Source organism: Pipistrellus hanaki (genome assembly GCF_964339955.1).
Source record: "Pipistrellus hanaki genome assembly, chromosome: 13".
NCBI lineage: Eukaryota > Metazoa > Chordata > Mammalia > Chiroptera > Vespertilionidae > Pipistrellus > Pipistrellus hanaki.
In genome coordinates, this window is record NC_140515.1 from 59,138,185 (window position 1) to 59,356,586 (window position 218,402).

Consider the following 218,402-nt stretch of genomic DNA (forward strand, 5'->3'; position numbering starts at 1 on the left):
GGCGTGCTGGGTGGGCCCGCACAGAGGAGGGGCCCGGGGGCGCTGGGCCTGGAGACGGGGCAGAGCGGGCCGAGGAGGAGCGGCTGCAGGAGACCGCGCTGCCGGGCGCTGCTGCTCCGACGGTGACGGGAGGGCGCTGTGCCTGGGGCGCCCTGACCAGAAGCTCACCTCCACTCGGGTCCCGCCCGCCCAGAGGGCAGGCTGCGGGGACCCTGCCCCTGCCAGGACTCACCGTCACGCGGTCGTGGGGAGAGCGGCCACAGCCGCTGCAGCGGCAGCCCCGGAGCTGGGGGAGGGATGGGGGGGGCGGGAGCCGGGGGGGGGGGTGGTGCAGACCCGGCAGGAGGCCCGTCACACACTCGGGGCTCCGTGGTCACGTGCTGTGAGGGAAGCTCCCGCCGGGGCGGGGAGGGGGCGACAGACCGTGTACAACTTCCCCCACACCTACCTCTGCTCTGGCACTGCCTGCTTTAGTGCAGTTACCCCAGGTTTGTGAGACTGAGCACGTGTGCAGAGGATTGTCACGGGGGGACACGGAGGGGACACGGGAGGGTTCAGTTTCTTCTTCCCCGTGTTCCTGATCTATGTGCCTGGGCCTGTGCTGCTCCCGCAGAGGGAATTAGTTTGTGGAAGCCTCTCTGCAGCCGGCGTGGGCTCCCGCCAGGCCCCGCCCAGCAGTGCCCTTCGCCGTGCCTGGCGGCGGTCGAGGCAGCCGGAGTGCCTCCCTGGGCGGTCACAGGGCGGCTGCGGGACCAGGAGGGCTCTGCTGGCGGGCGGTTGCCCCGGGAACGGGAGTGCGGGGCAGGTCGGGGTGGGCACACGCGGGCTCCTCTGCTGGTTTGGTTTCGTTTGTTGGGAAAGCTGGCGTCATGGCCGCCTGGGAACTCACCGTTCCTCCCCCAGCCCTCCGGCCGACTGCAGCCGGGAGAGCTGGCCTCATGCGCCTGCGTGGGTGGTTTTGTTTTTTAAGGCGAGTCTGCTGAGGAGGGAGGGGGAGGGGGAGGGGAAAGAGGGAGGATCACGGATGGGCTGCCTCCTGCACGCCTCCCACTGGGGCTGGAGTCCGCAACCCGGGCCTGTGCCCTGGCCTGACTGGGCATTGAACCCCGACCTCCTGGTTCATAGGTCAACGCTGAGCCACTCCAGCCGCAGCACCTCTGCTTGTTGTGTGGGAATTCCCATCTCACAGACAGCTGTTCCGGGCGGGAGCCGCCCCTCATTCCCCTGCCCCTGGCCCCGGGCACCGGCTTCCTGCTGGGCACCGGCTCCCCTGCAGGGGGTGCTGGGGGCTCCCGGAGGGGACACGGGCTGGAGCACGGATCGTCATACAACTGCCTCCCCAGGCGCAGAGCTGGCTCTGGAACAGACTGAGGGACGCGCAGGGTTGGTCCCCCCCCCCCCCCCCCCGGCTCCTCCCTTCCTCCCCCGTTCCCTGGGCGAGCCGGACGATCACAGGCCGTTTCTGTGGAAACACCGGACTGTGGCTTGGATTAGCAGAACCAAAATAGAAACACGCAGCTCAGAGCATAAATAAGAGCTTTGGAGCCTGCAGGCCACACACTCGGACTCAGGCACAGTCCCCTGGCCGCCTCCCCACGGCAACGCCGAGGCCGCTGGGACCGCGGGCCATGCCGGGCAGAGCTGTACCGGCATTAGGGCAGGAGCTGGGGCTGAGGGGGCAGCTGAGGAAGAAGGGAGAGAGAAAGGAGAGAGCCTGGCCCTGGGCTCAGGGGCTGACCTCTGAACCAGGAGGTCACAGTTCGATTCCCAGTCAGGGCACAGGCCCGGGTTGTGGACTTGATCCCCAGTGTGAGGGGTGCAGGAGGCAGCCGATCAAGATTCTCATCATCCATATTTCTACCTCCCTCTCCCTCTTTGAAATCAATAAAAATACATTAATTTTTTAAAAAGGAGAGAGAGCCAAAACCGGTTTGGCTCAGTGGTAGAGCGTCGGTCTGCAGACTGAAGGGTCACAGGTTCGATTCCGGTCAAGGGCATGTACATTGGTTGTGGGCACATCCCCAGTAGGGGGTGTGCAAGAGGCAGCTGGTCGATGTTTCTCATCGACGTTTCTAGCTCTCTCTCCCCCTTCCTCTCTGTAAAATATCAATAAAATATATTTATTAAAAAAATAAAAAAAATGGGGAGAGAGGAGTGAGTGGCCAAGTGGAGGCCTGAGAGCGGAGCCTGGAGTCTTCCGAGGCCAGCTCCAGGCTGGCCGGGGGCTGGGCGCGGGGACCGGTCTCCTCACTCCTCATCCCTGGCTGCGAGTCCGGCCCCTGGGCCTGGGCCGAGGTCTGAGCTCTCGCCAGGCGGCCTCGGTGCCGCTTCTGCTCTGGGCTCTGCCTGTGTGGCCCCTTCTCATCTCAGCCCAGAGTTCCTCCTCCTCCTGCCCCCTCACCTCCTGGCCACCGGCTCTGCTCCCCGGCCTCCTGGGCCCTCCACCTCAGCCCCAGGGCCATGTCCACAGGGGTCAGGAGTCCGGGAGGAGGACAGGCTGCCTGAGCTGTGGACCCCCCCCCCCCCCCCCCCCGCCCCCAGGAGTCAGTGAGTGTAACTAGCCCAGGCTGGTTAGGGATCGCCCCCTGGGCGCCTGCAGACACACCCAGTGCCGGAGCGCTGAGTCACTGACCTCTGGCTGCTGGACACACGGACTCCGGAGGACAGATGTCACAGCGCCGCGGGGCCGGCTCTGGCATTAAGAGTTGGACAGACCCTTCCATGAGGCCACAGTCATAAACACTGAGGGAGCGCTCTCCACAGGCCTCGGCTTTGGATTAAAAGGATTGAACTTTCGCCCTGGCCAGTGTTGCTCAGTGGATAGAGCGTCAGCCTGCTGACTGAAGGTCCTGGGTTCGATTCCAGTCAGGGCACATGCTCCAGCTGTGGGCTTGGTCCCCGGTGTGGGGCATGCAGGAGGCAGCCAATCCATGATTCTCATCATCGATGTTTCTACCTCTCTCTCCCTCTCCCTTCTCTGAAATCAAAATATATATTTAAAAATAAAATGATTAAACTTTCTGAAGTATGGTAGCAACCATACTTGGGTAAAAACTGCTGTTTGAATTTTAACCCTGCTATCTGGCTTCGGCATTCGCTACTTGCTTAAACATAGGGTAGTTACCTCAGCTTCCAGGTGGAGGCCTGGAGGCTAAGGCGATTTTCCTGTGCCTGGGACCAGGCCCACAGGAGATTGATTCCCACTGACTCAGTAGCTTCAGGGGTAGAAACTAGATGACCTTTAGAGATTAACCGCTGAGCTCTGCTTCTGTGTTATCAAGTTAGGGCCACATCCCCATGTTCCCGGCCTTTAGAATTTAGAACAAAGGAAAATTCCTGTGGTTTGGACCTTTAAAAAGACTGCCTACACCGGGAACGTGTGGACTCACCTACGTGTGGTGCCCTCGTGGCCGTCCTGGCCAGTTTTTTTTTTTTTTTTTTTTAATAAATCCTTGCCTGCTTTTTTAAATCAATCATCAGCCTCCAGTGGTCTTTTTTTTTTTTTTTTTTTTTTTTTAATATATTTTATTGATGTTTTACAGAGAGAAAGGGAGAGGGATAGAGAGCCAGAAACATCGATGAGAGAGAAACATCGACCAGCTGCCTCCTTCACACCCCCCAATGGGGATGTACCCGCAGCCAATGTACATGCCCTTGACCAGAATCGAACCTGGGACCTTTCAGTCTGCAGACCAATGCTCTATCCACTGAGCCAAACCGGTTTCTGCATCCAGTGGTCTTATTTTGAACCCAGGGTTCGACCAACACTTTCAACGTAGAGTAATAAATGGCTTCCAGAGGTGTGCCCTGGCACTCCCCCAGGAGGCGGGATCAGAAAGGCTGCTCGCACACCCAGCAGTGAGGACCAAGGCCCCGCCCTGCCCGAGGGCAACCTGGGCCTTAACCTGTGGGGCTCTCTACTCAGGTTCTGGTCATAAAGCGATCAGAAAAGCAGCTGACACTGGTCTGTCTTCTCTGCTCCCCACCGCTCTGCCAGGTTTCCCTCCTCCGCATCCACTCCACCCACAAGCCTGTGGGAGAAAAACGCAGGTGCGAGCCTCCCACCGACCCTGGGCACCTGGAGCCGGAGTGGGGCGAGTGAGGCCCGTCCGGCTGAGCCTCCCTCCGGCCCCCAGCGCCCCGGCACCGGAGAGCCAGCGGGCAGCTGCCAGGGAGGCGGCCAGGTGGCCCCGGCTGCACTCCCCGCGGGGCCGCAGAGCAGGTGAGCACTGCCATGGCCCGGCCGCAGCCGGAGGCCTGGGCCGGCGAGGGAGCAGCTGGCTGGCCCTGGTCCCGCCACCGGCCACGCAGGCCCTTAAGCTCTCCCACCTGGCTGCTCACACACCCTGAAGGCAGGAGAAGGTGCAAACACGGCTCCCAGGGTGGCGCTCGGAGGCCCCTGTCACTATTGCCTTGGCTTGGGACGGGCAGGCTCTGGGACCGTCTGTATGGTCAGTGGGAACATGCCCCACCCCCACCCCGTGGGAATAGAGGGAAGGGCACGTGTCAGCGCCTGAGCAAGGCCCAGGGAAGCCGGATGGTAACAGCTGGCGGGTCCCGTGCCCCCCCCCCAGGTCCTATTGTCCCGTTGTGCCCGTTGTGCCTGTTTCTGGCCCCTGTGAGCTCGTGCTGGGAAAGCCTGGTGGTGGCCAGCCACCAGCAGCCGCTCTGCGCCCTCGGTTCCTTCCCGCCCCGGCTGGCCTGGTCGTGGTGTCCGAGCCCTCCCTCCAGACATTTTTCTCGCATCCCGTCCACTCGGAGGCCGCGGCTCTCTGGGGCTCAGCCCCGCAGGCGCCACGGGGACTGCCCGAAGGGGAGGCGGGAACCGGCCTGCGGGCAGCCTGGGGGGAGAGACCGCACCTCCCTCCAAGGGGCTTCCTAGGTCACTGGGGAGAGCAGTTCCGGAGCTCGGCGGGAGGAAAGCACAATTGGAAAAGTTTTATCTTGATTATTTTTATTTTTTACAACAGAAACACATTGCAAAACAATAAAACCTTCAGCAACAGATAAAGGGAAAGCACCGTCTCCCACAAACCCTGCTCTCCCCGGCCCCACCCGCCCTCGAGGGCGTCCACGGAAAGGCCGCCGGCCCTCAGCCGAGGAGAGGGGGTTGTGGCGAGGGCAGCGGTGCTCTGGCACCTGTTTGGTGCCACCTCTGCGGCCAGCAGCTCTAGCGCTCTGTTCGCCGGACTGACTAGCATGGCCAGTCCACAGACCGAACACAAATGCTCTCGCAGCGACGCTGGGAAACAATCCAGGGTCCGGGAGGGGGGGGTCCCGTGTGGAGAACAGGTTGAAGAAAAACAAGCGTCTGAGGGTCCTGCTCCTGCAGCCCCGCCGGAGAGGCCCTTCCTCTCAGGTCCCCGTGGAGCCAGAGCCCACCACACCGCACCCCCGGCGTCAGCGCAGAGCCCGGCGTGGGCAGCACCAGGTGCCAGAGCGCCGGCCTGCCCCTTCCCGGCAGCCCTGAGCCTGGGCAGCGGGAGCTGTAGTTTCTCTCCGGGGCCACCAGCCGTCCCGGCTCCTGTCCCGGCTCCTGTCCCGGCTCCTCAGCAGCTGTCGTCGCTGCTGTCGAAGCCCAGGCGGTAGAGCACAGACCTCCCCGGCGTGGCCTGAGGGGCCTGGCCGCGCTCCCGGGTGAGGTCGCTGAACCAGCGCATGCGGGGGTCCCCCTGCGCGCTGTCCTGGGAGGAGTGCCCACTGAGGGGCTGGAGGGCCCGGGGCGCTGCCTGCGCGGTCCTGGGCCTGAGAGCTCCTCCCGGGGCGGGCTGGGGGGCGTTCCGCCCCAGGCACCCCTGGCGTGGGGGCTGGGCACGGGCCTCCTGCTGCTCCGGGAGGGAGCTCTGTGCCCCGGGCCCGGGGGGCGGGGGGCATGGAGGACGGAACGCACAGGCTTTGCTCTGGGGCTGTGCCTGCCTCCGGCCGGGGGGCCTGCCTCTGCGGCGTCTCATGGGCGGAGGCTGGCCTCCCGGCCTGGGCTCCCCCGGCCCCGGGCCCCGCTCCCCAGGGTCACCGGAGCACACGGCTTTGGCCGGACGTTTGGGGCTGGTCCCAAAGTTGTTCACATCCAGGGACATAAGCCGCGAGGCCCCGGGGGCAGCCAGGTTCCTGACGCCTGAGGCCGGGCGGCCCGGGGTGCTGGCGCCACAGTTCTCCGAGCTGGTCTTGGGGACGGGCTGACTCTTGGAGTTAGTCTGCGTGGCCTTGTCCCGGACGCCCCTGCTTCTCTTCCCTTCTCCCCCTGCCTCTTCTGGGAGAGCTGCCCGCTTGGCCCCCTCACCCCACACCTCGCCCATCCCCAGGCCCCGCCCCGCGGGCTCCCCAGAGGCCCGCTGGGCCTGGGCCTGCGGGGCGGGGCTCCGGGCCCGCCGGGGTGAGGTCTGGGAGGTGCTGTCTCTCACGTGCGTGGGGCCCCGAGGCCCCGTGATGAAGCTCTTCAGCTCGGCCAGGGCGCCGGGCACGTCGAGCCGGCCCAGCTGCTCACACAGCTGCTGCACGTCCTGGCTCTGCTGGGCAGCGGCGGCTTCAAGGAGCTTCAGGCCGGACTTCATTTCCACGATCTCCGCTTGTCGCTGGGCAAGGCAGGGGAAGGAAGAGGTCACCAACAGTGCCCGCAGGGAGGGCAGGCCAGGGAAGGCCGCAGCGGGGCTGCTCTGGCGCACAGCCGGCCGCAGCTGCTGGAGGGGCCTGGGAAAGGAGCTGACCCTACCCTGGCCCGTTCCAGGGCCTGTGTTTGCTGGCCTCTGCTCCTGGCTGAGATGTGCAACATTGCAGATGCCTCTCTGGCCTCAGGGACAGTCACCACACTCAGGGAAGGAGCTGGCCTGTACTTACAGCCTCACGCTTCTGCTGCAGCTCCAGCATGGCCCGCTCCAGGCTGCCTCTGTCCTGCGCCGCCTCCAGCACCAGCTCCCTCTGCACCCGCGCGGTGTCTTGCACTAAACACAGAACAAGGACAAATCACCTGAGGAAGATGGCGTCCAGGCCACAGTGGGGAGCAGGAGGGAGGCTGGCATGCTAGCAGGTCAGCCTTGGAGAGGACGCCAGAGCAGGTGCTTCCTCTCTGTCTTCCTCTCCCTCGGCCTGGCACTCAGCCTCAGCGCCTCTGGGACCCCCAAGCCCGTGGCCCGGAGAACAGCTCCCTCTCGGCCCACCTTCTGGGCCGGTCAGCAGAGGGATCTTCCTGGAAAGCAGGTATGGTCATGGCCCCTCTGGAATCTTCACTGAAACGTTCAGTGGCTCCCCACCGGCCCCACTTTACATGCCCCCCCCCCCCATCTCTAGGCAATGTTTCCTAAGGGCCTCCCCTCCGGCCTGGGCCGCTCCTCTCACAGCCTGGAGCGCTTCTGCTCCATCTGTCACTACCCTCCGGCCAGCACACCCGTCCCACTGGGCTCCCTTCCAATTGCTGTCCTTCCTCTGCTCTCAGTCTCCTCTCCTGTCCGGCTGGGTGTCCCCCTCCCTGCTGGTGGCACTGTGTGTGCTCTACCATCGTCTCACCCTCCACTTCTCGTCCCCCATCACGTGGGCGCTACTGGGCGTGGTGACCTGAGTGAAATCCAGGAAGTGGAGCTGGCTGCTCAGGACTGAGGGCATGTGGATTTACATATATTTATTTATAACACCTTTGTTGCAATGAGTCATCGCCATCCTCTCGCTAGACTGCTGTCATGTGAAGATGCTCTTATGTTTAGTCAATACGAGAGAGAGAGAGAGAGAGAGAGAGAGAGAGAGAGAGAGAGAGAGAAAGAGAGAGAGAGAGAGGGAGGAGAGAGAGAGAGAGAGAGAGAGAGAAGGGTCATCAGGCTGAAGAGCAGGCGAGCCCTGAAACGAGGATCTAACGAAGGATCAGCCTGGTGTGGAGCCACAGCCTGAGATCCAAATGGTGGTGAACAAGTAAACAGGCCCAGAATGAGGTGGCACAGATGCTTCCGTAGGGGCTATGACAACAGTAGGAGGGGCACCCACTCTGGAAAACCACGGAGAGCAAAGTGGAGACGGAGAAACCAGAGGGAAAGGAGCTGGCCCTGTGAAGATTAGGGAAGGTGTTCGGGCACAGGAGGCAGTGAGTACCAAGGATCTGAGGCAAATGAAGCGCTTATGCCCTAACCGGTTGGTTCAGTGGATAGAGCGTCGGCCTGCGGACTCAAGAGTCCCAGGTTCGATTCTGGTCAAGGGCATGTACCTTGGTTGCAGGCACATCCCCAGTAAAGAGTGTGCAGGAGGCAGCTGATAAACATTTCTCTCTCATCCTCTCTCATGGATGTTTCTAGCTCTCTATACCTCTCCCTTCCTCTCTGTAAAAAATAAATAAAATATATTTAAAAAAAAAAAAAAAAAAAAGGAAGCGCTTATTAGGACTGGGAATAGACAGGCCAGTGTAGTGTTGAAAAAAAAAAAACCGTCTTCTGTGTATTTTACCACAATAAAAACGTAAGAGACTCTTAAAATCATTGTGTCAACCAGTTAGAAAAAGGATGTGTACTTCTATTTCCAGTCCTGGGTTCCTGATCCTGAACTCCATTGTTCAAATAGTTCCCAGGCCTCCGTGTGGGTATCTGAGGAGGAGACAAACGTGGTTCCCTGCCTGGCTGAGCTCCTAAAGAGCAATGCTCCCTGGCAACAGCGGACATGGCGGCCCAGAGCGGGGGAGGAGAAGGCGGGCGGAGCGCTGGGCTCAGAGCAGTGCCGGGAGCACCAGATTCTCTCCCGGCCCCGGAACTCGCCTTCCTTAAGGAGCTTTTGTACTAACCTCATTGTTTTCAAAGCCTTTTTTTTTTTCTTTTAAAAAGTTTCTGAAAATGACTCAAAACCATAACAGTAGAATACAATGAAAAATGACCAAACCTCTGCCATGCAGACCTTGGCTCCACTCCCTGGATTTCACATGATGAGTAGTTTCTAGAATTTTATATTCCTACATACGCATGTCCATAGAAACAGATTGTGTGTGTGTGTGTGTGTGTGTGTGTGTGTGTGTGTCCCTGTCTTCTAGAAGTGGACTCACTTCATTTCTGCTTTGGCTCTGAACAGCAGATATTTTAACTTTCCTGTGAGAATGCCACTTTAGCCCACTCCCACTTCTGGCCACTCCGTGGTCTCCCTGCGGAGGATCTGCGGCGTCCTTCCTCCTGAGCGGCCGGAGCCGGCTCCGCGGAGACGGGATCGGGTCCTGATGCTTTTCCGCTGCTGACGTGACTCTCCTGGTGGCTCTGCTCTCCCTGCCGTGCTGGGAGCCAGAGCAGATCTCAGGGCCTCATGTATAAAAGGAGACTCCTCAGTCCTCCCTTTTTTCCAAGCGACTCTTCCCACAGTTCACTGACTGGCCACACTCCACCCGAGAAGTGTCCTGGAGCAAACCCGGTGCCAATGAGCTTTTCACTTAACAAAGAGTCAGTGTTTCCCTCCAGCCTGGCTCCCACAGGCGGCCTCATTCTTCATGACATGTGCTTGCTTAGAGAGGCATTCCTCTAATATGACAAAACGGTGCCATGTTTTCTTAGAGTTCTCCTTATGATTATATTAATACATCAATTCATGTGAAATTAGCTTTGATGTAAGAGTTATCTATTTTCCAAAATGAGATATTTTCTAATTTTGTATGGTGGCTCCTTCTGTTTATTATCCTAATGATCATATACATATATTTAAAAGCTTTTAAATCCTCACCCGAGGATATTTTCCCATTGAGTTTTAGAGAGAGAGTGGAAGCGAGAGGGAAAGCCAGAGGGACATGTCAGTGTGAGAGAAACACATCAGTTGGTCGCCTCCTACCTGAGCCCAGACCAGCGTCCGGGCTGGGGAGGAGCCTGCAACCGAGGTGCATGCCCTTGACTGGAGTTGAACCAGGGACCCTTCGCTCTGCAGACTGACGCTCTGTCCACTAAGACAAATTGTCTAGGGTCAAATGATCATATTTTTCAGTAGAACTGATACCTATTGGGTAAAAGTACTGCTCTCTTCTAATTAGCTCACCTAAAGCCAAGATAAAGTAGGATGTGGATGGCCTTGGTAATCCATTTTATTTATTTTTTAATCCTCACCCAAGGGTATTTTCCCCATTGCTTTGGTACGTTTTTATTTTTCTTCCTTTATTTATCAGAACGTAACTCCTCTCCTGACACAAAACACACACACATATCCAAGGGGCAGCTCATGAAAAACAGCAGCAACGGAATCAGGGGGCAGCGGGACCGTGTCTCACACCAGTCTGTGTGCCTGGCTCAGGAGTGCCATTGCTTTTGAGAGAGTGGAAGGGAGGACAGGAAAAGGGGAGAGAGAAACATCAATTGGGTGCCTCCTGCAGGAGCCCCAATGGGGGGCCTGGGATCAAATCTGCAACCCAGGTACATGCCCTTGACTGGGAATCGAATGCGGGCCAATGCTCCACTGACTACACTAGCCAGGGCAGAAACTCATTTCATTACTCCGGCCCTGGTGTCCTTAGAGGAAGAACAGGAGGAGGTAGATTAAATGGCTCTGAGTAATCCTACTGGGTGAACAGGCCCACTGTGCCGGGAAAGACCTGTGAAGGCACCAATTACACGCGACAGAGAGCACGTTCCCGCAGGGGACTCACCTGCCCTGCGGGCACGGCGTGGGCACTGACGCTGCAGCATGTGCGGCTGCAAGGCCAGTGGCTGGGCCAGCAGGGCTGCCTGGCCGGGGACAGGGTTTGTCTGATGCTCCCAGGACTAACTTCCTGCTCCTGACACTGCCTGCCAGGAAAGGGGATGACTGAGCAAGGTGCTTGTGCCCATTTTCAAGAATGACTAGCTTTCTAATCAATACGATGCCAGTCTTCCTGCTCATCCTGCGCGGGCGCTCCGGAGGCCTGCCTTCTGACAGTTAAGGAGCCCTCAGGGGCGGAGGGGCAGGACCCCACGCCTCCTGTAAGCCAGACTGAGCGCCAGTGCCTCTGCCTTGATTTGGTTTGGGCCTTGGGCACTCCCCTTCCCTGTCTGGACCTCACATGGCACACGCTGCTTGGAATGCCCAGTTTCATGTGGGAAGCAGTGGTTTCCGTGGGCACTGAGCGGGTTCCTGCCATGTGCACAAAGGCAGCGCTCCTGGGCTGCTTCTGCTCTCTGTCTTGCTGCTGCTTGTGCGGGTAGCAGTGCGAGGCTTCCAGAACCCGTTTCCAAACAGATGCACAGTTGCCCTGTGTGTGGGATACCCAGGTTGGAAGCCAGCAGACAGCAGTCTTCTTTGCAGACATATGGAGATTGATTTCTAAGCCACACAAAGGCATTAATTTTTGTAAATCATGAGCAATCCATCCCATGGCATTTGAGTAAGTTGGCTTCAATTTGTTTCAAATAGAAAATAAACACCCAGACAAATGCAAACAAGTGCAGATGCAGCCACCATCTTGCTGTGTGGCTGCTGGTTCCGGGGGGTGTCAGCCGAGGGAGAGCTGTGTGATGGCTCTTGTGTTTATTAAGGGACAGGGTCGCAGTTTCAGTTAAACAAAACTCACCCATTGGCAGAGCAGGGGACCCTAACCACAAACTGACTGAGGTCCCGAAAGAGTCTGTGATTCCTGTAAAAAGCTCTCATTGGACCAGGGCAGCCGGAGGAGAGCAGGTGGCGGTGTTCTAACCCTGAGGGAAATCTCCATTTCTGAGCCCTGGGGAGCGATGCCTTTCTGACAGCACAGCCAGCCATTCCGCTGAGACCAGGATGCTGCGGCTGCCTCAGGCAGGGAGCTGAGAAATCAGAGCTCCGGCCAGTGACTGGGAGAACGATCAGTGCGGCCCAAAGGCACCTGGGGACAGGGCCTTCCCACACAGAGCGCCCCACCCCCCACCCCGTTGGCTGCACGTCACTCTTCAGGACTAACCTTCTGCCCCAGCCTGGCATCTGAAATGCAGAATGGAACCTCACTATCTGCAGAAACCTGGCCAGGGTCACAAAGTTCACAGCCATGCTCCATGCCCTCTGCTGACGCCCTCAAACAGGAGACACTCACAGGTCTTGGCCACGGTCTCCAAAGAATCCAAAATAGATTGGCTTCTTGAATTGAGATGTTCCTCAGACTTTTCCACGGATGTCTGCAACTAAGAAAACCAAAATTAAGAAAAAAATTCACAGATTGTTACTAACTTGGAGAATTGTCATTTAATGATAAAAAAGTGTTAACATACTGCTATTCTACATGAACTAAAGTCAAGACAATATAATTATTAAACTTCTTTAAGTGTAAGATGTTCTAACTGAAGCGTTGCTCTGCGTACCTTGTGGATGCTCTCTCGGACATGGGAGATGAAGCCGTGTAGAGCCTCGCTGGAACAGGAGAGAAAGAGAACGCATGTTTGAGACGTCTTGAAACAGACTGGATTCCATGAAATGGCAGGCATCCACCTGGTTAGCATCAAACCAGCCCTTGGTCAGAGTTGGAGACCCAACCCCGAGAAACCTCAGTGTCTAGCTGAGGAAGAAGAACACAGACTTTCCACTTTTCTCTTTAAAATTCATTCTATGTGCATCTTAAGTGAGGCTACATTTTAGCAGCTCACGTAGTTACCACAGTGGACAGACAGGCTTTCACAGTTCTATGCCACAAAACTACGTTTTAGCCAGTGATGAACGACATCCATATCTTAGCTCCCATAGGTAACGGAGCTGAAAAATCCCTGTCACCTGGCTGACTCCTAACTCCTGGACACATCTTAGTCTAATGTAACTATAATAGTTAAAATAATAGAATGAGGAAGTAGGGAGACAATTTGGGGAACAATATTCATTCCTTTTTTAATATATGTTTTTTAATGATTTCAGAGATGGGGGGGAGAGAAAGATAGAAAGGTCAATGATGAGAAAGAATTATTGATCAGCTGCCTCATGCATGTCCCACACTGGGGATCAAGATGGCAACCCGGGCCTGTGCCCTGACAGGGAATCAAACTGTGACCTCCTGGTTCATAGGTCGCGCAAAATCACTGAGCCATGCCTACTGGGCAATATTCATTTCTAATGGGAAAAAAATTATAATTATTCCTCAAATAAATATCCTGCTTTTGAAAAGATTCGGATATGGATTGTCATTTAAAGATTTTATAGCTTTTGTTTTTTTTAATCTACATAATACAAATATAAATACCAAATTTCAAACCCCAATAGGAAAACTCTTCATACCAAATCTTTTTGTGTTCCACCAGATCGACTTTGAAAGGAGAATTTAATAGAACCATTTGGAAATCTACAAACCATATGGTGGTTTTTCTTCGATGAAAGATATTGGTATATTACCAATATAAAATATTTAAAATATCTAAAAACATATATATAAAATAAAAAAGTAAATTGATCAAGGATGTTAAGAATAGAATGTTATTAAAATATAAAAGAGAACTAGGGTACCTAGAAATATAACAGAATTTGAAGAAATACAATAGTTAGAAACATAATAGAAATAGAAGTAGAGATAAAAATATGGTAGAAATAATTAAGGGAAGATGATAGAAAATAGAACAAAAGACAAAGAGATCGAAAATAGTTTTTAAACAGAGGATCAATGAAGGAGATCCAACACATACCCAACATTGAAGATAAAAAAAAAAAAAAAAAAAAAAGAGTGAGAATAGAGAGGTTTGTCAGAAATATAATAAAAATTCCCAGAAGAGAAAGTCCTAAGTTTATAGGTCAAAAGGAACTACCCCAAGCCCAGGGATTATGATATGCCACATTAAAGCACATTACCGCCGAAACCGGTTTGGCTCAGTGGTAGAGCGTTGGTCTGCGGACTGAAAGGTCCCAGGTTCAATTCTGGTCAAGGGCATGTACATTGGTTGCGGGCACATCCCTGGTGGGGGGTGTGCAAGAGGCAGCTGGTCGATGTTTCTCTCTCACTAACGTTTCTAGCTCTCTATCTCTTTCCCTTCCTCTCTGTAAAAACATCAATAAAATATTGATATATATATTTTTTTAAAAAGATTGCTTTAAAAAAAAAAGAAAAAAAAGAAAAAAAAAAGCACATTACTATAAAATTTCAAAAACTCTATGGATAATGAGAAGGTTCTAAGGACTTTCGGAAAGAAAAAAGCAAGTGACATACACAGGAGCAAGGATCAGAATGGCATCAGATTTTAAAAAGCAACATATAAAGCAACAGGGCAAGGAAGCAATGCTTTAAAATGCTGAGGAAAAAGAATTTCCAATCTAGAATTTTGTATCCAGCCTAATTTGTCATGAACTGTGAGGGGAAAATAAAAAACTTCAGATATACAAGTTCTCAAAACATTGTTTAGGTGCCATATACTGTTATCAGAAAGTTTCTGAAATATATGTTTCACCAAACCTAAGGAGTAAACTAAGAAAGAAGTGGACATAGAATCCAAGGCAGAGGATCCAACTCTGATAACAGCTGCACTACAGACTGAGAGTCCCAAGTTCAGATCAGAATTAGAAAGGATGCCTCTGAGAAGAAAATGACTCTGAAAGAATTTCTGATGTCTTTAAATATATAACAAGCAGCTTTTTCAGTCTGGCTGCTGCATTTGGGAATAGACTTATGATTCCTACATAGAAAACTAAGCAATGCCCTGACCAGTTTGGCTCAGTGGATAGAGTGTCGGCCTACGGACAGAAGATTCCCAGGTTCGATTCTGGTCAAGGGCCATGTACCTTGGTTGAGGGCACATCCCCAGTAGGGGGTGTGCAGGAGGCAGCTGATTGATGTTTCTCTCTCATTGATGTTCCTAACTCCCTATCGCTCTCCCTTCCTCCCTGTAAAGAATCAATAAAATATATTTTTTTAAAAAGAAAAGAAAACTAAGCAAAAAAGAATGGCAATTTTGAACATTAGGAAAATGTTATAGTTTATATAATTTTCCTGGGCCATCTAGAGTGGTTACAGAGTGATAAGGATGATAATTATGCAGTATAACAGATACCTAATCTAGGAATTCTTTTAAAAATCTGGCTCCTTCAACATCAGAGCACCAGTGGTGATGTAAGCAATACACCTTCACTGCCACAGAAATGATGGAAGTATATCTCTGCTTGGGTGTTATGATTTCTGTGATACCTAAAGATGTAGCCTTGGTAATAACTTACTAAGAAATGAACATGTTCATTTCCTCAATGGCTTTACTTTATTTTAAAAACTAGAGCCCCGCTGAAACCAGTTTGGCTCAGTGGATAGAGCATCGGCCTATGGACTGGAAGGTCCCGGGTTTGGTTCCGGTCAAGGGCATGTATCTTGGTTGTGGGCACATACACAATGGGGGGAGTGCAGGAGGCAGCTGATGGATGATTCTCTCTTATCGATGTTTCTACCTCTCTATCCCTCTCTGTGAAAAATTAATAATAAAAAATATATATATATATATATTTTTTTTTAAATATATATTTTATTGATTTTTTTTTTTTTTTTTTTTTTTTTTTTAACAGTGAGGAAGGGAGAGAGATAGAGAGCTAGAAACGTCGATGAGAGAGAAACATCGACCAGCTGCCTCTTGCACACCCACCACCGGGGATGTGCCCGCAACCAACATACATGCCCTTGACCGGAATCGAACCCGGGACCCTTCAGTCCGCAGACCGACGCTCTACCACTGAGCCAAACCGGTTTCAGCTAAAATATATATATATATATTTAAAAATAGAGCCCTGGTGCATGAAATTTGTGCACGGGTGGGGTCCCGAGGCCTTGCTGGTGATCAGGGTCGATCAGGTTCCCAGCCTCCTGCTTCCATCGCTGCCTGTGTCAGCCACCACCCACCCCTGGTTCCCTGTCCCAGCTGGAAGCCTGACCCTATTCAAGTGATTGGGGCCTGCTGGCCAGGGGGAGGGACCAGGAGGTTGGTGCCTGCAGGCTGGGGACAGCTCCTGCATTGAGCATCTTCCCCCTGGTGGTTACTTTGCATCATAGTGACAGGTCATTCCGGTCATTCCGTTGTAATGGTCACTTGGGATTTTATATATATAGAAGATATTGTAGCTCTAAATTATTTTGTTTTAAAAATCAATAACACTAAAAGAATATAAAATTTAGTGTATATCTAAAAAAAAATTAACATTTAAAAGTGAGATAATCAGCATGCACTGTGGACTTAAGAATTCACATGCTATGTTCTTTTATATATATATATTTTATTAATTTCCGAGAGGAAAGGAGAGGGAGAGATAGAAACATCAATAATGAAAGAGAATCATTGATTGACCACGTCCTGCACGCCCCACACTGGGATCAAGCCTGAAACCCAGGCATGTGCCCTTGACTGGAATTGAACCTGGGACTCTTCAGTCTGCAGGCCAACGCTTTATCCACTGAACCAAACCAGCTAACTAGGGCACATGCTATGTTCTTGCTCCTAAAACAAATAATGTTATCTTATTTCCTAATTCCAATGATCTGAAAACAAATTAAAGGCAGAATTTTAGGTAGAATAAATATAATGCTACTTGAATGTTGAATTTCTCTAAGAAGTTCTTTAGCTGACTTTTCAAAGTGGCCAAAACTGTGGCAGCCATATTCAAATCTGCCACAAGTTATACTGACAAGAAAGCAAATAAAGAGTAATTTTAAAAAAGTATATTTTTTTTATTGAATCAGAGAGGAAAGGAGAGAGAGAGATAGAAGCATCTATAATGAGAGAGAATCATTGATCACTGTCTCCTGCACACCCCCTACTGGAGTCTGAGCCTGAAACCTGGGCATGTATCCTGACCAGGAACCTAATTGTGACCCTATGGGTTCATAGGTCCACACTCAATCACTGAGCCACACTGGCCCGACAAGAGTAATAATTAGATGAATTATGAAGGCAAGAGTGCTATCATGCTGAAATTGAATTACTATTGGCATTCCATTTTCTGTTTTCCTCATAAAAGAGAGGATATCTTGTCTGCTTGAAAGGTTTGATTACCTGTCACATTTATCTTTTGCTATTTTCTTTTTCTCCTCAAACTGTTCCAAAAGGCCTTTTGATTTTCCAACTGGCAAAGGGAGAGGAAATAAACCTCCCTCATTTATATCTTCTTCAAACAGCTGGGGTTTTGTCTGGTACTTTGTGAAAATACTAGGTTCATTCTGTTAAAAAATCATTATGGCATTTCACATATAAAAATACCTATAACATTCATTATTTTCTATAAAATGCAGAGTCATAATCATAATACTAGTAAGCACAAATCGTAAAATTCCAGCTAAAATAGCTTGAAATCAATTACATAAATTTAAAGGCAACAACAGCTAATTATTTCTCCCATCAACTATTTTATTTATATCTTTAAAAGTTTATTTTTAAATATAGTTGATATAAAATATTAATTATATTAGTTTCAGGTGTATAACATAGCAATTCAACACTTATAGACCTTCCAAAGTGATAGATCATCACCTGTGTGATCTAGGTCTAGTAACCACCTGTCATGTTACATAGTTATTACAACACTAGAGGCCTGATGCACAAAATTTGTGCAAGAGTAGGCCTTCCTTCCCCGGCTGCTGGCACTGACTTCCCTGTGGCACTGGGGACCCAGGCTTCCCTCACAGCCCCAGCTTCATCCGGAAGGTTGTCCGGAAGGATGTCCGGTCTAATTAGCATATTATGCTTTTATTATTATAGATTATTGACTCTATCCTCTATGCTGTACATTACATCCCTGGGACTTATTTTATAACTGAAAGTTTGTATTTTTTAATCCCCTTCCCCTTTTTTGCCCAACATCCTACTCCTCTCTCCACCTCTGGCAACCCTCTGTTTACTACACAGAATTATTTATGCTATCTCTGAGATGATGAGTTAACATTTTCATATTAACAAGTTTAACTCAAATTGCTGTTGCTCAACTGCTGGTGGACTAGAGTAGCTGGTAAGATGGACATGAACTGGACAGTGGGCCTGCGGACACATGGTGAGCCAACCCCTGCACGCAATGCAAAGCGCACTCTGGAGCAGCTCCTGCATGCCACAGGGCACAGCTTTCGTACTGAAATACTCATCTCACAGCATGCCCTCCTACTTAAAGCACTGAGCTAAGCTTCTTTGTTATATTCTGTTTGATGCAGACAAATCTGTATATAAAATCAAATCTAGTTCTAGACCAAAATAAATATACATAAATCATTTCTGACTCATAAATAAAGACATGCTGGTCTGAAAAAGTAAAGGGCTCAGGAGACTTGGTTTCTCCCTCTGGCCCTTATTCATTAACTCAGAGGCCGCACGTCCTTCTTCAAGGAGATAAGTATGAAAGGCTTATAAATAACAGTATGACTAGTCATAGAAAATGTCATGCCATATTTGGATCTCTCTAGACCTGGCCCAGGTACTGGAACAATTCTACTTTGGAAGCGTCAGTTGAACATCTTAGCTCTGTGAGGGAAGAGGGACAGGCTCCCGCCACCACTGCTACGCTTGTCAACCCAGCTTGTGGCTGAGCAGTGCTCCTCAGGTGGGAGCGCACTGACCACCAGGGGGCAGCTCCTGCATTGATGTCTTCCCCCTGGTGGTCAGTGCTCATTATGGAGACCGGTCGTTCCACCATTGGGTCGATTTGCATATTACCATTTTATTATATAGGATTATATAGGATGCTTTAGAAATAGAAGAAACTGCAAATATATTTTTTGCATTTCAAACTACCAAATAAGCGAATCACCAATAAGCACAGATCCATTTAGAAGAGTCAATATAACCAAACAGAATAAGTCATCTTTATAGCTTATCTCCACAGTGGTGGTGAAATGAGTGCAGAGAAATTCTGGCAGTCAGACTCACATCCAGAGAACCCTTTTGTAACGGTTTTGGGTCTCTCAAATGGACACCAACGTCCAATGGTGCTGACAGGGTCTCTGAACTTTCTGGACAGAACTGGGATCCAAAGAGGAACTGAGAGTCACTGAGACCGGAATAATCACTCTGATTATTAGCCCAGCTCGATGACTTCGTGGTCCTGAAATTAAGCAAAAAAAAAAAAAAAAAAAAAAAAAAGAAAAAAGAAAAGTCTAGCAAGTGGAAAACATCTTGAACAAATAAAATCACTATTCATTTTAGAATATTCTGGGCAGAGTGCTAGCTTATTCTGACTTCTCAGTCCCCTGAACACTGCCACTATGGCCTATAAAGAAACAAGAAAAAGTTGAATGCCAGGTATTTTGATTACAACAACCTGGGAACAATCAGATGGGAATTAAAACAATAACACCATTATTGCTAGTACAGTAGCACTATAGAGTATTAGCACCATTTTGGAGATTAAAGTTCATAAAATTTTTAGGGATTAAGAGAACATTATCTTTTTAAAAGATCACTAAAGGGATATGGCATATGCATATAAGTGAAGCAATAAGCTAGATTTACATATAACCACATAACTAAGTCTCAAACTCTGATTTTGAGTTCAGAAAAAAGTAAAAACTAAATGAGCACTATTACATATCATTTATGTAAACTTTTAAACCTACAATGACACCACCATGAGGGTGGGGCGCTCTTGATGCCCCCCCACCCCTCCATGTGAGGACACAGCAAGCCAGGAAGGGACCTCCCCAGCTGGCATCAGGTTCTAGGACTTCCGACCTGAACGTTTCTGATGGTTAAGCCAGCATTTACGGCACTTTGCTTCGGGAGCCCAGCAGACTAACTCTCACAGTTCCTGGGCACCATAGCCCCCAGGCCCAGTGCTGGACAGTGTCATTGCTCAGTCCACACCCACAGCTGAATGCGCAGTGCTTTCATCATCATTAAATAGGCGGAAGGAAAAAGACAAGTACGGGAGGTGCAGCAGTACAGGCAAGGGGAAGAAACTATGGGGTAACTCAGTAACCAACAGGAAGGGGAGCCTTTTTCTATGAAATAAATGTAACTAAAAGATCTTTAAGTATCAGACTATATAGCCGAGAAACTTACCCAGAGGCTGAGGGAATACTGAGCATATCTTTGATATTCCAGACATTAAAATTCATTTCTTATGATTATTCCTATTAAAAAAAAAAGAAACATTTAAAAGGTTAATATAATCCCCCCAAGATTGCTTTACTGGTGATGATATGTAGATGAGGACATTTTAGTAGTTATATTTTCATTCAGTTAGTGAAAACTCCCATTACCGATGAGCCAGAAACAGGCATTCTCTGTAGTTAAACTTCATACAAATTTCTCTCCTTGATATCACCAGGGAGCCCCGTCACCTGTGAAATAGTAAATCCAACTTCTATCCTCAGCTTCCTAGGTCTTTTCTCTCGCCACCCTACTAATAATCTCCTTTTAGAAAATGCCCAGTAGCCGAAACCGGTTTGGCTCAGTGGATAGAGCGGCGGACTGCGGACTGAAGGGTCCCAGGTTCGATTCCAGTCAAGGGCATGTACCTTGGTTGCCGGCACATCCCCAGTAGGGGGTGTGCAAGAGGCAGCTGATCGATGTTTCTCTCTCATAGATGTTTCTAACTCTCTATCCCTCTCTCCTCCTCTCTGTAAAAAATTAATAAAATAGAAAAAGCCCAGTAAATCCCACTTCATTGCCTTGATACAGTGATTTAATGTAGAAGTAGTTCTTCCTGGACAATAGGCTCTTGGAATGCCAAGAGAGCTGAGGATCTGGGCAATAAAGAAGCTATACGAAGAGCGAGTGCTTTGTGCAAAAGCCTTCTCACAGCCCTAACCGGCTTGGCTCAGTGGATAGAGCGCCGGCCTCCAGACTGAAGGTTTCATTCTGATCAAGGGCATGTGCCTTGGTTTCGGGGACATACCCAGTAGGGGATGTGCAGGAGGCAGCTGGTCGATGTTTCTCTCTAATCGATGTTTCTAACTCTCTGTCCCTCTCCCTTCCTCTCTGTAGAAAATAAAAATATATTTTTTAAAAAGCCTTTCCACACTATCATAAGTTCATTATGATAGTCGTATAGCCTAGATTTCATGAAACAAGCCCGATTTCTAAATTTTGTCTCTCTGATCTCACAGAACATTTATATGTATCATTACATATTACCATAGATTCCTACACATACATCTGAGTAAAAGAAAACAAGTTCTGAATAAATAGACATTTAGTATACTTTTTATATAATTTAACCTTCTTTAGAGAAATGTTACATTGAAGTTTCCTAATCTTCTAGAAAAACACGAATTTGGGTGTTTATAACCAATTCTTTTGCAAGAATGTGAAATATACACCACAGGATCAAGTATGTGCCAGACACAGCACCAGATACATTGCAAGATAAAGGTTAATGATTTTGTGAGGCAGGCATTTTTATCCTCAAATAAATTTATAAATGAAAGAGGAGACATTACAAAATGAAAAGGCAATCTACAGAATGGGAGAAAATATTTGTATATCACATATCTAATAAAAGTTTAATATCCAAAATGTATAAAGAACTTGTATAGCCTTAGCTGGGTTGGCTCAGTGGATAGAGTGTTGGCCTGTGGACTAAAGGGTCCCAAGTTCATTTCCGGTCAAGTGCACATACCCGGGTTGCAGCTTGATCCCTAACAGGGAGTGTGCAAATCAATACCAAAAAAACAAACCCTAAACTGATTAAAAATGAGCAGAAGAGCCCTCGCTGGTTTGGCTGTTAGCACATCAGCCCTTGGACTGAAGAGTCTTGGGTTCGATTCCAGTCAAGGGTACATACCTGCTTAGAGGCAACCAATTGATGTATCTCTCACGTTTCTCTCTCTCCCACCCGCTTCCCCCTTTCTTCTACTCTCTGAAAAGCAATGGAAAAATATCCTCAGGATTAACAAAATTTTTTTTAATTTAAAAAGGATCTGTCCTTTTTAGGCTACTATGCCGTGTCCTTCCCTCCATCCAGGTAATGACCTCACATAGCAACACTCCGGATTTCTTTCCCTGGCAACTAGCCTCCTTGCAGTTTCTTCAGCCCAGGAACATGACTTGCTCTATAGCCAGGTGCAAACATTTCACCCTGTAACCAAATGTCTGTGAAGCATTTTCCGGTGCCTCATCTCATTTGATCCTCACAGAAGTCCTGGAGTGGGTACATAGGAGACTGGTGGAATCCTATTTTCTTTTCATTAGCCGGAAAACGGAGATTTAGAAAGCTTAGAAACTTGACCCGACTGAAAATAAATGATGACCTTGAAAATGACTTCAGGTTTTCTCACTGCACAGAATATAGTCAAACACTGCTGCAGTTAAATATCTTACCCTTTGTTCTCCCTGAGTGATCTACAATAGTAATGTGCTTTGTGTTGATATTTACTGCTGTGTTGCTGACAGTTACCTGAAAGAAAAGTTGGGGTGCTTCACTGGGCTGGAAAAAGTGTAGCTACATCAGAAAGTAGGCCTAATTAAGCAAGTTTGTTCTATATCTATAAAAGGCTAAGTTGACTCACTCATGTGCAATACATATAAAGCTCTCGCTGGCACCAATTGTACACGTTTCCATTTGTCATCATTGTTGATCATGAATTGTCGATCATGAATAGACACTTCTATTATAGAAAAAGGGTGACTAGCGATAAAAATATTCTAAATTTCCTTTCAATGTGCACAAATTCGTTCACTGGGCCACTAGTATAATATACATACTTGTTAACCTAAAATTCAAATTTAACTAAATTTCTATATTTTTAATTTTTTTCAATTACAATTTACATTCAATGTAATTTTGTATGTTTCAGGTGTACAGCACAGTGGTTAGACAATCATGTACTTTACCAAACTGGTGGTCTATATTTTTATTTACTAAACCTGACACCTCTACTCTACTGCCACCAGCTTGGATGACTGCAGTGGCCTCCAAACTGGTTTCCTTGATTTCCCCTTCATATTCTCTTCTCTATAAAGCACTCATTGGAACCTTAAGTCAGATTGCCTCTTTGCTCCACTGCTTCACCCTCCTCAAAATGCAAGCCAGCATTTCGATTGTCTTCAGTGTCCCCTGCGGGCTCCCTTAGCTTTGCCTCTCACCTGCACTCTATTCACACCTCTCATGGGCTTCTCACTGCTGCTCCCCTTGCTGGGCACATGCCAACTTCACTCCCTGTTCCCTCCTCTCCCCGCACAGACATCACAGGCCTCCCACCGTTAGGTGTTCTCTCCATTATTTATTCAAAATCGTACCCCACCCATCACTGTATCTTTGCCTTGCTTTTCCTCCACAGTACATCACTATCCTAATACACTATATATTTTACTAATTTATTTTGTTTTATAATGTTAACCACTTTGAGAACAGGATTTTTTGTTCACTTCTATATTCCCAGAATCTAGAAATTATGCCTGGCATCTAATAGGTACTCAGAAAATATCTACTGTGACATTAGAGGGAGAAAATACTTGTGATCTAAAGGCAATGGAGCAAAACTTTCCAAGTATCCACAGATTTAAAAATACATATGATTGTCTTCTAATTATAATATTTCAGGTCCTTAGGTTAGCACAGAGTTACTACATATTTTAAGAAAGAAGGTGAATTTAAGTAAACATTGGATTTCTGACTCAGGTTTACTTATTTCTTTGACAGCCCAATTTTTTTTTCCTTTATCCGCATTAGCAGAAATTCCTCCTCCTAGTGTCTAGATTTAGGATATAGACAACTTTATATACATCATCACAAGACCATTATTTAAGGCCATTATACTTAATCTACAAGACAAATCCTCTTGTCTTCCACTTCTATGCTGATGGGAGAGTAATTTCTATAGCATGTGGTTTTGGGTTTAGAATACTGCTCCCCTAATTCCAGATCTAACTTCCTTTTTTTTTTTTTTAAATATATTTTATTGATTTTTGACAGAGAGGAAGGGAGAGGGATAGAGAGCTAGAAACATCGATGAGAGAGAATCATCGATCAGCTGCCTCCTGCACACCCCCCACTGGGGATGTGCCCGCAACAAAGGTACATGCCCTTGACCGGAATCGAACCCGGGACCCTTCAGTCCGCAGGCTGACGCTCTATCCACTGAGCCAAACCGGTTTCGGCCTAACTTCCTTTTTATTTAAGGTTTTTAGCTTTCTTGTCTTTTTTAAAAAAATATATATTATATTGATTTTGTACAGAGAGGAAGGGAGAGAGATAGTTAGAAACATCGATGAGAGAGTCATCGATTAGCTGCCTCTTGCACACCCCCTACTGGGGACATGCCCGCAACCAAGGTACGTGCCCTTGACCGGAATCGAACCCGGGACCTTTCTGTCCCCAAGCCGACGCTCTATCCATTGAGCCACACCGGTTTCGGCGAGCTTTCTTGTCTTTAAAAAAAAGAAAAAGTTTTGATTTTAGGGGTGGTGGGGGTGGATAGAAACATCATTGATGGGTCCTCTACGAGGTATGGAGCCCCAAACCCAGGCATGTGCCCCGACCAGAATGGAACCAGCGACCTCTTGATACACAGGGAGCGCACAGTCCACTGAGCAACACCAGCCAGGCAACGTGGACTTATTCTTAGGGGGTTTCTTCAATGCGGGAGAAGGAACCCCGGGGTTATCCCGGGACTGAGCCCATGTGCTCAGCCTCCTGTCTGTCCTCTGCTGCCTGTCACGTGTCCTCACGCTGGTGACCTCCGGGCCCTGTGAGGAGGGCTTAGGGAGGGCAATGGCCGCCCTAGGTGAATGGGAACGGGAAGGCACCCCTCCGCAGGTTTCCAGGCCCCCCCCCCCCCAATCCTATGAAGGAAGCACCCAAGTGAAGGTGTGAGTGAAGGACGCCGCCATGTCGCCCGGCTCAGGCACCGAGGGTTTGGTCAGGGCACCGCCGGGGGGCGGGGCAGGAGGCAGCCCATCCATGACTCCCTCACGTCTCCGTCTCCTTCCTCTCTGAATCAATGGAACATTAAAGGAAAAAGGCGGCGGCCGTTTCCACAGGAAGGGCCTGGCACGGTGGAGGGCAGGGGAGAACACGGGGCTGAAGGGGGCCTCAGGGCGCAGAGCCCCAACCTGACCCCCAACCTGACCGCCCTCAAGTCTTCAACGCGGAGAACCCGAGGCCACGGCGGGGGGGGGGGGGGGGGGACCAGCCCTCCGCTCCGCTCCTGCCCTCAGCCGTGGCCCTCGGGCCTCGCCAGGCCGCCCGCCTCCCGCAGCCCGGGTCCCTCCTGTCCTGCCGCTTCGTGCTCCGGCCCGACCAACGCAGAGCCCCGTGCGGCTCACCCCGCCGGCCTGGGCGGGGGGCAGTGACGGGCTCCCGGAGGACCTGCGCCGTCGCGTTCGGTGGAAGGAGCGGGGCTAGAACGGCGAGGCGCGCTCCAGCGAAGAACCCTGAGTCCTGGAAACTCCCCCCACCCCAAGCCCCTGGGAACTCCCTCGGCTTCCACCTGTGCCCCCTCCTTTCTCCTCCCTCCTCCCTCCTCCCCGCGCCCCGAGGGCCGCCCGAACCCCTTCGGCCGCCGCTCCTGAGGCCGCGCCGCCTGGGCCCGAGGGCGCCCCGCTCTGGCTCCCAAAGCCCCGGCCGGGGAAGCCGACCGGGCATGCGCGGCCCCGCCCCCATGGCCGCCCTGACCAATGGGGAGCGCTCCCGCCCTCTCGGCCCGGCCCCGCTGCAGCACGTGACTAAGAGTCCCAACGGTTTTAACGGTTTTAACGGCCGGATCCTGGCCCGGTCCACGCACGCGCCCCAGCCCCCGGCACCTCGTGAGGCGGCCCCCCAGCTGCGCCCCGCGCCCGCCCGCCCGCCCCGGGCCCGTGCGGCTGCCGCGGGGCCAGAGCACCTGCCTGCGGGAGCGGAGGGGAGGGCGCCCGGGGCCAGGGGGGGGTCGCGCGGGGGCCGGGGGCGCCGGGCGGGGGAGTAGCGGGGAGAGCTGCGGGGCTGGTGCGGGTGTGGCTCTGGGCGGTCATCACACCAGGAGCGGCCGCCGCGTGGCTCCAGGAGCCCGCGTTCCCTCCCGCTCAGGACTGTGCCCGGCGTGTCTGTGTGTGTGTGGGGGGGGGGGGGGGGGGAGGGCGGGCGGTCCGGGACTCTCAGCGTCGCTGTCCTCCTCCCGCTGTGGCAGCAATAAAAATGCTCTCAAAAGGGAGCCGTGAGGCCGCGGCCGTGAGGGGACGGGTGGGTGCAGCTGATGCACCGAGGCCCGGAGGCGGGAGCGCGGCGGCGGGCGGGCGTCGCAGGGGGAGGTCCGGGCGCAGGGAGCTGCCCCTCCCGGGGCCTGGCTTTCCGCCCGTCACCGGACTTCCCTTCCCGCCAAAGCCCGTTAGAGCGCCGCCGCCCTCCTGGGGCTGGAGCCGGGGAGCCCGCGCGGGCCGCCTTCAGAAATGGCGCCCGCAGGCGGCACGTGGCCTGGCCGGACTCGAACCCGGTCCGGGAGCCTCCCCAGCGGGGCCTGGGCCACGGGCCCCTGTCAGGGCGGCTGCTCCGGGGAATGGGCCCAGGCGGCGCCCCCGCGCTTTGTGCGGTCACAGGCGTCACCAGGCGACGGCGGCCCGCCCCGGGGCAGCTCGGGGACCGCGGCAAGCCCCTGGCTCCCCCCGGAAGGATGCAGAGTGCGCTCGTGGGCTCCTGGGTAAGGGGTCCTCCCGCCGCCCCTCGGGGTCCCGGCTGAACCCCGTTTGCCCTGCGGCCTAACCGGATCCCCCCCACGGCCCTCCCCGGGCCAGCCGCCCGCGGTTCCTCTCTGCAGCCCCTGGGGCTCCCCACCTCCATGCTTCCTCCTCGGCCAGAAGCTCCTTGGAGCGGCCTGGAGCCTCTGGGGCCCTGGGTCCAGGCTCCGCAGAGGGTGGGCTGGGCTAGCCCTCACGCCTGCCTTTGCTGCAGCACAACAATGGCTTCTATGGGCACTACCGAGGCCAGTTCAAGAATGAGATCGCCCTCCAATACCGCCTGGCGGCCAAGCCCCAGCCCCCCATGGTGTTCCTGCAGCGATGCAAGGTACGCCCTGCTCCCCGGGGGACCCCTCAGCCCCCCACACCGGCGGCCTGGAGGAGCCTCCGCGGGTGACCTGCCTGCCCAGCGGGAGGAGGGTCAGGACCTCCGGAGCCCAGGGAGGAAAACGGAAAACAGGGGAGGGTGCAGGTCTCAGGCCTCCTGCTTCCAGGCTGGAGACAAGGAGGGGTCCCCACAGGGAGAAGCCCCCTCGGGACAGAGCTCGGAGAGTGCAGTATGGAGGGCGAGGTGAGGGCCTCGGGAAGATAGTCTGGTAGATGGGCCCGAAGGGAAGGCATGGCCTCTGGAAGTCAGGGCAGAGGTGGGGCTGGCCCCGGGGGAGCAGGGAAGCAGACCTCTTTCCTCCCCACCTCTCCTCCCCTCTCCCCTTCCCTCCCCTCCCCACCTCTCCTCTCCCCTCTTCCCCTCCCCTTCCCTCCTCTCCCCTCCCCTTTCCTCCCCTCCCCTCCTCTCCTCCAGGGCTTCCTGGCCAGAGGGAGGCACTGGGAGCAGGGGAGGGGCCCAGCCTGGTCCGAATGGACCTGCCCTCTGATTCAGCCCCAGCAGGTCCGGAGGCTGCCATGCTGCAGAGCTGGCACCTCCTTGGCGCTCCCGGGCACTGCCTGCTGAGCCAGGGCCACCTCCCCTGCCAGAGTCCAGGGCCTGCGTAGTGTGGGGACAGAGGCCCACGCTTCCTGCTGGGTGTGTGTGGGAGCCCCCAGACTGGAGCACCCGCTCAGCTGTCCGCCAGGGCCAGGGTAGGGCACGTCTTGGTGGAAGTGGAGACTTGGCTAGCCGACCCGGCAGCGGGCCTGCGTGCGGGCTCAGGTTGTGTGAATGCCAAGCCGCTAGCTGCTCCCAGGTGGGAAGCGGGTGCCATTAGTGGGGTGCGCAGGGAGGCCGTTAACACTCTCGCAGTGAGAAGAGTGGGGTCTGCAGGCTCCCTCAGCTGCCCTTACAGCCTCCACTGGCAGCACCCACTCCCTTTCCTCTCCGGTGGGGTGCAGGATCTTATCCAGGCCATTCAGATGCAAGACCATTCTGCTCTCCCAAACCAGACTGATTCCTAGCCTTCGCTTGCCAGACTCTTGGGAAATGTAATTGGAGTCCTGGGTCATGGCTGGGGCCGGCCGGCCGCTGGTGGTGCTGTAACTGTGGGTCCCTGTCCCACATCCTCAGGCAGCCTCAGAGGTCTGCCCTCAGCACCGGTGACTGCAGACTGGCAGCCTCCCACAGGCAAACACAGCCCCTCTCAGGAGACCTCAGCCTGAGCCCCTGAGCCCACCTGCTCAGAGACCATGGTTTTCACCACCTGGTGGGAAAGGAGCCCTAGATGGTTAGAACAAGATGTAGGTGAAATTCTCCTGGGGCAGACACTCTCAGCTACCCAGGGGGGCGGGGAGGGGGGAAGGGAGGGGACACACACCACACACACACACACACACACACACACACACACATTCTTACCAGGCTCCCAGGGTTTTAAGTTGCAATTTGTATTGAACGATTGTAGAGACACACATAGTGATGAGGAATAATAGAGATCCCGTCCTCACTCGGCTCAGTTTCCCCCAATGGCGATGTTGTGCAGAATGATGGTGCAGCATGGCAGCCAGGGCACCGGCACGAGTGCATTCTCCTCTCGCACACTTCCCCAGCTTCCCTTGGACTTGTGTGTGGAATGAAGATCTGGAACTTTTTATTGCCTGTGTAGGTTTATGTACCCAAATCACAGTCAAGATACATCACCAGGGTCCCCGGTGCTGCCCTTTCATGGCCACACTCACCTGTCTCCCACTCCTCCACCTTCCCTGTCTCTAGCCCTGGCATTCACCAATATGTCCCCCATTTCTAAAATGTTGTCCCTTCAAAGTGTTATCTAACTAGAATAATAGAGCGTGGAACTATCGGGGATTGGTTTTTCTTACTGGGCGGAATTTCCTGCAGATCCGCCGGTGTGTGTATGGATGAATCATTCCTTTCTTACTGGGGGTAGACTGTGGTATGTATGTGCCTGTTTAACTCTTCACCTGTTGCAGACCATCTGGGCTGGTTCCAGTTTTTGGTTCTTACAACTAAAGCTGCGGTGACTTTGTGTACAGGTTTTGGAGTGAACACAGGTTTTCACTTCTTTGGGATAAATGCCCAGGCGTGCAGTTGCTGGGTCATAGAGAAGTTGTATGTTGGTTTTAAGAACAAATGGCCACACTATTTCCCAGAGTAGCTGTAGCTTCCACATTCCCACCAGCAGTGTGTATGGGATCCAGGTTCTATCCTCACCAATGCTTGTCACCGCTCTACCTTCAATTTTAGTCAATATGATTGATGTCCTGTGACATCACACGGTGGTTAATTTTTATTTCTCGAATGTATATCGTCTTTGGTGAAATGCCTTTATGTCATTAGCCAGTTTTCTAGTTGGGTAGTTTGTTATTTTACTGTGGAGACGTGAGAGTCTTTATGTGTTTTAGGTATCACAGTCCTTCATTGAATATGTAGGCTGCAAATATCTTCTCCAAGTTTGTAGCTTGTCTACATGGACATTCACAAAGCAAAAGTTTTTCATTTTGATGAGGCCCAATTTATCAAATTTTTATGGGTCTTTTTTTATTTTTTATTTTATGCATCAAGTCTAAGAACTCTTCGTCTCGCTTTAGATTTTCTCCTGTTTTTTGTTTTTTTTTGTTTTTGTTTTTGTTTTTGTTTTTGTTTTTTCTAAAAGGGCCTGGGTTTTTAATCCCTGTGATGTCAGCTTGTGTTATGAGGAATGAAAGGTAGGGCTGGCTGGCTTCGCACCTTCCTGAAGCTTTTGTTCTGTCTAAGGAGGAGGGCCCAGCGGAGAAGTTTGCCAAAGGCACATACCACAGACTCCCCCTGAGCATTCTGGTTCAGAGATCGGGGGTGAAGCTACCCCTGCCTTTTACTTAGGAGCCTGCCATCAGCCATTGCTCACTCCCCAACCCAGCCAAGACTGAACGCCTCAGACCAGGCACTTCATTCGGCCAGGCACTGTTCTCGCGACAGAGTTACAGATGTGAGCAAGCAGTGAGCAACCAGAATATATAGTCCTGTAGATGCGAGAAGGGGAGAAATGCAGAGTTGGGGTGATGGACTGCTGGGGTCGTGCTTGAGGAGGACTCCCCTGGAGGAAGGCGAGGAGGAGCCATGGCCAGAAGAACCTCAGGCAGGAAGAGAGGTGCACAGGCTGGAGGCCGGTGTGCCGAGGGCAGGGAGGACGGGGCTGGCTGCAGGTGAAGAGCGATGAGGGCCCTGGGGGCTCCCGGACCACTGTGATGACCTGGCTTTTACAAACAGGAGGGCCTTTGGCAAACAAGGCTGTGAAAGGGCTCGTGCATTAAGAGTTGTTCTGCTGCGAGAGGACAGTGGATGGGGAGCAAGCCCAGAGGCAGGGACACCAGGAGTGAAGCTCTTGCAGTAATCAGAGAGAGGAAGGTGCTTGGGTCAGGGGAGGCCGTGGCCATGCTGAGCTGCTCCGGGCCTGGGCGCATGTGGAAACACCACCAGCATTCCTGGCACGTCCGTGTAAGGTGTGAAAGGAGGAATCAAGGGGTCTCTGTGTGGCTGGCTGGGTCTAGCTACCAAGTCCTGAGCTGGGAGAGTGTAGCGGGAGTGGCCTGGGGAATGAGTCAGAGCTCAGTCATGTGTGTGAGATGCCCATTAGGCCAGCGGCTGCCACCCTTTCGGACATCAGGGACTGCGGGTTGGCGACGCTGCATTAGATGTCTAGGGCTAGCTGCTGAGTCTGGAATTCAGGAAGGAGCTTGAGCTAGAGAGAAAAATGTCCATTTCCAGGTGGTGGGCAGGGTCAGGAGCTTGGAGGAGTAGGTGTGGGCAGAGGGGAGGAGAGAACCATGCCTAATCCTGGGTGATCAGGGCTCTGTGAATCCTGAGCCACCCCCTGGGGGCAGGAGGTCCTGGCTGAGGCCCCGGCCCTTCCTCCTGGCGGCCTGGAGGCGCCGTGCTGGGCTAGGGCCCAGGGCGAGGCGTCCCAGAGGAGGCGTTGCTTTCACCTGCGCCTGCCCTTGGGGTGGTAGCAGGTTAGCAGGTTGGGGCGGTGGGTCCTGGGGACCTGGTGGGGCAGTGAGCCCCGTCCCCCATTGCCTTCTCTCGCTCTCAAGGAGCCGGTGCGGCAGCACTTCTTCTCCAAGCACGACAACCGCACGTCCTTCGACAAAGTGAGTGCCTGGGAGGAGGCCCCAGCAGGAGCTGATAGGGAGGGGAGAGTGCGGGAGGGGCTCCCCTGCCAGCCTGCCTGACTGTGCAAGTGGCCAGGGCCGCTGCCTTTCTGAGCCTCACTGGGAATGGAGGCAGGGGTTCGGGCCAGGCATCACCGGGCGGGATGGGCTCTAGGGGGCACCCAAGGCAAAGCCTGACGCCAGGACTATGGGCCAAGGGCCCATACGGCTGAGGAGGGTCCCTACTGCTTACTGCAGGGCATCGGGAGGCGGAAAGACTTGGCCCACCTGTGTCAGAAGCACACCTTCCTGCAGTGGGCCTCCAGCGAGCTGGAGCTGTGCCAGCAGCGGCCCCTGGAATCCTCCTACCAGTCCACCTTCCGCTTAAGCCCAGGACCCAGTGACCCCCCTCAGCGCCTCGTCCACTTTGTGCAGATCCAGTCTCCCCGCACCCGTACCACCTACCAGCAGAACTTCTGCCAGCCGTCCCAGAGCGGCCTCTGTGGCGGCGACAGCGGGGACCCGCAGGTCCCCAGCCCCAGCCCGCCGACTAACCTCCCGAAGATCCCCACGCCCAAACCGCTGCAGCATTACCTCCACGCCGGGGTCTCCGAGTGTCTCAATTGGTCCAGAGCATTAAACAATGGCTGAGGCCCTGGCCGGCTGGCTCAGTGAGTAGAGTGTCAGCCTGAGGACCGAGGGTCGTGGGTTTGATTCCAGTCAATGGCACATACCTCAAGGGCATGTACCTCAGTTGCAGGCTTGATCCCTGGTCCCAGTTGGGGTGCATGTGGGAGGCAGCCAATTGATGTGTGTCTTTCACATTGATGTTTCTCTCTGTGTCTCTTTCTCTTCCACTCTCTCTAAAAATCAATGGAGAAATACCCTCCGGTGAGAATGAACAAAAAAGAATGGCTGACACCGAGGCCTCCCGGCCTGTGCTTGTAGCCCAGGAGGGCGCAGAGGCTGGAGCGCAGCAAGACACTGCCAGGCCTTATGCCCGGTGCCTACGGCACTGGTGCCTGGTGCCTCTGTGCTGGGCAGGTGCCGTGTTGCCTTGGGAGCGCTGCCATTGAGTGGGAAGGGGTACAGCCAGCAGGAGGCTAAGGGTCCGGAGGGTTACCATGGCCTCAGCAGATGGGTTCTGAGACCCCAAATCCATTCTTGTAGCAGACCCAGCTGTGAGCCCCTCACCAGTGACTATAGAAAACCAGAGCCCATGGCCCTAACCATTGGGCAGCACAGCCTGATGAGGCAAGGGCCAGCAGCTTGGCTTTCTCTGGGAGACTTCGCCTCTAGGGTCTGGCGGGTGGCCACAGCCCTGCCTGGGAGACCGCTTCCTGCAGCGTGACGGAGAGAGACCGGCCACGCACCCACGGGCCTCTGCAGGCAGCAGGGCTTTGGGAGATGCCGAGGCCCAGGCCGGAGGTGCCCTGGCCGCACGGTGTGTGGTCGTTTTCTGCGCTCTTGTCTGCTCGTCCTGTAGGACCCCCACCATCCAGGCTGTGGGGACAGCGGCCATCCTGGGTCCCCACGGAGAATGTGAGGCTTAGGAGGGCTGAGACACCAGGACACCAGGCAGCGGCCAGTCTAAAGGCTCTTCTGGACCCTTGTCCTTTGGAGAGCTGAGGCCCCAGGAGGACGGGCTGCGGGTGACAGAGGAGTCCACCGGGGCCACGCACAGGTTTTAGCAGCATTTTTACTTCCACATCTGAACGCCCCGCGTCCTCACAACAGCCCTGTGAGGTGGGCGGGCAGGAAGGTCCGGAGATCCCCGTTTAGTGAGGATGCTGAGGCACAGAGGTGACGTGACTGGCCCAGGTCTCACGGCCGACAGTGTAGAGGGCCCAGAGCTAACGTTTTGACCCTTTGGAGGTTCCTGCGCTCCCTCTTCCATTCTCTCCATGTCCCCCACCCTCTCCAGTTCTCCTGAGCCCCCAGGGGCCTCCAAGGCAGGAATAGTCACTGGGGAAGGCCTGTCAACTCCAGGCAGGCCCTGATCCTGCAGGGCATAGGCCAGCTCCCCCTCCCCGCTTCCCAGTCGGACAGAAGGCCCAGTAGGTGCCAGAGCCAGGGTGGAGCGAGGCCTGGCCCATGAGTGAATGAGGGTGAGGGGTGGAAGTGTATGGACACCCTACACTAAGGATGACGCCTCCCGCCCCATCCCGAGGCAGTGTCACAGCCCAGGCCCTGTCCCTGGGCCCACGCCCTGCCTCCCGCATCCCTCAGAGCCACAGAGCTCCCTCTGTAGCACTGGGAGCCACGGCAACTGCCTCTGGCCCTGAGCTGCTCCCGTGGGAAGGTCCTCCAGGCATTCAGACCCCATCACGCAGACACAGAGCCTCCACGGCCTGGCTGGGGCCCTGCGCCACGCCCCCGATGACAAACAGCCGGGGCCCAGCCTGCAGGCTGGAACAGGAGCAGCGGGCTGTGGGCATGGCAGGCAGCACCTCCCAGCGTCTCCGGGCAAGGCTGAAGCCCTCCGCAGAGCCCAGAGGGCACGGCTGGTTTCCTGCAGGAGGAGACACGGTTGGAAGGGCACAGGCTGCAGGGGCACCCCCTCTTTTCCCCCTGAACCCAGAGTGTGGCCGGAGGCGGCGCCCAGGATGGACTGTCGGCCTTGCTGCCGTGCCCATCCACCATCCTCCCGTGTGCGCGTTCCTATCTCTCTCTGCCATGCAGTGGCCCTGAGGCCCGCTGCCACACAACTGAGTCAGGAGCTGAGGAAACCCCAGATCCGGCCCACACAGACCGCCCTCCTGGCTCCCACGTTGGAAAGGGAAGCTCATAAGCCCCGAGCCCAGAGACGGCAGGTGGTGCTCACGCTGGAGGGCGCTCCTTCCTGCCCTGGGCGCCCTCCCCTCCCAGCCCTGCACTCACCAAGGCCCCCCACAGCCACAATGTGGCCCCCCAGGGCGCCGACCACAAAGTCAGCCCTCTTATCCCTCATGCGCAGGCCGCGGGGCAGCTTGGTCCAGGAGCCTGCAGGGGAAGGGAGGGGAGGGGAGGTCAGGGCTGCCCCACAGGCCCTTCACTCGGGAGGATGCCCAGGCCCTGCTCACCGTGCTCCAGGTCGAACGTTTCCACAGTGTTCACAAAGTGTGGGCGCGAGTAGAAGTTGTGGGGCCCAGGCTGCTGCAGGCCCCCCAGGCTGAAGACGCTACCTTCGGCCATGGCGCAGCCAGCAAAGGCCCGGCGGCTGGGCAGGCTTGGGTGCCGGGTCCAGGTCCGGGCCTCCAGGTCGAAGGCCTCAAAGGCAGTCACAGGGAGCTTGCCCTGGCGGCCCCCTGCGGTGGCAGCAGGCGCTGGGCGGGAGCCTGGGCGCGAGCAGGTGCCTCCCCCACCAGGTCGCTGAGCCTGGGTGCTGCCCACTCCTGCCACCACCCACTGTGCACCAGGGCCGGTCATTCACCCTCCGCTGCCGGGCACTGGAGTTTGGTTTTCCAGTTCCAGCAGGGCCAGGGGTTGGAGCCTCGGAGCAAGCCTGGCTCTCCCCAACAAAGCCTCCTTGTCCTGCCCCCCAAGCTCAGCCTGATTCTAGCCACTCACAGGGTAGGGGCTCTGGACTCCAGGCCCCTCTCCCACAGCCAGGTCCTTACCCAGCACATAGATCTTGTTCCCGTGCAGGAAAGTGGAAGCTCCGTAGCAGGGCGTGGGCATAGAAGGCAGCGAGAGCCAGCAGTCCTGGCGGGGTTCGTACACCCGAACCTGGGCCTGGGGGGCTGTGTCCGGGCCCATTCCGCCCAGAGCATACACCAGACCATCTGCACAGCAAAGAGCGATGCAGACAGCACCCCAGACTCCAGGGCACCCCACCCCGACAACTGCCCCGGGGAGGCTGGAGACCCATGTTATGGGGAAACCCTCCCGCCTGCCTGGAGGGGGCGCTGGGAGAACCAGGATTCCTGCCCTGGCCAGGGCCCCTCCAAGTGGAGAGCAGGAGGCAGCCGATCTAATTATAATCTGTCTCCGTCTCCCTGGAGATGCTATGGCAACCAAGTCCGGCATTCAGGCAGAAGCAGACCTGGTCAGACCTGGAGACCAAAAGATGGGGCCCCCTGGGGAAGGCGGTTGGAGGATGGTTTAAGCCCGGGTGGGGGGGACCAGTTGGGGGGTTGGGAGAGGGGCTGGGCCTACAGGAGAGGAGTGTTGGCCACAAGCCTTCTGCCCAGGAGCCCCACCAGCACCTCTGCACCCCACCTTTTCACTAGAGTAAGTTCTTGCCCTCTTATGTCTTCAAGGTCAGCTGGGGGCATGTCAGTGGGCCTGGAGGTGACAGGCCAGTCAGCTGGGAGCTTCCATAGCAACTGTCCCCTAGCAGGTTGGCCTTTGTCCACTCAGGCCCCCCGATGTGTGTGGAGGGGATAGTCTTGTCGGGCTCTGAGCCAAGCCTCTGCCCCCACCTGCTCCCCAGACTATTTATAGCCGGGAGGGTCACTGGCCGCCCCTTGTCCCTGAAGGAGAGGAGCGGACGGGGCAGGAAGTGCTGGTCCTCCCACCTCACAGCTGGGAAAGGCAGCTGAGGGCTCCGCAGCCCACTCAGAGTGAGGCAGGGGGGGGCGGGGGGCACAGGAGGCAGAGCCCTGCCCAGGCACCCGGGCTGAAGCAACAGCTCTTGCCCGGCTCTCAGGGAAGGAGCCAGGTGGGGAAATGAAGGGTGTGGGCACCAAGAGCCCTCCCCGGAGGGCAACTCACCTCTCTCCACCGTGGCGATGCCCATGGCGGCCTGCGGCAGGGCGGCCCGGCGCTCCCAGCCCCCCTGGTCGGCCAGGAAGGCCTCCACGGCAGCCACTGGGCTCTGGCCCTCATCCACACCTCCCACCACCAGCACCTGCTTGCCCAGCACCACAGCGGCCGCGCCCGCCCGAGCAGTGGGCAGGGGTGCCAGTGCCAGCCACGTGTGTGAGGCCATGTCCAGGGTCTCAGCAGAGTCCAGGGGCAGGCCAGCTCGGCCACAGCCCCCCAGCACTAGCAGGTGCCCGTCCTGGTGTGCGACCGTGCCGTACACCCGGCACGTGGGCATGGGTGGGAACGCCTGCCAGGCAAAGGCCCGGCTACCCCCTGCGGCCATGGCGATCACCTCATTGGCAGGCCACGCTACTGCTCCGGCTCAGGCCTCGCGATGCCGGCCTCATCCTGACCGCCAGGTTAAGGGGGTGTCCGCGGCCCAGGGCACGGCCGCCTCCTGGAGGAGAGGGGGACAGGGTCAGGCGCCCGCCTGCTCTCAGAGGCCAGTAGCAGCTGTAGCTCAGGGCCCAGAATCCCCAGTGGGAAAGGCAGGGGGGTCCTGGCTGGCTAGCAAGCCACCGTGGAAGCCCACCCACCTGGAGGGGCCGGGGCGCAGCTCCCAGACCCCAGGCAACGCCCCCCTCCCATGGACCTGTGGGATTCCCTCCCACCCCTGCCCCCTGCTCACCCTCATCCCCACTCCCCGCCCCAGACTGTATAACCAGGAGAGTCCTTGGCTGCCCTCCTGGCCTTAGAGGAGGAATGGGCGGCAGGGAAAGCTGGTCCTACTCAGACAGGCAGCCTGGGTGCTGCTCCACCTCCTCTGAGAGGCAGTGAGGGCTCCGAGCCCAGCTCAGGGCGAGGCGGGGAGGGCGGGGAGGGCGCGGGAGGCGGAGCCCTGCCAGCGCCTCAGCTCCGGTCACACCTGGGTCCGGATGGGAGGCAGGTGACAGGGCCCGGCTCTCCCTCTGGGGCGGACTCCTGCCCCTGCCCGGCTTCCTCTGTGCCCCGGGCAGCCCTCTGGTCTCCCCCTGCGGCCAGGGCCCAGCTCCAGAGCACCCGCCCCTCTGGGAGCACTGAGCGCGCATTCCCACCAGCAAAGGCCACCATCAGGGGGTGGGCCTGGAGGCCGCCCGCCTTTTCCTCTGAGGTCCGCCTGCCCTCAGCAGCTCGTCCACCCAGGCCCCAAGGCGGCCTCCCGGGTGCATACAGGGGAGGAGGCGGCTCCGCAGGACCGGGCACCTGCCCCTCGGCCCCTCACAGCAAACCCCGCGTTCCGGCCTGTCGCTTCTGGAGGGGCCACACCCCTGGACCCCAGCACCAGAGCCCAGCCCAGGAGGGCGGGGGGCGGGTCCCCGCGAGCCCGCTTGGGGTTCACCCTGCGCCCCAAACTTCCCCAGTTCCCGCGGGACTCACCGGCCGGGCTCTGGGACGCTCGGGCTTGGGGTCCGCTGTTGGGGCTCCGCGGCTCCGGCTCCGGCTCTGGCGGGGCTCTGGCTCGGCTCCGGCGCGAGGCGGGGCTGGACGGGGTCCGCCCTCTCCCCCTCCCGACTGGGGACACCTCCCCCACCCCCACCTTAACCCTGCACCTGCCACGGCTGCGGCGCGCGCCTGCCGCGGCCACACGCAAACGGGTGGACGGAGAGATGGACGAGAGGGCACCGGGCCTGCCCAGAAGTGGGGTCCGACCCTAGGCGGGGAGGATGGGCGGCGGGAGCAGCACGCACGTGTGTGGGGGCCTTCTGAGCGGGCCGCCCGGAGCAGCGGGCGGGCGGAGGGAAGGGCGAGGGGCCTGCAGAACCCGAGCTTGAGGGGCGGGGCGCCCACTGCCGTGAATTGGAGCAGCCCGACCACTGGCTCCCAGGCGGCGCCTCCCGGAGTTCCCTTGGGGCGTGGCCTGATCTCGGGTGCGGCGTCTGAGGGGCCCTCCCTAGGCACCTAGCGGCGAGCAGGTCCCAATAGGCCAGGCGCGGGGGCTGCGGAGTGGGAGCGCTGTCCTCAGTCCTGACGGCCTTTCTGTGGCCTGCGTGGGGAGGTGAGGGTGGGCGAGGTGAACTTGACGGGGGATGAACTTGAAGAGTCAGAGGCCAAGGGACCTTCCAGGCAGGGCATTCGTCCTCATTCTGCAGGGCCCGGGGCTGGCTGTTCTGAGTCATTTTGTGAAGGTCCATTTCCAGGGTCCTGGCCCCGCCTCCAACCCACACTGGGGTGGAGCGATGGCAAGTTGGCAGACAAAGGACTGCCCGCCTCAGACCAGAGCCTGCCCATCTCCGAGCACTCGGAGAACTGGCTGAGTCTGGGAGTGGCAGGCATTCCTATAGGTCAAGGGCTGCCTAGAAGGAGCCATCCTGCCCCGGCCCATTAGCTCAGTTGGTTAGTGTCACCCAATCTTGATTCACCAAGATTGCAGGTTCCATCCCAGCCAGGGCACATACAAGAATCAACTGATGAATGCATACATGAGCAGAACAACAAATCTCTCTCTCTAATCAATAAATAATGTTAAAGAACGAAGAAGGAGTCCTTGGGCGTGTGTGCTTGCTGCGTCCTGTCTCCGCCATGGACAGTGTCTGGAAACACACCTGGACACAAAGGTGCAAGTGCACGTAGTCCATGAAGGAGGCGAGGCAGGACACAGCGCCGGGAGTGGCCGGGAGAGGGGAAGCAGCTGGCAAAGGTGTGTCATCAGCAAGACAGCACTGCCAACAGCTGGGACCAAGGCCCGCCGGGCCAGTGTGGGCACTGGCCTCACATTAGGCCCCAGAGTGTGGGCAGAGCCTTGTCCACGAGCAGAGTCTGCAGCCACTGTCAGAGGCCAGTGGCTGGAGAACCTGCCCAGAAACGGTGGTGCCCTTTCCTGTTACAGATCCTGGCCAGGCTTCTGTCCTCCCACTCCACTTGGCCCCCGACTTGCTCACCACTTTGGGAGCTCTGTTCCCGTCCCCCTCAGGTTGTTCATACTGCTCTTCACACCCCCTCTAATCCCCCACTACCCCCTTTCTAGGCCCTTCCCCTCTCCTTTCCAGCAACTCAGCACTTAAAGCCTCCTGGCCTTAGACCTCCCAGCACCAAAGTCCCTCCAGCCTCTTCTTCCTCCCGCCAGTCAAACTCTTGAAGCCATCTGTCCTCACAGGTCCCACCTCATGTCTGCTGCCACTGCTCCCCCAGACTGCTCTTGCCACAGTCACCATGGGACACCATGAGCCAAAACCTCAGGGGTCTGTGTCTCAGTCAAATGTCGCCGGGATCCTTGTGACGGGCTTCCTCCTGCTTCTGTGCTGTCTCTGAGCCTTCGCCAGCCCTGCGTATGCTCCATCCCCAGGAAGCGGCCCCCAAGACCTGCCCTTGCTTCTCCCCTGGGGTTGACCTGCTCAGGCCCCTGGCCTCACTCATACCTACATCTCACCAGGCCCCTCTGCCCAGGTGGGTGTGGGTCTAGGGCCCAGCACTCAGGCTATAGAAGATGCCAAACCAGAGCAAGGCATGGGTTTGGGGATGACCCCATCAGCCGCTCTGATCTCTGGGGTAAGCACCCGCCAAAGTCCAGTCACTTTGCTCCGAGGAAAACTCCCAGAGCTCCGTCTGGAACTCCCGGGCACCTAGGGACAGAGGGCCAGCCTCCCAGCTCGCAGAGCCCTATCCAGCCCCTGGCCCCCTGGCTGGTGTTGGAGGGGACACAGCCCCTCCTCAGGCTCCAGCACAGGCGGCCCCGCGCCTACTTCCTCCGGGAGCCCCCCCCCCCGCCCCCATCTCCCCAGTGCCCACTGGCCCCGCCCTCCAACTTGGGGGAAACCAGGGTCTGGGGGTCAAGGGTCACCAGGGCGGGCCAGGTCCCGGAAGCGGAAGCGCAGCGCACTTCCGGCGCCCAGCGGGCGGCCATGTTGGAGCAGCGGAGGCGGCGCAGAGGTGCGTCCTGGGTCCCCGCGGCGGCGCCGGTAGGTTGGGGCCGTGGCCTGGCCGCACCGGAGGGGGAGCCCGCGAGACGAGAGGGCGGAGGCCCCGCCGCCCCAGCGCGACCCCCGCCCCCGCCGGCCCCCGCGGCTGCGCCGCCGTCGGGCTGGCCCCGCGTCCCCCGCCTCAGACCCCGCGCCTCGGACCCGGACCCGGGTTCCCAGCCGGCTCCCGGGGCCGTGGCGGGGCCTCCCTCCTCCCGCCGCCCGCTCCCGCCGGCCCGGGGCGGGGATGCGGGAGCGCGGGGCCGGGCGCCCCTTCCGGAGCCCGCAAAGCCCACAGGACCCCGCCGGGCAGCGGGTCTCCTGGTCCTGTGGCTGGGGTCCGAGCCCCGTCTTGGAGCTTCTCGGAAAGCCACAGACCCCTCGCCAGGGTCAGCCCGACCTGGGCGAAGGAGCAGCCGGGTCTCCCCCGTCCCTGTGGCTGGGGTCCGAGCCCCCGGGTCTGAGCTTCACACCCCGAGCTGCACCCCGGAAAGTAAAGCACCGCGGCCACGTGCGCCGGCCGTGCGGGAGCGGCCTCCGAGAGGGAGTGCCCGCCACACCTGAGGGTCCGGTGTTTGCCAACCCCCGGGCAGAGCCGACCTGAGTTACACCGACAGCCTGCGGCTTCTGCACGGAGCGGGCAGCCCCTCTGGCTGCGCCCAGGTCGGCCCTCCGCCCCCTCGCGTGGACAGCGTGGTCCCTGCGCCCACCTCCCTGCCGCCGTCTTGGCGCCTTGTTCCCGCTGTGACACCGGGGGCTCTTGGTCCGGCTGCTCGGCCCGGGCTGCCTGCCTGCCGGCCTGCCTGCCTAGGGCTGTGTCATTAGTATGTGCTGCTCACCGTCTCTGTTGAAGGGGTCTGGCTGGTCTCCATGACTCCATTCCAGGGCCTCCACGTGGCCTGTAGGGAGGGTTGCGGGCTCCTGACTAGCTGCAGCTTGAGGGACAGAAGTGGGCTTGGACGTGGGGAAGGTCTGGACCTTGGCCGCATTCAAGGCTGTGTTGTCCTGCTTCCCCTGTCCTTTCGTTCTCAACCTCCCAGCCCTGACCACAGACTCCAGCCACACAAGGGGTCACCCTTCCTCACGCTGGAGCCATCGCATAGGCTGCTCCCCTTGCATTGCCATCGGGTCCTTTCCTAGCCATCACTCGTGTCCCAGGAGCCCTCCTGAGCCCTGGGGAGCGAAGCTGGCTCCGCTGTGCCCTCCGCCACCTCGGTGGCGTCTGTCTTGCCTTCTGTGCAGGGCTTCTTGAGGACCGCTAGTCACTTATGTCCCAGGGCTGAGTCTAATGCCAGCTTTCTGGCTTCAGGAAATACAGACTTGAATTAAAACAGGCTGGCCTCGCCTGGCCTCGCCAGGGACACAACAGCAGGTAGGTGGCTCTGAGGAGCTGCCTCTGACCCACCCGGGTCCTCCCTCCCCCGGCCCCACCCTGCAGCCAGCAGGGTCAGGAGAACGTTTTGCTTCATGGAGGCGCTCACTCTGGCCAGGCCTGTCAGCGGGTACTCTGGAGAGTGCGAGCCCTGACTCCCTGTCGGGCTGCCCTGACCCTGCTCCGTGCTGTTCTCACTGACCGTGTCCTCTTGCCTTGGAGGTGCCGAGCGCTGGTGTGCAGAGAACCCGGTCAGCCCTGCAGTGCCAATGCCATGAGCGTGGCGCAGCATGTGGAAGAGAAAGCTGTGCACGCGTGGTCCCGGATCTCCACGGCAGGGAAGAAGGCCCTGGAGGAGGCGCTGCTGGTCTTTAACCCCATGAGCCAGGATCTGAGCGCCACAGAGGCCCAGCTGGTGGCCTTCCTGCAGGGCCTGCGAGATGATGGCTTCCAGCCTACCGTCCTGCGCAGCGGTGACGTCTACGGCTACAGTTCGTGCACAGCCAAACCCCCAAGCCAGACGAAGCTGCACGCTCGCGCCCCCATCCCAGCCACCACGTCACCTCCAGCCGGTGCTCCCCGAACTGCAATGCGGCTGCCTGCCGGCCAGGCCACACTGCTTCCCGTGCCGCTGTCTGGCAGGCTGGCCAAAGCGTCCACACCAGCCCTTACCAAGCATGCTACCACCAACCTGCTCCTGAGCTCCCTGAAGGAGTCCAGTGCCAGCCATGCCCGGGGCACAGCAATGGGCTTCCCCACCCACCTCTATCCAGGTGTCTACCCTGCCATGCGGCTCTCCGTTGTCCTCGAGGCCCTGGTTCCACTCAAGACTCCCATGCCCCACTTGGGTGCCAAGCACAAGACACAGCCCCTGCAGCTCTCCCTCGCGGACTCTCCCCTGAAGCTGCGGAATGGCCCGGGAAAGGGGCTGGGGCTTCCCAGGAAAGTCACAAGCAAGAGCCCTAAGTGTGTGATTCGCAGAGGCCCCAGGGCTGGACCCCAAGAAAGCGCTGGGCCTCAGAGCAAGACCTGCAAAGCCACCGGATCCCTCCTTGGCCCACAAACGAAAGGTGTCTCTGCCTCGAGCACCAAGACAGCCCAGGCCAAGGAAGCTCAGACACTGGCCAGAGTTGTCTGTGCCCAGGCCAAGGTGGCTCACACCCAGGCTAAAGCTGCCAAGGCCCGGGCAAAGACGAAGGCAGTGGAGGTCAAGGCCAAGGCCACACGTGCCAAGGCCAAAGCAGCATGGATCAAGGCCAAAGCCCAGGCGGCGCGGGCCAAGGCCAAGGCAGCACAGGCCAGAGCCAAGGCCAAAGCCAAGGCTGCGCGGGCCAAGGCCAAGGCTGCTCGGACCCAGCCCAGGGGCTGGGGCCGGGACTGCGTGAAAGGCTCTGTTCAGGCCAGGACCGCAAGGAAAGGCCAGAAAAGCAGCCCTGGGACTGGGGGGCAGAAGAGGAAAAGGACTGAGGAGGCAAAAGACCTTCCCCGGAAGAGGACGCGGCCGGGGGCCCGTGGCCCTAAGGCACGCCTACGTCCTGGGACATCAGAGTTCCTGAAGTTCCAGGCCATCAAGGTGGACAGGCGGTGCTCGGACGACGAAGTGCGGCGGCAGGCCCAGCGCGCCCTCCGTGTGAACCTGTCCCCTGTGGTCCGCCTCCAGCCCCTGCTGCCCTCCCCAGTGCCCTGACCTCTCCCCCGGCCCGGTGCGGGGACTGAGGCCGGCTGTCCCTGTGGTCGGGCACAGTGCAATGCCTGTGGACTCCACAACCTTGAGGACTCGGGGCGCCTCTCCAGGGCCCTGCAGGCCGCTAGCCTTCCAGACGGGAGGGTGGGGGCCGGGGGACAATGCACTGTGACTTGCTGCTCTTCAGGTTGTACGTCCATGTTCCATTCATCACGTTTTATACCTTTCCACCTCCCGGTCTCCGCCTGCCGTCCATGTCTGTGTGGCTGCGGGAGGCAGCTTGAGCTCCCAGGGCCAGAAGCCTGGGGGGTCCCGGTAGCCGAGGGCGGGTCACCCCTGTGAGTGATGGGCCACCAGGCCCTGCCCTCTGGATACCCTGCCCTCTGGTGCAGGGCAGCTCCTCAGGGCAAGGCAGAGCCACTCCGGTGGTTTGTTACCCAGCGTGGACCCCAGGCAGGAGGAAAATGGGGAGCTGGGGGAGCCAGGCACCTTGCCAGTTTCTAGGCCACGGAAGGGGCTTTGTGGTCCTGCTCCCTAGGGTGATGGGGCAGCCTGACTGGCTGAAACTCCGGGCTTTGCCTGGGTTCTTTGGGCCTAAAATGACTGGCGTACCTCTGCCCCTGCTCCCCTTGCTCCTTTCAGAAGAGCGGCTAGCCTTGATTTCCCCAGTTAGCGAGGACTTGGGGTTGAGTCAGAGGTCAGAGCTCCGGTTGTAGGGCCACAGTCCGCCCTCTTTGATCAAGCAGTTTTCTCCTTGGTCTGTGGCTGCTGCATCCCCGACTGCCCCGGGAGCAGTGCTTCCTGCGGTCCGGGCTCTGCGCTCTGTCCACCGGCCGTGCACTTCAGATACCATCAGCTCTCCCTGCTTTGGAGTGGGGGCTGGGCTTGGCCCTGAACAAAACTCTCCCTGCCCATCTGCCAGTCTTGTGGCTGCCCAGCCTGAAGCCAGTGGCTGGGGCTGGCTGGGGAGGCATTCCCATGAGGCTCCTGGAGACCGCCTTTCAGGGCTGGGGTGGCCTCATTTGAATGAGAATGGGGCCTTTTCTGTCTGGTTAGTCTGAGCCCCAGCTGCACTGCCTGCCCTGCTAGCGAGCTGGACCTGCAGAAGCTCGGGGTGCTCCTGTGCCCCTCCCCACCTTGCATCCTTCCCCTGGGCGCCCACTTCTTTGGTTTCCCTGGCTCTGGGGACCCCTTGCTCCCCGCTGCATGGTGGCCCTACAGCCCTGCTCGCCGCTCGCCTTTGGTGGCCCTGCTTTCACCCACCATGTGAGTATGGGGAATGGCCCAGGGGCCACAGCTCCTCAAGGGGGCCGGCGTGGGGCCCACTCTGCTCCTCTCTCTCAGGCGTGATTCCAGCACCCACCACCCAGGCCCCCCAGCTGGCCTAGGCCCCCTCCTTTCAGTGCTGCTGCTGCTGCTGCCACCCCTGGGTGAGAAGTCTTCAGGCCGCCCGGTGGGGTGGGGTGGGGTGGGGTGAGGTTGGAGGGGGAGCCCCTAGGATCCCCACTCAGACCTACCCCTCCCAGTCCAGGCTCCCAGAACAATTGCCCAGGAAGTGCCAGACACACTGACCCCGCCTGGCTGCCCGAGCGGCAGCTGCTACCCGCCCACTGGGGACCTGGTAGTGGGTCGCAGCCAGAGCCTTCGTAGCTCATCCACCTGTGGACGCCATGTCCCTGAGCGCTACTGCCTTGTCAGTCACCCCCAGGTGGGGGCGCGGGGGAGGCCTCTGCACCAGGTACCTCAGTCTTCCTGGGAGCTGGGTCTGGAGGGTCAGGTCACTGGGGGCTGGAGGGAGAGGTGGAGCTGAGGTGCTTTGGAGTGGGGGCACCGCCATGCACCTCCTCCCTCCCTCCCTCCAACACCCAGGACTCTGAGCATTGCTTCTTTTGTGACTCTCGGGACGGGGACCGGGGTGGCCATGGCATTGAGAATGTGATATCCTGGAGTGGTCGCCGTGGCAACCAGACCTGGTGGCAAGCTGAGAGTGGTGAGGGTGCTGGTGTGCCTGGGTGGGGGTCTGGGGCCACGGTCTGGTCACTGACCAGCCTGTGGTTGCAGGTGTTGAGAACGTCACCATCCAGCTAGACCTAGAGAGCGCATTCCACTTCACCCACCTCGTCATGACCTTCAAGGTGACCGCTGTCCCGGCCTGGAGGCAGGCTGTGTGCCCCCTGTCCTCACGGCCACCCGTGGTGCTTGCCCCTGGTAACCGAGGACCCCTCCTGTCCCCAGACATTCCGCCCAGCGGCGCTGACCCTGGAGCGTTCGGTGGACCACGGCCGCTCCTGGCGTGTGTACCGGTACTTTGCCCACAACTGCTCAGGCCTCTTCCCTGGCGTCGCTCGGGCCCCAGGCCGCAGTGCCAGCGATCTCGTGTGTGACCAGCGTTACTCGGACATTGAGCCTTCCACCGAGGGCAAGGTCAGGCCCAGAGGAGGCGGGGAGGGTGGTTGTGAAGCCAGAGGCTCAGGCTTGCTTCTTCCTCAGGTCATTTTCCAAGTTCTGGACCCAGCCCTCCTGGTGGAGAACCCACACGACCCCGAGATGCAGGGTAATTCTAGCCAGGCCTGTGCGGCGGGCGGGAACAGGGAGGGGAGTCCCGCCTGGGGCCAGCTCAGTCACGGTCCTCTTGTGGTCCCTGTTCTGGCCTCCATGCCTGCCCCCTCGCTGCCCGCTGGCACGGGTAGCAGTTTAATCTCTGCCCCGTCATTGGTCTCATGGGGCCCATGTGGTCCCCGTCACTGCTCCCCCCCCTACCCAGGCCCATGTCTCTGCTCCTGTCACTATCTCCCAACTCCCCCGGGAGCCCCCATCACTGCTCTGAGCATGGCCCCGCTCACGCCCACCCCTCTGAGCCGTCATTCTGGCCTTAGTTGGCGCCCTACATCCCGCAGCGGCCTCTGGGTGAGGGCAGGGCATCTCGGGGTGCCCTCGTAAAGCAGGGGCAAGAGAGCCTGTTAAAGAGCAGGAGAGCTCAGTGGTTGAGGGTCGAACCAGGAGGTCATGGTTCCATTCCCACACAGGCCCGGGTTGTGGACTCGATCCCCAGTGGGGGCTGCAAGAGGCAGCCGATTCATGATTCTCATCATTGATGTTTCTCTCCCTCTCCCTTCCTCTCTGAAATCAGTAAACATATATTTAAAAAAAACAAACAAGAGAGACACATACTTCAACAGGGTGGCCCAGAGCCAGACCAGGCAGTAACACAGAGGATGAACCCAAATTAGCTTTTTCTCCCACTCTCACCCACCTTGGCGGGGATTACCAGCTGCTCACCCCACCCCCCACGGTCCCGGCACAGCTGTCTCCCATCCCTTGGCCAGGAGGAAGGGAAGCCTGGCGAAGGAGAGGAGGTGGCCTTGGCAGGTCCCTGACAAGCTGTGGAGCAGGAGGAGCCTGGGCCATCAGCCTGTGCATCTAACAAGGCCCCTGCATGGCAGGCGTCTTCTGGGCAGAGACGGAAACCTGCTCATGCCAGTCCCTAAGCAGTGGGCACAGCGTGGGGAACAGTCATGGGGCAGGAATGGGGCCGTAGGCGGGGAGCAGACATAGCCAGCTGATAAGCACACCAGTGCCTTGCAGGGTCTGGACAATGGGTGGGGAAGCAGCTTCCAAGCAGAGATGTGGACGGGTGTCCAGGAAGCGGGGACGCAGAGGGCTCGCTCAGTGGTATCGGGGCTGGAGCAGTGCAGACGGGGCTGCCACGTCAGGTCGTCCTGACGTGTACCCAGAGGAGCAGGGCCTGGAGGAGGTGGCTGCGGTGACGGAGCAGGGAGACACCCCGGCCCCTCCCTCCGCCTGAGGCCTCCATCTGTGCCTGCAGAGCTCCTGCGTGTGACTAACCTCCGTGTGAACTTCTCCAAACTGCACACCCTGGGTGGCAGGCCCTCGGGGGGCCTCAGGGGACACCCCTTCTACTACTATGCCCTCTACGAGCTCGTGGCCGGAGGCAGCTGCCTGTGCCACGGCCATGCCTCCGAGTGCAGGCCTGCGCCCGGGGCTCCCGCCAGCACGGAAGGCATGGTGAGCGCCAGGGCGGGGCATCCTGTGGCTGGGGGTGGGCAGGCGGGGCACGGGGCCGCTCAGCCTCCCTCCTTTCTGCCAGGTGCATGGCCTTTGTGTCTGCCACCATCACACAGCTGGCACCCACTGTGAGCGCTGCCAGGACCTGTACCAGGACCACCCCTGGCATGCGGCAGAGCCTGGGCACCCCCACGCCTGCCGGGGTAGGTGCCATACCCGACTGCCTGGCCTTGCTGGCCATGGTAGCCCACTCCATACCCACCTTTCTCGTTCTTCACCAGAATGCCAGTGCCATGGGCATGCCCGCAGCTGCCACTTCGACATGGCCCTGTACCTGGCATCTGGCAACGTGAGTGGGGGCGTGTGTGACGCGTGTCAACACAACACAGCCGGTGCCCACTGCGAGCTCTGCCAGCCCTTCTTCCACCGAGACCCCCGGGCAGACCCCCGCTCCCTTCACTCCTGCAAACGTGAGCCCTCGGCCCCAGCCCGACCCCAGCGACCCTTCCCCTCCAGGGGGACTGCCCCTAACTGTCCTCACTGACCCTGCCCAGCCTGCAACTGTGACCCTGTGGGCGCCCTGGACGGCGGCTTGTGTGACACCCACACCGACGAGACCCGTGGCCTCCTCTCTGGGCAGTGTCGCTGCAAAGCCAACGTCTGGGGCCGGCGCTGTGACTCCTGCCGGCCCGGGCACTATGGCCTGAGCCTTTCCCTGTCCGAGGGCTGCCAGCGTGAGTGACCTAAGCGTGGCCCACCCCCACGTCCTCCTGGCTCTGCCCGTCACTGCCCTCATCACACACGCACCCCCCATCCCCCGCCTGTGCCTCAGCCTGCAGGTGCGACCCCCGGGGCCGGGGCCCTGGCGCTCAGGCCTGCGACCCCTCCAGCGGGGCCTGCCGCTGCAAGCGCTTTGTCTCAGGACGGGACTGCAGCCGCTGTCTGGTGAGTCTCGGCCCATCTGATTGGCTCTTGGGCACGGAGCTTCTGGAAGCTGGCAAGCACAAGGCTATCCTCAGGGTGACTGCCCTGAGCCGTGCCCATGGCGGGGCCCTGCCGACCTGGTCACCAGGGTCAGTGCCACCTTGGTGAGCTGAGGCTACGGAGCCCCGGGCGGGGGCGGGGAAACGGGAGGAAACACGATGGAGTGAGTTACAAGCCGTGACCCCGGGTGAAAGGGGAAGAGAGTTCGTCCCCTCCTGGCCTTCCCTCAGATTGGCAAATGCTTTAACTTTTACCCTGGCTGTCTCCTCATCCTTCTTATTGATTTCAGAGAGGAAGGAAGGGAGGGAGGGAGGGAGGGAGAGAGACATTAACTATGAAAGAATCATTGGCTGCCTCCTGCATGCCCCCCACTGGGAATGCAGTCCACAACCGGGGCATGTGCCCTGACCGGGAATTGAACCATGACCTCCTGGTTCATAGGTCGACGCTCAACCCGAGTCACGCTGGCCGGGCTCTCAGCTTTATTCTTACACCCCCTCCTCTATGAAGCCGTGCTGGAGTCCGCCAGCATCTCCATTTCCCCTCCCAGCCACAGGCAGGACTCAGCCTCCTTTATCCGACCACAGGCAGTTCTGTCCATGACCTCCATAACCCTAATGCTAACCCTAAGGCTAACCCTAAGGCTAACCCTGTCCAGCTCTTCCTGTCTTTCTTCCCCTCTCACAGCCCGAGTTCTGGGGTCTGAGCAGTGACTCTCTAGGCTGCAGGCCCTGTGACTGTGACTTTGGGGGTGCCTACAGCAACAGGTACAAGGCGAGCCTGGGAGGGGGGTGAAGGGACCGGAACCGGGTGTGGATTCTGGCCCCTTCCGCCCCGTGCACACTCAGGTGCTCTGCCTGGGAGGGCCTCTGCCTGTGCCGCCCCCATCTCCGCGGCCGCCACTGCCAGGAGCCCCAGGCTGGGTACTTCTGCGCTGCCCTCGACCAGGCCGTCGCCGAAGCTGAGCTCGGCCAGGGCCTCCAGCCCGCTGACCCTCGGCTGCCTGTGAGTGTCCAGGGGCCGAGGGCAGGAGGGACTCCAGGCTCAGACCTTGGGGCTCTGGGTGGGGAATATCCAGAGAGAGCTGGTTGGAGGGAGAGGCAGGCAAGGCTGGGAAGGTGAGGAAGTGGGGGTGTCAGCATGTCGGAGGTTTGGTGCCTTTGGAGCCCATATTCCCAGGACAGTGTGGAGAGGACAGGGCCAGAATGCTGGAGGACACTGGCCCCCACTTGTCCCCAGGGAGCCCCCAGGCCTGCTCTTCCCCCCTGTGCCCCAGCCACAGGGGCCTCCCCGGCTTGGCCCCGGTCCCGACTGCGGAGGCAGCGTGACCCTCGGTGCGCCCTGCAGCCTGCCGGGCGAGCCCGCTCCAGCCGCCAGCCGCCCGGAGGGAGGAGCCTACGGAGCAGGGTAAAGCCCCGGGCCAGGCTCTCCTGGGGAAGGGCCCGGCCTGGGTTGGGGTCTCTGGGGTCTTGGGGAAGGGAACCCAAGTCCTGAGGGCGGGCTCGAGGTCCTGGGGGCCTGGGCCTGGGAGTCTGTGTCCTCCCCAGGCCCCTGAGGCGCCCGGGGCCCTGCCCCTGGGAGCTGGCCCCCCACGGGGGCCTGGCTCAGGCTTCGCCCGCGTGGCGGATGGGGCCGGCCTCTCTCTGCTGGCGCCCGCCGTGCCTCGTGCCCTGGAGTATGACGTTGTCCTGCGCTATGAGGTCCAGGTCGGTGGCGAGGTGGTGGGTGGTGCTGGGTGGTGGGTCGGGGCAGTTCTGTGACTGCTGACCACTGACCCCTGACCCTAGGCACCTGAAGACTGGCAGGCGTTAGTCAGGGTCCGCGCCCAGTCTCTGCCCAGCAGCACTCGCTGTGCCCACCCGCTGCCCCCAGAGCAGCTGTTCCAGGCCGCCTTGACCCACGCGCACAGGTAGGCACCAGCCCCTATGGTGCTGCTAACACCCAGCGTCACTCCCACGCCATCATGTCCTGGAGCAATGGGAACAGGGCTGGTTTGAGTTCAAACAGAGCGGCAGGTGGGAAGCTGGTCCCATGATGAGATGTGGGCTCCAATCACTGGGCAGTGCCCACTTGGTTGTGCCCTCACCCTGCCCTTACTCTCCCCTCCCGCAGAGCTGTGGTGCTCCCCAGACCTTTCTGCTTTGAGCCGGGCACACACTACTCCGTGACCCTGCGGCTGTGGCAGACCAAAGGGGTGCGAAGGCCTGAGGGGGGCATCATCCTTCTGGACTCGGTGAGATCCTGGGCCCCCCCACATCTGGGAAACACGTCCTACAGACAATGAGGGACAGGGGGCATGGAGGCCTGGGGTTGTGCCTGATGGAGACAGGCGGGGGGTGGGAGAGGGGTCCGGGGAAAGCCACATTCTGAGGATCAAAGGTGAGAACAGGCCAAGGCTGACCTCGAGGGACTGTGTCGCCAGGAGAGGGAGGGGCAGAGGGGGGCCCAGTGGGAGCCCTGGAAGGGACTGGGCAGAGAAGAGCTGGGGAGAGGGGATGGTGAGGGAGCAGCTACCCTGATGCTGAGTGAGAGGCGGTGTTGCTCCGACTAGACAGGCCTTCGGGGAGGAAGGAGGCGCGGACCCAGAGAGAAGCGGGAGGGGCCGGAGGGCTGTGAGGGCCGGTGCAGGCGGGAGTGGCTCCTTGTCCCTTGCCTGCCACCTCCTCCCCCACTCTCCGCCCTCCTTCCAGATTGTGCTCCTGCCCCGGGTGAGGGAGCTGCCTGGGCTGCGGTTGGTGGACCCCGGGGCCGCAGGGCGCCTGCAGGAGCTCCATGCCGCCGGCTGCCTGGAGGCCGCCAGGACCGGCCGCTCCAGCTCCGCGCCCGCCGCCTGCGCCCGTCTGGCCTGCAGCATCTCGGCCCTGCTCCACGGCGGCGGCCTCGGTGCCTGACCCCTCGGGGGCTGCGGGAGGGGTGTCAGAGGCACCCTGAGGTCACCTGACCTCGCCCTCTCTCCTGCCAGCATGTGAGTGCCACCCCCAGGGCTCACTGAGTGCCGAGTGCGCCCTGCGGGGCGGGCAGTGCCGCTGCCGTCCTCACGTCACGGGCCGGACCTGTGACCGCTGTGAGCCTGGGACCTACGGCCTGGGCCCCGGCGGCTGCAGAGGTGAGCCTCCCCGGGCGCAGGCTGGGGCGCGCCTCCTCTGCCCGCTCCATGGCCCTGTCGTTCCCACAGAGTGCGGCTGCCACTCCGCGGGCGCCACCAGCGCCGCCTGTGACCCGATGAGCGGGCAGTGCCCCTGCCGAGCCGGCCTGGCTGGTCGCCGCTGTGACCGCTGCCTCCAGGGCCACTGGGGCTTCCCGCGCTGCCAGCCCTGTGCCTGCAATGGGCACGCCGAGGCGTGCCACCCGCTTACCGGCGCCTGCCAGGCCTGCCTCGGAGCCACGGCAGGCTGGCGCTGTGAGAGGTGGGTGCTGCCCGGAGAGTGTGGGAGGGCTGGGGGGAGTGGCCGGGCCACCCATGTGCTGCCGCCCAGGTGCCTGGACGGCTACTATGGAGACCCCGCGCTGGGCTCAGGCCAGCGGTGCCGGCCCTGCCTCTGTCCCGGGCGCCCTGGCTCCGGCTTCTATCATGGGACGTCCTGCCACGTGGCTGGCACAAGCGGGCGAGTCCAGTGCCTCTGCGGGCCTGGCTATACAGGTGAGGTGCGGGCGATTGGCAGACCGGGCTGCTCACTGGGCATCATCCCCTGCGCCCCGAGGCTGGCCTGTGCCAGTGCCACCGGCAGGCTCAACGGCAGCCAGCCCTCCCCGGGCTCCGCGGGGCGGGAGGGGCCACGGGTGGAGTCACCGGCACGGAGCGTGGGCGCCGGGAGGTGGGCCTCGGCGTGGCCATTGTGCCTGCCCTCCGGCCGCCCTGGCCTTCTGGGAGTGAGGGCCGCACGCACCGCCTCCCAGGACCTCGCTGTGACCGCTGCGCCGCCGGCTACTTCGGGCGCCCGTGGCCAGCGGAGGAGCCCGGGAGGAGCCCCTGCCGGCCCTGCCAGTGCAACAACAACATCGACCCCCGTGACCCCGCCGCCTGCGACCCGCGCACGGGGCGCTGCCAGCGCTGCCTGCACCACAGCCACGGCCCCGGCTGCGCCCACTGCCGGCCTGGCTTCCACGGCAGTGCCCTGCGCCCAGGCGGCTGCCGGCGTGAGTGTGCGGTGGGTGGGGAGGCGGCCAAGGGGGGGTGGGTTCCTTCCTCCGTCCCGTCCAGCCCGCCCTCTCCCCAGGCTGCAGCTGTGACCCCCGGGGCACCGTCCCCGCGCGGTGCCCATCGGGGGCCAAGGCCTGCTTCTGCGACCCGGTCAGCGGGCAGTGCCCCTGCCGCCCGCACACTGTGGGGCGGGCCTGTAGCCGCTGTGCCCCCCTCTTCTGGAACCTGGGAGGCCCTCGGGGCTGCGAGCCCTGCAGCTGCCATGCCCAGTACACTCTGCAGCCGGTGTGCCACCCAGTGAGTAAGCCTAGGGCACAGCCTGGGGCCGGCCCGTGTGAGTGTGTGTGCCTGTGGCGGGTGATCCCATGATCCCCACCCCGGGTTCGTGCTGCCAGCCGCTGTGTGGTCCCTGTGAGCAGGCAGCGGGCCTGGGGGAGCCACCATGGGCTGTGTGTGTCCGACCCCGTGGGCAGCCCGGCGTTGGCAACTCACCCTGAGGTCATGGCCTGAGGAGTGAGCACCGGAGGGAGGAGGGGGAAGGGCTGGAAGGAGGCCGAGGGCACAGGGCGAGGCTGCGGGAGCAGGTGGTGGGAGTGGTTTCCGGAGGAGGGTCGGCCGCTGAGGAGGCCTCGCGTGTCCTGAGTCCTGGGACAGCGTGGACAGTGGGGTGTCCGCTCAGGACACGGAGAGTAAGGGCCGCAGGCCTGGCGTCGAGAACTCGGAGGGTCTGGGGGGGCGAGGCTGGCCGTGTGGGAAGAGGGCTGGCCAAGGCTCAGGCTGAGGAAGCAGGAAGGGAGGGGCCCTGGTCAAGGCAGGAGCTGCCTGCGCAGGAGCAGGGCTGGCGGGGAGCTGGGCCAGGAGAATGGACACCGGACACCTCCTGCGAGCACTCTGTCCCTGCTCCCAGGAGGCCCACTTCCTGCTGACCGGCCACTCTGTCCCCTCAGGTCACGGGTCAGTGCCCCTGCCGGCCAGGATTTGGGGGCCGCACATGCTCCCGGTGTGAGGACGGGTCCTGGGGTGACCCCGAGCAGGAGTGCAGAGGTGAGGGACAGGCTGCCTGCAGGAGCCACTCGGTGTGGAGTGGCCGGGCACCAGGGTTTTTCTGGGGAGACCACGTGTGCTTAGTGCTGTTCCCCAAAACTTCAGCAAGTACTTGTGAAGGCAGCTAGGGAAAGTGTTGGCAGAACCTTGTGGGGTGCCAGCCAGCATGGCTGGGGGCTGAGGGTCGACCTAGGAACCAGGAGGTCACGGAGTGATTCCCGGTCAGGGCACAGGCCCGGGTTGCGGGCTCCATCCCCAGGGGGAGGCATGCAGGAGGCAGCCGGTCCATGCTTCTCTCTCATCATGGATGTTCCCCTCTCGCGCTCTCCCTTCTCTGAAGTCAATAAAAATGTATTTTAAAAACCTACACGGGCACTCCCGCAGGAAGGACACCTTGGGTGGCTCTTTCCTGACCTCCTGCCAGTCCTTGACCCTGGTGACCCCTGCCTGGCTGCAGAGTGCCCGCCTCCCTCAGCTGTTTTCCTGCCCAAGGGTGGCCATGCCAGCGGCTCTGGCGGGGCAGAGGGCAGGCCGTGGTGGTCTGCGCAGCGGCCAGCGAGCACCCTCACCCTCTCCCGGGCCACCCTCTCCCGGGCCGCTCCTGGAGGTGGGGCGAAGTTGAGTGCTGGCCACTCCCACCCTCACCCTGTCTCTCCCCCACAGCCTGTGCCTGCGACCCACAGGGCTCCCTCTCGCCCAGCTGCGACCCCCACACGGGTGCCTGCCTCTGCAGAGAGGGCATCGCCGGGCCGGGCTGCCAGGCATGTGCCCGTGGCTCCCGAGGTGCCTTCCCACACTGCTCGCCCTGCCCTCCCTGTTTCACCTCCTGGGACCAGCGCGTGGCTCTGCTCCGCCGGCGGCTGGAGGCTGTGGCCCAGGAGGCGGCTGCCCTACGCCAGGGTTCGCCTGGCTGGGGTGCTGGGGGCCCGGGTGGACCCCAGCAGGCCCTGGAGGGGGCACTCCATCAGGCACAGACGCTCCTGGACTCTCCTTCGCCCACGGCGGGGGCCCTGCGGCAGCTGACAGAGCGCATAGCTGGACTCAGGCAAGGGGTGGGGTCAGCGGGGAGCGGTCTCCAGCGTGGTTCCCAGGGTCAGGGGTTCTGAGGGCCACAGGCTGGCCTGTGGGGGTCGTGGGGAGGACCCCGTCCGCCATGCTGGTGCTCTGTCCCCACAGGACAGCAATGACTGTGCTGGCCCAGGCGCTGACGGCCCCGGGACAGGCTGTGGCCCAGAGTGAGCCGTGGCTGGAGAGGCAGTGTGAGCGGCTGGAAGAGTTGTCCCGGGACCTGGACTGTGTCAAGGGCTTGGCCTGGCCTAAGAGGGCCCCAGGGGTCCAAGGTGAGGCAGCGGGCGGCGTGTGGGCAGCAGGTGGGCAGGGGCTGGGCTGGGCCAGGGGGACCAGGTGCCCGCCTATGGAGCTGAGTCACCTCTCTCCCCTCCCACCTTCTGCAGAGGCTGAGGCCCAGGCCTCCTCCGCTGCCCTGCTTTCCCAGGAGGCCGTGCGCAGGGCCCAGGTCGTGGCCACAGTTGGAGGACCAGGCAGCCTCCTGGGACAGGCCCGAGAGGCTCGGCGGCGGACAGAGCGGCTTCTGCGGGGCCCGGGCCAGCCTGGGGGTGCCGCTGTGTGGGCACTGGAACTGAAGGGGCTGGTGGACAAGGTCCAGAGGCTGCACCCACAGCTCCTGCGGCTCCTGCTCACAGCTGGAGTGGTGGGTGGAGATGGTTACTGGGGTTTTGCCCAGGCCAGGCCCCTCCCCTAGGGCCCCCTGGTAGAGGGCAGGGGAGTCTGAGATGAACTTCTGGATCTCCTGTCTCATTGGCAGGCATGCGGGGGCCCGGGCCCTGGGCCGGCCTGTGCCCCTGTGCCCTGCGCCGCGCCCCCGTGCCCCGGGACTCTGCCCGCTGCCGGGTGGGCTCTAGGCGCCTCCGGCAACACCTCCTCCAGCCTGCTCCGAGCAGTCCCAGCCGTGGAGCGGCATCGGCAGCTGGTACAGAGCGCAGGGGCCCCGGGGGCGGGGGGGCGGGGGGGCACAGCTGGCCATCTAGTTACAGGAGACACATTCACTTCCGCCTGCCCTCCCAGCTGCAGCGCATCCGGGCCACGGCCAGCTCCGTGGGAGTCCAGGCCCGGGAGATGTGGCACCGTGCACGGGGTGCCTGGGCTGCGGCCCCCCTGGCCCTCCTGCAAGCAACTGTGCGTGCGGCCCAGCACTTCCTCCTGGGTGCGTGTCCGCCGGCCTCTTCCAGTGAGGGCGGGTATCAGGGCACTGTGACACTCGTCCAGGAGGAGGACTACCCAGGAGGGCAGAGGCTGATGGGTCGGGTCGGGTGGAGCAGGGGTGTAGGGGGGAGGGGGAGAGGGAAGGGGAAAAGGTGGGCAGGGTTGTGAGGGGGACAGGGATGAGGGATGCAGGGGTGTGAGGGAGGCAGGTGTGTGCCAGGGGCAGGGGTGAGAGGTCAGGGATGTGAGGTGGGCAAGGGTGAGGGGTCAGGAGTACGAGAGGCAGAGGTGAGGTGGGCAGGGGTGAGGGGTCAGGGATGTGAGGTGGGCAGGGGTGAGGGAGCAGGGGATGCCAATGGCTGGCTGTGGGTCTGGGGCGCTGATGGAGTGCTTGTCAGTGTCCATGGTGTGAGTCACCCCACCACCGTGAATGGCAGTCTACCTACCATTTATTTATCATTATTTAAATTTTTTATTTTGATTTTTTATTGATTTCAGAGAGAAAGGAGAGGGGGAGAGAGATGGCAACATCAATGATGAGAGAGAATGGTTGATTGGCTGCCCCCTGGACGCCCCGCCCCGCACTGGGGATGGAGCCCGGGCATGCGCCCTGACCTCCAGGTTCATAGGTCCACGCTCAACCACGGAGCCACCCGCTGGGCTGCCCGACATTTAACACTGATTCACAGAATTCCTGCAAAGGTCACACTGCCTGTTGTAAGCCTCCAGCACACTCTGCAGTCATGCCAGAGGCAGAGTCCGTGACCTTAGGGTCAGGGTCCGGGGGGTCAGGGGTCAGAGTTCACAACCAACATCCCCACACCGACCCCACAGAAGAAGGTGCGGATGCTGCGAGTGTGGAGCTGGCGGCACGGCGAGGGCTGGCGGTGCCCCGCCCCCAGGGAGGCGCAGCGGGCATCGCCCTCCTGCTGGCTCAGGTCCAGAGGGCCCTCCCCGCCCCGGGCGCTGGAGGCCAGGGGCTGCGCGAGGCTGACCGTGTCCTGCACCGGGCTCAGCAGAGCAGGTGAGGGTGGGAGCTGGAGGTGGAGGCCGGGGAGGGGGCAGGGCTGCCCTGACCGCCTGCACCTTTCAGGGCAGGAACAGCCCGGGCCCAGGGCCGAGCGCTGCACGCTCAGGGGGTGCTGGCGGAGGCGGGAGCTCAGACCTGGGCTGCAGAGCAAGGGCTGCAGGTGGCCAGACAGACGCTTGGAGGCCAGTGCACAGGAGGTGACACCCACCGCACCCCTCTGACCCCCCGAGGTCCTTGACCCGCATGATACCATGAAGCTACCAGACATCCTGACCCTAGGAACTCCACTGAGGGGTTGCCCTGCTGTGACCTCCCTGTGACCCCCTGACCCCCAGGTGGCAGGGCGCCTGGCCCAGGTGACACTGGCAGCAGTTGTGAGCCCGGACCTGGGGCTTCCATCCAGTGCAGCTGTGGCTCTCAGGACCCAGGTGGCCCTGTGCCAACGGCAGGCCCAGGAGGCAGAAGAGCGGGCAGCGCATGCCCTGGGCTTGGCGGGGGGCCTGGGCAAGGTGAGATGGGGGCAGTGGACATTGGGGTGTCAAGGACCCCCGGCTCAGTGTGAAGTGGGGTTTGGGCTGGGACTGGGCTGTGCTGGGCTGAGGTAGGGTCTCTGCTTTACAACTCCCTGCGCCTGGGGCCTGGGCGCCGTGTGTTTGGGAGGGGGGTGGGGGGTGGCGGGGTGGGAGGTGGGGGGTGGGGGGTGGGGGGTGGCGGGGTCTCAGGTCCGGTCCCGCTCCAGGAGCTGCAGGCCGCCCGGGCAGGTGTGGGGGAGCTGCAGGAGGGCACGCACCGCCTGGTGGCCGCGGTGCGGGACGCAGGGGAGAGGGTGCAGCGGACTCGAGCGGAGGCCCAGGAGCTGCTGAAGTGGGTGCAGGACCGCTGGAGCCGCCTGGAGGGTGCGTGTCTGGCCATGGTGGGTGGGGCCAGGGCCGAGTCGGGGTCAGATGGTGTCCAGGTCGGATTCATCTAGTGATGTGGACTGGGTCAAAGTTTAGAACTGGAGGTCAAACGCAGACTGGAGTTAGACTTCTTAGGGATGGGGCCATAGTCAGGGTCATGGCAGAGAGGGGCAGAGTCGGAGGTCAGGGCCAGGGGTCACCTGCCTCAGAGGTCTCGTCCCCAGGGCTGGAGCGCCGCCTGGTGCGGAGTGAGCAGACCCTGGGCAGGCAGCTGGCCACGCTGCGGGCCCTGGAGCAGCGGGCAGCCGCGCTGCTGGAGCACCTGCAGCTGCGGGCCACGGCCCACGCCACCTGCTGACTCGCGGGCGCCAAGGAGAGGGGCTCTGGGCCTGCCGGTGACTCAGGGCCCAGGCATCTCCTGACCTTAAGGGACTGCAGACTCCACTGGGTGACCCTCATGTGACCCTGTGTGCTCCAGGGCCTCTGCCTGGGAGAAAGCTGAGATCATGTGAAATCCCCAGGCCATCCAGGCCCCTGACCCTGACAGATCCCTGGTTCCCAGGTTGACTGGGGGGGGGGGGCGGGGGCTGCAGGGAGATGGGAGATCCCTGCCCCGGATTGACTGGCCTCCTTGGAAAGCCTGGGGGTCCCCCTGCAGAACCCAACTTTCTTTCTTGGGTCCCCAGCTCCGGTGTTCTCCCCGGCCCCCACGGCCCACCCCGCTCTGGCCCCTCAGAGCCACCCAGTGAGCTGAGGTCCCAGCCTGGTCCCTGGAGCCTGGGTGGGGCAGCTCCCAGCGCATTCCAGCCGGAATTCAGGGCGAGCTGGAAGGTCCGGAGTGGATACGGCATGAGATCTGGATCCGCTTGCTGCTCCTGTTGGTCTGTTGTGGCCACCCAGCACCCATTCCATGCCCGCACGGGACTGTGCTTCCGTGCCTCGGGCAGCGGGCAGCCTCTCCCATCTCCCTCCCTCTTGGAGCTGCCGCCTTCCTGAATAGGGGGCTGGGCGCCCTTGTGCGTGCCCTCCGCTCTCCGCGGATGCTGAGCCCTTGATCTGAAGGCCTAGTTGCTGTTGACCATGACCCTGAGGGCAAAGGCCAGGTTCCAGGGGCCGTTTGAAGTCTCACAGACCAGACTCCTAGCCTTGGCTCATGCCGTGGCCCTCATTCAGTGCACCCTCTGACCACGGTGGCCTGAAGCCCCCAGCCCCCCTCTTTCCCCTTGCTCTGCAGAGGTCTGGGCATCAGGACTCAATAAAAATTTGCAGCCGAGCTGACCCTGGTTTGGTTTCTAGAATGAGGGTCTTTTTCAGAGGGGGGTGGGCGGGAATCTCTACCCGAGATTGTGATCCTGCCCGAGATCCACTCCGTGCTTTCCTTCTGCACGGTTCCCAACTTTGCTCAAAGTGGCCAGACTCCCAGCCAAGTGGAGGGACCTCCGGACCTGACCGAGTGGAGACTCAGCCTCGGACCCTCACGGACCCTCACGGGCAGGGTCAGCACGGCACTCCGGGGGAGGGTGCGGGAGGGCATGGCCCCAGACCTCTCATATCTACTCCCCTGCCCTCCAGGATGGAGTGGGCCGCCGGGAGCCGAGGGAGGGACCCGCGGGGACAGCCGGGGCCCTGGGAGCTCGGCGTGGGCCTGCTGCTGAGCGGTGAGAAGGCCGGTGAAGGCTGGGGTTTGGGGACAGGATGGCGGGGCTGGGGGGAGCCAGCCTTGGGGCCACCGCCTGGGGAGCACCGTCCAACAGGCTGACCCCTGTTCCCAGTGCTGGCCACCTCCCTGGCCCAGGCCCCGGTGCCGGACGTGCCGGGCTGCTCGCGGGGAAGCTGCTACCCTGCCACCGGGGACCTGCTGGTGGGCCGAGCGGACAGGCTGACGGCCTCCTCCACCTGCGGCTTGCAGGGCCCCCAGCCCTACTGCATCGTCAGTCACCTGCAGGTGCCGCTGGGCGAGGGCTGGGGCCGAGTCCCATGGGGCTGGCTCTGGTGCGACCCTGACCCTGACCCTGACCCAACTCAGGATGAGAAGAAGTGCTTCCTGTGTGACTCCCGGCACCCCTACTCCGCTAGAGACAACCCAAGCAGCCACCGCATCCAGAACGTGGTTACCAGCTTTGCACCGCAGCGCCGGGCCGCCTGGTGGCAGTCAGAGAATGGTGAGGCCGTGGACGGGCACAGAGTGAGCGGGGCTGCCCACCGGTGGCCTTGGCCCTGACCTCCGCCTCCTGCCCCAGGTGTCCCTGCGGTCACCATCCAGCTGGACTTGGAGGCTGAGTTCCATTTCACGCACCTCATCATGACCTTCAAGGTGCCTGGGAACCTGCTAAACCCTGCTTAGCTCGCCTTCGAAGGCCCCCGAGCAGAGTGCCCGCCCTCAGCCCCCTGAGCTCAGCTGCTGCGTGGGCGGCCCCTTCCCTTCACGCCTCCCATTGCCTTCCGCCTCCACGCTGCCCTGAGCCCAGGCTGGCCTGGCGCTCCTCCCTGGGCCCCACGACCCTGAGCCGATCCCCTAACGGTGGTACCCTCCCTGGTCATGGCGTGGCCCCCTGGTCTTCCCCACCTGCCTGTGGGCTGCTGAGGGCAGGGCCCAGGCGGGCAGAGCTCTGGATGGGCCTGGGCCGGACCCGGGTGCTGGGGCCCTGACCAGCCATACCACCCCCGCCCCCAGACGTTCCGCCCGGCCGCCATGCTGGTGGAGCGCTCGGCAGACTTCGGGCGCACCTGGCACGTGTACCGCTACTTCTCCTACGACTGCGCCGCCGACTTCCCGGGAGTCCCGCTGGCCCCCCCGCGGCGCTGGGACGACGTGGTCTGTGAGTCACGCTACTCGGAGATCGAGCCGTCCACGGAAGGCGAGGTGCGGCGGGGCCGGCCGGGGCTGGGGGCGGGGGGCTGAGGCAGGTCAGCCTCCCTGATGTCCCCGCGCCCTGCAGGTCATCTACAGAGTGCTGGACCCTGCCATCCCCGTCCCGGACCCCTACAGCCCGCACATCCAGAGTGAGTGCTCCCCAGGCTGGCACGCCGCGCCCGCTGGGGCTGTGGGGCCTCGGTGGCTATTCTGGTGCTTCCAGGCCAGGTGCCAAGTCAGATTTAGCTCCGAGACAGCAGACGGGAGGTCTCCCCAGGTGACCCTGGCCGCCGCCCGGGGAGCCGGAGGGAAAGCCTGCCTGGCCAGCGGCCCGCCCTCTGCCCCCAGACCTGCTGAAGATCACCAACCTGCGGGTGAACCTGACGCGGCTGCACACGCTGGGCGACAACCTGCTGGACCCGCGGCGGGAGATCCGGGAGAAGTACTACTACGCGCTCTACGAGCTGGTGGTGCGCGGCAACTGCTTCTGCTACGGCCACGCCTCGCAGTGCGCGCCCGCCCCGGGGGCTCAGGCCCACACGGAGGGCATGGTGAGCGGCGGCGGGCGGCGGAGGGCGGCGGGCGGGCGGCGGGGCGGCGCGGCTGGACGGTGCCCACCGCGGCGGCCTCCCTCCAGGTCCACGGCGCCTGCACCTGCAAACACAACACGCGCGGCCTCAACTGCGAGCAGTGTCAGGACTTCCATCACGACCTGCCCTGGCGCCCGGCCGAGGACGGCCACAGCCACGCCTGCAAGAGTGAGTGGAAGCCCGGCCGCGGCCTGGCAGCTCTGCCCAGAGCCGGGGGGGATGGTGTCCGAGGTGCCCAGCCTGCTGCCCAGGACTCTCTCGCCTCCTGACCGTCTGCTCTGGGCAGGGACCCCGTGTGGTGCCAAGGCCTTTGTGCCCCTCGTCCCCGGCCTTGGGAGGGACCGAGGTGGCACCACAGGGCCTCTTATGCCCTTACACGTGGGACATGGTCCCTCCTGCCCTCCCCTCCCCTCCCCCAAGAGTGCGAGTGCCACAGGCACACCCACAGCTGCCACTTCGACATGGCCATGTACCTGGCCTCTGGCAACGTGAGTGGAGGCGTGTGCGACGGGTGCCAGCACAACACCGCGGGGCAGCACTGCGAGCTCTGCCGGCCCTTCTTCTACCGAGACCCCGCCAAGGACCTGCGGGACCCGGCTGCGTGCCGCCGTGAGGCGGGGCTGAGCGGGGGGGGGGGGGGGGGGGGGATCCGGGGGGCGGGCGAGGTATGGAGAGGGTGACCTTGCCCTCCTTTGCCCTCAGCCTGTGATTGTGACCCCATGGGCTCCCGAGACGGAGGGCGCTGTGATCCCCATGACGACCCCGCACTGGGGCTGGTCGCGGGCCAGTGTCGCTGCAAAGACCACGTGGTGGGCCCCCGCTGCCAGCAGTGCCGGGACGGCTACTTCGGGCTCAGCGCCAGCGACCCCGTGGGCTGCCAGCGTACGTGCTCCCTGCCCTGCGCAGGCTGTCCCTAACCCTGGACCTTACTCTAGACCCCCAAACACAGTGCTCCCAGCTCCCAGCGTGTGACGTCTCCTTCCCGCAGGGTGTCAGTGTGATGCCCGGGGCACAGTGCCTGGGAACACCCCGTGCGACCCCAAGAGTGGAACCTGCTTCTGCAAGCGCCTGGTGACCGGACAGGGCTGCAGCCGCTGCCTGGTGCGACTGAGGGGGCTGGGGTCTGGCGTCAGCACTTAGCCTCGGGCAGGGGGGAAGGGGTGGTGTCCGTGCCCACTGAGGGGCATAAGAGGGTCCTGGCTAAGGGGGGGGGCTGAGAGCCATCATTGGAATCTGGGGGTGGCGAGGGGGTTTGTTTCCGGCCCCCAGCAACCTCCTCTTCCCCAGCCTGGCCACTGGGGCCTGAGCCACGACATGCTGGGCTGCCGGCCCTGTGACTGCGACGTGGGCGGCGCCTTGGACCCTCAGTGAGTGCTGGTTTGGGGCGGGGGGGGGGGTGGGAGGGGCCCGGAGGGAGGGCTCTAATGGCCGTGCTCGGTAGGTGCAGCGAGGACACGGGCCAGTGCCACTGCCGCCCCCACATGGTGGGGCGCCGTTGTGACCAGGTGCAACCTGGCTACTTCCGGCCCTTCCTGGACCACCTGGCGTGGGAGGCTGAGGACACGCGGGGCCAGGTAGGGGCAGTGGGGGCAGGACCCGAGAGGCGGGGCGCTGGTGCCTGTGCGGCTGGGGTGGGCCTTGGGCAGGGCCTGCTGGGGGCGGGCGCCGGGCTGGGCAGAGGCGAGCCCACAGCGTCTCCCGCAGGTGGCCGTGGTGGAGCGCCTGGCTGTGCCCGGGGGAGCCGCCTCCTGGACGGGCCTGGGCTTCGCGAGGCTGCGGGCAGGCCAGACGCTGGACTTCCTCGTGAGCTCGGTGCCCAGAGCCATGGAGTACGACCTGCTGCTGCGCGTGGAGCCCCAGGTCAGAGCCGGGCACCGCCCGCAGCTGTGCCTCGGGGGGGGGGCCCGCCCTCACTGTCCTGTCCCCCAGGTGCCCGAGCAGTGGGCGGAGCTGGAGGTGGCCGTGCAGCGCCCTGGGCCCGTGTCTGCCCGCAGCCCGTGTGGGCACGTGCTGCCCAAGGACGACCGCATCTCGGGGACCCTGCAGCCAGACGCCAGGTGAGGCCGATGGCAGGCCCCGCCCCTGGGGGAGCTGAGGCCCCGCCCCCGCAGGGCACCGGGAGGCCTCACTGCCCCTCCCTCGCCCCTGGTCCGCGTGCTGCCTCCGAGCGAGCGAGCGCTGTGTGCCCGGCTGCGGGCATGGCCCCGTCAGAGGAAGGAAGTGGCAGAACAAAGCCACTCCGGGCGGGCTGAGCTCCAGGGGGATGGGAACGCAGGGAAGCCGTGCCCGCTGGATGCCCGGAAGGAGGGCACTGAGCGCCGGCCGCTGCGCCCCAGCTGTTTGCCTTCTTGTTCCATTTTGTTGGTCTTCTGTTTGTTTGTTTTATGTTTTCTATTGATTTCGGAGAGGAGGAGAGGGAGGGAGAGAAAGAGAGAAACATCTGTGATGAGAGAGAGTCATCAACCGGCTGCCTCCTGCTCGCCCCCCACTGGGGACCGAGCCCACAACCCAGGCACGTGTCCTGGACCGGAATCGAACCCGGGACCCTTTTGGTCTGCAGGCAGACACTAAGCTGTCTTATTACATTTTGGATGGTGTTTGTTTCATGTCTACTTTTTCATCACTTCTTTTTAGACATTTATCACATAAATATTCAAATAGCCCCGAAGCAGAGAGCGTGGCCTAGTGAACTGCTGAGCTCTTTGCAGACGTGTTGCCACAGGGACCTGTGCTGCCCACTCCCCCACCCCCACCCCCGGCTGAGGAGAAGAGACGCGGGGGCCGCGGTGACCTGCAGGCCCGGGGCTGAGGGTGGCTGAGGGGCAGGAAGAGCAAGGCAGAGGAGCCGAGGGCAGAGCAAAGGGTTACCGTGGGGGGGTGGGGTGGAGGTGACTCTGCGCTTGGGTCTGGGCGGCGGGATGGGGGTGGTTGTTCACTGAGGCAGACTGGGAGGAGCCGTTCTGAGCTCTTAGGCCCGGCAGCAGGCTGGGGGTTGGGATCCGGTTTCTCGCGTGGCAGAGCGGCTGAAGTAGGCGATGTACATTTGGGACCTGTCACCAAAGAGGTGGGTTTAGAGCCACCAGCGGGGACCTAGGAACCAACCAGGGGGTCACGGTTTGATTCCAGGTCAGGACACAGGCCTGGGTTGCGGGCTCAATTCCCAGCGGGGGGTGTGTAGGAGGCAGCCAGTTGATGATTCTCTCTCACCACTGATGTTTTTCTCTTTCTTCCTCTCCCTTCCTCTCTGAAATCCATAAGAATACATTTTTTTAAGAAAAAGAAAAAAAAAGAGATAGGTTTCGATGAACCCATCAGAGGAAGGCGGAGGGCCCTCGCGTTAGGCAGCCGAGGTGGAGCGGGAGGGGGGCAGGAGTGAGGCGGCCGGAGCAGAGGCGAGGAGGGCAGCGGGAGGGAGGGCTGGCCTCATTGCTGCTGAGCCAGAGCAGATAAGACCAGCCGTGCTTCGGGGCTTGGCTCCGCGGAGGTCATTGGTGGCCCGGCCGCAGCCTGGAGGCCTGTTGGGACAGAAACGCCACTGGGATGGGCGCCTGGAGCGTGGAGGCAGCACTGGAGTAAAATTTCAGGAATGTGTGGGCAGGAGAGCAGACAGGCTCGGCTGGGGGACACAGGGTGCGGGAGGGCTGTGGGGCGTGCGGGCCTGGAGCCGGATGGGATGGCTCAGGAGAGAGGGCCGGGGCAGCGATGCCGTCTTGGTGAGGAGCACAGGTTGGTGGCGGAGGTCGAGGTCAGAGCAAGTGTGAGGAGGCCATGGGGATGCGAGGTTGTGTGGAGGGCTTCTTTACGCAGGAGTGTAACACGGGTGACCCCCCGGGAGAGGAAGACACGCGGGACCCTCCGGCGGCCTGCCCGCTGTCTGCTGGCCTGGCAGTGGTTGGCTGCTCTGTGGGGGGGCGGGCCCAGGATGGAGGGTACGGGACTCTGGGTGACTCCCATGCCCGACCTCCGTGCCCAGGTCCACGGTGCTGCCCCGGCCTGTCTGCCTGGAGCCTGGCGTGTCCTACACGCTGCAGCTAAAGCTGCTGAGAACAGGGGGCCGTGCCCAGCCCGAGGCCCCCAGCCTGCTCATCGACTCGGTGAGCAGTCCCCCCAGGCCCTGGGTGGGACCCAGAGGTGGCCGGGTGGGAGGGTCCAGCGGCCACCGCAGTGACGGGCAGGTAGTACCCTGGTGGCCCTGGGTCCGAACCTCGCCGGCCTGCCCGCCCGCAGCTGGTGCTGCTGCCTCGGGTGCTGGTGCTGGAGATGTTCAGCGGCGGGGACGCGGCTGCCCTGGAGCGCCGGGCCACCTTCGAGCGCTACCGCTGCCATGAGGAGGGACTGCTGCCCAGCAAGCCGCCACCCTCCGAGGCCTGCGCCCCGCTCCTGCTCAGCCTGTCGGCCCTGCTCTACAACGGCGCCCTGCGTGAGTGTGTCTGTGTGTGTGTCGGGGGGGGGGGGGGGGGGCCGCCGGCACAGGTGGGCCCTCTGACTCGGCCCTGCACCCTCCCCACAGCCTGCCAGTGCGACCCCCAGGGCTCGCTGAGTTCTGAGTGCGACCCTCACGGGGGCCAGTGCCGGTGCAAGCCGGCCGTGGTGGGCCGCCGCTGCGACCGCTGCGCCCCCGGCTACTATGGCTTCGGCCCCGCCGGCTGCCAAGGTACCTCCTGCCCCGTCCCGACCCGCAGTCCAGCCGTCGCTGGCTCTCCCTCCCCCTCCTCCCCTCTGCACCGGCCCCAGCTCTCAGCCCTGCCCCCCCCCCGAAGCTCCCCCAGCTCTCAGCCCTGGCCCGCCCCAAGTTCTCCCCCAGCTCTCAGCCCTGCCCCCCCCCCGCCCCCGAAGCATCCCCAGCTCTCAGCCCTGCCCCCGCCCCAAGTTCTCCCCCAGCTCTCAGCCCTGGCCCCCCAAGTCCCCCGCACCCCCTGACCTCCCCCGCCCCGCCACACCCCGCCCGGCTCAGCCCTGCCTTCCCGCAGCATGCCAGTGCAGCCCCGAGGGCTCGCTCAGCGGCCTGTGCGAAGGCGCCAGCGGGCAGTGCCCCTGCCGAGCCGGAGCCTTCGGGCTGCGCTGCGACCGCTGCCAGCGCGGCCAGTGGGGCTTCCCCAGCTGCCGGCCGTGCGTGTGCAACGGGCACGCGGACGAGTGCGACACCCACACCGGCGCGTGCCTGGGCTGCCGGGACCACACGGGGGGCGAGCACTGCGACAAGTGAGCGAGGGGGCGGCTGGGGGGGGCGGGCGGCAGGCTGCGCAGGGACCACCAGCTCCTCCTGCCCTCCATGCAGGTGCCTGGCCGGCTTCCACGGGGACCCGCGGCTGCCACACGGCGGCCAGTGCCGGCCCTGCCCCTGCCCTGACGCCCCCGGGAGCCAGCGGCACTTCGCGACTTCGTGCCACCGGGATGGGCACTCCCAGCAGATCACGTGCCACTGCAGGGCGGGCTACACGGGTGAGTGTGCGGTGGGGCGCGGGCCGGGCCGCTGGGCAGGGCACTCACGCCTCCCCTCGCCGTGGCAGGGCTGCGGTGCGACACATGTGCCCCCGGGCACTTTGGGGACCCAGCCCGGCCAGGCGGCAGGTGCCAGCCTTGTGAGTGCAGCGGGAACATTGACCCCACGGACCCCGATGCCTGTGACCCCCACACGGGGCACTGCCTGCGCTGCCTACACCACACGGAGGGCCCACGCTGTGCCCACTGCAAGCCTGGCTTCCATGGGCAGGCTGCCCGGCAGAGCTGTCGCCGTGAGTGGGGATGGGAGGGGGTGGCCGGGTGGGGCCCACGACTCGGGCTCCCCTGACTGCTCTCCGTCTTGGCTGGCACAGGCTGCATCTGCAACCCGCTGGGCACAGACCCCCGGCAGTGCCCGTCCACGGACCAGTGCACCTGTGACCCAAGCAGTGGGCAGTGCCCTTGCCTCCCCAACGTCCAGGGCGCGAGCTGTGACCGCTGTGCCCCCAACTTCTGGAATCTCACCAGTGGCCGAGGCTGCCAGCCCTGTGCCTGCCACCCCAGTCGAGCCACCGGCCCCACCTGCAATGAGGTGCGGGCCTCCCTGACCTGGTGGATGGGACCAGCGTCGCCTCGGGTCCAGGGCTCAGCCCCGGGCCCTGACCTCTGCCCTGCCCCCGCTCCAGTTCACAGGGCAGTGCCACTGCCGCGCCGGCTTCGGTGGGCGCACCTGTTCTGAGTGCCAGGAGCTTCACTGGGGAGACCCTGGGCTGCAGTGCCGCGGTGAGGGGCCTCGGGTCCGGGGGGGTGTCTCCCGGGGTGCCCGCCGGCACCGGGTAACCCTGGCCCGCCCTCTCCTCAGCCTGCGACTGCGACCCCCGTGGCATAGACACGCCGCAGTGCCATCGCTCCACCGGCCACTGCAGCTGCCGCCCGGGGGTGTCCGGCGTGCGCTGTGACCAGTGTGCCCGGGGCTTCTCGGGGGTCTTCCCTGCCTGCCACCCCTGCCACGCGTGCTTCGGGGACTGGGACCGCGTGGTGCAGGACCTGGCCGCCCGCACCCGGCGCCTGGAGCAGAGGGCGAGGGAGCTGCAGCAGACAGGCGTGTTGGGCGCCTTTGAGGGCAGCTTCCGGCGCATCCAGGAGAAGCTGGGCGCCGTGCAGGCCATCGTGCTCGCCCGCAACGCCTCGGCCGCCGCCACCGCGCGGCTCCTGGAGGCCACGGAGGAGCTGCGGTGCGGCTGGGCCCGGGCACGCGGGGGGGGGGGGGGGGGGCAGCGGCCAGGGGACCGGCTGAAGCCTCTACCATCCCCTCCTTTGCTCTGGCACAGGCGTCAGATCGGGGAGGCCACCGAGCACCTGACCCAGCTGGAGGCGCAGCTGACGGACGTGCAGGACGAGAACTTCAATGCCAACCACGCACTGAGCAGCCTGGAGCGGGACAGCCTGGCTCTCAACCTCACGCTGCGGCAGCTCGCCCAGCACCTGGACCTGCTGAAGCACTCCAACTTCCTGGGTGTGTTGTCGGCCAGCGGTGCGGGGCCAGGGCCGGTCCTCAGCTGACTCCTGCCTCTGCCCCACGTAGGTGCCTACGACAGCATCCGCCGTGCCCACAGCCTGTCTGCAGAGGCAGGACGTCGTGCCAACGCGTCGGCCCTGGCAGTGCCCAGCCCTGTGAGCCACTCTGCAGGCACGCGGAGCCGGACGGAGGTGCTGATGGGGACCCAGAGGGAGGACTTCCACCGCAAGCACATGGCCAACCAGCAGGCCCTGGGGGCGCTCTCTGCCCGCGCCCACGGCCTGAGCCTGACAGGCATCAACGAGCTGGTGAGGCCCAGTGGGAGGGGGAGGCAGGGAGGGGGTGGGCTCCTCCCGCGGGCCTGACTGTCCTGTGCCGGCAGGTGTGCGGGGCTCCCGGCGATGCTCCCTGTGCCACGGGCCCCTGTGGCGGGGCCGGCTGTCGGGATGAGGACGGGCAGCCCCGCTGCGGGGGCCTCAGCTGCAGCGGCGCCGTGGCCATGGCGGACCTGGCGCTGGGCCGGGCCCGGCACACGCAGACGGAGCTGCAGCGGGCACTGGCGGAAGGTGGTGGCATCCTCGGCCAGGTGGCAGACACCCGTCGGCAGGCGGGCGAGGCCCAGCAGCGGGCCCAGGCGGCCCTGGACAAGGCCAACGCGTCCAGGGGGCAGGTGGAGCAGGCCAACCAGGAGCTGCGGGAGCTCATCCAGAGCGTGAAGGACTTCCTGAGCCGTGAGCCTCCTGCGCGGCCAGGCCCCGTGGTCGTTCCCGTGTCTGTGTTCGTACCTGTGTTCAGGATCCTCGCCCTTTGTGGCCCTCAAGTCCGTGACCCCGAGTCTATGCCCACATCTAGCCCCTGTCCTTGTGGTCACATCCTTATGCCCGTTAGCAAACCCTTAGCCCTCGTGCAGTCCCGTGTCCCTGTCCCGACTCTGTGTCCCATACCCATGCTGGGAGGGGCCCCTGAGTCCTGACTGTCCCGCAGAGGAGGGGGCCGACCCCGACAGCATCGAGATGGTGGCCACCCGCGTGCTGGAGCTCTCCATCCCGGCGTCCCCCGAGCAGATCCAGCAGCTGGCCGGCGAGATCGCGGAGCGGGTCCGGAGCCTGGCCGACGTGGACGCCATCCTGGAGCGCACTGTGGGAGACGTGCACCGGGCGGAGCGGCTGCTGCAGGATGCGCAGCGGGCACGGTCCGACCCCGGCCTTGCCCCCATCCTTGGCACCTGGTCCTGATCCTTGCAGGCCCTGATGCCCTCTCTTCCGCAGGAGCCGGGCTGAAGGGGAGAAGCAGAAGGCAGAGACAGTGCAGGCGGCACTGGAGGAGGCCCAGCGGGCTCAGGGCGCCGCTCAGGGGGCGATCCAGGGGGCAGTGGTCGATACGCAGGACACGGAGCAGACCCTGCACCAGGTGTGGTCTCTGGGACATCGAGGGCCAAGGTGGTGGACACGCTCTGAGACCTGGCTAACCCTAGCCCCCCACGGCAGGTGCAGGAGAGGATGGCGGGGGCAGAGCAGGCGCTGAGCTCTGCAGGGCAACGGGCTCAGCAGCTGAATGGCCTCCTGGAGGCTCTGAAACTGAAACGAGCAGGGAACAGCCTGGCAGCCTCCAGGGCCGAAGAAACAGCAAGCAGCGCCCAGGGTCGTGCCAGGGAGGCTGAGCAGGTGGGCGGAGGCAGAGCCCGTAGGGGGGAGGGTAGAGGCTGGGTCTCCACTGGGCCACCACCCTCCCCTCCCTCCCCCTCCCAGCTGCTGCAGGGCCCTCTGGGCGACCAGTACCAGACAGTGAAGGCCCTGGCGGAGCGCAAGGCCCAGGGGGTGCTGGCTGCGCAGACGCGCGCAGAGCAGCTGCGGGACGAGGCTCGCGGCTTGTTGCAAGCGGCTCAGGACAAGCTGCAGCGGCTGCAGGGTGAGGACCGGGGCGGCACCCAGCGGGGTGGGGGCGCTGGGCGTGGGCCGTGGCTGAGGCCTGCCTCTCTCAGAGCTGGAGGGCACCTACGAGGAGAACGAGCGCGCGCTGGAGGGCAAAGCGGCCCAGCTGGACGGGCTGGAGGCCCGGATGCGCAGCGTGCTTCAGGACATCAACCTGCAGGTGCAGATCTACAACACCTGCCAGTGACACCCCCACCCCCCCACCCCCGCCCGCCTGGGCGCCCCTGCAGGACAGGCCAATAAACCGTGTGCACCCGCTGCCTGGTCTGACTCATTGGGGGGCGGGGCCGGGGCGGGGCCTGGGGCTGCCACCAGCGGGCGGGGCGGGGCCAGGCGCCGGAGCCCCGCCCTCCGGGCCGCCGGGAGGCCCGCGTGCCGCGCCGCCGGAAGTGCGTCACGGCTCCGCGCTCGGCCACCGGGGCCGCCGCTCCAGTAGAAACAAAACCAGCCGCCGAGGCGGCGGCGGGGAGCCGGGGCGGGGGAGGAGCGCGCCGGAACCGGAACCGACTTGACGCCGGAACCGGAACCGAGAGCGGGTTGCCAGGGCCCGAAGGGCTGGCGGCGGCGCCTCGCTCGGTGAGTGGCTCGGCCGCTCCCCGCCGGTCCGGCCCGGCGGAGCGGGAGGGCGCGCCGGGGCCCGGCGGCCGGTCAAGGTCACGGGGCGCGCCAGCCCCGCCCTCGCGCCCGGCCGCGGCCCCGACGCCGGGCAGTTAGCTGCGCCCGCGGCCTCCGCCTCCGAGGGCCGGGCGAGCGAGCGGCTTCCTGGCGGCGGCGGCGCAGGTGCGGGCTGGCGCCGGGCGGCCCAGCAGGCCCTCCGCGGCCGGCGCGGGGGACCCGACCTTCGGCTGCGGCCGGCGCCGAGGCGGCGGGGCCCGCCCGGCCCGGCCCCGTGGTCCCGGGAGGCCCGGCGCCAGGCTCACGGCTGACCCCGAGTGAGGTCGCCCCACGTGCGCCGGGCCCGCCGCTCCCCTCCCCGGCCGGCTGCTGCTCAGCCCGGCCTGGATGCATGGCCCATCCGCACCCCCTCCCGGCCCCAGAACCTGATTGTGGACGGAGGGGCCGCCCGGAACTCCCCGGGGCCCGGGGGAACGGTGGATGGGGGAATGGACCCGAGACCCGGGGTGTCTGTTCCCGTCCCCCCTGTGCGCCCTGCGTGCCCACGGCGTGCCCCGGGCGGGCGTTTGCGCTGACATCTGATGCCCCTCACCCGGCGGCGGCCCCCTGCTGGGGAGAGGGTCCCCCTGGGATGTGGGGAGAAGCCCCAGAGCCGCAGAGGGGCAGCTGGCGCAGGTGGGGCGGCTTAGCCCGGCCGGGCAGTGGCAGCACCTGGGCTGGGTCTAGTTTCAGCCTCGGAGCCGGGCGATCCTGCTGCTCGGTTGCCGCTGGGTCCTGCCTCCTCCTCCGCCTCCCCCTTCCCGGCGGTGACTAAGCAGCCAGTGAGAACGGAGGAAAAGCCAGGCCTGTGGGCTGGGGCCTCGGCTCCTCTCCAGGCTGGTAGAGGCGCCTGGTCCCAGCCGGGGCTGCCCGGACCGGGCGGCTCCGGCCGCGGGTCTGGGTAGGGGCCTCTGGGGCTCAGCCAGAGCGGTGGCCGCCGCTCGCGTTTTTTATTCCCCCTCAAGCCGCCTGGTGGGGGTGGGATCGCTCGGAGGGTCAGGGACAGCCCAGGTTGCCAAGCCTGGCTGTCACCAGGGAGCAAGCTGCTGGGCCTTGGTAACGAGACCCGGCCCCTCCCCACCAGGCTGTCACTCCTTGCTGGTGAATTTGGCCGCAGAGAGTTGCCAAGATAGCTGGGCCGGGAAGAAAGCGCCGTAGCCCTGACCCAGACGCCGCCGCCGACCCCGGGGCACTCTGGCTGTCGACCAAGCGTCTCAAGATGTCTGGTGGGGCCAGTGCCATGGGCCCGAGGAGAGGGCCCCCCGGGCTGGAGGAGGCCGCCAGCAAGAAGAAGCAGAAGGACCGAGCCAACCAGGAGAGCAAGGACGGAGACCCTCGGAGGGGAGGTGAGGGCGCCCCGGGCTCCAGGCGCCGCCCGCCCTGTGGAGCATGCCCAGCGGGGCGGAGGCTGCTGGGAGGAGTGGCTGGCCTCTGCTCCGGTGGGGAGAGGAGGGCCAGGAGAAGCTGGGCTCTGGGGACTGGGCTGAGACCCTGGAAACGGTGCTTGGGGGGTGGCAGGGCCTTGGGGGCTGCTTTCTCCTCCCCGTTTTCTTTTTCTTTTTTAAAGATATTTTTATTGCTTATGTTTTCCTCCTCCCTCTCCTCTGTCGTCAGGCTCCGTGTCCACTCCTCAAGAGGAGCAGGCCAAAGAGGGTGAGTGACCAGCTGCCCCAGAGCGAGTGCTGGGGAAGGGGGCGGCGGGTGCAGCCCTCGCAGTCTTTGGTTCCGTCTACTTTTTAAACACGTCTCTACTCATTTTAGAGCAAGGGAAGGAGAGGGGGTGGAGAGAGAGAGAGGAAACAGCAGTGATGAGGGAGTCCCCATAGGCTGCCTCCTGCACGCCCCCTGCTGGGAATCGAGCCACAGTGCAGGCCTGTGCCTTGGCCAGAATGAAACCAGGACCTCCTGGCGGGTGGGTTGACGTACAGCCCCTGAGCCTGCCAGGCGGGCCCTCAGCCTGGCCTCTCCCTGCAGAGGTGCTGCTCGAGTGGAAGCAGAGCGCAGATGAGGTGGTGGTGAAGCTGCGCGTGGGAGGAGGGCCCCTGCGGCTGGAGGAGGTGGATGCCGCGTTCACAGACACGGACTGCGTGGTGCGGTTTCCAGGTGCGAGCCCGGCGCGTGCGTGTGTGCGTGTGTGCGTGTGTGCGCGTGTGTGTGTGCCAGTGCGTGTGTGTGTGTGTGTGTGTGTGCGTGTGTGTGTGTGTGTGTGTGCGCGAGTGCGTGTGTGTGTGTGAGACAGAGAGAGAGATCCCTGACGCCCTGCTCACTGCCTCTCTCCCGCTCTCTGCAGGTGGTCAGCAGTGGCGCGGTGTTTTCTATGCCGAGATCGAAAGTTCTCGCGCCAAAGTGCAGACTCGGAAAGGTGGCCTTCTCCAGCTGGCGCTGCCCAAGAAGGTGCCTCTGCTCACCTGGCCTTCTCTCCTGGTGAGTCCGGGGCGGGGCGGGGCGGGGCGGGGCACCCAGTGTGGGCAGGGCCTGACTGCTGGATCTTTGACAGAAGAAACCTCTAGGGATGCGGGAGTCGGTGCCAGGGCTGCAGTGCCAGGAGAACGGGCAGGAGTCCGCTCCCGTCGCCCTGGAGCCAGCCCCGGAGCCCCGCCGGGCCAAGCAGGAGGCCCGGAACCAGAAGCGGGCACAGGGCCGCGGTGAGGTGGGGGCGGGGGCTGGCCCCGGGGCCCAGGCAGGACCCAGTGCCAAGAGGGCTGTGCACCTCCGAAGAGGGCCCGAGGGGGAAGGCTGCAGAGAGGGCCCCGGGCCTCAGGGCGAGGCCCCCCCCTTCCTGGCAGAGGCCGCCCCCCAGGTGAGCGTGGAGGCTGTGGGGCTGGGAGGTGGGGAGGGGTGGCTGCGAGGGAGAGGAGAGGGCCCCGCCTGGCGGCCTGGGCTGACCTTGCCCACGAACCACGCCCAGGCCGAGGCCGAGGAGCCGCTGCGGGTCCCGCCGCTGGAGCCCCAGCCCTGCCTCCTGGGCTCGGAGGGGCAGCTGGCCGGAGAGAAGGCAGCGCCGCCCCGGAGCGACCCGGTCTCTCCGGCCCTGCCCCGGAGCAGAGCCCCCGAGAAAGGGGACCGTTCCCGAGAGAAGGCGGAGGCGGCAGGCGCTGCGTCCCTGGTGGCTGGTAAAGGGGGCTGGGCAGGGCCTGGGGCTGCAGGTAGGGAGTCCGTGCCGGCGCGCGGGCGCTGAGCCGGGCCTCACGCAGAGCCGGAGCCCATGGTGAGCCTGGACTTCGTCAAGAACGACTCGTACGAGAAGGGGCCGGACGCGGTGGTGGTGCACGTGTACGTGAAGGAGATCCACAGGGAGGCCGCGCGCGTGCTCTTCCGCGAGCAGGACTTCACGCTCGTCTTCCAGACCAGGTGCGTGGAGGCCGGGCGGCCCCGGGCCGCGGGCGGGACCCGGCCTCACTCTCTCCCCCGCCCGCAGGGACGCCAACTTCCTGCGGCTGCACCCGGGCTGCGGGCCCCACACCGTCTTCCGCTGGCAGGTGAAGCTCAGGTGGGTGGTGCCCGGCCGGCGTGTGCCTCCCTCCCCGGCTCCTGGCCCGGCTCCCGGCCCGGCCCCGGCCCCGGCCCGCCCAGCCGCCCGGCCTGAGCTCCGCCTCTCCCGCAGGAACCTCATTGAGCCCGAGCAGTGCACCTTCTGCTTCACGGCCTCTCGCATCGACATCTGCCTGCGGAAGCGGCAGAGCCAGCGCTGGGGGGGCCTGGAGGCCCCCGCCGCACGAGGTCTGCCCGCGAGCTCCCTTCATCGCCGCCCACACGACGGGGCCCCTGCCACGAGCTGCTAACCACCGGCTCTCTCGCTCCCCCTTTTTAAGGTGCAGTGGGTGGTGCAAAGGTTGCCGTGCCGACAGGCCCAACCCCTCTGGACTCAACGCCCCCGGGAGGCGCTCCGCACCCCCTGACCGGCCAGGAGGAGGCCCGGGCTGTGGAGAAGGAGAAGCCCAAGCCCCGAGCTGAGGACACGGGGCTGGACGGCGTGGCGGCCCGCGCGCCCCTGGAGCACGGGGCCCCCAAGCCGGAGCCTCACTTGGCCTCAGTGAGACCCGGGTGGGGAGGGCGGCGGGCGGGCGGGCGGGCGGGCGCTGGGAGCCTCCGGCCGCTCTCACTCCCCCTCTGTCCCTCAGCCCAAGCCCACGTGCATGGTGCCGCCCATGCCCCACAGCCCTGTGAGCGGGGACAGCGTGGAGGAGGAGGAGGAGGAGGAGAAGAAGGTGTGCCTGCCGGGCTTCACCGGGCTGGTCAACCTGGGCAACACCTGCTTCATGAACAGCGTCATCCAGTCGCTGTCCAACACGCGCGAGCTGCGCGACTTCTTCCACGGTGAGGCGCCCGCCGTGTGCCCCGGCCCCCGCACCCTGCCCTGCCCCCCGCACCCTGCACCCTGCCCCGCACCCCCCGCACCCCTAGCTCCCGCACCCCGCCCCGTACCCGGCACCCCCAGCCTCCGCCCCCCGCAGCCCGCCCCCTGCCCCACCCCCGCTCACACTGCCCTGCCTCCCTAGACCGCTCCTTCGAGGCTGAGATCAACTACAACAACCCGTTGGGGACCGGGGGCCGCCTGGCCATCGGCTTCGCCGTGCTGCTGCGGGCGCTGTGGAAGGGCACCCACCACGCCTTCCAGCCCTCCAGGCTGAAGGTGACGGGCCGGGCCGCCCTCTGCGGGGGAGGCCGGCGGGTGCACAGCCAGGGCCAGGCCCGTGCTCAGCCCTCCCCTCTTCCAGGCCATTGTCGCCAGCAAGGCCAGCCAGTTCACCGGCTACGCCCAGCACGACGCCCAGGAGTTCATGGCCTTCCTGCTGGACGGGCTGCACGAGGACCTGAACCGCATCCAGAACAAGCCCTACACGGAGACCGTGGACTCAGACGGGCGGCCCGACGAGGTCGGGGGCGCGGAGGGGGTCGGGGGCGCAGAGGGGGCTCGGCCCGCACCGCCGCGGCCCGGCTCGGCTCACCGCTGCGCCCTCAGGTGGTGGCCGAGGAGGCGTGGCAGAGGCACAAGATGAGGAACGACTCCTTCATCGTGGACCTGTTCCAGGGCCAGTACAAGTCCAAGCTGGTGTGCCCCGTGTGCGCCAAGGTGCGCGGCTCCGGCCCCGGCCGGCCGGCCTGGCAGGGCAGCCGGGAGGGTGGGCTCCGGCGTGGGCTCGAGGCTGCGGGCAGGCTTCCCGGCTGCGGTGACGGAGGGCCGGGGGTGGGCGGGGCCTCGGGTACCAGGAGGGTCTGGGTCTCCTGGGGGCCCCCGGCCTGTCCAGGGCTCAGGTTTGCTGGCTGCTCGGCCTTGAGGGCCCCGTGGCCGCCTCCCCGCCCTGTGGGCCGCCCAGAGCCACCGGTGTCTCCCCAGGTCTCCATCACCTTCGACCCCTTCCTCTACCTGCCGGTGCCCTTGCCCCAGAAGCAGAAGGTCCTCCCCGTCTTCTTCTTCGCCCGGGAGCCGCACAGCAAGCCCGTCAAGGTGAGCGCAGCTCCTCCCCCCGCGCCGCCCGGCCCGGCCCGGCCCGGCCAGCGGCCCACGGTCCCTCTGTCCCCGCAGTTCCTGGTGAGCGTCAGCAAGGAGAACTCGAGCGCCAGCGAGGTGCTGGACGCCCTGGCACAGAGGGTCCACGTGCAGCCCGAGAACCTGCGACTGACCGAGGTGTGTCCGAGCTTCCGGGCTCCGTGTGGACGGTGGGCTCACAGCGCGCAGTGGGCGGCCCTGACGCGGAAGGCGGAACCTCTGGCGTTCGGGCTGCACCACGGCGCCCAGTGCCCAGCCGTCACGGTGGCCCAGCAGCTCCTCCCGTGGACGGGGAGCTGAGCTGCCGGTTACCCCCTCCGTGCGGTGCTCCCGCGGCGCTGGCCTCCCGCTGGGGGCGCCCTTGTGGTCTCCGAACTTGGTCCGTGATAACCAGGCTGCAGCCCCCAGCCCCGCCAGGGAGAGCCGGGCGGACGCTGGGCCCAGGCCTGGTCTCGCAGGCCCTCGTAAGCATTGGCTCCCTTTTTACGTCACGCCTGGACAGGGACGGAACCCGAGATCCTTCCATCCCAGGGCTGATGCTCTATCCACTGAGCCACACCGGCCAGGGCACCAGGCCCCTTGCTCATGGCCATAAGGCTGAGCCAGCAGAGGCCTGTGCTGCTGCCACGTGCCCCCCCCCCCGTAGAGCGAGGGTCAGAGCGGGCTCCTCCCTGTGTGTGTGTGTGGGGGGGGAGGGGCTGGGGGGCCGTCCTCACCGGGGCTGTCCCTGGGTCAGGTGGTGAAGAGCCGTTTCCACCGCATGTTCCTGCCCTCCCACTCGCTGGACACCGTGTCCCCCTCGGACCTGCTCCTCTGCTTCGAGCTGTTGTCCCCCGAGTTGGCTAAGGAGCAGGTGGTGGTGCTGGAGGTGCAGCAGGTGAGGGAGGCCGGGCCGCTGGCACGGGGCCCTGGCCGGGGGGGGGGGGGGGGGGGGGGGCGTTCCTGCCCAGCCTGGCCTTGCTGAGCCGATGACCCACCCCAGCGCCCCCAGGTGCCCAGCATCCCCATCTCCAAGTGCGCAGCCTGCCAGCGGAAGCAGCAGCCCGAGGACGAGAAGCTGAAACGCTGTACCCGGTGCTACCGCGTGGGCTACTGCAACCAGTGAGGCCCCCCAGCCCCGCCCTGCTCCCGTCTGCCCCACCCCGCCAGGCGGGAGGCCGAGGCTAGCCCCTGGGCACGGTCATCAGAGGCCCTCTCCCCCCAGGCTCTGCCAGAAAACCCACTGGCCTGACCACAAGGGCCTCTGCCGGCCTGAGAACATCGGCTTCCCCTTCCTGGTCAGCGTGCCCGCCTCCCGCCTCACCTACGCCCGCCTCGCCCAGCTGCTGGAGGGCTACGCCCGGTGAGCGCCGTGGGCAGTGGGGGGTGCGGGTGGCCGGTCAGGGTTCCTATGCGCCTCGTCCCTGTTGCAGGTATTCCGTGAGCGTCTTCCAGCCGCCCTTCCAGCCCAGCCGCATGGCCTTGGAGCCCCCTGGCCACACGGCGCTGCACTCCGGCTCTCCGGAGGCCGGGGACGGCGAGAGGGAGTCCCTGCCGCCGCCGGAGCCCCAGACGGTGCCGCCCGCGGCGGAGGGGGACGTGGCGCCCCGGGCGTGGGCAGCCCCTGACCGGGGGCCGGTGCCCAGCACCAGTGGCGTTGCCTCTGAGATGCTGGCCAGCGGGCCCGCGGAAGGGGGCTCCTCGCCTGCGGGGGAGAAGCTGCCCCGGCCGGAAGGTACGCGGCGGGAGAGGCTCTGCGCGGCGGGGGTGTGTGTGTGTGTGTGTGTGTGTGGGCGGGCTCTGATGTCTGCTCTCTCAGCTGCCGTGCCCGGGTACCAGCACCCGAGTGAAGCCACCAACCCCCACACATCCCAGTTCCTGATCTACAAGATCGACGCATCCAACCGGGAGCAGCGGCTGGAGGATAAAGGTGCCTGGGGCGGGGTGCGGGAGGGGGCGCGGGGAGGGGCTGCCGGCGGCTCCACAGCTGACCCCCCCCCCCCCCCGCCCCGCCCAGGAGACGCCCCGCTGGAGCTGGACGAGGACTGCAGCCTGGCGCTCGTCTGGCGGAACAACGACCGGCAGCCGGAGTTCGTGCTGGTGGCCTCCAAGGAGCTGGAGTGCGCCGAGGACCCCGGCTCTGCCGGCGAGGCCGCCCGCGCAGGCCACTTCACCCTGGACCAGTGCCTCACCCTCTTCACGCGGCCCGAAGTGCTGGCCCCCGAGGAGGCTTGGTGTGGACGGGCACAGGCGGGGCGGTGGGCGGGGGGGGGGGGGGGCTGCCTCTGACTCACTGTCCGCCCGCCGCCAGGTACTGCCCGCAGTGCAAGCAGCACCGCGAGGCCTCCAAGCAGCTGCTGCTGTGGCGCCTGCCCAACGTGCTCATCGTGCAGCTCAAGCGCTTCTCCTTCCGCAGCTTCATCTGGCGCGACAAGATCAACGACCTGGTGGAGTTCCCCGTCCGGTGAGCGCGGGCCCGGGCCGGGCGGGGGCGCGGGGCGCGGGGCGCGGGCACGGCTCGGCTCACTCCGCTCGCCACAGGAGCCTGGACCTGAGCAAGTTCTGCATCGGCCAGAAGGAGGAGCAGCTGCCCCGCTACGACCTGTACGCCGTCATCAACCACTATGGCGGCATGATCGGCGGCCACTACACCGCCTGCGCCCGCCTGCCCAACGACCGCAGCAGCCAGCGCAGCGACGTGGGTGAGGGCCGCGCGGCGGGCGGACGGCGGTGGGGGTGGGGGGCGGACGGGGCGGTGTGCTCACACACACACACACACACACACACACACCCCGCAGGCTGGCGCCTGTTTGACGACAGCACGGTGACCACGGTGGACGAGAGCCAGGTGGTGACGCGCTACGCCTACGTCCTCTTCTACCGCCGGCGCAACTCGCCCGTGGAGAGGCCCCCCCGGGCCGGCCACACTGAGCGCCACGCGGACCTCGGCCCCGCAGCCGAGGCTGCCGCCAGCCAGGTGAGGCCTGGGAGGCTGGAAGCTCCTCTCCTCCAGCCATAGCCCTGCAGCCGCGGGGCCGGGCGGGCGGGGGGGTCCCTCACGTGAAGCCTCAGCTGGAGGGTCTCCGTGGTGCAGGGGCACAGAGGGACACACCGAGCGGCCACTGGCGTGGACATAGGCACCACGTGGCACAGGCGTGTCTGCTCAGCCTCCCTGGGCACGGTGCCGGGACTGACTGCACCTGCTGGCCTCCCAGCCTCCCCCGCACCCTCCCACGTGCGCCCTCCCCTCGCCGTGACTGCCCGTGCCCTCGGGACCGGCCTCACCTGGCCGGGGCTGTCCCCCACTCCAAGGGGAGCGTCTCGGCTGAGCCTCCGGGGTCTTCTTCTCCTACGTCCCTGGGTGCCCACCTCCCTCCTGTGCTGGCCGCCTCCTCACTGCCCTCTCCGGCCTGAGCCCTCTCCGCTCGCACTCGGAGGAGCCTCAGAGACAGACAGCCGTCAGGGTCTCGATGTGGGAGGAGCCAGGAGGCCCCTGGGCTGCAGGTCTGTCCTCCGAGAGCCAGTGCCCTCTGTGGGCAGCCCAGCCCGGGCCGCCACGCAGGCGGCACGTTGAGTGGGATCTTCTCGAGGCCAGAGTGCTGCCAGGAGTCGCCCTCGCGCCCTGTCTGAGCCTGCGTGGCCCTGGCTCCTCCCCTCCCTCCTGCAGCCTAACCTGGGACGGCGGGCTCGGCACGGCACCTCGGGGGAGAGTCGTGGCCGGGCCTCGGGCCTCTGGTCACCACCTCCCTTCTGCACACTGTAGGCTTCCCGGATTTGGCAGGAGCTGGAGGCCGCGGAGGAGCCCGTGCCCGAGGGGCCTGCGCCCCGGGGTTCCTGGGGGCCCCAGGACTGGGTGGGCCCCCCGCCATGCGGCCCCCCCACCCCAGATGAGGGCTGCCTCCGGTACTTTGTTCTGGGCACCGTGGCAGCCTTGGTGGCCCTCGTGCTCAACGTGTTCTATCCTCTGGTGTCCCAGAGTCACTGGAGATGACCGCCCGCCCCCAGGCATGCTGCCTCTGGGGCCAGCCCTGGGCTCGGGCTCTGTGTGTGGAGGGAGAGGGTCTGTGGCTCCTGCAGGGGCGGAGCAAACAGGGTGGTGTCCATCCAGCTGTCCGTCCGTCCGTCCTGCTGCTCTGAGCTTGGCCTGGGCCTGGCCCTGCCCACCAGCTTCCTGTATTTAAAGCGTCAATAAAGCGAGACTGTCCAGGCCGATCTTGTCTCTCTGTCTCAATGCGCTGCTGCCGCGCCTGCCGTGGGGCCCTCCCTCGGGTGCGGAGCTCCGAGCCAGCACCCAGGGATGCCAGCGGCACTGGGCAGCCCCCAACCCTGTCCTCATGTTCTGTTGCAGGGACTAGGCCCTGGCCAGGCCCCCGAGGCGGCCCCCGCGCGGACAGCCCCTGAACGCTTCGCCCCCCCTGCGGACCGCCCAGCCCCCACCTACAGCAACATGGAGGAGGTCGATTAGCAGGTCCCTGGCTGGGGGGGGGTGGGAACCTCCATAGAAGGCCAGCCCTGCGCTGCTGCTTCTCTAACCAGAGGACACTGGCTCCATCGGGGGAGTGGGGAGTGACAAGGGTGGGAACCTCACAGGTCGGAACCTCCTGTCAGCCCGAACCCCAGACCAGTGCCCTGGGCTCTCCGGACACCCTCAGTACCGCGGGATTGGAGTCTCAGTTGTACCTTCAGTTCTTTCTGATTCGCATTATAAACATAATTTTATTCTAAAATTGTAATTTTTTTTTTTTTTTTTTTTTGCATTTTGGAAGTGATTGCTGCTGTTTAAATATATTTTAAAAATAAATGCTAAATAAGCAGACTCGGTGACTGATGCCCGGGGCTGTGGCCCTCCTCCCTGCCATTGGGTGTGTGTGTCCTTGTGTTGAAGACCCTGGAAGTGCTCTGGTCCGGAGGGGGCGTGAGGGGGGCCCTGTGCCATCGCCTGCTGCCCTTCCATCCCGCTGGTCCTGGTTCCGCAGGGAGGCCGCTGTGGGTGGCACTGTGGGCGGCACTGTGGGCGCCTCACACCAGGCGAGGGCCCGTGAGGCTCCAGCAGCGGACTGGTCGGGGACCTGGAGAACCGGAGGTACGGGTCTCCCTCCTCCTTCCCGTTCTCGGGTCTTTGCTGGTTGGAGTTCCAGCAGATCGCTCTGGGAGGACACGGACAGCCGGGGAAGGAGACCTTGCTCCAAAAGGTCAGGAAAAGGGTCAGGGGCCGCTTCGGCAACTTCCCGGGAGAGGGGAGAGGGAGACCGGCTCTTCCCGGGACCTTGGCCCCAGCCTGTTCGCCCACAGCAGGTCTGCAGGCTGGTCCCAGCCGCAGCCTTGGTGACGTACACACACACGGCAAATCCTGGGAGCAGCCTCCTGGCCTCTGGGGGGCTAGGGCTGCCCCCTCCTCTCTCCATTCCTGGGGCATCTCCAGCCGAGGGAGATGGGGGCAGTCTTGTGAGGCCGGTGCTCATAAGCGCCAGGCAGAGGCAGGCAGAGGGCACAGGTCTCCAGTCCTGTTTGTCACCAGAGCTCCTCGGCTGCAGTGGGGCGATGGAGGAGCGCCTGTAAGAGGCTGTGGCCAGTGCTGGCTTTTCCCCGTGGGGACACGGCCAGAGCCACGTGGGGCTGATGGCCTTCGAGAGGGACCTGGGGAGCTGGGGGAGGCCGTGCGGAGGGGGGATGGCAGGCTGGGGGCTGGTGCTGGCATTGTGTGGAGGGCCCACCACGTAGGGGTGGAATGCCACATGACAGTGCTGGCCTACACGGTGCAGCCCGTGCCTGTCCACCGTGGGCTGCCTGTGCCGGAGGCACCGCTCCAGGGGTGCTGGGTGCCCCGGCCCGCCGCCTGCTGATGCTCAGCCTGCCACAAACCCTCCTGGGAGCCAGCCGGCTGCTGTGGCCTCTGCTGCCTGATGCTCATGGTTGGCCTGCTCCGCAGGGGCCTGTCCATGGCCTGGCTGTGGCCCTGCCTCTTTGCAGGCCGCAGTGGGCCTCCTGGCTGCCGCCTGGCTTGTCTCCTTCATCACTTTCGGTGGTTTTCCTGGAAGGAGTAACGGGCTCACACCAGCAGGCCAGCCTCCCACCCGGGCTGGGCCCATTCACCAAGTTCTGCTCCGTGCGAGTCACAGGGCTCTGGAGGGCGGCCGGCATGCTGCCACGTGGGCACTCTTGGTAGCACTGCTGCCTCATCCTGTGACAGGCAGCTACCCGAGGGCAGGGACGGTGCAGGCCCGCACCCACGGAGGGGGACGTCACCGGGCCTGCAGGGCTCTCGATGCTGTAGTGAACCCTCCGGGGGATGCAGCAGGGAGGGGATGGGAACTCACTCTGCTCAGCACAGGCACCTCGGTCGGGGCCTAAGCAGCTGCAGCCGTGAGCTCAGCACAGGGCTAGTGTGGCTGTGACTGCTTCTGGGTGCCCATCGGTGGCACCACTGCGCTGTGGCATCCCCTGCTCGCGGCGGGCACCTGGCCTCGGCTGGGCATCAGGCTGGGGCGAGGGGGCCATGGGGAGGTGGGGAGCCCCAACACACAGACTGGACCGGATCCTGATGCGGTGCGCGGCCCCAGGCAGAGCCTGGCATTTGGTTGTCCTGTGGGACCCAGATATTGACCCAGACACGGACCCGTCATTACTGGGATATGGCCACAAAGCAGAACACAGAATACGGACACAGACTGGCCAGCATCCTGCCCAGGCCTTTAGGAGTATTAGCATCACAAGGCCTCTGAACACCTGAATTCCAGTTTTCTGTTCTTTAAGGTTCCCCCCTCCCACCCCAGCAGCTCAAGTGCCTCCAAGAAACCTGAGCTGTGGGGAGACCCCTGCCCCGGCCCCACGGCCATCTTCTGTCCCACGGAACCCCAACTTCAGTGACATAACCGGTCAAACGCCTGCAGGTGATGCCAAGCTCTAATTTGCTTGGGATTCTCACGGCATTTGCATGTGTGGGCGTGGGACCGTCAGTGAGCCGAGAGATTTTAAACTAAACCACCCCAGGCCTTCTGCGAGGTCCCTCCTGCCAGGGGTGTCCAGTAAGCGCCCCCAAAGCGCCAGTCTCCCAGGGCTCTGCCCTAGAGTCTTGGCTGGATTTCCAGGGCTAAACAGTGACTTCCGGGACGACCCATGGCTGAGTTTCAGCTCACAGGGGCTCCTGAGACCAGACTGGGTTTCCAGGGCGGAAGGGGAAATCCGATGCACGGGGCCCTGCCCCCCTCCGCCTCTGGCCCTTCCGAGGAACCGTAGCGCCTGCCGAAACGCAGCGCCCGGAAGGGCCGCGTGAGGCGCACCCGGCCCTTTAAACGGCGCCGGCAATCTCGGGTAGCCCCGCCTCCTCTCGCCCAGGAAGGACGTCATTGGCTGGCCCCGGCGGCTGCGCTCTCCTATTGGCCAGTGGGCAAACGTCAACATGCAGCTTGGCCCCGGCGTTTCCTTTCCGCTTCCGGATTCCTGCCATGGCGACCGCGGACTCCGTTTCGCTCTTCACCGGCCTCGGCCTGAGCGAGCACAAGGCCCGCGAGACGCTCAAGAACGCGGCCCTGAGCGCGCAGCTGCGCGAGGCGGCGACCCAGGTGCGAGCCCCCGCCCTGGGCCGGGGCCGGGGGCCGGGGTCGGGGGCCCGGGCCAGGGGCTGGGTGCCCGGTGCCGGGGGCCGGGCACCTTCCGGGGCGCTGGGGCCCGATCCCCGTCCACCCACCCGCCTCGCCAGTGCGCGTCTCAGGGGCTTCCCTCCCTCCCGGCCGCAGGCACAGCAGACCCTGGGCTCCAACATCGACAAGGCCACCGGGACCCTGCTCTATGGCGTGGCCTCCCGCCTCAGGGATCCCCGGCGCCTCCCGTTCCTCGTGAGCTACGTGGCCAACAAGAAGATCCACACCGAGGCCCAGCTGAGCGGTGAGACCGCCTTCCTGCCACCGCCAGCCCCAGGCCGGGCCCCCTTCCTGCCGAGTCCCCCAATCTCTCTAGATGCCTAGTTCCGGCCCCCTGTGCGAGTCTGGGGACCTGGGAAGGTCTGGGGGAGACCCTCCCTCTCCCCGGGCTGCTTTCCCGGCCGGGGCCGCGGTGGGGGTGGTGCAGGGCTTAAGCTGGCACTGGGGTTTCTGGAATGCGGGCCTTCCTGACCTCCTGGCGCTGATGCCTCCGCTCACCGCCCTCCTTCGCCAGCTGCCCTGGAGTATGTGCGAAGTCACCCGCTGGACCCCATCGACCCCGTGGACTTTGAGCGGGAATGTGGCGTGGGCATCGAGGTGACGCCCGAGCAGATCGAGGCGGCGGTGAGCCCTCCCCCGGGCACCCTGCCCGCTCCCCGGGAAGGAGTGGCTCCGCTTCTCCACCGAGGAAGACCCGGGGCAAGGGGCGGTTCCGGGGGGCGCCTTCCTGAACCTCCCGCTTGGCTTCCTTCCCACAGGTGGAGGTCGCCATACAACGCCACCGGCCCCAGCTCCTGGAGGAGCGTTACCATTTCAACATGGGCCTGCTGATGGGTGCGCAGGGCAGGGGGCACTGATGTTCGGAGGCACAAAGAGGGAGGTGGCAGAGGGGTAGGAGCCCCTTAAAAAGGGATCTGACCCTGGCCGGTGTGGTTCAGTGGATAGAGCGTCAGCCTGCGGACTGAAGGGTCCCAGGTTCAATTCCGGCCAAGGGCACATGCTCAGGTTGCGGGCTTGATCCCCAGGAGGGGGTGTGCAGGAGGCAGCTGATCCATGATTCTCTCCCATCGTTGATGTTTTTCTCTCTCCTTCTTCTCCCTTCCTCTCTGAAATCAGTAAAGAAGTGTATTTAAAAAAAAAAAGGAAGGGGGTCTGGCTGGGCGGGGGCTCTGGTTCCTGAGGTCGGCCTGGCCCCCTTCCTGGCAAAGAGGGTGGGAAGGGCCTGCCGGCAGCTCCTTGTGCCCACGTTTCTAGGAGAGGCCCGGGCTGCGCTCAAGTGGGCGGATGGCAAGATGATCAAGCACGAAGTGGACATGCAGGTGGGCGCTCCTTGAGCTGAAGCAGGCACAGACCTGCCACGCACAGGGTATAGGCCCCTGAGGGGCAAACAGCAGCCAGGGCGGGGACTGGGCCTGCTCTGGGGTGAATAGGGAGCCTGGTGTGGAGGAGGCAGTGAGAGGCGTGGCCTCGGGCTGAGCCTCGTTTGGGAGTCACTGCCCTGAACCTCCATCTCCTCGCCTTGTCAGTAGGGTAGCTCTCGCTGCATTTGAAGTCGAGATCTCCCTTTAGGATGCTGGCATTCTGGGACAGGAGGGTGCTGGCTGAGATAGCTGCTTATCTTGATGCTGGGCCATAGTGTCTCCCTAAATGGCACCTGAAACCAGTATGGCTCTCCTTTAGGCCGGAGAGCCGTGAGGAGCAGGGTGGGTGGCCAGGCGGGCTTTGCAGTGGTGCTGGTGGGCAGCCAGGAAGGGCTGAGGTGTGGGTGGGCTCCTGTCCAGGCCTAACTGTGGTCTCTGCTCAGGTCCTCCACCTCCTGGGTCCCAAGAGGGAGACTGATCTGGAGAAGAAGCCGAAGGTAGCGGAGCAGGGTCCCGGGCCCTGGGGGTGCGGTGGTGGAGGGAGACTTCAGGCCGGAAAGGGAGTGGCTGATCCCAGTGACCCCAAGTCCCCACCTGAGAGCCCTGACCCCACTTTTCCCAGGTGGCCAAGGCTCGGCCGGAAGAGACAGAGCGGAGGACGGCCAAGGACGCGGTGGAGAACGGTGAGAGCGAGGGCCGCCACCCATTCAGCTCCCTGGCTGCGGGCTGTCCGCCTGATGGGCCTTGTCCCCTCGGGTGTCCCGCACACCTCGCTTTCTGCCGTCAGACTCGAAGTCCTGGGGTCTCCTTTGTCCCCTTCACCCAGAGACGGGCCTCAGGGGCCCGAGAAGCCTGGCTCTGGCTCTGGGTCCGGGGAAGCGGGGCCTGGAGGGTCTGTTCTGGCCGCAGGATGAGTAGTCCTGACAGCGCCACCTGAGCCGGACACGGCGGCGGTGCCCAAGGATGACTGTTCCTCGTCTCCGCAGGTGAGGCTGCGGGCCAGACCCTGTCTCTGATGGAGCAGCTCCGGGGGGAGGCGCTGAAGTTCCACAAGCCTGGTGAGCTGAGCGGCAGGCCGCGGCGGGGCGGGCTCGGAGCGGCGCTGCAGCTGGGCCCGGGGTGGGAGCCCCGTAAAAAGCGCCCTCTCGTCCTGGCAGGCGAGAACTACAAGACCCCGGGCTACGTGACCACGGCGCACACCATGGAGCTCCTGAGGCAGCACCTGGCCGTCACTGGCGGGCAGGTGTGTGTGCGGCCAGGCCGGCCGGCGGTCCGCATAGCCGTGGGCTCGTCCCCTTGGCCCATGCCATCTGCCCCCCGGCCCCCCTGAGCGGGCCCCGCTGCTCCTCCAGGGCCCGTGTTCACTGTGCAGTGACCTGAGCCCTGTGGCCGAGCGCCCGGGCCCAGCTCCCCTCGCCCTTCCTCACCTCAGGTGCGCACCCGCTTCCCGCCCGAACCCAACGGCATCCTGCACATCGGGCACGCCAAAGCCATCAACTTCAACTTCGGCTACGCCAAGGTGAGTGCCGGGACCCGGTGCGCCGGGCACCACCTGCCGCTCCCATGGTGATCACAGAGGGTCTGCCTTCCCCGCCTGCTGTGTGTGCCCCCTGCCCTGCTGTGTGTGCCCGCTCCCTGCTGGGATGTGCCCCGAGCGCTAGAGGCCATGGAGGGGCCACGTGTGCCAGACACTGAGGAACCCCAGGTTCCTGGGGAGAGCTCTGAGTGGGGCGGTGAGTCCAGACGTGGGGACCCAGGGCAGCCTCTCGTGCCGCGGGGTGTGAGGTGCCGCGGGGTGTGAGGTGCCGCGGGGTGTGAGGTGCCGCGGGTGTGAGGTGCCGCGGGGTGTGAGGTGCCGCGGGGTGTGAGGTGCCGGGGGTGTGAGGTGCCGTGGGGTGTGAGGTGCCGGGGGTGTGAGGTGCCGCGGGGTGTGAGGTGCCGGGGGTGTGAGGTGCCGCGGTGTGTGAGGTGCCGCGGTGTGTGAGGTGCCGGGGGTGTGAGGTGCCGCGGGGTGTGAGGTGCCGGGGGTGTGAGGTGCCGGGGGTGTGAGGTGCCGCGGGGTGTGAGGTGCCGGGGGGGGGGGGGGTGAGGTGCCGGGGGGGGGGGGGGGTGAGGTGCCGCGGGGTGTGAGGTGCCGGGGGTGTGAGGTGCCACGGTGTGTGAGGTGCGGGGCGGGGGGGTGTGTGTGTGTGAGGTGCCGCGGGGTGTGAGGTGCCGGGGGGGGGGGGGGGGGGTGAGGTGCCGAGGGGGGGGGTGAGGTGCCGGGGGGGGGGGGGGTGAGGTGCCGGGGGGGGGGTGAGGTGCCGGGGGGGGGGGTGAGGTGCCGGGGGGGGGGGGGGTGTGAGGTGCCGCGGTGTGTGAGGTGCCGGGGGGGTGAGGTGCCGCGGGGTGTGAGGTGCCGGGGGTGTGAGGTGCCGCGGGGTGTGAGGTGCCGGGGGGTGTGAGGTGCCGGGGGTGTGAGGTGCCGGGGGGGGGGGGGGGGGTGTGTGTGAGGTGCCGGGGGTGTGAGGTGCCGGGGGGGGGGGGTGTGTGTGTGTGTGTGAGGTGCCGCGGGGTGTGAGGTGCCGCGGGGTGTGAGGTGCCGGGGGTGTGAGGTGCCGCGGGGTGTGAGGTGCCGCGGGGTGTGAGGTGCCGCGGGGTGTGAGGTGCCGGGGTGTGAGGTGCCGCTGGGGTGCTGAGACGGGAAGGCGGGAGGAACACAGAGGTCCCAGTTCGGAGCTGGAGGGCGGGACGAGCTGCGCCGTGGGAGCGGGTGGTGGCGCTCACCACGCGGCCTCTCCTAGGCCAACAACGGCATCTGCTTTCTGCGCTTTGACGACACCAACCCTGAGAAGGAGGAAGCCAGGTTCTTCACCGCCATCTGCGACATGGTGGCCTGGCTGGGTACGGCTGCGGGGGCCTGGGCGGAGGGGTGGTCAGGGGCCTCTGCTTGGCCGTGGCCTGCCCCTGGCGTCCCTGGCTGGCTGCTCACACTGGGTGTCGCTGTGCCAGGTTACACTCCTTACAAGGTGACCTACGCCTCTGACTATTTTGACCAGCTGTACGTCTGGGCCGTGGAGCTCATCCGCAGGTAAGGCCCGCCCCGCGGAGCCCGGCAGGCTGACGGCCAGCCCGCCGGCACTCACACCCTCCCCCACAGGGGCCAGGCCTACGTGTGCCACCAGCGAGGAGAGGAGCTCAAAGGCCACAACCCTCCGCCCTCGCGCTGGAGAGACCGCCCCATCGAGGAGTCCCTGCTGCTCTTTGAGGTGGGGTCGGGGGCAGGTGGGTCTGGGTGGGCCGAGGACGAGACGGGTGTGCCGAGAGGGCCTGAGCCCTGCTCCCGCAGGCGATGCGCAAGGGCAAGTTTGCGGAGGGGGAGGCCACCCTGCGGATGAAGCTGGTGATGGAGGACGGCAAGATGGACCCTGTGGCCTACCGAGTCAAGTACACGCCGCACCACCGCACCGGGGACACCTGGTGGGTAGGCGCGCGGGCGGGCTGAGGGCCGCGGGAGGGCGGGGCCGGACGGTGGGGCCCACTGCCTGTGCCCGCAGGTGCATCTATCCCACCTATGACTACACGCACTGCCTCTGTGACTCCATCGAGCACATCACCCACTCACTCTGCACCAAGGAATTCCAGGCCCGGTGAGGGGGCTGGCCTGCGGGCTGGAAGGAGCCAGGGGACCCCAGCGGCCCTCCTGCGGGCGCCGGCCTGAGGCTGACCGTGCCCTCCCCCCAGACGCTCTTCCTACTTCTGGCTGTGCAACGCGCTGGACGTGTACTGCCCCGTGCAGTGGGAGTACGGCCGCCTCAACCTGCACTACGCGGTGGTCTCCAAGCGCAAGATCCTGCAGCTCGTGGCCAACGGCGCCGTGCGGTCGGTGTGCTCGCCCGTCTCCGGGGTCGGGGGAGCCGCGCCGGGCGCCGCCGTTCTCACAACCTCCTCGCCACAGGGACTGGGATGACCCGCGGCTCTTCACGCTCACGGCCCTGCGTCGGCGCGGCTTCCCTCCGGAGGCCATCAACAACTTCTGTGCTCGGGTACGGCTGAGCCCCCCACGGGGCGGGGCGGGGCGGAGGGCCAGCTCCGCGCTCCGGCTGTGGTGGGGCTGACGCTGCCTTCCCTCGCAGGTGGGGGTGACAGTGGCACAGACCACGATGGAGCCGCATCTGCTAGAAGCCTGCGTGCGTGACGTCCTCAATGACGCAGCCCCTCGGGCCATGGCGGTGCTGGAGCCACTGCAGGTCCTCATCACCAACTTCCCCGCTGCCAAGGTAGGGGTGTGTGTGTGTGTGTGTGTGTGAGTGTGTGTGTGTGAGTGTGTGTGTGTGAGTGTGTGTGTGTGTGTGTGTGTGTGTGTGTGTGTGTGTGACAGAGTGTGTGTGTGTGAGTGTGTGTGTGTGAGTGTGAGTGTGTGTGTGTGTGAGTGTGTGTGTGTGTGTGTGAGAGTGTGTGTGAGAGTGTGTGTGAGTGTGTGTGTGTGTGTGTGTGTGTGTGAGAGTGTGTGTGAGAGTGTGTGTGTGTGTGTGTGTGTGTGAGTGTGTGAGTGTCCGGGTGGGGGCCCAGCACCCAGTGACTCACACCCACTTCTTGCCATAGCCTTTGGACATCCAGGTGCCCAACTTCCCAGCTGATGAGACCAAGGGCTCCCATCAGGTTCCCTTTAGACCCATCGTCTTCATCGAGAGGACGGACTTCAAGGAGGTGAACCGGAGGGTGGGGCCCCGCTGCTGCTGAGCCGTCCTGAAGCCCCTCTGCTCCCTGCTTCAGAGCAGCCGACCCCTGCCCGGCGCTGGGCGGGAGAGAAGCCTCTTGTACGGTTTCAGTGTTACAGCCTCTGTGGCCGCCCTGCTTCCCCTCTAGGAACCGGAGCCCGGCTACAAGCGCCTGGCGCGGGGCCAGCCTGTGGGCCTGAGGCATACGGGCTTCGTCATCGAGCTGCAGCAGGTCACCAAGGTGAGAGCCAGCCGCAGCCTCCCCCCAGTGCCTGCCGGTGAGGGTGAGGGTGAGGGTGAGGGTGTGTGCGGCCTGCAGCCCCCTCCCCCCAGTGCCTGCCGGTGAGGGTGAGGGTGAGGGTGTGTGCGGCCTGCAGCCCCCTCCCCCCAGTGCCTGCCGGTGAGGGTGAGGGTGAGGGTGAGGGTGTGTGCGGCCTGCAGCCCCCTCCCCCCAGTGCCTGCCGGTGAGGGTGAGGGTGAGGGTGTGTGCGGCCTGCAGCCCCCTCCCCCCAGTGCCTGCCGGTGAGGGTGAGGGTGAGGGTGTGTGCGGCCTGCAGCCCCCTCCCCCCAGTGCCTGCCGGTGAGGGTGAGGGTGAGGGTGTGTGCGGCCTGCAGCCCCTTCCCCCCAGTGCCTGCCGGTGAGGGTGAGGGTGAGGGTGAGGGTGTGTGCGGCCTGCAGCCCCTTCCCCCCAGTGCCTGCCGGTGAGGGTGAGGGTGAGGGTGTGTGCGGCCTGCAGCCCCCTCCCCCCAGTGCCTGCCGGTGAGGGTGAGGGTGAGGGTGTGTGCGGCCTGCAGCCCCTTCCCCCCAGTGCCTGCCGGTGAGGGTGAGGGTGAGGGTGTGTGCGGCCCGCAGCCCCCTCCCCCCAGTGCCTGCCGGTGAGGGTGAGGGTGAGGGTGTGTGCAGCCTGCAGCCCCTTCCCCCCAGTGCCTGCCGGTGAGGGTGAGGGTGAGGGTGTGGTGCGGCCTGCAGCCCGGTCCCAGGGTCTGATTGCGGGCCTCTCCCCCGGACTGAAAGGGCCCCGGGGGCTGTGTGGAAAGCCTGGAGGTGACCTGCAGGAAGGCAGACACTGGAGAGAAGCCCAAGGCCTTCATTCACTGGGTGTCGCAGCCTCTGACGTGTGAGATCCGCCTCTACGAGCGGCTGTGAGTGGCAGCAGGGCGGGGCAGAGGGGAGGCTGTGAGTGGCAGCGGGGCGGGGCAGAGGGGAGGCTGTGAGTGGCAGCGGGGCGGGGCAGAGGGGAGGCTGTGAGTGGCAGCGGGGCGGGGCAGAGGGGAGGCTGTGAGTGGCAGCGGGGCGGGGCAGAGGGGAGGCTGTGAGTGGCAGCGGGGCGGGGCAGAGGGGAGGCTGTGAGTGGCAGCGGGGCGGGGCAGAGGGGAGGCTGTGAGTGGCAGCGGGGCGGGGCAGAGGGGAGGCTGTGAGTGGCAGCGGGGCGGGGCAGAGGGGAGGCGGACAGCGCTGCCCCGCGGAGCCTAACTCCCTCCGACAGATTCCAGCACAAGAACCCCGAGGACCCCGCCGAGGTGCCGGGCGGCTTCCTAAGCGACCTGAACCCGGTAGGCTGGCGGGCCCCGGGTGGTGGGCCCCCCTGGCTGGCTGGCGCCTGAGCTCCCTGCCCGCAGGCGTCGCTGCGAGTGGTGGAGGCCGCGCTGGTGGACTGTTCCGTGGCCCGGGCGAAGCCCTTCGACAAGTTCCAGTTCGAGCGCCTTGGCTACTTCTCTGTGGATCCCGACAGCCACGAGGGGCAGGTGAGAGGTTGCCGCCTGGCCTTCCCCCACGAGAGGTGGCTCCCACTCTGTGCCAAGCACGTCCCCTTAGTAACCCTCCACCTGAGCTGGGGTCCATGTTCTACTGACGGGGAAACGGGTCAGAGGTTAAGTCCATGTACCACACTTTGTGTGGGCCCTGCCTTCCTCCTGAAGGAAGGGGCCGGCATAGGGGGTTTATAACCCTTATAAATGGAGGCCCAGGGCCAGCGAGTCCCGCACCCAGCGCCATAAGTTCCTGAGCACCAGGGTCCTGACCCCCGGCACCTCATTCTTCCCCCTCTGCCCTCCAGCTCGTCTTCAACCGGACGGTCACCCTGAAGGAGGACCCAGGAAAGGTGTGAGCTGGAAGCCCATGGACTTACTCATCCTCTGGAAGCTGGGGACCTGGATTCCATGTCAATAAAGCACAGCTGAACCTCCCCTGGAGTCTGTCACCTGTCTGCCTCCCCGCACTGCGGGCTTCACACGCTGCGGTGGGGTGGGGAGCTGTACACTGCACCAGCCATCGGTGCGCAGGGGCAGGGGCCTCCAGTCGGAGGGAATGGCGGCCTGGCGTGCAGCCCCGCGGTTCGCAGCCTGTGCCAGAGGGCTCTGCAGTTTGCGTGCACGCCTGCCTAGGTAGATGAAGAGCGCCCAGGCTGCCTGCCCAGCCTTCGAGCAAATGATGGAGTGCCTGCTCTGTGCCAGGCACAGCGCGGACAGGACCAGGCACGTGCAGGGGAGGTCTCCTGTGCCCCAGGGGCTCTTGGCCCAGCCTGGGCTGAGACTGCTTCCAGGAAGTGACTCTTGGGCGAACCTAAAGCACAGGGAGTTTGCCAGTGCAGGAGGCACAAGTGCAGAGGTCCAGAGGTCTTTAAAGGGAAGTGTGGTGCAGGTTGCCCTCCAGCAGCATGGGCTGCTGAGGAGCCCAGGGCGCCTGCAGCTTTAACACCCTCCACATTTTCCCTGTATACAAACACCGGCTAGCAGAGGCCCACTTTAAGGTGGACTGGACTGCGGGAGGCTGAATTACAAAGGCAGAATTTGGTAGGGGGAAAGAGGGTCCCGGGAGCTAGGGGTATTTAGAGGACAGTATCCTGGGGGCGTCCCAGGTGGGAGGCGGCTGGAACGCCAGGCCTAGGTCAGCAGCTGTGGGGGCCACCTTAACCGAGGCCGGCCCCGCGCGGGGCTGCTGCGCTACTGAAGGAGGCCCGGGCAGGTGGCAGAAGGTGGGCAGGGAGAGCAAGCTCTGAGCCCCCAGCCCGCCTAGGCTCCAGGGCGAGGCCGATCTCGGGGTCTGGCTCCGCCCCGCATGAAGGGGCGTCTGGGGGCGGGGCGCCCCGCCCTATACCCTTAGTTTAGCCGCTACCGCAGCCCGAGGCCGGGCCTACCTCCTCCTCCCCAGAAGCGTTCCCTTTAAGTCAGGCCAGGAGGCAGCCTCAACTCTCGCGGGATCCAACGCTCAGAATATCGCGAGAGGGGCATTCGCCACCCATTGGCTGCGAGGGTTGAATGTAAGATGGCGCCCAGGGAGCTGTGAGGGGAAAATCCTGTCGGTCTTGGAGCGGAGACGGCAGAACCGGACCCCCGAGCGGTGCGGCGGGGCCGGCGGGTAGAGCGGCGGCGGCGGCGGCGTCGGCGGCGTCGCCGGGTGAGGGCTCCAGTGGGGGAAGGGACGAGGCGAGGCCGCGGGCCTGAGGCAGCGGGCCCACCCCACACAACGGCGGGCGGGCGGGCGGGGGCGGGGGGGGCCGCCGCCGCTGGGCCCCGGAGACCTTGGGGCGGCTCCGGAGCGGAGAACGTCCCTGGGTCCGCGCGCCCTCGCCCCTTGGGTGGGGGAGGAGTGGGCCGGGGGCCGGGTGGGCGCGGCGCGCGGACGCGCGCTGGTGCTCGCGCGCGGCGGGGCCTGTTTATACACGCGGGGGCGCGCGCGCTGTGCGGCCTCCAGGTGCGCGTGGCCGCCGACGTGCGCGTCCTCGGCCCGGGGAGCTCGGTTCCCGGAGCTGCGGCCCGGGGGCTGGGGCGGCTTTCCGGGGCGCGCACTCGCCCGCGGACCCGGGCCTCGGGGCGCGCGCCCCGTTGTCGGGTGGCGGTGCCGCGGCGAGGGCGCGCGGGACGCCCCTGCTGCGCGGCGAGCGGGCGGGCGGGAGGCTGGTTGTGCGAGGAAGGCTGCGGGTTGGGCCCTTCCTGCTCGGGAGACGTCCCCGGGCCGCCCGGGGGAAACCAGCCGGCTTTGCGCCTGGCGAGCGGTCGGGTCTGGAAGGATGCGGGACCCGGAGTTCCGGTGCGGGGTGGGTGCGGGGAGAGAGCGGCCAGCGCCCCCTGGAACCTGCCCTGCCGGCTGCGCGGCGGCGGGCCCTCGGACCGCCTCCTTTCGCTCTGCTGCTTTGTGCGGCGGCGGGGAGGCTGCTCCCCGGAGGCCCGCCCTTCCTCGCTCCCGGCTTTCCTGCCACCAGAGATTGATCCTTCCACGAGCGCAATCCATACACGTCACCTCTGTGCGCTCCGGAAGGGGATCCTGTGGTGCGGACACAGTGAAGCTACCGGGCCCCGGAACGCCGCTCGTTAAACCCCTAACTGCAGCCTCTGTGCGGATGGGAGGGACCTGTGCTCCGTTAGACCAGGGCCCGCTGCGGCGCGGCCACGAAGCTGCCCAGAGGAGAACTGAGCAACCCGAGAACCCTGCTTTCCCTTTTTGTAGTTCAACACCCCCCCCCCCCCCCTGCACAAGAAATTCCTCCAACCTGCCCGGGTGTCACTGCGGGAGTCGCTTGTGATACAATTTCAGTCCCCCACCCGCTGTCCCTTTAAAGTAAACCCTAGTACTGTGTTCCGGTAGCAGCGGGGAGGGTGGAGCATCCTCGAGTTTATGTTTTATGGTTTTGCTTCGTTAAGTTTAAGGAAAGAGAAGCTAAGAGGAAGAAGAATTAGCAGTCTAGTTGGATAGTGATGGCCGTAGTTCTTTCTAACGTGCCGTGTTGTTCTAAGAACAAAGCTGAAACTTAGAAAGAGGCTGAGGATGGAAGGAACTTCTTTGTTCTGTCTTCTTCAGAATGTCCCAAGTCTTAAGAACCCAAGACAAGCAGCAGAAATGCATGCAGCGTGGTGACGGGTGAGTTAACGCCGTCCATGTGCCGGAAGTATGTGTGCAGCTTTTCCGGGAGCCGCCAGGCACGCTGGGTGCCGCCTGCCAGGACTCACTGGGCCCCGGGACGAAGGTGGGGGAGAGCTGCATCTTAGCATCCAGTCTGATGCTCTCCTCCTCTAGACGTAAGGCAGTGCCAGTTGTAAACAAGAATCCCTCGAAAGAGGTGACCCAGGTCTGCGGCTCCACGCCACAGTCTCAGAGGCGGGTTTCTTCCTTCAAGCCCTCTGCCACCTCCTCCTCCAGGCAGTGCGCTGCCCTGGGTGCGCTGTGCTTCCTGCGGGTCTGCTTTGTGAATGGCCGCCTCCCTCCGCAGTGGTCATCACTGCTCAGCCAGATGGAGGGGTGCCTGGACGCCTTTTCTCTTCGTTACTTGGTGTTTAGTTTGTCCCACATTTTGTTCCAAATGTCAATCCTCTCCAGCCTTCACTTAAAGGTTTCATTTTTTTTCCCCAAGTGGCATCCTGAATTTCTGATTTCTGACTGGTTGCATGAAGACAATAGGTGAATCTTCTTACTTTGCTGAAAGAATTGTCCTTTGATCTCACACTTAGGCAAGGGCGAACTGTAGTAGAGCTGGTGGGCTGTGTCAGCTCTTTTTTCTTTCTAGAAATCTGTGAATTACCTTTCTGTAAACTCAGCATCTGTATACAGTTCAGTGAAAAAGTATGAAGCGACCCATTGTCTAACGACCACTCCTCAAGAAGTCCCTGCACTGAGCCCTTCCTGTGCGTCTTTCCCCTCGGCTTCTCCATCCCCGGAGACCATTGCTTTTCTGACTTACGTGATGACCAGGGTCTGTTTTCCTTTTAATTTACCTTGTTTTCCTCAGATAACACAGTTTTATGTGCTTTTGAGTTTTATGTAGATGGAGTCATGCTGTGTTTTATGTCTTCCTTCCTTTAGCATTGTGTCTGTGACATTCACTCATGTCTGCAGCTGTAGTTCATTGCTTACCCACTTAACTGTTGACAGACATCTAGATTCCTCGCGGTTTGGGAATCTTGTTAATACTGAGTCATAAAGGCCTAAGGATAGAATTGCTGGACCGTATGGGATGGGTATTTTCAACTTTACCAGATATTGCATATGGCTGTGCCCATCGGTTAAGTTCCTGGTTGAAGCGTGTTGTCCACACATGGATCTACAGTGAAAGGGAGCTGTGTCGGGAACTCCTGGGAGAGGCGTGGGCAGATGAAGAGCTCGGTGGGGAGGCATCATGTTTGAGGGGCCCAGGAAAGGACGTTCTGGTGAGTACGTAGGTCCTCCCTCAGTGTCTAAGTAGGAAAAAGAAAGAACTAACAAACAGACCAATAGAAACGTTATCGATGGCTGCTTGGGAGTAACCTTTGTCCTTGGTACCATCTTGTGTTCTAGTGAGAAAGTAATAAAATAATGATAACGCTCATGTGTGAGGGCCTGCTTGTCAGGCGCTGTGCTAAGCTCTGCTAGAAGGAAGGATGGGAAATGCTAGTGATCACGGGGTGCAAACAAAAACAGATTTCTCCGGTCTTTTGTTGGGGTGCTGGTTGTTTATGGTTTTGCAAAGCAGCTATTCTTTTTTAAAAAATATATTTTATACTTTTTTAAAAAACATTTTATTGATTTTCCACAGAGAGGAAGGGAGAGGGATAGAGTTAGAAACATCAGTGAGAAACATCGATCAGCTGCCTCCTGCCCACCCCCTACTGGTGATGTGCCCGCAACCAAGGTACATGCCCTTGACTGGAATTGAATCTGGGACCTTTCAGTCCGCAGGCCAACACACTATCCACTGAGCCAAACTGGTTTTGGCTAAAGCAGCTATCCTTAAAGCATTCAGAAGCAAATGCTTGTTTACAGACTCCCCTTACTCCATTGAGCCCCAGAGTGGCAAACATTTTTTAGTGTTTTTTGATTTTTATTTTTATCCTCACTCTGAGGATATGTGTATTGAGAGAGAAAGAGAGAGAGAGAGAGAAACACCTTGTAAGATCGCTGCCTCCCATACTTGTGACTCTACCAAGGATTGAACCCAAAACCTAACCATGTGCCCTGACCGAAGTCGAACCCATAACCTTTTGGTGTACGGGACCACGCTCCAACTAACTGAGCCACTCAGCCAGAGCTTTCTGTAAGTATTTTAATTAATATTTACTGCCCCTCACCAAGTCCTTGACTTGGAGCTAATAAAGAATCTTGTTTCTTTGGGGTTATGGAAAGTAGATTCATTGAGTTTATTCCTTTCTCTTCCTCTATTTCAAGACTCAACCTTGTGTCTTGTGAGCAACCTCTGGAAGGATTTAACAGTCTTTGTTGTTATGCCAGCATCTGGTGCTTGATGGGTTTATCTTTGAGTTTAGGATTTTGTGGGGGGGGAAATCATACTACTATCATCCAGAATTTTTTTTATGTATCTTATGTTATTGGTATATAACCACTCTGCAAAAAAACAAAACAAAAACTTTTTATTTCTTTAATACGTATTATGGAAAATACAGGAGAGTACTAAACAAGAAGAAATTTAAGTCTTCTGTGATTCCACCACTCTGGCAAAACTACTGTTAAAGTTTAGATGCATTTTTGCCAGCTCTTTTTCTTACGTATATAATTAAAGGATACTGGGAATCCTATATAATAAAAGGCTAGCATGCAAATCATTTCAACTGCAGAACGACAGGTTGCTATGATGCACACACACCACCAGGGGGCAGAAGCTCAATCAGGAGCTGCCTCCTGGTGGTCAGTGCACTCCCACAGGGTGAGCCTACGGTGGTGGCTAAGGATGTCTGACTGCCGGGAGCTGGCCTAAGCCATCAGTTGGACATCCCCTGAGGGCTCCTGGACTGTGAGAGGGCACAGGCTGGGCTGAGGGACACCACCCTCCCTTCCCCCCCCATGCGTGAATTTTGTGTACCAGGCCTCTAGTAAATAAATACAATGGTGTTTGCTGCTTGTTTATGTGTCAACTTCGTGTTGGGGGTGGAGAGGGGTCAGCAAGAATCTTCTAGGTACCAACATGCTTTTTTTGAAGCTACTGTGTTATAGAAAGATCTATGGAATCACAGCTTATAAGCCAGACCTTTATATTTTAAGTCAGCGGGCAAAGGAAATTCAGTCTTTCAATAAATGATAAAGGGAAACTTGTATGCATGCATATAAGCATAACCAATAGACATAAGACTTGGGGGGTTGAGGGCATGTTCAGGAGTCGGGGGGAGGGGCAATGGTAAGATATATATATATATATATATATATATATATATATATACACACACACACACACACACACACACACATATAATACCTTAATAAAAAATGATAAAGGGACAAGTTGTTTGATGTTGGGAAAAACATTAGACATTTGCCTTACATAATGCAAAATAAATTCTAATGGATCAAAGCATGTAAACACTGAATTTTAAAAATTGTAGATGGAAAAATTACCTGATCTTATGGTAGGGAGGACTCTTTCTGAACATAAAAGCAAAGGAAGAAACCATCACCACTTTGAGAATTTGGTTAGCTTTTCTGTGTTTCTTTTACTGACTCGTGTGAGAAATGTCAGCATGTTTCTAAAGCTGTTCCCCACAGCCCTTTGTGTCAGGTCAGATGTGACTTTGGGCGCTTTCATTGCTGGGTGTGCTAGTCTGGTGGGTGTTGCCATGTGAGCAGGTTAAAAGGACAAGACATGAAGCCGTGTGTGTTTCAGTGTGTATGAATGGACAGTTTGAAATGTTCTTTGAAGTAGGCCTTTTTCATTAAATCTTTTAAGTTTCCATTGAATACATCATTTGTACCTATTTTTTAGCTTGCTCTGGTTCCGTGGTTTTCACATAGTTTTGTGGACTTGTGTAGAGTCAGTGAAGCCCACCAGCAGTGGGCTCTGCGCTTGGAGCACTGCATGTGTGTGTTTTTCCATGTTTTAAACAAATTTATTTCCCAGAATAATAACTTTACATGCTTTTGTTTTATACTGGCATGCATCAATGCAACCTTGATTAACAAGTTCTAAAACAAAATGGATTTGCTTTATCTTGTTTCTTTTCCTTTATTGATTAAGGTATCACGTATGTGTCCTCATACCCCATTGCCGCCACCCTGCTTGTGCCCTCACCCCCCTGGTGTCTGTGTCCATTGGTCAGGCTTGTGTGCGTGCACACAAGTGCTTCGGTTGATCTCTCCTCCTTACCCCACCCTCCCCTACTTTCCCTCTGAGGTTTGTCAGTCTGATTGATGCTTCTCTGTCTCTGGATCTGTTTTTCATCAGTTTATGTCGTTCATTATATTCCACAAATGAGTGAGATTATGTGATATTTATCTTTCTCTGACTGGCTTATTTCGCTTAGCATAATGCTCTCCAGTTCCATCCATGCTGTTGCAAATGGTAAGAATTCCTTCTTTTTTACTGCAGCGTAGTGTTTTATTGTGTTGATGTACCTGCATATGGTTTTATACTTTGGGCTCTAAACTACTTAAAACACATGGCTAGCTACTAACCAAAAGGTGTTTTTATCACTGAATATTTCGAATATTTTCACGAGTATAGAGAAGATTATAATGAACACATGTTTTTGAATCTTTATCAACATTTTCTAAGTTTTATAGATTCCCCCCCCCCCCCCTTTTTTTGATGAAAGCTTAAAGAATAAACTTTGAGACTTCATAGCAGATACCTTTTTCCAAGCTTTTTTCCATTCTGTTTGAGAGATGACTACCATCTTACTTGCCATTCTGCTCAGGGAATAAATTTATATTTAGAGTTTCTTGTAGTGACATTTTTGAAGGTTACATTCTGGCTTTGCTGACAGGATTTGTTTGGAGTAGAATAGTGTTTATCATCTTTGAAACCTTGACTTGGAAAAAAACTCCGAGTTTGATTTGGTATGAAATACTGTGTTCTAAAACTAAAAGATCTATTAAACAGAAATTACACTCACTTAGCTAAGTGTTTGTCAAAATTAGAGGGCATGGAACTTTAATTTCTTTATGTTACATGAAAATTCATGCCCTTGGGGGGGTCCCCTCACCCAGCCTGCCCCCTCTCACAGTCCGGGAGCCCTAAGGGGCGGGAGGCGATGCCCCATCACACCTGCTGCTGCCACTGCCTGCAGTGCAAGCCTCAGCCGGCCTGGTTACCTGCACCTCGGCTGGCCCTGGGAGGCTGGACAGCCTACATCCAGGACTTGCCTGCGCCTCGGGTCGGCTGGGGGGTTGAGGGGACTGGGGGACTCCGAAAGCAGGTGGTAGGCACATGGGGTGGTCAGAGCATCATCCTGTGCATCAAAAGGTTGTGGGTTTCATTCCCGGTCAGGACATTTGCCTAGGTTGTGGGTTTGATCCTTGGTCCAGGCCAGGACAGGAGACAACCAATCAATGTTTCTCTTTTTCTTTTCCCTCCTTTGCTCCTTCCCTGCCTTCCTCTTTTTTAAAAAAACAACAACATATCTTTGGTCTTTGGGTGAGGATTAAAAAAAAAAAAGAATCAACCAATGAATGAATAAAGGCGTGGAACAAATTGAGGTTTCTCTCCCCCTCACTCTTCCTTCCCTCTCTAAAATAAAATGGTAGATCAAGAACCAGAGGTCAAAGTATTCATATATGAAAACATATATATATATGAAAACATATATATATATATATATATATATATATATTTTTTTTTTTTTTTTAACAGAGAGGAAGAGAGAGGGATAGAGAGCTAGAAACATCGATGAGAGAAACATCCATCAGCTGCCTCTTGCACACCCCCTACTGGGGATGTGCCCGCAACCACGGTACATGCCCGTAACTGGGATCGAACCTGGGACCTTTCAGTCCGCAGGCCTACGCTCTATCCACTGAGCCAACAAAGTATTCTTAGTGATTACTTCATTTTATATCTTCGTATAATATTTGAACATTTTTTTTCTTAGAAAATGGATGTATTACTTTTACCTACTCCCCCCCCCAAAAAAAAAAGAAAGAAAAAAGAAAAACACAGAAAACCAAAGTGGAAAATACACTGGAAACGGGAGAGCTTGTTTCTAGGAGGAAAGCTGGTGTTTCTCCTTTATGCTTCATGTCGGACCTAAGCTGGGTCTGCAGTGCTGAAACTTTAAAGGTGGCAGGAAATCCGGTCACTGGGAAGACGGGACTGCCTTTACCAGCAGTATCTGTGGGAGGGCTTCCTAGTTCTAGAAACTTGGTTTGCAGTGTTCCTTTGTACTTGCTGTTTGCTCATTTATCTCTCAGATTTGAGACAAAGTCTTTGCTGCATGACCCCTTATAATTTATTTTTGTTGCTTTGACATTTGGCTGTGTTTCTTGTACATGCAATCTTCAAAATTCAAGCAGTCTCTCAGTATTTTATAGGAATGCAACTAATTGATGAAGGAAATAAATTTGAGGAAATACAAATTTCAGTTGACCTCTGCTGTTGTTTTACAATGGAGGTAAAAAAAAAACAACAGCGCGCGCGCGCGCGCACACACACACACACACACACACACACACACACACACCAAAAACCTGAAATACACACCGCATGGGAGAGAACCAGTCCCCGCTGATTTCATCCTCCCCGTCCCCTGTGGAGGCGGAGTGTGTCATTAGGAGTCAGGATCCCATGTGGTGACTCTGTAAGGCGGGGAGTGGGAGCAGGAGAGGGCCTGGGTGAGGGAATTCCACTTGGGATGTTCTTACGAAGAGAAGTGTGCCGGGTGAGTGGGGTCACCTGCCCTGGGGCAGCCCGCCCTGACTGGGACGGAAGGACGGGTGCTTGGCCTGACCTTCTCACGTGGCCAGCATGGACAGCGTAGTCTGGAGGTCCCTAGAAGAGACCTCCGGCCTGCCGCAGAGAAGGAAGGAAGAGCTGGGCAAGGGGCGGTGAGAAGGGGACGGACGGCTGGCCCTGCGGGTGGTCCTTGGCCTGCCCTCTGTGTGTGTGCTCTGCCTCCATCGTGCCTGCGGTTTCCGAGGAGCCGTCAGACAGGATGAGGTCTGTGCTGTCTGTATTTGTGGGGACAGACATTTACAATACGTTACGTACGTCATAGAAAATTCATTGCTGGGGCTCTTCTGTTTGAAACACCTGAATATACTGCTCTGTTGTCCTTACAGCACTCCGCAGAGAGATTGCCAGTGTCCGTCCATCAATAGCAATAAGTCATATTTCTTCTTTGGTCTCACTCTGGCTGTGGGTTTTCCCCCAAGGATATACTAACCATTTACTAGGGACAAGCATAACATTTATGGTTGTAAGTTACAGATATAGAGCAGAGTCATAATGCTTCTTGTTCCACGTTGAGTTCCAAATGCAACAAAGCACCTACTATGTGTCAGCCATTCATAGAGGACCACGACACAGTTTTGTCTGCCAGGTGGAAGAGATGCTACAGACACCTTCTGTCTGTAACATAGGCAAACCTGTGGGCAGCCTGATGGCCCAAGAAACACATACTTTCCCCAGACGTTTGCGATTGCGAGTCCTTTTGGCAGAAAGGCTGCCTTGGCGGTGTGGCTCTCACTTCCTGCGCTGCTTCAGCAGTTCTGGGGGTGCTGGCCAGGAGGGCTGTCCTAGGGTGCATGGCTGTCCTTCAGCACTGGGCGCTGCCCCCTCCTGCAGGTCACTCTCAGGTGGACCCCCGTGGAGCACTGGTGGCAGTGATTGCAGGATTGTGGTGGCCTCGTTACTGCAGACATCATTCACTTCCCTCCTCGCTATGTTAACAATGAACACTTAGGCAGCCCCCTCTGTGTCACACACTTCCTAGGTGCTTTCCATATATTTAATCCTCACGTCAATTTTGTGAGGTAAATACTCTTTTGTCCCCATTTGATAGACAAGAAAACTAAGGTCAGCTGTCTTGTCCAGGATCACACAGCTAAGGAGAAAGGGAGGGAGGATTTGAACCTAGGTAGTCTGGCTCCAAAATCCGTGCTCGTATTCAGTCAGCTGTGTCACGAAAGAATGAGCAGTACTATGTGGCACCGTGGAATTTGGGGCGCTCCTGAGGAGAGGTGGGGAGCTCTCTCTCGGGTCTTGCCGTAGCGAGGCCGTGTGGCTGTCCTTCCCTGTAGCAGACAGCTAGCGGTGGCATAGAATAGGTCAGGAGGACCCTGTCCCAGCTCCCCCGGTGTCCTCTCTGTGGTGGTCACAGAGCAGTTTGCATGTGACTTACTGCCCCGTGCTTGGCTCTGCAGAGAGGAGGGGATTGGCCGCGTGCTGGGGGAGAGTGTTCAGCCTGTTCCATCCAGTACTGTGGCGCATGCTTTTGGTTTTCTGTCTTCAGTGTGAGAGTTTGATTAAGAAATGTTTATGGAAACAATTTTCAGATACCACTAACTGGAAAAAATAAGGTGGTATAATAAAACTACTTTGGATTCCAGATGTTTACAGGTGCCCAACTATTCCATTCTGATGCAAGTGTGATTGCCCTGTGCATTTTAAGATATAAAAATAGCAGCATAATTTTGACTTACGGCCGTTTGTTTCTGTAATAGGAACCTGAGGCCTCTGCAATATGAATAATTCCCTGGAGAACACCATCTCCTTTGAAGAGTACATCCGCGTGAAGGCGCGGTCCGTCCCGCAGCACAGGATGAAGGAGTTTCTGGACTCGCTGGCCTCCAAGGGGCCGGAAGCCCTTCAGGAGTTCCAGCAGACCACCACCACGACCATGGTGTACCAGCAGGGCGGCAACTGCATCTACGCCGACAGCACCGAGGTGGCCGGCTCTCTGCTTGAACTGGCCTGTCCAGTCACCACCAGTGTTCAGCCACAGACCCAGCAAGAACAGCAGATCCAGGTTCAGCAGTCACAGCAAGTCCAGGTAAAGGGCCATGTTGAGTGCCTCCTACTTCCTAGCTCTGTTTGCCAGCTGGTGTGTTAAGTCAGAGGGCCACATCTGAATAGGGTCTCAGAGGGTATTTCCACCAAGAGGAATGCTCTTTTTTCAGCATTTCCTTGAGTACAAAGCTTCCTAGTTCATGCAGACTGAGAATATTTGAACCAGTCGGTGACCACAGGTGCTTGCCGGTTGCTGTGGAGAGCTGAAGAGTCTGGAGATCAGAGCCTTCTGGGACTATTTGGATGTGACGCGCCGACGTGCCTGAAGCCCTCTCTGTCCTATGTCCCTAAGCAGATCGGAACAAAGAGGGCTGGCCTGGGCTCACTGAGAGCATGGCATGTAGAACTGTGTTAAAATGGAAAAGCTGGCACGTTCTAGTGACCTTCGTCTGGTGGTGTGGCCCCGTGGCTCGCTCACCTGCAGACTTCTAGGTCTGCATCTGCTATTGATAAGCCTCAAGACTTAATAATGCTAATGCGTAGCGAGCTTCCCGAAGAGAAACTAATGTCCTTCTGGGTGGTAACAGTTTTCCTCTTTAGGTCTTTATTGAAACAAATCTAGTTACAAATGCTGCTTTCTGGTTCTGAATTGTGGTTGCATTTCATTTGCCCTGGATGCTTTTTTCCCCACCGGCAATATAGAAGAGGGAGAGGAAGAGGCCGGAGTGTGGTGAGGGGTGTTCCGGTGAAATAGAAGGTAGCCCCTTTGCCTCTTGGGACTGCAAGTGGGTATATGATATGTGCAGGAGTTTTTTCCTCTACTCCCACCAACAGTGGTGTGTGAGGATTCCGGTTTTTTTACATCCTCACCAACACTTGCTATTTCTTTTTTTTTTTTTTTTTTGTAGCCATCCTAGTGGATTTGAAGTTGTATCTCGTGATTTTTATTTGCATTTCCCTGATAGCCAACAATGTTGAACAACTTTTAATGTGCTAACTAGCCATTTGCATGCCTCCTTTGGATAAATGTCTATCCAGATGCTCTCCCATTTTTATGTATGATATGAGGAAGAGTCCAACTTCATTCTTTTGTTCTAGCACCATCCTTGCTTATCTTTTGTGCTGCCTCCTTCTGCTATTAGATAGATATACTCCCACATCTGCCTTTTGTTTTCTTCTTTCCTAATTTCTAGCTGTGTTTAAAGTAATTTAGACATGTGTGTCTGATGGGGGGAAAATCTTTCCTTTTTTTGAAATTTTCTAAGTTTATTTGAGCTAAACTGATGACATATGCCATAAAGGAAGATCTCAAATGCTCCCAAATCTTTTCTGTTTTTTTAATATATGTATATTTTTATTGATTTCAGAGAGAGAGAAAAACCTCAATGATGAGAGAGAATCATTGATCGGCTGCTTCCTGCACGCCCCCTACTGGGGATCGAGGCCACAACCCAGCCATGTGCCCTCGATTGGTATTCATTGAACCCGGGACCCTTTAGTCCACAGGCTGACGCTCTCTCCACTGAGCTAAACTGGCTAGGGCAGTGCCTGCATTTTAGCTGCAGAGTTGGAGATATTTCCAAAAGATATTTCAGAAGTTTTTCTCTGCTGTGTTTTCCACTAGTTGTCTGTGGTGGGAGTGGTTTGGATGCTAAGTTGGGAACTGAGTGTCTGTGGAAGGAACATGTCTTCCTGACCTTTTCGATAGTGGTCCCCACACTTTCTATCACTCGCCCCATGGATAAACTTTTTTTTTAACATGTAAGTAAATATATATTTATAAATTATGTACTTGTACTACTATATCAGTAAGCAAAATCAAAGGTGGTCACATTTTAGTCCTCACCCAAGGATATTTTTCCATTGATTTTTAGAGAGAGAGAAACATAGATGTAAGAGAGATTCATTGATTGGTTGCCTCCTGCACACCCCCCGATGGGCTGGAGATAGAGTCTGCAGCCAACGTATGTGCCCTTGACTTGAATCGGACCTGGGACCCTGATGCTCTATCTACTAAGCCAAACCCCTACTGAGCCAGGGCAAAGGGGTCACATTTTTATTTATTTATTTATTTATTTATTTATTTTTAAAATATATTTTATTGATTTTTTACAGAGAGGAAGAGAGAGGGATAGAGAGTTAGAAATATCAATGAGAGAGAATCATTGATCAGCTGCCTCTTTTGCACACCCCCTACTGGGGATGTCCCTGCAACCAAGGTACATGCCCTTAACCGGAATTGAACCTGGGACCTTTCAGTCCGCAGACCGACACTCTATATCCACTGAGCCAAACCGGTTTCGGCAAGGGGTCACATTTTTAAAAAAGGGGAAAATGAACAAAAGTTCTGATATTTCCTTTGTAGGCCCCGTTGATAGTCTCGTTGCTCTCTTGTGGGTATACGCTGCTCTGAACGCAGTGTGATGCTGGAGAGTTTGCCAGTGGTTTTGGGAGTGGTGGCTCCTGAGAAGCCTGATCCGGCAATTCCTTCTCACGTTGCCTAGGGCCCCCGCCTGACAGCCTTCCTCCCTGCGGGCTGGGTCCCAGCGCTGCCTGCCTCCCTCCCTCCCTCACTGGGGAATCTTGTCGCCGCAGGTACAAGTGCAGGTACAGCAGTCTCCGCAGCAGGTTTCCGCCCAGCAGCTCTCCCCGCAGCTCACCGTTCACCAGCCTCCTGAGCAGCCCTTCCAGGTCCAGGTGCAGATCCAAGGCCAAGCACCGCAGCCGGCAGCTCCTTCCATCCAGACCCCGACCTTGCAGAGTCCCAGCCCCTCCCAGCTCCAGGCAGCCCAGATCCAGGTGCAGCACGTGCAGGCCGCACAGCAGATCCAAGCCACGGAGATCCCCGAGGAGCACATCCCGCACCAGCAGATCCAGGCTCAGTTGGTGGCCGGCCAGTCTCTTGCTGGGGGTCAGCAGATCCAAATCCAGACCGTGGGCGCCCTCTCGCCACCGCCGTCCCAGCAGGGCTCCCCGCGGGAAGGGGAGCGGCGGGTTGGCACAGCCAGTGTTCTCCAGCCGGTGAAGAAGCGCAAAGTGGACATGCCCATCACTGTGTCCTACGCCATCTCAGGGCAGCCGGTGGCCACCGTGCTGGCCATCCCACAGGGCCAGCAGCAGAGCTACGTGTCTTTGAGGCCGGACTTACTGACAGTGGACAGTGCCCACCTGTACAGTGCCACTGGGACCATTACGAGCCCCACCGGAGAGACCTGGACCATCCCTGTGTACTCTGCCCAGCCCCGGGGCGACCCTCAGCAGCAGAGCATCACCCACATCGCCATTCCCCAGGAGGCCTACAACGCAGTCCACGTCAGCGGCTCGCCCACGGCCCTGACGGCCGTCAAGCTGGAGGACGACAAGGAGAAGATGGTGGGCACGTCGGTCGTGAAGAACTCCCACGAAGAGGTGGTGCAGACCCTGGCAAACTCCCTCTTCCCAGCACAGTTCATGAATGGCAACATCCACATTCCAGTGGCTGTGCAGGCTGTGGCAGGCACGTACCAGAACACAGCTCAGACTGTCCACATATGGGACCCTCAGCAGCAGCCGCAGCCACAGACCCCCCAGGAGCAGACGCCGCCGCCGCCGCCACCGCCGCAGCAGCAGCAGCTCCAGGTGACCTGCTCCGTAAGTGAGCCCCCTCCGCGGGCAGTGCGCCCCAGGACCCGCTCCGACCCTCTGGTGTCAGGCCGGGATGTCAGTGCTGGAGTAGGGTAGTGGCGGGGGAGGGGGGGGCGGGGACACAGAAGCAGCAGGTGAAGCTGTGGAACCGGAGTTCTGCCCTGGTGGGGGGAGGTAAATGAAATGGTCAGTAACTGCTCTGGGTGCTTCCTCGTTAACATGTCTTCGGAAGAGGAAAGTTTAAGTGGAGACAAGTGGTACCTAGTGGTGTCCTCATCCCAGGAGCTCCTTGCTGGTCACAGGGGAAGGGATCTGGTGGAGCCTCAGTAGTTTGGCACAGACTCTAAACTGGCTCCGTGGAGCGGACGTGCGAGTGTTCTTTTTTCATTGACATCTGTGGTCACAGTGCAGGTGAATTAGATGTACAGTGCCTCCTGGTTGGCCTATCACCTTTGGGAGCCTTGACCAAGCCATTTATGCAGTGGGATTTCGCAAAGGTGTTTTAATGGTCCTTAAAAGTCCTATGTAATAAAAGACTAATATGGAAATCAAATGGTGGAGTGACCAGTCACTATGACACCCACTGACCATCAGGAGGCAGATGCTCAATGCAGGAGCTGCCCTGGTGGTCAGTGCACTCCCACAGGGGGAGCGCTGCTCAGCCGAAGCCACCCTCATGGCTGGCAGCACAGCAGCGGTGGCAGGCGCCTTCTGCCTCTGCTGAGCGCTGAGGGTTTCCAGCTGCCAGCTCAGGCCCACGAGGCAGACAGGCATCCCCAGGGCTCCCGAACGCAAGGGGGCACAGGCTGGGCTGAGGGTCCCCCCACCAAGTGCATACATTTTGTGCACCAGGTTTCTTAAATGTTCTTTTATGACGGCTACACTGAAATGTTTTTTAAAGTTTTTTATTTTGAAATCATTTAGATTTATATAAAAGATGCAAAAATATAATTCTGTAGAAATTTTAACTTTATAATTGTTTTGCTCTTTTATCATTTCTAATAGTTAGCTTCTCGAGGCTATCCTTTTAAGACTATTAGTGAACTTCCCAGTCCTTGTCTAGCAGAGCTGTAGAGTGGATTTAGTCTCTGGCCTTGGCGATCTGCCGAAGACCAGGTGCCTCGCAGGGCGAGGGCTCCTGGGCTGGTGGGAGGGAGCTGACACAAACAAAGTGCTGGCGGACCCGGGACCACGCTCGGAACTTGGGCAGTAAACGGTTTTGTTAGGTAAAAGCTGACCAGGCAGCAGTCCGTGATCTTAGGTGACTTCGTTCAGGAACTATTACATAACCAGCTGCCGCCTGGAAGTAGCACAAGACTCACTGTTTCGGTGGCTTGTAGTCCGTTGCAGGATTCAGAACACGTGATTCTGTTCTTTGATCACATAAAGCAGCATAATGAAGTGTGACATGTGTGCACACACACAAAGAAAAGCTGGGACTTCAGAAAGCATCCCAGGTCACAGTCCGCAGTGGCACCCTGTGGAAAGGGGTGTGTCTGTGGTTTACAGCTCACACTGGCAGGCCGGAGCCGCACAGGACAGTCGGCGGGAAGAAGGGACGTGGCCTTGGCAGCATGAGGGCGGCGCTGTGGAGCGGACAGCACGGGCAAAGGCGTTACCTCACAGCCCGAGGAGCTGAGCTGGCCCTGAGGGTTTGGGCGGGCAGGTCTTCAGGTTCCGAGGAGTGCGATTGGAAGAAGAGTCAGCCCCGGTGATGTGCTCAGTTTGAGCGTCGACCTATGAACCAGGAGGTCACAGTTCAATTCCCGATCAGGGCGCATGCCCAGGTTGTGGGCTCCATCCCCTGAGGCAGGGGTCTTCAAACTATGGCCCACGGGCCACATGCAGCCCGCAGGGGAGTCTGATCCGGCCCGCCAGGTTTTTTGGGCAGTGAGTGCAGCCGAGGTGTTACAGAAGGAATTACAATAGTAGTTCATATAGTCCGGCCCTCCAGCTTTCTGAGGGACCGTGATCTGGCCCCCACTTTAAAAAGTTTGAGGACCCCTGCCTTAGAGGTACATGGCTGCGAGTGCAGTTAGTAGTCATTGCCCTGAACGTGGAGGCCTGCCTGTGCGGACTGTGAGGCTCACCAAGGAGGACGGCAGCTGAGCTGAGCAGGGGTCCGAGTGGGAGCTCCGGGTTGGCAGGCATGCCAGGGCCTGGCACTGGTGTTGCTTTACCTCCTGAATGATGTGTATTATCAGAGCTAGTACAGTCGTTTTTATTCGATGATAGCAAATCTGTGTGTCACGGATAAAGGATTTTGCTTTTGCTTGGAATGGCCTGACAGTTCCTTAGGAGACTTGCTCAAGGAAGTCTGTTCAGAGTGTGGACAGGGGGGTGAGTCCCAGGGGCTGTCCCGCTGCTGGGCCTGGGGTTCAGATCCCGGATATTCTCTGCCCGCTGGTCTGCAGCTTGGCTCTCAGCCCGCTGAGGACAGGCACGCCCTCCCTGTGGAGGCTGGGAGCCAGAGCAGTGCCTCCTGTCTTCCGGAACCGTCCTTCCGAGCCAGAGCGGCTACTGAGATGGAGCGTGGGGACACAGCCTGCTGGGCAGCTGGAGAAGGCTTACCCTCCTTACTGGCAACGGAGGGACAGGGACAGGGGCGCGGCTTGGTGTCCTTTCTGTTCTCTGAAAGCTGGTTCCTCACCGGGGCTGGGCATTGAAATCACCTGGGAGTTTTGAAATACCCATAGCAGCAGGCCCTCAACTTAGACAAATTAAATCAGAATCTCTGAGGATTAAGACTTGGGCGTGTGAGTCACTGCTCTGCAGACGTGGTACTCAAAGTGTGGTCAGCAGCCAGTTTCCGCACTTGGAAGCTTCTTAGAAATGCAGTCCTGGCCGGTGTCACTCAGTGGTTGGAACATCATGTCATAAACCAAAAGGTGACAGGTTCGATTCCCAGTCAGGGCACAAAGTACAGCCAGGGCGGAGAATCACAATACTAGGTTTTGCTATTCCTAGGGTAAGGAGTAGAATTTCAAAGGTTCTTGAACATAGGACAGCATGGAGAAGAGAATTTTTTATTGAAAGAACTACAAGTAACATTTTCCTGGCAGTTTGCTGAACCAAGGGCCTGGTGCAAAGGAGTGTTGATGCATTCTGATGGTTTCTCTCTCCTAGGCTCAAACTGTCCAGGTTGCTGAAGTTGAACCACAGTCACAGCCACAGCCTTCCCCAGAACTTCTGCTTCCAAATTCTCTGAAGCCAGAAGAAGGGCTGGAAGTATGGAAAAACTGGGCCCAGACCAAGAACGCTGAGCTAGAGAAGGATGCTCAGAACAGACTGGCGCCCATTGGGAGTGAGTGTTCGGCGGGACGGGGCGGACTCTGTGAAATGCAGTGGCACTGAAGCAGAGGAGGGGAGGGTGGCAGGAGGGGGTTCCCTTGGCCCGGGACCGGGAGGCTCCATCAGAAGCGGTATGCTGAATTCAAGACAAGCAGCACGAGGCCTGAGCAAGGTTTGCGGGGTTTGTGCAGGACGAGGCATTTCTGTGTACATGGGTCTGGGGCTGACCTACTGTGTCTGATGGTCTGATCTGGGCAGAGCAGTTTCTGGGAGAGGACAGAAACCAGCGAGTGTGTTCAAAGCCCTCTCCTGGGCATCACGCTATCCAGGGGTCTTCAAACTACGGCCCGCGGGCCACATGCGGCCCGCAGAGGAGTCTGATCCGGCCCGCCAGGTTTTTTGGGCAGTGAGCGCAGCCGAGGTGTTACAGTAGGAATTAGTAGTTCATATAGTCCGGCCCTCCAGCTCTCTGAGGGACCGTGATCTGGCCCCCACTTTAAAAAGTTTGAGGACCCCTGCGATATACACTTCCTACATTGTGCGGGCCGGGGCGGGGCGGGGCGGGCGGAGGGGTGTCCTCCTTCCGGAGCCCTAATGGAAGTTTTCAGGAGCTGTGAAGTGGGAGGACTGTGGGAAGGAAACCCTGGTGTGATAGGACATAGAGGTTGCGCCTTAGTGGGCCGGATGCAAGTAACCATTCCCACACCAGCACTGATGGGGCCTGATTGCTCTGCGCTGACTCAGGGGTGTGAGCAGCCGATCGAGATGCCTGTGGCCAGGATTCCCGTTCACCTTTGGGGTTTGTGTCGTAGGGCGCCAGCTTCTGCGATTCCAGGAAGATCTCATCTCCTCTGCGGTGGCCGAGCTGAACTACGGGCTCTGCCTGATGACACGGGAAGCGCGGAATGGCGACGGGGAGCCCTACGACCCCGACGTGCTCTACTACATCTTCCTGTGCATCCAGAAGGTGGGCGCCTCCGGGGCACGCCCGAGCTTGTCCGTCACCTGCTTACGGATGTTCACACCAGTGACATGACAAGCAAGGAGGTTTAATTAGGACTTTCTCTTCTAACTGTGCAATGAGTTTACGTTCTTTTTTCCATTGCAAAAGATCTGCATGTTCACTTCAGAAAATAGGCATCATGGTACCCTGCCTGCCAGCGGGAGCAGCCGGGGAGGCTTTGTGTGTGGGCTCCCTCCGAGCCAGCAGGTGCCCGCCCCGCCCCGCCCCCACGCTCTTCGTTTATCTCCAGAACTTGTTTGCTAAGCCCTTCTGGGAATCACTCCTACCTCTAACTTACCTAATAAATGTTCTCTTACCAAATGAATATATATATACAGTTTATTATATTATCCTATCAAAGAGGAAATATGCTAATTGACTTCCACACCCTCAAAGATGGTGGTGCCCAGTCCCCTCAGCCCCACCGGGGCAGCAGGCACATGGCAAGGCTGGGCCCGCCCCCAGGGCCTCCGGAGTCCCCCAGCCCCGTCACCTGTCCAGCCGCCCAGTGCTGCCCGAGATGCAGCTAACCAGGGCCGGCCAAGGCCTGTGCTGCCAGCAGTGGCAGCAACAGAAGTTTGATGGGGGTGTCGCTTTCCCCTTATCACCAGGTCACCTCCCGCCCCTGAGAGCTTCTGGACTGTGAGAGGGGGCAGGCTGGACTGAGGGACCCCCCTCCAATACATAAATTTTCATGCACCAGGCCTCTAGTATTTTTAACCCTTTGCACTCCGTTGTCCCCTCTCAGGGGACATCGGAATTCTAGCATATCACTCGGATGTCCCCTCTCAGGGGACATTGCAGTTTATTAGTGATTACGGGGAATTGAGTTATTTCAACGCACAGTAGCGTCGAGTAGCTGGTAGCCAATGTCCAGAATGGTTCGGAGTGCAAAGGGTTAAAAAAAATATGTATTTTATTTTTAAAAATTTTTTTTTAAAATATATTTTATTGATTTTGTACAGAGAGGAAGGGAGAGAGATAGAGAGTTAGAAACATCAATGAGAGAGAGTCATCGATCAGCTGCCTCTTGCACACCCCCTACTGGGGATATGTCCGCTACCAAGGTCCATGCCCTTGACCGGAATTGAACCCCGGACCCTTTGGTCCCCAAGCCGACGCTCTATCCATTGAGCCAAACCGGTCTCGGCAAAAAATATGTATTTTATTGATTTTTTACAGAGAGAGGGATAGAGTTAGAAACATCGATGAGAGAGAAACATCAATCAGCTGCCTCTTGCACACCCCCCACTGGGACCTTTCAGTCCGCAGGCTGATGCTCTTTCCATTGAGCCAAACTGGTTTGGGCAGGCCTCTAGTATTATATTTACTATATAGAAACAAACAGCCCAGCTGGTGTTGCTCGGTGGTTGAGAGTTGACCTATGAATCAGGAGATCGTGGTTTGATTCTGGCATGTAGGGTTATTAAGGGGAATGGGGAGGCACAGGCGATAGTACCCTGCAAGTCTTACTCAGGAGACTATTTGTTGATTGTTTTTCTTTTAGTATCTCTTTGAAAACGGACGGGTGGATGACATTTTCTCAGATCTTTATTACGTTCGGTTCACGGAGTGGCTGCATGAAGTTCTGAAGGACGTTCAGCCCCGAGTCACTCCACTGGGTAAGAGTCTTCCTAGCACTCGGGTGTCTTTCCCACCGGGTTTCAGAAGGACCGGCTGCTTGTGTGGCGCCTGGCTCCGTACAGCACGTAGGTGAGGGCGGTAAACCCAGGGGCACTGCTCACCAGCCACAGGACCAGCTGGCCCCAATATGGCGAGAACAGGATCATGTGGAGGGTGGGGTAGCTACTCTTTTTTTTTTTTTTTTTTTCCTATTAAAATTAGAACCATTGCAAAAAATAAGAATTATTACTGTTTTATCTGTAGGTTATTCATCTTACATATGTTTTATGTGTACAAAGTGGGGTCAAAGTAGGTTTACACTTGTTTGTATGGAAAATAATTCAATAATAAATAATAATACAAGAAAAGACTGTTTTGGCCGAGACCGGTTTGGCTCAATGGATAGAGCGTTGGTTTGGGGACTGAGGGGTCCCGGGTTCGATTCCGGTCAAGGGCATGTACCTTGGTTGCGGGCATATCCCCAGTAGGAGGTGTGCAAGAGGCGGCTGGTCGATGACTCTCTCTCATCGATGTTTCTAACTATCTCTCTCCCTTCCTCTCTGTACAAAATCAATAAAAATATATATTAAAAAAAAAAAAAAAAAAAAAAGAAAAGACTGTTTTGAGTACTCAGAACTATAAACCTACTTTACTCCACCCTGTATAGAACATAATTTTTGCTTTACCTACAGGTAACTTCCTGAGTAGTATGTTATATTGGAAAGAACATGAGCTTTGCAGTAGAATGTCTGAGGTTTTTTTTATTTTAAGAAACCTTATTTTATTTTTATTTATTTTTTGTTAATCCTTACCTGAGGATGTTTTTCCATTGATTTTTTAGTGAGAATGGAAGGGAGAGGGAGAGATATATATATAGAGAGAAACATCAATGTGAGAGAGACACATGGATTGGTTACCTCCAGCATGGGCTCGACCAGGGCCAGGAATCAAGCCTGCAGCCGAGGGACATGCCCTTGAATAGAATAGAATCTGGCTGGGACCGATTTGGCTCAGTGGATAGAGCGTCGGCCTGCGGACTGAAAGGTCCCGGGTTCTATTCCGGGCAAGGGCATGTGGCTTGGTTGCGGGCACATCCCCGGTGAGGGGTGTGCAGGAGGCAGCTGATCGATGATTCTCTCTCATCGATGTTTCTAACTCTCTCTTCCTCTCTGTGAAAAATCAATAAAAAATGTTAAAAAAAAAAAAAAAAAAAAAGAATCGAATCCAGGACCCTTCAGTCCATGGGCTGACACTCTACCCATTGAGCCAAACCAGCTCGGGCTAATAAACTTTATTTTTTAGAGCAGTTATAGGTTTACAGAAAAATTAAGCAGGAGGTACAGAGAATTTCTATATACCCCCACACAGTGTTTTCCCAATTATTATTTTGTATTAGTGTGGTATACTTGTTACTATTGATGAACCAGTATTGATACATTATTAATTAAATGCCTGTAGTTTACATTAGGGTTCGCTCCTTGTGTTACACATATTGTGGATTTTGACAAATGTATAATGATGTGTCTGCAGTTACTATATCACACAGAAGTTTCGCTACTTTAAAATCCCCTATGTTTCACCTGGTTATCCCTTCCTGCCTCCCCTAGAATTTCTGGAAACCAGTGGTCTTTTTACTATCTCCATAGTTTTTGCCTTTTTCAGAATATCATATAATTGGAATAATTTATTTTGTGGTCTTTTCAGGTTTTTGTTTTGTTTTCACTTAGCAATACACATTAATGTCCCATTGTGTCCTTGCGGCCTGATAGCTCATTTTTCATTGCTGACAATATTCCACTGTATGGATGTACCACAGCTTGTGTATCCACTCACCTGGGAATGGCTTCCAGTTTTGGCAGTTCTGAATGAAGCTGCTATAAACATTTTGTGCAGGTTTTTGATGAGAGAATAGACAGGCAGATAAATGAAACGGAACAGAGAGCCCAGAAATAGAGCCACAAAAATATAACCAACTTACCTTTGTCAAAGGAACAAAGGGAGTTCAGTGAAGAAAGATAGTCTTTTTAATGGGCTCTAGAACTGGACATCCACTTGCAAAAAATCAGTCTACATATAGATCTTACACCATTCACAAAACTAACTTCAGGTGGCCGAAAATGGTTTGGCTCAGTGGATAGAGCATCGGCCTATGGACTGAAAGGTCGGTCCCAGGTTCGATTCCGGTCAGGGGCATGTACCTTGGTTGCAGGCACATCCCTGGTGGGGAGTGTGCAAGAGGCAGCTGATCGATGATTCTCTCTCATCGATGTTTCTGACTCTCTATTCCTCTCTCTTCCTCTCTGTGAAAAATCAATAAAATATATTTTTAAAAAAGAAAAAGAAAAAAGAAATAAAGATAGAACACAAACAACCTGATTAACAAATGGGCAAAAGATCTGAACAGATGCCTCACTAGAGAAGATACACAGGTGGTAGACAAGTACATGAAAAGATGCTTATTACATGTCACCAGGAAATTGCAATTTAAAATAACGAGAAGCTGCTATCCACTGTGACAGTGTTTCCCAAAGTGTGGTACGCGTACCCCCAGAGATACGGGAAGAGTTTGGTGGGGGTATGCGTTGCGCTGGAGTTTGGTGGGGATATGCACTGCACCGTGCTTAGCTGCACCTAATTCTACATTCTCATGCGTACGAAAGGTACTCAGCGTTACAAAAATTATAGAAGGGGTACACATATGTCAAAAGTTTGGGAAACACTGCACTGAGAAAGGCTGAAACCCACACTGGCAGCACCAGATGCTAGCCAGGGAGCAACATGAGCTTCACCTAATACAAAAAAAGGAGACACATGTACTACTACTTGTAATACTTTAAACAATAAAATAAAAATTTAAAAATATATATATATATATATATTTTAAAAAGGGCCTCATCCACTGCTTGTGGGAATGCAGAGTGGCACAGCCACTTGGGAAGACAGTTTGACATTTTCATAAAAAAGTAAACATTTCTTCCCTTATGATCCAGTCGTCATGCTCCTTGGGATTTGCGTTGAAAACAATCTGGTTAACATCAATCATCCCTCATGGTTTGTTACGTGCTTAACCTTAAAAAATTATTGGTTACAGTTAATATTTTTGAGTGCCTACTGTGTGCCAGACAGTATTTCAGTTATCCTATATAATAACTGGACGACCAGACACTTAGCATATTAGGCTTTTATTTAAGGTGACCAGATCATCCCGCTTTTGGCAGGATAGTCCTGATTTCTAACAACTTTTCCCCGTGTCCCGTGGCATTTTTGGCAGGACAATCTGGTCACCTTAAATAAAAGCCTAATATGCTAAGTGTCTGGTCGTCCAGTTGGCCATTTGACGAATCAAAGCCTAATATACTAATGATATGCTAAGGCTGCTCAACCACTTGCTATGATGTGCACTGACCACCAGGGGGCAGACAGTTGACTGTTTTGCCTGTAGCTATGATGTGCATTGACCACCAGGGGGCAGACGCTCCAACCAATAGGTTAGTTTGCTGCTGGAGTCCAGCAGTTCACAACTGGGCTAGATTGGCCAGACACACCCTGGAGCCCTCCTGCAATCCCTTCCCAGCTGGCAACCTCCTGTGTTCCTCCCCAGCCCCAGTCGATCGTGGGGTCCCTCAACCTGGCCTGCACCCTCTCACAATCCAGGACAACTCGACGGATGTCGAAGCGCCGATTTTAGCATGATAGCAGAGTGACCCGTCACTATGACATGCACTGACCACGGGGGGCAGATGCTCAATGCAGGAGCTGCCCCTGTGTGGTCAGTGCATTCCCACGGGGAGTGCCACTCAGCCAGAAGACAAGCTCATGGCTGGCGAGCGCAGTGGCAGTGGCGGAGCCTCTCCATCTCCACTGCAGCGCTAAGGATGTCCAACTGACGGCTTAGGCCAGTTCATGAGGAGCGGGCCTAAGCCATCAGTCAGACACCCCCCAAGGGCTTCCAGAATGCGAGAGCGCGCAGGCTGGGCTGAGGTATCCCCCGAGTCCGTGTATTTCATGCACTGAGTCTAGTATAGATGTAATATTGTAGTCTGACAGCAAGCGAGACAGTAAGCCACCCAATTACTGGTGATGAAGTAAGTGCTTTGAAGAACAAGCACCAGGGAGTGGAAGTGTTGGGGCATTAGGAGGGAGGCCTCTGCCTTTAGAACAGAGACCGGTAAGCGGATCAGTGACTCACGCTACATGATTTGCAAATTTTTAAGGCAAGTGTAGCTGTGTATGATTTGCTCCTTAAGACTTTTTGTTGTGGAATTTCAAGCACATATGAAAATAACCGAGATTCGTGGCACCCATGTACCTAGTGTTTATTCATGGTAAATCTTATCTCATATATACACACTTACTCCCCCTCCCATAGTATTTTGAAGTAAGTTCCAGACACTTTATTCATAAATATTTTAATATGTATTACTGACATACCACAATGCCATTATCATACCTTTAAAAAAAAAAAAGAATTCCGTGATGTCATCAAAATCTACCCTCTGAATTTCTAATGTCATAATTTTTTTTAAGTCAAGGTGTAAAGTCCACACGTTGAAACTGCTGGGTATACCTTTCAGTGGTTAGCTTAAATCTTTCATCTCTCCCTTGTTTTTTCCTTGCAATTTATGGAGAAATTGGCCTATTAAATTGTCACACCGTCTACTTTTTGCTAGTTACATCCCCATGGTGTAGTTGGACTTATTCTTCTGTTCCCTGTATTTACAGTTAATACAGTTGCATATAAAGACTCAAATGATCAGGGTTTTTTTGTGTGTGTTGTTTTCTTTTTGGCGAGGTTACATCCTAGATGGGTTATTTATTTTCATCAGATGCCCTCAGTGTCTGTATCCATTGATCATTGGTTGCGAAAGGTGGTATTGTAATGTTCTTCTTCATTACCAGCTGTGAAACAGAAACTTTTCCGTGCGAGCCTTGGCAATCGCTGGCGCTGTGCCTTGTACAGAAGAGGGAGGATAGGGCTTCTCTCCTGTGTCAGCGGTTTTCCCAGGAATGACGGCTCCCCGCTCCCCTCAGTGATAGCCAAGTAACTGTAGTTTTTGTTTGTTTTTAAGAATCATCGCGAACTAATGAATGTAAGCATATTTAATAAGTTCACCTTTCCCCAGTTGTTGTCTTCACTGATGTGCAGATGGTCCTGTCTGTGATCAGTGGGGTCTCGTTAAAGGGCCCCTTAAGTTCCTCTGGCACAGCTGGTTTGCCGGCATGTTTCAGGCTCATCCGGACATTTGCTGTCCCGGTGGCATCTGTGTTCTCCGCGGGTCCTGATGTTTCCATGGGAAATGGCAGTTCAGTGCCAAACCAAGGCCTGGGGATTAGGTGTGTCATTGCTCATGGCTTGTCATTGTTCTAGGTCTCTAAGGTGGGCAGAACCAAAAATACAGAAGACAAAATCAGTCCCTTTGATCCTTGGAGTTCAGGATCGGAGCTCAGGCTTTTCTGTGATGGCTCTGCCTCCGTCCCCCTTCTCCCACGCCAGAACTTTTCCTAAGGCTCAGGCGGCATGCTGCTAAAGAAGCAGTTAAAGCTGGCACAGGGAACCCCGAGAAAATACTGCATGCCAGTGTGCAGGGACCACTCCGGGCTGGCCTTCTCCAGACCACTGTCCTGCTCCAGACACGTCTCAGGGCAGGGAGCTGAGCTCTTGTCACCAGACCACAAAGACAGAGCAGAGGCCGAGCCTGCAGACATGGACGTGCGCTGGTGGAGTCCGAGCAGCTGTGGAGAGCAGAGGAGAGAGTGCACCGGCCAGAATGTTTCTTCCCCTGCGTCTGCGGCATGGCTTCGGCCCAGACACTCCCTGACCGCGGAGTGAGCACCAGGGGGCTTGGTGACCAGACTCCTGGCCTTGGTCCCCAGCTCTTAGAGGGAGCCTGCCCTGACCGCGTCTCCCCTTCGCCTGGCGAGGGGTGCGAATGGCTTGCTTTCTAAAGAAGGGTCAGCCGGGGCAGCAGGCACACATACCCGTGCGGTGGGCCCGGGCACATTAGAAATTAGGATGGAGGCTCTGCCCTCTTCCCGAGAAGCCGGCATGTGCAGAGTTCGGGTCATAGTTTGGGGCGTTTCACTTTCCCTGAGGCCCGTCTTTTTGTCTCGTGTTGACTTGGGTGAAGAAGAATTAACGTCCAGTGAGAGCATGCGTGTAGAGGGCCGTGGTCTCAGGAAATGTTAGAAATGGGTGTTGGGACCAAACCATTTGTGTTTTAACAAGCTTCCCGGTGACTGCCTTCCCAGGAAGGCCCTCTGGCTCCCCCTGTGGTCCTGTGTGGTCCGCACCCCCCGCCTTCTCCCCCTGCTGTCGCCCTCCTGTAGCTAGCAGCCCTCTCTTCCTCCTAGGCTACGTGCTGCCCAGCCACGTGACCGAGGAGATGCTGTGGGAGTGCAAGCAGCTCGGGGCTCACTCCCCTTCCACCCTGCTGACCACCCTCATGTTCTTCAACACCAAGTAAGTGTTCTGGAGGCTCCGTGCTCAGCCCCTGCCGGCTGCTGCCAGCGAAGAGGGGGAAACGCTCCAGGCCCACTCTGAGTTCTTCTGACACAATCTGAGAGCCTGTGGGCACTGGAAGCAGGCAGCCTCGCCAGACCCCACCGTCCTACTGTGGCTTCTCCACGGGACAGTGGGCGTGGGCCTGCCCTGTCCTGGGTGTGGGCACGGCTCTTGTAAAGCACTGACCACAGAGGGTAAGTCACGGTCTCCTCCGCGCACCTCCCCTCTGCCTGCTCTCGCTTGCGGTGCAGGTACTTCCTATTGAAGACCGTGGACCAGCACATGAAGCTGGCCTTCTCCAAGGTCTTGCGGCAGACCAAGAAGAACCCCTCCAACCCCAAGGACAAAAGCACGAGCATTCGGTACCTGAAGGCCCTTGGGATACACCAGACCGGCCAGAAAGGTAGGGAAGGCGGGGGGCCTGCGGAACAGCTTCTGGTCCGGCAAGCTCTGTGCCCAGGGGCTAGCCATGCATTGGGCTGGGATTTGCTGGGTAGCAGTTCTCCATTCCTTTCTCCTCAGCCAGACATCCGACTCTTAAAGAAGCAGAGATGTCCCAGAAAAGATAGCCTTCTCTTCCTTCCATAGTCCCCGCCCATTCCCACACCCTTTCTCCTTCCAATGTGTCCTAGCTGGGCTGCTGGGCCTGAGCTACAGTGGTCTGATGCCATGTCTGTGGTTGGTGTGTTTTGTAGTTACGGATGACATGTATGCAGAACAGACGGAAAATCCAGAGAATCCACTGAGATGTCCCATCAAGCTGTACGATTTCTACCTCTTTAAATGGTGAGGGCCTTTTTCTGTAAGCGGGTGCCTGTGTGTGGTGCGCTGTGAGCAGAGGCATTCCCCAGTCCCCGCTGAGAGCAGACAGGGGAGGCGCTGAGCCGGGTGACAGGAGGGTCCCTGCTCCCTGGGGGCCTTTCCTGGAGGGGTGATGAAGGTGGAGGGAGGCGGGTGCAGAGCGGCTGCCTCCATCGCATGGTAAGCGTCTTCTGGGGAGCTTGACTTTTTTTTTTTTTTTTTTTTTAATATATTTTATTGATTTTTTACGGAGAGGAAAAGAGAGGGATAGAGAGTTAGAAACATCGATGAGAGAGAATCATCGATCAGCTGCCTCTTGCACACCCTCCACTGGGGATGCGCCGACAACCGAGGTACATGCCCTTGACCGGAATCGAACCTGGGACCTCTCGGTCCACAGGCCGACGCTCTATCCACTGAGCCACACCGGTTTCGGCTAGCTTGACCTTTTGTCTTCCGTCATCATCTGGGGGGCTTCCGGAGAGATGGCTTTGGTTCTCTGCTGTCAGGCTCACAGCGCTGCCAGAATGATCTTTGGACATGGAAGGTCTTGTGTTACCTAAACCCTCAGTGGCTTCCAGTGCTCTACGACAGGGATCGAATGTGGCCAAGCAGGCCTCGCACCAGCCCTGTGCCGACCTCGCATCCAGGCAGCTCTGGCTCTAGCTGCCCCGGCTCCTCTCCTCCTGTGGTCCTCGTACTTTCCTGTGTCCGGCCTCGGCCCAGGCTTGTTTCCTGTTGGGCAGCGCCCCGCCCCCCACCCCACCCATTGGCAGTCAGCTCCTGCCTCGCTCTCCAGCCGCTTATCTTATCGGAAGCATTTCACACCCTGCCTATCCCATCAGCTGTTTTATCTGCCGCTGCTTGTCCTTCTGGGTGTCTGTGTGAGTGTAACTCCTGTCCGCCTCCCTCCTCTGGGCGCTCCAGAGGGAGGCTGTGGTCTCACATTTCCCTGCCATCAGCACCTACTGCAGGGCTGACACAGGAGCCCGTGGGACCCTGAGTGGACGGAGGATAGTGGGAGGGATGGTGTGTGCTGGTGCTTGGGAGGCACAGCACCGCATTGGGGTGGGGGAGCCCAGGGGAGGTTCCTCCGTCAGAACAGGACTTCTCAGTGGATTGGGTAAAGGGAGCAACTTGAGCCAAGACTTGGAAGACAGGCCTTCTGGGCAGTAAAGCCTGTTCCAAGTCGGACATGATTGGACTCGAATAGGTGAGCCGGGAGCCCCAGGCAGCTGTTTGATCGGCGGAATCAGCTGGCACCTGAGGGCGGCGGAGCAGGAGGCAGCTGGCCCTGCCATCGGAGCCAGTGTGCGGCCGTGCCCCCATCCCTGCCAGAGCTGTTGCCTTCCCAGCTTCGCACATGTCTGAGGGGAGTTTCAGGGGGGAGGGCTGAGATTGTGGTTTTCACAGCCTTACTGACCTATGCTTCAGTCCCCAGAGTGTGAAAGGCCGGAATGACACCTTTTACCTGACACCGGAGCCGGTGGTGGCCCCCAACAGCCCAATCTGGTACTCGGTTCAGCCAATCAGCAGAGAGCAGATGGGACAGATGCTGACTCGGATCCTGGTGATACGAGAAATTCAGGAGGCCATTGCAGTGGCCAACACAAGCACCATGCACTGAGCCCCTGAGCCATGGTGCTGGGGAGAGCATCCGGGAAGAGACGGACAGACTTCCACACGAAAGAAGAGGCCTCCATTTTTCCTTTCTTTTTTATTGGTGTAGTTACAAAGCCTTTCTGACTGCTGTTTAAAATGTAAAAGGAAACTGCCCCTGTGCATCTTCATAAGCCTGCTGCAGCAGACGCTCAGCCGGGGCTCCGGTTCCTACAACGCTGCCGGCTGCTTTTCTTTTGTCGGGCCTGGGGAAAGGGCTTGGACTGTTTGGAGAAAGGTGGCCCCTTCCCTTCCTCCGGAGAGAGGGGATTCATGAGGGGTGGGCCTGCAGGACTCCCCCAGCTGGCTTCACCCTGCCTGCGACTTCGCTGGCCACAGGGGACCGGTCTTTTCTTTCATGCTCAGACATAAACTTAGCATCTTACTGGAAGGAGAATGAGGGGGACTTCAATTATGATTTATTAAAGACAATTTCTATTACACCCTCCTTTATGACAGTGACATTTTAGATGTTAAAGTAAACTCTACCATGCCCTTTTTTTTTGGCCCAACATTGAGGCCTTAAACCTGAGGCTGCTGTGCCTGATGGAATTCTTGTAACATACACTGTGTATCATATAAAGATACCACTCTGTTTCTCTTATGTATTCGTAATCTAGTTGTTTATTAAGAATGACAAGCACGTCTTTTCAACTCGCTGGTGCACAATGCCTCTTTATTTGGGCGGAGACCGACTGAGCCCCGAAAGCCACGCCTCCCGAGCTGGCTGCACGGCGGGCTCTGCGGGCGGGGCGTCGACGCCGCAGGCCAATCGCCGAGCTCTGGTTTGTGGCTGTGCGCATGCGCTGCCTCGCCCAGGGGGCGTGTCGGCTCCGCCCGCACGTTGCGTCCTGACGTCATCGGAGCGCGCTGACGAAACCCGCGGACGTATATTGGCGCGGCCCGGACGCCAGCGGCCTCTGCGGCGTGGTGCTCGGAGACGCGCCGTTCCCGCTGGTCATGGCCGACTACCTGATTAGCGGGGGCACGTCCTACGTGCCCGACGACGGGCTCACGGCACAGCAGCTCTTCAACTGCGGCGACGGCCTCACCTACAAGTGCGGGCAGCGGGCTCACCTGGCTTGGGGGGCGGGTTGGGCTGCCATGGAGCCGCTGGGGGTGGGGGCGCCGGTTCCGGAAACCTCCCACCGAGATCTCGGGCTCACGGGGACGGACGAAGCGGGTGGGATGGAGGCGGCGCTTGGCGGTGCTTGGGGTTTCAGGCTGGGGGCGCCATTCTCTGGGCACATGGCGTTGTCAGGGTGCCAGGGCCAGGTGACAGCTAGTGGCAGAGCAGGTCCCGTCACTGGCTCCACCTCGGGCTCGTCCTGGCCTGGGTGCCCTCTGCCCACATGCCCGTGGGATGGTCTCCGGCTGCGCTAAGCCTGAGCCTTACCCCCAATTCGCTCCCCGCCCTCCTAGTGACTTTCTCATTCTCCCTGGATACATCGACTTCACTGCAGACCAGGTGGTGAGTATGGCAGGACCTGGGTCCTCAGCATTAAGGCTGGGGGGGGGGGGGGTGCTGCTGAACCTCGGTCTGCCTCCCCAGATTGGGCTTTGGGGTTCTGTGGAGTGGGTTAGCATGCAGGCCATTTAGGGCTCCTGTTTTGTGGGAGACGTGGCACCATCAGGGGTGGTATGGGCTGTGTTCTCACATTAGCTGGCCTTGTATCCTCAGGACCTGACCTCTGCTCTGACCAAAAAGATCACTCTGAAAACGCCCCTGGTGTCCTCACCCATGGACACGGTCACGGAAGCTGGGATGGCCATAGCAATGGCGGTGAGCACCCTGGGTGGAAGGGCAGGAGCAGGCCAGGCCTCTTCCCCAAAGGCAGTCATGCCTCTCTTTTTCTTGTCAATTTTCCCTTCGTTTTGTTATTCTACAGCTTACAGGTGGTATTGGCTTCATCCACCACAACTGTACACCTGAATTCCAGGCCAACGAAGTTCGGAAAGTAAAGGTCAGAGGGCAAGGGTCATGGGCAAGAGTCCCTGGGATGGCACTGAGGCCGGGTGGGGGTGTTTTGGTCCTACCTAAGGCCTTTCCCACCGTGGAGTTGAGTTCCTGAGCATAAGAGCCTGAGGGCGATCTTCAGGCAACAGAAGGGGACCAGTGAGCAGCACCTACCACCAGCCATGTCTCCTCTCCCTGGTGTGAGGTGCCGGTCTGATTGGTCCCCTGGCACGGCCAAGGGGGAGCTGGCACAAACTTGTTCTCAGACCCAGCCGATGACGGTGACTGGGAATTGCCGTTCTCCTCCCTTCCAGAAATACGAGCAGGGGTTCATCACAGACCCCGTGGTGCTCAGCCCCAAGGACCGCGTGCGGGACGTGTTTGAGGCCAAGGCCCGGCACGGCTTCTGCGGCATCCCCATCACCGACACGGGCCGCATGGGCAGCCGCCTGGTGGGCATCATCTCCTCGCGGGACATTGATTTTCTCAAGGAGGAGGAGCACGACCGGTTTTTGGAAGAGGTAGGTGCACGGCAGAGCCGCGTTCCGGCAACCAGGCTGCCAAGGAGCCTCGTGGCCTCAGTGGCGGCTCTGAGGTCTCTGCCTGGCCCAGTGCCTGATCCTCCCGTCCCCCTGCGCACACCGAGGGAGGCTCTCGGTCTGCCCGGGGGTTGGCCAGCGTGCCTGCTGTGTTCTTCACCAACCCCGGTGAGAGCAGTGCTCAGGGACCCTCAGCCTCCTCTGCTAATTGTCATTGGTCTGGTGCGGCCCGTCTAACAATGTAACACACCATCATGTCCTTTTTAAAAAATATATATATATTAATTTCAGAGGGGAAGGGAGAGGGAGAGAGAGACTGAAACATCAATGATGAGCCCTGCCTGTTTTGGCTCAGTGGATAGAGCGTCGGCCTGGGGACTAAAAGGTCCCAGGTTTGATTCTGGTCAAGGGCATGTACCTTGGTTGTGGGCACATCCCCAGTTGGGAGTGTGCAGGAGGCAGCTTAGTCAATGTTTCTCTCTCATCAATGTTTCTGTCTTTCTCCTTTCCTCTCTAAAAAAATCAATAAAATAAAAAACCATTCATGATGAGAGCGAATCATTGATTGCCTGCCTCCTGAACACTCCCCACTGGGGATCAAGCCTGCAACCCAGGCATGTTTCCCCTGAGTGGAAAACCTGGGACCCTTCAGTCTGCAGGCCAACACTATCCACTGAGCCCCACCGGCCAGGGCCGTAGTGTCATTTCTAGTCCATTCTCATGCTCACCAGAGTGCTGCAGACACTGCGGGCTCATGTGCGGGGGTGGTCTGGAGCAGAGGGAGGCCTGTTGGCAGGTCTGGTCGCCACTTGGCCCTTCCTCTCCCTCCCCTCCCGTCTAGATCATGACCAAGAGAGAGGACCTGGTGGTGGCCCCTGCGGGCGTCACGCTGAAGGAAGCCAACGAGATCCTGCAGCGCAGCAAGAAGGGTGAGTCCTGGAGGCAGGGCGGCTCCTGGCACGGACACCCGGGTCCTGACGCCTGTCCGCTTTGCCCCAGGGAAGCTGCCCATCGTGAACGAAGACGACGAGCTGGTGGCCATCATTGCGCGGACAGACCTGAAGAAGAACCGCGACTACCCCCTGGCCTCCAAGGACACCAAGAAGCAGCTGCTGTGCGGGGCGGCCATCGGCACGCACGAGGACGACAAGTACCGGCTGGACCTGCTGGCCCAGGCCGGCGTGGACGTGGTCGTGCTGGTGTGCTGCCGCCGCCGGGGCGGGGGGCGGGGGGGCTGCCGCCGCGCCCGCTCACCGGCACCTCCTGTTCCAGGACTCCTCCCAGGGGAACTCCATCTTCCAGATCAACATGATCAAGTACATCAAAGAGAAGTACCCCAGCCTCCAGGTCATCGGAGGCAACGGTGAGGCGGGGGGCACGGAGGGCCTGGGGCAGGAGGGGAGAGGCGCCCACCTGCACCCCCTGAGCCTCTGCTCTTCACGCAGTGGTCACCGCCGCTCAGGCCAAGAACCTCATCGACGCCGGTGTGGACGCCCTGCGGGTGGGCATGGGCAGTGGCTCCATCTGCATCACCCAGGAAGGTGAGGCTCGCCGGGACCCTCAGCCCACAGGCCTGAGCCCGGAGCTCAGGGCACGAGTGGGTCCCGCTAGGGGCGGCCCGGCCAGCAGGCCCCGGGCCGGGCGACACGCTGGAAGCACGACGAGCTCTCTCTCGTCTCCCCTCATCGCCATCCCCCCCGCCTGGCTCCCTGCTCTGCTCGGCCTCTCTAAACTCTGGTCTGTTTGTTTTATTTAGCAGCGCCCAAGATCCCTCCAGACATAAAGTCCCACAGCCCCAAATGCCCTTCTACTGTCACGGGCTGCTATAGTAAGTGCGGCCCGGCCCACTGGCCCGGCCAGCTGCCCACGCCCGGCTGCTTGGTTGACTGTAGCTGTAGCTCCCGGGGTTTGTGATGCTGATGGGTGGGCAGGGCAGACTGGATGACAGACCGTGGTTTTGGGGGCTCCTCAAAAACCAGCCCCCTTTCCCGGGGTGCTTCTAGGGCAGGTCTCTCCCCCGTGGGCCCTGCTCTGCCCACAGCTGCAGTCAGGCACAGCTCAGGACCAACTCAGCACCCTCTTCCTCCCACTGGACCGCTCCATGGTGCCCGAGCGGCCGCCATGCAGGGAGGGCGGGCCTCGGGACTAACTGCACAGTGACCCTACCCACCCGTGCCAGTGGGCGGGGCTTTCCGCTGCTGACTGCATGTTCCTGGGCTGCCTTGGGCCCTGCACACGTGCACGTGCACACGGGTGAGTGGTGGCCATCACAGCTGTTTGTGCCGTTTGGGACAGAGGTGCTGCCGCTCGACGTGACTGGTCCTCAGCCAGGCTGCGGTCCCGGTGCAGGTGCAGCTGAACGCTGCTGGCCGCAGCTGTGGCCAGAGGGCCCCTCGCCCGTCCCCACCACCTCCACCCACCCACCTGCCCCCCCTCTTTTCGCAGTGCTGGCCTGCGGGCGGCCCCAAGCCACGGCAGTGTACAAGGTGTCCGAGTACGCGCGGCGCTTCGGTGTTCCGGTCATCGCTGACGGGGGGATCCAAAACGTGGGCCACATCGCCAAGGCCCTGGCCCTGGGGGCTTCCACAGGTGAGGCCGCAGGGGAGCGGAGCGGGCGGGCGGGCGGGGCACGGTGCCCGCGCCGGGCGGCCCAGCACTGCCTCTCCCCGCAGTGATGATGGGCTCCCTCCTGGCCGCCACCACCGAGGCGCCCGGGGAGTACTTCTTCTCCGACGGCATCCGGCTCAAGAAGTACCGGGGCATGGGCTCGCTGGACGCCATGGACAAGCACCTCAGCAGCCAGAACCGCTACTTCAGGTGGGCCTGGGGCGTCACCCCCTCCCCCTCCCCCTGCACCGCCCCTCCCCGCGCTGACCCCGTCTGTCCCTCCCTGCAGCGAAGCTGACAAGATCAAGGTGGCCCAGGGGGTGTCCGGGGCGGTGCAGGACAAGGGGTCCATCCACAAGTTTGTCCCCTACCTGATCGCCGGCATCCAGCACTCCTGCCAGGACATTGGTGCTAAGAGTTTGACCCAAGTCAGGTAAGCGGGGGGTGGGGCGTGCACAGGGGCAGAGGGGTGGGGGCGTGCACAGGGGCAGAGGGGCTGGCCGGCCGCGCCCACAGCTGCCCGTCCTCCAGAGCCATGATGTACTCCGGGGAGCTCAAGTTTGAGAAGAGGACGGCCTCCGCGCAGGTGGAAGGCGGCGTCCACAGCCTCCATTCGTGAGCGACCGCCCCTCCCGCCCGGCCTGGGGGTGGGGTCCCTGCCTGCTGCCGCCCCCTCACAGCTGGTCCTCTGTCTGCAGGTATGAGAAGCGGCTTTTCTGAAGAGGGATTCCAGCATCGTCCCTTCCTTGGTTTTTCAATAAAATTTTGAAAAAAGTGATGCGTGGTCTTTGAGGTCAGCAGGCAGGGGGCTAAGCCACTGCACCCCTCACACAAGCACCAAACAGCACCGTTTCCATGGGAGGCTCTTCCTGGGGTCAGGGGGGCTCCAGGGACCTGGAGGGGCCGGTTCCCAGCATCCCTCCTGAGGGAGCTCACAAGCCGCCCCGAGCAGCCACGGCTCACGAGGGCCCAGGGTTCGAGCTCGGCGTCTGACTAGCTGCTTAGGGGCAGGACCATGGGGCTTGGGACCAGCACCCAGAGCCTTCTGCTGGCCCAAAGCTTGGCCACATGGTCCAGGTTGAGCCCCTCATGCTGGTGCCTGGATCCTATCTGTAAAGAGCCTGTGGTAAGAAGGCACTCCAGCCTGCAGGTGAGCGCGGACAGACCTGTGGTTTGGGAGGAGGGCTGGGCGGCCCACCTGGAAGGGCCCCTTGGTTCTTCACAGGCCCACTGAGCCCGCAGCCCCTGGCCAGCAACGCACCACGCGGAGCAGATTAAGAGTTTAATTCAGGGAGGCAGACTCGGCACAGGCTACAGGGAGGGGCTCCGGGAAGGTCAGGTGGGTCCCGGTTCACTCTGCAGCTTGGGCCAGAGGAGCGAGCGCGGTCCCTCCAGGTGGGGGGATCAGAGCAGCTCCTGTCGCTCGGCCTTCGTGACACAGGAAGTTGAAAGTGGCACAAGCGTTGGGCTGCAGGGAGAGCCAGCATCAGCGGGGCTAGGACCAGGCCGCGCTGCCCTCCCCATAGCCCCCACGTCCCCACTGACCGTGTCCTGCACCTCCACGGCCAGGCCCCGCTGCCTCAAGGCGCGCAGTACCCGCGAGGGCAGCCTCTCGGTGCGGTCCCCGGTGCCCACCACCACGATCTCTAGGGCAGGAGGACAGGGCAGGCTGCAGCTAGGCCTGCTGACGGGCCGCGCGCGGGTTTGGGGGGGCTGGGATCACCCCCGCGCTTCCCTCCTCCTCACCTAGCGGGGGCTCCAGCATCCAGAAGAGCGAGAAGCTTTCCTCCGTGATGTCCAGGTGGGACCCTACCTGTGCGGGGAGGGGGCAGGTGTCAGCAAACGCACGCAGCTTCCCGGAGAGCCGCTCCCGGGGCCACGCGAGCCCGGGGCGCAGGGCGGGCGGGGCGCGCTCACGTTCCACTGCAGCACCGAGTGCGGGAGCAGCGCGCAGGGCCCGAACACGCGGTTCCCGTTGACCACGAAGCCGCGGCTGCTGTAGCTCTCCACGTAGGCGGCGTGCGGGGCGTCGCGCTGCAGCAGGGAGATGTGCGTGCGCTGGTACAGCTCGTCGTCCGCCGGCGTGAGCCGGTGCCCGCGCCGCGGGGCCCTGCGGGGCACACGGTCAGGTCTCGGCGCGGGAGCGAGAGCCGCGGGACCGGCTTCCGGGGAGGACGGGGCAGAACGCGGGCCGGACTCACCGCAGCAGCTCCGCGGGCGGCGGGCGAAGCACCGGCCTTGCTCTGCCCAGGCCCCGAAGCACGAACGCGGCCGCCATGGGGAACCGACAAGCGGGGTCAGCGAGGACGCGGCGGAGCCCAGCCCCGCGGCCACAGCGCCCCCTGCGGCCGGAGGGCGCCGCGCAGCTCGGCCGGCCCTGCGGGGCTAGAGAGCCGCCCGGCCTCCGGTCCCGGGAGGCGGGGCCCGCGTCCGCACCTGCCGCCGCCGCGCCCCGGGCCCCGCAGGACGCCGCGGGGGCGCCGGGCCCCTGGGGGCGGGCCCGGCCTCGGGGCACCACCTGGGCCCCCGCCGCGGCCCGGCGCCCGGCTCAGCCAGCCGCGGGGCCCCCGGGCCGGGCGGGGCGCACCTGGCCGAGCCGCGCACCTGGCCGGGGCGGGGCGCAGGCCCCCGGGCCCCTAATCCCGGCTTCGGGGCGTCGGGTTTCCAGGGCGGCGGCAGCTCGGGTTTCCCCGCGGCCTCGGAATCACGCCCCTTCCCAACCGTCCGCCGCGCGACCGTTGGCGTCGCCACCGCGCACCGCTCGGGGCGTGACCGCGCGTGGATTGGCTCCTCGGAGTGCGGGGGGCGTGGCAGGCGGCCTCTTCTTAAAGGGGCTCGGGGCGTGGCCGCGCGTGGATTGGCTCCTCGGAGCGCGGGGGCGTGGCCGGCGGCTCTTCTTAAAGTGGCCGGGCTGCGGCCGAGGGATCGGAAGGGGATGTCGCAGCCCGGCCCCCGTGGCTGCTCCGGCGGGACCTGCCGGGCCGAAGCGGACCAGGCGCTGCACGCGGCGGCGGCGGCTGGCGCGGCTTCGACCCCGCTCGCTCCTTCCTTGTCTTTGGAGCTGCCCCGCCCCCGGCCGGAGCCGGCCCCCGGGCGCCCTCGCGGGTCCGGGCATCTCCGGGCTCAGTGCCGTGGCCTCGGGGGATGGTGCCGGCCTGCTCTCCGCGGGGCCGGCGGGCGGCAGGCTCGGTACCTACGAGACTGTCTCAGTCGGCTCCTGGGGGTCTTGCCGTCGGGGGCCATCGGGGGCCCTCGAGCTGGAGCCGGTAGCGCCCCCGGACAAAGGGCCGGGTGCGGGGTGTCCCCTCGGCCGGCGCGCGGCTGGCTTCCTCCCCGGCCGGCCCTGCAGCCGCCCCGGCAGTCACCTCGCCGGCGCCCTGGCTCCCTGGCACCAGCAGCCACATGCAGCCGGGCTGCGCGGAACCTCCCCGCGGCTGTAATCCGGTTCGGGACTCGGTCCCCGGGGAGGCCCCCGCGGCCCCCCTATTGTGTGGGGGCCAGGTGAGCAGCTCATTCCCACTAGATTGGGTTTCACCGCCTCCTCCGAGGGGTGCCTCCGGGGACGGAAACGGGCTCTATCCTGGCCCCGGGCACCCCCTCCCATGGCTGGACCGCGGGCAACGGAATCCCAAAAGCAGCTGTTGTCTCCGAGCATTCCAGCTGCGCTTGGATTTCGTTCCCTGCTCTCCTGCCTGAGCAGCGTCCCCGCCCGGGAGGGGCGGGCGATCCCGACCCCGACACCCCCTGGGCCGCACCTGCCTCCGGCGCGCCTCCGGCCAGAGGGAGCGATAGACGCCGGGGCCGCGGACAGCCGGATCGCGGAAGCCCTTCGCCTGGGGACGAACCTCTCCACGTGCCGAGAGGAGCCGGAGCCCGGCGGTCCCGGCGCCAGTGCCCGGAGGCGCCGCTGCTGCGCGGACAGGGCGCGGGGCTGACACGGCCGCCCCGCCGCGGGCGCAGGAAGACTCCGGCCGCGTGTCCGCCCCGCGCGCTTCCGCACCGCCGGGGCTTCGGCCGGCTTCCCGCCCGGGCCCCTGTTCGCTGCTGCGGGCAGAGCGCGGTTCTGCGCGCCCCGCGCGGCGCCGGTTTCGGTTTCGGAGAGGAAACGGGGGTCACTGGAGCGGAAACCCAGGGGCCGGCCCGGAGCTCCCTCTGGGCGGCGCGAAGGGAAGGAGACGCTTTCACACCGGGCGGCCCGGACCCAGCCCGAGGGCCACCTGCCGGGCCCCCGAGGAGGAGGGGCCGCAGGAACCCGGCGCCGCGCACCCCCTTCCCTTCCCTTCCCGAGGGCTCTGGGCCGTGACGGCGGGGAGCGTGTTCGGGCGCCAAGTGCGGGCGCAGAGCCCCGTCACGGTCCTCCGGCCGCGGGGCGCGGGTGGCGACAGAAGCCCAGACCCGGGGAACCCGAGGGTCGGACCCGGGACTGAGCGGGACCGGCAGCCGGCGGCGCCCAGCTCCGCCGTGCACCTGCCCGCTCGGGCCGGCCCGCCCCGCCTGTCGCCCTCCCGGAAGCTCGGCCTCCAACATTTGTTTCCGGTTCCGCTCGCGCCTTCCGGTCCCTATGGCGACGGGGCGCCTCGGGCTGGAGGAGACCCTGGGGGCCCTCAACGCGGCCCTGGGCCCTGGCGGCCCCGTGTGGTTCAGGGAGACGCGCGCCCGCCACCTGCGCGCCCGCGACTTCCTGGCACCGCGGCGGGCGCTGCGGGCGCGCTTCGGGGACGGCCAGGTGCGGGGGGCGGTGGGCCCGGGGAGCGCTGGCAGCGGGGGTGGCCGCGGGGCCCGGGAGCGCTGGCAGCGGGGGTGGCCGCGGGGCCCGGGAGCGCCGCCCCTCACCGGCCTGTTGACCCGCAGGTGCCCGAGCGCGTGCTCCGTGCCCTGGCGGACCTGCAGGGCCCCGGCGTGGCCCCGGTGCTGCGCTGCGAGCCGACCCCCGCGGGGCTGGCGCTCCGGCTGCAGCGCGCCGCCGTCTTCGAGCGGGTGCTCGGGGCCGTGGTCGCCTACGCCGCGCCCGCTCGGCCCGCCGCCGGGGCCCCGCGCGTCCTGCTGCACTGCCCCGCGCTGCGCGCCGCCCCCCGCGCGCTCCGCCTGGGCCAGCTGCGGGCCGTGCTCCTGGCCGACCACCTGGCGCGGGCTCTGCGCGCCCACGGGTGAGCGGGGCGGGAGGGGAGGAGGGGCGCGCCCGGGGGCTGGGGGCTGCGGGCGGGGAGCAGGGCGGACCGGGCCGGGCGCTCGGGCTAAGCGGCGCCCCCGCTCCGCAGGGTGAGGGTGCGCCTGGCGCCCGCCGTGCGGGACCCGCACTTGTCGGCCTTCCTGCAGGAGCTGCGGGTGGACTGGCCCGCGGCATCGGAGCCGGCCTCGGCCGATGCCCTGCGGAGCCGCGCTCTGGCGGAGGTCACCGCGGCGGGGGACCCCGGAGCTCTGCCCGCCGGCGACCTGGGCGGCGTGTGCCTGAAGGAGCTGGCGGGGGGGCGGGGGCGCGCAGCCGGCTGTGACCCCAACCTGGACCGCGGCCTGGGTAGGCCCTGGAGCCCTAGAGGGGGTGGGGGAGGGGGGAAGCGGGCCCGGACCGGACCGCTAGCCAGAGCGTGTCTCCTGCAGTGACCGAGGACCTGCTCGCCCAGCTGGCGGACCTGCAAGCGGCCGCGCATCCCGGGGCCGAGGACGCCTCCCCGGGCCTGGTCAGTAGCGGAGCCGCCTGTGGCCTGGGCGAGGCGCCCGGTCCCGGTGGTGATGGTGACAGCCCCCTCCCGCAGGCTCCCGCCCCCGGCGCCGCGGACAGCTGCGTGGCGGTGCACGTGCTGAGCGCCGCCGAGGAGGCCCAGCAGCAGCAGCTGGACCTGCTTTGGCGGGAGCTGGACGAACGGGCGCCTCTGGCGCAGGTGGGCGGGGATGGGCTCTGGAGGGACAGACTGGTGAAGGGACCGCAGCAGGTGCAGTCCTGGAGTGGGCGGGTCTGAGGACCTGGAACGGCGTGGAGGGCTGGGCGAGCCGGCACTAAGCCTGACGGGAAGAGGCTGGGAGCCCGCAGGACTCAGTGCTGGAGGGTTTATTGCTTGATTGCTGCCAGCTTGCTGAGCCCGCTTCTTCCCGACAGAAGCACCTGGTGTGTGGCCCAGTGAGAGCAGCTGGGGCGCCCGGCACCCTGACGGCGCCGGAGTACTATGAGTGAGCGAGCGAGCGGGAGCGGCTGCGGCCGCGGGATGCCCGGGTGGGGCTCTGCCCAGCCCTCCTCTCACCCTGTTCCCCACGCAGGCTCCGGCTGGCACAGGTGCGTGCGGCCTCGGCTCTGAAGCACGGCAGGGACCTGGCCCAAGGTGAGCCTGGGAGGCTCCGGCTGCCCCCCACCTCACCCTCTCCCCACCCCCCAGGCTCCTGCCTGCAGCCTGACTGCGCCTCTGCCCGCAGACCCGGCCTGGACAGAAACCTTCAGCATTCTCTCTGCGGCCACCATCAAGTTTGAGATGCTCAGCAAAGCCCCGCAGGGTCAGGTGAGCCTGTGCCCGTTAGGACGGGGCGGGGGCAGGCCTGGTGGCCGCTGGCCCTCTGCAGCTGTGCCTTCCGCAGCTGCTCCTGGACCTGGCCGACAGCATGTCCACCAAGGGCCCCCGGAGCGGCACCTTCGTCCTGTATAACTGTGCCCGCCTCGCCACGCTCTTTGCGGGTTACCAGCGCGGCGTGGAACAAGGTCTGTACCCGCCTTTCCCGCCTGCGAGCAGCCTGGACTTCTCTCTGCTCCGTGAGGAGGTGAGTGCCCTCCCGGCAGTGGCTCCCTGGGGCGGCCTGGACGCCACCCCAGCAGCCTTCTTCCCACAGGGCGAGTGGCTGCTGCTCTTCAACAGTGTCCTCCCCTTCCCGGACCTGCTGAGCCGGACCGCAGCCCTGGCCGGGGCCCGCACAGACATGGTGAGGCGCGGGCGGCATACGCACACTCTTTATTTGGGTCTGGGCACAGGGCGAAGGCGGACCAGTGACTCCGTCTGTCTTCCAGGTGTGCAGGTTCCTGGTGCAGCTCAGCATGGACTTCAGCTCTTACTATAACCGGGTGCACGTCCTGGGGGTAAGGGCCCGGCGGGCGGGGAGCAAGGGGGGGGCAGCAAAGGATGGGACCCACAGGCCCGCTCTCTTTCTAGGAGCCTCAACCACACCTGTTTGGTCAGATGCTGGCCCGGCTGCAGCTCCTGCGGGCTGTGCAGGAAGTGCTCCACGCGGGCCTGGCCACGCTGGGCCTCCCCCCACTGAGCTGCCTCTGAGGCCGCACACGTGCTGGTGCCTGGTGTTCACGGTCCTCACCGCCTGGGACCCCGCCGGCTGGCCATGTGGAGACTAATAAACCTACCAAGCTGCTCTGTGCGAGGCGTGGGTGTTCTTGTCTGCCCGGGCGGCACTCGGCTCCCCTCGGCGCCTGCTCCAAAGTCGGGAGCCCAAGGCTGCGTCCCCCCCCCTACGCCCCCTCCAGGCACGCCGGGCCCGGCACAGACGTCACTCCCCTCCCCTGCCTGGGAGCAGGCCCCGCGCCCAAGTGCCAGCCGCCCGGGCGCCTCAGTCGTACCAGTTGTAAACCTCGAGTCCCTGGCCCCCCAGAGCGCAGCGGTGACCAAACTCGGGGCTCACGGGCCAGCATTCCATGTCGGCCACGTCCGGCACGTGGTACACCGTGCTGTTGATGAAGGTGGGTTCGCCGTGCCCCAGGCGCCAGAAGGTCAGCCGCTGATCGATGGAGGCGGAGACCATGAGGCTGGGGCTCAGGATGTGGAGGCCGGTCACGTGAGCGGCGTGTGCACAGGGGACCGAGTGCTCCTCCCGCACGTGCAGCTGGGGCGCCAGCTCGGCACCGCCCCCAGCCTCGCCCCGCTCCGGCAGCTCCACGGCGAGCACGAACACGTGGAGGGAGCCGTCCTCGCTGCCGCTCGCCACAAGGTGGCCCCCGCGCGTGGGCAGCGTGTGCAGGCTGTTGACACCACAGCTGTGGGCCTGGACGGTCAGGCAGGGGGGGCCCAGCTCTGCAGGAGGAAGAGGCGGTCAGAGCCCTCCTGCCATGCGGTGAAGGAAAGTGGGGGGGGGGGGGGCCAGCGGCACGCCAGCTACTCACGATGGGGCAGCCCAGGGTCTGCGGGCGGCTGCAGGGCCGCGGAGCCGTGGTCCAGCACCGTGGTGAGGTCCCAGAAGGCCAGGCTGCCGTCGGTGGCCGCGCTGCACAGCAGCAGTCTCCTGGGAGGCGGGAAAGGCGGCTGGTCAGTCGGGGGGGACAGAAAGCAACAAGGGTGCCCGGGACCCAGGCAGCCACCGCGCAGCCCTCACCGCCGCTGGCCGGGCGCCTGGTGCGTGAAGGAGTGGACCTTGAGGACGCAGCGCTGGTGGTGGAAGGTTTCCGCCAGGAGCTGCAGCCGCCGCCCCGCGTCCTGCAAATGGAAGAGCCTGGGGGAGGGGGGGCAGCTCAGGACCCATTCCCACGGCCCTCACCCCGCCTCCCGGCCCACCGGAGCCTTACCTCACTGCTCCGTCACTGCAGGCTGCAGCCACCAGGGGGCCCAGGTCGGGCGGGTCCAGCTCGCACACGGCGAGGCACATGTACCTGCAGGAGTTAGGGCTGTCACGCACAGCCCCGCCAGCCGCGCCCCGTACCCGCCGGGCAGCACGTCACCTGGTCTCTGGGTCCACCTTGACCGCCCGGTGCCGACGGCGCTGGCCGTCCCAGGCCTCGTCCAGCCGGTGCGAGGACAGGTGCATGACGTGGCAGGCCAGGCGGCTCGGGGCGCCGGGGTCCAGGGTGACCATGATGTTGAAGCAGTGCATCTCGGCCCGGCCGCCCGCAGACACCACGTGGGCGGTCAGGCCCGGGGGGCCGGCCGGGGCGCCCACGCCCCACACGGCCACCGCGCGCACCGAGGAGATGTGGTTGCAGACGGCGGTCAGCGCGTGGGCGGAGCCCGTGGCCGTGGGCAGCGCCAGGACGCAGATGGTGGTGTCCTCGCTGCACGTGATGACGATGTCGACGAGGCCGGGCCCCTCGCTGCCCGGCTCCGGGGCGTCCGGCTGCGTGAAGCCGGGCAGCTCGCACTCGGGCCCCAGCGCGATGCTGCCCACGCGCCGGACGCACGTGATCTCGCGGCCGTGCAGGCTCTCCCGCAGGAGCACGTGCGGCCGGGTGCAGCCCCCGAGGGCCCGGTACAGCAGGACGTCGCCGTCCTTGAGGTAGGCGAAGGCCATGGCCGCCTCGGTGTCCGAGAAGGCCCAGGACCGATGGCCGCCGCCGCAGCGCACCACGTGCAGCTTCTCGTGCGACCGGGGGCTCCACACCACAAACTCGTTGGCGTGGAAACCCAGGACGACGGTGTTCCCGTCGGCCATCACCCGCAGCCCGGCCACCCAGCTCATGCCCCGGCAGCAGGTGCGCCGCAGCACGGGCTGCAGCTGGCCGCCGCGCACCAGCAGCTGGTGGTAGGCCCCGTCGCGCCCGGTGCTGTACACGTAGCCGCCGTGGCAGGTGACCGAGGTCACCCCCTGCTTCCCGTGCAGGGACCGCAGGACGGACACCGGGCCCCACTCCGTCACGGCGGCCTCCCCCTCGCCGCCGTCCCCGCCCCCTCCGAGCTCCCCGGCCCCGGCCTCGGCCCGGCCCCCGAGCCCCAGCTCCTGGAGCAGGGCCGGCCGGGAGGCGAACAGCAGCACGGAGCCCCGCCGGTCGCCGCACACCAGGAAGTCGCCCGGGGGCAGGAAGGCGCTGCACGTGTGCCAGCGCTGCTTGCTGGGCGGCAGCCGGTACCGGCAGCGCTCCTGGACGAAGATGGCCTTGCCGGAGGGGGCGGCCGTGACCTCCAGGCAGGCCACCACGCCGCCGGGGCCCGAGGCCAGCAGCAGCAGCTCCTCGTAGCCGCGCAGGGCCCAGCTCACGCTGTGCACCTTGCCTTGGAACAGGGTCAGGTCCACGGCCGCGGTGGGAGTGTTGATGGGGACGACCTTGATGCGGCCCTCCCCGTTGGCCATGGCGCACAGCCCGAAGCCCTCGGGCCCGGGGGCCGCCTCCAGGAGGCAGTAGGACTGGAAGCGCTTGTCCTCCAGCAGCTGCTCCCAGCACTTGGCCTCGAGGTCATAGAGGTACAGGACGCCCGAGTCGGTGACTGCCAGCACCCGCCACGAGCCGGCCAGCGTCACAGCCTTGAGGGCGCCCGGCCTGCTGGGGGACTTGAAGGAGAGCGCCGAGACCGCGGAGCCCGAGTGCCCGCGCCCCGCCAGGTGCCACAGCCGGATGCCCGAGTCGTCGCCGCCCGTGACCACCCAGGCCTGCTTCTCGTGGGCGGCCAGGGCCCGGATCCCACGGCCCTGGTGGCCGCGGAACGCCTGCAGGATCTCGCCCTCGTGGCTCCACACCAAGCAGACGCAGTCCTCCCCGGCGCTCACCAGGTAGTTCTCCAGCAGCTTCACCTGCCACACGCGGGCGCTGTGCCCGAAGCAGTGCCCGATGTTCTGCACGCGGCCCCCGGGCACCCGCAGGTCGCCCACCTTCCAGATGCGCACGCTGCGGTCCTCGGACGCCGTGGCCAGCAAGCCCTTGCTCTCCAGGTAGGACATGCTGAAGACGGCGCCCACGTGCCCGCTGACCCGCCGGTCCGGGGCCACGGGCTTGCTGTCCACCAGCGCGGCCGCCGGGTACCAGACCAGGAGCTGGTTGGAAACGGCACCCGCCACGACGGTCAGCTCCTTCCAGGTGTCCCCGATCAGACAGGCCGAGGAGAGCGTGCACCGGTCTGTGCAGGGGACGTCCTGCAGGAGGCAGCCTATGACGGGGTCGTACAGCACCACCGAGTTGTGGCCCAGGGCCAGGGCCATGTTGCCCTCCAGCCAGCGGGCGTCCCAGATCCAGTCCGCCACGGTCCACAGGCCGGAGCGCCAGAGCTCCCGGCAGCGGCCCTGGCCCCAGCTCATCTTCACCACTCGGAGGCCCTTGCTCCCGAACGTGGCCACCATGGCCTCCACGTCGAGGTCTCCTTTGGGCTCTGGCCGCACCCGGAACCCGTGGATAAGGTAGTGGCCGAGCAGGTTCTGCACTCGCTTCATCATCCGCAGGTGGCCCCCGAAATCCAGGCTGTACACCAGCATGTCCGGCCCCTCGCCTGCACAGGAGCAGAGCCAATCAGACGCCTCCCCGGACGGGGAGGGGGTGTGGGGAGTGGGGGAGACACCGACGACACTCTCCACTGGGGCCTGTGAGTGTGCGGGACAACCTCCTCACCCACCACTTCTCTTGCTTCAGACAGGAACCTCAGCTTCAGCCCCTCGCCCTTACCTCACCTACCTGTCCACAAACTCTCCCCACGCGCCCCAGCAGCCGAGGCTGCCCACTGCGACCACCTCTTCCCCTGGGGCCACAGAGCGCCCTGCCTTCCAGGAGCTCCTTCCCTGCACGGTGGGTGGGTGTGTGTGTTTGTGTGTGTGTGCGCGCGCGCACAGCCCACACTGTGGCAGGAGGGCTGTCTCCAAGCGTGCACAGTTCCTGGCCTCGAGTTTGCAAACCCCACCACAGTCCTCGTCCAGAACATCACGTCTGAATCTGAAATGTCCGCCCAGTCTCATGCCATTCTGAGCCTGCACTCGGTCTTCACACACTCCACCACACTGGGGCATCGGTACAGACCGGACAGCAAGCTGCGTGCTGAGCCGTGGAAGACAAGCCCAGGCCTGGCTCCGCGGCAGCGGTTCCGGCGTGGCACACGCCTCAGGGCCAATGTGCTGCTTTTAAGGGGGCATCGGAGAATGAGTTATTAACGGACTTTCTTGCATTTCTTACTGTTCTAGGGGCCTCATATACAGTATATGTGTGTATTGTGACGTTTCTGCACTTCCGTGAGTAGGAGCTTACTTTTTTAATAACAGGAATTATACGTGGGGGGTGTAAGGATATGGAGATGATCAAGAGGGCGGGGCCCACATGAGGCTGGGGCCGCCGCTCTAGGAACTGAGCAGACACTGAACAGCAGCGAACCAGTGGCCATGCCGGTTGGTGGCAGGTCCGGGAGGAGCACAGGGGCTGTAAGCCTTCACAGTGGGGAGTCTGCTCCAGCGGTGGGGGGGGACTGCCCCTCGGGGAGGCCAGGGGTGCTGCTGGGCACCGACAGGGCAGGCGGCCGCTCCCAACCACGGTCTGACCCAGAACGTCCAGGGAGACAGAGACCCACGCCGGGAGCCAGGGGAGGGCGCCCCCTTCCGGCAGCGGAGCCCAAGGGAAAGGGGGCGGCGCGGGGCAGAGAGAAGCCTGGTGGACCCACCCATCTCGGGAGGGGCTGGGGCTCGGCCTCCGCCTCCCGCACCGACCCGCTCAGGAAGGTCTCACCGGGTCCCAGGTTCCCAGACCTCATCCCGCGCAGAGCCCTGTGGCCCCAGCTCCCAGGGAGGCGCCTCCGTCCCCCAGGCCCGCCCCGGCGCGGCCCCGCCCCCCCCAGGGCTCACCCGCCCCCATGGAGGGGCCTCATCCAGGCACCTGCCCCGTCTTCTCGGGAGGAACAAGCCCCCGGCTCATCCAAGGACCGCGCACCCGCCCCCCGCCGCCTACCCACGGGCTCCCGCACCTCCCGCGCCGCAGCCCGTCCACGTCAGGGCGGGTGCGGGCGGCCTCGGCAGCCACAGCGGGCTTGTCTTCTGGGCCGCTCCGGCCGGGCCACAGCCCGCACCCCCGGGCGCCCCCGCCGCCCGGCCCGGCATCGGGACCCGGGCACCCTCCCCGGGCACACCCCCCCGGGCACCCTCCCCCGGCACTCCCCCCCCGGGCACACCCCCCCGGGCACCCTCCCCCGGCACCCTTCCTCGGGCGACCCTCCCCCGGGCATCCCCCCGGCTCCCCTTTGTTCCCCACGCCGCCCGGGGCGCGCGGCTTCTCCGCTTGCGCGCGCCGCAAACGGAGCCTCACCGGCCAGCAGCCGCTCGCGCACGCACTCCAGCCCCGTGACCGGGAGCAGCATGAGCTCGGAGGTGGCCCGCGGCCAAGCGTAGTCCCCGGCAGCGTCCATGCCCGCCGGTGCGCGCTGCGGCCGCCGACGGAGAGGGAGCGGAGCTCTCGCGAGACCAGCGTTCCCGGGCGCCCGCCGCCGAACTCTGGCGCCCTTAGCAACAGGTCGCCAGGCAGGCTCGCCGGCGGCTCCGGCCAATGGCGGCCCTCCGCCCACGCAACGCAGCTCAGGATTGGCCGGGCCGCCCCGCCCCGTCACGTGACCGGCCCGCAGCCCGCCCCGCCGCCTCCCGCTCCGCCTCCCGCTCCCCCTCCCCGCGCCCGCCGCCGCGCGTCCTCCCGCGGACCGAGCCGGGCCGGCTGGCAGCCGGTTGTTTTATTCGAGGCGGCAGCGTCCGTACAATAAATAACGGGAGGAGGTGCGGGGCCGGGTCGCGGCCGGAGGCGGGGCGGGGCAAGACGTCGGCGGACTTCGGCTTGAAGCTGGTCGGGGAGCTGCGGGCCCCCAGCGCGGGCGGCGTGGCCGAGCCTGACGCTCCGCTCAAAGCTCCACGCGCGCGTCGCCGTAGGCGCGGTCCAGGGCCCACTCGGGCTGCGCGGCGGCGGCCCCTTCGCGGGCCAGGCGCGCCATCTCCTGCTGGTACAGCGCCTGCCGCGCTCGGCTGGGGTCCACGTTGATCCAGTTGTTGGCGATCCACTTGGTGCCACGAGTGACCACGCAGCCCCCGTGCAGCGAGTATTCGTCCACGTCGCCCACCCAGCCTAGGAGAGGGCGTGGTGTGAGCCGGGGGGGGGGGGGATCGGGGGCCGAGCTGGACTGACTGGGCTTGGCCTGGGACACGGCCTCCCGTGGCAAACACCTGGCCCGCCCGCCCTTGGCGCCTCAGCACCCGCACCAGCCATGGCTCCGTCACCCCCGGCCCTCTGAACCCAGGCTTCCCGCCGGGCCTGTCGGAGCCCTCCCAGCCTCGGTGGGGAAGGGATGCGCCCCCAGCCCAGGGAGCTGAAGCTAGGGCATCAGGGAGCCCCAAGGGCAGAGGTGACCCAGGAAGCTGCACCAGAGCCGCTGGGGATGCTTTGGGGGGGGCCCGCGGGCACGAGGGCGGCACACGGTGTGCAGGGCCAGAAACAGCCCCCAGGGGGCAGCTGGGGCTGGGACAGGCAGCTCCCTCAGAGGCGCCCCTCGCCCGGCCAGGGCCTCACCTTGCCCGTCAGGCAGGTAGTTGTACCAGAAGACGGCCGTGCCCTGCTGGGGTGTGACCCGGAGGTTGCCCTTGTCACAGTGCCTGCGGGTGTCACGGAGGTCCACGCCATCCTGGACCAGACTCTGCGGCAGGAGGGGCGTTTCCAGCTGCCCCCGCCGACTGGCCAGAGGGCAGCCGGGGAGGCGCCCGCCACCTCAGCTCTCCTCCCAGGTCTAGAGGGCAGAACCACGTGTGCCAGCGCCCTGCCCCCCCCCAGCAGCACCCTGGGGGCTCACCGTCTCGTCGTAGGTCCTGTTGTCGGCGACAGGGAAGACGGTCTCTCCGCCGCCGGTGACGTTGTTCAGGTAGAACAGCACGGTCACGTAGCTGTGAGGAGGGGCACTGAGCACCCGCCGGCCCCAGGTTCCCGAGGGCCGGAGGGCAGGCCAGGCCATCCTCCACAGACCCGGTCCCTCTGTGTCCCACAGTTTTTGGCGCCACGATCCCAGGCCCCGACCAAGGCCGGCGGGGGAGGCAGGCTCAGCACTCCGGGAGCGGCAGGAAGAGCTGGGGTTCTAGCCCCCCTTCCCCTGCCTCACAGCCCTGGGGACAAGCTTCAGGGTCTGGGGTACCTCCCTCTGGCCACCCCTTCCTGGCGCTCGGTAACCAGCCTGGGGAACAGGTGGGCGTGTCTGGTCTGGGGTGGACGGCGGCCCCCAGGCGGGAGGTACTTGCCGGCAGGAGGTCTCGAAGGGCACAGACTCGTTCGTGACCAGCTTGGTGTGGGAGCAGATGGTCTCTGGGTACACAGGCCCGCTGTCCACGTGGGCATGGTAGTGGCCACCCTCTCCGTACCGCACCACCTGCATGGGCTCGCTGAGCTCCACGACCTCGGCTGGCAGGCGGGTGAGGCGCAGCACCCTGGTGGGCAGCGGGCATTCAGCTGGCAGCCTCATGCAACGTGGCACCCGGACAGCGTGGGCGCTGGGCCTGCCACAGCGCGGCCCCTGCTCACCTCCCCGAGAGCCCGTTGAGCCACCCGGCCCTCTGGGAGCAGGAAGAGGCTGTCACGATGCCAGAGACACCCGCTGGGTGGGAAAGGGGAGATTGCTACTAAATTAGGTGGGGACACTCCCCCAGGAGGAAGGTTACCTAACCCCTGCAGGGGCGCTGGCTGGTGTGACTCAGTGGATAGAGCATCGGCCTGCGGACTGAAGGGTCCCAGGTTCGAGTTCAATCAAGGGCACATGCCCAGGTTACTGGCTCAATCCCCAGTAGGGGTGTACAGGAGGCAGCCGATCAATGCTTCTCTCTCATGATGGATGTTTCTAGCTCTCTTTTCCCTTTCTTTCTCTGAAATCGATGAAAAAAATAATAAGTAAAAAAGTAAACCCCCTGCAGAGCACTCTGTGCACAGAGACGATCGATCCTTTCTCTACTCAGCAGGAAGCAGGCATTCAGTCTGTTTCTGATCCCAGGGGTGGCGTGCCCACAGTCAGGCCAGTTTGCCTCTGTGATTGCGGGTCTCTCGACGGGTCCCTGTCCGGGTCTCACACGGCACTTGGCTCCGCCCTCTCCTCCCGGCCCAGGACTGCGGCGCTCACCTCTGGCGGATGGACCGCATGACGTGGTGGGCGCCTTCCCCCTGGTAGAGCCACGTGTGGTGGCTGTTCCGCACCAGCTCGCCGCTCTCGGCCCGGTGCCTCTTCATGAAGGCGCGGAAGTCCCGGAGGTCCATGGCGGCGAACTCCTGCAGGCTCAGCACGCCTGCACAGGGCACCGCCAGGGCCGCTGAGCCCGGGGCCACGGAGGCCACGGGCACCGTCCCCGCCCTGGACTCCTGGGCCAGAGGAGCCTCGTTTCTGACCCAGGGAGACCCAGACCAGTTCCTCCCTCCGACTGGGCCCCAGGAGGGGCCCCCCTCCCCGTGAGATGGGCCGGGCAGGGTCTCCAAAGGCAGTGTGGGCTCCGCCAGGGCCTCGGGCACGGCCGCCCCGGCCCTCCGCCGGGCTCTGCAGTGCGGCCTGCCACGGCCTTCCACGCCATCGGGCAGCAGGGCTGGCCCAGAAGCTTCCGGGGTTCTTGCTCGGGGCTCACAGCCACAGGCCCTCTCCCAAGGCCTACTCGAGTGCTGCATCTTCCGAACTTGGGCATGAACTTGAGCATGAGAGTGATGACTGCCCTTCAGAAAGCTCCGGAGAGTTATGGCCAAAGTGTGTGTGTGTGTGGGGGGGGGGGGCGTGTCTGACAGCTCCCTGCCCACACCTGCCCCGCAGTGAGACCGGCTCCGGGGGCAAGAGGGAGGCCGGGAGGCGGGCAGACCCTGCTGGCAGGAGGCAGAGGGAGCGGTGAACAGCCGAGCTCAGGCCGGCATCACTGTCTCTTCGCTCTCTCCCCCGCCCTCTGCCAGCCAGCAACCCACCGCCTGCGCTCAGACTCCCACTGACGACGGGACAGGTCGCCAAGAGCCGCCCTCGGACGGACCCAGGGCACGGGCTCGGGCCGCCCTGGAGGCGGTGCAGGCGGCCGGGGGACACTGCCCGACAGAGCGGGCGGGGCTCACCGTCTCCGTCAGGGTCGGCCTTCATGGCGGCGTACATCTCCTGCACGGTCTCCGGGGTCATCCAGCGCCCGCTCCCCAGGCGGGTCTGCGCCAGGACCTGGGCGCAGATGGTCCCCCTGAGGCGGCCCCAGCGACGGAGCCCAGCACAGCCACCCGGGGGAGGACATGGGAGAGGGCACGGGACAAGCCTCCCCCTCTGCGGGTGACGGCGGGGAGAGGTCTGGGAGGCCAGGGAGGTGGTCAAGAGCCCTGAGGGCCAGGGCGCCCCGTTAGGAGGGGACCCCCCTCGCCAGGCCCTCTCAGGCCCTGGCCACCTCGGCGCTGCCACTGCACACACGCGGGCTCCCGGCACGGCTGCCGGACGCAGACGGCGGGCAGGACCCGCCCCCCTGGGAGCTGTGGCCACACGGGCAGCACCGCAGGCGGTCCTCCTGCTCCTGGGGCTCCGGGCGGCAAGGACCGCTCCCGGGAAGGAGCGGCCGGGGCTGAGGAGGTGCCCTGGCCCCAGACCCCATTCTGCAGCACCCCACCCCCCGTCACCACGCTCCCCGCACCACCTCACGCACACACACACACACACACACACACACACACACACGCACCCCTCCCGCGCTGCCCCAGGCCCACCTCGCCGAGCTGCAGGCGGCCGTCGTGGTTGCGGTCCAGCAGGCGGAAGAGGTCCAGCGGGTGGAGCTGCATGGCGCCCATGGCCTCCTCGAACTCCTCCGTGGGCAGCAGCTGGCTGGGCTGCAGCCCCTTCATCTGCGCCAGGTGCACGATGAGACGGCACTCCTCCTCCCGCAGGAAGCCGGGCACCTCTGCGGGGAGGGGCGGCTGAGGCGGGCTTCCTCTCCAGGCCCGCAGGCCCCGGAGCTCCGGGCCAGAACTCCGCACCCCTTCGTCTGCTCTGGTCCCTGCCGGAGGGCGGCCGTGGGGCAGGCCGCGTTTTCCGGGGGGTCCTGGGAGCTGAGCTGGGCCCGGGCCGAAGCCCTCGGAGGGACCCAGAGGCCAGAGGTGACCCTGAGGGCAGAGCGCGGCCCCCACTTCTTACTCGGCACAGATTTTACTTTATTGTTCTCAGGTGACAGAGAGAGGCAGGGGGAGGGGGTCAGAAACTTCAATGATGAGCCCGGCGGCGTGGCTCAGGGGCTGAGCATCGACCTAGCAGCCAGGAGGTCACGGTTCCATCCCGGTCAGGGCACAGGCCGGGTTGTGGGCTCACTCCCAGGTGTGGGGCGTGCAGGAGGGAGCTGATCTTTCTCATCATTGATGCTTCTCTCTCTCCCTCTTTTTCTCTGAAATCAATAAATTACATTTTAAAAACTATATACAATATTTTATTGATATTTTACAGAGGAGGAGGAAGGGAGAGAGATAGAGAGCTAGAAACATCGATGAGAGAGAAACATCCACCAGCTGCCTCTTGCACACCCCCTACTGGGGATGTGGCCGCAACTAAGGTACATGCCCTTGACCAGAATCGAACCTGGGACCTCTCAGTCCACAGGCCACGCTCTACCACTGAGCCAAACCGGTTTTGGCAAAAATACATTTTTTTAAAAAGTCAAATATGAGAGGGAACCGTTGATCGGCTGCTTACTGCACGCCCCCTCTGTGGCACATGCCCCACCGGTCATCGAATGGTGATCTCTTGATTCTGGGTCAGTGTTCAACCACGGAGCCGCCCAGCCGGGCAGGGGGGTGTGTTTTGCAAATGGAGGGCCGGCGGCCGGCTTTGCTTTCATTTCTCAGCCTTCGTCACTGAGAACAAACAACAGCCAGCCACGCGCGCTCAGGCCCCTCGCCCTCCTGCTGCCGCACAGGCAGATGCTGGTCCGCGGACCGGGGCGAGCTGCCTGGTGCGGGGGAGGGAGGGGCCGGGGGGGGGCAAGCAGGCTGTTGGCAGGAGCTCCGAGAAGGCGCTTTGCTTTGGGGACAAGCCTGCTCCGTGTCTCTGCTCCGGAGTCAGGCCGGGCTGGGCTCCGCCAGCCCCACAGCAGCCGGGGCGCTGGAACGTGGACCCTGTAAAGCCTCCCCTCGCCCCATCCCGGCCCAGGCAGAGGGAGGGGTGCCGGAGGGCTGCGGCTCCTGGTGGCACTGGTGGTGCTGTGGGGTGACAGTGGGATGGGGGCTCCCTGGCCACGGCGCTGTGCCAGGACATTGGCTACTGGGGGACACAGCTGCCCAACCTGCTGGACCACCACAAGGGCCAGTGCTGCCCTGCCGGCCAGAGAGTGCCACCTGACGCCCGCCTCTTCCCCCCGCCCCCAGGTGCCGGCGCTCCTCAGCCAGGGTCTGGGCTGGCAGCGCTTCGCTAACCATTGTGGGCGCCCACCTGTGCCTGGTGCTGAGGGGGCTGGGGGGGGGGGGGGCGGGCAGGGTTCCTGGAGGGGGGAGCACCCTGGTCTGGGCCCACAAGTCATCAGGGGCTCCTGAACGTGAAGGTGGAGCCAGGGCAGGCCTTCAGGCTGGGGCTGGGCCCCCGGGAGGTGTGGAGGCGGAGCAGGTGCACTGGGGCCTTTCCATCCTCCCCGCCTGGCCCTGGCCGCACAGCCGTGCACACCGGCTGGGCCCGCAGGCGTTTGGGGCGGGCGGGAGGGCCGGTCCCCTCCAGGAGAGGAGCGCGGGCCGGAGCGGGCCTCCCAGGCGCTGGAGGGGCGGCCGGTCCGGAGGAGGTGGGAGGAGGTCAGAGAGTGGGTCCGGGAGGAGGTGGGAGGAGGACAGAGCGCGGGGTGCGGGCTGCGGGAAAGGGCAGACTGCAGCGAGCAGAAAAGCCAGGGTGTTGCTAGGTGACCAGGTGTCGTTGCCCAGCAACCGCGGAGCAGTGGCCTCGCCTCACCCCGCCGGCGGTGCGGAGCCCGGTCCTGAGCGCCCGCCCCCCGCGGGCCACCTCCGGCCGCAGCCCTCCCGGGAGGCTGCCCCCTGGCGGCCACTCTGGGGAGCGGGAGCCCGGGCCGCCCTCCGCCCAGCAGCCCCCGCGCGGGCCGCGCATCCTCAGGCGAGGGAGCCGCTGGCCGCCGGGGAGGAGCCCGGGCACGGATCCCGGTGTCCGGCACCAGCCCGGGGCGTCAGGGGAGGCGGAGGGTCCGAAAGGGCGGCGGGCTTGGCGGTGACATGAGGACCCTGGGGCCTCCCAGGAGGGCGGGGAGCGGCTGGCCCTGCCAACGGGAAGGCGCGCCAGGAGGAACCATGTTCCCGGAGGGGTGACCACTGCCTTCAGCCCGACAGACCGAGTCCGGGTCCGGGGACTCCAGCCAGGCGGGCGCGCCAGGAACCTGGGATGGGCCTTTTCAAAATGTGTTTATTGAAGCCAGAGAGGAAGGGAGAGGGAGAAACATCCGTGATGAGAGAGAACACGGATCGGCTGCTGGGGATGGAGCCTGAAACCCAGGCGTGTGCCCTGGCATGGAACCTGGGACCTTTCGGTCCCCAGGCCGATGCTCTACCCACTAAGCAAAACTGGCTGGGGCTTGGGATGGGCCCTCCTGTGGCCCAGGTCCCACCTGTCTAGTGACAAGGTGGGAAACAGGGAATGCTCCCCAAAGGGAGGTGGCAGGGGGTCCTCCCTGTGAAGCCACAGGTGGCGCCTCCATCTCCAGGGTCGGACAGTGCCCCTAGCCCAGCTTGTGTCCTGAACCCGGCACCTCGGCCCTCAGGCTGGCGGGTCCAGGAGCCAGGAGCAGCAGGCAGACCACAGCGGCCACTCCCCGGGCCTCCCTGCCTCGGCAGTGACCCTGGACGGACAGGCAGGCGCAGAGGACAGGCAGTCGTGGCTCCTGCGGGCGGCCCCTGTGGCTTCATCCAGTGCCATCCCGGGGGTGTCCCTCACGACCCACATCCCACCCGTCACACCACCATCTTCAGTCCCCACTGCCACCCAGCCCCAGGGCTTCCTGGGTAAAGCCTGGACCTCTTCCCCCAACAGACTCCAAGGCAAGGGCGTCTGGGAAGTGAGCACCCGCAGGGAGCCCTGACCCTCTGTGACCCGGGCAGCTCACCTGCGGTCACTTCGCCCCTGCTCCCTGCACCTGCCCTGGACCTGGGCTTGGGCTCCCGCCCTGCGGGGAGGATCTGATGCAGCAGCCGCAGGCTCGGGGCTCAGGGCTGGGAACTGAGTCCTCAGGTGCCAGCGAACCTAACCTGCGGCTGATGGGAGCACGGCGGCCCCGGGATGCAGCCTCCAGGACATGGGGGAGTGTTCCTAAACCCTAAACTGACGGCCACCTGGCTGGACCCCTCCACTCCCACGGTCTGTGCTCAAACCCCATTTCAGGGAGGCCACCTGTCCACCCGTGAGGTCCCGGCCCCACGTGGAATCCTGCCTCACCGTCTGTCACCTCCTGTCACCTCTGACACACGTGTGTTCATTTACTTACTAGAGGCCCAGTGCATGAAGATCCTGCACTGGGGAGGGGGTCCCCTCAGCCGGCCTGCACCCTCTCGCAGTCCGGGACCCCTCACTCCCTACCGCCTGCCTGCTCGCTGCTCCTTGCCCTCTGCTCCCTGCTCCTTAGTGCTTCCGAGGAGGAGGGGATCCCGCCCTGCCACTGGGCCTCCCCTGAGCCCTGAGCGGTGCCTCCCTGTGGGAGCGCACACACCACCAGGGCAGCTCCTGCGTTCAGCGTCTGCCCCCTGGTGGTCAGTGCGCATCATAGCGACTGGTGGTCCTGCCAGTTGCTCTGCGGTTCAGCTGATCTGCATACCAGGGTTTTATGTGGGATTAGCTTATTGTCTGTCTCATTTGAATGTCAGCTTCCGGTGTGTGTGTGCTTCCTATTTTGTTCTGTGTTTTCAGCACCTAAAGTCGTGCTTGGCACAGACGTTACCACTGTGCAGTAGGAATAATGTATCTGCAACCACCGCCCTCCCAGGGGCTGACCTAACACCCTGTCTCCCTCCAACAGCATGCAGGGTCATCCTCCGGGGCCAGGCACCGGCCCCACCACCCGCTGCTCAGGGGAGGGCATGAGCTCAGAGGTCCTGCTTTGGTGCAGCCCCTCCTGAAGTCCTCCTGCCCCCTCCCTCCTGCAGTGGCCGGGTCTCAGGCTGGGCCAGGGCATGGGTCCGGCCCGCCCTGCTGTCCGGGGGTCTGGAGGGCTGTCAGTCTTCTCTGCCTGGTGCTGGTCCCCAGCTCTGCGCCCCCTTTCTCACCCTCCGCCCCGAGAAGGGGTGTCTACACCCACCTCACGGACAGGCTGTGAGGACGGAAAGGGTGGCGTGGAGCCCAGCACGAGAGTGCAGCCCAGGACCAGAGGCGGCTCCCTGAGGCTGAGCACCAGCCTGCGGCCCAGTGCTGGGTGCTGGGTGCTGGGGGCAGAGGCTGGGTGCCAGGGGCAGAGGCTGGTGCTGGGAGCAGAGGCTGGTGCTGGGAGCAGAGGCTGGTGCTGGGAGTAGAGGCTGGATGCTGGGGGCAGAGGCTGGGTCCTGGGAGCAGAGGCTGGGTGCTGGGAGCAGAGGCTGGGTGCTGGGGGCAGAGGCTGGGTGCTGGGAGCAGAGGCTGGGTGCTGGAGCAGAGGCTGGGTGCTGGGGGCAGAGGCTGGGTGCTGGGGGCAGAGGCTGGGTCCTGGGAGCAGAGGCTGGGTGCTGGGAGCAGAGGATGGGATTCGGGGGGCAGAGGCTGGATGCTGGGGGCAGAGGCTGGTGCTGGGAGCAGAGGCTGGTGCTGGGAGCAGAGGCTGGTGCTGGGAGCAGAGGCTGGATGCTGGGGGCAGAGGCTGGGTCCTGCGAGCAGAGGCTGGGTGCTGGGAGCAGAGGCTGGGTGCTGGGGGCAGAGGCTGGGTGCTGGGAGCAGAGGTTGGATGCTGGGGGCAGAGGCTGGGTGCTGGGAGCAGAGGTTGGATGCTGGGGGCAGAGGCTGGGTCCTGGGGGCAGAGGCTGGTGCTGGGGGCAGAGGCTGGGTGCTGGGAGCAGAGGCTGGGTGCCAGGGGCAGAGGCTGGTGCTGGGAGCAGAGGCTGGGTGCTGGGGGCAGAGGTTGGGTCCTGGGAGCAGAGGCTGGTGCTGGGAGCAGAGGCTGGATGCTGGGGGCAGAGGCTGGGTGCTGGGGGCAGAGGCTGGGTCCTGGGAGCAGAGGCTGGTGCTGGGAGCAGAGGCTGGATGCTGGGGGCAGAAGCTGGATGCTGGGGGCAGAGGCTGGGTGCTGGGAGCAGAGGTTGGATGCTGGGGGCAAAGGCTAGTGCTGGGGGCAGAGGCTGGGTGCCGGGGGCAGAGGCTGGGTTCTGGAGGCAGAGGCTGGGTGCTGGGGGCAGAGGCTGGTGCTGGGAGCAGAGGCTGGGTTCTGGAGGCAGAGGCTGGGTGCTGGGGGCAGAGGCTGGTGCTGGGAGCAGAGGCTGGGTGCTGGAGCAGAGGCTGGGTGCTGGGAGCAGAGGCTGGGTGCTGGGAGCAGAGGCTGGGTGCTGGAGCAGAGGCTGGGTGCTGGGAGCAGAGGCTGGATGCTGGGGGCAGAGAGGGCGCCGGGGCGGGGCGGGGCGCAGCGGTGGGTCCCCTCTATCCACAGCTGGACGCCTGGTTCTCATCAGACCACAGGCTCGGTCAGCGGCCGCTTATCGGCCCTCCCGGCCCATCACAGAGGCGACACTGACGGGAGGGGCCTGCGGGCCGCTGGGCCTCGGGGTCACCCTGTCCCCCAGGAGGAGGGAGCATCGCCGCAGAGAAGAGGGTCAGGGGGCGAGTGCGGAGGGGTCTCCCCTGACCGAGGTGGGGCGGGCGCTTCGCTTTGGGCTGGAAAAAGGGGGGGGCGGGGGGCCTGGAAACAGCCATTTTCAAAACAAAGTCACGTGGCCAGCACGAGCCTCCGCGGCCCATCGGCAGCCCCCGCCCTCCCGGCGCCGCCAACTCACCGAAGAGCAGCGGCTTGAGGCTCAGGGTCCGGACGAGGTGGTCCCGGTCGGCCACCAGCTGGACCTTCTGCTCGTGTCCCACCTGCGGGGAGGGCAGCGGGCAGCGCGGGCGCCAGGCCGAGGGGGAGGCGCCCGCCCCGGCCGGAGGGGCCAGGCGCGGGCCCGGGGAGCGGCGCGGGGCCCCGGCGGGCCGGGGCGCGGGGCGTGGGGCGCGGGCCTCACCTTGATGCCCTCGAGCCGGGCGAGCGGCGCGGGCGCGGGCGCGGGCGGCGGGCCGGGGGCGCGGCGCGGGGCCGCGGGGCCGCCGCCGCCGTCGCTGTAGTGCACGAAGAGCAGCAGCGCCAGCACGTTGCCCAGGTACAGGTGCACCAGCACCATCAGCACCAGGAAGTAGGCGCGCGAGCAGATGCCGCGGGGCTTGCACAGCGGCCGCACCGGCGCGTCCTCGCCGTCCGCCGGCCGGGCCGCAGCCGCCGCCGGGTCCCGCTCCGCCGGCGCCCACTGCGGGCTCCCGGCCTCAGGCCGCAGGCCCGCCGCCGCCATGGCGCCCCGGTCGCGCGCGCGCCCAGGGGAGGGGCCGCGGGGATGTCCGCGCCGCGCCCGCGTTGCCCGGGCAACCGCCGAGGCCGCGCGCGCCGCGGTCGCTAGGAGACGGCGCCTGGGGATGCGGCGCCCGCGGCCCCGCGCTGCCCGCGGACCCCGCGCCCCTGCGCCCCGGGCCCGGCCCGCGCGGTGCCTCCCAGGAGGGGCGCCTCCGGTCGGCGCGGACCAGGGCGGCGCGGTCAGGCGGTTGTCTGCCGGCTGAGTCGCACTCCCCTCCCGGAGGCGTGGGCTCCGCGCTCCCTCGCTCCGGGGCGGCGGCTGCGGGAGGCCGAGCCCAGGATGACGCAGTGCGGCGCCGGGTGCGGGCCGGAGGCTGGGGCGCGCACGTGACGGAATGGGACCGTAGCTTTAGGCGCCGACACGGGCCAGGGTAGGAGGTCAGGTCGCCTGGGGGGGCGGTAGGAGGACGCCCTGGAGGGCCGCTCTGGTCGGCCTGGCCTCCCGGAGGCCTGCGGGAGCCAGGCTCAGGGAGAAGTTGCGGATATGCGGGGTGGCACAGACCCGGAGCGGCCAGGGCTGGTCGGAGGGCCTCCTGGAGGCGGCCTGCCCGGGAAGGTCAGATCCCCAAGAGACCCCCAGGACGCAGCAGGTGCTCGGGGGACCTCTCCTGCCTCCCAGCCGGCTCAGGGAGGAGGGAGAAAGGACTTGTCCATCCTGGAGACACCGCCTCCGAGGACACTGCCCCGTCTGGGGCGGAAGGACGTGCGGGGCCAGGCGCCCCGCTCTCCAGGCTGGGTTAGCCAAAGGAGGCACGCGCCCAGTAACACCAGGGAGGAAGTCTCTCTGGCGGTTTCCGCTTTTCCTCCACCTCTTCCCCCAAAAGCAGTCTGCATTTTCTGGCCACTATTTTACCAGGATGTCATGGTTTTCTGGTGTGCACGTTGAGACCATTTCCCCTTCAGCCTTTTGTTTTGTTCCTCACCGAGGACATTTTCCCATTGATTTTTAGAGAGTGGAAGGAGGGAGAGACAGAGAAAACATCGATGAGAGACATGGATTGGTTGCCCTCCCCCACGAGCCCTGACGGGGGCCAGGAATCAAGCCTGGAATCGAACCCAGGATCCTTCACTCTAACCACTGAGCAAACTGGCTAGGGCTCTTCTTTAGCCTTTTAACATCTATAATTAGCCCGGCTGGTGGGGCTCAGTGGCTGAACATCGAACTGTGAACCAGGAGGTCAAGGTTTGATTCCCGTCATCTCCCGATCCCGTGTGGGGGCGTGCAGGAGGCAGCTGATGGATGCTTCTCTCTCATCATTGATGTTTCTGTCTCTCTTGCCCTCTCCCTTCCTCTCTGAATTCGGTAAAAAATGTATTTTTAAAAATAAAGCCTACAGTTAGATCACCAGGAAATCCTCACGTTCCCAACTCCATGCCCCTATGTTTGTTACCCTGTCCAGTGAGCTATGCCATTCCACGCACAGCTCCGCTCCGCTGGCTCATCCCAACAGCCGGAGCAGGCGACTGAGGGAGGGGGACTGCTTCACCCCATTTCCGCCGCACCTGTTGGCTGTGGGGACTTCACAATCAGGCCGTAAACTACAGTTTCTCGGCCTTTTAAAACCCACCACCGTGATGCCCAAATCCCTCCGGGGGGGGCCGGAGCGGCTGTCACCGGCCCTCACCTCTGGGCGCTGCTGTTACAAATTGTCTTCCCGAGGTGGGCTGTGGAGCGTGGGCTGCAGTGAGGACTGGCCGGGTCTGCTCAGGGCGGGCAGTGTGATTGGCTCGTAGGGACGGGATTGGTTAACAAGCCCGGGTCCACACCGGCCCTCGGTGCTCCCAGCAGAGCCGCCCATGGGCAGTGCTGATTACTGCAGGAAACCCCGGGGCCACGTGGAAAAGCCCCGCCCCTAGACTTCTTTTTTTTATATTTTATTTTTTACAGAGAGGAAGAGAGAGGAATAGAGAATTAGAAACATCGATGAGAGAGAAACATCGATCAGCTGCCTCTTGCATACCCCCTACTGGGGATGTGCCCGAAACCACAGTACATGCCCTTGACCAGAATCGAACCCGGGACCCTTCAGTCCACAGGCCAACGCTCTATCTACTGAGCCAAACTGGTTTTGGCTAGACTTTTTTTTTTTTTTTTTTTTTTTTTTGAGGGGAAAAGGAACCATTTATTTTTTAAATATATTTTGATTTTTTTACAGAGAGGAATAAAGTTAGAAACATCGATGAGAGAGAATCATCGATCAGCTGCTTCCTGCACACCCCCTACCGGGGATGTGCCCGCAACCAATGCACATGCCCTTGACCGGAATCGAACCCAGGACCTTCCAGTCCACAGGCCAACGCTCTATCTACTGAGCCAAACCGGTTTCGGCCCATTTATTTTTTTAAATGTATTTTTATTGATTTCAGAGAGGAAGGGCAAGGGAAACATCTGAGAATCATTGATTGGCTGCCTCCTGCATGCCCCACACTGGAGGTCAGGCCTGCAACTGGGCATGTGCCTTGACCGGAATCAAACCCAGGATCCTTCAGTCTGCAGGCCGATGCTCTATCCACTGAGCAACATTGGCCAGGGCCTCTTTTTTTTTTTTTTTTTTTTTTTTTTTTTTTTTATTAAGCCAGCAAGAATTTATTACAGATTTGAATCCAGGCTCAAACCGTGGCTGACGCAGCAGCCGGCAAACACCCAGGTAAGAGCCCTGATGGAGGGGGCAGTCCCTCCAGAGCGCTCACACAAAAACACAAACACACACCTACCGTGGCCGGTCAGGCTCTCCGGAATGGGGGCCTTCATTGTCCTGGCTGGGGATCCCAGACGAATTCGTGATCCCCAAGGACCACCAGGGAGCAGAGTCCGGTGCAATAAACAAGAGCCTTTTCCATGCTAGCATGGGCCCTTCCCACTCACGCCAGCAGCATAGCAGAAGAGCCAGGGCCTCTTTTTTAAAGATGGCCGAGGACATGATGCCAGGCCACGGTACTCTGCCCACTGCCTGCAGGAGTGGCTGGTGGCCGTTGCCTCAGAGAGAACACTCACCGGTGACCACTCCCCCCCATGTCCCCAAGAGGGAGGCCCCGGAGGCTGCAGTGTCCAGGCCTCTCTGGCCCCGACTGCCGTGCATGCTGCCCACAGCCCACAGCCCACGGTATCACTCCAAACATCTTCACAACCAGGACCGCCTAACCACCCCCGCCCAGCCTAAGCTCCCATCCGTGCTGGAGGGGCCGCGAGTCTGCTTGCTGATGAAGGGGCCAGGGCCTCGGCAGGGGCTGTGGAGGAGCCAGGGGCCCTTTGGAGGGAGGGGAGGGGTTGGAGGGACGGAAGGAGCTTAGCTACCCCACCTCCCTCCAGTGTCCTCTCCCCAGAGAGAGAGGCGGTCAGGCCAGGGGCCCTCACAGGCCTGGGAGGGCTGACCCAAGGCCGCCCTGTTTGTGCGGGGCCCATGCCCCGGCTGCTGCATCCGGAGGCTCCGTGGGAGAAAGACATCTACACGTAGTCTTATAATCAGAAACTCCGTTTATTTTTAATAAACCACTCAACTTGGAGCAGATGACATTACCTCAACTTTTTCTTTGAAGAAAACAAAGATATTCGGCAAATTCATGAGAACACATTGCCTCTGTACCTTCCACCCTCGGGCCGGGCCTCCCCGAGGACAGGGCCTTCCGGGGACCGCCGCCACCGGACCCAGGTTGGGCACACGGCGATGTGCGGTCCAAACACGCCGGCCCCTGGGCCACGCAGTACAAAGACGGAGGAAGGCAAGCCGCCGAGCCCATCCCCGAGCCAGCGCAGTGACCACGCCCACCGGGTCCCAGAGGCTGTCCTGGTGCAGGGACCCCCGACCTGTTCATGGCTACACTCCTACCTGTCCCCCTCTCCCAGCCAGCCCCCGCCCCCGCTGTGTGCTGCCGTCCAGAGCAGTTAGTTCACAGCCGTGGTGCCTGGGGACGCGGAGGTGAGTGTATGAGCATCAGAGAATTCCCACATGTCCATGTCCCCCAGCACAGAACCCGGGCCAGGCTTAACTTCCTGGGCCACGGGGCCAGGTGCCACGCGAGCCGCTGGCTCCTCTGGGCTCCGCAGTGCAAACCCTGGAGGGGAGGCCCAGCCCGAGCGGCCATGGAAACACCTGTGCAAACAGGCCACACTGCCTGAGCCGAGGTTCGCGAGGCGGCCGGAGGCTGGTGAGCAGAGGGCAGCCACACCACCTGCAGGCTGCCGCGGAGAAGGGACCAAACAGAACACCTTTGTGTGGGGACGACCCCCTTTGCGAGTGGAGCTCCGCCTTGAGGAGCTCCTGTCCCACATCCATGCTCTCCGTGGGCTCCGGCCCAGGAGCCACCGGGAAAGCCTTCCCTTCGAGCAACACCATGAGCCCACAGACACGCAGGGCACGTCGATCCAGCCCCGTGGCACGCCCTGCTCTGCACTGCCCGCACACTGCTAGGCCACGCAGGGCGCCTGGCCGAGGCCGACAGGGCGGGCAGGGGGCAGGCGGCTCCCGTGCCAGACCCGTTGCACAGGCAAACCAGTGCCCACCTCCACCCTGCCCCTCCCCTGGGCCCGAACACCAAGCGTCTCTGGAGGCAGAGGCCGCCCGCCGGGCCTCCAGGGCGCCTCCAGGAGGGCGGCAGGAGCAGCTGCGTTCCGAGGACAGTAGCTAGAGGGCAAACACTCCAATGCCAATTTATTTTTAAAGGTTCTGTGTAATTCTATGGTTGGCTTCCTTTCTGTTTTGTTTTTTTGGTACAATTGCCCAACCTTTAAAAATTACATAAGTTGTAATGAGCTAATACTATTAATAGTCATTCAAAAAAACGTTCCCTCCCTCCCAACAACCATCCAGGGGGAATTTCAAATCCTGAAGAGGCCAATCCAACAGGGCCTCTACGCAGCAGAAACCAAGAGCATGGTGAGCAGGAGCGGGAATGAGGTGTGCGCCGGGCCTCAGGAGGGCCGGCCGGCCTGGTGTGAAGGCAGAGCCCTGGTCGTGCAGAACAGCGGCCGAGGCCTCCGGCGCCTCTCCCACTGCAGCTGCGAGGCCGGCCTAGGTGTCGTGGAAGTCCTTCAGCAGGGTCCGCCTGCGCTGCTCCGCTATGTGCATCTGGTTTTCTAAGTCCTGCGCCAGGGAAGCAAACCTGTGCTCGCATGGCCAGCCTGAGCAGCCGGAGTCAGCACAGCCGCCCCCTTCTCCGCAGCAGCTTCCAGCCACAGCACCCGTCCCCCTCCTCACGGCAGCCCGACGGCGGCACCTACCCCCCGGTCATAGCTGTCCGCGCGCTCCACTTTCCACGACAGGTTTTCGATCTCCGCCTCCAGCTGCGCCTGCTGGTATTCAAACTGTGTGGGCAGAGCGGGAAGGTCAAAGGAGAGGGCGGGGCCTGCAGACGGGGGCGGGCGCAGACGCAGTGCCTCAGGCTCGCATGAGCAGCAGACAACCCTGAAGCTGACCTCAAGAGGGCAGTGCTAGTCCCTGTACCAGGAGCCAGAACCCAATTAAAAGGCTAACTGGCCCTGGCCAATGTGGCTCAGTGGATAGAATAGGGGTGTCGAACTCAATCAGAGAAGGGGCCAAAATCTAAAATCCAGCCTAAATCGCAGGCCGAATGCTTTACTGAACAGTCATAAACTGACAATGTCATAAACTGACAGCGGAGTGCAGTGATGACAGCGCGGTGCAGGCCACATTGCAAGGCCTGGGGGGCTGGATTTGGCCCGCGGGCCTTGTGTTTGACACATGTGGGATAGAGCATCAGCCTGCAGACTGAAGGGTCCCAGATTAGATTCTGGTCAAGGGCACATGCCTGGGTTGTGGGCTCTATCCCCAGTGGGGAGCATGAATGAGGCAGCCAATCAGTGATTCTCACCATTGATGTTTCTATTTCTCCCACTCCCTTCTTCTCCAAAATCTCTCTCTCTCTATATATATATATCTAGATCCCTCTCTCTCTCTCTCTCTCTCTCTCTCTCTCTCTATATATATATATATATATATATATATATATATATATATATATTTTTTTTAAGGCTACCTAAGAGTACAAATAGCAAGGGCACCCCCGCACCACCACAAAGAACAGGCAAGAATTGAAGCCACTGAAGACAATGCTCCCAGCATATAGGGAAACAAATGCTTTAAAAATCAATGGATGGCTATTCACAGACACTGTATTCCCTGAATACTGTTTTTCTTTAGCCCTTCTGCAAATCAACTTTTTAAAATGTATATGTATGTATGTGTATATATATATGTGTGTATATATATATATATATATATATATGTTTGTGTGTGTGTGTGTGTGTGTGTATATATATTTATTATTGATTTCAGAGAGGAAGAGAGCGGGATAGAGACAGAATCATTGATCAGCAGCCTCCTGTGCGCCCCCTACTGGGGATTGAGCCCCCACAACCCGGGCATGTGCCCTTGACCAGAATCAAACCTGGGACCCTTCAGTCCTCAGGCCGACACTCTATCCACTGAGCCGAACCAGCTAGGGCTGCAAATCAACTCTTAAAATAGTTGAGCCAGTTGCCTTAGTAATTGTACATCCAAGCTTTACGCACAAAAATGTTCCCACACGTCTCAGTTATAACAGTGAAAAACAGTGGGGCACTCGGGCTGTTATTACACAAATGCCAGCTTTGGGGGATGAGACTTATTCTGGAGATGCCTGGAAGAGAAATACACTTTGAAGACGACAGTTTTGTGTTAATTTGGCCTCCACATAACCGGCACCTCTGGCGCTCGGAGGGCAGAGTGGAGGGGCTGCTGCGCCTTACCAGCTTCTTCCTGGGCCCGGACTCCATGTAGTAGGCATACGGGTACGTGTACTGCAGGGTGTAGCGACACTGCAACAGGGAGAGGAGAAGAGAAGGGCCCTGTGTCTGATTCCGGCCACACGCATCGGTGGCCTTTGCAGTTCTCTCCCCACCATGCAGGTCACCTGGCTCCACAGGATGAGCCTGAGAAGCGACCTCACCAAATAAAGATGGAGGGGACCACATGGAGAGAGGAAACAAAAGTGGCCACAGACACCCCGTTCCTTCCAACCTGGGCTTTATTTACCAGCAGCTGCCTCAATGGCTCTTCCCTCTTTAGTCGGACATCAGAGTCCACACATCTATCTCAATAATTGTCCAAAGACAAGCTCTTATTTTCCTGAGTGATGCATGATGGGACAAAAGAAGAAAAGGGGTCCAGTCTCGCCACAGTGGTTCTCTTGGTGGAACCCCCTGGACACCAGCAGAGGCCTGGTCCTCAGTGGGCACAGCCGGGGACTGTCCACCCGTGAGCAGAAGTATGCGGCCTGCACAGGGTGCTAACGGCCCAGCCCCCTTCGGGGTCTCCCCCCCTGCGGTCGGGGGCTGACAGGGCCAGGCACTGGACAGGGCCAGGCACTGGAGAGGGAGGAGGTACAGACCTTGGCCAAGAGCTTGGCAGCGTTCTGCAGGTACTGCCAGTCGATCCACGTCCCCAGGTTGTTCATGACGCGCTCCTGGATCTTCTCATGAATCCGCTGGTACGTCTGCGCCTCCAGCTGCAAGCTCTTGTTGTGGTTTTCCCACTGCAGGCAGAGGGAGGAGGCGGCTGCAGGGGCCCTGGGGCGGCACAGGGTCCAGAAGGGACAGCTGGGCTGGAAGGGCCCAGCCACAGCCTCGTCTAACTTACGGGGACTGTGTGACCTCGAGGGCAACGAGGGCGGGCGTCCAGAGCAGCGCCTGCCTGCCAGACCACGCCCCCTCCGGGCAGCAGGCTCAGCCTGAGGACGGGCTGTGTGAGACTCGCTGGTCTACGTGCTCAGAAACCACGCGTGCCGCGCTCTGTGGGCTGCTGAAGCGTCTCCCTGGGCTAAGATGGCACTGACAGTCCCTTCCTGATCTTCCATCCAGCCCGCACATCAAGCCAGCACCACGTCCTCCCTGTCAGCCACGCCCTGTGGAGCCAGCCTTGCCCTCTGTGCACGTGGCCCTGGGCCAGTCCCTGGGATGCTGCCCGCAGCCGTGCACAGGCCCTCGGGAGCAGCGAGGGGCCTACCCGCTCGAAGTAGAACAGGTACTTCTTGAGGGCCTCGCGGGCCTGCGCCTGCTGGCTCTGGTTGACGATGTCGGGGTTCTCCTTGTACCGGCTGCACTCGTAGTACTCGCTGCCGTGGGTCTTCCAGTCGCCTAGGCACATCCAGCAGAAGTCTGCGCAGAGAGAGGGGGGTCACACCCAGGACAGCCCCCAGTCCTCTAAGGCCAAGCATGGGGACGGACAGACTGTGCTGGGGGCGGGGATGTCACCTGATCAGACTTCCCAAGGACGCCCCCTTTCCGGAGGAACGAGGGCCTGTCTCCCCGATCCCAGTCCCTGCAGCTGCCCTTGCCGATCTAAAGGGCAGTTCCGTGAGCACAGAGCTGTGTGCCCGTCTCACCGGTGCAGGCAGGTGTGACGTACAGACCACTGGTCTGCCCACGTGCAGCACAGAGAATGGTTAACAGCAGCGAGTACGGGGCCAGGCAGCAGTAAGAATGTTACCGTCAGGTGCATAACTGTCTAACCGCTATAGGGCACACCGGAAACGAGCCCAAATAACCCTGAATGTGGACTGTAACTGGAAAGTAAGACTTTTTAATATATTTTATTGATTTTACACAGAGAGGAAGAGAGAGGGATAGAGTTAGAAACGTCGATGAGAGAGAAACATTAACCAGCTGCCTCTTGCACCCCACCCCCCTGGGGATGTGCCCGCAATCAAGGTACGTGCCCTTGACAAGAATCGAACCCGGGACCTTTCAGTCTGCAGACCAACGCTCTATCCACTGAGCCAAACCAGTTTCAGCAAAGTAAGACTTTTTAAAGCACAGAGCAAGCACCGCTGGCCTGCTGTGTCCGGCCACTGTGAGAACAGGACGGCGGGGACTGGTCCAATGGAGGCTCAGCACAACGCACACGCCTCCCGCCCGCCTGCCTCCCGCCCTGCCCTCTCCCCAGGAAGCCTGTCCACGAAGCTGGAAGAGGGCATTCCCCTTCCTTCTTGTTTAAAAGTGCTTTTCCCTAACCTACAGCCATCCGCAGTCACCCTCAGAGTTACGGCCCTGCCTCTGCAGGGGAAGCAAAGAGGGAACCAAACCCCCTTCCGGACGCTACCCGTCCCACCACGACCGCGGTCTGGGAGGGAGGCCCGCCGCCGGCTGGAGGCCAGTGCGGTGTGCCTGTCTGCCCGGCCCGACGGCGGGAAGCCCCGCCTCCCAGGACCCACGCCATGGCTGACTTCCCCGAGGTGCTCACCCAGAGACCAGACGCCACCCAGCCCTCCTCTTGTCGTCTGCCCTGGACGGTGACAACACTGCTCCCTCGTCAGCGAGGCCGCGCTTGCTGCTGGTTAACCCTGTCTGCACTGAGTCCCCTGACCCCAGGGAGCCCCCGGGAAGCACAGGAGCAGCCCCCGGCAAGCCCTTACGAAGAGGAGAGAAACGCAGCACCTCGGCAGCCGCGCGGGAGACCTATGTGCACACATCCCTGCCTGAAGGACTCCTCCCTCCTCACTGATCTGGCAGGAAGGAAAGCAAAACCCACAGGTCCAAGGAAGCGGCTCCTGACAATGGAGGAGGCCTGAAGGCCAAGTCCAAACCCCTCTGGGAACTTCCTGCAGCCTCGAGGGAAACGGGTGGTTACCCCCTCCAGTGAGACCACCGGGAGGCAGCACAGACCAGCCCGTGCTACTCACCTGCCTTGGAAAAACAGAAAGGCCATGGTAAACCTCTTCCCGATGACTGAGGATTCGTGAGGGTCTAAGAGTCCCCCCCACCTGGACTTCTGACTACATGTGGCCACGGGATGGCAGAGGGATTACAGGTCCGAAAGGAGAACATAAATGTCAGTCGTAAGTGCCAGGCTGCCCTCGTCTGCTCCCCACACAAGCAGCGGAGCCCGTGCACAGGCAGGCTGGGCTGGCCTGCACACCACGCCGGGACTCACCGTGTTTGCACTTGGAGCATTGCTGTCGAGGGAAACAGAGAGAACACGTTAAGGGCCCGCTGACCACGTGTGTCACACATGCAAAGGGCACGGGCTTCCGCTCACCATGTGATTGCAGCCTCCGTTCTTCTCGATGCAGATGTTGCACTTGGGACACTGAGGAGACAGAAGGGCGCCGTTAGGCTCACGCACCACCAGGCGGCTAAACACTTACACAAAGCGCCTGGCACCTGTGCCCAGTGACTCATCGGGCGAGCACTGCTGGGAGGAGCAGTCACTTAAATGTGCCGGTCGCTGAGGCTGGAACAGCAATCCAAGGAAAGGAGGTCAGCATGTTGGGCTCGGAAACACTCACGCACCTGCTGAGCCCACTGAGCCCGCCGCCACCCGTCCCGCCAGGGCCCTCGTCACAGCAGCAGCCGGTCAGCAGAAAGCCTGCCCGGGCGGGAGTGCGCCAGAGCGGCCACGTCCTGGCAGCCGCCCGCGCTCCTGCTTCGGAAGAGGCACGAGAACAGCCTCTGAAGCCGCTCGCTCCCGAGAGGTGACAGAGCCCGCGGACGCCCCCAGAAACCGGCTGGGCCGTGCCACCACACAGCCCGTTATGACGTCCTGGCCACAGCGGGACTGTGAGCGTGACGGGCACGGGGCAGCGCCTGGGTGCCGAGTCCCCCGGGCTCCAGGGGCTGTGGGCCCTGCTTTCCCAGGGAAGGCGCAGGACAAGCACTGGGCCTCCACAGACTGGCTATTTGTTAGGTGTGCGCTCTCTATTTACTCCATTACAAACTTATAAACTAGGGAATTACTACTCTTACACTGCCCACCTCCCTCCCGGGGATATGAAAGCCTCGGAGCATTCAAGAAAGACCGAGTTTCTCCTAACTAGTTCCTTAACTTGCCCGGCGTTTCAGCACCGGGCCAAAATGAGTCACCCAGCACCGCGCACTGCGACAAGCGCGGCCACCTCCGCCGGCCTGCCAGGCCCTGCAGCACAGGCGGCCGAGCGCAGGGGAGACACGCTCCTTACGTCTTTAGTGTGGGCGCTGATGTAGTTGGCGGTCTCCGAGTCGTCCGCACACTTCGTGAGCCATTTCCGGATGGTGGCGCAGTCTGTGGGGGCGTGATACATCTGACGACACTTGAAACTTAAAACCAGAAAGAAAAACACTCAAATACTCAGTAGGTCAGGCTTTCATTGTCCTCGTGTCCAAGCCAGCAGGTCCTGAGGCAGAGCTTTTCAAAGGGAAGCCACCGATCCAGGCTTCCAGACCTTTACCGGCGGAGATGCTGCTGAAATGCCTCCGCGCAGGCAAGAGCAGGACGAGGCCCTTCGGAGCCTGGGCTCAGCCCCAGCCACACGTGCACACAGGGCGCAAATGCCAGCTTGTCCAGGCGCAGCGGCAAGACACCCCAACAGCGCAGGACACTCAGCCAGAGCACACCTTCCCCAGGCTCGGCCCCCAGGACCTGCCTGTCCCTCTGGCCCAGCCCCACCGCTGAGGACAGGACAGGGCCCAGGAGCCGACCTCACCCCTGCCCAGGAGAGCTCACCCAGCAGGATGGAGGCTGAGAGCCGGCGAGCCACACACGCCCTCAAGGACATCTCCAAGGCGGCCCACGGGCACGAGCCACGCTTCCCGTGTGGTGCCCGAGCCCGTCCCTCCAGGAGGCTCCCGGGAGGGGGGACTGGGACACAGGTCTGGGCCTGGGGATGACTCCTGCCGATACCCTGCACCTCCACTTCCTCACCCACAAGGATGACAACAGTGCTGCCCACACGCTGTGGGAACACGGAGGCCCGCGGGTCAGGACAAGGCCTTACCCTTCAGCACATGTCGCTCTTCCCATCTTTCTTACTGCAGGGGGTAAGCCCCAATGGCTGTATGCCATGTTCATGAAGGACAGGGTGAGTCACAGAGAAAGGTTAAAACGCTGAGCATGTAAATAGTAATAAGTTATCTGTGCAGGCAGAGAAATCAAACCTCTGGGTCAGTCTTAGCAGCATGAACCACAGCACCTTCTCCCAGCACCTGCCCCATCCTAGTCTGCAGACCGAGCTGTCCCCAACATGACCTGGAACATGAGGCGCCCCCCGCCCCCGGAGCGGAGCTGCTCTCCTGCTCCACAGCCCGTCTCCCCCTCCCCCCGCCCCGGCAGCAGCGGCCTGTGCGGACGGCGGGAGCCAGGCTGCTGGCACCCACAGCCTCTCTTACCAGAAGACCTCGCTGCACCGGCTGCACTGGACGCGGCGTGCTCGGGGCTCTTGTACCTGGATGACCATGGGGCAGTCTGCACCGGGGCACAGCTGGAGCTGGTAATGACTCTGTGTGCACACCAAGGGGAAGCATGAGCCACTCCCAGTCGCTGCCCCCAAGTAGGCCCCGAGCACTCAGACACTGTTTGTCCAGCTGATGCTGACATGACGGGCTCTAGGATTCCCAGGGACTGTCATGAGCCGCCATAGGGCAGATACTGAAGGCTCTGAACGTGAGTTAAACTAGGCAGCAACTCACTGAAGGTCTAAGATCAGATCACAAAGCGGGACGCACTGCTGCGTCTGTGAGATGGGAACGCGAAGGGACTCGGCTGGAAGGAACCAGGGAGCCCCACAGCCCCAGGCGTTTAGCAGAGGCAGCCAGCAGCCCGCGGAGCCAGGCATCTGTGGGGCCTGCGGCTTGCGCATGAGAAGACCAGACCTTCAATCAACCAATACGCTTCGGCATGGCACGGTGGAACGATGTCACAGAAAACCAGCGTGCCTGACGGGCAGCCTGACCGAGGGCCAGACTGAGACTGAGACTGGCCGTGCTAGAGTCATGGGCAAGCTGTCCTGCCCATCTCCGCTGGTCACAGCAACCAAAGGAACAGCCACTCTGATGTGCTGCCGGTGCGTGGATGGCTTGCTGAGTGGAGTGCGTACGGTGACCACGCTACAGGAGACCACGGCTCAGGGCACAATCACGGGTAGGTTACACAGCGGGGAGTATCAGACCTGGGACTCACGGCTGCCTGACTCTGCATCTGTGTTCACTACCGTTCTAGTGGTTCCTGACTCCGCGCCTGTGTTCACTACCGTTCTAGTGGTTCCTGACTCCGCGTCTGTGTTCACTACCGTTCTAGTGGTTCCTGGCCTTTTAGAGCCATGGAGCTCTTTCCTAATGGCAGCCTTGTCATAAAGCAGCCCTGGTGGGCACCGGGGAAAGGAGGCCCAGGAAAGCAGGGGCGCCACCCACAGGGCGGCCATACCTCCACATGGTCCCTGAAGAGGTAGCGCCTGTATTTGTCTCTGAGCTCTTCGTTGGGCAGTAATGGGAACACAAAGTCCTCTGGTGTTCGAAGTGGGCAGTCCTGAGCCATGCAAGAGACTCCTGTGGAACAAAGACCCAGATCGACAGCTGCACTGCAGGAGTCACCACTGGTCTATATATATATATATATATATATCCCTAATATGCAAATAGATCCAACTGCACAACTGCACACCGGTCGCCATGACATGCGCTGACCACCAGGGGGTGAGTGCGGAACATGGCGGGTGTCGACTGCAGCAGGAAGGTGGAGCAGGTGAGCAGGGGCCAGCCCGAGGTGGATCGCAGCCGCTGCCACTGGGTGAGCCTCTGGTGGTTACTGAAAAGCCTCCGCTCCGCGTGCTGCAGTCCTGCCGGTGCGAGCACCTGCCGCTCGCACCCACTGCCGGTGCTAGCCCCGCAAACACCCAGGGGCACCACTGCTTGCACCCACTGCGGGCTCCCGGCGCTGGTCTTGATGGTTCAGTGCCATCAGCAGTCGGTCAGTGGGTGCGAGCAGCGGCTGCCGGCCCCCATCGCCCCTGTGGGCTTCTCCCCCTCCGCCTGCCCCTGAGGGCGATGGGTGCAGCAGCAGCTGCTGCTCAGCTGACAGCGCTGTCCCCAAACGCTGCTGCCGTCACTAGGTGCGAGCGGGGCGGCACCATCAGCGCATGGGAGCAACGGGCGGGAGAGGGGTGCTGGCAGACGGGGCTGCTGGCAGAAGGGACTGGGGGCCATGGCAGGCCGGGTGAGGATGGGCCCAGACCCGTCCCTGTGCCCACTGCAGCCTCAGCCCACAGTTCCTTTCTAGATGCACGAATCTGTGCCCTGGGCCCCTCGTCATAACGTATTTGCCCCTGAGTTCAACCACAGATTCGGTTCCACATAGGAAATTCTTGAAACAACAGAACAACCTCAAAGAAAGACACTGATACATTTGCACAGTGATGTAACTAAACATTGTTCCAAATGACATACATATCACAATGGTTTAAACTTTTGTTTAAAAACCCTATATGGTTGCTAACTAACAACTGAGTTTTGTAATGTTTAATATTACATGCAAGTGCTTACCACCAACAGGAGGTTTGCAGACACAATTAATGGGAGGCCAATCTTGTATCAACATCATCAGGTTACAGTCTAACAAATATCCCGTAACCGCCCCTCACCACGCACTCTGTGCTGCTGCCTACGCAGCACGAGCCCTCTGGAGGCTGCGCAATGGCTGCCTGTGGGGGGGGTGAGGAGGGCAGGAGGCAGGGTGCAGACAGCGCTCCCAAAGCCTCCGAGAGGTGGCCCTGCACTCACACGCCCTCCACGTGGGACCGAACAGCAGCCTTAGCTTCTCCTGTCGCTCAGGATGGGAGCACGTGGCCAGTCAGACTGAGGCGTGGGAAGCAATGGTGGTGACGGTAACGTCCATCAGGCTTAAAAGACACGTAGTCGCCTAACCGGCACGGCTCAGCAGTTGAGCCACGATTCCCAGTCAGGCACATACCGAGGCTGCAGGCTCCATCCCCAGTAGGGGGTGTGCAAGAGGCAGCTGACTGACGATTCTCTCTCATCAGTGATGCTTTTACCTCTCTGAAGTCAATGAAAACGCTGTTTTCAATAAGGCACACACTGACCGAGCCCTGGAAGGGCCGAGTCGGAGGTAACAGGCAGTGTGGTAGGCCCGGAGCACTCACCCACACCCACGCCGTCTCTGACAAGCACGGAGCAGTGCTGCTCCCAGCAGCTGCGGCAAAACTGGTGCTGACAGGCCAGGGAGAGCAGGTTCTCCTTCCGCACGAACTGCATGCACACGGCGCAGTGGTGAGGGGGGTGGGCTGCGGGGGCCTGGGGAGAGAGGAAACATCAGTCCGGGGCCGCAGGGAGCCTGGGAGGCCACGAGAGTGGAGCTCGGCTGCAGTGGAGCTCCGAGCAGAGAGCACCTCAGGAAGGCTTCCTGGGGGCGGCGGCACCTGAGCTGGGCTTGTGGCATCACTAGATGCAGGGAAGCAGAGCCGTCAGAATGACAGACAGCAGCCTGAGAAAGCCAGGGGGAAGCTCGGATGTCAGTTGTCAAGGCCCTCAGAGGTCCTTCGCTCCAGCTTTAAAGCGTTTCTCCTGGAAGAGCCCGTTCAGCAGAGTCCGGAGCTGCCCCGCAGCAAGCGCTGCGGATCCAGCCCTAAGGCCGAAGCTGTGTAAAGCTTCTAACGGCACACTGAGCGCTACTCATCACAGCTGATTGTCTTCCTAGGCGGATGTGCCCAAAATACAAAACGTTATTTCTTTTTCCAAGTTATAGCTCGTCCTCACCACAAGGAAGAGATGTCACGTAAATTAATGGAGAAGGATGAGAAGGCACCTACGAGGCAGGAAACTCTCCCAGGAAGTGGGCAGACAACTCTGAAGCCCGAGTCCCAGGATGAGGCCACACTACACACACGCACACGGACACACACACGGACACACACACACACACACACAGACAGCCGGGGGCCCGGGCCAACACCACAGCCCATGGAAAAGCCCCTACAAGGTGATCTCGGCTCTTGTCAGCTTGTTAAAGCAGAGCACCTGCTCTATCTACCCCTCTCCCTTCCTCCCCGGAAATACAAACAATCCGAGAAAGGACTGTTCCCGTGCTCAGCCAGGCTGCGCCGGGAAGCTTTCTAAGGAGAGGCTGCAGAAGTTCTGTGGTGACCTGAGCTCCAAATCTCTCTCCTAAGCGCTCTGTGGACACGTCCTCGCTCATCTAACAGATGTTTGTTGAACTTCTAGACACACAGGCATGGCCAGGCCTGTAGGACGTGGTGTCTCCCTCAGAGCACTCACTGCGGTAGGGAAAGATGGCTGAATCACTACCACATACAGTGAAGGTTTAAAGACACAACCAGACGAGTTTGCAGGGAGTGATCACGGAGGACAGGCTTTGTGAGGGACAGCTTGGGTTTGGGTCTTTAAAAGTGAGTTTCAAGCCAAAACCAGTGTGGCTCAGTGGATAGAGTATCAGCCTGCAGACTGAAAGGTCCCAGGTTCGATTCCGGTCAAGGGCATGTACCTTGGTTGTGCGCACATCCCTGGTGGGGGGTGTGCAGGAGGCAGCTGATCAATGTTTCTCTCATCGATGTTTCTAACTCTCTACCTCTCTCCCTTCCTCTCTCTAAAACAATCAATAAAATATATTATAAAAAAAAAAAAAAAAGTGAGTTCCATTCCCACAAACATGGGGACAGGGTCTGAACACTCCAGGCCAGGGAGGGCCCGCAGAGGCAGAGGCAGGGGCAGGGGCAGAGGCGTGCGGTGAGCTGGGCACACCAGGCAGCAGGGGGATGGAGTGCAGGCTGTGAGGCAGAGATGAAAGGGCTGAGCGGCCCTGGGTGGGCAATGATTTCCTCCCCCTCCCCCCGGAGGAAGCTTTCCAGCGATAACGGAACAAACAGGAGAGGCAGTCACACCAGAAACGAAGTGAGAGGGCTCTCCATGGCACCCGAAGCCACAGGAGAGCCACGTGCCGGGAGGCGTCCTCCCAGGCAGGACACACTCACGTGTTTCGATGGACTGGGCTGGACGCGAGCCTCGACGAGCAGCTGAGCAGAATTGGACTTGTACCTACAACACAAAAGGCAGAGACCCAGCGTCGGGGACGGAAGGCGCAGGTTCACCGCGGAGGACGGCCGACGTGTGCAGCTGCCTGAGTGCCTTTGTCTCTAATTACCGCTCGCAGAGCCAAGCTCCCTCCTCAGTGCAAATGTGCTTCTCTTCCCGTTTCTTTTAGCTCTCAACTGTCTGCGAATAATAGCCCTGTCTCCAAGGCACTGAGCTGAGAACAATGCTCATGAAGGATCGTTTCTGATTTACATTCCCTTCTGAAATTAAAGGTAAAAATCTCTTTACTGACATCAGAATAGGGAAGGATATCTTAAGACACACACACACACACACACACACACACACACACGCAGAGCATAAAAGAAAAACTGAAAAATCATGTTACATTTAAAAACTTTGGTTCATCATGCCCTAACCGGTTTGGCTCAGTGGATAGAGTGTTGGCCTGCGCACTGAAGGGTCCCAGGTTTGATTCTGGTCAAGGGCATGTACCTTGGTTGTGGGCACATCCCCAGTAGGGGATGTACAGGAGGCGGCTGATTAATGTTTCTCTCTCAGATGTTTTTAACTCTATCCCTCTCCCTTCCTCTCTGTAAAAAAAAACAAACAAAAATAAAAAATAAAATATATTTAAAAAACAACAACACAAAAAACCATGTGGTTCATCAGATATAAACTGGATGAAAATTCAATACCTATATGGCAAAGGATGATATTCAGAATAAAAAACAACCCACACACAAAAACCTATAAATTCATTTGTCCTTGGTGTCTGGGAATGTGTTTTCCCGGGCTTTTGGTAGCACTTTTATTGCCACATGATAATTGTTCTTATTTCTAAATGTATTTATGCCATACCTCATTCCAGATATAAGATACAAAAGATAAAGTAACTAAAAATGGGCAAAAGAGAGAGCAGGCATCCACAGAAGAGGAAACACAAATGACCACTAAACATAAGAAAAGATGCTCCTGAATAATCCAGAAAGTGAAGTTAAAGATGACTGGAGGCACGTTCACCCTCCAGACGTGAAACTTCACTGTGGCAGCACGGGGAGCCCACACCACTGTGGGCGTGTACCATGGAAAACACTGGCCTTCACCGGTCATTTTAGAAACCAGAGACCAGTAACTCACTCTCTCTCTGAACCCTACAAAGTGGTTACACTGAAGTCTCCGACAGGTTTTCAAAGCTGCATCATGTGTGACAGCAAAGCAACCAACCAAACAAAACCACCTCAAAATGGTTTTCTGACAGGATTCACAGGATGTCATAAAATGCAACTTTGTTTGTAATTTTAAAACTTAAAGCACAGCATGATGATGTCTGTCTGTAGAGTTCTAAAAACATACTAAACTAAAAGTTACCTAAGTTAGGAAAAATAAGAAAACGATCAACAGGAACGGCAGGTACGAGTGCCGGTGGGAGGAGGCGGGCCAGGCAGCACTGCCGCCAGAGGCTCCTCCTGCGAGCCAGCGGGTTCCTGTTGGGGGAGCACTCAGGAGAGCACCTGCTTTACTGCTCTTTAGTGCCTGCATACAGCACATGCGCATGTGTGTGCACATTCACACACAGCTTTTTTTTCCCTCTTAAATATATTTTATTGTTTTTGTACAGAGAGGAAGGGAGAGAGATAGAGAGCTAGAAACATCGATGAGAGAGAGTCATTGATCAGCTGCCTCTTGCACACCCCCCACTGGGGATATGCCCGCAACCAAGGTACATGCCCTTGACCGGAATCGAACCCGGGTCCCTTCAGTCCCCAAGCCGACGCTCTATCCATTGAGCCAAACCGGTTTCGGCCACACATGGCTTTCTGAAAAAGCACGCTTTCATCAGAACCATCTAATTCCTCTGGAACAAGGTATGGCATAAATACATTTAGAAATGAGAACAGCCGGGACCAGTTTGGCTCAGTGGATAGAGCGTCGGCTTGCGGACTGAAAGGTCCCGGGTTCGATTCCGATCGAGGGCATGTACCTTGGTTGCGGGCACATCTCCAGTGGGAGGTGTGTAAGAGGCAGCTGATCGATGATTCTCTCTCAACGATGTTTCTAACTCTCTGTCCCTCTCAATTCCTCTCTGTGTAAAATCAATAAAATATATTTTAAAAAAAGAAAAAAAGAAAAGAAAGAAAGAAATGAGAACAATTATCACGTGGCAATAAAGTGCTACCCAAGGCCGGGAAAGCCTTGTTCCCGCCACCAGGAGCCGAGCAGGGGCTGTCTCCTGCAGGCGTCCTCGCCCGCCGTCACAGTGCCTCCTCCAGCGGCTTTCCCTCCCACACTCCCACCAGATGCTCCGGCTGAGCCTCCACCTCTCCCTCCGATTCCCGAGTGTGGGCAGCGGGGACAGAGGTGCAGGCCTGGAGGGGCACCTGCACTCTGCAGAGCCTCTCCGGCGTGAGCAGTGAGTGCGGAGGGAGTGAGCGGGCGCTCGGCGGGCGCGGCCACCAGCTGCCCGGCCGCAGAGGGCAGGCACGGCCCCGCTCTGCGTTCACAGGGCCACACCGCGAGAACCATGTCCGGTGCCGAAGGGCAGGGTGGCGTGTTTCTCCCGGGGAGATGCTGTCCTCCGGGGCACCGGGCAGGGCCTGGGGACATTTACCTCCAGGACTGTGTATGCTCCTGCTCCTGACGTGCAGAAGGTGAGCTGAGGCATCTGCCAAACCTCCTACAATCCCAGAACAGTCTCCCCAGCAAGAGTCATGCAGCCCCAAAGCCCGTGGTGCTGAGGAGAGACCCGGAGCCAGACTGGCCTCCGAGGGGGGGTCTCGGAAATGTCTCCAGCGGGCCGGGGAGAGACCCTCTCAGATTCCAGTGTTGGAGGCTCCAATCTGTGCCTCGGAGCTCTGGGGCTGGAGGCGGGTGGCGAATTGGCCAATTACCTTTTCTCAAGCTAACATGTGATGTGCCATGGTACATATGATGTATCCAAAAGAAATAACAGAGATGTTGGCAAGGGTAATCTAGAAGGGCACTGACTACAAACTAATTAACAAGGCACAAAAAACCTGACGTCACTGTCCAACAACAGAGGTCTGAACAAAGTAAGAAGCATCTCTATAAGATGCTGTGCCAGCAAATACCAGTAGAAAGAATATCTGGAAAATAGATGGGAAAATGTTCAACATGTAAATTGAGGAAAAAACATATACAATATGACCCAGTGTCTGTAACATACAACACGCACACTGGAAGGACATGCTCCCCAGTGCACAGAACGGCACCACGCTGCGGCGATGCCGCCCCCCGCCCCCGAACGGCTTACCTGTCCAATATCTCTGCAACTTGCCAGTGGAAATTAACTAATATAAGTTTAGCGACTGAATGAGACACCTAGAAAGAAGAAAGAAAAAGTCAAATGACCGCTTCGTCTCGTTCGGAGCATCGCAAGGTTTTAAATGCTTTGTCTTCAGCTCAGACTCCATGGCCCAGTGATTGCCTGGATCTCTTTCGTTTTGTCTTTGTTCTCATGAACGACCTAAGCAATTACTTTAAATTGCAACTTAAGCAAACACTGTAGAGTCATGACTCCTCAGCGATGGGCTCTGACTGCCGCAGCCCCTCCAGCTGCCGTGGAGGCCTCGGCTGGGAAGCGCACCTCTGACCCACCGGTTACCGGCAGAAATGTCCAGGCTTGGGATTCCTGTACAAACCCAGCAAAACAAAACTAAACAGACACAAAGTGCCACTGGAAATCCCCAAGGGCCCTCGCTGAAAGGTAATCTAGAAGTCCGTGGCAGAAAAATTCTTGAGAAAATGGCAGGGTATATGTGAACCATAGTGTTTTCTAGGAGTAAAAAAAATAAAAATGCTTAACAAAAAGGAAATATGTGACCGATTCATGCAATGGACTAATATATAGTTATTAAAAAAGATGTTGCAGAAGTGTATTGACATGGAAAGCTCACTTTTTTATTGATTTCATGAGAAAAAGAGAAAGAGAAATATTAATGATGAGAGAGAACCATTGATAGGCTGCCTCCTGCACGCCCCCTACCTGTGATAGAGCCAGCAACCCAAATCGGGACCTCCCTGCTCATAGGTCAATGCTCAACCACAGAGCCACACCAGCCGAGCAAGTTCACATTTTAATGTTATGCTAAAGAAGCCAGTAGTAAGAGTATGTATTTAAATGTTATAGCCGCCATATCTTTTTAAAAAAATAATTTTATTGATTTTTTTTACAGAGAGGAAGGAAGAGGGATAGTTAGAAACATCAACGAGAGAGAAACATCAATCAGCAACCTCCTGCACACCTCCCACTGGGGATGTGCCCGCAACCAATGTACATGCCCTTGACCGGAATCGAACCTGGGACCTTTCAGTCCGCAGGCTGACGCTCTATCCACTGAGCCACACTGGTTTTGGCCGCCGTATCTTGTTAATTGGGAAAGTAAGCTAGTTATAAACCAGGCCACCTGTGTCAGGAATGGGAGGGGGGAGGGCCTCCAGAAGATGAAGACGTGTCTGGGTGCCTGGAGCAGGCTTCCCGGAGAGAACACCAGCCGCAGGCGGTGCTCCTGACCAGGAGAAACAAGGAGCACTGCAGGCTGAGGAGCCACGAGCACTCAGAGCTTTGGCGTCGGCTCACGGGACTGAAGATGGGTGCGCCCCTGCTAACGGCCCGTCCCATGCGCAGTCAGTGCCTGCCTGCTGCCTGAGGCCCAGCTCGTGTGCAGGAAACCAAGGACTCAGACAGCTCACTTCACTGAGGGGCGGGACCCACTTCCCTCCATGCAAGACAAGAGGCTGCTGACCATGCGTGCCGCTGTGGGCTTTTCTGGTCCAGCTCCTGATCTAGAGGTCCACTGCTTCTCGCGGTGGCCAGAACAAAACCAGTCCCCCACAGCAGCCCACTACCATGGAATGAAAACACACAAAGCATTTGGTTTAAACCTCAATGACTGTTTGAATGTAGCTTTTAGCTACAAAATTTGGTGGGGTTTTTGGTTAACCCTCATCCAAGGATATTTTTCCATTGTTTTTAGGGAACGGAAGAAAAGGAGGAGGGAGGGAGGGAGGGAGGGATCAATGTGAGAGACACATCAATTGATGGCTCCTGCCCATGTCTGACCACGGTCGGGAACTGAGCCTACAACTGTGGTACATACTATGGTACATGCCTTTCAGACGGAATCGAACCCAGGACCCCTCAGTCCGCAGGCTGACGCTCTATCCACTGAGCCAGACCGGTGAGGGCCACATCTCTTTTAAAAGGCAGAGAGCGATAGTGTTTGGGACAAGCTCCTCGCTGGAGCTCGTCCTAAAGAATCTTCCATTTCTGACCCGATGGGGCTGTTTTTGTTCAGAATTCTAACAGTCTGGCCACGCAGTGCTGCCGGCTCCTATGAAAGGCAATGTGCTCAGGAAGCCAGAGGTCCTGGCCACACCTGGCCCCGCCTCCCCTATCGCCACAGGCGGCTTCGGTGCAGCCTTTCCGGGAAGAGCCGGGTCCGGCTGCCTCTCACATCCACAGAACCCAGAACTGGTCTGGTCACAGTGTGGCCACTCAACACTTCCTGGTCATTAAGTTACATCACGTCTTTAATCTGTATTTTCAAAATGTAATTTCCTGACCGCCCTGAAGAATAGGGTTTTAGCTACACTTGGTCTGAGCCCTGGTCTCCACAGCACTGCAGGAGCTAGTGCCTCAGAATTCACACCCCGGCGCAGCCGCCCGGGAACACGCCTGTGGAAACGAATGACCGTAAGCCCATGAGCGATCCACTCAGAGTATTGCAGAGCTCAATGTGGTTGCAATCAGGTTACGGGAAGAAGGGATGCTCTAGCCCGTCATAGAGCTGGAAGCGGAGTGATGTGAATCTGTTCTTTCAGAGCCACCAGCCAGAAAGAATCACCGGGTAAACAAGCTCGCAGGCGCACAGGGGCCCACACTTCCTCCGCCAGCCCAGCCCGGCTGCTGCTCAGAGCCTGTGGACCCTGGCTTCGTGGTGTGTGTTCCTGGGCAGGCTACAGCCACACTGCATTTGCTTAAAGTGATGGCCTCAGAATTCTTCAGGTTCCTGTGACATCCAGAGGACGTTACAATGAGCTATTCTCACACCCCCCCCCCGAGGTGTGAGTCAAGGAGCGCCATTAACTACTGCGGGAACGGATCGCTAGAACGAGGTACACCCATACAACAGAAAAGCATCTTCAACAGTAAGAAGGAAAGCACTGCTGACCTGAGACAACATGGATGGACCTCAAGAACATCATGCTAAGTGGAAGAAGCCAGATACAGACTACATACTGTGTAATTCCATTTACACGAAACTTCTAGAAAAGGCAAAATACAGACACAGACAAACGGGCAGGAGTCCCCTGGGGTTGGAGCAGGGCTGACTGCCAACGACAGAAGGGAACTTGGGGGAGATGAATGTCTGTAACTCAAACTGGTGGTGGCTGCACAGCTGCATAAATTTACTAAAACTCACCTCACATGTGTCCTTTAATAAAATGTAAACAATACTGCAATAGTTATATAAAAGTGATTGACGGATAAAGCAAATGTAGCAAAAGCTTAGCAATTGTTCCCTAGCTGGTGTGGCTCAGTAGATAGAGTTGGCCTGAGGACTGAAGGTCCCAGGTTCAATTCCTGGTCAGGGCATATGCCCAGGTTACAGGCTTGATCACCCATAGGGGCACAGGAGGTAGCCAATCAATGATTCTTTCTCATCATTGGTGTTTCTCTCTCTCTCTCCCCCTCTCCCTTCTCTGAAATCAATAAAAATATGTTAAAAGCTTAGCAATTATAAAATCTAGATGACAGGAATATGGATGCCCTCTGTACAATTGATTTATTTATTGACTGATTTTAGAGAGGGAGAGAGGGACATAGAAACATCAATGATGAGAGAGAATCACTGACCGGCTGCCTCCTGCACACCTCTCAGTGGGGATCGAGCCAGCAACACCTGGCAGGTGCCCTGACCAGGAATTGAACCGTGATCTCCCTGTTCACAGGTCGACGCTCAACCACTGTGCCACACTGGCCAGCCTTACAATTCTTTAAAGTTCTTTGTATGTTTTAAATTTTTCATAATAGAAGTCAGAGGGAGAAAAGTTTGCTAAACTGAATTCAATGGAAATCATTTACATAAACAAATACATATAAACAAAGGGTTGACCCTTATACTACTGCATTCAATAGTTTGCTTATTCCTCAAAATGACAAACTCCCATTCAGAGTTTTAACATAGTTCTGACCAAAGGTTAACTGATTATCCGACATGACTTTTAGATGAAGATCCGTAATGCTGATGGTTTCACAGCTCGTTCTCTCTCCCCTCTCTCTCTCTCTTTTTTCTTTCCCTCTCTCTCTCTCTCTCTCTCTTTGTCTCCCCCCCCCCCGCCCCCCCAGACCAGCGTCCCCTGGGTGCTCTGCTCTCAGCCTGTCAGCTCCTTAGATGCAATTACATTCCCAAGGAGCTTCGGTCAGTGTAAATGTAAGCCCCAAAGACAAAATCCCTCTCTTGCTCGCTTTCCCTGAGTGCTGAAAAGGGTGGAAAGGCAGGAGGGCTGTGGTATGGAGTTCACAAAGACGGAGGGGTGCCCGAGTCTCGGTGGTCAGAGATGGGGTCAGAAGAGGCCCACCGCAGCGCGTCTCTCAGCCCCCCTCCCCCAGACCCTGACCCACAACGGGCCAGAGGCCAGGGGAGGCCTGAAAGGCTATGGGCATTACCTCTGTCATCACCCTGGTCACTGCTCTGCGTTTCCTGTCCAACCTGCTTTTCCTTTGTGCTCATCTGGGGAGGGACGCTAGTTTTTTGTGTTTGTTTTGTTTTTTTCAATCTGGTTTTGTTTTGCCATTGCATTTATAACCTCAACACTCTCAGACATTCATTCCCAGGTCTTTATTCCAGAGAGCAGCACGTGGTTACATGCATGCCAAAAAGGACTTTGCTGCTGGTCAGTAGCATTTCCCAAAGGTTGCAGATAACATCTGATACCATCCTCTATGTTCTGTGTTTAGGAGACACTTAAAAGGCATTTCCCTGACACAGCCCCTCGGACACGTTCAGTAGTTACTACCTGAGCACAGATAGATACCTAAGAAGCAGGTATCTAACCTTGTTTGTTTAAAATAAAGAATGCAGGAGCCCTGGCCAGGTAGCTCAGTTGGTTAGAGCACTGTCACAATACGCCAAGGTTGCAGGTTCAACCTCTGGTCTGAGCACATTCAATTAGCCAATGAATGCACAAATAAGCAGAACAACAAATCAATGTTTCTTTCTCTACCTCTCCTCCTTCTATCTAAAATCAGTAAGTAAATGATAATAATAATAATAAGAAGAATGTAGTAAGTGTGCCACACAGTTCTTTTCTAATCAGGGAGCAATGATGCTCAGTGTTAATGAATCATTTGCTATCGTGACCAGCAAGCAGTTGCCGACGTGGCTAGCAGAGCACAAGTCCCAGCAGCTCACTAGCTGTGCTGGAGGCACTTTCTGTTACGGTCTCAGTGCTTCAGTGACCAGAGAACTGAAACAGGCTAGACACCTAACTGCTGGCTTGGAATGGAGACACCTTGGTAAGATCCTCTTCTGAATGCTGTGGCCGGAGCCACTCATTAGCAGGAAAAGAGGACGGACTTTAAGAGCTTGGATAGGCAACTCCAGAAGCAGTCAGGTGATCAGCTCTACTTCATGTTTCTACTTCCCAGTGTGTTTTCCGTCAGGTCCCTAAGCAGGAAGCACTGGGGCAAAATAACCAAATCACAAGCCCCAAGTCCTCCTGAAGCATGTTAGTCAAGGAGCCACAAATTCCTTCTCGTTTCCGCCGATCCCCACCCGCCAAAAAAGCCAGGTCTCCACCAGAACTTCATGAGCATCACTGGCACACACGCTCCCTGACCCCCTCGCCACAAAGAGCCTCAGGATCAGAGGGAGCCGAGTCCTGAGGAAACAGAGAGCCCACGTGCTTTCCGGGCCGCCTCTGCACGCCCGTCTCCCTCTGAAGAACAACGATTTAAGAACTTCAGGACATTTAACCGTTGCTGCCGGATACCCCGGAGCACGTGGGTGGTGTTTATTACTCAACATAAAGCACAGAAAGGCTACACTGTGTAAGGACAGGCACCTGCGAACAGCCTCTGCTCTGCCATCCCCACGGACCCCGGGAGGAGCCTGCTTCTTCCGCTCTCAGCCTCAGCTGGTTCCCGTCCGCCTCGGGAACACGCTAACACAGCTCGCAAATACACTTCTCCCCCAGAAAGAAGACCACAGCAGCCCACCAACACTGTCACCCTTCCCACACTTACCAGTGCCATAGGGAGGATGCAGCTGATGGCAGTGAGCATCAACGGCCTGAAAAAATACAGGTGGTAGTTTCAATTTTTATTTCGAATCTTACTTGCCAACTGCCTGAAAACTTCTAAGGCTACAGGAATGTGTCCATGGCTCAGCCTGTGGTAAGCCACTGTGTGGTCCAATGGTTCACACTCGGAGTCACTCACTGCGCACCCGAGACGGAGGAGGCCTGACTGTGGGAGCTTCCAGGACGGGGAGAAAGGGACGTGACAGGAAAGCCAGCCCAATGAGAGGGAGACGGAAGGAGCCAGGTCTGAGGGGACCAGGGATGAGGCAGGACGGCACTAAAGGGATAAGAGGAGAGACGGGGAAAGCAGAGACAAAGGAGTGACACCACCTGGAACGGGTGAAATCGGAAAAGACGTGGCGTGGTCCCAGCAGGCTCTGGCCTCAGGCACGGCTCCCCCTAATTCACCCGGAGCCTTCGCCTCCCCCACCCTCCGCGCCTCTGAAGCTCTCCCTGGCACATGATCGCAACTTCGCTTCCTTCCCCTTTTTCTGTAAGGGTCTCCATGGGGGAGGCTGACATGTCATCGAGGCACCTACATATTATACGTGCTCTTAAAAATCTATTAATAAACATAACAGGGTCTCTGACCATTAAAAAAAATTAAGACCTCATATAACTAAGTTTTTTATGAAAAATATAATAAAGCAAAAAATATGAACGTCACCATGCTTTGACCACAAGGGTACCTTTGAATTATGAGAAATTCCCAGCAGCCACACAGCGGAGGGTAAAGGGAAATCCCGGACTCATCCTCTCGCTCCAACGTCAGCTCGCGGCCACGCCGCCTGACTGACCTCCCCAGCCGCCCTCCAGGCTGATGTGCAGAACCCCGCTGGCCCCTCTTTTAGGCGCTTCCATGAAAACCCTCGGGAAGTAGTGAGTACAAAATGCTGGGAACAGCCCTTAGAATTCTAGGAAGTTTTCAGGGTGGGGGTGCCATATAAGCAAGATGACCATCATTTCTGCAAACTAAGGCCATGCCCAGTAACCACAGCCTACATAAAGGCACACAAGGATTGATATGCAATTAACTGCATACAGTAGGACTAAAAGCCAAGCTTCCCACCATGCTCCTACAGCCACAGGCCTATCCTGTCCAAGAATGGTATCAGACAACGCTCTGTCTCTGCCGGCTGCTGCCCCTGTGGGGGCACAGGAGCAGGAACACCAATGCCACCCAGGCCCCTTCCAGAGGACACTGAGGCCAGGCACCTCACTGACAGCCACAGACGCTTCAGACAGAGCTCGTGAGCACATAAGGCTGTTTCTATAACCTTTCTCTTTCTGGATGTGTCCACCAGAATGGCGGCTCCTAGAGGGTGGAGTTTTAAAATATATATTTCCATTTATTTCAGAGAGAAAGGGAGGAGAGATGGAAACATCAATGATGAGAGAGAATCTGATCTGCTGCCGTCTCAACACCCCTCCTGGGGACCGAGCACTAACCATGACCTCCGGCTCACAATCTCCTGCCTGGTCAGTTTGGCCACCCTGCTGGAATGCCAGCCCTTACACTAAACAAGGTGGCGAGTTCTGCCCCGGCTGGTTTGGCTCTGCCGCTAGCGTCAGCCTGCGGACTGAAGGCTTCCATGTTCGGTTCTGGTGAGGGACAAAGGCCAGTGTACACACGCAGTCCATGCAGGAGCCAACCAACTAATGATTCTTCTCATCATTGATGTTTCTACCTCTCTCCCCCTCTCCCTACCTCTCTGAAATAAATAAAAATCTATACTAATAAAAGGCTAATATGCTAATTAGACCGGATGACCTTCAGGTCGTCCTTCCTGACAAAAGCCGGGGCTGTGGCCCAGGAGAGGCCCAGGTGAAGAATTTGCATTTTATATCCTTAACTAAGTTCACATTTAAAAGTTTTTTATTGACTTTAGAGAGGAAGGGAGAGGGAGAGAGAAAGAGAAACATCCATGAGAGAGAATCATTGATTGGCTGCTCCTTGCAAACCCTCTCCTGGGGATTGAGCTTGCAACCCAGGCAAGTGCCCTTGACCAGAACCGAACTTGGGACCCTTCAGTCTACAAGCTGATGCTCTATTTACTGAGCCAAACCAGCTAGGGCTACCTCATGCTCTTTATTTTATTATTTTTTAAATATATTTTATTGACTTTTTATAGAGAGGAAGGGAGAGGGATAGAGAGCTAGAAACATCGATGAGAGAGAAACATCAATCAGCTGCCTCCTGCACACCCCCTTGCAAACCCTGCTCCTTGCAAACCCTCTCCTGGGGATTGAGCTTGCAACCCAGGCATGTGCCCTTGACCGGAATCGAACCTGGGACCTTTCAGTCCACAAGCCAATGCTCTTTCCACTGAGCCAAACCAGCTAGGGCTACCTCATGCTCTTTAATAATATTTCTCTCTCTCCCTGCCTTCCCCAACTCTCCAGGTAACCACTGATTTACTTTCCTTTCAATAGGCTAGTTGGCATTGTCTAGTTTCATATCATTGAAATCAGTGTTTACTCTTTGTCCTTCTGAATCCCTGCATGTGGCGTATTTTGTGATCAGTGATGCTTATGCTAGCAGTTCGTTCTTCTACACCGGTGGGAAGTGTTGTTCTACAGGCATACCACTACTTGTCCATTCGTGTCTGTGGATATTTGAGTTGTTTCCAGTTTGGGGCTCTTACATTAATAACTGCTACAGACATGTGAATTCCAGGACATAAAAACAAACGGAGGTAGGCCAAAGGCGTGTGAGGGCAGCCAATCATTTGAATCAGAAGCCAATGTTAATAAGAAGCAAAAAAGATCTGACTGCTCCACTACAGTGTCATAAAACTCACAGCTTCTAAAACACTCCCATCGAATTTACGACTGCGTATGCTCCCAGCCATCTTTAGTGCTGCTCCTCCTCAACACGGACTGAGAGCCCACTTTTACCTTCACCAATGACACACTGCCACCGGATCCACTGACTGTGGGCACAAGCCAGTGCCTCTGAGGCTGGTCACATCCTTTCCGCTGCCAAAGCCAGGACGCCCTCCGCCCTCCTCACTGTGGCACTGAATCCCTGCGCACATTTCCTGTCGTCCCCGTGAACACGATGGAAGCCCCTGGCCTCGCCTCAGAAGAGTCTGTCATTCCATCCGCACCACGTGTCAGAACTGCCAAAGCGAACCCTGCCTTGCCCCCAGCTGGGCGCACACATCCAGCAGGCACAGTGACAGCATGAAGCCCCGTGACAGCATGCCCTCCATTTACCAACCGCAGGGAGCGTGCAGAAATAGAGTTCTGGGCTAATTCTCAACTTCTGCATTTACTGACTGGGTTTACACAAGCAAATCAACAATAAACAACACTTAGTGAGAACAAAATATAACCAGACATTCCTGTTAGGTGCTATATGCCAAGAGGAAAATGAAGACCTTAGTTTCAAAGACTTCAAGCCCTGGTTTACAAACAACTCCTCTGCCATTAGTTCAAGTACACACCAAAGACATGCACACAGTGGTACAGAGACAAGAGTGTCGACTCTGCCTGGGGATCAGGGAGGGCTTCGTGGTAAAAGCAGTCAAGGGCCAATCTTCAGTTTCCAGCTTGGTGAATGGTGGTATCGCCAATTAGGACAGAGAATCCGGAAGTGGAGCTTAATAGCATTGGAGCTATTTCTTGTAAAAGATGCAAAGCTAAATACCGACTCTGGAAAATGATTGTGAGAGCACTGAGGAGACCGGTAAAAGCCTACAAAAGGGACAAATGAAAGTAGGGAGAGTAAGTACTGGCCAGAAAAGAGACAGCATGCAAGTCAAAGAGAACATTTTCCCAGATACAGGGACCACTCTTTGTTCAGTATTATAAGAACAGCTTTGTTCTCCTGTTAAAATATTCAAACAAACCTCTCACTCATCCTGCCTGTATTTTTCTCTTTATGGTTGGTAACTTGTGATTCTCACAGTAAAAACATTTCATGTTTATAAAGGTTTGTGATAGTGCAAAGACAATCGAACACAACATAAGCTACAAACTCTGACAATTCATATCAATCTCAGTATTCAAGATACAGAGCGGACACATTTCAGAAGGAGCAACGTAAGAAACTTCTTGCTGCTGAAACCGGTTTGGCTCAGTGGTAGAGCGTCGGTCTGCGTACTGAAAGGTCCCGGGTTCGATTCCGGTCAAGGGCATGTACCTTGGTTGCGGGCACATCTCCGGTAGGGGGTGTGCAAGAGGCAGCTGGTCGATGTTTCTCTCTCATCGACATTTCTAGCTCTCTATCTCTCTCCCTTCCTCTCTGTAAAATATCAATAAAATATACTTAAAGAAAAAAAAAAAGAAACTTCTTGCTGCCTCACTCTGTGCCCTTCTCAAATCTTTCCTCTTTTGGGCAGAAAAATCCAAAATCCTTTAAATTTTTCCTAAAGCAACAGGGGCAAAGACACACACACACACACACACACACACACCGTCGTCAACCAGAAATGTAGGAACAACAGCCGGGCTATCTGTCCCTGAATCTCCTTCCTGGTCCCAACTCAAAATGCCTCTGCCTCATGTTTACTTCTCTTACTGGTGGGCCAAGGAGAGGGGCCCGAGGCTCCGGAGGAAGGCAAAGGAGCCCACAGCACACGGCCCCACGGCTCCTTGCACCTCAGAGGCGGCAGCAGCATGCTGTCCAGACCTCCCTCCTCCACTCAAAGCACAACCCTGAGAAGGAACCAGAGCGAACATGTGACAACACCATTCCCGCTGTTCTGCTCTTGCCCTGCCTCCACCAGAACCAGCTACCTAAACACCCACGTGCTAGGTACTTGACATGCGTGATCTCCTTCAACACTGCGCAGAAGGCATTATCATCGTTATTCTACAGAGGAGAAACGAAAGTGTGCCGAGGTTGAGGACTTGGCCAAGGCCTGTCACACTGAGGCAGAAAGGGACCAGCCAAGGCTCCGGCCAAGTCCCACAGACAAAGGCCACAGCCCATGAACACGCTCACCATACCGCCACCCACGCTGCGACACAGAAACAGCACCTGCATGCCCGCGGGGAAACAGAAAAGGATGGTTCAGGACTAAGAGGGTGTACAATACGGCCACTTAAAGCAAGCCATGACAATGGAGTAAACATTGGGAAATATTGAAATACACATGAATTACATGCACGTAATGGTTACTATTGTAGAATGCGACGTGGACAAGTACAGGGATCTTCATCTGTTTTGTTCACAGCTATTTTTCCAGTGCTTGGCACAGAGTTGGTACCAATAACATTGGTTGAATGAATGAACTTAGCACAGTAATATTACCTATGAATATGGGCAATACCTGAAGGATAATAAACAAGGAAAAAACTTATTTTAGGTTAATGGAATTATGAATGATATTCTTTCTTTAATATTGCAGTAACATCAACAAAAACATTTAAATATAAATAAATCCAGGACCAGAACACAGTGTGGATTGATGACACAGGCTGACATGGTCCCTGAGGTGTGTGAACGCACAGCAGAGGGGAGCGGGCCTGACGCTGATGTGGAGCTTCTGTCCGGAGGGCGGGGAGCATGCTGTGTGTGCGCCAAGCGCACAGTGAGCACACACAGTCGATGATGACAATAACCTCTGTAAGCTGGCACGACAGAGACAGCTCCAGCACTAGGTGTACTCAGGCAATTCTCAATGTCACTCTGGACCTTTCCCATCTCCCTTCTAAAAATAAACTTACATATCAGTACCACACACCGCCTCCCAGACTACAGCATCATGAGTACAAAACACACTCACTAACAACCCACAATTTGGAACACCGGGATTTCATTTAGATTCTAAGATACAGGCATGCGGAGAAACCTGACATCAAGCCATAAAAATAGAAATCAGATGGCTGCTCACCGCATAAACAGTGTTACTATGCCCAGCTTAAAGACATTTCCCATAAGTAATAACAAAAAACACCATTGCTTAGTTAATTAATCACTATGTATCAAAATTCTGCTAAATCAGGACATTAAAAGTTAATAAATAAATTGAAGTCACTGTCAGATAGTATATAAAAAACATGGTGCCACTTAAAGAGAAAGGCTAAAAAGAAGGTACTTGGGCCGGGACCGGTTTGGCTCAGTGGATAGAGCGTTGGCTTGGGGACTGAAGGGTCCCAGGTTCGATTCCGGTCAAGGGCATGTACCTTGGTTGCGGGCATATCCCTGGTAGGGGGTGTGCAAGAGGCAGCTGATCGATGACTCTCTCTCATCGATGTTTCTAACTCTCTATCTCTCTCCCTTCCTCTCTGTATAAAATCAATAAAAAATTTTTTTTTTAAAAAAAAAAAAAAAAAAAAAAAAAGAAGGTACTTGGTGTTAAAAACATCAATAGCTCGCCCTGGCTAGGTAGCTCAGTTTGTTATAACATCATCCTGATATGCCACGGTGGGTTTTATTCCCAATCAGGACATGTACAAGAATCAACCAATGAATGTATAAATAAGAGAAACAACAAAGTGATGTCCTTTCCTCTCTCTAAAAATCTATTACAAAACAAACAGCCCGGCCAGTGTGGCTCAATGGTTGAACACTAACTTATGAACCAGGGGATCACGGCTCAGTTCCTGGTCAGGACACACACCTGGGTTAAAAGCTTGATTCCCAGTAGGGCCCTGCAGAAGGCAGCCAATCAACGATTCTCTCACCACTGTTGTTTCCCTCTCCCTCTCTCTCCTTTCCTCTCTGTATCAACAAAAATATATTTTAAAAATAAAATAAATTGGCGAGACCGGTTTGGCTCAGTGGTAGAGCGTCAGTCTGCGGACTGAGGGGTCCCAGGTTCGATTCCGGTCAGGGCCATGTGCGTTGGTTGCGGGCACATCCCCGGTGGGGGGTGTGCAGGAGGCAGCTGGTCGATGTTTCTCTCTCATCGACGTTTCTAGCTCTCTATCTCTCTCCCTTTCTCTCTGTAAAAAAATCAATAAAATATATTTAAAATAAAATAAAATAAAATAAAATAAATTAAAAATAAAGAAGAACATCAATTGCTTGTCACAAGTGACAAATGCATAGAAACCAGGATTTAAAACCGGGACTACAAAGACTGCAGGTAAGAGTGAGAAGCCCTGACACTCAGTGTGATTCATCCACAAAGGGGAGTGACGATGAACAAAGGATCTTAGGACATTTCCCAGCCATATTTTGCTGAATAACAAGCACCAGATTCTAAAACAAATTCAGGTAAGAGGGGGGCAGAATAGTGTTCTAGAGAACATTTTTCCTGCTCTATCGCAGTTAACACAGCAATGCAAAGAGCAGGAACTGTAGTAAAAATACGAGAAATCACCAGCTTCTTTCTCACGTCCTCTCCGGGGATAGTAGACTTGAGAAGAGCAGGCAGTTCGGTGCTAGGAGTTTAAAAAACATCTGTCCCTTCCTTCCAGCGGTAAAGACAGACACTGCACAACCTCCTTCCAGTTTATTCCAGTGCGGCTTCAGTGCAGCTTCGTCTCCCACCCCGCCGGAGTCACGTTCCCACCTCCTGCTTTCAACCCGCCGGGTCTGCATGTTACCACCGCCCTCCGATCACACCTCCCCGGTTCCTGTCCGCACACAGCTCAGAGCTCACTGCTCAGAGCCCGAGCCCAGCCACTCTCTTCTCCCTTAGTAAGCAATGGGGCAGGCCCCGCACAGCACCCTCTTCTGCCCACACCCGACGGGCTGCGGAGGCGGCGCGCCCCTGCAGCAGCACGCTGGTCCCCCAGGAGAGCCGCTCTGAGCAGCCCGAGAGCAAGGCCACAGGAGGCGCTGACAGCTTCAATGGAGGACAGATTCTTCTCGGCTAACTACTCAGTTGGGGTTCTTCTCCTTCAGAGACATCAAATCCCAAAGGAGTAAAAGGCTTAACTGCATGTTGGACGATGGCTCACACACAGGCAACTGCCACACACAAAAGGAGTCACACAGACCTGGACAGCAGTGACAAACTGGAGCCACGCCTCAGAGCCAGAGAGCTTTGTTCAGAGGCAGTCTTCCCAAACTGTAATGTTAAACACACATGACCCTCCCTACTGGCCCCAACTGCACATGAACATGTGGAAGAAGGAAGACCGCAGTGTGTCACGGACTGTCCACACAGTGCCATGACCAAGGGGGATCGGTCACGATCGGGGTGACTGATCCCCACAGGCAGGCAGGCGCGGAGCTGTGAACGCCATTCTGCCACCTCAGCACTTAGAGCATTCCCTCTGTCTCAAAATATTCATCATAGAAGTAAAAAGGCTCCTTTTTAGCCAGCCTGAGAGGACGATGACATGTGACTCCTTCCTTCCTTCTCTTTTTCACCGTGTAACCATGTCAGGGCTGCAACCTGCGGGCAGAGCTGGGCAATGACTCAGGCCACGCCCTGCTCTGCGCTGGGGCATGAGACCGGGGCGGCCTGCCACCCACCTCGCCCACGCACCTCCTTCATTAGGGAGCACGTGGTGTCGCCTGGCCTGGGCCAAGCTCCCAAACCACTCGCGCGTCCTGCACGGGCAGCCAGGCCACCGGAAGAGCCAGGCCCCGGGCCCGGCCCAGAGAAAGCGGTCTGAACGTGCGCCTCGGGGAGGCCTAGGATGGGGAAACCTGTGTTGCTGCATCATCTGCCTTCCATGGATTACTCTCCTTTCGGCCCCATTTTCCCTTAAAAAATATATATATGTGTGTGTGTGTGTAGCTATATATTAATTGATTTCAGAGAGGAAGGAAGAGGGAGATATAGAAACATCAATGATGAGAGAGGATCTTTTATTTTAATTTTTAAAAATATTCTTAATTGATTTCAAAGAGGGAAAGGGAGAGTTAGAAACATCAATGACAAGAGGGAATCATTGCTAAAACCGGTGTGGCTCAGTGGATAGAGCGTCGACCTGCAGACTGAAAGGTCCTGGGTTCGATTCCAATCAAGGGCATGTATGTTGGTTGTGGGCACATCCCCAGTAGGGGGTGTGCAAGAGGCAGCTGATTGATGTTTCTCTCTCATCAATGTTTCTAGCTCTCTATCCCTCTCTCTTCCTCTCTGTAAAAAAATCAATAAAATATATTTTTTTTAAATAAAAATAAAATTTAAAAAAAAAGGTAATCATTTACTGGCTGCCTCCTGCACGCCCCCTACTGGGGACCCAGCGCAACCTGGGCCTGTGCCCTTGACCAGAATGGAACCTGGCACCTTTCAGTCCACAGGCTTATGGCCTATCCACTGAGCCAAACCAGCTAGGGCCTGCCCCATTTTCTCCTGAACTCTTTCCTTGGGTCTTAACTTTCCTCCTCTCTTTTTACCCTTTCATCTCCATTCTAAGTTCTTTTTCCTTCTTTTCATGACCTTGAGGGCCAGAATATGCCTTTTCATGACCTTAGTCAAGGATGCACAGCAGGATCTAGGGAACCTAACTCACCAATAGCATCAGTTACTGTCCTCAACAGCTGACAAAACACACACTATCCAAGAAATTACTTACTACCTACTCTGGGTGCAATACTGACAGGAAGGAGGGGGCGAAATGTGCAAAGCGGTCCCTGCCCTCCAGGAAGCAACAATCTAGTTGGAGAGACCACGCGAACATCTGTGTAAAGGCAAACACAAGCCGTCAGGAGACTGCAGTGTGCAACCTCATACAAGGCTGTACCGTCTGGGCACAGACCAGCGGAGCGCCCACCACCATTTCTAGGCTCCTTAGTCAGGCTCGCCCAGAGCAAGCACACGCTGGCCTCTGAAGGAGCCCCGAGGGCACCACAGGGCAGGAGAGCTTTCTAGGGAGAAAGGCTTTTCAGAGGGCTGGCCCGGCCAGCCTCACAAGGGAGAATGTAAAATGAATTTCACGTTACATGTATTTTAACACACACACACACACACACACACACACACACACACTCTCTCTCTCTCTCTCTCTCTCACGGAGAGGGAGGTGCCTGTCCTCTCGGCTGTCTCCAGTAGGGCTTGCAATCAGAATTCCTATGCCTAGCTGGAAAGACTCTGATGAACTCAATGAGGTGACACTGGACCACTCCGTCACACACTTGACAATTCCCTTTCTCATTTCAAATACCAACGCTGTGTACGACCTGACAATAAGATTAAAGCATAAGAAGCTAGCTGACCAGCAGGGAGAGGTGTGCAGGTGAGGAAGAAAGAAACCGGCCCTCCTTTCTCCCTGGGCAATGCCCTCCAGAAGCAGAGTGCCAGCAGCTGTGGGAGGGCTAGGGCGCAGAAACCCCAAAGCCAGGGCTTCCAGTGGTCTCCGCTCTCCCGAGGCTTCGCTGAGCACAGAGAAAGGCGGCAATCGCTTCAGGGATGAGTCACACAAAAAGCCTAGCAGTCCGCCGAAACCGGTTTGGCTCAGTGGTAGAGCGTCCGTCTGCGGACTGAAAGGTCCCAGGTTCGATTCCGGTCAAGGGCATGTACATTGGTTGCGGGCACATCCCCGGTAGGGGGTGTGCAAGAGGCAGCTGGTCGATGTTTCTCTCTCATCGACGTTTCTAGCTCTCTATCCCTCTCCCTTCCTCTCTGTAAAAAATCAATAAAACATATAAAAAAAAAAAAAAAAAAAAAAAAAAAGCCTAGCAGTCAGCTTCTAGCTAGTGGCTCATAAACCCCTGAGGATCTAAATCCAAGGTTATTAGGCTTTGCTGACCACCTGGGGGGGAAATCCCTAACCTGGAAAACTATTACAAAAATCATACACAGCACACCTCAGTTGATTCCGTTTACCAATACTAACAAGAAGATTATTGGGCTGAAACCAAGCAATGTCCCTTTGACTTCAACCTCGAGCAGACAACGAAGTCCATAGAATAGCTCCCAAAAGAAAGCCAGTGAAACAGTAAAAGGAGAAAAATGTCCCCATTTTCACATAATGGGCAACACATTAAGGGAAAGAAACAAGCTGGGAGACTGTCTAAAGGACCGTAAAAGTAGTGCACGGTGTTCTATGTGAGCATCCTACATACGAGTGTAACATTACATCCAACAACATGTGCAGTGAGGACAAGAACCGGCTGAGGGGCAAGATGCTGAAAAGTATGCCCCTCGCCGGGAGGCTCAGTGGTTGGAGCATCACCCCAGGCACCAGGAGACTGCGTGTTCATCCCAGTCGGGCATATACCTAGGTTTGGGGCTCCATCCCCAGTCGGGGCGCATACGGGCACATATGGGAGGTAACCAATCGATGTTTCTCTCTCTGTATCTCTTCCTTCCTTCCTCTCTAAAACCAATAAAAATTTAAAGAAAGAGAAAAGTATGCTAGTTAAGTGTTAAAAATAAGATTCTTACTGGAATAACCAACTTTATTAATTCCTTAAAATTTCCGTATTAACAACCCCCTCAAATCAGTGAAATACAAGTTATGAGAACTTACTTGATTCTTAAAGTTATGGCTGTAAGATTTCTTCCAACATTAATCACCAGGATAGGAAACAAATGAGATCGTGAGCCCAGAGGCACTGATTATTTAGGGTAGGGGTGTCGAACTCAATCAGAGAAGGGGCCAAAATCTAAAATCCAGCCTAAATCGCGGGCCGAATGGTTTACTGAACAGTCATAAACTGACAATGTCATAAACTGACAGCGGAGTGCAGTGATGACAGCGCGGTGCGGGCCACATTGCAAGGCCTGGCGGGCTGGATTTGGCCCGCGGGCCTTGTGTTTGACACATGTGATTTAGGGAAACATTATCAGTGGCTCACAAGTGTTGTGTAGAAGGTGGTGATTCTGGTGCTTATCAGATTTACCCAGTAAAGTTTCATAAGACTCACTTTCTTAAACAGTGTTCATCCCTGCACTTCTGCTTCTACATATTTGTGGTCTGTCGTTCTTGAACCCACCCACCGCTCCTTGGTAATGCTTAGCAGTCTGAGAACCTGAGGGTCTTAGATATGCCCAGACCGGAAAACAAAGTGAATGCATCAAATGTGTCCAAATGATGCAACATATACTCAAACGTGACTTCAAGCTACAGAGCCATCATCGGCCTGCAGGAAAAGTGAGTAAACGGCAGCTCATGTTTAGCTTTAACTGGAGAAGGACAGGATCACACGTGCAACTGACAGCACTGCTCACCTTGAGGACAGAGGCCAGGCTGGTCATGTGCTCGTTGAGGGCGCCCTCGGACTCCTTGTAGGTCAAGCAGGTGAACTGGTACTCCTCAGGGTCGAAGGCGTCGGCCCCCTGCTGCTCCACGTCGCTGGCAACGCCCACATAATAGTCCTCTATGTCCCCGGGGTCCTCGTCCTCCTCCTCCTCTTCACAATTGGGGTCATAGTCCTCTTCATTGCTGTCAGACCCCTGGCTATTCATGTCCACCGACATCTTAGCATCCAGCCTCGATGCAAATCCGGAAAGCAGGGTTTTTTCCCCTCCCCCCCAACTTTACCACTTTCTCAAATGCATTAGTGTTTTTGTCTTCTAAGGAAGAAAAAGAAAAAAAGTGTGTTACTTCACTGTGAGAAATTGTAACAGAAGTCATTCAAGAACCAAAATGGCATAACCCTGACTCTACCCCTCTATAACCTATCCCCAAGGGATAGAGAGTTAGAGACATTGATGAGAGAGAAACATCAATCAGCTGCCTCCTGCACACCCCCCACTGGGGATGTGCCCGCACCCAAGGTACATGCCCTTGACCGGAATCGAACCCGGGACCTTTCAGTCCGCAAGCCGACGCTCTATCCACTGAGCCAAACCAGTTTTGGCTAGAGCCATGTTTTAATGATAAATTTTTAAAAAAACCAATGAATCTAAGTTTGATATTAACTATAAATGCCCAATTTTAAAAAATCACAAGAGGACAATAAATAGGATACTTGCAATTTCACTTTTAACAAACTGGTTTATATGGCAGAACCACCAATTCACAACTGAACCTACTAACTATGGTATTTTTCCTTTAGAAGAAAAGTTAATTTCTAAATTAAAAATACCTGTAGTCCTCGAAGATCTTTCAGGAAGATGTTACCCAAATATTCTGTCATATAATTTCCATCTGAAATGAAAAGAAAATTCTATTTATATATTTTTAAAATGATACCCTAGTTTTGCAAATTTATTTTTAAAAAGCAAAGATTTTAGCCCTGGCTGGTTTGGCTCAGTGGATAGAGCACTGGCCTATAGACTGAAGGGTCCTGGGTTCTATTCCAGTCAGGGACATGCAGGAGGCAGTTGATCAATGATTCTCTCTCGTCATTGATGTTTCTCTCTCTCTCTCCTTTCCTCTCTGAAATCAACAAAAATATTTTTAAAAATTAAAAGTAAAGACATTTAAAAGGATAAGCAACAAGGGACCAGAGTACCTATGAGATTACAACTGACCCTTGAGTCTGAACTGCCCAGGTCCACTTATATGGAGTTTTTCAATAAATACTGTAAATATGTTTTCCTTATAATTTTCTCTAGCTTACTTGATTATAGTAACCTATATATATATATATATATATATATATATATATATATATACACATATACACATGTAAAAGTATATATACATGCTAAGTGTCCATCTGACTGGTTGCTATAATGTGCGCTGACCACCAGGGAGCAGATGCTCAATGCAGGAGCTGCCATTTACAAAGAAACAGCACCGCAGACAAAGCAATACTCAGCTTCCCCCAAGTGGGCCACAGGCCCCACCACCACCCCAGAGCGACACCACCGAATCGCACACAGCCAACGCTGCCAAGACCCCATGGCACAAAATGCGGCCCACAGCCCAGCCCAGCTTGCAAATGGTCGCTGTGGGCACCAGGTAATGACATCACGTAGCAACACCAGCTTCCTCTATCTAGCGACCAGCCTCCTTGGAGTTCCTTCAGCCCAGGAACACAACTTGCTTTACAGCCAGGTGGAAACATTTTACACTTTAACCAAATGTCTGTGAAGTGTTTTTCCCATGCCTCATCTCATTTGATCCTCACAGAAGTCCTGGAGAAGGTAGATAATGAGACTCAGTAGAATCCTATTTTCATTTCATTAGCCGAAAAATGATTTAGAAAGTTTAGAAACTTGACCCGACTGAAAAGAAGAAACGGTGGACGCTGAAATGACCATGTGGGGAGTGGACCTAAGAAGTCAGTCGGACAACCTTAGTGCTGCTCAGCCTGGCCTTGCCTGAGCGCAGTGACCACCAACGGGCAGCTCCTGTGCTGAGCGTCTACCCCATGGTGGTCACTGTGCATCATAAAGACAGGTGGTTCCCCTCTTTGGTCGATTTGCATATTAGCCTTTTATTATATAGGAGGATGTTGTATAGGATGTCTATTTCTTAATCCTTTAGGATTTCTCGGAAAACCAGAGCTTACAACTTTCAAACATAGACAGGCAAATATAAATTAAGTGAAAACCAAAGTCCAAACTACAGTGGATGATTATTTTCAAAATAGTAGAGGAACGATTGACTTTAAAAAACATTTTTTCTTTACTTGTATTTTTACGTAAGGCTAGAGGCCAAGCATGCACCAAATGATGCGTAAGTAGCTCGCTTCCACTTGCCTCAGCTGGCCATCCCGCCCACTGCGGCTCACAGCTCCTGCTGCTCGTGGTTCTCTGCCACCAGTCACACTCACTCACTCACTCACTCACACACTCTCTCTCTCTCTCTCTCTCTCTCTCTCTCACACTCACACACACACACACACACACACACACCCTGCCGGGAGCCACTGCTCCTTTGGTCAGGAGGGCGTCACAGCCACAGACCGTTTATGTAAGATATGGCTCACCAGACAAACAACCTAGGAATATTGCCCCTCTCTACAAAATATCACTACCAATAGCAACTCTCGTGCAATGAGAGCCAATTACAAGTCAGATGTATTCTCAGTAAAGCTTCACAACCCTACAAAGTGGCTTTCATCTCCTTACCAATGAGGCCTAGTGTGACTCATAACTCCATTCTTTTTTAAAATATATTTTCATTGGCCGAAACGAGTTTGGCTCAGTGGATAGAGCGTCAGCCTGCGGACTGAAAGGTCCCAGGTTCGATTCTGGTCAAGGGCAAGTACTCTTGTTGCGGGCATATCCCAAGTAGGGGGTGTGCAAGAGGCAGCTGATCGATGTTTCTCTCATCGATGTTTCTAACTATCCCTCTCCCTTCCTCTCTGAAAAAAATGGGGAAAAAAATATATTTTATAAATATATTTCATTGATTTTTTACAGAGAGGAAGAGAGAGGGAGAGAGAACCGTGGATCAGCTGCCTCCTGCACGCCCCCCACTGGGGATCACGCCCACAAGCGGGGCATGTGTCCTGACTGGGAATCCAGCCCTGACCTCCTGGCTCATAGGTCAATGCTCAGCCACTGAGCCACACTGGTCAGGCCCCCATCCCTGGTACAGTTAGCTCCAGAATCACAACACAAAAGCATGCTTTTCCCTCCTCTGGAATTCCTTCCCAGGATCTGGGCTCAGAGGTCCGGCAGGCTTTGGCGGTGTCCCCTGTACACCCTGACCAGCTGGTCTAAGCTGAGACCCTTTCCACGCAGGGTAGGCCACTCCAACCAACTGAGCCACCGGGCCAGGGCAGTTTTTAACTTTCCGAAGTTAAATATCCCTATTCTACTTGAAAGAGTGCTGACAACCCTCACAGGGCCAGTATGTCACTGCCTCGGGAACAGAATGGATGACAACTTCGATTTCCTCGGATGTTAAATATTATCCCGACATCCTAGACAGAAAAGTAGTAAAACACGTTATTTTCCCCAGAGCCAAAGCCCTGGACACCCACCCTGGGCTCAAGGGTCCGGAAGTGCACAAGAACAGAGGCTGGGGGGGGACGACACACACGGTATTTTCTCCAGACACAGCACTGGGCCCGGAGCGCCACTCACCAAGCTCGAATGGCCGAGGGCAGCGACTGGGCACAGAAATGTGAACCGACAATTAGTTCAGAAACTCCGCTCGGTGTCTCGTCCGGTCAAACACGGCAGCTGCTTTGCCACGCAGGGATGCTTAATTTTAACGTAAAAAAAAAATAAATAAATTTTAAAACTTGGTTTTTCAGTCGCCCCGGCCACAGGACAAACGCTCAGTGGCCGCACGTGGCTGGTGGCTGCCCACGAGCGGCAAAGGGACAGACGCAGCGGGTCCAGCGGGGCTGAGCGACCATCGGCCTGAGGGGCCGGCACCCGGGCGGGCCGCCTGTCCGGCGGGCACGGCGGCCACACGGCCCGTCCCAGGCGCCGGCGAGCCACGAGGACACGGCCCCGCGCGCCGGGGGCCCTTCCCGGCGGGGCGGACGTTAGGAGAGCGGAGCCCGGAGGCGGCGCGGCCCCGGCGCCCGTTGGGGAGGCCCCGGCGCCGGGCGCTCAGCGGCGCTGGCCTCCGACCTCTCCGCGACGGCGGCGCCTCGAGGGGGAGAGACGGCCGCCCGCCGCCCGCCGGCCCCGCACGGCGGCGGGAGCGGAGCCCGGCACCGGCGGCCGGGCGCTGGGGCCTCGCGGGCGGCGAAGGCGGAGCCCCGCCGGGCTAGGGCGGCGCGCGGAGAGCCCAGCCCGCCCGGCCGCCGGTAAACAAGGCCGCCGCTCCCCTCACTTACCGGAGCCGCGGCCCCGCGGCCGCTGAGCCCGGGCGGGCCGGGCCGGGTCGAGCCGGGCCACAGGGAGCTGAGCCGGGCGCGGCGGCGGCGGAGGCGGCGGGCCGACGCCGGTCTAGGCCCGCGCTGCTTCCCCCGGCGGAGCGGTCCCCGCAACTCCGGAAGTGCTCGGCGCGCTTGCGTCACTTCCGGCTCGGGGTCGGCCCGCGGTCGCCGGGGTCGCAGCCGGCGCCGGGGAGTGTGACCCTCGGCCGACGCTCGGCGTGGCGCGTCGCCGGGCCCCGGAGCCCGCCGCGGGCCCGCCGCTCCGAGGCCGCGGGGAGCGGGGAGCCGGGAGCGGGTTCGGCCCTCGGCAGCGTGTCCTGGCCCGGCTTCCGGCCGCCCGCCGCCCGCCGCCCGCCGGGGCCTTACCCAGCGCTGGCCGGACAGACGCCTCTCTCTCTCCGCCGTTTGTCCGCGGGCGTTGGGTGCGGGGAGTCCGGGATGCAGGACTGTTATTCCTCGCGGGGCCTGCGGGTCGGCGTACCAGGCCACCGGGGCCTCCGCTGAGGCCGTCGCCTGGTGGCCCCCGAGCCGCAAAGTTTCTGCGCGCCCCGATTCGCGATCCAGTTATTTCGTTTCCCATTCGCCTTACGAAACTGAATTTTTTTGTTTGTTGTTTTGGGGTAGTTTTTTTTTTTATAGCAAAGATGGAGATTTATTGAAGAACAAGTACAGACTCCCATGTGGGGAGGGGGAAAGAGTCCCCCAAAACTGAATGCTAACTGGCTGGCTGCACCCCCCGCCCCCCAACAATGTAGCAAGAGCCAATTGGGACTTGCACCTTCCAGGGCCTGTGGTCGCCGTTATGGGGGGGACCTCTGAGGCTCGCTCGAGTGGCTGCGCTGGCGGAAGCCAGAGATGCCTGGGCTGGGCAGGTCCCTGGAGAACCCTAACCATTTCCGTCCAGACACGAGTTGTACACGTCCTGCTATTTGAGATATTCATGTGTGATGGGCTCTCTCATTTAGTTCCTGCTTCTTGTAGGTACTCATGTATATTTCTTACACATGAGCTTCAACTTTCATTTTAACTCAAAACATGGGCCGAAATCAGATGCAAATACTTCCTCGAAAAACTCCAAATTTAATTGGAGTAATTAATGGTAGCGAGTATGTTGATTGTAGGATTTTCTGATGGACTCCTCACTTGTATATTAGCAGCATAAAAGTCTATAATCCAGTGTACTGACTAATTTGTTTTGAGAAAACAGTCCTTTGTTAGTTTAATAAGTAACAGATATTGTACAAAAGCATTTATTGACAAGAAAAGGTATTTTTTTTAAAATACTTTATTGATTTCAGAGAGGAAGAGAGAGAGAAAGAGAGAAACATCAATGATGAGGGAATCATTAGCTGCCTTGCACACCTTCTACTGGGGATGGAGCCTGTAACTGGGCATGTGCCCTGACCAGGAATTGAACTGGCAACTCTTTGTCCCATGGGATGATGCTCAACCAACTGAACCACACTGGCCAGAGCTCAGGGACCTTGTCTTAGCTATTCTTTCTCCCTTCTTGATGTTTCTATCAGCCTCAGTCCCATCTTAAAAAAAAAAAAAAAAAAAAAAATACCCTAGAGTCTAAAGTCTCCTTTAATTCTTTGTTCCTTTCCCTTCCCTACCAAGCTCCTTGACCCAATAACTGACTCTCAGGGCCTCTCCTTTAGCATCAGATCGATCATGTGTCAACACTCCTGGCAAGCTTCTTCTGAGTGTCACCAATGGCTGCTAGTTAACCCTAATGAGCACTTAAAACTCATTCGTTTGACCCAGAATTTGATCATTTCATCTCTTGGACTCAAAGGCACCATTTTATCTTCATTTTTCTCCAAAATTCTAGTAGCAGCCTCTGCTCTGGGGCTCCTCGCATGCTGGCCCCTCCCCCAGGGGTTGCATATATCTCACGCTGAAGCCTTCCTGGCTCCTGGCTCTGGCCTTCACCTCTCCTGGTCCGCAGGCTCCGCATGTGACATCAGCCAGGTGTCCCCTGGGCACTGCAATCGCAGTGTGTCTGTAACCCGGAATCACTGCAGGGTTCCTGGTAATGCCTCCGGGTCCTGGCTCCTTTCCCATCTGCCAGGACCTCTGCCTCAGTTCCCGCCTTTACCGCCTCTAGCCCGGACTGCTGCGTTCTCTCTCAACTGGTGTCCCTGCTTCCAGTTCCTCCCAAAACAGACTTATCCATCCAAAATGGATTTTCTAGAACAGATTGGATCACGTCACTACTGGTGCTTAAAAGCTCTAAGTGATGAGACCTCCGGAGGGGGACTTACCAGGTCACCTTGACATTGAGGTACCTGCTATAGAATAGGGGTATAACTACTGTCCACAGCTTTTTTTATTTAAAAAATTTCACACATAGAGAAAAGAGTAATATGATGAATACCTGGATTCTGTGCACCTAAAGTCAATAAGGCAAAACATTAGCATAATCCTTAACTTCTCTCTCACATACCTTTTAGTCTCTTCATTAACAATTCCTTTAAGTTCTTTCAGAATATACCCAGTATCCACATACTCCTCCCCGCTTCCTCTGCTATGCTCCCTGATCCAAGCCAGTACAGAAACGAGCCTTCTCAAAACTTTCTGCTTTCTCCTGGCTCCCTTACCCTCGCCCAGCACTTAGAGGGCTCCGTTAACTCACCAGTCAGGCTGTCCCTCCCTTGCTCAAAGCACCCGAATGGTTGCCATCTCCTTCAGAAGAGAAGCTGATGTCCTCACAGAGACCAAGTCAGCTTTGTGTGCTACCCTCACCGCTACGTCTTGGTCAGCTGCCGTCTCATGCTCTCCCTCACTGCTCCAGCCCTCAAGGCTTCCCTGCAGTTCCTGACAGGACAGGACAGACCATCTCAGGGTGTTTTTTTTAAAATATATTTTATTGATTTTTACAGAGAGAAAGGGAGCGGAATAGAGTGAGAAACATCGATCAGCTGCCTCCTGCACACCAACTACTGGGGATGTGCCCGCAACCAAGGTACATGCCCTTGACCAGAATTGAACCTGGGACCCTTCAGTCCGTAGGCCTAGGCGCTATTCACTGAGCAACACCAGTCAGGACATATCTCAGGGCTTTTGCATGTATGGCAGGTCCCTCAACCTGCACCCCCTTTGTCCGGACCGGACGCACTCCCTCGCCTTCCCAGGTCTTGAATCCAGCCACCTTCTCGGTGAAACCCTTCCTTACGCCCCTCATCCACGTTGTAATTACTCTGCCTCCCCCACCTCTAACCCTCTCTCCAGGCTTAGGCTTCTCCATCGCACAGCAGTCACACTTGTGATTCACTATTTTTCACCTATTTATCTTTGTTACGCCCTCTAAGCTCCACAAGCAAAGGGACTCCCCGTGGTGCCGGGCACACCGCCCAGCGGACGCGGTGCCCGCGGGGTGGAAGTCCGGGAGCCCAGCAAAGGCCCGGAAGACCCCGAACTCGGTCCATTGGCCCGCCCCGTACACCGCCCGGCGCCACCCCAACGCCCGCAGGCCACGCCCACGAGGGCGGGGCCTCTCCCGGAAGCGGCCCGGCGGAAGCAGGCCGGGCGGCGTGGGCCCGCCCCCGGGCGGCCCCGGCGCCGGCCCCGCCCACCCGAAAGTGGGTGAAAGGGCGGCGGCGCGGCGGCCGGGAACGTCCTGACAGGCAGCCGGACCATGACGGACCAGGCGAAGGCCGTCAGCCCGCTCAAGAACCTGCTGGCCGGCGGCTTCGGCGGCATGTGCCTGGTGTTCGTGGGGCACCCGCTGGACACGGTCAAGGTGCGAGGGGCGGGGGCGCGGCGGGGCGCGCGGGAGGGAGGCGGGGGGCGCGGGGGCGGGGGCGCGGGGCCGGGCAGGGGCCGCGCGCGGGCTCCGGGGAGCAGCCCGGGGGCCTCCGGGTCGCCCCTCGAAGGGCTGGGGACGCGGTTCCTCGTGCGCCTCCGGCCGCGCCGCGTGCGGGCTCCGCCGGGCGGGCCGGGCCGAGGCGCTGGGTCCCGCAGCCTCGCTGACCTTGGCCTCGGCTCCGGCTGCGGAGGGCGCCGCGCCTCCCGGGCCGATTCCAGCAAACGCGGCCGCCGCCCCGCGAGCGCCCAGGCGGAGGCACCCCTCGCGGCTGGGGGAGCGCCGACCCGGCAGCCGGAGGTCGGCGTGGGGTTCGGGTCCCAGCACAGGCCCGGCTTGCGGACTCATCCCCGGGGGCGGGGCCGGGGGCAGCCGGTGCATGGTGCTCTCATCGCGGATGTTGCTCTCCATCCCTCTCAGAAACCAATACAAATACACTTAAGCCCCGGCTGGTGAGGCTCAGTGGATAGAGCGTCGGCCTGCGGACTGAAGGGTCCCGGGTTGATTCCAGCCAGGGGCACATGCCCGGGTTGTGGGCACATCCCCAGTGGGGGGCGTGCAGGAGGCGGCCGATTAATGATTCTTTAATCATTGATGTCTCTCTCTCTCCCCCTCTCCCTTCCTCTATGAAATAAATAAAAATATAATCTATATATTTAAAATAAACCAATAAAAATATACCTTAAAAAAATAGAAAAAGAGGCCCGGTCATTCTAGGGATGGCTCTGAGGCAGAGCGCCCCATTACCGCCTCCTTCCACCTTTCCCTTTGGGGGGGGGGCTGTGGCCACCTTCAGCCTGTCGCCCATGTTGGCCCCCGGGGAAGCGATTATGTCCCCAGAGGCTGAGCCCCTCTCCCCCGGGAAGCCACCAGAGGTCACGCTGGGACTTGGCATTCCCAGTTTCATCCTAGTTTCTCACCTCTTTCTGGGCGCTCACTGGGAGGAAGCTGACAGCTGGTGGCCAGGATGCCCTTGTGGGAGAGCTGAGTCTCAGAGCAGGACCCTGGTGCAGGGGTTTTAGAATTCAGCTCCGGCATCTCACAGGGAGATGGCTCTGGGGCACGTCCTGTTGGCAGGTTTGACAGCAGCTCTTCGCTGCCTTTGACCGGGAGAGCTGGAGTCATTCTGTGGCAAGACCGGATTACAGCAGCCTGTCCGGCGCGGGCATGCGAGCCGGGCACGGAAGCCAATGTTTGCTCCCCCCGACCAGGGAGGCTCCGGTGGTTGGAGCATCCAGGCCCGTGGCCCAGAGGGTTGTGTGTTCAATTCCTGGTCAGGGCACAAGGCCCAGGTTGCAGGGTTATCCCAGGGGAGCCCGTTCAGGAGGCAGCCAATTGGTGCTTCTCTCATCGGGGAGAGAGTTGTCTGGCCCCTCTTCCTACTTAAAAAAAAAAAAAAAAAAAGTACAGGTATACAGCAACATAACCCAACATCTGTGTACCCTACAAAGCATCACCCCAAAAGTCTAATTACTGCCCACCACCACGCAGGTAACTCCCTTTAGCCACTGCACCAACTCCCCCTTCCTCTGGTAACCACCGATCTGTGTCTATGAGCTTTTGTTTGTTTGTTTATTTTGGTTTTGGTTTTGGTTTTTTAGATTCACATATAAGTGAATGTCTCTTGCCACATCCCGGGCATGTGCCCTTGACTGGAGTCAAACCTGGGACCTTTCAGTCTACAGGCCGATGCTCTACCCACTGAGCCAAAGCAGCTAGGGCTTCTATTATATATTTTTTACATCTTATTTATCCATTCATCCGCTGATGTGCACTTAGGTCCCACAGTATCAGTGCCACGACATACTCTTTGATAGAAGGAGTCACTGAATCTGCCCACAGTCAAGGGGAGGGGGAATTGGGATTTACCTTTTGAAGGGGAAGAGTATCCAAGAATTCGTGGACCTGATTGGAAACCACTAAGGTAAGGATGGGTGAGGACAGAGAGGGGAAAATACAACAGGATTCTGGAAGCATCTTGAAGGACCACTCCAACAGACTTGTACTCATGTGATAAGAGCAAGAAGAGCAACAGGAAGCCCTAGCCAGTGTGGCTCGGTGAACAGAGCGTTCGCCTGTGGACTGAAGGGTCCTGGGTTCAATTTCGGTTAAGGGCACATGCCTGGGTTGTGGGCTTGATTCCTGGTGGGGGGCATGCAGGAGGCAGCCAATCAATGGTTCTCTCACATCATTGATGTTTCTATCTCTCTCCATCTCCCTTTCTCTCTGAAATCAATAAAAAAATTTTTTTTTTAAAAAAAAGGAGGATGAGGACCAAGAAAAATGAGGTTAAATCCACCTCCCTCCAAAATGCCCTTGTTGAGCACCTTATGCAATGACTAACATGCTGCTCCATGTGGTGCCTAGGGCTTAGCTTTGCATCAGCTAGTTCCTGGCATGTCACTTGACCTGACTAAATCCAGCCTTATCTAAAAGCTGGGAATACCTATCCCATTGGGTCATTGTGGGGCACATTAGGTAAGAAATAAATGGTGCAAGTAAGTGGGTAGAGCACTCAGAGGAACTGTCCCTCTCTCTAAAAGCACGCCACTACTGACTGGTCAGTTCAGGGTTTGAATAAACTGGAGAAAAGACAAGTCTGAATCCAACAGGGGGAACGAGGCAGTTCTGAATCTGGGAAATGACTGTATTTGAACTTCTGATTTCAGGTCCGACTGCAGACGCAGCCCCCGAGTTCGCCTGGGCAGCCTCCCATGTATTCTGGAACCTTTGACTGCTTCCGGAAGACTCTTATGAGAGAGGTATTGTATGTTGGTGCTGGGCAGCCCTACTCGGAGACACATTCACAGGGTGGGTTTGTGACTCCTCCGGGTAGGTTTACTCTGTGTCCTGCCGAAGGCCGAGCCCACAGCGGTGCCCTCTCACCAAGCCCTCCTATTGGCATCGCTCGGGAGGCTTTGCTAGCTCCGGTTCCAGTTTTATATGGGTGACCGAAGCATAATTGGAAGGCAGAATTTGGAGCACAGGAAATTAACGAGGAGTAATTGGAGTGGGAGAAAATGGTGCCGCGCCAGCACTGCCCAGGGGGGAACCTGAAGGGGGCAGTAAAGGACTGAAGAAGACAGACGAGAATAAAGCTGGGGCTAGGTGGGACGCTGCCCTCTGATTAGAGAGAGAGCTCAATGGCCTGCAAACCGAGTCTTTATAGCCGGATCCCAGGAGGCACAGTAAGGGCGTGGTCAAGATGTTTACAATGTTCTCGCGGTTTCGAATCTACTGCACCAGTTAGATGCACCTGAACTCTATCCAGCCCACATCACTCAGCCTCCTGAGACCACAGGTTCGGACCATAAGGGCAAGCTTACAACCACAGCCTTTGGCTATAATTGTGCTGGGACTTGCCCGTGGCTTTGCCACGAGAGGATCCTGCCCTCTCATTAGTCGGAGGCTTTTACCTGTCCAGATGCTGTAGCCGCCTCCACAGAAAATACAAACCTGGGTCAGTCAGTTTGATGGGGGTCGGTGGCAGAAGGTTAGGTAAAGTCTGGAAGAAAAGTTAGGCAGACTGAGGAACAGTGAGGGAGGCCAGTGTCTTCAAAACCCCAGACAAGTACACTAAATTGATTTGGGGTTATTGAATTACATGATAATTTCCCAGGTACTGCTTGGAGTGAAAACATGGAATTTTTTAAAAAGCTTTATTTATTTATTTATTTATTTTAAAAATATTTTACTTTTGCTCTAGCCAGTTTAGCTCAGTGGATAGAGCATCCGCCTGTGGACTGAAGGGTCCTGAGTTCGATTCCGGACATGGACAGATGCCCGGCTTGTTGGCTCAATTCCCAGGGTGGGGTGTGCAGGAGGCAGCGGATCAATGATTCTCTCTCATCGTGGATGTTTCTCTCTTCCATTCCCTTCCTCTCTGATATAAAAAAATATATATATATATATTTTAAAATTTCACTTTTTAAAATCTTTATTGTTGAGAATATTTTAAAAGTTTTAATTATTAGTGATATTTATACTCATTTCATTAGCACACATTTAAAAAGAACTTGTTGAAAACTTTTCTTTTGCTTCCTAAAATATAAATAACTCTCATATGCATAAGTGCCTATGAAACACGTAGAGACGGAGAAGCAGGTGTCACCCAGGTAGAGGGGATTCTGCTGGTGAGGGGGGACTCGGCCTGGGAAGAATGGGTCCCAGGGCTCCTGCAGGTGGGTCCGTGGCGGGGAGGCCAGCAGCAGCGTTACTGAGCAGCTGTGAAGTGTGTGTGGGGGGCAGTTTGCTGGCTGCCGGGGGCCTGGTGAGAATGGCTGTGTAAACCCCTCCCCTGCAGAGCTGACTGGACTTCCTGACTCCATGTTGGCGGTGTCCCGGTTTTCGTTGTACCAGAGCTGCCAGGGGGAGAGAGGTCTCGGTGGTGCTGCGTGCACCGGTGTGGGGAGCTTGGAGGGAGGAAGGCTGGGCTGTCCGGGGCCTGGGCCCGGGCCCTGAGGCCCTGAGCAGCAGCCCGGCAGGTGGAGGGCCAGGGGAGGGACGTGGAAGAACTTTGCCCCTGCTGCCCGTAGCTCCTCCTCCCATTCACCCTTCCTGTTTCCTGCCTCTCAGTCAGCTTCCAGCCTGGGGTGGCCTTTGACCTTTGCAGGATCCCCGTGGGCCCCGTGGCTCTGGAGAGTAGGTGGGCTGTGGGCCCCGGGGCAGCCCCTCTGTTAGCTGCCCCTCTCCACAGAGAGCCACTTTTACCTTCTTCTCTTTGCATTTGTCCTAAAGATTGTTTGTATTAAAGCTATACAAGCACTTAGTTTGTTACTGAAAGGCTTATCACACAGCGACAACGTGACCGTCCCCCCACCTCACACCCCCTTCTCCAGGGACAGCTAGCTGTGCATGCTGTCCTGCGGTGCCACATAATACACCCCGACTGCCATCCTCACTCGTTCTTATGTGTCTTATCTCCCTGTGTGGGGGACAGTTTTTCCTTTTACATTACGATCCCCTCCTTCTGCCCGGCCATATAAACCTGCTCTACTTTGTGGTTTAACCCTGCACTGTTTCACTTTTTATGATTGCAATGATAGATACATACATGCTTCTTTCCTGTTGAGTAATTCACTTATTGAGCAGCTCTTTGTTTTTCTTGAGGTTGGTGGATCACTGAGTCCGTTTTCAGTTGTTTGTGTCTCTTTCTATGGCTGTCCCTGCCGTCCGTCCGCACCCTAAATGCTCTGGACTGCCTGTCCGGTTCCCACACGGGGCAGTGAGGATCTGCTTGGCAGTGTGTGTCCTTGGCTTTTTTTATTTTGTTTTTTTGTTTGTTTGTTTGTTTGTTTGAAACAAAGCCCTTGGAGCCCATTTATCTCCTATTTTGGAGCTTTTCGATTCATTCCAAGATTTTGGTGCCTTATAAGTGCCTGATGGTATTGTTATTATTTTACATCTCTGAGTATTTCCTTAGAATACATTTCTGGACAGAAGTTCCTGTTAACAGGGTATGCGGCATACTGCCAGATTTTCTTCCAGAATGGATACTGCTTTCCATTTTCTCCAACAGTTTATTAAGTGCAATTCTCTTTTTAAAAAATACTTGTTATTGATCTTAAGAGGAAAGGAGAGGGAGAGGGAGAGAAGCATTGATGTGAGAGGGACTTTTGTATTATTGTTTTTATTTGTTTTAAATATATTTTATTGATTTTTACAGAGAAGAAGGGAGAGGGGATAGAGAGTTAGAAACATCGATGAGAGAGAAACATCAATCAGCTGCCTCCTGCACACCCCCTACTGGTGATGTGCCTGCAACAAAGGTACATGCCCTTGACCAGAATCGAACCCGGGACCTTTCAGTCCGCAGGCCAAGGCTCTATCCACTGAGCCAAACCGGTCAGGGCTGTATTTGTTTTTAAAATTAAGCCTCTGCATGCGGCTGTCGGGGATCGAGCCTGCAACTCGGGCATGTGCCCTGCCCGGGACTCCTGGCAGCCTTTCGGAGCTTGGAATGACGCCCAAGCCACCGAGGCTGAGAGTTAGAAACATTGATGAGAGAGAGTCATTGATCAGCTGCCTCCTGCACACCCCCCACCGGGGATGTGCCCACAACCAAGGTACATACCCCTGACCGGAATGGAACCCCGGACCTTTCAGTCCGCAGGCCGACGCTCTGTCCGCTGAGCCACACCGGTTTCGGCGGTTTCTTCCTTTGAAAGCCTCTCCTCCTCGGCGGAGAGGGGAGGAGGAAGCCTCGGGTAAAGGGCGGGTCTGTAACAGCTTCTGCTTCTTTGCAGGGCCCCAGGGGGCTGTATCGGGGCATGGCTGCCCCCATCATCGGGGTCACCCCCATGTTCGCCGTGTGCTTCTTCGGCTTTGGTTTGGGGAAGAAACTGCAACAGAAACACCCGGAAGACGTGCTCAGGTGAGTGCTCACAGGCCCGGAGCCCGATGGGCTGCTGTGGTGACAGGTGGAGGCTGTCCTCGGCCCAGCGCTGCCCTGAAGGGCCACAGGGGGGAGCTGCTTACATGTCCTCTGCCCTGCGAGCCGGGAGGGAAAAGGCACCCCCTCCTTCCTCTCCAGGCTGTCTGATTCCTTCTGTAAAGCAGCGTGGCCCTTACCGGGACATCACTGACACGGTGACATCGCTGATAGGGGGTCATCACTGACACGGGGACATCTCTGATAGGGGGTCATCACTGACACGGGGACATCACTGATACAGGGGACATCCCTGATAGGGGGACATCACTGATAGGGGGACATCACTGACAGGGGGACATCACTGACAGGGGGACATCACTGACAGGGGACATCACTGATACAGGGGACATCCCTGATAGGGGGACATCACTGATACAGGGGACATCACTGATACAGGGGACATCACTGATAGGGGGACATCACTGATACAGGGGACATCACTGATAGGGGGACATCCCTGATAGGGGGACATCCCTGATAGGGGGACATCACTGATAGGGGGACATCCCTGATAGGGGGACATCCCTGATAGGGGGACATCCCTGATAGGGGGACATCACTGATAGGGGGACATCCCTGATAGGGGGACATCACTGACAGGGGGACATCACTGACAGGGGGACATCACTGATACAGGGGACATCACTGACAGGGGGACATCACTGATAGGGGGACATCCCTGATAGGGGGACATCACTGATACAGGGGACATCACTGATAGGGGGACATCACTGATAGGGGGACATCACTGATAGGGGGACATCCCTGATAGGGGGACATCCCTGATAGGGGGACATCACTGACACGGGGACATCACTGATAGGGGGACATCACTGATACAGGGGACATCACTGATACAGGGGACATCACTGATAGGGGGACATCACTGATACAGGGGACATCACTGATAGGGGGACATCCCTGATAGGGGGACATCACTGACACGGGGACATCACTGATAGGGGGACATCACTGACACGGGGACATCACTGATAGGGGGACATCACTGATACAGGGGACATCACTGATAGGGGGACATCACTGATACAGGGGACATCCCTGATAGGGGGACATCACTGACAGGGGGACATCACTGATACAGGGGACATCACTGATAGGGGGACATCACTGACAGGGGGACATCACTGACAGGGGGACATCACTGACAGGGGGACATCACTGATACAGGGGACATCCCTGATACAGGGGACATCACTGATAGGGGGACATCACTGACACGGGGACATCACTGATACAGGGGACATCACTGATAGGGGGACATCACTGACAGGGGGACATCACTGACAGGGGGACATCACTGATACAGGGGACATCCCTGATAGGGGGACATCACTGATACAGGGGACATCCCTGATACAGGGGACATCACTGATAGGGGGACATCACTGACAGGGGGACATCACTGATACAGGGGACATCACTGATAGGGGGACATCACTGATAGAGGGACATCACTGATACAGGGGACATCACTGATAGGGGGACATCACTGACAGGGGGACATCACTGATACAGGGGACATCACTGACAGGGGGACATCACTGACAGGGGACATCACTGATACAGGGGACATCACTGACGGGGACATCACTGACAGGGGGACATCACTGATACAGGGGACATCACTGATAGGGGGACATCACTGATAGGGGGACATCACTGACACGGGGACATCACTGATACAGGGGACATCACTGATACAGGGGACATCCCTGATAGGGGGACATCCCTGACAGGGGGACATCCCTGACACGGGGACATCACTGATACAGGGACGAACTGCCTGAGGCCCAGCTGTCAGGCATGGGGTTAGGGGCGGCCTGGGGCTTAGGCGAGTGAGGGAAGCTCCTCAGCAGCATTTGCTCGCTGTGGCCTGTGGAGAGGTTCATTGTGGCTGTAGGTCCCGTTGCCTCTAGATCAGCCGGTGTTGCTAATCCCAGGAGGAAAGTGGCATGACAGCTGTGGGCTGCACACCAGGACCCTCCGGGCACTCAGTGTGGCCCGTCCTGTGGGGCCAGGGTGAGGAGCCATCATGCCTGTCGGGTGCCATCCCCGACTGCCCTTCCCCAGCCTCTCATGGCCCGTTCCCGAGGACTGGCCAGGCCGCCCCCACCGCCTGGTCCCTGGCTTTGTGTCCTGCTGGAATCTTGGCTTAGAGTGTTCTCAGGCCCGTGGTGCTCCAGAGGAGGTGAGATTGGAGCGGACCTGGGCCCGATTGAGATCCAGGTCCAGATTAGACTCCCCCGTCCCCCGTTCCCCGCCCCCCCCCCCCCCCCCCCCCGCCCCAGCACCCCTGAGTTTTGTGGCTGGGAACACAAGGCCCAGAGCTGGAGAGTTGTCCATAGTCATGTGCATGGCAGGCCCCGGGGGAAACCAAGTCTCACCACGGAGCTGCTCCCGCAGGTGAGGCCACTGCGTCACATGGCTCCTGACACCGAGGCCCTGCCCTGGGCCGTGTGACAGCAGAATACCCCTGGAACCGGCTTCTGTGCAGAGTGTGACTTATTTTTCTTGAAGGCCGAGGACTTATTTTTCTTACACAGTCACCCCTGCGGATTGCCTCTGTCCTGGGCAGGTGTCACAGGCACTTGCCTCTGTTTTTTTTTTTTTTTTTAAATATATATATATATATATATATATATATATTTTATTGATTTTTTACAGAGAGGAAGAGAGAGGGATAGAGAGTTAGGAACATCGATGAGAGAGAATCATCGATCAGCTGCCTCTTGCACATACCCTACTGGGGATGTGCCCGCAACCAAGGTACATGCCCTTGACTGGAATCGAACCTGGGACCTTTCAGTCCGCAGACTGACGCTCTATCCACTGAGCCAAACCGGTTCGGCTGTTTTTGTTTTCTTTAATACAGCTACCCCCAACTGTTTGCAGCTGGGATGCTGTCTGGCGTCTTCACCACCGGGATCATGACCCCTGGAGAAAGGATCAAGTGCCTGTTACAGGTGAGGGTGGGATCTGGGTGGGGGAGTGGCCAGCTTTTCTGTTCAGATAAACTATGTGTATGTTTATGTCCTTTCACCATTTTTTTTTTTTTTTCAGAGAGGAAGGGAGGGGGAGATAGAAACATCAACGATAAAAATACATGTAAAAATAAATAAATAAACATCAATGTGAGAGAGAATCATCGATCAGTTGCCTCCCATAACCACAACCTAGGTATGTGCCCTGACCACCCCTCTCCCCGCTCCAGGCTTTAACCACTCCAGCAACCATTAATCCATATTCTATTTCTATAATTTTGAAATTTTGAAAATATTATGGGAAAACGCTCTAACCAACTGAACCACCAGGCCAGGGCCACACAGGACCTCTTTTAAAAAGCAAATATTACCACTTTTCCTAGGAATAGCTGAAGTAGTTTAATACACAATTCTTGCTGGAAATTTTTGATAATGCAGAGAAGCACAAAACAAAACACATACGTATTTATCACCCATGATGCTACCCCACTGAGGTAACCACGGTTACTCTTCTGTGTGAATTCTAGTCTTTTTGCTTAACTTGTATATTAAGTTTGAAATAAAATTGGTATCACCTACTACAATTTTTATAACCAACTTTCCCCCCTTAATATACCATATTATTTTTCTGTGATTATTTTTCTCAAGCATAATTTTCTGCAACTGATTTCATTATATATATGGCTGTCATTTACCCATAATCCCTCACCTGGGGGAGTGACAGATTATATGCCACAGCAAAGCTTTCTGCACATGCTCCTGATGGTTCTGATGAATATTATTTGCTTGTATTTTTCCGTGGGAAGTACCTAGTATTTGTGTTCTTGGCTCTTCTTCTTCTTTTTTTTTTTTCCTAAATTGATTTATAAAAGCTTTGGACAGATGAAGGTTATTTTTTTTCCCTTTGAGATTAAGGTTATTAATCACTTATGTGGCCAGTTCTTTTTCCTGGTTTACAACTGTCATGCCATTTTGTATATTTTTTTAAATTAGGCTTTTTCTTTTGAGATAATAAAATAGGCTCACGTGCAGTTGTGAGAAATAATATAAAGAAAAAACAAGGAAAGAAATAATACATAGTAACCCCTCGTGCCCTTTACCCCCATTTTCTCACAAGGGTAACATCTTAAACTATGGTACAATGTCACAGCCAAGGTATTGACATTGATACAGTCGTGACACAATTTCCAGCCTGCCATGGTCGGTCCTTTATATTACACTCTTATAACGCACCTCTTATAACCATACCCACTCCTCTCCCCGCTCCAGGCTTTAACCACTCCAGAACCATTAATCTATATTCTATTTCTATAATTTTGAAATTTCAAGAATGTTATATAAATGGGATCTTACAGTATGTGAAATTTTCTTTTTTAATATGTTTTATTGACTTTAGAGAAGAAGGGAAAAGGAGAGAGAGAAACATCAACGATGAAAGAGAACCATTGATCTGCTGCCTCCTGCTTCCCCTAATGGGTATTGAGTCTGCCACCCAGGCATGTATCCCGGCTGGAAATCGACCTCCTGGTTCACAGGTCGATGCTCAATCACTGAGCCAAACTGGCTGAGCTCATGTTGGCTTTTTAAACTCAGCATAAATTTCTGGAGATTCATTCCTGTTGTTGACGTATGAATAATTCATTCCTGTTAAGGAGTTCATGGTGTGGCTGCACCACAGTATGTTTGGCGTGGATGAACCACAACATGTTTAACTTTTTATCCACTGAAGGACATCTGGGTTGCTTCCAGTGTGGGGCTATTATGAATAAAGATATCATAAACATTTATATACAGAGATTTTTCTGAGAAAACAAATCCTCACTTCTCTGGGATAAATGCCCAGTAGTGCAGTTGCTGAATCATATGGTAGCTGCACGTTTAGTTTTTTAAAGAAACTGCCGACCTGTTTGGGTTTGCACTGTTTTTCCCGCCGGCAGTGTGTGAGCGATCCGTTTCCCTGCGTCCCCTCCAGCAGCTGGTGTGCTCCCTGCTTTAATTTTAGCCGTTCTGACAGGCGTGTGGGGGCAGCTCTTTCTAACTTCATTTCCCTAGTAGCGGAAGAGGTTGAACTTTTCTTATGTGCTCTTTGCTCCCTGTATTTCCTATTTGGTGAAATGTCTGTTCATATATTTTGCCCATTTTCTAATTGGATTATTTTTATATTATTGAGTTTTGACAGTCCTTTATTCTAGATAATAGTGCTTTGTTAGAAATGTGACTTATAAATATATTCTCCCGGTCCGTTGTTATTTTTAGAAAAAAATTGACATCTTTTCCCCCCAGTTGTTTTGTTTCAAGAAAAACAATTTTAGCCAAAACCGGTTTGGCTCAATGGATAGAGCGTCGGCTTGGGGACTGAAGGGACCAGGGTTCGATTCCGGTCAAGGGCATGTACCTTGGTTGCGGGCACATCCCCAGTAGGGGGTGTGCAAGAGGCAGCTGATCGATGACTCTCTCTCCCTTCCTCTCTGTACAAAATCAATAAAATATATATTTAAAAGAAAAAAAAGAAAAACAATTTTAAATATAATAATGCAATAAACCTTAATATTTCAAGAAAAATAAACTTAACTATAATGTTACATGCAGCAAACATTAATATCTCAAGAAAAATGATTTTAAAGATGATATTGTTACATGCAATAAGCACCAATAATCTAAGAAAGATGACCTTATATATAATATTACATGACATGCAATAACATTAATATTTCAAGAATAAAAGGATTTTAAGTATACTAATATTACCAAAACTGTTGCTAACATAGTATGGAATCACAGAAGTTGAAGGAAATATCAAAAACCTGAAAAGAACAGGATTGCTTCTGTTAGATTCTAGAATACCCCCCAGCTCTATTTCTGTTCATCAGCTTATGTTGTTCATTATATTCCACAAATGAGTGAGATCATACGATATTTATCTCTCTCGGACTGGCCTATTTCACTTAGCATGATGCTTTTAAAGTCTATGTTGTGGGATGTGAGTATTGCTACTCCAGCTTTTTTTCTTTTCCATCTGCATGGAAGTTTTCCCCATCCCATCACTTTCATCCTGTGTGTCTTTGGTTTCGAGGCGGGTCTCTTGTAGGCAGCTCGGGGCTGTCTTTCTCTGGATCATTTCTGGGGTTACACCTGCCTGCCCTCGGCTCCTGGCTCTTAGGCGCTGGGTCCCTGGGCTGGGGTGGGACCACTCTGCACAGGGCATCTGTCCAGACACAGAGAGCTCTGCATGCGAGCCGCAGTTTGCCGACCACGGGACTAAGTGAATGACTGATGTACCTGTCTCCTCCCGTCTAGATCTCCCAGCTCACTGGATTGGGGATGCTTTTGTGCCTGGGGAGTTCTCCACTTTTCCCAGCTCCTCTGCTGATTTTTCCTAGTCAGTGCGTGTACGTTTTGTGTTCCTTTCACCTGCCTATTTCATGGTGACTCGCACCAACATTGTGCCTTCCGCATGACTGTTGTTTTGACTGCCACCTTCTGTTGGGCCCATGCCACTGACCATGTCCTCACGCCCTCTGCCGTCCTCCGTGACCTGCTGCCTCCCTGCGCCCCGCAGATCCAGGCTTCCTCCGGGGAAACCAAGTACACCGGCGCCCTGGACTGTGCGAAGAAAGTGTACCAGGAGTCCGGCATCCGCGGCATCTACAAGGGCACGGTGCTGACCCTCATGCGAGGTAAGCCTGGACCCCCCAGGTCACCCCCAATATGGGGCCGCCTGCCATATTGGCCTTGGCACCACAGTGCCGCAGCGCTGACAAGGCCGGGACTGTTCTAGGCAGTCGCACCTCTGGCAACAGGGACACATACCAACATCCTCTGCTGGGCTGCCCCCCGAGGGTAGAAGTCATGGCAGTGACAGTGGAGGGGAGTGGCAAGTAGGTAGAAATTGTGGCTGGAGGGATGAGAGAGAGGAAAGAGTGACTTCAGAGTTATTGGGCACTCTCCCTGTTTTTGTGATTTTTTAAAAAAATACATTTAAAAAAAATACATATACACCGTATATTCCGGCGTATAAGACGACCCCCTAATTTTACAGTTAAAACATAGGTTTAGGCCTATATTTGCTGTATAAGACTACCCCCCACTTCAAAGAAAAGACACTTTGCCGCCCAGATCTGCAGGTATATTTTATTGATTTTTTTTACAGAGAGGAAGAGAGAAGAAGAGAGAGTTAGAAACATCGATGAGAGAGAATCATTGATTGGATGCCTCTTGCACAACCCCCACTGGGGATGTGCTCGCAATCAATGTACATGCCCTTGACCGGAATTGAACCTGGGACCTTTCAGTCCGTAGGCCGACGCTCTATCCACTGAGCCAAACCGGGTAGGGCTTTAATACATTTTTATTGATTTCAAAGAGGAAGGAAGAAGGAAAGAGATAGAAAGATCAATGAGGAGAGAGTCATTGATTGGCTGCCTCCTGCAAGCCCCCTACCTGGAATCGAGCCTGCAACCTAGGCATGTGCCCTGGAACCTGGGACCCTTCAGTTCGCAGGCCGATGCTCTACCCACTGAGCCAAACCGGCTAAGGCTCTCCCTGGTTTTGAGAGGCAGCAGGAGAGGCAGAGATGGCTCAGCCTTGTCCTGAGCTGGTAGCTTGGAGGAAGGCCAGGTGCGGTTATAACTGCTTGGAGTGGGCTTGTCAGTAGGGACCACGCAGAGGGGCTTCGAACATGAAGTGATGTCGTGTGTTTACACTCGCTCACCAGCACTTGTGGAGCAGCTTCTGGTCCGACATCGCGGTTATGCAAGCAGGCTGTGCTTCTGCGGGACTTCCCTGGACGCCCTGGAGGGTGTGCCCGCTCGGCTCTGTAAGCTCAGGAATCCGTGGGGACTTATGTCGTTAACTCACATCTCTCCTGCCACTGACAGACGTTCCAGCCAGTGGGATGTATTTCATGACATACGAGTGGCTGAAAAATATCTTAACTCCGGAGGGAAAGAGGTGAGGAGAAAGGATAGCGCGAAGCCACTTGGTTCCGAGTGGGGAGGCTGCCTGCTGAGAGCGGTCTGGAGGCAGAAGTGGGGCTTGCTTCTGGCCTCAGGCCCCTTTCCTCATGGCGCTGAGGCCCAGCTGACACCTCTCTCGCTCTGTGTCTCACCCAACGGAGCAAGTGTTTGAAACAAGCGCAGGTGCCGGGAGCCCTGGTCCTGGCCCTTCTCGCTCCGGCCCGTCCCCCCTCGCTGTCCGGCAGGAGGGGCGTCGGCATGCCCCTCACGGCCGTGTCTGGCTCTGCTTGTCTGCAGCGTCAGTGAGCTCAGCGTGCCCCGGATCCTGGCGGCTGGGGGCTTCGCTGGGATCTTCAACTGGGTGGTGGCCATCCCCCCGGACGTGCTGAAGTCCCGCTTCCAGACTGGTGAGTGGAGGGCAGAGGGTGGGGGGAGGCGGATCTGGAACTGGCTGCCCCTGGGGTGCAGAGCCACTCCCTCTCCACAGCACACCCAGACCCGTCTGACCAGCATGCTCCCTGGCAGTGGAGTTCTAGAACCCCAGGCTTGTTTTCTTTTCGGCCTGAACCCAAAGTGAGTGAGATAAGAAGTCAATCAACCGGAACAGGAGGCCTTTTCTTTCTTTCTTTTTAAAAAAATATACTTTATTGATTTATTACAGAGAGGAAGGGAAAGGGATAGAGAATTAGAAAATTTGATGAGAGAGAAACATCGATCAGCTGCCTCCTGCACACTCCCTACTGGGGATGTGCCTGCAACCAAGGTACATGCCCTTCACCAGAATCGAACCCGGGACCTTTCAGTCCGTAGGCCGACGCTCTATCCACGGAGCCAAACCGGTTAGGGCAGGAGGCCGTTTCACTGTTCCCTCCTCTCTGCCCCCCTCAGCACCAGTGTCTGTCCCCCTGAGCCGTGCTGCCTGTGGCCTGGTCTCAGGGACCTGGAGGTGCCCTGTGCTGTGACCCCGCAGGAAGGCCTGCGTGCAGGACGGCCCTCACGGGTCACCTGTCAGGTCAGGAAGCTCCCGGAGACTTACCAGCGGGTCTGCCCACAGCGCCTCCTGGGAAATACCCCAACGGCTTCCGGGACGTGCTGACGGAGTTGGTCCAGCGCGAAGGGGTCACGTCCTTGTACAAGGGCTTCAACGCCGTGATGATCCGCGCCTTCCCAGCCAACGCGGTGAGTGGCGGCCGTGCGCTCCTGGGGCGGGGGGGCGGGGCGACCTTTGCCTGCTCCTGGATTGGATCGGATTGGATTGGGGGCTCGGTTTCCCACAACCCCCCCTCCGCCAGAGCCTTCTAACTGGCTTCCTTTCCCGGAGATGCTGGGATTCTCTGAGGTGAGGGGCTTTCCCCCCCGGGCCTGGCCGGCACGGCCGCTGTGGACATGCATCTCCTTCCCCTCTGGGGGGTGGGAGCACCCGTGAGCCCCTGGCCGGGGGGAGTGCGGTCAGGGAAGGTCTGGGCCTGCCGGGGCGGCCAGGGTGCTGCTGGGATCGGAGTGGTCACAGCTCCCGCTCACTTCTCCTCCCAAACCCTCCCAGGCCTGTTTCCTTGGCTTTGAAGTTGCCATGAAGTTCCTTAACTGGATCACCCCCAACTTGTGAGGCTGAAGGCTGCTCAAGGCTCCTGGATGCTGGAAACTTCCCGAAGAGGAGCGGTGGGCAGGACTAGACCGTCCTGAAGGGGGAGGGGGAGAGCTCAGAGCTCTGTGCAGGGACTTGCTGAGAGAGACCGACCGACCGACCGACCGACCGACCGTGTGCCTTAATGACATCCTCCACCTGGTGTGCCCATGAAGCCTGAAGTCGCTCCTGTCAGTGTAAGGGATCTCAGGAGGATTTGGGGACGGGGCCAGGAGCTTCTAGACTGGAGACCCCTGTGGCCAGACGGCTGGCCCTACTGTACCCCAAACACTGGTCTCAAAGAGGAGCTCAGCCTCTCCCCGGAGGCACCATGCATGTTTACAGCCAGCTGGCCAGGAGCCGGGCCTTCTTTGATCCCTAGCCAAGAACCCCCACCATGACACCCATGGGGAGGGGTGGACTTGAGACCCATGTCTGTCAGCGAATGGAATGAGCGTGTGCAGGCGGCAGCCGCGCGGTGGGCCGCTGGGTTTAGGCATGCCTGCTAGTGATCACTGAGCCGAGCAGTCTCCGTCCTCAGGTAGAGAGCTTTCCCTCCTCAGTGAGGCGTCTGGGGGTGGTCCCGGCCTGCGGGGTGAGCACGCCCATTGCAGGAAGGCTCTCCGTGCACTCTTTCCCCACGAGCCCCCTATTTGGACAGGAAACAATAAAACATTTTCCATTTTTGCGTGCGTGAGACTTCTCTCTTGGTTCTGAGTCATTTCAGCAGGCAGCCTGCGCCTTGGTCGAGGCTGTCCGGGACCCATATCCCTCCCTCGCTGCTTGGCTCCAGCCGGAGGAAGAGGGGACGTTGGGCCAGCACAGCTGCTGGAGGTAGAGTGGGGTGTGTGTGTGGGGGGGAGCTGGATTGGTAACTGTTCTCCTAACCCTCGGGGCAAGCCTGGCTCCAGGCCCCCAGGCCCAGCCTGCAGCGTCTCCGTCATTCCTTAGCCTCTCCCCACTCGGCCACCTGGGTGTCTGAGCGAACAGACGGAGAGTCAGTTGTTTTCAAAGGCCAAAGCAGTCCCTAGTTTTATTTATTTTGTTAATCCTCACCCGAGGATATTTTCCCGTTGATTGTAGAGAGAGTGTGAGAGAGGGAAAGACGGGGAGAAACATTGATGTGAGAGGAACACATCAATTGGTTGCCCCCCACATGAGCCCCGACCAGGGCCTGGGCCGGGGAGGAGCCTGCAACCATGGCATGTGCCCTGGACTGGAAGTGAACCAGAGGCCCTCTGTCTGCAGGCGACCTCTGACCACCGAGCCCAGCTGCCGGGGCCCATCCTGAGTTCCCTGTGGCTCTGGGCTGCGTGTGACCTGCAGTCACCAGCCTGGCTCTGGGCCACGGGCAAAGGACGCCCAGGTGCTGCCCGGAGGTGAGGGAGTCACCGCGCCTGTCCCTGTTTCTGCCCTGGAGGCTGAGGGTGCGGCTGTGGGAGCCGGCGGCTCTGGCACGGGCCCCGCTGGCAGGCAGCCAGAGGCACTGGCACTTCCCTTCTCGCTGCAGCTTCCCAGAGACCCTTGGACTTCGGCTTCAGAGCCACCGTCTGTGTAACGGGTGCGTGGGCAGGGATCACACGCCTGGCGGTGGGCGCGCCCGCCTGGCCAGAAGCCGAGGGTTTGGGGGTTTAAGGAAGCCATTTCTGGGTGACCAGATAGGCATGGTGTAGCTTTCATCATTCAACATCAAAACAACACCTTTTAGAGGAAAATGGCGTGCCGTCTGCCTGGGAAGTTGATGCGGCCTTAAGCTGCCCGGCCCCCGCGGCAGGATGTCTGCCACCGCTGCGGTTTGGAGGTGGCCACTGTGTCCCCAGCTCAGCCCACCCAGGGTTTTGGGGGTGGTGTTTGTTTTATTTTTTTAAGTTTTTTTTTTTTAGCTTTATTTATTTTTTAAAATATTTTTATTTCAGAGAAAAAGGGAGGGAGGGAGGGAGAGAAACATCGATGATGAGAGAAAATCATTGGCTGTCTCCTGCACACCCCACCCTGGGGTTCAAGCCCACAATCTGGGCAGGCGCCCGACCAAGAATTAACGGTGATCTGGTTCATAGGTCAAAGCTGAGCCAACCCCTGAGCCCAGAGCCGGAGCCGGAGCCGGAGCTGGAGCTGGGCCCGCCAGGTTCTGAGAGAGGCCAGAGCCGGGGGTCTTGCGGGAAGCCCGGAGTGCATTCGAATTCCGGTGAAATGCCAGCCGCTCCCGCGCTCAGGGTCGCTGGCAGCCCGGCTCCTGGTCGCTGGCCCTTTGGCAGCTTCTGTTCTGAAGTGGAATGCTTGGCTCCGCGATGCTAGTGGTGGTGATTCTCCTCTGGGCCTCCCAGGCCGGTCAGGCCAAGGGGAAGCCGGGAGGCTTGTTTGTGAAGGGAGGGACGGGTGGGGAGCGGCTCTCTGGAGGCACTCCCTTTCCTGATGCCCTTTGAAATGCCACCTGTTCGGTATCGCCCCTCCCGCCCCCACGGCCCCCATGGAGGTGAGCGTGGGGGAGACTGGGGCCTCCATGTGGTTTCTGTCACAGCCCGCCTTACGCAGAAGCCAGAAGTGTTTCTTAAAACAGCCGCGGGACACGCCTCACCAGGCCCAGAGCCCAGTGTAACTGGGTCAGAGGTGAAGGACAGCAGGTCCTGCACCAGCAGCTACGAGAAGCCCCAGGAGCACCCTTTCTGCTGGAGGCCTTACCATCGCTGCCCATGGTTCTTTCCCACGGCTCTATTTTTAATGCGTTTTCATTGATTTCAGAGAGAGAGAGAAAAACATCAATGATGAGAGAGAATCATTGGTGGGCTGTCTCCTGCATGCCACCTGTTGGGGATGGAGCCCACAACCCGGGCTTGTGCCCTTGGCCGGAACCCCATTTGGGACCCCTCAGTCCATAGGCTCCACCCACTGAGCCAAGCCAGCGAGGCTCCTACGGTTCTTCTGAGGCTAGAACCCCCTCTGCCCTTCCTAACCTCCTCAGGGTTCATCCTCCTCTCTCTACCCCCATGTCCCTCAGTGTTTAATGGGGGGGATTTTTACCCCCCACTTTCAGTTGTGGAAGGCAAGGCTCAGACAGGGTAACTGGGTCTGCCAAGAGCAAGTCCCTGGAGGAGGACACTGGTTCAAAATAGACCCCCCTTGCCCGGCCTGCGTGGCTCCGTGGTTAAACGTTGACCTAAGAACCAGGAGGTCACGGTTCCATTCCCAGTCAGGGCCCAGGCCTGGGGGAGGGATTGTGGACGCTGAACAGGGCAGAGGGAATAGCCACTTCCCCCGGCCCTCCTGGCCCCCGAGCTCATGAACAGAACGAAGGGCAGCAGATCCTCAGTGATCTCGGAGGACTGGGCTGGGGCCTGGCCCGCAGAGGTGGTCAGATGAGCACAGGACCCAGGAGGGGAGCGCAGGACTGGAGTGGCTGAGAGAAGTGGCCTCTTTGGACAGAGAAAGGAGGCTTCTGCTGGGGCTGAGTCTTTGTGTCTCTCCCCCCCACACACACACACAGAAGGCAGAGAGCACTAGAGGGCAGAAGGTGTGCAGATTAGGGGGGCCTGGGCCAAAGCAGGCCTCCATAGGAGTCGGGGGGAGTCTGGGCATCGGTTTTTCCCAGAAAAAAGAAAACATTTTAAATAAGAGGCCTCTCAAGAGTACATGAAACTCACTGTTTCGTCGGAAACAGCAGCTGGTAGCCGGCCCCTGCTCATTTCCCCAGACTCCCAGCTCCCGGCTCCATGGGGCAGCTCCGTCCACAGCTGTGACCACCTCTGGGCACCGGCCCCGCTGTGGCCGGGGCTGCCCGGGGCTGGTGTGCGGCGGTCTGTGTGAGACGTTGCTGCCTGCTGGGCAGTGAGGAGGCTTGGAGCCCAGCTGCTGGGGCTCTGGGGCCTCCGCTCCCCTGCCAGGAGCCCCCCGTTTCTCTGGCTTCGTGGGGCTTCTCCTCCAGGCCTTCCCCCACCCACCAGCACTTGCAGCTGTTCTGGGTTCCTAGCTACCTGTGATCTGTTTAGGTTGTCATGGTAACCCCTGGTGCAGCTGCTCTGGTTTGAATGAAGGCCTTCCTAGGAGGGGAGGGTCCGGGCGGAAGCTGTGGGCTCAGGCCTGGGGCATTTTCTTTTATTCCCGTGCCCTCTTCTTTGGCCAACTCCGCGGGGCATTCATGAAGACCCTGGGGACTCCGAGTCCTCCTGAGGGGTTTCCCAGGAGGGGCAGAGGGGGTCCACATCAGCCTGGAGGCTGGCTGTCTATTGTGACCCTGAGGCTGGTCTGGGGAGACAGGCCAGCAGCTTCACTCCCGCCAGGTCCAAGGAAGCCTCTGACGCCATGTTTGTTGATGGGTAAACGGCCAAGCTGCACAGCTGCTGGGGACCTGACAGGTAAGCCAGCCTGCTGCTGGCTGAGGCTGACGGCGTTGCTTAGAGCCACTCGCTGGACCCGCCCGCCCAGCTCCTCAGCCCCGGGGCGGCCGCCCTCTACCCTGTTTTGTCATCGAGGTCAGAGTCCTAACTGTGCAGGTGCCTGTCCCCCTTGAAAGCATATAAAACCTGACAAATGAGCAACCAGGGAGTGGCGTGGTGACTTTGCCTTGGCGAAGGGTGGGTGCAGGACTGCTTGGAGCGGGGCCTCTCCTCAGGTGTGGCGGAGCAGTGGGAGTCACGCCCAGTGTCCTGGGTGCGGGCTGCCTCCGGCCAGTTGGAAAGGCTGGTCTTCCCGGCGGCAGAGACGATGGAGGAACCCTGCCCGCGGCCTCTCGCTGCCCGTCCCCAGTGAAGCCTCCGAGCCTGAGCTCAGCACAGCTCTGGAGCAAAGGGCCCCGTTCTGAGACGGGAGCTCAGGAGAGCTGTGTGGGAATGTGTCCTTCGCTGGTTCAGTGACCCTTCTCCAAGAGTGCCGCCAGGGCCCAGCAAGCAACCAGCTGGACACTGCCTCCCCTCACAGCGCTGATCTGACTCCTTCCAGGGGTCAGCACTGAGCTGCTGGCTGTGCCGAGCCGAGCAGAGCAGAGAAGTCCTCCTGAAGGTTTTAGCGAACACTGAGCAGCTACAGGCAGAGCTTCACCTGCCCAAAGCAAACGCCTTCCAGCTCCCAAGCCTGCGGCCAGCTGCCTTCCGGGGGCCTGGCAGAGGGAGGATGCGTCCCGTGTCCATGGCCTTTGGTCCCGCCTGGGCTGTGGCATGGACGTCCCAGCGAAGTCTTCACTTTTCCGATTCACTTCCACCCTGGGGTGGGCGCATGGGCGGTCAACGCACCCCTTCCCTTCGCCCGTGTGCCCACCCGGAGGCGGAGGGTAACTGCCGTGTGGTCTGCTCAGCGCTGGCCGGGGCCCAGGGCAGCGTGTGGGCGGAGGGACCAGCGGCCGGGCCCTGGGAGCC

General features: G+C 59.0%; 16 protein-coding genes across 47 annotated transcripts; 10 read left to right on the plus strand and 6 right to left on the minus strand.

Moving 5' to 3' along the window:
• Window positions 1-4,984: 4,984 nt before the first annotated feature.
• IHO1 (interactor of HORMAD1 1) lies at window positions 4,985-19,915 on the minus strand (the record flags this gene model as incomplete). The annotated part of the gene is made up of 7 exons (XM_084903271.1): window positions 4,985-6,572; window positions 6,835-6,938; window positions 11,972-12,059; window positions 12,237-12,285; window positions 16,872-17,035; window positions 18,729-18,903; window positions 19,860-19,915. 7 exons carry the CDS (start codon window positions 19,913-19,915, stop codon window positions 5,550-5,552), a joined length of 1,659 nt encoding a protein of 552 aa, XP_084759397.1. The 3' UTR covers window positions 4,985-5,549.
• Window positions 19,916-26,386: 6,471 nt separating this feature from the next.
• CIMIP7 (ciliary microtubule inner protein 7) lies at window positions 26,387-32,207 on the plus strand (the record flags this gene model as incomplete). Its single annotated transcript, XM_084902476.1, has 4 exons — window positions 26,387-26,413; window positions 26,665-26,778; window positions 30,912-30,968; window positions 31,206-32,207. 4 exons carry the CDS (start codon window positions 26,387-26,389, stop codon window positions 31,617-31,619), a joined length of 612 nt encoding a protein of 203 aa, XP_084758602.1. The 3' UTR covers window positions 31,620-32,207.
• A 9-nt stretch (window positions 32,208-32,216) lies between these two features.
• Window positions 32,217-37,199, minus strand: KLHDC8B (kelch domain containing 8B). 3 transcript variants are annotated; one of them, XM_084902471.1, is made up of 6 exons: window positions 37,113-37,199; window positions 35,664-36,153; window positions 34,568-34,732; window positions 34,031-34,255; window positions 33,849-33,950; window positions 32,217-33,480 (listed from the first exon to the last, which is right to left on the minus strand). In XM_084902471.1, exons 2-6 carry the CDS (start codon window positions 36,037-36,039, stop codon window positions 33,284-33,286), a joined length of 1,065 nt encoding a protein of 354 aa, XP_084758597.1. In that variant the 5' UTR covers window positions 36,040-36,153; window positions 37,113-37,199; the 3' UTR covers window positions 32,217-33,283. The 3 variants fall into 3 exon arrangements, with proteins under 3 accessions (XP_084758597.1, XP_084758598.1, XP_084758599.1); XM_084902472.1 differs by lacking the exon at window positions 37,113-37,199 and adding an exon at window positions 36,385-36,840; XM_084902473.1 differs by lacking the exon at window positions 37,113-37,199 and having other exon boundaries at window positions 34,568-35,002; window positions 35,664-35,750.
• Window positions 37,200-39,531: 2,332 nt separating this feature from the next.
• On the plus strand, window positions 39,532-42,918 carry CCDC71 (coiled-coil domain containing 71). 5 transcript variants are annotated; one of them, XM_084902468.1, is made up of 3 exons: window positions 39,532-39,631; window positions 41,226-42,285; window positions 42,340-42,918. In XM_084902468.1, exons 2-3 carry the CDS (start codon window positions 41,278-41,280, stop codon window positions 42,688-42,690), a joined length of 1,359 nt encoding a protein of 452 aa, XP_084758594.1. In that variant the 5' UTR covers window positions 39,532-39,631; window positions 41,226-41,277; the 3' UTR covers window positions 42,691-42,918. The 5 variants fall into 5 exon arrangements, with proteins under 5 accessions (XP_084758594.1, XP_084758596.1, XP_084758592.1 ...); XM_084902470.1 differs by having other exon boundaries at window positions 41,226-42,222; XM_084902469.1 differs by having other exon boundaries at window positions 39,548-39,602.
• A 143-nt stretch (window positions 42,919-43,061) lies between these two features.
• On the plus strand, window positions 43,062-58,274 carry LOC311631839 (laminin subunit beta-2-like). The gene is made up of 29 exons (XM_084902450.1): window positions 43,062-44,117; window positions 44,214-44,425; window positions 44,557-44,677; window positions 44,749-44,822; window positions 44,923-45,241; window positions 46,514-46,713; window positions 46,796-46,916; window positions 46,995-47,183; window positions 47,268-47,447; window positions 47,546-47,658; window positions 48,385-48,464; window positions 48,546-48,702; window positions 48,937-49,104; window positions 49,245-49,403; window positions 49,485-49,606; window positions 49,810-49,930; window positions 50,388-50,580; window positions 50,660-51,337; window positions 51,595-51,834; window positions 51,915-52,135; window positions 52,786-52,882; window positions 53,566-54,222; window positions 54,337-54,593; window positions 54,708-54,872; window positions 54,968-55,106; window positions 56,199-56,332; window positions 56,471-56,644; window positions 56,875-57,031; window positions 57,259-58,274. The coding sequence occupies exons 1-29, from the start codon at window positions 43,967-43,969 to the stop codon at window positions 57,390-57,392; spliced, it is 5,733 nt and encodes a 1,910-aa protein (XP_084758576.1). The 5' UTR covers window positions 43,062-43,966; the 3' UTR covers window positions 57,393-58,274.
• A 104-nt stretch (window positions 58,275-58,378) lies between these two features.
• Window positions 58,379-69,628, plus strand: LOC311631840 (laminin subunit beta-2). Its single transcript, XM_084902451.1, has 33 exons — window positions 58,379-58,530; window positions 58,607-58,692; window positions 58,807-58,979; window positions 59,061-59,196; window positions 59,275-59,348; window positions 59,709-59,897; window positions 59,974-60,037; window positions 60,237-60,439; window positions 60,526-60,646; window positions 60,899-61,087; window positions 61,181-61,360; window positions 61,467-61,579; window positions 61,766-61,845; window positions 61,920-62,052; window positions 62,183-62,338; window positions 62,408-62,535; window positions 64,452-64,572; window positions 64,706-64,898; window positions 64,989-65,132; window positions 65,449-65,680; window positions 65,757-65,920; window positions 65,989-66,213; window positions 66,295-66,512; window positions 66,607-66,703; window positions 66,783-67,155; window positions 67,252-67,436; window positions 67,506-67,747; window positions 67,822-68,170; window positions 68,424-68,631; window positions 68,708-68,849; window positions 68,927-69,103; window positions 69,188-69,347; window positions 69,421-69,628. The coding sequence occupies exons 2-33, from the start codon at window positions 58,608-58,610 to the stop codon at window positions 69,555-69,557; spliced, it is 5,391 nt and encodes a 1,796-aa protein (XP_084758577.1). The 5' UTR covers window positions 58,379-58,530; window position 58,607; the 3' UTR covers window positions 69,558-69,628.
• A 149-nt stretch (window positions 69,629-69,777) lies between these two features.
• USP19 (ubiquitin specific peptidase 19) lies at window positions 69,778-80,310 on the plus strand. 13 transcript variants are annotated; one of them, XM_084902519.1, is made up of 27 exons: window positions 69,778-69,946; window positions 71,109-71,370; window positions 71,639-71,677; window positions 71,999-72,127; window positions 72,315-72,448; window positions 72,522-72,824; window positions 72,933-73,137; window positions 73,219-73,375; window positions 73,443-73,514; window positions 73,629-73,744; window positions 73,837-74,057; window positions 74,146-74,341; window positions 74,524-74,657; window positions 74,743-74,901; window positions 74,988-75,098; window positions 75,363-75,473; window positions 75,552-75,653; window positions 76,252-76,392; window positions 76,507-76,616; window positions 76,720-76,857; window positions 76,928-77,229; window positions 77,314-77,424; window positions 77,512-77,728; window positions 77,806-77,958; window positions 78,036-78,196; window positions 78,293-78,471; window positions 79,258-79,706. In XM_084902519.1, exons 2-27 carry the CDS (start codon window positions 71,244-71,246, stop codon window positions 79,483-79,485), a joined length of 4,056 nt encoding a protein of 1,351 aa, XP_084758645.1. In that variant the 5' UTR covers window positions 69,778-69,946; window positions 71,109-71,243; the 3' UTR covers window positions 79,486-79,706. The 13 variants fall into 13 exon arrangements, 11 of the variants coding, with proteins under 11 accessions (XP_084758645.1, XP_084758646.1, XP_084758641.1 ...); XM_084902520.1 differs by having other exon boundaries at window positions 72,525-72,824; window positions 73,843-74,057; window positions 76,498-76,616; XM_084902515.1 differs by lacking the exon at window positions 79,258-79,706 and adding an exon at window positions 79,843-80,310 and having other exon boundaries at window positions 69,779-69,946; window positions 73,843-74,057.
• Window positions 80,311-82,898: 2,588 nt separating this feature from the next.
• Window positions 82,899-91,381, plus strand: QARS1 (glutaminyl-tRNA synthetase 1). 3 transcript variants are annotated; one of them, XM_084902758.1, is made up of 24 exons: window positions 82,899-83,056; window positions 83,231-83,378; window positions 83,649-83,758; window positions 83,893-83,968; window positions 84,389-84,453; window positions 84,939-84,992; window positions 85,118-85,178; window positions 85,482-85,553; window positions 85,653-85,738; window positions 85,928-86,014; window positions 87,279-87,378; window positions 87,487-87,565; window positions 87,635-87,743; window positions 87,824-87,954; window positions 88,032-88,124; window positions 88,219-88,356; window positions 88,433-88,520; window positions 88,611-88,754; window positions 89,080-89,184; window positions 89,344-89,436; window positions 90,211-90,338; window positions 90,683-90,749; window positions 90,816-90,941; window positions 91,253-91,381. In XM_084902758.1, exons 1-24 carry the CDS (start codon window positions 82,940-82,942, stop codon window positions 91,301-91,303), a joined length of 2,328 nt encoding a protein of 775 aa, XP_084758884.1. In that variant the 5' UTR covers window positions 82,899-82,939; the 3' UTR covers window positions 91,304-91,381. The 3 variants fall into 3 exon arrangements, with proteins under 3 accessions (XP_084758884.1, XP_084758885.1, XP_084758886.1); XM_084902759.1 differs by lacking the exons at window positions 90,211-90,338; window positions 90,683-90,749; window positions 90,816-90,941; window positions 91,253-91,381 and adding an exon at window positions 90,141-90,174 and having other exon boundaries at window positions 89,344-89,473; XM_084902760.1 differs by lacking the exons at window positions 90,211-90,338; window positions 90,683-90,749; window positions 90,816-90,941; window positions 91,253-91,381 and adding an exon at window positions 89,543-89,567 and having other exon boundaries at window positions 89,344-89,473.
• A 1,039-nt stretch (window positions 91,382-92,420) lies between these two features.
• On the plus strand, window positions 92,421-121,992 carry QRICH1 (glutamine rich 1). Of its 5 annotated transcripts, none has more exons than XM_084901648.1 (11): window positions 92,421-92,592; window positions 93,994-94,057; window positions 102,550-102,878; window positions 105,431-106,465; window positions 109,586-109,763; window positions 110,563-110,717; window positions 112,261-112,375; window positions 118,728-118,836; window positions 119,130-119,281; window positions 119,574-119,664; window positions 121,114-121,992. In XM_084901648.1, the coding sequence occupies exons 3-11, from the start codon at window positions 102,570-102,572 to the stop codon at window positions 121,304-121,306; spliced, it is 2,337 nt and encodes a 778-aa protein (XP_084757774.1). In that variant the 5' UTR covers window positions 92,421-92,592; window positions 93,994-94,057; window positions 102,550-102,569; the 3' UTR covers window positions 121,307-121,992. The 5 variants fall into 5 exon arrangements, with proteins under 5 accessions (XP_084757774.1, XP_084757772.1, XP_084757771.1 ...); XM_084901646.1 differs by having other exon boundaries at window positions 93,994-94,053; XM_084901645.1 differs by lacking the exon at window positions 93,994-94,057.
• A 219-nt stretch (window positions 121,993-122,211) lies between these two features.
• On the plus strand, window positions 122,212-127,235 carry IMPDH2 (inosine monophosphate dehydrogenase 2). Of its 2 annotated transcripts, XM_084901661.1 has the most exons (15): window positions 122,212-122,396; window positions 122,761-122,809; window positions 123,020-123,121; window positions 123,228-123,302; window positions 123,610-123,816; window positions 124,676-124,763; window positions 124,834-125,033; window positions 125,107-125,197; window positions 125,280-125,375; window positions 125,591-125,662; window positions 126,280-126,423; window positions 126,507-126,651; window positions 126,731-126,874; window positions 126,973-127,056; window positions 127,140-127,235. In XM_084901661.1, exons 1-15 carry the CDS (start codon window positions 122,299-122,301, stop codon window positions 127,159-127,161), a joined length of 1,617 nt encoding a protein of 538 aa, XP_084757787.1. In that variant the 5' UTR covers window positions 122,212-122,298; the 3' UTR covers window positions 127,162-127,235. The 2 variants fall into 2 exon arrangements, with proteins under 2 accessions (XP_084757787.1, XP_084757788.1); XM_084901662.1 differs by lacking the exon at window positions 125,591-125,662 and having other exon boundaries at window positions 122,213-122,396.
• A 475-nt stretch (window positions 127,236-127,710) lies between these two features.
• On the minus strand, window positions 127,711-130,325 carry NDUFAF3 (NADH:ubiquinone oxidoreductase complex assembly factor 3). Its single transcript, XM_084901674.1, has 5 exons — window positions 128,643-130,325; window positions 128,359-128,551; window positions 128,188-128,254; window positions 127,987-128,087; window positions 127,711-127,909 (listed from the first exon to the last, which is right to left on the minus strand). Exons 1-5 carry the CDS (start codon window positions 128,717-128,719, stop codon window positions 127,793-127,795), a joined length of 555 nt encoding a protein of 184 aa, XP_084757800.1. The 5' UTR covers window positions 128,720-130,325; the 3' UTR covers window positions 127,711-127,792.
• Window positions 130,326-130,964: 639 nt separating this feature from the next.
• DALRD3 (DALR anticodon binding domain containing 3) lies at window positions 130,965-133,783 on the plus strand. 7 transcript variants are annotated; one of them, XM_084901656.1, is made up of 12 exons: window positions 130,965-131,167; window positions 131,293-131,588; window positions 131,700-131,956; window positions 132,040-132,119; window positions 132,195-132,320; window positions 132,536-132,606; window positions 132,694-132,755; window positions 132,847-132,929; window positions 133,006-133,185; window positions 133,255-133,344; window positions 133,430-133,498; window positions 133,572-133,783. In XM_084901656.1, exons 1-12 carry the CDS (start codon window positions 131,003-131,005, stop codon window positions 133,689-133,691), a joined length of 1,599 nt encoding a protein of 532 aa, XP_084757782.1. In that variant the 5' UTR covers window positions 130,965-131,002; the 3' UTR covers window positions 133,692-133,783. The 7 variants fall into 7 exon arrangements, with proteins under 7 accessions (XP_084757782.1, XP_084757780.1, XP_084757781.1 ...); XM_084901654.1 differs by having other exon boundaries at window positions 132,040-132,320; XM_084901655.1 differs by having other exon boundaries at window positions 132,040-132,320; window positions 132,694-132,709; window positions 132,810-132,929.
• WDR6 (WD repeat domain 6) lies at window positions 133,357-139,665 on the minus strand. The gene is made up of 6 exons (XM_084901636.1): window positions 139,343-139,665; window positions 135,083-137,552; window positions 134,930-135,013; window positions 134,740-134,856; window positions 134,531-134,649; window positions 133,357-134,441 (listed from the first exon to the last, which is right to left on the minus strand). Exons 1-6 carry the CDS (start codon window positions 139,440-139,442, stop codon window positions 133,981-133,983), a joined length of 3,351 nt encoding a protein of 1,116 aa, XP_084757762.1. The 5' UTR covers window positions 139,443-139,665; the 3' UTR covers window positions 133,357-133,980.
• Window positions 139,666-139,717: 52 nt separating this feature from the next.
• P4HTM (prolyl 4-hydroxylase, transmembrane) lies at window positions 139,718-150,667 on the minus strand. The gene is made up of 9 exons (XM_084901667.1): window positions 150,188-150,667; window positions 149,966-150,047; window positions 143,756-143,946; window positions 143,129-143,225; window positions 142,170-142,332; window positions 141,301-141,486; window positions 140,862-140,952; window positions 140,585-140,708; window positions 139,718-140,143 (listed from the first exon to the last, which is right to left on the minus strand). The coding sequence occupies exons 1-9, from the start codon at window positions 150,506-150,508 to the stop codon at window positions 139,923-139,925; spliced, it is 1,476 nt and encodes a 491-aa protein (XP_084757793.1). The 5' UTR covers window positions 150,509-150,667; the 3' UTR covers window positions 139,718-139,922.
• A 3,357-nt stretch (window positions 150,668-154,024) lies between these two features.
• ARIH2 (ariadne RBR E3 ubiquitin protein ligase 2) lies at window positions 154,025-193,366 on the minus strand. The gene is given in 18 exon segments (XM_084901666.1): window positions 154,025-155,648; window positions 155,786-155,869; window positions 157,313-157,381; window positions 157,954-158,097; window positions 158,568-158,719; window positions 160,494-160,515; window positions 160,599-160,649; window positions 161,518-161,635; window positions 162,704-162,813; window positions 163,737-163,858; window positions 165,469-165,619; window positions 167,314-167,377; window positions 170,649-170,716; window positions 176,646-176,657; window positions 176,659-176,691; window positions 188,728-189,072; window positions 192,487-192,606; window positions 193,194-193,366. Coding segments are annotated over 16 exon segments (1,521 nt in total). The 5' UTR covers window positions 188,977-189,072; window positions 192,487-192,606; window positions 193,194-193,366; the 3' UTR covers window positions 154,025-155,576.
• Window positions 192,923-213,754, plus strand: SLC25A20 (solute carrier family 25 member 20). The gene is made up of 10 exons (XM_084901672.1): window positions 192,923-192,928; window positions 196,850-196,980; window positions 199,713-199,805; window positions 203,289-203,416; window positions 206,370-206,460; window positions 210,038-210,155; window positions 211,356-211,428; window positions 211,731-211,840; window positions 212,488-212,612; window positions 212,977-213,754. The coding sequence occupies exons 2-10, from the start codon at window positions 196,876-196,878 to the stop codon at window positions 213,037-213,039; spliced, it is 906 nt and encodes a 301-aa protein (XP_084757798.1). The 5' UTR covers window positions 192,923-192,928; window positions 196,850-196,875; the 3' UTR covers window positions 213,040-213,754.
• The last annotated feature ends 4,648 nt before the right edge of the window (window positions 213,755-218,402 follow it).

Excerpts from the sequence above, each read along its gene's own strand:
- IMPDH2 (XM_084901661.1), top strand. The coding sequence starts at position 122,299 with ATGGCCGACTACCTGATTAGCGGGGGCACGTCCTACGTGCCCGACGAC. Across the intron at positions 124,764-124,833 it reads CCTGCAGCGCAGCAAGAAGG|GGAAGCTGCCCATCGTGAAC; the intron begins GTGAGTCCTGGA and ends GCTTTGCCCCAG. Across the intron at positions 125,198-125,279 it reads CCAGGTCATCGGAGGCAACG|TGGTCACCGCCGCTCAGGCC; the intron begins GTGAGGCGGGGG and ends CTCTTCACGCAG.
- USP19 (XM_084902513.1), top strand. The coding sequence starts at position 71,244 with ATGTCTGGTGGGGCCAGTGCCATGGGCCCGAGGAGAGGGCCCCCCGGG. Across the intron at positions 78,197-78,292 it reads CAGCCAGCGCAGCGACGTGG|GCTGGCGCCTGTTTGACGAC; the intron begins GTGAGGGCCGCG and ends CACACCCCGCAG. Across the intron at positions 78,472-79,257 it reads CCGAGGCTGCCGCCAGCCAG|GCTTCCCGGATTTGGCAGGA; the intron begins GTGAGGCCTGGG and ends TGCACACTGTAG.
- QARS1 (XM_084902758.1), top strand. The coding sequence starts at position 82,940 with ATGGCGACCGCGGACTCCGTTTCGCTCTTCACCGGCCTCGGCCTGAGC. Across the intron at positions 85,554-85,652 it reads GCTGAAGTTCCACAAGCCTG|GCGAGAACTACAAGACCCCG; the intron begins GTGAGCTGAGCG and ends TCGTCCTGGCAG. Across the intron at positions 90,942-91,252 it reads CCGACAGCCACGAGGGGCAG|CTCGTCTTCAACCGGACGGT; the intron begins GTGAGAGGTTGC and ends TCTGCCCTCCAG.
- LOC311631839 (XM_084902450.1), top strand. The coding sequence starts at position 43,967 with ATGGCCCAGGGGCCACAGCTCCTCAAGGGGGCCGGCGTGGGGCCCACT. Across the intron at positions 44,823-44,922 it reads ACCTCGTCATGACCTTCAAG|ACATTCCGCCCAGCGGCGCT; the intron begins GTGACCGCTGTC and ends TCCTGTCCCCAG. Across the intron at positions 56,645-56,874 it reads TGGCGGGGGGCCTGGGCAAG|GAGCTGCAGGCCGCCCGGGC; the intron begins GTGAGATGGGGG and ends GTCCCGCTCCAG.
- NDUFAF3 (XM_084901674.1), bottom strand. The coding sequence starts at position 128,719 with ATGGCGGCCGCGTTCGTGCTTCGGGGCCTGGGCAGAGCAAGGCCGGTG. Across the intron at positions 128,552-128,642 it reads CCGCCCGCGGAGCTGCTGCG|GGCCCCGCGGCGCGGGCACC; the intron begins GTGAGTCCGGCC and ends TGTGCCCCGCAG. Across the intron at positions 128,088-128,187 it reads GATGCTGGAGCCCCCGCTAG|AGATCGTGGTGGTGGGCACC; the intron begins GTGAGGAGGAGG and ends CTCCTGCCCTAG.
- KLHDC8B (XM_084902471.1), bottom strand. The coding sequence starts at position 36,039 with ATGGCCGCAGGGGGTAGCCGGGCCTTTGCCTGGCAGGCGTTCCCACCC. Across the intron at positions 34,256-34,567 it reads GAACAAGATCTATGTGCTGG|GGGGCCGCCAGGGCAAGCTC; the intron begins GTAAGGACCTGG and ends CTGCCACCGCAG. Across the intron at positions 33,951-34,030 it reads AACGTTCGACCTGGAGCACG|GCTCCTGGACCAAGCTGCCC; the intron begins GTGAGCAGGGCC and ends CTTCCCCTGCAG.
- P4HTM (XM_084901667.1), bottom strand. The coding sequence starts at position 150,508 with ATGGCGGCGGCGGGCCTGCGGCCTGAGGCCGGGAGCCCGCAGTGGGCG. Across the intron at positions 142,333-143,128 it reads GGCCGACCCTGACGGAGACG|GCGTGCTGAGCCTGCAGGAG; the intron begins GTGAGCCCCGCC and ends TGCCCTGTGCAG. Across the intron at positions 141,487-142,169 it reads ATGCGGTCCATCCGCCAGAG|GGTGCTGCGCCTCACCCGCC; the intron begins GTGAGCGCCGCA and ends GCTGCCCACCAG.
- QRICH1 (XM_084901648.1), top strand. The coding sequence starts at position 102,570 with ATGAATAATTCCCTGGAGAACACCATCTCCTTTGAAGAGTACATCCGC. Across the intron at positions 118,837-119,129 it reads CTCATGTTCTTCAACACCAA|GTACTTCCTATTGAAGACCG; the intron begins GTAAGTGTTCTG and ends CTTGCGGTGCAG. Across the intron at positions 119,665-121,113 it reads GATTTCTACCTCTTTAAATG|TCCCCAGAGTGTGAAAGGCC; the intron begins GTGAGGGCCTTT and ends CCTATGCTTCAG.
- WDR6 (XM_084901636.1), bottom strand. The coding sequence starts at position 139,442 with ATGGACGCTGCCGGGGACTACGCTTGGCCGCGGGCCACCTCCGAGCTC. Across the intron at positions 135,014-135,082 it reads AAGGTGGACCCAGAGACCAG|GTACATGTGCCTCGCCGTGT; the intron begins GTGACGTGCTGC and ends TAACTCCTGCAG. Across the intron at positions 134,650-134,739 it reads CAGGCGCCCGGCCAGCGGCG|GAGACTGCTGCTGTGCAGCG; the intron begins GTGAGGGCTGCG and ends CCCGCCTCCCAG.
- LOC311631840 (XM_084902451.1), top strand. The coding sequence starts at position 58,608 with ATGGAGTGGGCCGCCGGGAGCCGAGGGAGGGACCCGCGGGGACAGCCG. Across the intron at positions 64,899-64,988 it reads GCTCTACAACGGCGCCCTGC|CCTGCCAGTGCGACCCCCAG; the intron begins GTGAGTGTGTCT and ends CCCTCCCCACAG. Across the intron at positions 66,513-66,606 it reads CCGGCCCCACCTGCAATGAG|TTCACAGGGCAGTGCCACTG; the intron begins GTGCGGGCCTCC and ends CCCCCGCTCCAG.
- DALRD3 (XM_084901650.1), top strand. The coding sequence starts at position 131,003 with ATGGCGACGGGGCGCCTCGGGCTGGAGGAGACCCTGGGGGCCCTCAAC. Across the intron at positions 132,607-132,693 it reads ACGGCGCCGGAGTACTATGA|GCTCCGGCTGGCACAGGTGC; the intron begins GTGAGCGAGCGA and ends TTCCCCACGCAG. Across the intron at positions 132,930-133,005 it reads GCAAAGCCCCGCAGGGTCAG|CTGCTCCTGGACCTGGCCGA; the intron begins GTGAGCCTGTGC and ends TGCCTTCCGCAG.
- CCDC71 (XM_084902466.1), top strand. The coding sequence starts at position 41,278 with ATGAGCGTGGCGCAGCATGTGGAAGAGAAAGCTGTGCACGCGTGGTCC.
- SLC25A20 (XM_084901672.1), top strand. The coding sequence starts at position 196,876 with ATGACGGACCAGGCGAAGGCCGTCAGCCCGCTCAAGAACCTGCTGGCC. Across the intron at positions 199,806-203,288 it reads GGAAGACTCTTATGAGAGAG|GGCCCCAGGGGGCTGTATCG; the intron begins GTATTGTATGTT and ends GCTTCTTTGCAG. Across the intron at positions 203,417-206,369 it reads CACCCGGAAGACGTGCTCAG|CTACCCCCAACTGTTTGCAG; the intron begins GTGAGTGCTCAC and ends TCTTTAATACAG.